The sequence below is a fragment of the Cricetulus griseus genome, assembly GCF_003668045.3.
Source record: "Cricetulus griseus strain 17A/GY chromosome 1 unlocalized genomic scaffold, alternate assembly CriGri-PICRH-1.0 chr1_1, whole genome shotgun sequence".
Taxonomy (NCBI): domain Eukaryota; kingdom Metazoa; phylum Chordata; class Mammalia; order Rodentia; family Cricetidae; genus Cricetulus; species Cricetulus griseus.
Genome location: NW_023276807.1, coordinates 24,878,174 through 25,166,415, shown reverse-complemented (window position 1 = coordinate 25,166,415; position 288,242 = coordinate 24,878,174). Strand labels below are relative to the sequence as shown.

The following is a 288,242-nucleotide window of genomic DNA, read 5'->3' as shown; positions in this document are numbered from 1 at the left end:
TAACACCAAAAAGGGCCAGGAAGCTAAGTAAAAGCCAACCAACCAAACAAACAAACAATAACTAAATTAAAACAAAACCAGTCATTTGCAGTAGAAAGCCCAAAGAATTGAAAATGGAAACCATGTCTTTTAAACTTGTGTACACATATAAATATGAAGGCAGTTGATGTTTGGTGTCTTTGTCAGTCATTCTCCCATAGATTTTTGGTAGAGGAACTCATGGAGCTTGTTGGTTCAGCTAAAATCCAGAGGTCCATCTCCATCTCTCTAGCACAGAGATTACAAGTCTTTACTACTGGGCTTGGCTTTTTACATGGGTGCTGGGGGTTGAACTCAGGTCTTCATATATGTGGACAAACACTTTACCCACTGACCCATCTCTCTAGTCTCCATATCAGTGATTCTAGATTTCTTTCTCATATATGAAATGAGGAAACTGAATTGTAAACTCTCCAGTAAGCTATCTCCAGTAGTCTAAGAGCCGATGATAAATTAGAAATGGTATAAGGACAAATATCATCCAATGAATCGATTGTGCTATTGCTTTTAGTACAGACTTGATTTGCTCTGCCATCATCTACAACCATGAAGACAGACAAATGTGATGAGTATTTCTCCCTGACTTCATAAGGACATAAGGACATGCTTATCAATAAGTAGAAGAGGAACCTTTCATTGGTTATCTTCTACTCCGCCAAACTGCCCAGAGAGAGCAATCAGATCATTCCTAAAAATAGAAGTAATTCAGCTCAGCTGGTAGAGTGGCTGGCATGCACAAGGCCCTGGGTTTAATTGCTAGCACCAACAAAAAGAAAGAAGGAAAAACAAATCAGTGCATATGTACTCTTTCAAAGTCCAGGAGAGCTTTGCCAATGGCTCCCCTGTGCTCCAAATCAAAATGAAGATGAAGGAACTGGCTTCCCTTTTGGCAGCCATAACAGCCGAACACGTGCTTGCCATAAACCTACCTTAGTCACTTAGAGGTCAGATGCCTGTCTTGTGACAAGGAACCAATCAGAAGTTAGCTGATGGCGCTATGCTTTACGACCCTGGGTGTGCTTTACGGACAAGCACACAACAATGACATAAGAGCATAGCAACCACCCTGGGAGGGCCTATGGGCCATACAACCAGTTGACCAATCAACACAGGGCAAGCCCTCCAAGCCTGGAGGCACACCAACCCCTAGATACTCCCCTTACGCTGCCCTATAAAGATCTGTGTGCAGCAGCTTCAAACTGTCTTTGCTAGCCATCTGCCATGGTGGGTGGGTCAAAGACCCGAGCTAACATGGGGTTAACTCGTTAAACTACAATAAAGCCTCATGCAATTTGCATCAAGCTTTCGCCTCCATTCTGTGATTGGGGTGGCCGAGGTCCTGGGCTAAGATTCTGGAAGCCTCAGCTTTCCGAGGGTCTTACAACACAACCTGGTGACATAGTAGATCTGAGGGCTCCGTATCTGTTCACATTCTTGCTTTGCTTACTATCTGTTGGCTTTCTGCCTTAGGCATTGATGGGCCCATGCTGCTTTCCTGGGAGGCTACCTAGAAAGCAGAGTGCAGAATCACAGTGAAAACCAAGACATTGGAAAGTATACAAAGTGCTTCCCCTTTTCTGTATCTCCAGCCCAAAGAAAGTACTTGAGGACAAAACACAAAGCCACAATGAGCCGGGTGGTGGTAGTGCACGCCTTTAATCCCAGCACTCGGGAGGCAGAGACAGGAGGATCTCTGTGAGTTTGAGACTGAAAGACCCGCTCGGAATGCCCCTGAGCCCCCTGCCCCGAAGCTGCTGGGGCCTCCCAAGCCTTCACCCCGGCAGGGCTCGCGCCCCCGGCCCGCCCCGCCTGGCACCTCGCCTCGGGGCTGGGGCCGAGCAACGAGCACCAGGTGGGCCGGCCCGAGAACGAGCACCGGGTGGGCCGGCACGAGGGCGAGCACCAGGTGGGTCGGCACGAGAACAAACACCAAGTGAGCCGGCCTGGAGCCCTGCCCCTGAGCCCCCGCCCGAAGAGAAACACTCCGTCCCAAGGTCTCCGCCCCCAAGGTCAGCCATCAGGAAGCGGAGGGGGGGAATTGAGTCTGCTGTACCAGACACCAGACACCAGACCTTGAGAATATGCTGATCTGGAATGGCTCTGTGTCTCATTTGAACCATCCAATAGAAATGATTCTGTATTTCGCCTCATTTGAAAGACTCTATGTTTCACCTCATTTGAATAACTCTGTACTTTGCCTCATTTGAATAACCCTGTATAGCGCCTCATATACATTGACCAATGGGAATAGCTCTGTACAATGCCTCATTAGAATTATCCAATAGAATCCCTGCTCCTAGCTTGCGCCTTTTTCCCTATATAAGGACCCCTTTCCCTTGGCTCGGGGCGCTTAGCCACACAGAAGCTAAGTCGCCCCGGGTACCCACGTCTCCAATAAAGCCTCTTGCTTTTGCATCCAAGTTCGTGGCCTCGCTGATTCCTGGGTGCGGGTCTCCTTCTACGAAAGTACCTCTTCGGGGCGTCTTTCAAGACCAGCCTGGTCTAAAAGAGCTAGGTCCAGTAGAGTCTCAGAGAAACCCTGTCTCCATAAAAACCAAAACAAAACAAAACAAAACAAAAATCCCAAAACATAATGAACCAATATTTCCTTCAAACAACATAATATCTTGTTCATTAAGCAACATTAGATATTGCAAAACATTTCAAACACCTTCTAATTTGTTTTAGGCACCCAGGAAATCTCTCATCAGTCCTTGACACTCTCACAAAGGCCACATAAACTTGGAGATTAGTCTACCCTTCAAGTACTAGGGAAAATTAAACAATAATCCACACGTGCAGACTTGCCCACCCAAGTAGGTCGGTTCTCTGTGGTGTAGCTTAGTCATACAATTCATGTGCCACAGGACACAAAGGCAGTCAATGTCCGCTACTATTTTTTACTTCTCTATTTATATACTGTGTAACTCTGGCCATTTATTCAACCCTTCTGTACCTTAATTTTCTAACCTTTCATTATGTCATATGGACATAATATCCAGCTAACCGAAGAGTTTGAATAGTCAGTGAGGTAATAAGAGATGTAAAATACTGAGAAAAGCCCCTGAAATGTAGCAAATAGTAAATAATTAGTGGTGGTGGTGATGGCGGTGGTGACTGTGGTGGTGGTGGTGGTGGTGATGGTGCTGTGGTTGAAGAGGTAGTCAAGTGTAGTGGGAGATCTTACTAGGTACCTGTGGTGCTGACCATGCCCATTTGGGTGTGTGGGATTTTGGTCTGGAAGGATGGACAGGCTTGATCTCTCTGGGTTCCACTTGGGTCTCGGAGGGCAGCTGAGACTGGATGCTAAGAGTGCTGACCCTGGGTTATCGGTTTCTCATGTAAGTGATTTCTCCCCAATAAAATTAACCTACATTATCCCAATTCTGTGTGTCATAATTTGTACCACCACAGTCAAGGAATAACAAAAGTCAATCTGGTATATGTCTAAACAATTCAAAAATTCAAGCCCCCTCCCATGCCCACCACAAACTTAAAATAGAATTTATTTAAACACTTCCTTGATTTAGACCTTTTCTACTGGGAGTCTGGTTGGTTGAATAAGTAACACACTCAAAGACAGAATACCATTTGGCTGCATTTGTATGGAAAACCATCAGACATATTTGCTTCATATTTAAGGCATGTTACTAAATGTCCAATGGTCCCTCAAAAGAGTCAGTGTGCCTTCTAAAAGAGACTGGCTGCTCTTATTTGATCTTTTCCAAACCTTCACCATCTATTTCTAGATTCCTGTGGGTTAGTATTGCTAAAAGAACAGGAAAATCTAGGAGCCAGACAATCAATACTAATGATTCAACTTTTTAAATCAAGTTTGGCAGAACATTTAGCCTATCAATATTTTGCAATTCACTGTTGTTTGGTAAGATTAATTTTAGCAATTTCTTCCAGTCCCTAAGAAGTCATCCCCATTTAAAATTTTTTTCATAAAATAGATTGTCTGTCCATATTCTTTTCCCTCTGCTACTCCTCCCAGACATTTCCCCCTCCCTACCCATCTAACTACATGTTTTTTTTCTCTCTATCAAGAGAAAGAGAGGGAAAGAAACCAAACACCAAAAGAAAATAAAGAGCACATTAAAAAAAAAACAAAAAACAAATATGCAGTTCATTTTGTATTGGCCAAGTACTCAAGAGCATGGGGCCTACTTTGGAGTATGGTTGATGTGCCCAATGTCACTCCATTGGAGAAAACTGATGTTCCTTCTCTCGAGAGGTGATAATTGCAGATAGCTTCTTGTCTTGGAGTGGGACTTTGTGATCACTTCCTCTTCTCCATACTGCAATTCTGTCTGGCTTGAACTTGAGCAGATCTAGTGAACTCATATGCGAATCAGTTCCGTTGTGTCTAGGGGAGTTTCCTTGGACTCACCTGCTACCTCTGGCTCTTACTGTCTTTCAGCTTCCTTTTCTGAATAGATCCCTGAGCCTTGAGGGAAGGGCTTTGGTGAAGACTCTCCACTTAGAACTGAGTGACCAAAACTCTCTCACTCTCTACACACTGTCCAATTCTGGGTCTCTGTGTTAATTCCCATCTAGTGCAAGAAGAAGCTTCTCTGGTGAGGCTTGAGGCCAGGTATATCCACCATGTTACCTCATTATAGACCCTAAAAACATCACACCAACTAATCAGAGAGTGGAATCATGAGTGAAAGTAAACACTTCCTCATTTTTAAGTTACCATCTTAGTCACTGTTCTACCGCTGTGAGGCGATACCATGACCCTGGGAACTCTTGCCTAAGAAAGCATTTGTTTGGGGGCTTGCTTACAGCTTCAGAAGGTTAGTCCATCATTATCATGGTGGGAACATGGCAGTAGCCAGGCAGACATGGTGCTAGAGAAGTAGATGAGAGCTTTATATCCTGATCCACGGGCAGCAGGCAGAGGGCTGGGGCCACAGAGGGAGCAAGAGAAAGAGAGAAAGACTGGGCCTAGACTGGGCTTTTGAAACCTCAAATCCCACCCCAAGGGATGTGCTTCCTTATTCCAACAAGGCCACAGCTCCTAACCCTTCTAATATTTTCAAACTGTTCTACTCACTGATGACTGAGCATTGAAATATATGAGCCTATGGGGGCCATTTTTATTCAAACCACCACACTTATCCAAGACATTTTGTCATAATAGCTGAAATCTAACAAGAATAAGTATGTTAGGATCCAAATGTAGCTGAGGGTAGTCAGATGACTGTAACCCTCAGCCTCTTACCAGGCTGAGGCATGAGAATCACAAATTTGAAGCCTGCTTGGACTACACAGTGAGTTCCAGATTACTTTGGGCCATAGAAAGATAGCCTGTCTGACAGACCAGGAAAACAGGGCCAGTGAGATGGCTTATGGCCTAAAGATGTTTGCCACCAAATATAACAGCCCATGTTTGATCCCAGGAAGCTTCATGATAAAAGTAGAGAACCGACTTTCAAAAGTTGTCCTCTGATCTCCACATGCAGTCCACGTGCACTCGTGTGCGCTCGTGGACAGACCACACACACACACATACACACACACACAGTGAACGAAAGAATGAATGTTTTCAAAACCCAGAAAAAACAGCAACAACAACAAAAAAGCCAAATACAGAGGTTGGCTCATTAGGCTAATTAGAACTTACTTAAACCCTGAGTAAATGGGTAAATTTTTAGATACTTATTTTAATTAAGTACTTTATTGAACCTAAGACCCCAAGAGCATTCTATCACTAAGCAAAAGCCCCAACACTCCTTTTACTTTTTATGTTGAGACAGAGTCTAACTAGGTTGCTCATGTTCGCCTCAAACTCTTTATTTGTTTGTTTGTTTGTTTGTTTGTTTGTTTGCTTGTTTTCTGAGACAGAGTCTCTCTGTGTAGCTTTGAAACCTGTCCTGGAACTTGCTCTGTAGTTCAGGCTGGCCTCAAACACACAGAGATCCACCTACCTCTGTCCCCTGAATGCTGTGATTAAAGGCCTGTGCCACCACCACCCTGCTGGAACTCTTGATCCTCATTCTAGCTTCCAGAGTAGATAGAATTATAGGCCTGTGATGTTATTTTAAAATATTTTTTAAATATTTTTTATTTATTATGTATACAATGTTCTGCCTGCATGTATGCCTGCAAGCCAGAAGAGGGCACCAGATCTCATTATAGATGGTTGTGAGCCACCATGTGGTTGCTGGGAATTGAACTAAGGACCTGGTAGAGCAGTTAGTGCTCTTAACCTCTGAGCCATTTCTCCAGCCCCCTATTTTAAAATATTTTAATTGAGTTCAAAACCATGTATTCATGAGTGGTATAAGATCATTTGCATTTAAAATTGGTAGACATGTCTGTCCAGAATACAAAGAGTAAAGAGATAATTATAGTCAGTCAACCTTTCTTATTTTTTTTGCATTATGTATGTTTATATTAGGGCAACTTCAAAAAATATTCCTTAGTGTGTCTAGGGGCTGGGGATGTAGCTCAGGGGTAGAGCATTGCCAGAAGTGGGAGTCTGTGGATTCAGTCTGTGGCACCACAAAATAAATTGTATCTGTACTGCACAAACTGTTCCCTTACCATTATTCCCTAAACAATCTAATGTGAATACTGGTTTGACATTGTGTTGGGTATTACAAGCAATCTAGAGAGGATTTAAAATATATAAGAGAATGTATATGTATTAAATGCAAATAACACACGAGTTTTATATCCAGCTAAACATTTGAAGGCTTGGGCATTGGCAACTGGAGCCAATTCACCCAAGAATACTAAGGTACGATGGTTGTATTTTCGTTGAGTATTACAAGGTGGACAATCTGACAGTTATGGTCAAATCCTTGGCAGATACCACAGTGGCCAGAATGGAGGACTGGAGGGAGAGATCAGTGCATTGGGATGGAGACGATTGAATGTATCAAGTACAAATAAAAGATGCTGACCACTAGAGTAAGGGAACTTGAGAAGGCTTTCAAGTAAAGGAGACATGGTATTGAAGGGACCAGCTCCCCCTTTCGGCAGCCATAACAGCTGAACACGTGCTTGTCTGGCCTTGCCTTGGTCACTAGGAGGTTAGGTGCCTGCCTCGTGGCAAGGAACCAATCAGAAGTTAGCTGGTGGTGCTATGCTTTACAGCTCTGGGTGTGCTTTACCAGACAAGTGCACAGCAATGACTCGCAAAGCATAGCAACCACCCTGGAAGGGCCTATAGGCCATAACAACCAGTTGACCAATCAACACAGAGCAAACCCTCCAAGCCTAGAGACACACCAATCCTGAGCCTGTGTGTACCCCTAGACACTCCCCTTACGCTGCCCTATAAGATCTCTATGCAGATTCTTTGAGCTGTCTTTCCTAGCCATCCACCATGGTGGGTGGATGAAAGACCGGAGCTAACATGGGGTTGGGGTTAGCTCATAAAACAGCTATAATAAAGCCTCATGCAGTTTGCATCAAGCTTTCAACTCTGCCTGGTGTTTGGGGTAACCGTGGTCCTAGGCTGAGATCCTGGAGGCCTGAGCTTCTGGGGGTCTTACAGTATTAGCACTGTGCTTCAGAAAGACTGCTCTGGCCAAAGTATTTATAATGAATTCCTTTAATGAACAAAACCAAAAAGAGGCCAAGAAAGGGTATTCGAAAAGAGGCTGGAAGGGACATTCAAAAGGAAGTCGGAGCCAGGCAATGGTGGCTCACGCCTTTGGTCCCAGCACTTGGGAGGCAGAGGCAGGAGGATCTCTGTGAGTTTGAGACTAGCCTGGTCTACAAGAGCTAGTTCCAGGACAGTCTCCAAATTCAGAGAGAAAACCTGTCTTTTTTGTTTGTTTGTTTGTTTGTTTGTTGTTTGAGACAGGGTTTCTCTGTGTAGCTTTGGAGCCTATCCTGGCACTCGCTCTGGAGACCAGGCTGGCCTTAAACTCACAGAGATCCACCTGCCTCTGCCTCCCAAGGGTTGGGATTAAAGCCGTGTGCCACCAATGCCTGGCTTGAGAAACCCTGTCTTGAAAAACAAAAACAAAAACAAGAAATCGTAAAGAAAGGACTAAATTAGGCGTGGTGGAATACACCTGTAATCGCAGCCCTCTAGGGGGCAGAGGAAGGAGGCTCACAATTTCAATAACAGCCTGCGCTGCATCACAAAACCTCATCATGGTGGTGAAGGTGAGGGGGAGGGGTTCAGAGGAAAAACTGGCAAATGTGAAAACTGTGTGTGAGTGTGTTAATGTGTGAAATCATCCGGCATGTAGGAGGTCCAGCGTCAGACTTAGAAACAAAAGCCATGTATCTTTACACACATAGGAATGTGAGAGAGGAAGAGATAAAAGTTATGTGTATGTGGCTTAAATTGGACATCCTGCCCCAAAGGCTTACAGTGACAAGTAAATGTAAATGATCTTTCTTTAGGCTTTTATTTAGAATAGCAATTGCACCCTCTTCAGAGGAAAAGCTATTTAAGAGACAATCAATTCTCCAAAGCCAACAGGAGTCAAGAGAAACACTAACAATTTGTTTCAAAACTTTATCTGGGACAGTGGGGAAGGAAGGAAGGGAGATTTTGCTGAGTTGTAAAAATAACAAAGCTTTGGTTATTTAGGAGCTCCGGTAGAGAACATTTGACCAAACTAGAGCAGACTCTGAAAGAATGCCTCGAGGCATTGGGAGATACAAGCTGCAAGCAGCATGGTCATATCGATCCTTAGTTCTTGCTCTTTAGCGAAATACAATAAATAGCCTCCCTTCCCCCACCTCACCCCTTGCTTCCCTCCCAGCATCTCACTACATCCTTCCAACTCAACTGTTGAAAAAAAAAATTGTTACATGAAAAGAAACAAGGCCTTTTTATCCCTTCTGCCTTCTCATGGGTCAATTTTAGAAAGGGTAAAAAGGCTACTGACACTCTTAATTTTCTATTTCATGTACCACAAGGATCAAAGCAGAAGTCTCTAGAAAGTGAGAGGTCTAACATGCCCCTTCTTTCCCCCCGTTATTCACTGGATTCTTTGGTGAGCTTCCAAAGCATATCTCTGATCAGAAACCAAACCCAGTGGAAAATTTTCCTGGCCAGTGTCCGCCTAGCTAGCCACCTGTTCTTCACTGTGCTAATTTAGGACAAAGATATGAGAAAAACTGAACACACTGGCTGGGAGCCTTTCGGCTTCTGGGAAGGTGGCTTTTGAAGTAATCATCCTTTATTCACCAGGGCCTTGCTCTGGCTGGTTCTTGTCTACCACATCCTTGTGATATCTGAAAGACCTCAGAAGAGGTACTTTCGTAGAAGGAGACCGGCACCCAGGAATCAGCGAGACCACGAACATGGATGCAAAAGCAAGAGGCTTTATTGAAAACACGGGTACCCGGGCGACTTAGCTTCTGTTAGGCCAAGCGCCCCGAGCCAAGGGAGAGGGGTCCTTATATAGCTAAAAGCACAGTGCAGAAGCGAAAAGCATAGTTACAGGGATTCTATTGGACAATTTAATGAGGTACAGAGTTATTTTAGGTCAGTATATTCTCAAGGTCTGTACCTGGTACAACAGACTCAATTCCCCCCTCCGCGTCCAGATGGCTGACCTTGGGACGGAGGTTCCCCATCGGGCGGGGGCGCGGGGGCGGGGGGGGCGCCCTCTCCCCGCTCGGCCCCAGCCCCGGGGCGCGGCGCCAGGCGGGCGGGCCTGGGTCGCCCCGCCTGGGTGAACCTGCTTGGGAGGGAGCCAGCCACCAGGCGTGTGGGTGCGCGCACGTACGGGAGTGTCACCGAGAGAGAGAACGAGCCAAGGGGCGGGGTCTTTCAATATCCATCAAAAGAATTCAGACAAGCCATACGCGGAGTCCTATAGAAGGCAGAGTTTATTACAGAGTATAGGGCAGACCCTCAGGGGATAAGAGTGGATGACAGCCAAAGAAACCCCGGAAGGATTTTCACTGAGTTTTCTAGTTAGTTTTGTTTTGCTTTGTTTTATTTTTTGTTGTTGTTTTGTTTTGTCTTCTTGACACAAGCTAGAGTCACCTGGAAACATGGAGCCTCAATTGAGAAAACACATCTGTAAGATTAGCCTTGAAGTTCCGGCATGGTGGAGGATGACTTTAATTCCTGCAACTAGGAGGCTGAGGTTGTTGTGCCAGGTTCGAGGAGCCCAGAGCCCTAACCCAAGGAGTCGACTCTCTGATGCAAAAGCAAAAGGTTTCTTTTTATTTCAAGCTGGCCAGCTAGGATCTCACTGCATGGCAGGCAAATGAGATGCCACCCAGCCAAAAAGAGAAGCTTTTAAAGGGGCAGACCATAAGGTTGAAGGCCACAAATTACAGAGTTTCCATGGTTGCTTAAGGTCATACAAAGTACAGATTTAGTCAGTAACTACACATTTTAAGGGATATATATTATATATATATATATATATATATATATATATATATTTGGTTTTTCGAGACAGGGTTTCTCTGTAGCTTTGGAGGCTGTCCTGGAACTAGCTCTTGTAGACCAGGCTGGTCTCGAACTCACAGAGATCCTCCTGCCTCTGCCTCCAGAGTGCTGGGATTAAAGGCGTGTGCCACCACTGCCCAGCAAGGGAGATACATTTGACTAAGATAAGACAGGGCATGGGCTTGCAGGGTTATAGAGTCTGTGAGAGCAGGGGATCAGGCTCCAGTCATGGCACTACTGATTTAAGGAGTTAAATTTTCCCTTATCATTAGACGTTCCCTTTCAGGCCCTAAGTTTCAAGGTCAGCTTGGTCTACAGTCTACATAACAAGCTCCAGGCTACATGGTGAGATTCTGTCTTAAAAACAAAACAAAAAACAAACACAAACACAACAACAACAAAACAGTATTGGCTTGTTGACAAGTCTGTCTGGTATTTTCTTGATCAATGATTAATGTGGGACAGCCCATCCCACCACAGGCAGTACCATCCCTGGGAAAGTGGTTCTTGATTGTATAAAAAAAGCAGATTGAATAAACTATGGAGGAAAAGCCAGTCAGCAAGCAGCATCCTTTATGGACTCTGCTTCAGTTTCTGTCTCCAGATTCCTTCCTTGAGTTCTTGTCCTGGATTCCCCCAGTCATATATTGTGATCTGGGAGTTGTAAGATGAAATAAACCCTTTCCTCCCCAAGTTGCTTTTAGTCGTGGTGTTTATCACAGCAACTAGGACACAGGGTAAGCGTAGACAATGGTCAGAGAGACCATTACGTAGGGCAAACTCTCATGGATGAGATTTGCCAATGGCCAGAGATAAATATGCCATTGTACATTTTCCAGAAGCTAGTTCCCATTTAAGTATCACTTTGAGGCTTTAACCAGGCCAACACAATCCATCTCTGAAATGCAGTTCTCTAAGCCAAGTCTCTTCATGTTTTCTGACACAAATACATCAGGTGCCCATTACTAGAGGCTCTTGAAGGTGTCTTCATCACAGTGGAGTCATCAACTTACGGTTGATCAGGAGGACGGTGCTCACAGCTGGTAGAAACTGTGGAAACTGATGCTGTGGGCATTGCCCTAGTCTTTACCCTTCTTATCTCTCTGGGAATTGTTCCCACAATTCTTTATCCTCCCAAATGAAACAGTGTGTGTGTGTGTGTGTGTGTGTGTGTGTGTGTGTGTGTGTGTGTGTGTGTGTGTGTTTGCTTGCTTCTTTGTTTAAAGGACAAGAGAAAGGAAAGTGAGAACCTTGCTCTACACTCCCTTGCACCCTCCTACTCTCTTTTCTATGTATTTGACTTGCTTTTACCTAACTTGTATAGAGCTTAGGAATTGAACAAACTTTTTGTTTCTTAGGAAACATCTATTCACAAGGAAAAAAAACATAATGAACCCTCCTCACAGAGAGGACTAAGGAGCTGCGGTAGCACAGTTCTACTGGGAAATTTTGTTAATCTGGAATAGCGACAACAGAGGTTTCCAACTCATCTAACACTGTGTTCTCTTAGTGAGACCAGTGTATGCTCTTGAGAGCCTTTGGATAACAGGGGAAGTCGGGCAGAAAGGGAAGGTGGAAGAGTTGGTTCAAGAAACAAAGTGCTTGCCACACAAGAAGACCCAAGTCCAATTCTAGAACCATGCAAAAGAGCTTGACTGTGCCATATATCTGTAATTTTGGCTCTGGGGAGGCAAAAGCAAGAGGATGCTCCTGGCTTGCTGTCCAGCCAATCTAGCCATGACATAAGAGAACCTGCTTCAATAAAATAAGGTAGTGAGGTAGTGAGTGATTGAACTCTGGTCTGTACATACAATAGTACATATGTGCAATGTACCCTCTTACACACACAGAGAGAGAGGGGTGGTGAATAGGAGAAAGAGAAAGGGTTCTAGTAGAAAACTCCCAGCTTGCTGAAGGGAGGCAGCAGCAACATGTTCCTAGAGAAGAAAGTAAACTAATGCCGGGCGTTGTTGGCGCACGCCTTTAGTCCCAGTACTCGGGCGGCAGAGGCATGTGGATCTCTGTGAGTTCAAGGCCAACCTGGTCTACAAAGTGAGTTCCAGGACAGCCTCCAAAGCCACAGAGAAACCCTGTCTTGAAAAACCAAAAAGAAAAAAAAAGAAGAAAGTAAACTAGAACAATCTCTTCTTGCTTAGACATCTTTCTTAGATGTTTCTTTTACTTTATCACAATTAGTTTTTATGTACCTAACTCTCCCAGGGAGCTGTGTCTACTCTGCTTCTCAATCTGAGAGCTCAGCAAAATGCCTGGCAAGGAATAGGCCTTTGGGAATGTTTAGTGAATTAACACTAAATGCCTACTGTGTTTGAATAAGAACAGCCCCCATAGACTCATATGTTGGAATGCTTGGTCCCTAGTTTATGTACTGTTTGGAAAGAATTAGAAGACATGTCTTTGTTGGAGGAGGTGTGTCACTGAGGTTTCAAAAGCCCATGCCAGGCCCAGTCTCCCTCTATCTATCTTTTCTAGTATGTATGTATGTATGTATGTATGTATGTATGTATGTATCTATCTATCTATCTATCTATCTATCTATCTATCTATCTACCTACCTACCTATCTGCCTCCTGTGAATCAGGATATAAAGCTCTCGGCTGCTGTTACAGTGCCATGCTTGTCATGATGATAATAGACTAACCCTCTGAAGCCATAAGCAAGCCCCCAATTAAGTGCTCTCTTTTATAAGAGTTGCCTTGGTCATGATGGGTCTCCATAGCAATAGAACAGTAACAAAGCCTTTCAGATCTTGATGTCTTAGCCTCTCATTCCCACTCCCACAGCTTCTTTCTGACTTGTAAGACCTCCAAGCCTTTGATTGATTAATTCACGGCATCCGTGGGTCCCTCATTTAGGACTTCAAATTTTGAAACCTTTAAGATTTTTCATTCTTTCTACACTGAGACATTCAAACCAGGTTCCAGGCAGCTATCTGTATCCTATCAGGAAGACAGACTATGGAAATGAGAGCTTTCTTGGCTCCCAAGAGTGTCACAGATAGCCGAGCCTTCTTTTTTCCACTTTATGAGCACTGTGACAGGATGCCACAGTGGGGACAACAGAGGGCAGGACTTTGACTCCCCGCTTTATAAGCCCTTCCCTTGATAAGTCTGAAGTTAGCCCTGTGAGCAGCTGCTCACCTCAGCCCTGGCCTCTCAAAGCTGACCTAGGTCTTGATGATAACTTTTCTTTTCAAGAGAGGTCGGCTATGCCTGCGATAGTGGGTGGCACTCTCTTAACAGGCAAGTGGGGGGTGGGGTGGGGCGAGCAGTCTGATTAGATATGCCATTTCTGTCAACTGTGCTGTGTGCTCTTTGCAGCTCCAGGAATTTTCCAATGAAGACGTTGGGCATACACTGGGAGAGCTCCTGGCCTCACCTGAAGTCAGCCAGTGTGCAAAGCCTGCTGACCTTTCAGCAGGGCCATTTGCATAGCCACAAATGCTACTCACTGTCCCTGCAGGGAGGCACCACCCACTGTACCTTACTTACAGGAAGTATGCTGTCTGCTTCGAGACAGGGCAAAGGGTCCCACTCACCACAAAGCTTCCCCGAATTTAGAATTGATTCGAGATTTATTATAATCTCAACAGCACAAAAACTACCATTTCCTGGGACACTGAACCCAGAAACTGTGGACAAGCTAGTGCTCTGGCAGGAACAAAAGTAATTCTGCCTCAAGCAAGGTAGAAGGAAAGAACTCACTTCCAAAAAGCTGTCCTCTGACCAACACACATGAACCATGGCACATAGATTTCCCCCCCACACACAGGTGACCCTTAATTCCTAAAGCAGACAAAGAATATATAGACACACCAAGTAGATAGTTTTTTTTTTTTATGTTATGTGTATGTGTGTGTGTTTGTTTGAATGTATTCCACGTTCCCATGGAGAATATGAAAAGGCTTCCATGGAGCTGGAGTTACATGCAGGCAATTATGAGCATCTGATGTGGGTGCTAAGAACCCCAGTTTTCTGGAACAACAGAAAGAGCTCTTAACCACTGAGCCATCTCTCTAGTGCCTCACATGGTTTTGAAAGTTAGTTGTTTTTAGCTAGAACATTCTAATTTGGTTATGGTCCTTCACCCTGAAATCCTCCCTTAGTACTGCACTTACAGGAAGTTGTGTGAGAAATGGAGAGTAAACTGGAGTGAGGAGGAACCCATGGTTATGATAAGCAGTGTTGCAGCTGGCGTATCTAAAGACGGAAGGACTGTGGAAGTCTGTGCTGCAGAATTTCCATCCACAATTTTCCTCTCCTGTTTGCAGACTCTCAGTCTCTATCAGGAGCACTGAAGCCCAGCCTCAGTTGATGAGAGAGGGTATGCTAAAGAAGAGGGTCCAGGGAAGCCAAGGAAAACTCATTTTTCCACTGATCTTCAAGGCAGAGCGGGGCAAGTTCCCATGGAACAGTCAACCCTCATAAGTGAGAGTAATGCCCCATTGAAGAAGGACTGAGAACACTGTCTTGTGTTGACAGATGTGCCCAGCTTGACATGATGCCCTTTGTCTGGAAACATGGCTGCCTAACTTTCAGCTGTCTAAAGCTTATCTGTATGCCCCCCGAAACAGTCAAGAGCCTCAAGCTTCTCAGGAGACAGAGGTTGGGGTTACCCAGCTGTCATCCATTGACAGAAGAGGCATCCGAGTTTGGCTCCTATTGTTGTGATAAGAATGCTAACCCAAAGCAATCTGAGGAAGAAAGTTTATTTCCCTTCATCATGAAGGGAAGTCAGAGCAGAAACCTGGAGAAAGCAATCCTGCTTACTGGATTGGTCTCCATGGCTTATTCAGCCTGCTTGTCACACTTCCCAGGACCACCTGCCTAGGGATTGGGCTACCCACAGGGGCCTGGGTCCACCCCTATCAATCATTAACTAAAAGAGAACCCCGCAGGCTTGCCTACAGTCCAGTCTGGTGGAGACAGTTTTCAACTTCAGTTCCCCTTACCCAGATGACTCTAGCTTATGTCAAGTTGACAAAAATTAACCAGCATAGGAGGTACGCTTTGACACCCACAAGGACAGGCCCTGTGGCCTTTCATATAGGGGAAAGGTGGTGACTGTGTCACCTCTACAGCAAAGCCGACTGATACTGTGGAATATTCCTTTACACTGTGATTGGTTTCATAAAGAGCTGAATGGCCAATAGCTAGGTAAGAGGTATAGATGGCACTTCTAGAGACAGAGGGCTCTGGGAAGAAGAAAGATTGGTCACCAGCTGGAAGCAGAGAGAGAGGGAGAGACCAGGACATGCAGGAGGAGAGGTAAAAGCCATGAGTCACATGGCAACAGGTGGATGAATAGAAATGGATTAATTTAAAGTTATAAAAGCTAGTGAAACAGGACTAAGCTACAGGCTGAGCTTTCATAATTAATAAATCTTCATGTCATTTTATTGTGAGCTGGCAACCTAAAGATAACTCCATTTACAGACTGGCTTTCAACACATGGAAATTATGCTGGTCCCAAGACAGCAAACAAACTCTTGGCTGAAACAGGCGAAAGTCAAGACCAACTGTTGTTAGAATTACTAGATATCAGTTCTGGCCAGTTTTATCCTACTAGTCTAGGCTTGATACCACAATATGTATTCCTCCAGTAGCCATAGCCTACACCAGAAGCTATATTTGAACCAGAATCTCCAAGACCCCCTGCATGTGAGGTATTGAAAGATAGTAGACACATGCCCAAGAGAGGATTCACAACCCCATAGAAAACACATTGGTAATTCTGATCTCCTTGATAGGTCCAGCCACTGCCCAAGGAGAGTGACATGGGAGAAGCCAGCTATTATATTTAAAAGCTACTTTCTCAGGCACAAGAAGAGAGCTCATATGGGTGGCTTCCCTTAAGATACAGAGCTATCTTTTCAAAGATACACTAAAATGTATCTTAAGACATCCAAAAGATTTATCTCCAGCTACAACAGACAGTCTGCTTGTCCAGTGGTCCTGCCAAGGATGAGATGATATAGAGACAGGCCTGGTCCTTTGGGTTCTTTTTCAAGACAGAAGACATCCATGGCTCTAAGAGCAGAGAGCAGAAGACCTACCTGGGTCCTCCCATGATGGAGAAAGACTTGATTTAGGCTGCTCCATGTGATCTGGGCTTCTCAACCTCCTAATCTCAGCCTCCAGGAGCAATTGACCCCCATTTGCAGGACAGTTTACAGCCATCTGTGGGTTTGGTCCAAAGCACTCCTTATGGATGGTTGAGTTGGGTGAAGTGTTTTGTGTCTACATGTGCCTTTCTGTTAAATTCTTCACTTGGGTGACTGTGGGTACCAGGAAGCTCAGAGTTGTATTAACTGATGAATATCAGGCCTTCTGCTATGAACTGACCATGGATATGACTATAATTAAGTGTGTCACCATATATCTGTGTCTTCTGTCAATTTGCTTTCAGATCTAGCTGTCAGTGAAAACATACCTGATTGGGCTTTCAGTATGAATGACAATTTATGCCCTTTCTTCTCTAGGAGACATCTTCTCCTGAGAGGCCCCTTTTAAAGGACTTTCCATTTCTCCTGGTCTTCTCACTCTCTTCACCAAACCAACACTTGGGCAAGGTGGATATGGTGATGCACTCCCCCAATCCCAGCACCACAGAGACTAAGGGAGGGTTACTGGGAGTTCAAGCCCAGCCTGGGCTACATAGTGAGATCATGTCTCAAAAACAACCCAAAACTCCCATATGCAAAATTGCAGCTTAAAAAATGCTAGTTCAGGGGCTGGAGAGATGGCTCAGTGGTTAAGAGCACTGACTGCTCTTCCAGAGGTACTGAGTTCAATTCCCAACAACCACATGGTGGCTCACAACCATCTTGAATGAGATCTGGTGTCCTCTGCTGGCATGCAGGCAGAAGACTGTATACATAATAAACAAACAAACAAATAAATAAATTTAAAAAATGCTAGTTCATTGGTGGGCTTCACCATCCAATGCTATAATGGCTAGTCTTTGCTGTTCAATTGATTGTATTGAAATGCCTAGAAAAATGATAAATAATCTTTCCACTTGTGTCTAGTAGGGTATGCAGTCCAGTGATCTGAATGAGGAAGACCTACCTGAATGGGGGGGGGTGTCTTCTGAAGGCTGGGGACTCTGAAACAAAAAGAGGAAGAAGGGGAGAGCTCACACATGTACACCTGTGCTCAGCTCTTCCTGAGTGGGGGGTTTTCAGTGCGTCCATCACCCACAGACATCCTCCTTATGCTTCCTGAAACTTTCAGTGTAGACTCAAAACAGTGACTCCTGGGAGCGCCCAGGCCTTCACCATCAGATTAGGCTTGCATTATTTCCCCTGTTGTTCTGAGGCTTTCAGCTTTATGGACTGAACAACCTCCCCAGACTGCATACCGCCACTGTGAGAGTAGCCAGCCTCAGCAAATGAACTAATAAACACCAGTCTACATGTGGCCACATAAGGAGCCACATGAAGAAACAGCTAGTTCTGTTTGTTTTTATTTTTCATCCATTTGTTGTACATACCAACCTTAACTTTCCCCTGTGTCTCCAGTGTTCTTGTGAAACCAGGAGGTTGGGCTCTTCTGTCCCTAAGATAGGTTCTTTTTTTTTTTTTTTTTTTTTCACTCTCCCGTGAGTGAAAGGGCCAAATCTCACTCTCACAGGATGCCAGCAAAATGGCTTTACCTCAGCAACTTAGAGATTGTAGTATAATATAATAGGTATTATGAATTACCAAAAGACAAAGTCAAACGAATTGAGTTTAGATAGCTTTTATAAAGCTGAGCATGGGTGGTACACGACTTTAGTCCCAGCACTCAGGAGGCAGAGGCAAATGGATCTCTGAATTCAAGGCCAGCTTGGTCTACAAAGTGAGTGTAGTGAGTGCTACACAGAGAAACCCTGCCTCAGAAAAAACAAACAAACAAACAAGAAAACCTTTAATAAAAAAAAGATATAGTGTGTTTGGGGACAGTGTTGGTAGTGTGGTGGGGTGCACACTCATTAGTTAATACAGGTACCAGAGGAAGACAGAAGAGGGCTCAGATCCCCCACAGCTAGAGTTAAATGATTAGGTAGTTAGACAGTTGTAAGCCACCAGATATGGGCACTAGGAACTGAGTTTGAGTCCTCTGGGAGCTCTTAACTACTGAGTCACCGGTCTCTCCAGTCCTTATGTTTGAAGGTCTTAAGTGGCCTTCACTGACGGGTCTAGAATGGGGCACCACTTCCTCTGTAAAATAGGGTGAGCTCTCCAGTGAGCCAAGCAGGGGAGCCTGGACACATGCTCAGAAAAGGGCTGAGGAGAGTAGAAACAGGACAAAACTTAGACTGGCCACTCCAAAGTCATTTTTCTTATAAGATAAGTGAGAGGAGAGTCTGCCAAACTGAGCTGCTGGAGGATTTGTCTTTTATCTGTCACTGTTCTCTTTCCTTAGACAGTCAGATGGTTGTTGTATTGCGTGTGTATTGGAGACACCGGTCCAGCTTAAGACTGCATTCTTGTTTTGTTTTGGTTTGTCTGACTTTGCTGTGCTGAGGATAGCTCCTGGGGCCTTGCACATGCTAGGCAGGCAATCCACCGCTGAGCAACACCTCCGTTTCTACTTACAACATGTTGTTTTACCCTGGCCAGCTCAGGGCTGGAGCCCAGTTAAAACCAATGTTCTCCTATTCAGTTTACTTAACAGAATTCAAAAGTCCCTTTCACACATACTAATTGAGTCTTCTGTGTGTCCGTTGTTATTACAGGCTCACGAGACAGTAAGGCAGCCATTACAGACACTAACTTACCTGTGGGTTACGGCATCAGCAGCTTGGAGAGAGAATACATGATACTTCACCATTTTTCTCTGGGCAGCTGCTTGTGCCTGCTATGAGGACAAGCTCCTTACATCATAGGGCTGTCTGGATTCTGGCACCCAGTCCCTTCGTGACTTAGTTGAATCACTGCATGTAGCAAGTAAACATATCCTAAAATGATCAACATAGGAAAAGTTGTTAGTCACTGTCATGGCCTGGGGCTCATTGCACTGTCTGCAAAGTGACTCTACTTCAGTTTGGCCTCTTCCCTTTGAATATGGACGTTACTGCCATGATCTATCAAGAGAACATGTCAGTGTTGGCCTCTGCCTTCTTTGAGGTCTTCTCGATCAGACTTTATCAATACCTTCTCCTAACCAAACTCCTAACTTTGACAAATGAACTCGTTGCTTCTTTAAAGCATTAGGGTCGGAGAGATGACTTGGTGCTTCAGATAATCCCAACACCTGTGTCAATCAACTGACAACCTACCTGGAGCTCCAGCTCCCACAGGGATCTGACACCTCTGGCCTACTTTAGGCACTTGTATTCATGTGTAGGTGCCCATATACGGACACATTCACATACACACATTAAAATTATAACTACGTCTTTGTAACATTTTAAAATTTTATTTTACTTACTGTAAGTGGAAGGGGTGTTCTATGTCCACATGTGTGTGTGCCAAAGCACAAGTGTGGGAGTCAGAAGATGACCAAGAGTAGCCAGATCTCTCCTTCTGGCCATGTGGGAATCCAACCCAGGCTGCCAGGCTTAGCAGCAGGTGCTAAGGATCTGGATGGACAAGTGAGAACTCTGCTTTTCCCATTTGCATTCACTTTCACAGCTTTGCTCACAAAGGCTGGTCCACAGTTCCCCATCATACTGACTGCTGCAACCTGTGCCTTCTCCAAAAGGTTGGATCCACGGTCCCATCTATTGCTCCTCCTGCTGCTGCTGCAGTTTCTAAAGGAAAGAACTGTGAAAGCGGAAAACTTGGTTTGTAGGCACTACATTTCCCAGCACCCACATGACCCTCATCCAACATCCTGGTTCACCCTGAGAACCTGCCTCTGTTCCCTGAGCTCAAACTTCCCATTCACAGTCCAAGCAGATGTGGCCCACCTCCACACCTTTCCTCCCCCCTCCCCACCTCCTTCGAGGCCCCAGTGACATCTGGCATGATTGACTGCCCAGCAGCCACACCTGAATCCTGGAGCTTTCCCCACAGCCGCCCTCAGGAGCCCTCCTCATCTCCACTTCCCCACCCTCACCCTTTCATTCCTCCCTCTAAGCCTCCTTTGGTTACTTTCTACAGTAACTTGTAAATTTATTTTTAGAATTGATTTTTTTATCTTTTTTTTTTAGATTTTATTTATTTATTATGCATACAACATTCTGTTTCCATGTATATCTGCAGGCCAGAAGAGGGCACCAGATCTCATAACGGATGGTTGTGAGCCACCATGTGGTTGCTGGGAATTGAACTCAGGACCTCTGGAAGAGCAGTCAGTGCTCTTAACCTCTGAGAGCCCTTTTAGTATTGATTTTGTTGTTTGTTTGTTTGTTTGTTGAGAACTGCCTGGCCCAGAATTAACTGTGTTACCAGAGGCTGACCTTGAGGTCTTGGTCCTTCTGTCTCCACCTCCCCAATGCTGGGCTTGAGGTAACTTTAAAATGTTAGACCCCCAAAAACTCAAGTATCCAGGGTCCCAGGCCACGTTCACGGTCTCCCCAATCACCAGGCGGATTCGAGAGCTTGCTGCAAACTGCACAAGGCTTTATTGTAATTTAACGAGCTAACCCTATGTTAGCTCGGGTCTTTCACCCACCCGCCATGGCGGATGGCCAGAAAAAGACGGCTCCTAGGGGCTCCCAAAAGATCTTATAGAGCAGAGTAAGGGGAGTGTCTAGGGGTAAGCACAGGCTCACGATTGGTGTGCCTCCAGGCTTGGAGGGCTTGCCCTGTGTTGATTGGTCAACTGGTTGTTATGGCCCATAGGTCCTCCCAGGGTGGTTGCTATGCTCTGCGAGTCATTGCTGTGCGCTTGTCCGTAAAGCACACCCAGGGTCGCACACCCAGGGTCGTAAAGCATAGCGCCACCAGCTAACTTCCGATTGGTTCCTTGTCACGAGACAGGCATCTGACTTTCTAGTGACTAACTTCTGATGGGTTCCTTGTCACGAGACAGGCATCTGACCTCTAAGTGAACAAGGCAGGTTTATGGCAAACACGTGTTCAGCTGTTATGGCTGCCGAAAGGGAAGCTGGTCCCTTCAAAAACAGGGTTTTTAGTTTAGGGAAACATCAATATGAGTCGAAGGAAGTATGACTTGCTTATTTATTTATTTATTTATTTATTTATTTATTTATGACTTGCTTTTTTTTTTCAGGCTCACAGAAATTAACTCTTACCCCACGTTTGGGCATATGTAACCCCAGGGAAGTTCTCTTTTACTTGGGAGGGGCCCAAAGGCCTTCAGGGATGGAGGGTTTCTGTTCAGTTGCTGTGACTATAGAGATCAGCTTTAGACCCCAGATACCGGGGCCACTGACCTTGTCCTTGCTGCTATTAACACTGGAAAACGAATGAGTTTCTTACCTCTCTCCAAACCGAGGCTTAGGCAAAAGTGACATGGTAACAAGGGTAAATTGATCTGAAGGGACAGTACTTGGGGTGATGGGTAAAACCTAACAGGGGACACTTGAGCTGTGTGCTGGTTTTGGAAAGTGACTCTCAGCAGGGACAGCTAAAGTTAAAAAGAGAAAGGTGGGGGTGGGGGGTCGAGGAGGTAAAAAAATAAGAATGAGGAAGTGGGGGAGGGGAAGAAGCTAAGAATGAAAAGTAAATTCTGTATTCCCTCTTTTCTTTGAAGTAAGCTTTTCTTTCCTTCTTTTTATTTGTTTATTTTTGTTTGTTTGTTTTGTTTTGTTTTCTCTGTGCAGGGTTTCTCTGTGTAGCCCTGACTGTCTTGGAACTCTGTAGACCAGGCTGGCCTCGAACTCACAGAGATTCACCTGCCTCTGCCTCCCGAGTGCTGGGATTAAAGGCATGCCCCACCAACGCTCCACCTCTTTTCTCTTTTAAATATGCATTTGTTGTTGGTTTTGACTTGCTGGGACAACTCATTTTGTGCATTGAATTTTTCATACTAACATTACAATGTGCGATTTCTTATACAAATCTGAATTTCTGACTTTTTGAAAGAAATAATTCAATTTTTTTTAATTCTTGGAGAATTTCAAGGACTGTATTTTGATTGTATTTACCTGATACTATAAGTTTTCCTAGATCCACCTTGAAGAGATTGAGGAAACTGTTTATGAATTATTTCCAATGGCTGTTATACAAAATATTGACACAAGGTGGGGCTGCTTAACATCCCTCATGGAGGAATTTTCCACTGAAACAATTTAACAGGTTGAGCATTATTATAAGTAGGCACTGTGAAGGCAAATTTTTCTCTACCCCGTACTTGTAAATGTAGAGTTAAAAAGCAGTCTTTTAAATCAATCACTATACTAGACCATCCTTTAGGTAGTAAAGAAGTCAAGGGAATTCCAGGTTGTAAAGAGCCCATTGGCTGGATCACCTTATTAATAGTTCTTAGACCTGTAACCAGTCTCCGTTTTCCATATTTCTTTTTAATGACAAATATAGGAGAATTCCAGGGAATGGTCAATGATTCTTCAATATGCTGAACATTTGTTTAGTTGCACCTGTATCAGCTGTTATAATGCCTGTAATTTTTCTGATGTCAAAGGCCATTGTTCTACCCAGACAAGTTTGTCAGTGAACCATTTGAAAGTTAGGGCTGTTGATGCCTTTCAAAGGTCAGCAGCTATTGTGCCCTGTTCTTCTACAACCTCAATGGATGGTGACTGTTCTTTATAATACCTTTTAATATTTCTCCCAGAAACATACATTAGTTTATTGTTTTGTTTCTAAGACTGGAGGAATGTTATTCTGTGGTTTCTATTCTTGTAACAAATCATGTTCCCATAAATTCATTGTTATGTTAGCCACATATGGCTTTAATTTTCCTATATGTCCTTCTGGACCTATAGACTTAACCCATTTTGCAATTTTGTTTCACCTGAGATAAATTTCCAATCCCTAGTAGCTGAATATTTACCTTCTAAAGAGGCCAATCTGGACCCGGGCCTTGCTGGCACACACCTTTAATCCCAGCACTTGGGAGGCAGAGGCAGGAGGCTCTCTGTGAGTTCTAGACCTGTCTGGTATACAGAGCAAGTTACAGACAGCCTCCAATACAATACAGAGAAACCCTGTCTTGAAAAATCCAAAAAAAAAAAAGAAAGAAAAAATCCAAAAAAAAAAAAAAGAGAGAGACCAATCTGAATGCCAACATTTTAGTAAAAATTATTATTACAATTGTGCCTGTTTCTGTTAAACCTTCTATCACAATGTCATTTATTTGTATTTTTAGCTTTGGTCTTGATCACTTATAGTTTGCCAAAATACTTGTTTTATGGTTTGTGATGAAAATTTTGTTTTATCTACTGAAGTTGTTCTGTCAACCAGATCACTATGGTTTTTCAAAACAGGCATTGAGTGTTTTAATTGCTCTGTGGAGGAGTTTCCCCAATGCTGACAGGCAATGGTTAAACCAAATTTGACTTGGGGGCCTTCGAGAGATCCCCTAAGGCATATTCTCATGGCAAAGGATTATCTTGCCTGTCCCATGCTAATCTACATTCATTAATCCAATGCTAGTCTTTGCCAGATCATCTGAATATTCCAGAAGGCTGGGACCTTCTGTTCGAATTACCTCAAAATAAAAAAAAAAAAAATGTTTCTAGGAAGCTCTTGCCTACAATCACTTTCAGATGACCTGGATTACCACAATTTAAGCATCTAACAAATATTAATTAAATCTTTGGCTTTTGAAAATGCTAATTCAGAATGCAAAATGGTGATTAGGCCTGTAAAGGCAAGATGAGCACCAATGGATGAATGGATTGGAAATTTAGCTGATATTGGATCTTTCATGATGATACTCAGATAGAAGTGATTTCTAAACTTTTTTTAAAAATCAAATGTTAGATGTTTTAATTGCAGTAAACTAGGTCATCTGAAAAGTGGTTGTAGGCAAGGAGTTCCTAAAAACAATGTTTTAGTTTAAGGAATTCAAGGTTTACTCAGTGTCTTTGTTGGGGCTTCTGTTGTAATAAAATACCATGAGCAAAAACAATTTGGAGGGCTGGAGAGATGGCTCAGTGGTTAAGAGCACTGGCTGCTCTTCCAGATGTCATGAGTTCAATTCCCAGCAACCACATGGTAACTCACAACCATTCATATACTGAGATCTGGTGCTCTCTTCTGGCCTGCAGGCGTACATTCAGGCAGAACACTATGCATAATAAATAAAAATCTTTAAAAGAAAAAAAGCAACTTGGAGAGGGAAATGTCTATTTCACTTACATTTCCAGGTATAGTCCATCACTGACAAGTCAGGGAAGAAACTGAAGCAGAGACCATGGAGGAGGGCTGATTATGGCTTGCTCCTTGAGGCTTCTTCATCCTGCTTTCTTATACAACTCAGGACCACCTGCTCAAGGTGGCAACTCCCACAATGGGATGGATCCTCTTACAGCAATCATTAAATAAGAAAATGCGCTGAGCAGCGGTGGCACTCGCCTTTAGTCCCAGTACTGGGGGTGGGGGGTGGGGCAGAGGCAGGAGGATCTCTGTGAGTTCCAGACCATCCTGGTCTGCTAGTTCTGGGACAGCCTCCAAAGCCACAGAGAAACCCTGTCTCAAAAAAACCAAAAAAAGAAAAAAGAAAAGAAACGCTCACAGGTTTATCTGGTGGGAACATTTTCTCAAGTGAGGGTCCCCTTTCCAAAATGACTCTAGTGTGTGCCAAGTTAAAAGGGGGCCTTGTCTTTTCCTCCATTTCCTTTTTCTGCCTTGCTTGAGTTAGCTCCTTCCTGCCTACCCAAGGGTGATTGTAGATGCCATCTTGTAGAACTGTCATTACCGCCCTCTCCTTGGACTCCTAACTCCTGTCTATTCTTTAGTCACATGCTTAAGTATTGTGTCCTTCCCCAGCATACCATACCTCCTCCCTCCACTCCACCTGACTTGGCATCATTTAGTCTTCATTCATAGCTACCCTGGCTGTGCCATTGCCTATGTTTTTGCCTTTGTAGCATCTTAACATGTAATTATTTTATGCTTACATATTTGTTTGAAGTTTATCTTGCCTCATGGATAGTAGATAAAAGGTACAAACCAGAGGGCTGTTTTTGTACGCTGCTGTATATTCAGAGCCAGTGATTTTTGTCTGGCAGGTCATAATTGTGTATTGAGCGTTTGTTTAATAAATGAGAGAGGAAGGGCACACAGCAATGCAGAAACGCCTAGGTTTAAAAGGTATATTATTACTTTTAATTTGAACAAATATCGACCAGAAGTAATTTAGTTGTTTGCTGGGAGACATCCATCATGGTGCGAAAGACATAGTGGCAGGAGTATGAGGTACCTGGTCACATTGCATCACAGTCAGGAAGCAAAAAGCAGACAGGAAGTGGGACAAGGCCACGGCATGCCAAGGTCTGCCTCTAGTGACTCACTTCCAGACTCACTCATTTCTTGCACAACCTTCTAGAAGAGCATCACATCCTAGTTTCCTTTCTATTTCTCTGATAAAATATTTTGAGCAAAAGTGATTTGTGGAAGAAAGGGTTTACTTGGTTTGTACTTCCAGGTCACAATCACAGAGGGAATTCAGGGCAGGAACCTGGGGACAGGAACCATGGAAGAACACTACCTCTTTGTTTTCTGTCTGGCTCACTCACTCTCAGGCTCATGCTCAACTAGCTTTTTTATACAGCCCAGGATCACCAGCCTAGGGATGCTGCCATCCATATTGGGCTTGGTCCTTCTGTATCAATGGCCAATCAAGAATATATTTCCACAGTCAATCTGATGGAGGTAAGGCCTCAATTAAGGTTTTCCTTTCAGATGAATGTAATCTGTGTCGTTGACAATTAAAGCTAACTGAGAGGTCTAATCTTCCCCACATTTTGTAATCAGATCCAGGTTTCAAGTTTTGTTTTGTTTTGTTTTGTTTTAAAGATTCGTTTATTTATTATGTATATAGTGTTCTCTCTGCCTGTATGCCAGAAGAGGGCACCAGATCTCATTACAGGTGGTTGTGAGCCACAATGTGGTTGCTGGGAATTGAACTCAGGACCTCTGGAAAAACAGCCAGTGCTCTTAACCTCTGAGCCATCTCTCCAGTCCCCAGTTTTCAGTGTTTTAAGAGCAAACAAGTTTTGTTTTGTTTTTTTCCAACAAAGGTTCATAAGTCAACAACACCCCTGACAACAGGGACAAGGGAGAGAACACATACAAGGCTCCACAATATCTTTAGGCAGTGACCAAAAACTGACAGTTTCTGTAATCCCCCTTGAAACATGCCCAAACTTTCCCAGATATCTCCATAGATGGAAAAACTAAAACCTCAGACTATCAAAAATGTACTAATATAACTGCTGCCTGCTTAACCAACCATGTTTGAGATGACCTAACTGTTCCTGGAATTCCCCTAGCTATGCTTAAAAGGAGACTGCGCTCTCCTCTCTGATTCGACATTTTGAACCAAATGGTTGACCCCACATGCTGGATGTTTTTGCAGAATAAATGCTCTTTGTTTTTACATACCAGTCAAGTTTGGGGGCTTCAGCATTTCTCAGACCCTTACATAACTCAGACAAGTTTTCAAACACTTGAGCCTTTGGTGGGCATTTCACATTCAAATTGCCAAAGACAACCAGAAATGTTTTGTGGACAGCAAGAGGTAAATTGAAAGGTAAATGGTGAACCTGACAAAGAATACTAACAGTGTTCAGGGGGACCTTGTGGCCATTCCTGAGTGAGATTCTAAAAGCCCTTAAAAAGCAAGGATCCTATTTTTTATTCTTTTATTTTTGTTTTGGTGTTTGGTTTTGGTTTTATTTTTCAAGACAGGGTTTCTCTGTAGGATTGGAGGCTGTCCTGGAACTCTCTTTGAAGACCAAGCTGACCTCGAACTCACAGAGATCTGCCTGCCTCTGCCTCCCGAGTGCTGGGATTAAAGGAGTGTGTCACCACTACCCGGCCTATTTTGTATTCTTTTGTATCAATCACCAAACTATATTGAATTCTAAGCACTTCCAGACCTGGGTCATAGCAGAAATAGGTAAGAAAATACAACCTAGCACATATATATCAAATGTTTAATAGGAAAAGCATGAGAACACAAATTTCTGTAAAATTTTATGTTTACTTTTAATTGTGTGCATTCATACATGTGCCTCTGTGTGGGAATGTGTGCCAGTGAGTGCAGTTGCCCACAGAGGTTAGAAAAGGGGTCGTATCTTCTGGAACCAGAGTTACAGGCACTTGTGAGCCATTGAATGTGGGTTCTGGGAACCAAATGTGGGCCCCCTGAAAGAACAACATGAGCTCTTAAATGATGAGCCATTTCTCCAACCCCACCCCCTTTTTTGGGACAGGGTTTCTCTGTGGCTTTAGAGGCTGTCCTGGAACTAGCTTTTGTAGACCAGACTGGTCTCGAACTCACAGAGATCCACCTGCCTCTGCCTCCTGAGTGCTGGGACTACAGGCGTGCCCCACCAACACCCGGCCCCAGCCTCTCTTTTTTACTTTTACATTTTGTTTATTCATTCTCCCTGTGTATGAGGTATGTGCACACACTGAGATCAGAGAACAGCTTTCAGGACGCATTTCTGTACCAAGTGTGGTAGAGACCAAACTCAGGTCATCCGACTGGGTGGCAAGCACCTTCACCCATGGAATCATCTTGCCAGTCTCGAATTTGCTTTTGAACAATTTGAACCATGAACTTATTTTGTTTTATAATCAAGTATTTGAGGTCACCAGGGTTTACATTTTCCTTACTAAAGAAGAAACAAAAATTAAGCTCTACTGCTTAACTAGAAAACAGGGCCACTGGGAAGAAATGAATTTTGGGCTACAGTTGCTCAAGCATTGCTGGTGTTTCACATGTGCTTACCTGGCACAGCAGCATCTGCCTCCTAAGCACTAAGCTTTGATAATGGCTCTTTTGTAGCCACATGGTTCAGCCCCATCCCTGCAGCTGGGTGACCCTTTAGAGTGCTAGGCATTGTGTACCCTAAGTTACAAACTGGGGTTCTTTCCTTCCAACTTTGAGTCTCATTTTTTTTTTTTTTTTTAAAAAAAGGATCCAATAATGAAGTGGAAAGGAAAATCAAGGACAATTTATTAAAGTTTGAAAGAAAAACAACAAGACAGGCAGACTGTAAGTCTCAGCAGCTTCCCGGAAGAGGGAGACGGAGAAGAGAGAGGAAGCAGTGCTTTTTGAGTTAGGGTCTAAGAAAGAAAGAAGGTTGTTGGGCAGGGCAGGTTGGCGAGCAGATACATGGTGGAAGGGAGTGAGGGGAGATTGGGAGTCTGGGAAAGCATGAGCAGCTGGGCCAGCATCTGGAAAAGAGAGACATAGAAGGAAAAGTCATGCTTTTCTCAGAAAAGTGGGCAGGCTGCAGTTGGAGGCTCCGTGGTGCTGCCTGATAGAAGCTCTGAATGCTACCCTGATACGGGATTTCTGGGAAGGAAGGGATGCTATTTCATTAAGGTAGTTACTGTTCCTCTCATCTCCTTAGCAGGCCCAGATAGACCAGCTCTTATGGAGTGCCCAATAGTTTGTGCTGTTTGGTCATGTATGAGGCAGATCAGATTGTCCTGTCTCCCAGCTCCCAGGAGTAGGAAAAGATTTCATTCTTTTGAAGAGAAAGTAGCCTTCCCTTAATGGGCCTCAGTGGAACTTTGATATCCAACCCCAATGAATTCTAAGACTGTGGTAGCGTTCCCTCACCAAGAATGGAGCATACAAAATAATTTAGGAGATGGGCTGGAGTTGGGAAAAACCCATTTCCACCGTGAAAATCCAGAAATCTAGTCCCAAAACTGTTCACCAGAAGGGATTAATGTCTGAACTAGAGTTTCAGTCACACCCTCACATATGGTCTCCAGACGAAGTACTTATTTAGGAGAGACAACAGGAAATGTGAGTTCCCCGTGGCATTCCTGGTCTCTGGCTAGGACAGAATCAGGGGCTTTCCTTATTGCAGGCCATGGACGAGAATTAGAATTGTTTGCCCTCAGGGTCCCCACCCTAGCTCTGCCAAACTGTTTCTCTCTTTTGTTGTCTTCATCTCCAAACATTTTCTCTTCTTGTTTTGTTCCCTAAAATTCCCCCTTTGAAATAGAGATCAGTCTGGTAAGTGTGAAGAAGGCTCACTTTGTGTGAAATACAAAGCTGGCACTAGAATGTCCCAGAGGGTTAGGGGTATGGCTCAGTTGGTAGAGTGCTTGCCTAGTGTGCAGGTGTCCCCGATTCAACCCCACAACACAGAAACTGGGTGTGGTGACACAGGCCTATAATCCCAGCTCACAGGAGGCGGGGACAGGAAGATCAGGAGTCATCATCCTTCATGGATTCGTAGTGAGCTCGGCCAGCCTGATATAACAAAAGACTCTGTCTCAAAACACACTCACTTATTCAATAAAATAAAGTGGAGTCAATGGGTGAGATGGCTAATTGGATAAAGTTCCCTCCACCAAACCTCATGACCTGAGTTCCATCCCTTGGACCCAGTGGTGGAAGAAGAGAACCAACTTCGAACATGACGCATCTGCCTGCCTCCTTTCCACAACCCAGTAAATAATTAAAATATAATATAGATCGCATAAAGAGACCTTCAGTTAGAGAGGAATGTGAAGTACAATTTGTTAAGTTACAGATTTGTTAAGAATGGCAATATTGCTCATATTTTTTGATTCATAAAAATCCTTTGTGAGAGCAACCCCCATGCCCACTTTCCACCTAATTCATAAATCAGTGTAAGGTGTTATATTTCTGCTGCAGCTATTGGTGAAGAAATACAAAACTACGGCTGAACAACCCACGTGGAGTTTTATTGATAAGAAGGGAGGGGAGATGGGGGTGGATTGTCAGCCAACCCAAGAAGGGGGGGGGGCTGGAACTTTTAAAGGGAAGACGGCACAGGCGCACTGAGGTTCTATGCATTTGCAGAGTCCTCATGCAGGCTGTAATGCGTGATGGGTGACACATGGGTGATGCCGGTGATGGCCTAGCAGTCGCTGTGTGTGCCCCGCCCATTGTCAGGGGGCGGGGTCAGCCTGGCTGTTCGTCCTAACATAAGGTAGATGAAAAGAAAACACAGACAAGTATGGGAGTGACTACAGCAGCACAGGTTAAATTAGAGGGGAAAAAAATCCGGCAAAGGGAGATCTCTAGTTCAAAAACCCAGAGACCTAGTCGTCTGCTTACAGTAGCAGTTCTCAACCTGTGGGTCGTGACCCCTGTGGGGTCAAATGACCCTTTCACAAGGGTCACATTTCAGATATCCTGCATATCCGAGATTTGCATTCCTGTCCATAACAATACCAAAATTATAGTTATAAAGTAGCAACAATGGGCTGGAGAGATGGCTCAGAGGTTAAGAGCACTGACTGCTCTTCCACAGGTCCTGAGTTCAAGTCCCAGCAACCACATGGTGGCTCACAACCATCCGTTATGAGATCTGGTGCCCTTTTCTGATGTGCAGATATACATGGAAGCAGAATGGTGTACGCATAATAAATAAAATAAAATATTTTAAAAAAAGTAGCAACAAAAATTTCGTGGGGTCCCCACAACACGAGGAATTGATTAAAGAATCGCAGCATTAGGAAGGTTGAGAACCACTGGTTTACAGGCTTGGGTAGTTATGGAGAAAGCGGGCCTGGGATTAAAAGCTTCCCTTTTTGGCCCAAGGGTAATGAGGGAGTGAAAGAAACAGTGATGAAAGAATATCAGGTGAGGGAGAAACATTTTTTTGACTGGCCATTACCAGGGGAAGGCAAGGATCTAGAAAACTAGTTAGTTGCTTTAGTTATGGCAACCAAATTAGTTTAGTTTTGGGAATTGTCATTGTTCAACCAAAATGGGGGAGCTTTACAAAGTAGTGAGACCTTGGCTAAGAAATAGTGACAAGCTGGTAGACTGGTCTCTGGGGCAGATGGCCTTTCCTGCTGTCTCTTGTAGCTTGATAGGGTCAAGCTCTATGACAATGATGATATGCTTAAGTAAAAATTCATATATCATCTTCCTGCCTAGAAGGTCAAGCCCTTGTATGTTTTCAGAAAGAGCACCTCTTTCATTAAGCAAAATTCCAGTATCCACCATGTTCATGTCCTTCCTTCCTTCCTTCCTTCCTTCCTTCCTTCCTTCCTTCCTTCCTTCCCTTCCTTCCTTCCTTCCTTTCTCAGTTTCTCTGTATACTCCTGACTATCCTATAACTTACTCTGTAGACTAGGCTGGCCTGGAACTCAGAGATCAGCATGCCTCTGCCTCCTGAGTGCTGGGACTAAAGACATGTGCCACCACTGCCTGATTGGTACTATACTATTTCTATTAGAAACTTTTGTCTTAAAAAGCAATCATTGTAGCTAGCTTCACAAAGCTCAGTGGTAGAAATTTCTTAGCACATACAAGACCCTGGATTAATCCCCAGCAAGAGAAATAAAAAATAGACAGGACCAAGATTTTACAATCACCTCCAGGAAATTACTTTTTATCTACCTCAATGTCTATGAATTTCTTTGAAAGAAAGCAGAATAATGAAGGAAAAAAGAACAAATGCTCTAACTTCATGTTTAAATGTACACTCATGCAGGTGGTAGCTATTTGCAAGAAAGACATTTCATCACCCATTTAACGTCTTTATACCCACCTCAGGGTGAGCAGAAACAGTGAAACACTTGCTGCACATCTTCCAGACAGGGCTGGTCCATTAGAAGTTCCTACCGGTCAGCTTCTCTAGTGTCACCAACACATGCCAACTCAGGCTAATTTAAGCACAAAGAGGGTTTATCTTTAATGTGTTGGAAAAACCATAAAATTTTCCCAAGGTTTGAGAGCTGGGCTGAGTTTCCACATTGTAGAGCTGACATTTCTGAGGAATATCGAGCTCCGTCATTACAAGTAGAAGTACCTAGAAAAACAAAATATTCTGGCTGACAAAGGCACAATTTAGTGCCCCTGGTATGCCATTGAGGGTTAAAGCATACTTGCCTGTAGAAACAGGAAATGGTGGCTGCTAGGATTAAAGTTTTCTTGATAGATGATGAGCACCCTTTCAAACTTAATTCAAGTGCAAACACATCTCCCATCTCATAAATCTTAACAAAGTTGAAACCACAGGACATTTTAAATAATGCACGTATACTAGGCTTTGTATCACAAACACAGATTAACATTCCCGGTGATGAATAGGCACCGAATTTATTTGTGCATATTCAAGGTTCAAAAAAATTGACCTCCCCCACAAAATTGTCACCATCGCTGAAGCTGCTATGATGAATATTAACAGGATTAAAATGGGTTATTGGCAGTGTTTAAGGCTCCAGGCAAGGAGCCAGCCCCGGCCTTCTGACTGAGAACCTGGCAGCACAAAGAGACACACTCAGTCATCCTTACACGGAGTAAAAACCACCTCCGTCCCCTCTGCTGATGATTGTTGTGGGCTCCAAGATGCTTTCATTCGGCCTGGCTTTGGAGTGTGAGAGCCAGGATGGGAAACACTGAGGCTTTGTGTAAATGGACTCCTGGTGCCTTCGACATACAGGCCAAAGGCAGAGAAATAACTGAATCCCTAAGTTGTGCTTTACAGCGAGGCGAGAAAGCAGCAGGTTAACATGTTCTGAAAAGCGGCCTTACTTCTCATCCCCAGCCTGCATGCTTTATAGGGGTGGGTAGGGGGAGTTAAAGGCGTCCATCATTTTGCCCCTGTGGCCAGATGGTTAGTCACATTTCTGTAACTCGTGATGTCCATTTTGTCATTCTTTGCATTCTGTTACCTTCTGTGGATGTCTAGACTCAGTTGACTTTTTATTTTTTATTTTTTGTTTTTTGAGACAGGGTTTCTCTGTGGCCTTTGGAGGCTGACCTGGAACTGGCTCTTGTAGACCAGACTGGTCTCGAACACAAAGAGATCCACCTGCCTCTGCCTCCCGAGTGCAGGGACTAACGGCGTGCACCACCAAGCCCGGCTTCAGTTGCCTTCTTAAAAAGCTGTTTAAAATTGTTGTCTTATGTGCATGAGTATTTGCCTGTATAAACAGATGTGCTCTTCATGTGTGTAGGTGCCGGCAGATGCCAGCAGAGGGTGTTGGGTTCCCGGAAGTGGAGTTGCAGACAGTTGTGAGTCACCAGGGGGCGCTAGGAACAGAACCTGGGTTCTCTGCAAGAGCAGTATGTTCTCTTGAACTATCAACTATCTTGAACCATTCCACTATATCTGCAGCCACTCAGACACATTTTGAAATGCTGAGTCTAGTTAGTGTCTGCTATCAACCTGTATTCTTCCGAGGGCATCTGTGCTGTAGAAACAAGGCTAACTCATTGAAACTGGTCACTAACAGTTTGTTCGTGCTGAGCTACCATCACTTGGACAGGCACACTGCTTCTCCAATATGGAGTGCAAATGTGTCTTTACAGTACAGAATATTAAAAATGCCCCTGCCCTTCTTCCCTGACCCCCATCATTTTGACTGCTTTTCAGTTAAAACCATGCCCTTTGGGACCAGTTTATCAGAGCATTGGTGAGGAATGGTGACATTACCTGGAAGTGTGGGCTGACGGTTATTTGTTACTTGTAAAAGAGGAAACTCCACACTAATGTTTCCTCACGGCTCAGCTGCACCACTTTTTGTTTTTGTTTTTGTTTTTTGAGACAGGGTTTCTCTGTATTGCTTTGGAGCCTGTCCTGGAACTCGCTTTGTAGACCAGGCTGACTTTGAACTCACAGAGATCCTCCTGCCTCTGCCTCCTGAGTGCTGGGACTAAGGGCATGTGCCACCAACGTACCACTTTTAATGTGACATGAGACCGTATCAATAATAGGATGCTTAACATTTATCAAGCGTGCCCTAGGTGCCTGGGAGTCATAGCTCCTTAGATGCTTTATACTCTTCTGTTTGCACAAGAATTCTGAGTAGAAGTCACTCGTTCTCTCTGTCCTAGTTTGCCTTCTATTGCTGTGATAAAAGACCATGACCAAAAGCAATTTGGGGAAGATTTATTTGACTTACACATCCCAACCACAGTCCACCATGACAGGAAGTCAGTGAAAGAACTCTGTACCTCCAAGTAGAAACTCGAAGTAGAACACTAAGCAGAAACCTAGAGGCAGGAACTGAAGCCGAGGTCATGAAGAAGTGCTGTTTACTGTCCAACTCCCCTTTGGCTAGCTTAGTTACCTGGGCTGGACCCTCCCACGTCAATCACTAATCAAGAAAATACCCCACAGACTTGCCTACAGCCTATCTGATGGAGGTGGTGTCTAAACCGAGTTTCCCTCTTCACAGATGAACCTGGCTTGTGTCGAGTGGAGAAAAAGAAAGAAGGAAGGGAGGAAAGGAGGAAGGGAGTGAGGAAGGAAGGGACGGAGGGAGAGAAGAAGGGAGGGGGGAAGAGAAGTAACCTGCACACTGTCTTTTCAGCAATGAAGAAAATTAAGCTCTAAAAGGCTGTGGGGCTGTCTACAAGGAGGAGTGTGTGTATTAAGGGACTGTGAGACTGCGGTCCAAAGTCACTTAGCGTTTGTCCTCTGCCTTTCCGTTTTCCTTAACTTTTGTCCTTATTTACCTTTGAATCTCTCTCTTTTCCTCTCCACACACACACATACACACTTGCATACATATATATCTACTTATGTCCTTGTCAGTTCCAAGGCCGAATACAATCTCAGACTCTTAGCATGACTCACCACTGAGAGTCAGCCAAAGAATGATGAAATTATTGAACTAGGCACTATCTCAGAGCTATCTCCTGCCCCACCCTCTCTTTACAGACCGGGTGGAGAGTGCTACCCAGGGTGGCATTATCCGCCACCTCATGACTAGCCCCAGTCCTGCCCGCCCTCCACCTCCCTTCCTGGCCACTAGAAAGAGCACGAACTGTAAAGTATACCAACTCCAAGAAATGATCCTGATCCTGATTCCTTGTGCATCTGACCTAAAACGCCATGTGGTGTGCCCTTAGACCTCAGCCTGGGTTTATACTTCTCCCTCTAGGATAACATCAAGCATACCCTTAGTTCCTGTTAGTTGCAACTATGTAGATGCTTCAGGCTATCCTGTGCTAATGTTGTCATTTCCTGTTTTACTTTCTGGAGTGTAGGAATCTGTGTCATTCTAGGTTCCCAAGAAGGCCTATCTTTTTCTTATATCTCTTCTCTGGGTCAACCAGTCTTTGCTGCAGCTGATGCTAGCTGACAAGCTAGACATAACGTGGGAACCCAAGGAAGAAGCCACCAACTGAGCCTTGCTTCATGGTTCCAAATCACAAGAGTGGACATCATCTCCTGCTAGAACTTTTCTAAAATTGCTTTTCTGTTTGTTTGGTTTAGATATTGAGACAGAGTCATACATGCACCAGGCTGGCCTTAAATTGTCTAGCCAAGGATGACCTAATCTTCTTATCCCCACCTCCAGTGTGCTGGGATTTTAGGTATGTGTTGCCGTGCTTAGCTTGAAGCTAGGTTTCTTGAGGCATTGTGCATGTCATATAATTACCTATTAACATTCAATTAGATGATTAGTAAATTGTGCAGCCGTCAGCAGGAAACTGCTCTGAGAAATATCCACATCCCTTCGACAAGAGCTCTCATGCACTTCTCCTCCTGCCCTTCAGCACAGGGGACACTAGCCTGGTGCTGTCTCAGTAGCTTGGCCAGCTAAACATTCCATGTGAAGGGAAACGGATTCTGAGGTGTGACGTGGTGTCTGACGTCTGTCACTGAGCATAATGGCTTTGAGATTCGTCTACGGTGACAACTCATTGTCATTTTGACTTGTTGTCTTCGGATTGATGATTGCTGACATTGAACATTCACTCAGATTCTTGGCTGTTTATATGTCTTTTAAAATATTACATTTATTTATTCATTATTTATTTAGGGTGGGGACTATGTGTACCATAACACAAATGCAGAAGTCAGAGGCCAACTTGCAGGAGTCGGTTCTCTCCCTTCACCACGTGACTTCAAACTCAGGTCTTAAGACTTGGCGGCAAGCACCTTCTACCAGCTATGCCATCTCACCAACCAGTTTTCAGATCTCTAACTTCACCAATTTCCTCAAATACAACCTGAAACTGCTCGAGAGACTCAGGGACCACCCAAAGAGGGTAGAACTCCCCTCAGACCCCCTGACATGCATTCCCTCAGTCTAAAGTAGCTTTCCATTTAAAAAAGGTTTAAAGATTCCTCTGTTGATAGACTTTCAGGTTGTTTCAAAATTTTTATTTTTTATAAGAACTATCTTTAGGGGATGCTGTAGCCACACCTGCTTAGGGGCTGGCTACAGCATCCCCTACAATTCCCCTTTTGTATTGAGAGTACAGTGCATCTCTTAAATAAATTCCTGGGAATAGAACTGGGGATCAAAGGCATATACTTTTTTTGTACTAAAGAATTACAGACTCTGTAACTTAGATAGATAAGATCTATTTTTTTCTTCTACGAGGCAGAAATACTCAGGTGCTTTCTCAATCACTTACTGGTTTTTAAAAACCAAAGTTTTTAAAAATTTAAGCCAATAGGTAAAAAATATCATTTCAGTATGCCTTAAATATTTTTATAATATTTTATATTTAATAATACTCATCATTTCTCTTACTATGAGTAAAGTTGAACATTTCAATATTTAAGTATTTACATTTGAAGTTCTGGTCCACTATAGTAAAATTTCAAATTGTGAATTTTGTGCCAGCCACAAAAGGATAAGTACTTCATGATCGCTGCTCCTGGAGGCACCTGGATTATTAAAACTATAGGTAGAAAGTTGAATAGTGGTTGTTAGGCCTGAAAGGAGAGGAATATGGGGAATTACAGGTTTGTGGATGTGGGGTTTGAAGCATTTCAATTTGTTTGTTTTGTTTTTGTTGTTTTCTTCTTTTAATTAATTAATTAATTAATTAATGATTAGACAGGGTTTCTCTGTGTAGGCCTGGCTGTCCTGAACCAGGCTGGCCTCTCACTCAGAGATCTGCCTGCCTCTGCCTCTCGAGTGCTGGGATCGAAGGTGTGCACCACCACTGCCTGCCTGCCTGGCAACTTTCAATTTTTTAAAAAGGCATTTCAAATTTAAATGTATTCTAGTAGAATACAGGAGAACCCAACAAAAGAAGAACTGTATGTTTAAGGTCAGGTCTTAAGATGGTGATGTGACCTCAATCGCTTCTGCTTCATTTCCCAACTCCAGGTGCCTGCCCCATTTAAGTCCCTGCCTTGACTTCCTTTAGTCATGGTCTGTCACCTGTGAGCCAAATAGACCTTTTACTCCCAAGTTTTCTCCTGGTCAGTGTTGTGTCACAGAAACAGAGAAGCTAACTGGGACAGAAGAGAAGATAGAGGAGGAGAAGGCAGTGGAGGGAGAAGAGGAAGAAAACACACTGAGGACCAGATGTCTGAAAACGTTGGGCTATATTTGCTCTATTGCTCCTCCTTGAAGCAGTAGGACCATGGACGCTACATGAATTCAATCAATGACTTTGAGTTGCTGTATCCCAGTCACTGTCACTGATTAAAGCCCAAGTGTCTACTCCCCCCCCCCACACACACACACAAAAATGGTGATGTGAGCACAGGAAGGGTGTGTTGAAGACTGCCCTCACCCTCAGGATCCACACCTTGACGAGGGTGGACTGAGATGAACTGGCAACAAAGCTTTGGCCAGTACTATGAACTTTGAACCAATAACAGCTCTTTAGAGTTTTTCTTCAGTGGAGGGAGAGAGCACAGGCAGGTGTATCTTAACACCAGCTACTCGCTGGATCTGAACTGCCTTATGGGTATAATTTTGGGTGGCTCATCTCTCTGGCTGACAGCCATCTCTCAGATGGGGTTAAGTCAGGAGTTTATGGCCAACAACACTGCTGGTAGCAGAGAGTCAGAGCCTTTGCCTTGAACAGGATGTGAGTGGCTTACCACTAGACTCCCAACTGTATTTAATGACTGCACCTTCCACCACCTTCATTATATGCAAAAATCCATATATACTTGGGTCTAAGCCCAGAAAGCTCCATCTAATGGTTTATGTATTATTCTGCCATTAACATATAGCATCGTGCTAAAAATTGTAGCCTTAGAAATGGGGTTATGCTTAGAGGTAAAGTTCCTGCCTATGATGTGTAAGGCTGTGAATTTAATTCCCAGTACAACAAAATAAATAATAATAATAGTGACAATTTAAAAAAAACCTTAATTTTTCTTCACATAGTGAGATGGCAGTATAAAATCATCCCTTGGAATACAAATATCTTGTTTTTCCCACACCTCCTTTTGTACGGGACAGGGTGTCATGTATCCCATGTTGGCCTCAAATTCACCATGTACAGATGCCTTAGAGCTTCCGATCATCCTGAATCCACCACTGAGTGCTAGGACTACAGGTGTCCAGCACTATGGCCAGTCAGTTTATGAGACACCATGGCTCGCACTCAAGTTAAACAAGCAGTTTACACCTGAGCTACATCCCTAGCCCATATAGTCTTACAATAGGTTTTAATATATTCTACAGCTAGGCCTTGGTTGTTTGCTTTATAATTTTCCTGGTCATTCTTGCTTAGTTTTCTGCATAAGCTCTGGGTTCACTTTTTAGTGGTATTTGGCAGGAATGATTGAATTAAATGCAAGGCTAATTTGGTTCAGAATCATCATGCTCTCAAAGACTATCTTCAACTTTCCATTTGTTCAAATTAATTTTGTTCAAATTATCTTTTGTGTATTCCAAACTTTTTTTTAGCGAAGCATTATGTATCTTTCGCTAACTTCCTATCTAGGTATTTTATATATTTTGCTATTTTCTTAAGTGGGACATTTGTTTTGCATTTCTGACTCAATATATATATATATATATATATATATATATATTTTTTTTTTTTTTTTTCCTCCTGAGTGCTGAGATCATAGATGAGCACTATTTGAATCAAAAACTTGCTATGTAGCCTGGGTCTAGGCTTACTTCAAATTTGAAATCCTCCTGCCTCAGCCTCCAGAATGCTGGGATTACAGGCAGGAGCTACCATGCCTTGCTGCCTCTACTTTATTTTGGTAAAGATTTATTATTTTATTTTTCATGTGAGTGTTTAGCCTGTATGTATATATGTGCACCAAATGCATCCCTGGTGCTAACAAGAGGCTGTTGGAATTGGAACTAAGGGTGGTTTTAATCTACAGTGTGAGTGATGGGAACTCAACCCTGATTCCTTACAAAAGCAGATATTTTTGACTTCTGAGCACATCTTTTTTCATTTTTAAGCTACTAATTGATTTTTTAATTTTTCCTCAATTCCGTACAATTTTATTTTTTATCATTTTTTATTTAAATTAGAAACAAGATTGTTTTACATGACAATCCCAGTTCCCTTCTCTCTCCAGTCCTCCCCTACCACCCCCCCCAACTAAAACCCTACCTATCACATACCCTTTCTTCTATTCTTTCCCTGACTCAACCTTTCTGCTCCCTCAGGACCTCTGCATCCTTCCTCTTCTTCCCTTCTCATTCTCATAGCCTTACAAGGTATTTTAATACACTAGAAATCTAAAACATATGATTTGCAAGCCATTATTGGTTATGGCCTGGTCTTCTAATTACATTTCAGTTGTAGTTAAGCAGCTCTGCATAGTGGCTCTCTACATCATTAAATTTTGACCATCCCTGTGGGAATGGCACTGATATTCGTCTTTATATTCCCAGAATTTAGCTCACTTTATTCACATTGTTGACAAATTGAAGAAAACGCAACAATTGTGGTAACCCGTCTTTGTGGGCCTTCAGTCAGATCCAGCCAACTTGCCCAGTTCGTTCGTGAGAGGGGGAGTGTGGATTGAGAAAGGGCAGGTAAAGATGCTAAGAAAAAGACAGAGACACAGGAGGGAAATTCAGTGAATACTGAATGCACCAACTTTATTCTTCACCATTCTTAAATACACCAACCGAAAAGGGGAACATGGTATCGTGTACCTGGAACAAACAGACTTTCTTCCTTAATTCTCTAAGCATTTGGTAACCACACCTTAGTCTTAATTTCTCATTATCTGGCCTTGAGGGTCAAGATAAACCACCCCTCAGACCAAATCTGTTGTTATTTAGATAAGACCCCCAAGGCCAAGATCAAACATCCTACTGTAGCCATGTCTTAGACCTTTAGGTCTTATGACTTACTAATGACAGTTTTGAACTCTCTGACCTTGAGGCAAGATGAAGTGGAGCCATCTTTATGGGACCTGACAAACAATCTAACACTATGCAGGTTATAATGACTATCTGCTAATATCATCAGACACTGTGGTGGTTTGAAGGTCTCCATAGGCTCATATATTTAAATGCTTAGTCACCACCAGGGAGTGGAACTCTTTGATAGGAGTAGAAGGATTAGGGGGTGTGGCCTTGTTGGAGGAAGTGTGTCTCAGAGGGTGGCCTGAGGTTTCAAAAACCTATGAGAGGTCCAGCCTCTCTCTCTCCTTCCCCTTTCCCTCCCTCCCCCTCTCTCTCTCTGCCTATGGATCAGAATGCAGCTCTCAGCTACTGTTTCAGAACTTGTGTGCCACCATGCTCCCTGCCATGATAATAATGGGCTAAGCCTTTGAAATTGTAGCCTGACCTCAATTTAACACTTCCTAAGAGTTGCCTTGGTCGTGGTGTCTCTTCATAGAAGTAGAACAGTGACTAAGACAGATGAAAGATGTTGTGGATGTTAACTAATCTATTTCTCTTAATTTGTTTTGGAGACCATGGGATAGAATATGTTTTGGATTCAGAATTTCTGCTCACCACAGTGCAGTCATCAGTTCTTCCAACCAAATAGATGCTTCCCATAGCAATGACTTCCCTCTATCACCCAATACCATGCTCCGGACAACCTAGAAAGCTGAAGATCTTCAGCTCTAGGTGGAGGGCAGAAGTAAGCTGTATAATTTCAGGTACTAACACAGCATTTGTAGGTCATAAGGAGCATTTGAATGCCTCAGGCCAGGATCTGACATTGCTTCCACTTCCAAAATTTTTTTTTTTTTTTTGGAAAGGCAGCAAATAATCCTGACCTATTGTATCAGTTGCTTGCTTTTCTTTCTTTTCTTTTTTCCTTTTTTTTTCCCGCTTTTGGAGACACAGTTTCTCTGTGGAGCTTTGGAACCTGCCCTGGAACTCACTCTGTAGACCAGACTAGCCTTGAACTCACAGAGATCTGCCTACCTCTGCCTCCCATTGCTGGGATTAAAGGTGTGCACCACCATGACCTGACTATCAGCTGCTTTTCTATTGTGATAAAACACTATGACCAAAACTACTCACAGAAGGGAGGGTTTATTTGGGCTTGTGGATCCAGAAGTCCATCACCATTAAACTGGGAAGCATGGCAGCAGGCAAACATGGTAGCTGGAGCAACAAGCTAAGCCCTCACATCTTAAACTCCAACTACAAAGCAGAGAGAATGAACTAGAAAGGGCTCAACGCTTTGAAACACCAATGTCTGCCCCCTATGATATATTCAGTCTTAGTTTGGGTTTTACTGCTGTAAAGAGACACCATGACAAAATTCGAGACAAGGTTTCCCTGTGTAGCTTTGGAGCCAGTCCTGGAACTAGTTCTTACAGACCAGGCTGGTCTCAAACTCACAGAAATCCACCTGCCTCCCGAGTGCTGGGACTAAAGGTGTGTGCCACCAACATCTGGCAACAATGGCAACTCTTATAAAGGAAAACATTTAATTGGGGGTGGCTTACAGTTCAGAGGTTTAGTCCATTATCATCACAGTGGGAAGCATGGTGGCATGCATGGTGGCATGTAGGTGGCATGCATGGTGATGGAGAGAAGCTGAGAGATTCACATCTGGATCCACAGGCAGCAAGAAGAGAATGAGGCACACGAGGCCTGGCATGAACTTCTGTAGACCTCAAAGTCTGCCCCCAGTGACAGGCTTCCTCCAAGAAAGCCACACCTCCTAATAGTGCCACTCCTTAGTGACTAAGCATTGAAACACAAGAGTCTATGGGGGCCATTCATATCATATCACTACAGGCTCTTTCTAGCAAGACCATACTCCAAACTGCGTCATGAACTGGGAACTATGTACTTAAATGCCAGAGCTTATGGAAGACATCTTCATTCAAACTACTACACCTCTTTTGTATTTGTATTTGTATTTTTTTATATTTGTAAAGCTATGATGGACCTGGTCTGTGCTAGATAAGAGCCCTAGTAAGAGTCTGGACTACTTGGAGGTGTCAGTTTTTAGAGATACATGTCTAAATGTATGGTGGCACATACCTAAAATGCTAGCACTCAGGAAGCAGAGGCAGAAGGTTCACTGCAAGTTGGAGGCCTACTTGGAATCTACAGTGAGTCCCATTTCAAATAACCATAAGTAAATAAATAAGTGTACAGATTCAGACCATTCTTAAGACATTAGAGGTGTTCATTGATGAAGTCAGTTCTTGAATTTCAGTGCTCCTTACAGTACACTATCAAGTTACTTCAACTCGAGGTTTCCTCATCAGGTGTATTTCCCGTTCTTTGTCTTTTAAAATATATTCATTTTATTTTTAGTGTGTGTGTGTGATATTCGTATTAATATGCATGTCATGGCATCAAAGGACCAGACACAGGTCAGACTGTTATTTACCATGCACAAGAATGGATCACAAGACATACAACAAAACCCACTTTAAGAGTTTTATTAGTGCCAGGTGGTGGTGGCGCACGCCTTTAATCCCAGCACTCGGGAGGCAGAGGCAGGTGGATCTCTGTGAGTTCAAGGCCAGCCTGGTCTACAAGAGCTAGCTCCAGGACAGGCTCCAAAACAATACAGAGAAACCCTGTCTCAAAAATCAAAAATCAAAACAAAAACAAAAGGAGTTTTATTAGTAAAGAGTGGGCAAAGGGAAGAGGAGGAGTATGCAGGCCTGGCTGGAAGAAAAGCGGTAGAGAGAGTGGGGCGAGCATGTCTGCTTTTAATGATCGCTCAGCACATGTGTATGTGGGCTTATGTAGCCATGCCACACATGCTTATAGGTTATGTAAGGCCCTGGAATGACTAGGCATTTTGCCTGAATGCTGAAGGCCATCCGTGTGGCTGTGGGACCCCGGATGTGTGGCCAAGGGACCCCAGACATGCTGGAAATAGTAACACAGACAACTTTCTAGAGTCGGCTCTTCCCTTCCACCTTCATGTGGCCTCTGGGGATAAACTCAGGGCTCCATCCTTTCATGTTATCCTGTTTGGCTGTTGTTGTTTTCACCTTGACACAAATTAGAGGTATCTGGGGAAAGGAATATCAGTTGAAGAAACATATCCATCTAGATGGTTCGTAGGCAAGTTTGTGGGGGGGCATTTCCTTGATTAACAATTGATGGGGAGGACGTTGTGATTGGTGCCAACCCTGGGCAGGTGATTCTGAATTATATTAAGAAAACAAACTAAGCACACTAGTAGGAGCAAGCATATAAGCAGCAGGGAAGCAGAGGAAGGAAGTGTACAAGTCTGAGAATGCAGAAGGACATTGTGAGATGATGTCTTCTGTCCGTGGCTTAGCTATCACACTCATGAACTCACTCACAATAGCTGTGGTTACCTGCCCATGGCCTGCCCAAGATCAAGCTAGATAAAATTCTGTCATAGATATGGCACATGATCCCCAGGGCTTATCCCTTGAAGATGAAGTCCTGAGTGGATGTGTTGTGGGCATGGGCATGGGAATGTCAAGGATGCTAACGCCTCTAGTTCCCGGGGAATGGAAAGGCCTGCCTTCCCTTGGTCCAAGTACTGATGTTGACAGTGCATGCAGAAAGTATCAACCACACTTTCCTTCTTGGCAACTGTATCCTGGTACTGCTCCCCTACAGAGACCCTTTGCACAGAGAGCCCACAGCCTCCCTCAGTTGTACAAAATAAACCTGCCCCCACCCACCTCCTCATTCATCTGTATACAATAAACATGCTGAGTTTCTGGCTGCTAGTGCTTCACCATCTCAGCCCACAACCCAGTCAGAACCTTTTCTGTACAGTATGTCTATCATTTCTTCATTCTGTTACCCCAGTCAGGTCAATCTCAAAGCCGTGCAGATCTTGACAATCCTTCACTGAAGAGCCAGTTAGTGGCAGGTGATAGTTGCTGGGAGAGGGGAAACCATTCTGTTTTTTATAGGGTGTCTCCACTGGTAGGAAAACCATGCTCCTGTGGATGCTCCATGCACAAATGGGAGCACCAACTGAATTTAGTGGTTTTAGAAAAATCTTAAAACATGAAGTTGAGGGGGAACCTGTTGAGGGATATGGAGGGAAATGGGTGCTAAATATGATTATATTTCATTACAGAGCTGTCTGAAATTCTCCAGAATCAACAAAGAAAATAAAACCAAAACTTCAAAAAGAAATATGAAACAAAATACGACAAACAATAAGGCAGCCTTCTACATTTACTTGACCACCAGAACTTTCTACAGCAATCACGTCTAGTGCTGAGAGAAGACCATGTCAAGGGCACCTTGATCTATTGTTATAAATTGTTAGGATTCAGTTTTCAAAACAGCTTGATAATAAATACCAGAAGCCCCAAAGATGTCCCTAAAGATGTCCATACCATTCTGTTTGCTCAACCTGCAGATTAGCATTATTGTAAGGAGTTAATTCACTGGAGAAGATGACTTTCTTCAATAAATACTAATTCCTACTAACATAGTCCCTCCAACAAAAATAAATGACACTGTCCTATGACAGAGGAATCATTTAGAAAACTCTATGCCACATCAACCAAAAATATTAGGTGATGTTACAATGAAATCAGATGACAATGTGACAAAATATGAAGATAGTACTTTAAGATATAGTTAAATTTCAAAAATTAAAAACTAAATGCACGTGCACAAAGATCACCATCTTTTTTAGGGCCTTGCCTAAGCCTGCCATGTATATACCACTCTACCCAGCTTTAGCTTCCATGTCTGTTAGGCCTGGCGGAGATCCTAAGTGACATGACCCAGGTTGTTAAGTCCCAGGGAGTTTAGCTCTTGCACACTCTTTCCTTTCTGAACTCTGGCTGCTGCAAGGGACGCCATGCAAATTGCCTAAGGTGGAATATATTTCTCCCACTGTAGCAATAGTCCTATTTCCGCCAGGTGATTAGGGTCAATTATTCCTTCAGGCCTTCACCTTCCTTCCACGCCTGCTGATTTCTTGGCGTAGAAAACCTAAAGTGACCTGGCAACAAATGAAACTTGAAATTGAGGGAGATTCTTGCTGTGTACCGGGCAGAACATCTTATTTCTTGGAGCCAAGATTTTTGAACATGCAGGCTGCAGGGTTGTAGGGATGGAAAGTGCAAATGTTTCCCATGGGTTCCAAAGAGGACAGGTAATCAGGGCCACTGCTACTGCAACCTTTGTTCCCAGAACTCTGCATTCTACCTATTAGGGACAGCGAACCATATGATTGCTGTCTCAGGAGCTTGTGGAGAAGCTATGCAATTGCCATTTTTATATGGTGCTGAATGAGATAGGAACAAATGACCCCATGGCCATGTACTCACTCACACACCTGATTCTTTTTAAAGTGTCTTTTTTTTTTTATAATCAGATCTTTTAAGGATCTCTTCAGTGAATCAAATATTCTTTTTATATAAATTTTTTAAAATTTCATTTTACATTCCAATCACAGTTCTTCCTCCCACACTCCTCCACCCCTCCTCGCCTCCTCGATAGCCTACCCCCAGTCCACTTTCCCTCATGGGTAAGTGCCACCATTAGGAGTCAACAAAGTCTGGCATAATAGATTGGAGCAGGGCCTGGCCCCTCTCCCATGCATTAAGGCTGAGCATGGCATCCCACCATAGGGAGTGGGCTCCAAAATGCTAGCTCATGTACCAGGTTTGTATCATGGCTCTGCTGCTAGGAGCCCCTCAGATAGTCCAAGCTTCACAATTGTCTCCTACATACAGAGGACCTAGCCTAGTTCAGTCCCCTGGACTCTCCACAGCTGTCAGTCTAGAGTTCATGAGTTTCCACAAGCTTGGTTCAGCTGTCTGTAGATTTCTCCATCATAATCTTGACCTCCCTTGCTCATATATTCCCGCCTCCCTCTCTTCAACTGGATTCCTGGAGCTCAGGCTGGTTCTTGGTTGTGGATCTGTGCATCTGGTTCCATCAATTACAGGATGAAAGGCTCTATGATGATAGTTGGGGGTACAGGCGTAGACCAGTTTGGGCATCCTGTCCACTATTGCTGGGAGTCTTAGCTGGGGTCCTCCTTGTGGATTCTGGGGAATTACCCTAGCACCAGGTTTCTCCTTAAGCCCATAGTGGCTCTCTCTATGTTCTTAAGCCCTTGAGTAGTGGTACTGAAAACTGGAAACATAATGTGATGGTTAGTATTAATTGTCAACTGGGCAGAATCTAGAATCGCCTGCAAGATGGGTCTCTGCGCATATCTGTAGAAGATCATGTTGATTGTTGTTAATTGAGGTGGCAAGTCCTGCCCACTATGGGTGGCACCATCCCCTGGCTGGGATCCTGAACTGTATGAATGGAGAAAAGGAACTGAGTAGTGGCAGCATGCATTCTTTCTCTGCTTTCTGACTGTAGGTGCAGTGTGGCCAGATGCTTTAAGCTCCCAGTGCTATGACTTTGAACTGAGATGAAATAAATTCTTTCTCCTTTAAGTTGCTTTTGCCAGGGTGTTTTATCACAGCAACAGGGAAAAGAAACTAAGATGGGTAAACAGAAGACAGAGTTGTTTACTGATTTTAATCCAGATGGAGTATCCTTCCAAACAGAGCCGCCTTTATGACTTGAGTCAACACAGTGTTCTCTGAGCTCCTCCATGGAAAATGGGCTCTTAAGCATGTCCCCACTTCTTTGCAGTGTGGTGCTGAGGATTGAGCCCAGGACTTCGTGTACCCTAGGCAAGCACTGAGCCACTGAGCTGCATGCTTAGCCAGTATGTACCTTTGTGTGAGTGCTGGATTCCTTTCTTCTTTGTCTAACACGGAAGTTCTGACAGTCATTTCTTGCAGAGTGTGGGCATCATGTGTACTATGTGTCTTAAGAGTTGTCCTGCCAGTGTGTTCTAGGGTCTATGCCAAGGAATTAAATTCTACACATCAGGAGACTGCTGCTACATCCATCATTGCTGAGCCAATGTTATATCCTTCTTGATCCCAGACTCCTCGAATGTAATCCCTGGAACCTATCTTAGCTGGGCTGAACATATTGACCAGATACCGCAATCCTTTTTGGATAGATTCCTTTTCTTCCCTAAGACTCTGGGAGTTCAGTTTCTTCTGGAGGGAGGCTACTTTTCATGCTGCAGTGCTGAGCCTGATCTTCATTTGCCCTCCAGCCACAGGAGATGAAAGCTGGGTTGAATCTGCCAAGGATCCCTCAGGCTTCTATGTATGGCACTGGCTTAGTTACTGATTAATCACCTTCAGCCTTGGCTTGGCTTGCTCCAGCATATCTTTTGCCCCTAGCGACAGCCATCCTGTTCCATTGTCTTTATAACACTAATGTGTGCATACTGTTCAAATACTGATTCCATTGCTCTAGCCAGTGCATTCATTTCCAAAGATATGACACCCCCAAGAGTGTTAATCACACTGCTGCTGTGTACTGAGCCCTGCTCCACCTACCTCCTGACATGTTTCCACCTTCATTTTTATTCATTCATTTGTCTGTCTGTATTTATTTATTGTGCTGTTGATCAAACCCAAGCACTCCCACTAAACCATGTCATCAACCCAAGACTTAACCTCAGTGACTGCTTTTTGGTACCACTCCTGTCACCAAGTGCCACAAGTTACATTTCCAAAGAAGCACGCTGTGCATTGCAGATCAATGTGACAGATGTTTATAGACAAGGGTGTTGTTTTAGAATTCTACTTAGAGAGGAGTGAGAAACAGGATGGAGCAGAAAGAACAGGACTCCAAAGCTCTCAGACCTTTGCACACTCTGCAAGGGTCCCTTGAATTATCCCCAGACTGGAAAGTGTAGGCAGATAGCTGTCGCTCTTGGCCAGTCAATGGATGTCCCTCTCTGATGAACTGCTTTTCTTCACTGGGGGATAACACAAGAGGCAGAGCTCAGCTGGGAGCTATCAGCCATCAGCTTTTCCAATAACTGAGGGGTGGATGTTTCCCATCTGAAAGGAGGAGCTTAAGCTGGGCAAAATTCCACAGTGTCTACTGTAAACAATTAAAAATTTTATTGCATTTTAATAGTAAAAAAGTCATTAAAATTTTTTCTCTCTCTTTCTCTGTCTCTGTCTCTCTGTCTCTGTCTCTGTCTCTCTCTCTCTCTCTCTCTCTCTCTCTCTCTCTCTCTCTCTCTCTCACACACACACACACACACAAATCCATTTGTCTAGTGACTTGATAATTTGTAGTGAGGAAGTTTCCCAATCTAAAGAATGACCTAGACCTCCTACAAAACAAATAAGAATCTAGGAGTGGCTTAGTGAAACTGCTGATAAGTTGTCTTTAGCCTGCCACACACACTCCCTATCATCTAACTTAGACGACAGGCAAGTGTGTTGGGTGTGGATCCAAGCTGGACCATAGCAGGGCAAGCAGGCGAACCTGTGTAACCTGAATGAATAAATCAGGGCCTGGTGCCTCTGGTGTGAGCCCAGTTATCACGTGACACCCACACCAAGAAACATACATACCTGATTCCCAAGACTTTGAAAACAACATATCTTTACAGAAGTCTGATTTTTTTTCTTTTTAAAAAAGAAGGTTGCTTTTGTTTTGTGTTATGTGTATGAGTATTTTGCCTGCAGTATGTCTGTGTGGCACATGTTTCCCCCTGAGGCTAGAAGAGGACATGAGATCCCCTTGATCTGGAGTTACAGATGGCTTTGAGCTGTCATGTGGATGTAAACTTGGATCCTACAAGAGCAGCCAGTGCTCCTAATTGCTGAGCCATCTCTCCAGCCCCAGGGAAGCTTTACTATACTTTGTAGAATGCCTGTCTGGACAGCAAGTTTCTAGGTTCCATCCATTCCTCTTCTCTCACAAATGTCTCTTTGCTACGACAGGCAAAACCTTAAAAGTGTTCTTTTCCTGCCTGGCTATACATGCAATTTCTTTTGCATGTATATCAAGTCAATCTTCTTCGGTTGTCCTGCTAGGGCATCAAATCCTCATGCATCTTCTGCAAACAGTCTTTCTGGAGCATTTTCTGCCCCGCCCCCCACCCTGAAGGGTGACCCCAGAGCTTTGGGTATTTTACTATTGATCTATATTCCCAGCCCTTTCTTTTCTTTTCATTTCCTTGTATTTTCTTCCCTTCTCCCCCTTTCCTTTTTGTCTCCCTCCTTCCCTTCTCCCCTTCATTCCTTTCTTTCATCTTTTTGAGACAGTCTCTCATTTTGAAACTCAGGCTGGTGCAAAACTCACGATGATCCTCCTGCCTCCTAAGTTTGGTGATTACAGGCATATGCCATTGTACCTGGCTCCAGTTTTTCAATTCTCCTCTCCTCATCGTTATCAAAGGACAAACATGCAGAGTGGACAGGTTTGGTTTTTGGTTTTTCAAGACAGGGTTTCTCTGTATTGCTTTGGAGGCTGTCCTGGAACTCACTCTGTAGACCAGGCTGGCCTCAAACTCACAGAGATCCACCTGCCTCTGCCTCCAGAGTGCTGGCATTAAAGGCATGTTTCACCAACGCCCAGCCTGACCCCCCCTTTTTTTTAAAATTTATTTGCTTGGTTTTTTGAGACAGGGTTTCTCTGTGTAGCTTTGGCTGTACTCTGTAGACCAGGCTGGCCTTGAATTTAGAGATCTGCCTGCCTCTGCCTCCAGAATGCTGGCATTAAAGACGTGCACCACCACCACCCAATTCTTATTTGAAATTTTATGTACATGGGTATTGTTTTGCCAGCACATATATGTGCATCATGGGCATGCCTGGTGCCCATAGATGCCAGAAGAGGGTTTCAAACATTCTAGAACCAGAGTTACAGATGATTGTGAACTGCCATGTGAGTCCTGAGAATTGAAATCAGGTTGTCTAGAAGTGCTCCCAACTGCTGAGCCATCTCTCCAGCCCTGACTCCAATTTTTAACTAGGCTAATATACGTATAGTCTCACAACAGAGAGCAAACTAAAACTGTTGTTAGTAGGAAGTGACTTATCTTTGTAAATTATATAAAACATTTAAAGAAACAACGAGTATCAGGAAGCCAGCATTCTCATCCGTTCATTTACCCACCTATTGGTAAGTTACTTTTAGGAACATTTGTTCAGTACTTACTGTTTTGGACCAATACACAGAGTTAATATTCAACTTCAATGAGAAGAATACATAGACAGTTTGGCAAGTACAACCGATAGGGGATTCAGGGGCTGGGGAAAGAGGAGAGGAAACGGTGGTGGTATAGAGTGCACTTGATTGTGGAGCTGAATGTGAGAATGGCATTAATTAGACACATCCTTAGAGAAGGCAACACGCAAACTGCATCTTAGGGAGTTCTTGGAAAGTTTTCAGAGGATGAGAATGGGAAAGAGATGTCTCCTGAGAGGTGCAGCATTTCAAAGACCCAGACTCGGAGTCTGGGGAGGCCACGATGCTCTAAGAGTTTGTTGTTGATTATCAGGGGTTCGAATGGGCTGCGGATATGGAGACATCATACCAGTGAAGCAAGGATCAGCATGGGAGTCTAGAAGGCTGGTCTGCGGAATTTACCCAGTATCTCAGCGGGATGTAGGGACTCAGAAAACTCTTTCACAAGGCATTCTGTAACCTGTCTTGAACGAAGTCGAGAGGGTAAACCAAACATGTGAATTTACCTATATAAATTTACTTCGTATTTAAAGATAGAATAATAAAATTATAAGTAACATATCTATGCATCTATGCATGCATATATCCTATTGCTATTTTTACCCACATGTATAATCTGTAAAACTATATATGTGTGGATGTGTAGACACACATCACTCTCAGACATTTGCCTTAAATATATCATTTTTAAAGAAGATTATATCAGGGTATTGAAAACAAAATGTATAGTTTATATCCTAGCTCACGTGTGTGTGTGTGTGTGTGTGTGTGTGTGTGTGTGTGTGTGTGTGTGTGTGTGTGTTTATGTGCCACTATGTGTATGCATGTGTGATGTTTACATATGAGTATGTGTGGAGGCCAGAATGTCTTCTTCAATCACTTCCCTGCCTCCTGAGTGCTGGGTTTAAAGGCTAGGCCACCAATGCCTGGCTGGAGACAGAGTCTTTCACTGAGTCTGGAGGTGGAAGCTTCAGGTGGACTGATTGATCAGCAAGCCCCTGGGATGCTCTTGCCTTCTCGCTCTCTAGAACGGGGGTTAGAGACATTTATGGCCACACCCTGCCTTTATGTGGGAGTCAGGGATCTGAAATTGGGTCCTCATGCTTATGCAGCAAGTAGTTTACCCACTGAACAATCTCCCCAGCTTACATATGCTCTCTGCTTTCCAGATGGGCATTTGATTTCATCTCTTACTGGTCTAGATTACAATACTATATTACTTGCTTATAATTTACATTTGTTTCTACTTTTATTTTTCCAATGACTGAATTTTTTGGTTTAAAATGGATAGAGTATAAATACAAATATCCACAGGAAATCTATATCATCAAATTGATACACATGTTCAGAATTTGTCTTTTGGAATGTAGTTCTCCTTCCTTCAATAGTCTATGTCCATGTGCTTTATTTTCTAGTTAGAAATTTTATCAGTGCTTATTTTAATACAGAGTTGATCATGAATGTGAATATTGTCTGTTGTTTATAAACTGAAAAAAGTTCTGGGCAATAGCAGGATATTAAAAAGAATGCAAGTCTTAGTAACAAACAAGATCCAAGCATAAATCTTGATTTTATCCCCAGATAGGTGATGTTGGGGACAGGTACTTGACCCCTGAGAATCTTAGCTCCCTTTATATAAGAGAAATACAGTCATTTTCTCTCTAGATTGTTATGAGAAGTTTCAGGAACATGTGTTCAGTGACTTGCACAGAGGCTAAGTGATGGTTAGATGTAAAAAGGTCTCTTTGAGGAGGGTATGGAGGCGGGTTCTCAGCTAAGCTGCTGGCCAAGACTAGACACAGAAGGCTCACACACAAAGATGGGCTGAATAACTTAAGGTATCAAAACCAACACAGCTGTAAGAGAGAAAGAGCAATTTTTAGAAGTCTTCGGAGTGTGTGCTCAGTAGAGAATACAACCCCCAATTGTATTGTATAGAATAGCAAAGTTTGGATTCTCTCCCTGTATTGGCTCAGGCCCTGTGAGAGACTTTTCTACATGAGATTAGGCATACAAGAGATCTGTTGAAGGAAATGTCTGTGAACAAAAAAGAAAAGGAAGCCACAACAAAGGAGGTTTCAAGATGCAAGTCTGACATTTGTGACAAAGAGAGTCAAGGAAGCAGATCTGCAGAGGAGGCAGCCTAGCTGTCAACACAGACAAGCAACAGAGAACCAATCTTGAGTCAAGGCATGGACTGGAGAAATCCTGTGTTTTACGAGAACAGGCTGAATTAGAGCCCCCCACACCCTGCTAGTCATTGTTAGGAGAGTCCAGGGAAGCACAACCTTGGAACAGACACACTGGTAGATGAAGTGGGGGCAGCAAATGCTGCAGTAGTTAAATTTGCTCACCCTCAAAGATGTGAGTGACACTTTCCTAACTTCCGCACCACTCTATCATAGCACGATGCTGATGGTTTCTGAGGGCTACAAAGCTCCTGTAGGTTAATCAGGGACTCGGGCTGTTTGTGTCTATGGTGCTTTTTTTTTTCTTTCTTTCTTTTTTTTTCTGGGGTCCAACATTCTTCCCATGTAGCTAGCAGACAAGGAAAGAGCATGGGTATTATATGGGGTGTTTTTATGAATTCCACTCAGACTTCACTCATGTAATTATGTTTATATTTTACTTGTCAGGACCTGTCAGTCGTCACATAACCCCATCTAGTTACAGGAAAACTCAAAAATGCACAGAAGCTACATAGAGCAACCATCCTTATGATACAGAGGAAGATAAGGAAAATTCCCAGTGTCAGGTAGGAATTACTGGCTAGGTACTGTGAAGTCCCCCAACACAGAAAACAGAGAAGCAGACCATGACCTAAAGGGCTCCAGCAGTCATGGTGAACAGAGGCCTGAGCATGGCAAACATGGTACCGACAGGTTTTGCCTTTCACCTTTTTCCCCTTTTGCTAATTGTTAGATTACATTCCTAAAGATAGCCCAAGGTCTATTTCCTTATTTGGTCACTGACTCATTTCTGGGACTGATCATCAAGATCCAGCTATTGAAGTATTAAAGTTCAGCAATCAAAAGCCTCCTTTTGGCTACCCTAATTAACCTGTCTGTTGAAAACTAACCACCCCATCCTAACACAGGGTTTCCTCTTTTACCTTTATAAACTGCCATTTGCTGATGGACCATGCCTGTTTCCTCTCTGTCCAGAGACAGTCAGTCCTTTGTCCCTCCAGGGGCAATATCCCTTCCCCCTCTCCCTTATTCCTTTTCCCTCATTCTATATCTTCTGTTTTTGTCTCTTATTCCCTGCCCTTTGTCCCTCTGGAGTAAATGAATCTCCTTTGTGCTGAGAACTTGGTCTTGGTGTGTCTTGGGCCATCTTTCCTTTCATGATGTTTTGGTGAGTGAGACAAAAGAAGCCATCTGGACATTCAAGTTCAGAGCTCAGGCATGGAATCTGGTTGGTTAACAGCCCAGATGTTGTTTGAAACCATGAGTTGTCCTGACATAATGGCACAAAAAGGAAAGGCTAAGAATGCAATGCCAGGAACAACAACAACAAAAAGTAAGGAACCCTACGGCTCAGTGTAGATTTCGTTCTCTTGTTAGGGTATCTGTATACTGAAAAGCTCGGATAGACTTGTATCCAGGTGTCCAAGGGTCAAATTTAGGTTTTGGAAATTAGACACTCATATACAGCTCCCATTTCAGGGTTGAATAAGTGGGGAGAATGAAGACAGTAAGGGCGGGGATGAAACCTCTGAGCTGGCACCCAACACAATTTCAGGTTTTGATCGGCAGTTTGGAAGTAATGTCCTCACCAGAAGTTATTTCTTAATTGTGGCTAAAGCAGCTACAAGTTAGTTCTGAGTCTGGCCTTGTCCTGGAACTCAATCTGTAGTCTATTCCTTTTCTCCCTGACCCCATAAGCCAGTGATTAACCTGCCATTATCTCTATCTGTGTAAACCGTCTCTTAGCATTTGAAACATGACCCGGTACAGTTAGAGACACTAAAGTCTTTGAAAGGAGCTGAGTGGAACCTGGAGAAGCATCAGCAAAGCCAAGAGAGATTGCTGAAACCCAGGAAGAGAAGCTTTCAGTCCATGGTCAGCCAGGAAGCACCGCAGAGAGGCCAAGACAGCCGCGATGGAGAAATAAAAGTGCAGCCGGGAAGTCACAGGCAGCCTTTCTGGGGCGGGGCCAAAGGTGTAGTAGAGGTGGAGGTTTGGGAGTGTCTTCCACTTGAATTGGACTTGGCCAAAGAATCAGAGGCTGACGATGTAATTTAAGAGGTACAATAAGATGACTCTGTTGCTTATTAGTGTACCTGACATGCAATATGACAATCTCATCTAAATGTAGGAATTTGATTGATTAAAAGCAGTTCTCCCTCCAACTATACTATTTGTGAGTTCTGTAAAGTAGTAAAAGGGAGACAGATGTCTAGGACATGGGCATCCTGATACCTTGTCTGCCTTCTGTACAGGAAGAATGGTGCAGGACACACAAGATTTGTATTTGACCCACCCAGACCTTCCTCTTGATGTTGACAGCTGGTGGGCACGTTGCATACAGGAAGCTTTCTTCTCTGGAAAGTAGTTTTGATAGATTTTATCTCACAGAATGGCTGTGGTGTTTCACTGAAGTCCGTGAGGCATTTGGCACAGAGGCCAGCAAGTAAAAAGTACTCAGTGAGTTTTATAAGTGCTTAAAAACACGTTGGGGAGATACTACCTGTTACTGCTTTCTTCACAGAGATTCTGGCCAAATGGGAAAATGCTTGGGAGAGCAAACTGCAAAGCCTATTGTTAAGATGAAAACACGCCATGGGGGAGGTCACGCCTTAAATCAGAAATTCCCTGAACACCTAAGTGATTGGGTCATGCTATGGAGTTGGTATCATGCTATGGACTTGGTATGGCGGTCAACGACCAACAGGAAGAAGGAGAAGATGAAGATAAGCTAAAAATTTGTTTCCTTTTCTCTCTTGCCACAATAGGAGACACTGCCATCAAAGAACAGGTGTTTAAATCTAAACCTGTTGGGGAAGAGGCTGTCTGTGGGTGGTGGAGCTAGGGGCATTTATAGGAGAGTTAAAGAGAACAGAAGGTTTATTGCTTAAAATGAAGTAAGATTCATTCATCAAAATCTTCAGTGTGTCTGCTTTCGATCACAAACTCCCCTCTTCTCCTAGCCTGTGGAGCACTGAATGTTTGAAGGAAACAGACAAATGCTATGCCAATCAATAAAACCAAATAGTGAATTTGGGAACCAACTGCTTATTTCTTTTCCTGCCTAGCTCAATCTTGCCCTTGGCCCCTTGCTGGCACAGAGGTAGAATTAGTCTCCATTCTCTTAGCTCCTCCCTTTTCATTTATCCCCACAAAAACACATGGATGACAGCACCTTTTGAGAGCCAAGGAAGGATCACTGCAAGTGTTCCTTACCCCAAACCACTCCCTTCCTCTTTATCTTTATTCCTCTTACAGAGACATATTTAGTCCCAAGGGAAGTAGGTGCCCCCCCCAGATTATTTAATCCCTTCCATTGGTGTTCTAATCAGCAATTGTCCATATTCCCTGTTTCCTCATTCTAAGATGTGAATATTTAAAGCCTGTCTGAATTGAAGATCAGGCTGCCTTCTTCAGCTGGTGGCTCCCTTAGCAGACCTATGGTTTTGTCACTAGGCTGGTATTGGGGATACTCAGGGTGGGCAGAGAGGGGTGTGTAAGTCGAGCAGTATGACCAGCTCTGCCACTTGATGGAGTCTTGTTGGCTGAGTCAGTCTTCCCCGAGAGACCGTCTTGGTACTGGCCCAGGGGAGGCTTAATAAATCCTCTGACTTCACAAGCTATAATTTTCCTTGACAGGCCTGCTATTACAAACCCTCAACCCAATTGTCACAGCCAAGCCCAGGTGTTTTGATGAAGTAGGATGTATATTCCTACCATAGAAAATGATAGGAGCAATTTGGCTTGCCATACCATTCTGCAGAATAGATAACATGGACACAATGTATTAACATATTCCATCTCCCCACAAAACCCTCTCAAAGCCCTTGAAAACCACCAAATTACGATAATATTGTGGCTGCCTTTTGCATAGGTTGTATCCAGGTGTGTGTGTGTGTAAGTACAGGTATGTATGTTTGTATGTGGATTGGTGTACATGTGTGAACAGTTGTCAGTGCACCCATGGCTGTGGGGGCTCAGAGATGGCACTGGGTCTTCCTCAGTTGCCCTCTACTTGATGTATTGAGACAAAGTCTCTGAACCTGGAGTTCACTACTTTGGCTAATCTGGTTAGCTAGCTTGCTCCAGGATTCTGTCTCTGCTTCCAGCACTGGAATTACAGGCGGTCCAGGCACCTTCAGCTCTTACATGGGTACTGGTGATCTGAATCCTGGTCCCTAACTTGTGCAGTAAGTGCTCTACCCTTCGAGCTATCAAATACTCAGTGACAGGCTCTCTGGAGACTAGAGACCCTCCAAAACAAACAAACAAACAAACAAAAAAAAACAATTCATTCCTGGTCTTTGACTTTGAGGAGCTCATTTTGTGGCTGAAGTGACACATTGAAGCAGGTGATACTTCCTCCTCACCACTGTCAGCTGTCCTGGAAGAGTGGCTTTCTTTTCATTTCCATACCTCTTGTCCCTCAAAGCCATTCTGAAACAACTGTCACAGAAGTCAGTGAAACAGCCAGGCGGTGGTGGCGCACACCTTTGGTCCCAGCACTCGGGAGGCAGAGGCAGGCGGATCTCTGTGAGTTAGAGACCAGCATGGTCTACAAGAGCTAGTTCCAGGACAGCCTCCAAAGCCATAGAGGAGAAACCCTGTCTCGAAAAACCAAAAAGAAAAAAAAAAGGGGGGGTGGTCAGTGAAACAGTCATCACAGAAGTCAGTGGTCACCCCAAGCTCTCAAGTGATAAAACTCCATAGCAACCTCAACTCTTCTCATCCCTTCACTGTGTTTTACACCTCATTCAACTCTTGACATTCATGGAGACAGAAGCTGGTTCCTGTTCCTGTTTCTGTTAAACCACTCACTAGCTATGTGGCCTTGGTGAGTCATTTAACCTCTGACACGCAGTTTACTTCAAGACTGTCAACTAGGGTGAAAAAGTCTACACACCAGGGTTACTATGAGGATTAAATGTGCTATTGCGATAAATTCCTGACATACCACAGGTGCTAAACAAATATTAGTCATCTTACTTTGACTAACACGATGCATCCTTAATTTCTTGCTTGTTTCTTGGACAACTTAAGCTAGGATTTCATTGCTGACTGTTTGCCTTCCATGGCTCTCTAAACTGGTGGATTAAAGAAAATCTGACTTGAGCTGTGCCGTGATGGTGCACGCCTTTAATCCCAGAACTTGGGAGGCAGAAGCAGGTGGATCTCTGAGTTCGAGGCCAGCCTGGTCTACAGAGTGAGTTCCAGGACAGCCAGGAATAAGCAGTCTTGAAAAAAAAAATCAAAAAGGGAAATCTGATTTATTTACTTATTTATTTATTTGCTAATTATTTTTGTGTCCCTCGGGGTCCCCTCACCAAAATCTATGGGAGATGGAGAATTTTCTCTTTGCAGAAGCTACTCTTTGCTACCACTCACTCTATCCTTCCTCGCCAGTCTCAGTTGGTTTCACAGAGCAGAGCTGAGATGTGACCAGTGCCAGGGCAATCACAGACTTCCATTTTTTCTAGAGAAATAGTAATTGGTTATAGAATGGGCACAGGACTCCTCCGTGTCATCAAGACTCCATGCAACCCTTGCTGAGATATCTTGGAGTAAAGGAAGCATTGCCTTTTTGCTTGTATACACTAAGACAAAAGAAAAGAAGTTGCTGTGGCCACCTTGCGACCCTGAGCTCACACAACTCATGAATGGAGCTAAATGGAGGGAACCAGGGGTGGGAAAAGAAAGCACGGCATCTGTTGACATCTTTTGAGTCCCACCATCCAGCCATATGTATTCTGGCATTTACCAGCAAAGATTGTTTAAGTGAAGCAGAAACATACACTCACTTGTCCATGCAACAGATATTTATTGAGTGTCTACTGTGTGCTGAAGGCCACATTAAACATGGGCTATAGTAGTGAGCCAGGCCTATTCTCTGCCCTTGAAAAGCTGATGATTTAGTAAGAAAAAAAAAAAAAGAAATGGCAATATAGTACTATTAAAACTGCAGAAAGGGACTTCAGCACTCTGCAAGCAGAGAGAGGACATTTGAAGTGGTGAGAACATTTGAAAAAGGCCGTGTGTGTGTGTGTGTGTGTGTGTGTGTGTGTGTGTGTGTGTGTGTGTGTGTGTGTGTGTGTGTGTTCTATATGGAAATCAAAGCAACATAGCCAGGGAAAGATGAGAAGAGAGATGTAGAGTGCTTCTTGCAGCAGGATAATGGTGAGTAAAGAATTGGGGAAAACAGGAGTTGGAGCCACTTAGGGAGACTTCTCCTTACTGTGACAGAGTGCTAGGGAGGTTCCTCAAGACTACAGAGGTAAGCAAGAGTTCAATCAGGAGAGGACTTGTCAATGCAAGGGGCTTCAGTGGGAATTTGAGAAGCTTGCAAAAGAGAGGGTCGTGTAGAGGTGGTCACCTGCTGCTATACTCACAAAATGTGGAACCCACTCCTGTACATGGTGTTTCTAGGCAGAAGTGATCCTGACACAGGGAGCTGTGTCTCAGCCTTCTCTTCTAAACTCTAAGGAGGTGACTCCATGTAGATCCCATGGATCTCAGAAGAACTTCCACCTTACTGCCTCACTCTGCCAGAGTTCCCAGATTTGGTAGTGGGATTGCCATCTTTCCAGTCACTGGCCTCAAAGACCTGAGTCATCTTCATTTCTTTCCTTCCCTGCATGATCCTCAGTTATTGCCAAGTCACAGAAATTCTATTTCTAGGGTGTCTCCCATTTTTCTTTGAACTGAAGACCTATTCTGTAGTTCCCCAGGAAGGTTTTGATTTTCCCTCTTCTATCTGAGCTGGCTATATGACCCATACCTGGCTAGATACATCCTCCTCCCAAGGATTTTAAGTTCCTCTTTCTCATGTCTCTCTGTAATCCTTCTCCATAAATGGATGGAAAAGTTATCCAGTAAATGGCCGCAAAAGGTGATGGACTGCAGTTCCCATAATTACTTCATCTCAATAAAATACATCTTGCTGGGTGACATGCTCAAGACAGTCTAGACTACTGGTTCTCAACCTGTGGGGGTTGCATATCAGATATTCTGCATATCAGATATTTACATTACAATTCATAACACTAGCAAAATTACAGTTATAAAGTAGCAACAAAATAATTTTATGAATGGGAGGGTCACTACAACACGAGGGACTGTATTAAAGGTCACAGCATTAGGAAGGTTGAGAACCACTGTTCTACAGGCTTTCTCTGCATGTTTGATGATATAAGTAGCCAAGTCAGGAAGACCATTGAGCAAGGGACTGTGGGTAATCTCTGGAGTTGAAGGCAGCCTCCAGGCAATAATCAGCCACAAGCCAAGGACTCAGTCCTACAACTTTAAGGAAATACATTCTGCTAACAACCTTAGCAGGCCCGAGTCCTCCTGAGCATCCAGATGGACAATAGTATTCACTAACTGGATTACAGCCTTGCAGAGAAGCCAGTTAAAATATGTCTAATGTAGAACGCAATTAATGCGGGTCACAAGGAATCAGAACTAGTTCGGAAACAGATGGTTTATTAGGAAGTACTCACGCTAAGGAGCCAGTCCTGTTCCACCAGGCGGGAGAGGGAAAAAAGAGCCATGTGAAAGCCTTGCAACGTCACTCTGACCCAAGTGTGCCTGGTCAGCGTCACCTGTGCCAGCCCCCAAGTGGGCGTGGTCACCATTTCCCTTACATATCTCCATACTCCTGACCTCCTGAAACTATGATACTAGGAACACTGAGGCAACTTTTTATGCAGCCGTATTGCATTGCCTTGTTTGCACCACAGAGCAGATGTTAACTGCATATGTACTGACCACTTCCCTCTATGGCGTTAGAACACTTGTGTTTCAAATAGAGGCAGACCTTCTGTATCTATGTATTCACTATCTAGAGTTCCAACCAACCACAGATTGAGAAAATACCTCTAACCTCAAATCCTAGAGAGTTTCAAAAGAAGAATTTGAGTTTGCTAATACTGAGCACTAGACATTATTCCACATTCATGAAGTGACATATTGGCATAGCTTCTTGACATTTCACATGTTCTCTTTCTCTCTAGCACTTACTATTTGTCTGGCATACTATTCCTGTGCTGTCTAGGTACACCTAGGATGGCTGGCTATACTGAATACATGCAGATTTCCATTTTGTAGTTATCACACAAACAACATAGTTGTTCTAAAGTTTGCTTCCCACTGGAGCAATAAACACCACGACACAAGCAACTTGATGGAGAGAAAGGGTTGATTTGGCTTCACTTCCACATCATAGTCTATCACTTGAAGCAAGACTTCAAGCAGGAACATAAAGGCAGGAACTGAAGTAGAAGTCTGTGGAGAAATGCTGCTTACTTCTGTTCAGCTAGCTTCCTTATACCACCTGGGCTCATTTGCCCAGTGGTACCACCATCCTCTGTTAAGAAAATGCCCCACAGACATGACTACAAATTAATCTGATGGAAGCAATTCTTCAGATGAGATTCCCTCTTCCTAGGTGTGTCAAGTTGACAGCAAAGTATAGCCATCACTGAACTGAACATGTTTAGATTTCAAATTTGTAGTTACTACACAAACAATGTAACACAACAAGTAATATTTTATGGCCAGCTAGCTCTTATAATTTAAATGAACCCATTTATATTAATATATATTATGCCATTAACTTGTTGCCCCTCCTCAGTACTATGGGTGCCACTTCTTCCATGTCTAGCCAACCTCTTCGATTCCTTCCCAGAGTTCCTATCTCTGCCTAGAAGCTCCTCCTATCCTCTCCTGCTTAGCTATTGGCCTTTCAGTTCTCTATTAAACTGATCAGAAGGCGCCTTGGCAGAGACACATATTCACAATGTTCAAAAAGATTATCCCACAACAAAGGTTGACTGGGCCAAACCAATCTCATTCATACATCAGCTTCAACTCCATCAGCAATATTTATGTTCAAGGCAGTGGGTGTAAAATTAGAAGGGACCGCAATTGTCCCTTTCACTGTGGACAGACTTCTGAAGCCACAGTCAGTAGATCTTTACTTAACTTGAATGGGCTGCAGCTTGGTTCATTGCTTCAACCTCAAATGTGATCTGTAAGCCTATGGCACACTGGGTTTACATGGTCCTTACTAAGAAGATGATCCCAAGGAAAAGTGGATACTGCCAACAAAGGAGGAAACAGCAAATGGTCTGTTCTGAGTGACATCCCATCCTCTAGGCAGCAGGGGTTAGAAACTCTGTCTATTCCTTTCCCATCAGCCAGGCATAAGATTGTCATCACAATTTTAAGTGAAGGAGGGAGAGCTCCTGCGTGAAAAGGAGACAGGCAGATATGTACTCCTTAAGGACATTCATAGAGTTTTGCTAAATTAAAGTATGATGATATAGTCATTATGCACAAGATTTTAATGGATTTTTAAATGCTCTTATCCCAGAACCATTCTGGAAAGTAAACAAGAAATTAATTGCATTTTTTTTCCACGAAGTATACAGCTTGTGAGAGAAAGCAGTCATTTGGCTAAAATTATTTTAATGACAAATGAAGACTATCTAATGAAATGTAGCCATAAGTTTCAGAACAAAGAAGTAAGTCGGTGGTGTATTTTGTACACATAATTTGAAAGTTATAAGATTTAACTGATGTATACACAGGTGCATTGAAAATCATGACTCAGGCCGGATGTTGGTGGTGCACACCTTTAATCCCAGCACTTGGGAGGCAGAGGCAGGAGGATCTCTTTGAGTTTGAGGTCAGCCTGATCTTCAGAGTGAGTGCCAGGATAGGCTCCAAAGCTACACAGAGAAACTCTGTATCAAAAAAAAAACAAAAAAACAAAGCAAACAAAAAAGAAAGAAAGAAAGAAAGAAAGAAAGAAAGAAAGAGAGAGAGAGAGAGAAAGAAAATTATGACTTGGGTGAGGTCAGAATAGAGACTCCTTGCCTTGGTAAGATCGAATTTATCTCGCTTAAACTCTTAGACTGGTCCTTAGGTGAGAGATACTCTGGCAGGGCAGGCATGTGGAGCATCTCCACATTATGGACCTGCTTCCCTGGGTTTGCACAAGCATCAACCTGGGCAGTAGGCATGAATACATGTTCCAGCAGCCTGGTTGGGACTTGACTAATAAAAGAACCATTTTCCAACCTTCGACACAGGACACTCTCGATCAGTCCAGGCAGTCTACACATCCCTGCTTTGTCAAGTTTAGAGTGATAGAAAAGATGAAGAAAGGGGCAGCAGAAACTGCAATGACATGAGCAGACAGAAGCTGGCTTGGAACTTCCTAACAAGGAGTAGTCTCCATGTGAAGATGCTTAGGAAGCTTGAGAGAAGCAGAGCAGAGCTCGCAACCCTCCCAGTGGGTCCTAGCTAGTTGAATGTTTTATTATTTAATAATTCCTGAATTAAACCACCATGCCACAACATGCTTCCTATCTCTGCTTGTTAGCCAGTCAAAGGCTTCTAGCTACTCAGCCAGGATTGAATCAATGTGATCACCTACAATGCTATACTCTCCTTACCAGTCAACATAGTTCATGCAAATAGTAAAAGTGCTAGATCACGTTTCTTCTGTGACTCAAAAATGTGAGCATCTTCCATATTTTCACAGTTCGGGTTTGTGAGTTGGTGGAAATTCTTGAAGGGGATGAAGGAATGGCTACTGCACTGGAAATGAAACCCCAGTCTCCACTCTAACACATTTGTGTCACCAGACAGATTCTTCAACTTCTGAGCCTCACTTGGATCCTGTCAAATAATAATGTCATTTCAAATGTCTCCTAGAATTCTACTTTTAAAAATATTTTTGCCATATTGAAAACATTCTGGTGCTGGCCGGTGGTGGTGCCTGCCTTTAATCTCAGCACTCTGGAGGCAGAGGTAGGTGGATCTTTGAGTTTGAGGATAGTCTGGTCTACAGAGTAAGTTCAAGGGTAGCCAGGGCTACACACAGAGAAACCCTGTCTTGAAAAACCCAAATAAAACAAAAACCATTCTAGATGTTGAGGAAATAGCTCAATTGATAAAATAGTTTACTTTTCATCACAAAGACCCAAATTCAGTCCCTAGAAAAAGAAAACACATAAAGAAAAGATGGATGTTTTAATCTCAGAGGTGGGGAGACAGAGACAGGCAGATTCCTGAGGTTCATGGGCTAGCCAGGCTAGCCTAATGAGCAAGCTTCATAACAACAAAAGACCTTGCCACAAAAAAGGCAAATGGCACCTGAGAAACATTTAAGATTGTCCTGCAGCCTACACACACACACACACACACACACACACACACACACACACACACACACACACACACACACACAAATACTTGAGCAATGCATTCACAGAACATTTTTTTAAATAAAATTCTGGATGGTTTCAGAAATTCACCTGAAATCCCAGAAGTTGGGAGGTAGAGGCAAGGGGATCTCTGTGAGTTTGAGGCCAGCCTGGTCTACAAAGTGAGTTCCATGACATCCAGGGCTACACAGAGAAACCCTGTCTCAAAAAATCTGGAGGAGGAGGAGGAGAGAGAGAGAAGAGAGAGAGCCGGAGACAGGCAGGCAGGCGGGCAGGCAGGCAGGCAGGCAGGCAGACAGACAGAGATTCACTTTACTTGAGTTGGCTAAAGTTAAAAAGAGACAAATAGAAACAGAGAATAAGGATGAGCCAAACCCAAATCTCCACAAAGACAGAAGACAGTCTAGATCTAGCATCCTGTGACAATTTAAATTAGAAAAAATAGTATCGTTATACTGGGGGAAAACTGCTGAGATCCTATGGATGGCCACAAAAGAGTAACACTGAAAACATCTAGTAACTGATAAGGAAGGAAGGATACTTAGAATCAACACCAGCCACTGGTCCCACAGTTGGACCAAAGCATTCTGACTGGATGTCAGCCTAGCATGCGGGGAAAAAAAGCATCAACTTCCAGAAAACACGAAGCAATTGCAAACTGGGCAGAGATTCCAAGAGCAATTGGTTATAGAGCTTCAAAGACAAAAATATTCAAGCATTTTTTTTCTTTTGTTTTTCAAAACAGGGTTTCTCTGAGTAGCCCTGGCTGTCCTGGAACTCACTGTGTAGACCGAACTGACCTCAGACTTGGAGATTACCTGCCTCACAAGTGCTGGGGTTAATGGCATGTGCCACCACCTCTGACTCAAACACATCCTAAAAACAACAAAAAAAAAAATGCTATTCCTGGAAACTGGTTAGCAATTTATAGGGATTATGTACCATTCTGCATTCTGTTTGATTTTTGGTAAGGTTCCATATAATAGTGGGCTTAGTGTTGCAAACAGTAGAAGAAAAACACAGCCTGAGATAACTTCTACTTTTTGCCCCCAGAAGTAGAGCCGGACATAACCATATGTGTAGTGCACACAGCCAGGGCTCTAGAAGCAAGAGAAGAAAGTCTCCTATGGACCAGATTCACCACGAATAGCTTTAGTTGTAGCTGAGGCTGTTTTCAGCATAAGGCTGTTCCATACTCTATGAATTGATGAAGGGACCCATCATTTGGACTTTGAGGGACATAACTGAACTCTAAGAGAGTCTTACCAGCTAAAGATGAGAACATAAGGAAATTTGCCGGAGATTAAACTTCTGGCCAAGTCAACAAATGAATGAACAAACAAATGACATAAAGAATGACCATCACACACTGGTGGTTAGAGAAACTATCAGTTGAGGGGGATGTAAAGGGGGAGGAAGTTGAGTCTTTGCTTACAGTTTTATATCTATCATGCTGGGTTTTAGGTGTCTATGAGCTCTCCAGGAAAGATGTTTTAGATCCAGCTGGAGTCCAGGGGACAGTCTTATTCTGATATTATAAATGTGGAAATCGTCAGTGGACAGAAGGCCATTTATAACACAGGGATGGCTAGAAAACAAAACATATAGACTGAAATAAGGGGGACATTTGTTATCCATTGAGCTAACCTCTTCCCAAGCTCTGTATCTATCAGGCACTGTGCTGTAGGCTAGGGCATAGTGGTGAACAAGATGCACACCGTGTCAGCCTTTATGGAATTGTATAAGAGATGTCAATCAAAAACTTACCCAATAGGATGACAAATACCTAAGGGATATTCAGGTAACTCTGGGAGTACATAGTTATCTTTCTTAGGGGTTTCTATTCCTGCAATGAAACACCAAGACCAAAGAGCAAGTTGGGGAGGAAAGGGTTATTTGGCTTATATTTCAGCATCGCTGTTCATCTTTGAAGGAAGTCAGCACAGGAACTCAAACAGAGCAGGATCCTGGAGGCAGGAGCTGATGTAGAGGCCAGGAGGAATGCTGTTTACTAGCTTGCTTCCTCTGGCTTCTTATAGAACTCAGGACCAGCAATCCAGGGATGGCACCACCCACTATAGGCTGGGCCCTCCCTTAATGATCACTAAATGAGAAAATACCTTACAGCTGGATCTCATTGAGGAACTTCCTCAACTGAGGCACCTTCCTCTCTGATGACTCTAGCTTGTGCCAAGTTGACACACAAAACCAGTCAGTGCAATAGTATAGGAATCTGACTCCCCTCCCCCCGCCCCGCCCGTGTCTATATAGTTACAAGATGATATTTTTATTTTCCTTCTAAATACTCTTGGTTCTAGCATTGGCTGTCCACCAAACCACATCCTCACCACCCTCCAGGCTCTCATCAACTCTCACCTTCATGACCACAGTTGCTTCCTTGACTGGTCTTGTCTCAATTTCTTTTGCCCAGCCTTGTTAGTCTCAGATCTTTCTTCCACATTTCTAAAGCAGAATCTTCAAAAATCAAAACTTTGGGTGAGGGGGATGGCTTGGTTAGCAAAAAGCACTTGCTATGAAGACTGACAACCTGTTTTAATCCCAGGTCCTCTTACCTCCTCATGCACCCTGCGACCTGAATGCCCACACAAATACAAGCATGTGTGCACACATAAATAAATGCTCACACACACATAAGTAAATGCTCCCTAAGTGTCTTAGTTAGGGTTTCTATTGTTGTGAAGAGACACCATAACCACAGCAACTCTTATAAGGGAAAACATTTAATTGGGGCTGGCTTACAGCTTCAGAAGTTTAGTTCATTATTGTTATGGCAAGAAGCATGGTGTCATGAGAGCAGCCATGGTACAGGAGAAGGAGTTGAGAGTTCTATATCTTGATCTGCAGGCAGTGGGAAAAGACTGTGTGCCATACTGGGCATAGCTAGAGCATATATGAGATCCCAATGCCTGCCCCCACAGTGACACACTTCCTCCAACTAGGACATAACTTCTAATAATGCCACTCCCTATGGGCCAAACATTCAAACACATGAGTCTATGGTGGCCATACCTATTCAAACCACCCACACTAAGCCAGAGAAATTTGACAGATTTTCTTTTTAATTTAAAAAAATGACATTTAGGTGTGTGTGTGTGTGTGTGTGTGTGTGTGTGTGTGTGTGTGTGTGTGCGCGCGCGCGCGTGCGCGTGCACATGCTTATGAGTGCATGTGTCCTGACTTCCATGTGTGAAACAGTGTATGTGTGATATGTGTGCAGGTCAGCTGATTTTCTCTCCGTCTTCCGTGTGTGTTCTGAAGATCAAAATCACATGGCCAGACTTGACAGCAAGTATCCTTACCCACTGAGTCTTCTTGCTAGCTCAGACTTTCTTCTGTTTTGATAATTTGTAAACACAAGGGACACCAGGAGAGACATAAAAGGCCTGATGATGCTTTTCAGATATTTACCCTGAAGTTGGTTTATAGGCTTTGTCCCATGTCTCCTAGCAAAAGTAGACAGACAGGCAACCTATTGAAGATTGTGATGAGAGATGCTGGCAGACCTGGAAGTTAAAGGAATGAACTGAAATACAGTAAAGAAAGCAGAGAGAGCTCAGAGGAGAAAACAATGATATAAAATGCTAAGGAAATGGACTCTAAATATTGAGCAGTTATAGGAACTGATGGCGTGCAAGGGATAGAGAAAAAAAAAAAGGTTTTCTTTAACACCTAATCTACTGAGGGTTTTATAGGCACTGGAAGCCAGAGCAAAGGGCTATGTTCACTTGCATGTGTTCCTTGTGTGTGACTAAGTGATTTAACAGTGAACTCTTCTGTTGTGATGGCACACTGTCTTCCTTCCATATTGAGAAGGTGAGCAGGCATGCCTCGACATCCTGGCCTTTATCGTCCTGTCAAATCTCTATCCGTTTCATGCCCTCTGTTTCCTCAGCTACAAAAGCCCTCTCCCCACCTTGCCAGGAGCTTAGCTACCTCCTCCATGACTCTCGCCTTGCCAGCCCTGTAATGCTGAATAGCTAGATGATTAGAGTCATGGCCCATGGTATTCTTAAGATTTAGTGTTTCATTTCTCTTTCTCTCTCTCTCTCTTTTTTAAAGATTTTATTTGTTACGTATACAACATTCTGCTTCCATGTATATCTGCACACCAGAAGAGGGCACCAGATCTTATAATGGATGGTTGTGAACCACCATGTGGTTGCTGGGAATTGAACTCAGGACCTCTGGAAGAGCAGTCAGTGCTCTGAACCTCTGAGCCATCTCTCCAGTCCCCTCAGTGTTCCATTTCATTGGTGCTTGTAACATGGCCTTCTGAAAATTTACGCAAGTATGTCTTCTCCCCTAGATGGGAGGGCTGGGTTGCATTATGCTTATCTCTTTGGCCTTAGGTCCTAGGAAAATGTTCCTAGCACCAAGGTTGTTTTCAAGGCATATCTTCTGGATATATTAAAAAATGTTGCAGACTGAGTACTGACCTTGTGTCTCTCAGTGCCCCAGAATAAATCTTACTTAGTGTCCCCAGGGCAGCCTGATAAAGTGCTTCCCTTCTGAACTCAGTGATTTGCTGTCCTCTGTCAGGAACATGGGGAAAACAGGCATAATCAGATTTGTCTAAAGACAAGGAGAAACATGTAAAGCAACCAGGCCTCATCCTGCTACAGTTTCCTGCATGGAATCTCAATAAAATTGCAGGAGACAGCACAATTCCCTTGCAGCCTTGACTCAATAGCGTGTGTGTGTGTGGGGGGGTGAAAGATGTCAAGTGTGCAACTAAGGAGAAATGTGGGAAGACAGGAGACTGCTCATGTCTGCTAGAGCTGGCTGTGCCCATCGATGACTAAGAGAAAGGACACCCTGACTGTTAGACTGTGTTGCCTCCAAGACCCTCAGGAGTCTGAGTCTGTCCTTGCTGCCCACTCCCTCCATGTGGCTGATAATGACATGGCAGACAGTTTGTGGTTGCCTTTAGCCGATCACCTCTCTTAACATCTAGTTTGAGAGAAAATAAAGGTTCTTATTTGTCGCTGTTATGAGCTCATAAGCACAGGGTGCTCACAAAGCCCTGGCATCACCACCACAATTACCTGTAATTAGCTCATTGCAGTTTTGTACTGTAATAATGTATGACTAATTATAGAGCAACAGAACCATACTTTGGCTCACACCAATGAGCAGCAGTCATTCATTTATGTATTTATTGAGGACAGCTTCAAAAACATTTACAATTATAAAAAGGAAATTGAGTTCTAGAAATGCCATTGTAATATCCATATTTCTTTCCCTCTTCATTTCTGATAAAAAAAAAAAAAACAGTCTCCAGAATCCATTTTTACCCCACCCATTTTCGAGTATATCATACTCCTCCTGCCTGGGCCAAGGTCAATCCACAAAGAGTCCTTCAGATGACCACTCCTAGGACATCCATGCTGGTACCACCTCTCTAGGCTTAAGTGTCCAGAAACTTGGTCTGTCCAGAAACTGGGACTCTCCACCCTCTGGTTTTCCAAGATGCCACAATAAAGTCCAATTTGCTCTTTTTCCTGACACATTCACCTTTGTCAGTACAATTAGGGCCAATGATAACAATCTATTTTTTTTTCTCCTAGCAACCTGTCTTGTCCACCTCAAGGAACAGGTACCTGAGGTTTCCAGGATGGCAGCTAACCAGATGCTTCTCCACCCACACCTTCTGCTGAGCATGAACCCACCAATTCATGACTCTCCCCCTCCTCCACACAGTTCCTTGTCAGCAGGAAGAAGCCAGATATGAACCATCGTCCATATACCCAAAGAGTCTAGAATGTTATGGTGGAAGCTTCACCCCAGCCCTTGGCATCTATATACCCAAAGAATCTGGGATGTTAGGGTGGAAGTTCCACCTCAGCCCCTGGCATCCATATGCCCTAAGAGTCTGGGATGTTATGGTGGAGGTTCCATCCAAGCCCCCCTCCCCATCTCCCTCCAAACCCTGCTGCATCTCAGAAAGCCTGCCAAATGATGACCCTTCCCCCAGAGATGCTGAAGACCACTCCCACAGTGTATTTAAACTGTCCCTCAGAAACCAGGCTCGTGGTTTTTTCTGGTCTTCCTTTCCCATCTCCTCTCTGGGGGCTAGAAGGCCACCCGGGAGCATTGTATCCATTAAACGTGGGCTTTTTCTAATTCAGTTTGATTTGACCTGATTTGGATTGCTGCATCGGTGGAGAGGCTTACCAGGGTGTAGAAACTTTTCACTGTCCTCTTTTATTTCTTCATTGTTCCTTTTTGCAATACACACACACACACACACACACACACACACACACACACACACACACACACACTTAAAGCTTGTCTCACCTTCCCTGTTCTTGCTAAGCCATATGCATTAGTTACTTCTTTCGTTGCTGTGATGGAACACTGAACAAAACTACTTTTGGAAGCATTTGCTTCAGCTTACAGTTGCAGCCCATCATTATGTGGAGTCAAGACAAGAATTCAAGGCAGGAACATGGAGGAAGGAACTGAAGCAGAGACAGACCATGGAGGAAAGCTACTCATTGGCTTGCTCCTCCTGCCTTACTCAATTTGCTTGCTTATGCAACTTATGCAACTCAGGACCACCTGCCCAGAGATAGCACTGCCCACAGTGGTCTGGTCCCTTCCATATCAATAACCAAGCATGAAAATGCTTGGTTTGCCCACTGATCAATCTGAGGAGGGCATTTTCTCAATTGTAGTTCTCTCTTCTCAGATGACTCTAGTTTGTGTCAAGTTGACAAAAACAAAACAACCAATAATATACCATAGAAAGACAGTCTTCACATTTCTCTGTGTTATGTGGTCTATGCAATTTTTAAAGCCTACAGCATTCTACCTGATGGACTGACTCCAGTTAAGGAAGCCCTCAGTTATCCTATTTTGTTGCAGAGACTACATTCTCTGAGAGCTTCCTGTTGTGGAATATTAGTTGAAGACGTGTTACATTTGTTTATGGTGTGGAACATTGTTTTTAATGATGCAAAGATGTGTTGCATTCTTTTATGTTGCATTTGTTTAACTCTGGGAAGCTGTGTTACTTTGCCTGTCTAAAGCACCTGATTGGTCTAATAAGGAGATGCATGACCAAAAGCAAGGCAGACAAAAGGATAGGCAGGGCTGGCGGGCAGAGAGAATAAATAAAAGGAGAAAAACAGAAAGGTCAGGGAGAAGAGAAAAAGAAGAGGAGGATAGACGTTAAGGGCCAGTCACCCAGGTACACAGCAAGCCTCAGAGTAAGAAGTAAAGAAAGGTATATAGAAAGATAAAGCCCAAAGGCAAAAGGTAGATAGAATAATTGAAGTAAAGAAAAAGCTGGCTAGAAACAAGCCAATCTAAATCCATAAGTAAGAATAAGACTCTGAGTGATTATTTAGGAGCCGAGTGGTGGACCTCCCAAAGAGTAAAGAGCAAAGAGTAGAAACAAAACCAAACAAAGAAAGAAACAAACCAAATTCCAGCTTCCTGCTAGTATTTCCCATTGCTATTGCCAAGATTCTAAGACTGGTCAAAATCCCCAGGCTGTCGGGTAGTTTGTGGAACATTGCCAGGTGCATTGAGGAGAAAAATGCAATAAAATTGGGTCTATATATTCATTGTGACTCACTAAATTCCTCCCCAGCTCTCTTCAGGGCTGAAAGATTCTAAGGTAATGGGAAGGCTGATACAGAAACTTATTTGAGAGGGAGAATGAAAATGGAAAGTTTTATTTTGTTTAAACTATCAAAAACATTCCAATTTGTTGTTTTTGTTTTTGTTTTATGGCAGGGTTTGTCTATATAGCTCTGTATGTCCTTAAACTCACTCTGTAGACCAAGCTGGTCTCGAACTAAAAGACCTGCCTGCCTCTGTCCCCTACGTGCTGGGATTAAAGGCTGGTGCCAGCCTCCCTTCCTCCACTGAAGAATATTCCAAATTACTAAAGCTAAATGTGACACTTTTAAATTTTGACCGGTTGGTTGCTGTAGCACATCCTGCTGAGGACCAGATTGACTCCTGATCTCTCTCTCTCTTTCATTATCTCTCCACCCCTCCGCCCACACTAAGTATTATGGGTACTTTTTGTCAATTTGACACACTTTCAGGTCTCCTGGAAAGAGGGAATCACAACTGAAGAACTTCCTCCCTCAGATGGGCCTGCAGCCTTGTCTGTGAGGTATTTTCCTGGTTGGTAATTAATGCAGAAGGACTCAGTCCATCACCCCAGGGCAAGTGGTCCTGGCTTATATAAGGAAGGTAACTGAGCAAGCTAAAGGAAGCAAACCAATAAAAAAGCATTCCTCCACCGTCTCTACTTCAATTCTTGCCTTCAGGTTCCTGCCCCGAACTCCTGCCTTCTTTCCCTCACTGATGAACTACAATCTGTAAGCCAAATAAACCCTTTCTTTCCCAAGTTGGTTGTTGTTTTATCATAACAACAGAAAAAGCGCACATGGGAACAAATGGGAACACATATTTCTCCTTAATCGCTTACTCTGGATTCCACTGTTTCTATCCCCGGGGCATATATTCTTCTCGTAGTCCATTTCTTGATCTTCCTTCTAATGGTCATGAACTCCTGAACCAAGTGGATTCCCAGTGTGCCAAAGCATTGGCACTGTATGGTTTAGTCTTTCAACAAATGTTATTTGAACACATGCTATCTTCTGTCTCATACAGATAGAACAGTAAGGAACATAGTCTATAGAAGCTTAGAGCACGGCAGAGAAGCCAAAGAAGTAAAAGAGAGAAATATTAGATGATATGTAAGAGTAAACAAGAGAGGTCACTTCAATATGTTATGTCTCACTTAACCCAGTGTCACCCTTGATCAAGCCTACAACTTAGCCAATGTCGAAGCCCCTTGGGCATACACATACATAGGACCCAAAAAAGATGGCAATTTCTCTGCTCCTGTTCTGAGGTCTGGACTCAGGTACAGCTTGGATAGCATCTATTCTGAGAGGCCTTCCAGATGGCCACATGGGCAGGCCATTTCTAGCTGCTGGCTTGCTACTGGCTCACCCCTCTGCAGCTACAACAGACTCAGTAAACATGTGCTGAATCAAACTGGTCATTGTTGAATTGATTTTTCTCTTTCTATTTAGATGATTAAAGCTCTGAAGCCTGGCCAGAACTAAGTATGAATAATGCAATTGTTGCTGAACTTGTCCAAAACTGCCATTTTCATAGAGACAGGTTGCCACGAAGGAGTCATGGACAGAACACACTGTCCTTTCAGAAGATTCTGACCCACGGCATTCTGCAGAGGGGCAGAGGGGAGTACATGCCTTTGTTAATCAGCTGCCCTTAAATGATGGATGACTGAGCCATGTGAGATGTGAGCTATAGGGAGTTGGGTACTTTCCCAAAGTTGTCAACACACTAATGGAGGAGGAGTGGTGTATGACAAAGTCCAGGGAGCCACATTTCCTTTTTCTACTCTGAATGAAATCATGTGACTTTTCTCCTCTAGTCCCAAATCTGAGAAATTTCCTTTTGAAATCTTTTAAAATGTTACCTGGATTGAATTGGAGTTGGGTAGAGTGAAAAATAAAATTTTTTCTTCTGCAAACTTTTGGAATCAATCTCATCAAAGGCTTCTTATTGTCCCAGGGCTAGAGCATTGCCCATCTCCGCCCCCCCACCCACCCCACCCCGCCCCACCACCACAATGAGTAAGAACTAGGGGTCGGGGAATGCCTCAATTGGGTACATAAAGCATTTGTTTGTTTTCTTTTTTTTTGGTTTTTTGAGACAGAGTTTCTCTGTGTAGCCTTGGAGGCTGTCCTGGAACTTGCTCTGTAGACCGGGCTGTCCTCGAACTTATAGAGATCTACCTGCCTCTGCCTCCCAAGTGCTTTAAAGGCATGCACCACTCAGCCTAGCTGTTTGTTTTCAGAGACAGGGTTTCTCTGTGTGCCTTGGCTGTCCTGGAACTCATTCTGTAGACCAGGGTGGCCTTGAACTCAAAGAAATCCTCCAGCCTCTGCCTTCCGAGTGCTGGGATTGATGGCGTACACCACCACCTCCGGGCTAATTGTAACATTTCTATGGGTGCTAATTTTAACACTTGTTCCTAAACAAAACCCTAAATTCAGGAAATGCACGATGTAATTGGATCACAGGCTCAGGATTGGTGTGCCTCCAGGCTTGGAGGGCTTGCCCTGTGTTGATTGGTCAACTGGTTGTTATGGCCCATAGGCCCTCCCAGGGTGGTTGCTATGCTCTGCATGTCATTGCTATGCGCTTGTCCATACAGCACACCCAGAGCCGTAAAGCATAGCACCACCAGCTAACTTCTGATTGGTTCCTTGCCACAAGGCAGGCATCTGACCTTAGTGACTAAGACAAGGTCAGACAAGCCCGTGTTTGGCTGTTATGGAGGCCGAATTGGGGAGCTGGTCCCTTCACCACCACTGCCTGGCCAAACCATAGTTTTTGTTTTCATTTCAGTTTCATTCTGTATGTGCAGCAATTGAAACTAGACTTGGGGTTGCTTTCCCCAGTTGTCTAGCTGCAAGGGATCCAAACACAAAAACCAGGATGAAGATACCCTGATGATAGAGTGTCAAGAATGGGTAAGGTCTGATTTCAGGCTTTGTTTTTTTAATGTTAACATTCAAGTTTCCCTGAGTGCCTCCCACAAGGTCCACTGAAATAATACATCTTTTCTTCCAGCAGAAAATATGAAGGATGTTTTCATTCAACCCCTTGCTTTTTATCCACTTCCATCAAGCCCTCATTATGTGTCAGGCACAAAGCTAAGTGCGTGCTGTGTGCCTTTCATTTCATTCTAGAAATAATTACATCAAGTGGGTAAGATGATTGTTTCCATGCTAGACATAAAGGCTCTGACTCACAGAGGGCTTAAGTTACAGATCACAGACTCTGAGAAACCCTAATGGGTCTCAGACTCAGGATAGGCTAACAGCCAAGCTCACACTTTTAACCAGTATGCAAAGCACCTCTCTTTTTTTTTTTTTACCAAGACAATGAAAACTGAATGGCCTTCAGTCCTTCTCTCAGATAAGCAAACAAGGGTAACCAGAGCTTTTAAACAATTCTCTTTGTTGTGTACATTGTCACAAGTGGCTCATGTGAGAATTCTTTTGGTCCAGACTAGTATAAACCAGTATATGTTCCAGAAGTACAAGCACAGTTTTTCTTCTGTCACAATAAGGTCAGCACGGTCCTACCTCACATAAATGTAGGAAAGTTGATAGAGCACGCCCTCGCATGTTCTTTGAGCACACAGTAGAAGTTTTATTGAAAATAGTGCCAGTTTGCTTTGTCTACAACATAAATCAGGTCAAATTATTTTCTCCCACTTTGGGAACAAACAGTTCCTAAACTTGCAAATTGACTCTTTTGTCATGTCCTGGCTATCATGGCTTTTAAGGACAATCTGTAAGAAAAATGGTGTCTGAAAGAATGGAGACTGGCTCAGCAGTCTGCTCCTCTTATTGGGTGAGCACTGTCAGTTCAGCTCTTGCACACTTCCACATCTTCGAAAATTCTCAAATGAAAATGTTAGTGCCTGCTGGGAATGCTACATGCAGAGACATGGGCTGGGCTGTGAATTGCCATGTAGCAAAGAGCATCCTGAATATCCCTGGTGCAGCAGATGATCCCAAGATTTTAATTGTGACGCAAAAATGGAAAGGCCATGGTAGGGCTGTTTTCCCCCACAGTTATAAAAATAAATAAATAAATAAAATCCACAGCTCACCCCCACCCCTAGGGTACAAATCTGTAAAGGCTGGGAAACCTGGGAACACTCCTACAAATGGAGGAGGCCCCCTCCCTACAGCCCCCAATAAAAAAATGACAAGACCATTACTTTCAAACAGTTCTTTAGAATACATATGATTTTACCATTTATTAAAGACAAAAGAAAATTTGTATCCTAATGAGATGGGTGTGTTTGTTTCTTTATACAGTGTGAGTGAAACTGGCTCAATACCTGAGACTCAGTGATACAGAACATCTTCAGTCTTTTTCAGGGATGATCTATGGGGTAATTTTATGATCTTCAATGTGTTCTTCCCATGAACACAGAGCACAAATTGGTAGAAGCAGGTTTAAAGACATTTTAGTAATTGTTGGAAATTCTGTCCTATGCATTAACCGAAGTTCATTTAACAGACCTTAAGTGAAATTTAAGTCAGCCATGCAAGAAACAGTTGCTAAAATTAAGCTCTCTAACACACCTAGAAACCACAGATATGCTAATTTGACACTAGCATGCTGAGGAATGACAGTAGAGAAATCTGAAAGTCTTTGTTTTCGGTTGTGGAGCTATAGTGTTTGGTAAGAGCAGAAAACCTTGTGCATAACAGTAAAAACACTGCAATTCTTAGTAAGACTCTTTGAGTAGAGGGACTTCAGGCAATACTGGTTGGGGCTGCATGTTGTGATGGCATGTAACCGTGCAAGGAGCACATGTTGTATGTAAAGAACTGAGGCCACTGTGAAGTGACTCACACCAGAAGCTAAGGCCATCAGAGATACCCCGGCTTCCTTACACATTTGATTTTGAATTACCTTTTGGCTGTTGCACATTCAGAAAGCTTTCATTGTGGTCAGGATTTTTGCAGCCCTACCTTCGATTCCCTAGCACAAGATTGCAGCCCACAGTTTAAGAGTTTACATTTGAGATAAAGTAGCTCTCCCAAGGGTGGAGGGTGCTGCAAGAACAAGGATGCACATCACAGGCTTTTTTTTTTTTTTTTGATCTTGCTACAGCTCACATCCGTTCAACTGAGCCTGTGGGTAGACCCTCAGATTTGGGGACTTTTCATTTCGATTCTACATTAGATCTGGGCAGAAAGTATGTTTGTGTTGGGGTGTGGGGTTCCCTTCCTATTAGCATTGCTGTACAGCTGAGCTCTCTGGCTAAAATAATGAGTGTTTGCCAATGTGGAAGGCCTTGCCTTTCCAGGATGCAAGAGCAGCCTGACTATCCCTGGGGTGAGGCAGACGTGAAGGCAGCAGACCTGCACAGGGAGGGCCCCCCTGGAGCTTTTGCACACATGCCTTTGCATATGGGTCTTCTGTCCAGTGGGAAAAACAGTGAAACTTACACAGGTCGCTGCACTCTTCCGGGGTCTGAATCTGTTTCAACCTGCCACCTAACAGCCCAGAATCCAAACACCTTCATTTATGGAATGGAAACAATCCCACTGTGTAAACGGTTTGCTTTACTTCTGCATGTTTTGCTGGAGATTCACCAAATAACAGATTTTTAAATGTTGGGAATGGCAAAACACTGTTAGATGCTTCGCTGGAACTGGGTGGGTTTAAAGGAAAAGAGTCCAAGCTCAACAGTCCACAAACCAGTTGAGCTATCTCGGAACAGTAGCAAAGATGGACCTCTTAGAGGAAAGCGGATACAGACCACCTTCCCCGGATCTGACCTTCCCGCCCCCCTTCTTCCTGATAATGCAGGCAGCTTTTCAGCAGCAAAGCCAGTTCGATTTGTTAACTGATGGTCCTGTTTCCTAAATGGATTCTTAAAAAATCATGATAAATACAGAGTGCATTGTGGGTGAAGAACAACTCCGGCCACTGTGGGCAGGACTTACTGGATGGAGGATACATGGGTCTGCTTGGCATAGCCGAGTGACCTGTGTAATGCAATCACAGCAGATGTATGAGTCTTACACGGGGGTTGTGAGAGCGTGTCTTCGGGGCCTTCCTGGGGTGCACCACGTGATTTCTTGAGCTACCATGAACGTTCACCCCAGGGCGGTGGGAGAAAAGAAAGCCAGGCTTGGGATCAGCTCCTGAAATGGCAGATGAAGTTTGTTACTCCCCCTCCCGAGGGACTTAGGAAATGGTTTTGGCAAAGAACACAGAGTGCATACCGCATCCTTGCTGCCTCAAAGTCCCGGGGGAGTTGCAGCTAAAGGGGGCGCGAGGGTCTGAAGGTGGGGGGAAGGAAGCGGCGTCAGTCAACTTCCTCGGCTGCGGTGGCTGTGGCAGCAGCGGGGTGTGCACCGGGCTATGCCAACCCTCCCCTGGGCCGGGAAGGGGCGGAGCTGGGCGTCGCCGCTCCGGTTGTCCCCTCCTCCCCGCCGCTCTCGGGTGCAGAGCTCTCCGCGGTCGCTGTGGCGGCCGCTCGGAGGGAGCTCTCCGGGAGCCCCAGGCGGGAGTGTGGCTGGCGGGGCTGAGCTGCTGGAGCTCGGTGAGTCCTGTCGCGGGGGGCAGGTGGGGGGCGGGCAGGGTGCAGGTCTCCACTGCGATGCTGGGAAGTCTCTGCAGGGCTCGGGAGGCGGGGATGTCAGGATCGCGACGTTCGGGAGCGCCTGACCCGACTCTGCAGGGAGGATGTAGCACCGCATTGACAGGTGCTCCGACCCCAGGGGCGGGGGCTGTGACCCGATGTTGGAGTTTCAATACTGGTTTTTAGAATGCAGGACAGACGGTCGAGACCATGGAGTTGGGGAGCCGCAGAGCCAGACCTTCAGGGAGCTAAGGGATCAGACTGCGGCGGCGGTGAGGAGTTTGGGGGTGGGAGCCTGGGGAGATGGGGTTTGGGGTAGATGTCACGATCATGAATTGAGGGTGTCTGAGCCCGGAGAGTAGGAGAGACGGGATCCTGAGGAGGGGGTGTCCTGTGCGCATTCTTGGGGCGCCCTCCACAGGGCAGAGAGGAACGGAACCCCGGAGGGGAATGCCTCGTAGAGGAAGAACGGGGCGGAAGGGGGTGCCCGAGGGAGGGGAGCCCCGGAAAGAGTGGGGTGATCGAGGCATGAGCTCCTCCTTGAGGAGGACGGAGCTGGGTTCTCCAAGGAGACGCTACAAGGAGTGTAGTTGTGCTGAAAACCGCGGGCTGCTGATTTAGGGGCTATGGTGAACCGAGGCACTGAAGAGCACGAAGAGGCAGAGGTGGCCAGCTGGGTAGTGCTAGGAATATCTAAGCCATGAGAATGCAGTCTTTTAAGTGAAGGTGGCCATCCTTTTGACAGCAGATTGAGACGCCCTGGACAGGACAAGTGGGGACCCAGCACTCAGCGAGTATTGGGAACATAGTGGCAGGATTACCGGTTAGTTGCCAGGACCTGGTGGCAGCCAAGTATCTCAACTTCCTGAGCAGTTGTAGGTACCCAGTGATAAAAGAGACCCTTGGTTCCGGTGGGTGAGCACTTTGTCTTGCTTAAGTGGCACCACATATTTCTGACCTGGCTTAGAAATGGCTTTGCGGGGGTGCTGAGAAGTGACTGGGCCAAAGGAACAGTCACAGAGTGAGATTTCAAATACATAAGGGATATTAACCCTGTGTGCTTTGGGCAGAACTCATATAATGTAGGTGTGTGTAGAGAAATAATCCCCAGGTACTATTTGCTCTTGTGCAGTCACAGCCAGCTTCCGAGAAAAAAAAAAAAATGTAGGGTGAGGAGGGTCGTCAAGCGCAATGCATTCTACAGGCAGACTTTAGTGTTCTAGTGTGGTGTGGTCAGGGTTTGTATTAGTGCCGGTTCCCTTTTCTGTGGTTAAGAGAAAGTTACTCTTGTGGGAGGCACTATGCACAATTGCCCTGTTGAAGTTATTCATGGCCGGCTCCCATGTCTTGCACTGTTCCATCCCTGGCATCTCAGAGGATAGGTGTCTAAGGCACATCTAAAGATATGACCTAGGCATTGCCTGTTTTCTTTTGTTTATCTTGGGTGTACAAGTCATCTCATTTAAAATAATGTTGAGCATCTTGTCTACCTACCCTATATTGCTCATTATTTGTGGTGGGTAGTTTATTTGGGCATAACAACTGATTCATGGCGACTCTGTGATTTCTTTGTCATTGGAAGGTGTGTGGGAAAGAATATCTTTCCTTCTAGGCTGTGAGTATAGGGCACACACTGAGATGCTTGCTCCCTAAGAAAACCAAGGACTGTTTTCTTTCTTGCTTTAACTTTGTTTTTTTTTTTTTTTGGGGGGGGGATTCATGTAGCCCAGGTTGGCCTCAAACATAGCCATAGAAAATTCTTCTATCTCTGTTTCCCAAGAATTCAGATTACAAGTGTGTGGGTTACAAGAAATATTTTTTTTCAGTGTTGGAGATCAAACACGGGGCCTAGCACATGCTAAGCAAGTACTCTACCCCTAAACTGCAGCCCCAATCTCCAAGAGCTATTTTGGCAACTAACATTTAATGGGTCTGAGTTTTTGTTTGTTGTGTTTTGAGGCAGGGTCTTCTGTGTATCCCTGGCTGGTCTGGAATTCACTATAGACCTGCCTGGCCTTGAATTTACAGAAATCCACCTGCCTCTGCCTTCCTAGCACTGGGATTAAGGCATGCACCTCTGAGTTTTTGTTTTGTTGGTGGTGATGGAGTGCTTTTTAATTTTAATTTTATGTTTGTTTCAAGTTTCCTTTTTCCTTTAAGAAAGGAAAATAAATCTTCAATAGCTATGCAAACTAACAGGAAAAGTATGCTTTCGTTTCAAAACATTATATCAAGACTTGCTTTGTTGTGCAAAGTGCATACATAGATCTTGCTGAATGGCCTGACCCTTGTATCAAAAATCTGAAATAGCATTGTTGCAGCAGTGTATCTATTCACTTCAACATAAAGCCAGCTGATACTTGCAATTCTTTATCCAAGCATTATAATAAGTACGCCTGTATTCATACATTCAAATGACTATTTCTCCCCTTCAAAAGTGTTCCCTTGGCAAGCTGGGTACTAAATCTAGTGATGCTGTCATCTCTGAGAATGGTCCCCGAGCTCCTGCTTTGGAGCTGTCTTCAGATGCTGCCGCACATTTGCTGACTGCCCCAGTGCCTGCAAACCTGCAGTGGGCAGAGACAAAGGCAGAATGAGGCCAACTCGGGCTTCTGGAGAACCTAGGTTATGAAATGACATATGGAAATAGTGACGATTCCCTTGAAGGATTAGCAGTTCCAAGGGGGACTTCCAGAAAACATATGGCGTTTCTATCCGTGCTTACTTAGAAGTTGTGTCAGATTTATGACAGCAACCAAACACCTGAAATAATCAACTTAGAAGCAAGAAGGAGTCCCTGGGAAAGGTTCAGAGCTTTCTGTCTACTTGGCCCAGTTGATTTGGGTTTATGGAAGAGCAGAACAGCAGGGTTGGGAGTACATGTAGAGCAAGCTCTCACTTCATGGTAGTCAGTAATCAGAGACAGAGGAGAAGACCAGGCCTTTTGAGGGCTTTCCCCCACTAACCTTTCCCCTACCATCTCCCAATAATACAGTCCAAACCTTGTAGACAGTAGCCACTGAGAGACATTTTAGGTCCAAATCAGCCAGGTACTAGTGGCACATGCCTTTAATCCCATTACCAGGAAAAATAAGTTAGAAATGTTACTTAATTAGAATACTTTATAATATATTAGGTCATGTGAAAATAAACCTAATTTTACCTTGATATTATTTGCTGGGCAGTTTGCAGATTCTTTTTTTTTTTTTTTTTTTTTTTTTTTTTTGAGACAACGTTTCTCTGTATTGTTTTGGAACCTGTCCTGGAACTCGATCAGTAGACCAGGCTGGCCTCAAACTCACAGAGATCCACCTGTCTCTGCCTCCCGAGTGTGGTGATTAAAGGCATGTGCCACCACTGCCCGGCTTGCTGCAGATTCTTACAAGCAGCAAAATAAGAGACTAGCTCTCTCTCTCTCTCTCTCTCTCTCTCTCTCTCTCTCTCTCTGTCTCTGTCTCTGTCTCTTCTCCCTCTCTCTTTCTCTCCTACACACACACACACACACACACACACACACACAGAAAGTCATGATTACATATACTTAAGCCTAGTGCTTGAGTTTTGATTTCTGAAAAGGCATTTAGCATAAGGATTCCAGGGCACACTGTTCAAGAAGCCAGCAGAACCAGAATGTAGCCTTCTTTCTTCTTTGCTTTCCCTAAATCCTTAATTTTCTTTTCAGGTAATGTAGCAAGAAGCTTCACACCACCGTGTCTTGACTCTGGTCTAGATGTGTTGTTGGACATGTTTCTCTTCTCTCCGTTTCTACCATATGGATAATAACTTTGATTTCCAGTGACATGTTTTAAAATGGGAATAATCATAGGTGTGGACCCTGTGGGTTTGGGAGGAAGGCTACATATGGTGTGTGCATAATTAAGTAAGTGCTGAGTGGAGTCTGGCTATTTTATTTTTTCCAACTTTTTTTATTTGAATTAGAAACAGGATTGTTTTACATGACAATCCCAGTTCCCTTCTCCCACCCGTCCTGCCTACGCCCCCCCCCAACTAAAATCTTATCTGTCACATACCTTTTCTGCTCCCCCTGGGTGCTGAGGCCTTCCATAGGGTGTCATCAGAGTCTTTCGTATCCTTTGGGATAGGGCCTAGGCCCACCCCCGTGTATCTTGGCTCAGGGAGTATTCCTCTATATGGAATGGGCTCCCAAAGTCTACACCTATGCTAGGGATAAATACACCTATGCTAGGGATAAGTAAATAAATAGGAGGTCCCATAGATTTCTGAGGTTTCCTCACTGAAACCCATGTTCCTGGGGTCTGGATCAGTCCCATTCTGGTATTCCAGCTATCAGACTGGGGAGAAAGTGTTCCCAGATGTTCAGGTCAGCTGTTTCTGTGGGTTTCACCAGCCTGGTCTGGACCTCTGTGTTCTTCACTGGTCCTTCTCTGCGTCTGGATTCCAGTTTAGTTTGGTGATTAGTTGTGAGTGTCTGCTTCTACTTCCACCAGCTGCTAGATGAAGGCATATAAGTCAGTCATCAATCTCATAATCAGGGGAGGGCATTTAAGGTAGCCTCTCCTCCGTTGCTGAGATAGTTAGCTGGTGTCATCTTTGTAGATCTCCAGACATTTCCTTAGTGCCTGATTTCTCTGTAAACCTAAAATGTTTCCCTCTATTATGATATCTCCATTCTTGTTATCGTGTATTCTTCCCCCGGCTCAACCTTTCTGCTCCCTCATGTCCTTGGCATCCCTCTTCTTCTCCCCTTCTCATTCTCCTAGCTCCCTCCCCCCTCTTCCCGTGCTCCCAATTTGCTCAGCAGATCTTGAACCTCTCCCCTTTTCCAGGGGACCATGTATGTCTCTCTTAGGGACCTCCATGTTTATTAGCTTCTCTGGCAGTGTGGATTGTAGGCTGGAATCCTTACTCTATGTCTAAATTCTGCATATGAGTGAGTACATACCATGTTTGTCTTTTTGCGATTGGGTTACCTCGCTCAGAATGGTTTCTTCTAGATCCATCCATTTTCCTGCAAATTTCAAGATTCCATTGTTTTTTTTCCACTGAGTACTCCACTGTGTAAATGTACCACATTTTCTCTATCCATTCTTCGGTTGAGGGGCATCTAGGCTGCTTCCAGTTTCTGGCTATTACATATAGTGCTGCTATGAACATCGTTGAACATATGGCCTTGTTGTATGAATGTGTTTCTTTGGGGTATATGCCTAAGAGTGGAATTGCTGGATCTTGTGGTAGACTCATTCCCATTTTTTGGAGGAGTCGCCATACTGATTTCCAAAGTGGCTGTACAAGCTGGCACTCCCACCAGCAGTGGAGAAGTATTCCCCTTTCTCCACATCTTCTCCAACATGAACTGTCATTGGTGTTTTTGATTTTGGCCATTCTGACAGGAGTAAGATGGTATCTCAGAGTTGTTTTGATTTGCATTTCCCTGATGGCTAAGGATGTTGAACACTTTCTTATGTGTCTTTCAGCCATTTTAGATTCCTCTATTGAGAATTGTCTATTTAGTTCTGTACCCCACTTTTTAATTGGGTTGTTTGGTGTTTGGGGGACTACGAGCCCGATCTAGTCTGGCTATTTTAATAGTCAAATTATTTACTATTAGGTTTAAATGAAAATTCTTTTGACTTTATGTGAAAATTTATAATTTTATAACAAATGACAGTCTTTTTCAGGTAAACTTTGTAGCAATATATGAATGAGAAAATTTATTTTTATCTTTCTAACATCTTAGGTTTTGTGCGGGGTGTGGAGGGAGGGACAGAGAGAGGGGGATTGTTTGCTTTGTTTTGTTTCAAGACAGGGTCTTCTTGCCGGATAGTGGTGGTGCATGTCTTTAATTCCAGCACTCGGAGGCAGAGGCAGAGGCAGATGGATCTCTGTGAGTTCTAGACCAGCCTGGTCTACAGAGCAAGTTCCAGGACAGGCTCCAAAACAATACAGAGAAACCCTGTCTCAAAACACACACACACACAAAAAAAAAGCTCACTCTGTTTTTTTTTTTTTTTTTTTTGATAAGTAAGAAAGGCTTGCCGTTCAATTCTCAGCTGTTTTGTAACTATTATTAACATTAAGTTTTTCTGTGAATTTTACTATTAGACATAAATCAGGAAGATGACATAGTCATTTTAATCAAACGATCAGGGTTACTACAAAACATCATGCTTCATGAAATAGTGTTTTGTGAGAGCTCCTGGGTTGGAGGCCAGCAAGTGCCAGGAATGCAGAGAGCTATAAGATGTGGACTTTGCCTCTTCAGAACTCACATTAAGTACCATATACTGTCTTGGGAGTACATACTAGCAAAAGTCTTCTCTTAATTACTTGTGGTGCCAAGGATTAATATGACTTTCACAGAGGGTCCTTGTATCAGCTATTTCTCTCATTGCTGAGACAAACAAAAACTAATAAAAGCTGATTTGGGAAGCTTTTATTTGGCTCACAGTTTGAGAGAACAGTTCACTGTGGGAGTTGGTCTGGTGGGGAAATCTAAGAGCTGTGTGGTCAGGATGCAGAGCTCCACTGTCTCCTACTTTCCTTTTTATTCAGTCTGGGACCCTATGCATGGACAGCACTACCCATAGTCAGGGTGGATCTTCTCTCCTTGGTTAGACCCCTGTGGGCAAGCAAGGACAAGGCCAGGTGTGTCTCCTAGGTGATTTCCAAGCTAATCAAGTTAAGAAGGAAGAATGGTCTTTGCAGATTCCCCACCTCCATTTCTTTGAAGTTGTTTAGCTCTTTCAGTATTAGCTCTCACTACAGGCTTAGCTGCCATGAAGGGAGATGATACAAAAGCACCTGGAGAGACCAGGCATAGTGGTGCACACCCATAATCCTAACACTCAGGAGATAGAGATGGGGCATTGTGAAGACAAATCACCCTGTGCTACGCCGGGAGACCCTCTCTTAAAATCTTACTTGTGAGTCTCATAAAGAATGATACATGAAGTGTCGAATGGGGTTGGATTGTTGCAATATCACCCTCCCCTGGAGAACTGTGGGATGCTGGGGGTTTTGTTTTCTTCCAGCAATTTCTCTTCTGAGCAATGGCCTATATGTTCTTACCTCAGGGAAACAATGGTATAACAATGGCACACCTCAACCTAGAAAGGCGCCATTAATGAAGAGGAAGGTTGACCTTGCCCACCTCTGGAGACTTGGCTATGTCTGGGAATACCTTTGATTGTTCTAACCATAGGAAGGGTTGCTGCTGGCCTCTGATGACGGGCATCCTATAAAGCACAGGACACTCCTTCCCAACACAAAACTGTCTAAATGTCAGCCTAAAAGGTCAAGACCGCCAAGAAAGCCTGGGAGAGAGCCCCAGATCTGGTGTCAGAATAAGCCTGCAGTAGCATCATGGCATCACCAGGTGTTCTGCACCACCATGGGTGCATTACTTGATGAATTACTGAATATCTCCAAAAGATAATCAGATAATGTGGATGCATTGAGATACTACAGAAATAAGTAAGATAGTCTGTTACGATAAATCATTCTGCCAAAAGCCGCTGAGCCCTACCACCACGTGTATACTTTATGCCAGTAGCCCACCTGAGTTAGGGCCCAAATGAATATACAGAAACTTGTATTAGGTTTAAAGCTGCTTGGCCAATGACTAGGATTCTCATCTGTTAGCTCAGTCTCAATTATCACACATCTATATATTTTATAAGACTTATCTTATCGGACGCCTTATTGGCATCCCTCCTTGCCGCTGGAGGAGGCGAACAGGAAAAAAGGACTCTTCCTGTTTCTCCTTCGCTTAAATATGAGTCTCCTTGCTAGGTCACTTCCTGCCTGGATCAGCACTTCTCTACTACATTTCCCAGAATCCTGTTTGACTCCTAGTTCCGTCTCACTTGCTGTCTCATTGGCCAAACAGTATTTGATTTAACAATCAATAAGATAAACATACACAGTAGTACATTCCCCATCAATAGTCTTTATGAATCACACAGGCCACAGCAAAAACCAGTAAACCCTCACTTTTAATATGACTTATTAATAGATCTGAATAAAAAAATCCTTGAACCGTACTTCCAAGAGTCATGAAGTTGGGTCTTTAACCAAGAATCCATATTTTTTGATTCATCCATGTACCCAAAAGTGGGGCAGGCATGGATGAGCGGTTGCTTCTGCAGTCTAGCCCAGGCTTGGCCAGACAGATGGGTGAGTGCAGTAGTCTGCAGGTCATGAAGGACGGTCCCCAGATTTCTCCGTGTGAAGCAAAGATGTCATAGGAACAAAGGGCTTTCCTTTTCCAGCTTGTTTCACCTGGCAGAAGAGAAAAGCCAGGGTGAGAAACACTTTGCTGTGTGTGCTTTCCTCCCCGGTAATGAAGGCTCTTCTTGGTCTCTCCTTCGCCTTCAGGGTTTGTTCACATAGCTTCTGCTATGTGAACAGGCAAGAAGGTCTACCAGTGTTCATTTGCTTTTCCCTAGTCCCTTCCACCTTGCAAGGAATGCTTGTAGAAGTCCCTTTCATTTTAACAGATTACTGTTGGCCATTTATTTTTGGCCTTACATGGCCTGACTGGCCCTATAGGATGGGAAAGCCTGGGCTCTGCTTTGATTTCCATTGGTCGCTGTTTTCTTCTTTTCAATGTGGAGTCACTGGAGTGAGTAACTAACTAGCAGATCTTCCCTGTAGTGGGAGAAGGGCACATTCCAGGGGAGGCTCAGTGCTCTGTGGAAAATGATGTAAAGAAGAGTGGCTTTTTTAGCTGAAAGCTAGAAACCACTGGTCCTGTGGCTCTGTGCCTGCTGCACAATAGACCCGCCTGGGGTGCCCCAGCCCCACCGCAAACCGCCCTTTGAGAAGCTCAGGATGGGGCCTAGGTATCAGATTTTTTTAAATGCTTCTCAGATGATTCTGAAAGTCAGGGGTCACTGCCTTGTTCGATTAATGACCTGCATAATCAAAAGAGGGCAGGGTGTGGGAGGCTGAGTTGTGGCGGCTCATGCCTATAATCTCAACACTTGCAAAATTGAATCCAAAAGATTGCCCAGTCTGGGATATCCAATAAGACCTTGCCTAAAAAACAAAAACAAAAACAAAAAAAACCCAAAAAACAAAAACAAAAAAGAAGAAAAAGAAAAAAGAGGAAAACAAAATAGAAAATACAAGGCCAGGGAGATAGATCTACTGCCAAGGTACCTGCTGTGAAATAAGGAAGACTTGTGTCGATCCTCAGAACCCATATAAAAAGATGTGTTATGATAAAGTGCAAAGGGGAACCATGCATGGGGACCCTTGGCAGTTTCCATGGTAGGCGAGGGTGACTGAGGCAGAGGGACAAACATGCCAGACAGACAGAGTTTATTAGTGAGAAATTTTATTAGAAAGGGGAGGGAGGGAGAAAGAAAGAGAAAAGAGGTAAAGAGACACAGAGACAGAGAAAGGACAGAGGAGAAGAGGGAGACGGGAGGGGGGGGGTCCTGTCTACCCCAGGGGAACTTCAGGAAAGAGACTGGGAAAGAGAGCGGAAAGAGAAGAGAGCAGAAGTGGCCAGGGTACTGTCTGAGTGCATTCTGCCAGGTGACAGGAGCAGGCCAGCATAATACCTGAATCCTTACAAGATGAGGGCAGTGGAATCAGTTAGAGGAGGTGTGTGTGTGTGTGGGGGGATCACGGAACCATGTGGATCCCTGGAACTCATTGGCTAGCCAGTTTAGCCAATCAGTGAGCTCTAAATTCTGATGGAGAGATCCTGTCACAAGAAATAAAAAACAAAAAAGATACCTATGTGAACTCTGGACTCCACATGTACATTGGCATGCATATACACACAAGCCCATGTGACCACACACACACACACACACACACACACACACACACCACACACACACGGGGGGGGGGGCAAATAAAACTTTTGTTTCACTGGGCTTTCATTTTGGTGACAAGTGGAGGCAAGCTTGCAGTCAGGGAAACATTGCTTCACAGCTTAACAGAACTCAGCTAACTCTGATACCTTCGCCTTGCTTAACATTTCTGTGTATGCCTCAGTCAAACAGTTTTTAGGGTACTTTTACAAACCTTGTCAAACACAGCTTTGCCTCACCCTGTGTGGCATGGACAACAATATCACCACTGTGATTTTTAAAATTTTTACTATACTTATTTATTTTGGGGGGTGCATGCATGCCATGGCAGCATTTATTTGGGGGGGTGCATGCATGCCATGGCACATGTATGGCGGTCAGATAATGACTTGTGGGAGTTGGTTTTCCTTCCACCATGTCTGACTAGAGGATTGAACTCTGGTTACCCTGTGTGGTGGGGAGGGTTTGTGGTGGAAAGTACTTTTGCCCTGTGAAGCATCTCACTGACTCCTAGCATTTTTTTCAACTTAGGTTTGGAGATCATAATAAATTTGTCGAAGTAACAGTGAGAAAATGGGGGGGAAAGGCACAGACCCTAGCACAGGACTGCCTGCCACATCTTCGTACTTATTTTTTTTTCTCCCCTGAGCCAGGGTTTCTCTGTGTAGCTCTGGCTGTCCTGGAATTTAGGCTGGCCTTGAACTCATAAGTCCTCCTGCCTCTGCCTCCTGGATTCTGTAATAAAAGACATGCGCCACCATGCCCAGTCTTTGTATCTCTCTGAACAAAACAGATCCTATGATAAGGAAGGAAGGAGACTTCTGGGAGAGTGTCAGTTGGTTTTCCCATAATTAGATAATTGTCTCCGGCTGAACACTTAGCAGTGTCAGGCAGTCAGTTTACATTACTTCATTTAGGAATTATTATTATTGGTTCCATTTCACAGATGAGGAGATTGAGATCAGAGAGGCTGTTTCTTGTCCAAAAGGCATGGGCGTCACTCAAATAAAAGACTGATCAGCACTCTCTGTTGCCTCAGTTCTGATGTGTTAGCATTTCTCTAACCCTTAGACTCCTGCCATAGCAGGAGGGAAATGCCCCGGGACCAGAGGCCTACAACTTTCCACTGACTTGAAGAAGAGCCCTCTACTACTTCAATTATCATCATTATTATTATTGGTTTTTCCAGACAAGTTCTCTCTGTGTAGCCCTGGCTGTCCTAGAACTCACCCTGTAGACCAGGCTGGACTCATGTGTAAGTGTGTAAGTGCATGGGGAAGTCAGTGCTCACCTTCACCTCTTTGAGGTAGCATCCTTCTCATTACTGCCTCTGTGTCCTGTACTCCAGGCTAGCTGGCCCATGAGTTTCCAAGCACTTCTGTTCCTGCTTACCATCTCCCTTTAGGACTGCTCAAGTTACAGATGCATGCCACACATCTGGCTTGTTCTATCGATTCCAGGGATTAAACTGTACTCATCGGACTTGCACGTTTAGCAGCTGAACTGCTTGCTAGCCCTGCAGTGAGATTTTTGGTGGACTTAGCAGTGATCTAGGACCCAAAGGAAATCACATTCATTTACTCATTCATCCATCAAATTTAAAGGGCCTCCAAGTGCCAGAGTCTAACAATAGACATTGTGGATGGAATGATGGGGAGAAAGCCATGTCTGCATCTCTGGAGGCTACAGTTTAGATATAACATAGAGACCACACTGTCCTCAGAGTCAGGGAGAGAAAATTCTTGGTGCCTCCTGTCAGACAGAGTCTCCCACCTCTCCCCTTCTTGCTGGTCCCCTTCTTCCTCCCCATCCCAAATAGTTTCTTCCTTGGCTTTCATATGTCATAGTTTGTGCACAGAACTAAGACTAAGGAAATAGCAAGGTACTAGATATTTACATACTCAGAAGATTAGAACAGATGGATTAAACTTCATGTTATTGCATGTTGCGTTAAACATGACTCTTCCCCAAGGGTGAGGAAACTGCTCTCTGTAACAAATTAAGCGAGTTGGCCCATCAGACTGAGATAAGCCTTTTGGGGTATAGGAAGCTATTTCTTTTCTGCATGCCTAGGGGAGCTACATAAACTTCCTGGACATCTACTAGCTTAAGAGTCTCCATTAGCTACTACTTTCAGTGGTGACAAAAATACCTGACAGAGCAGCCTAAGGAATCAGGAGGGCCAGTGAGACGGTTCAGCAGGTCTCAAGTGCTTGCTTCATGAACATGGGGGCCTGAGTTCAGATCCCCAGAACCCATGTAAAAGCCAGACATAGCTGTATGTCTCTGCAACTCCAGTTCCGGGGTGGGGTAGACACTCATGGATTGCTGGGATCTTGCTGTGCAGCCAGTCTAGCTAACGCTGAGCTCCAGGTTCTGTGAAAGGGCCTGTCTCAAAGAGGAAGATGGGGAGAGATAGAGGGAGGTACTCCATGTTGACTCCTGGTTTCTGCAAGCTCATGCACAGGCCTATGCACCCACACACATGTGCACACACACACACACACACACACACACACACACACACACACACACACAGACACACACACACACACACACACACACACACACACACACACACACACACACAGACACAACACACACAGACACACACACACACACACACACACACACACAGACACACACACACACACACACACAGACACACACACACACACACACACACACACAGACACACACACACACACACACACACACACACACACACACACACACACACACACACACACACACACACACACACACACACACACACACACACACACACACACACACACACACACACACACACACACACACACACACACACACACACACACACACACACACACACACACACACACACACACACACACACACACTTCCCTCCAGCTCCCCCACAATTAGGGAAATGGAAAGGAAGAGTTTATTTAGGTTCATTGTTTGAGGATATGGTCCATTACGACCTGGAAGCCTGGCTCCAGGAAAATGTGAGGCAACTGGTCACATTACATATGCAGTCAGAAGGCAGAGAGAGATAAGAGGGTGCAAACACTGTCATGGGCATTTGCAGAGGTGTGTATCTCTCACGGGGGATTCTGAAGCCCAGGCAAGTTGAAAATGAAGATTTAACCATCACAGACTAGCCCTGTTTTCCTGTGTGAAAAGGATTCAATACCATATCAGAGCAACAGTCATTGAATGAATAAATTAATAATTAGGGTAGGTTTTAATATAATCTAGATTTTAAGAGGAGCTAACCTAATGACTAAGGCAGACATCCCAACCTAGGCTGACTTTAATTGACCCTGCCTCCCAGGCCTTTATGAAGGTGAAGGAGACCAGTGTGATGGTTACTGGTTTAAGAGGCCTCTGTGTGGATCTTGAGACACCGCTAGCAGCAGAGGTGGTGACATTTACCCTTCTCAGCTAATGTTGTCAAAGATTAAAAGGGGAAAGAGTAAGGTAATGGATTCTGTATCTGCAAATAAGAGAGCATTTGCCCCTTGTCACCATGTCTTGAGAGTGTGTGTTTGCCCTATTTGTGGCACCTGCTCTTTTTGGTCCAAGAGAATATCCACTAGTGTGGTAGTCTGAAAACTTGAGGAAGGCTGTGCTTACTCAAACTTTCCTTGCAGATGGAAGGAAAATATAATGCTCCAACAAAGACAGTAGCTTTGTGGGGGAATGAAACCTTTTATTGGGAGAAGCCTTCTTCTTGTTTTTGTTCTTGGACTTGTTCAAGAAGAAAATTGATGGAATTCTAAGCAAAGGATGACATGAAATCAGCAATGGAAGGCAAGGATACCCAAATTACAAAATTTATATTCTGCAAAATGAATTCAGTGCAACAACCTTAACTTTCCTAGTCCTGCACTTAAGCAAGAGCATGGCATTAACAGTATTCTCTGGAGTTTCCGGGAAAGGGGAATCTTTTCTACATGGGCTAATACTGAAATGGCTACAGTGCCCAAAATGCCAAGCAGGCAGGTGACATTTCAGGGAGGTTTGATTTGTCAGTTCTGCCCAAGAGGGTTAGGTTAATTCAGGAAATCCTACTAGTGTTTTCCAGGTTTTAACACCCGTCACGTCCCCAATTCACAGGGCTCCTGGCCTCCTCCTCTCTTCTCTCCCCCTTTCTTCATAACTTCCCTCCTTCCCCCAAAACGTTCAAACTCCCGAGTAGCTAGAATCATAGGCCTGTGCTACCAGGCACAGCCTCGCTGATGATTTCTGCTTCATCAAGGCTGTTAATGGTTTTAGATCTTTGAAGCTGGAAAGTCACTCTGACATAGAGGTGACGGAAGAAAAGGTAAATTGATATTGTTGGGGTATAAATGGAATCAGGCAGCAGAGATGACTTCAGGCAAGGAATTTTAGTTCAACTGCAAGGATTTGGACCACTTAATAAGTCCTCAACAGTAATCTAGATAGTAAGGGATAAAAAGATCTAAGAAACATAATACATCTATCTATCTATCTATCTATCTATCTATCTATCTATCTATCTATCTATCTCTATCTACCTACCTATCTCTCTCTCTATCTCTCTATCTTCATCTCTCTCCCTGTCTCTGTCTCTCTACCTCTGTCTCTGTCTCTCTATCTTCATCTCTCTCTCTCTCTCTCTCTCTCTCTCTCTCTCTCTCTCTCTCACACACACACACACACACACACAGCGGGCACTTCATAATAATAACAGTAATTCCTAGACTTGAATCGGACCATGGTTTTCCTCTTTACTTTTTACTTATAATTTTTCTTTTGTTTAAGACATACACTGTCACAATACATTTACAGATGTAGGGACCATATATGAGAGGACAAGTAGGCAACAATGGCAAGAATATAGCCATCCACACATCAAGTCGGTGTAGCAGATGACAGCTGCATAAAAACCTTGCCATGTGAAATAGAAAACACTGAAGTGTCTAATTACGTAATGCGTCTTATGTCTGGAGAACCACTGGTTTTAAGGACTACCTGAATTCCAAGTGAGATATGAATACACCACATAGATATGAATACACCACTGCTATGTTCCAGGTTCTATGTGATATACTTGAGTTGTATTTCCTCATGGCAACATGAGGAGAGAGTTGTCATTCCAGTTTACAAATGAGCAAAGTTGGTCTGGATCAGGGCTGGTACCATAAATTCCTTCATAATGATGGGACATGGAGTTTGAAATGCTGATTTAACTTTAAGTTAAGGGCTCTTGAATATCCAACCTAGAATTACTTTAGGGTATCAGTAAAGGACAGGGTATAATTAATAGTTAACAAACTTAGCTGATTTAGCAAACTTCCAAACAGAAAGCTTGGTCCGTCATGAATGACTTCAAGTGACAGTCAACTTTGCAGGGCACCCACCCATGTTCCTTTGTGCTGGTGTCCAGAGGCAGGCTCAACTCCTGGTGACTCTGTAAGTGGGAATAATTGTCCCGCGCATGCTCTGTATTTCTCGCCAGCAAGAAATCATACACGGGACACTCGGATCCTTCTGCAGACAAGCTTTAATGCATCTTGAGAGGAGAGCATAAGCTTCCCAGAGCAGAGACATTGAACTAAGAAAACCATCCCTTATAAAGGCTGACCAGCCGCCTGGGACGTGTTACCCTATGAATGGCTTCAGCTCCTCAGGCAAAAATGAGCCACGGGATAGGCAGAGATCAAAGGAATGGAGATTACCCAGCGCCTGTGAAGTAATCTTCAGGCACCATTATAATGCAGGAAACGGCCCCTTACATATCCCCCTTTTTTTATTAATTAATGAAAAGGCTTTATATTATTACAAGCAAATAGGTCACCCATATGTTGAGGGATAGAGGCAGAGGTTGTACCTTCCCAAAATCAAACATTAAGACTGTGTACGGGAGTCACCATCAGGCTGTTAGCTTGACCCGAAGTACTCTCGACCTGTCCTCTGCCGTTTTTCTGGGAAAGGGAAGTCTCGGGGCAGGTAACCCTTATGCAGGTCAACGTACCTCCCAGAGAAGCCTGCATAATAGGCAACTCTGTGCGATGCCTTTGCTCAGCATCCCTCTTTGGGCTGCCCAGACCAGACACTCTACCCTGTACAATGAGCCTAGGCTCCGGGTGTGCAAGAGCTGTCTGGCCGGCGGCCTATTGCTAAAGCATAGTTAGCCAAAATATAAGCGCTTGGGCGGTCTCTTGGTTTGAGCCCTGGAGCTTACATGCCAGTCAAAAGTAACAGCAATCCGCAAGCGGCTGCATCAAACAATTTCACCCCCACCCCTTTTCTCACAGACCAGCCAAAAATAACAGCAATCCGCAAACGGCTGCATCAAACAATCACCCCCACCCCTTAAGCAGTGACAATCTCTCCGCCAAGGGCAGGAGTTAATCTGGATAACAATAGCGGCTCTCAATTCCCGGGGGGAGGGTGGAATTTCGACTTTTGAAGGTCTGAAGGGGCTCTTCGGGTGAGTCTTTCTGGGATCCACAGGGGATTTTCTTCATCCTGTGAGAAAACACAATATCGCTCCCCTGGATCTTATGAGAATAGGATCCGGGCCTCTCCAAAGATCAGTTAAGATATCTTTCCATTTTACCATTTCCTTTTGGCCTTTTAGGTTTTGAGGTGAGACGCTTGGCCCGAGCGTCAATGTTTATGAGGCTTTAAAGCCCCAGGCATTCCAGGCCTTTAAGAAGTGTTGAATAGCAGGCATGGCCTTTTCCCCTATCAAAGACTGGGAAAGCCATCTGTAATTTTCTCCGCTCCTCTGATGGTAAAAAGGAGTCAGTACCAAATAGTGGAGGTGCTGATGGAAGCACACCCGCTGAATTAACAGGCGATGGCCTCATTGGGCAGAGGCTAGGTTTTGAGTCTTTATTTCTCTTAAATTTACCGGGGTGTGACCGGTTATCCCCTATTTTTTCTCCCTCCTTTTTTGTTTCTTTTTTACCCAGCTGAGCTGTTTTCTCTAAAACTTTATCTCTTGAGCTTTCAGAGTCATCAGAGCTATCAAGATTTAAAGCTTTAAATTTATTTATAGAATCATCTAACAAATTATTCACTCCCTTGTCATTAGACATCCCAGGAGGTCCTTTTTTCTTATTTGTTGTTGTTTCTCTTAATAAATTATTCACTCCCTTGTCACTAGACATCCCGGGAGGTCCTTTTTCCTTATACACTCCCTTGTCAGTAGACATCCCGGGAGGTCCTTTTTTCTTATATTTTATTGTTGGGCGCGCCTCATCTCTCATCACATTTGGTTTCTGATATGTAATTCTGGACTTCTTTAAGATTGCTACAACAGTGAGAAAAGTCAAAATAGCTCCTAGTAAAAGCATAGAAGCCTCTATATTAACCTCCCACAATAGCAACATTCCCAAGCCAAAGTCCAGAAAAATCATACCTCTCCGAATTTACCACCCTGCAGTTCTGAATCCGCCTCGTTAGAGGGGTCTCCGCGGTGCTGGAGATGTTCACATGTTCCCGGGTTTCGGCACCATATGTCCCGCGCATGCTCTGTATTTCTCGCCAGCAAGAAATCATACACGGGACACTCGGATCCTTCTGCAGACAAGCTTTAATGCATCTTGAGAGGAGAGCATAAGCTTCCCAGAGCAGAGACATTGAACTAAGAAAACCATCCCTTATAAAGGCTGACCAGCCGCCTGGGACGTGTTACCCTATGAATGGCTTCAGCTCCTCAGGCAAAAATGAGCCACGGGATAGGCAGAGATCAAAGGAATGGAGATTACCCAGCGCCTGTGAAGTAATCTTCAGGCACCATTATAATGCAGGAAACGGCCCCTTACAAATAATGCCTTTGAGACCCTCCCTGATCTCTAACAGATTATATTTATTGAGCACATGTATGCTGTATTTGAAGAGTGTTAATGCGTTATACTCTCTTTCTTAAATTTCTTTTTTTTTTTAATTTTTGTTTTTCGAGACAGAGATTCTCTGTATTGTTTTGAAGTGTGTCCTGGAACTCACTCTGTAGTGGCCTCGAACTCACAGAGATCTGTCTGCCTCTGCCTCCCAAGTGCTGGGATTAAAGGCCTGTGACACCACACCTGGCCTGCCAAGGTTTTTGTTTGTTTGCTTTTTGATGTACCTTACCTCCAGATTATTTTGAAGTACACCTCGAATATCATTTGTCAATCTTCTAAAATGTGATTTAAAGGATAAAGACTTATCATTATAATTCAGCTTCACAATAGCCCTACTCATGGAATGCCATGATAATCTGTGTCTCACAGTGAGACCATAAGCTTACAGACTTGCTCAGGTCACCCAGCCTGTAAGTTAATGATAGAGTCACCCCATACATGCTGCCTAGCTCCAGAGCCTGTCCTGCTTACCAACTGCCAGACCCCACTGAAGTAGCTAATCCTCACTCTAAAGGAGAACAGACTTCTGGGGCTGTGAGTGAATTCCATAAAGACAGCCGCCATATTGGTTTCCACAAATTCAGTTACCCAGCCTTTGCTGCAAACTGGGGACAGAATGGTTGTGAGAGGCTCCTGTGCTATTTCTAGTAAAAGAAAGGGCCAGCTTGAAATATTAATGGATCCTATTTAGTAAGGAGCATTGAGGAAGCAGTCAAATTCTTCTTGTGGTAGTTTGACGTGTTGGAGAAATCCACACTGAGAAGGGATGTAACAGCAAACGTGGCTGCCACTGACTGCTGCCACCCGGGGAACAAAAAGGTTTCTTTTCAACTGAATTTCCCTTTGCTTTCCTCTCTTGGCAGGAGTCAGTCTGCCCACTGTGTCTTTTCAGTTTATCTGGAGCACAGCTTATTGTGTTTGTCTCCAGTGTCACATGCTTGCCTTCACTCCCTGACCCATTCTTGGGTCTCTTGCCTGCTGGGTACTGACTGTTTTCACTGCCAGAAATGTCTCCCAACCTGGGAGCCAGTTGGCTGACAAAACAAAGAAGATCTAGGGAGGCGAATTCCATCCTCCCAGAGACCTGACCTAGCAGGCCTCTCCTAAGCCTTCAAGCCCGATGTAGAGAAGCCTGGGATAAACCAACAAAAATTTCTTCCCTTACACTGCCTCTGCTTGCTCCATCACAGGGCAGGAAGCGAGCAAATCCTATTTATCAATTGGTCAAGACACTTTGCTGCCTCAGATCTGGGAAGCTGGAATCTCCTTCTCCCCATTAAGCAAGCAGCACGTTGACTTCCTGTTTCCTCTTCTCATTGAGATCACTGACATTTGCCAAGTCTTGAGTCTGGGTTTCTTCTCTTGCTCTCTTACCTGCTCAGTCCCGTCATGGACGCTGTGTAACTGCTAGAGGGTTGCCCTGGCTTTTTACTCCTGTCACTGTGTAGCACCATAGGGAGTGCTTTGTCATGGTGCTCTGGAGGCTGAGAACAAATTCCACCCGTGTCCCTTGTGAAACATGACCGCTAATTCCTCAGTCAAGGTCCTTTCCAGGAAGCATGTACGTTCCTTTTTATTTCTTTCCTCTGTGCATGTGTATCGTGTGTGGGTGTGCACATGCATGTGAGGATGAGTGTGCCCTGTGTGCATGTGCAGAAGTCAGAGGTTGAAATCAGGTGTCTTCCTCTATCCATTACCACTTTAGATTTTGAGGCAGAGTCTCTCATTAAACCCAGAACCTCACTGATTGGCTAGACTAGATGGCCAGTTACCCACACCCCTTCCCTCCCCTTCACAGGATCTTCTTGTTTCTCCCTCCCAGCACTGGAGTTATCAGTACACGCCACTTTTCAGTGGGTCTGGGATCCAAACTCAAGTCCTCGTGCTGGCTCGGCAAGAACTGTGCCCACTATGATGTCTTCCCCGGCTCTGAAATGTATTTCCTTTAAACATTTCTTGTGGCAAATGATTTTAACTAGTTTTTCATTATTGATGTCATTTCTACAATAAAAAAAAAATAAAGTCTCCTGGGCAAAACAGTGGAGAACAAGTCACTTAGCTCTCACCAGTAGAGTAGGCTCAGGCATGATGACATCATGGCTCCATGCCATGGCTCCCCTGAGGCTGGTCTCCCAAAAGAGCCGGTGACAGACATTTCAGTCACAATACCTTTCCTTCGCAGGCCCAGTCCAGGCCTAGGACACATCTCAAGATGTGACTCAGGAAGCCCTTACCAAGCAATAGCAGATGACAAGAACAGTGAAACTTCCGTGCCACTTGCTAAACCAGACTGCAGTTGTGTGGTTCCTTCCCTAACGTTTGGGAAGTGGTTCTGAGAGTCACAGCGAAGGTTGGGGGAAATCATACCACTGAAGGATGCCAAAACACTTCTAGAAGATAGATGACAAGAGAGACTTCCATTTTTGTTTGTTTGTTTGTTTGTTGAGACAAGGCTTCTTTCTCTATGTAGTCCTGGCTGTCCTGGAGCTCACTATGTAGACCAGGCTGATCTTGAACTCACAGGGAGTGCTGGGATTAAAGGTGTGAGCCATCAGACCCAGTTAAGGGAGTATTTTTGTTTTTTTGTTTTTTGTTTTACCCTCCACTTGGTTTTTCAAGACAGGGTTTCTCTGTGTAGTCCTGGCTGTCCTGGAACTCTTGTAGACCAGACTAGCTTTGAGGATTCAGAGACCCAGCTGCCTCTGCCTCCTGAGTGCTGGGATCAAAGGCCTGCACCACCACTTCTGGATAGCGAGGATATTTTAGATGCTAACCTTTCCTGGAAGGTTTGGGGATGGAGTTCTCCCTTTCTGCATACAGTAGGTCCTTCAGGGAAGTTGTAGATTGACCAAGTATAGTTACTCTTCCTGATTCGATGTTTGGTTTGTTGTTTGTTTGTTTTTGACTGGGGCTCTTATTACTTAACCCAGACTGACCTTAACCTGTGGCCATCCTGCTTCAGCCTCTTGAAGGCTGGAATTGCAGTCATGTGCCACCTTACCCACCTTAATAATATAGCCCCTCGTTCAGGAGGACAACTGAATACCCACTGCAGTGCTCAAGGGAGGTAACAGGAACCCAAACCCACAGCCTATCCATACGGAGTCCCTAATCCCTAAGAGCCATTTAGATTCACTGGGGGCTCACGAGATGAAAAAGCAAGAAATCTAGTGCTCAGGCACGGCTAACTGCTTCAAAGCTGGCATAGTTCTCTTGGCTTTTGAAGACATTGCAAAGTGTTAAGAAAATGGGACTTGGCTGTGCCATGGTGGCAAACACCTTCAGTCCCAGCACTTTGATGCAGGCAGAGGCTACATAGAGAAACCCTGTCTCAAGAAACCAAGAGGGAGGGAGGGAGGGGAGAAAAGAAAGAATTCTACATTTCCTTGACTGTTTGCTGTGCACCTGGCAGTAGTTCCTGTCACCTGCTGGGCGATAGGAATGGTTTATAGGTTAGTCTGCTCACTCAGAAGCATCTGTGGGTGATAAGCTGGGTAGACAGGACCTTGCAGGCCTTGCCTCACAAGGCCTGGCTGTCCCTAGGAAGACTGACAGAGGGTGCCAGGCTGTCTCTGGATGCTGGAGTTCTGCTTTTGTCACTGTGGTTTGCTTTTGTTGTTTTAATCAACAGAACCTTTTTTTTTCAAAGCAAGTCAAACCCAGCCACTTTGAGGATGCTCTGATGTGGCTGCAAGGACCAACAGAGATCCTTTGTCATCTGAAAAGTCTCCATTGTGAACTGGGGATGGAGAAGGGAGGAGGCAAAAACCCATGTAGGTCAGACAGCACCCCTTTGACCAAGAATTTTAAAGGTATTTAAAACAAAAACAAAACAAAAAACCCAGGATTTAAAGGATGTTCCCTGCTCCGTTAAGGGTAATTTCTGTGTAGTAATGCTTAGCTAAAAGTCTTATAAAGCAAGCTTGCTGTTTGTCTTTATTTTCTCGTGTCCTTTGGGCTGTCATCTAAAGGAAGAAGGAAAAAGGCCAACCACCATTTGGGAGTGTTGAAGTAACTGGACTCTGCATGAGGCTGAAATGGTGAGCTGGGGACTGAATACAACTCTTCAGAATATAGGACAATCCTTTGTCAAAGGCAGCGCTGGGGCGATAGAAATGAAGCCCCAAGTGTTGACCTTGAATTTCCTGGTAACATTGAGTACTTGTCTGTTCCTAGCCCTGCTTTGCACTTGCTAAACAGCTTGGGTTGGTGCTGTTTCCTTTGTTTGCTAAAGGGAACTCGGGGCCTTTATAGTGTGCCCTTTTGGATTTAAATTGAATCTTTGTTTAGTTTTCTTTTGCTTTTTTGCTTTGCTCAAGTCAGGATCACACTCTGGGGCTCAGGCTGGCCTCAAGCTTGCTGTCCCCCTGCCTCAGCCTGATGGGGGCTAGGGTGACAATCACAAGCCAGGAAATTTGGCTAAAGGGTATTGCTTTTGAATGTTCATCTGATGGCAAACCAATGCAATATGGGTGATTGCATTCAGAATAAGTTTGAAACTGACAACTGCTAACTTGCTAACCCTGAAGTGGTCTTGATATCTGCAGATATCAGAACCCCCCAACTCATGTGCCTTTTTTCTTCTGCTCACTTTAGAGATGGCACTGCTGGGGCCAGCAGGGCTATTGTGTATTTCTAAGTGTATGCTTCATTTAATGTGACAGGAGCAGGGCTTGGGCTGTCTGTCTCCCGGCCTACTTTGCTTCCAAGATCAATACATTCTCCAAAGAATAAAAACTTGGTGTTTAAAATAGATGTGCCTGGATATTAAAGAATGTATCTGCTATAATATATCTGGTTTAGTAGAGCCTTTAGCTCAACTTTTGCTGACAATTCTACTTGAAGAAAAGAAATCAAAATGCAGGGAAATCAAGTGCTAATGGACTTTTGTTGAAGCTCAACATCCCAGCAAAGTCTTAGATTCCATCTGCCCTTGGCTATGGTTACCTTCCTTAGCCAAAGTCTGGACAGAGATGGGAGATGTAGAGAGGTCTGAATTGTTAGAATCGTGTCCTCATATCAACTGAAGGAAGTAGACTTAGGCATTTTGTACTAATTTCCAGTAAATAAGGTTGAAACAGAAGGCATGTCCAAAATAGCACGGAAGCTTACAAATACATAATATACCTCATATCCGTTCAGATGGCTGCTATTTAAGAAAAAACAGAAAATAGGGTTGAAGAGATAGCTCAGTGGTCAAGAGGACCCAGGTTCAATTCCTAGAACCACATGGCCACTCACAATCATTTGGAACTCCAATATCCAGGAATCTCATACCTGTTCTGGCCTCCACAGGCATTGCATGCATGCAGTACATGAGCAAGGGCAGGGGGTGGGTAGGGGCGTGCACTGATACACATAAACTATTTTGTTTTTGTTTTTTTGAAACAGGGTTTCTCTGTGGTTTTGGAGGCTGTCCTGGAACTCACTCTGTAGACCAGGCTGTCCTCAAACTCACAGAGATCCTTTGCCTCCCAAGGGCTGGGATTAAAGGCATGTGCCACCAACTCCCGGCTCATAAAATAATTTTTTTAGGAAAGAAAAACAGAAAATAAACATATTGAGGCTGTGCAGAAATTGGGACATTCTGGTGGGATAAAAAAAAAATCAGCTGCTGTTGAGGATGGTATTGGTGGCTTCTTAAAATATTAAAAATGAAATTACTGTGATCCAGAAATCCTGCTTCGGGGTATGTATGTTTTAAAAGATTGAAAGCAGGGCACTGAGAAGATATATGTAGACCACATTCATAACAGACATCAATCCCAATAGCCAAAAAGTAGGACTGTCTGTGGAGCAAACAGACGAAGTGTCATACATGCACACATTGAAATGATGACCCTCAAAGAAGAAAAACAAAGCACACTACAAACATGGGCAACACTAGGGAACATTGTGCCAAGTGAAATGCCAGTTACAAAAAGATTATGATTTTATGAATATGAAGTTTCAGGAATAATCCATAAAGGAAAAGATAATTGCCGGCGGCAGGGGGTGGTCAGAGAGAAGGGAGAACAGAGAATTGTTCAATGGCTGTTGGGGGTTTGTTTTGCAGGCGAGAAAGAGTTGTGTAGATTTGTTTATGCAATATGAATGTGTTTAACTGCACGCCAAGAAGGGCCAAGATGGGACATTGAAATCATTGGTGCACATCTGTGACCCTGCGGCCTAATAGCCTGTGCAGGAGGATGACAGGTTTGAGGCCAGTCTGGATTAAATAATGAGACAGTATGGAAGAGGAGGGAAGAGGAGGGAAGGAGGGAGGGAAGGAGAGAGGGAGGGAGAGAGGGAGGGGGGAGGGAGGGAGGGAGAAGGGGTTAAGGTGATAAATTTTGTGTACTTGAACACAGAGAGAAAGCAAGTAAAACATTAAGCTACAAGGGATAAATCCGAACTGATGTAACAAAGGAGTAGAGCCGGGTGCCAGGTGGAGTGTCAAACAGCTTTAAATCAAGAGGGTGGCTGTGTAACTCCTTGAGAATGGGAGTTTTGAGCAAGGCTGGAAGGAATTGTTTATCTCCTGGCAGCTGTAGTAATCTATGTCTAAATCTTCCAGGGCCCAATGGGTGCAGTGACAAAGCCCAGACAATGATCAAACAGTGTCCCAGGTAGGCAGCTGACAGCAAAGCTGGGGATGGATGCATTTCAACTTGATTAGAAAGACAATCTAGGTGCTCGGGTGGCACCTGCACTGGCTTTAATGAGATGTCACCTGAGACCACAGGTCAGGTTACTGTAATGGTAAGTGCTTATTCTTATATGTGTGACCCTTTCTTAAGTCAAACTATAGCCTAGAAGCAAAAGCCAGAGGTGTGATTTTCATTTTTCCTATTGTCTTATATCTTAGCTTTGCAGGTTGTTACTTAGCCTGAAGAGTCTTAGCTTCCTGCAAGCTGAGAAAACATTCATTTCCAGTATGAATTTTAAGCCCCTCATAAGCCCGGGGCTTTGCAGAGCTTTAAGTGACCTTCTTGTCACCTCCTAAGTAAGGAAGGAGCTCAGATATGCTTATTGCAGCTACTCATTACCGAATAGATCATGTGGCATGGAGTGGTGAGCCACCTAGAAAAGACTGTGACCTGGTCGTGTCTTACCATGAACTTAGGAGGCCAGAATAAGCAGGTATCAACTTAACCATCAATCAAGCCAATATTTGGTACTTAACGACAAAATTTGGAAGGAATTGGTACTGTTTGGAGTCGTGAACTGATCCCCACATGTCATTTTTTTAATGTCACTTTTCTAGATGTAATAAGAAAATAATGGGGCTGGAGAGATGGCTCAGTGGGTAAGAGCACTGACTGCTCTTCCAGAGGACCCGGGTTCAATTCCCAGCACCCACATGGCAGCTCACAACTGTCCATAACTCCTGTTTCAGGGGATCTAATACCCTCTTAAAGACATTCATTCATGCAGGCAAAACACCAATGTACATAAAATAAAATAAATAATTTTAAAAAAGAAAAAGTTTAAAAAGAAAATATTGACTCTCTTGCTCTGCAATCAGGAAGGTGCCCAACCACACACACACACACACACACACACTACTGAACATGAGGGTGCGATTAGCACATATGGGTGGCCAATGACTTTGCCCACCCCCCAATCCTGTCCTTAAGTCAAGGGTCTGAAATTACACTGTAGGGATGAGATGGGGTAGGAATAGGATCTTTTGCTGTGTTCTTTCTTTCTTTCTTTCTTTCTTTCTTTCTTTCTTTCTTTCTTTCTTCCTTTCTTTCTTTCTTTCTTTTTTTTCTTCCTTCCTTTCTCTTTCTTTCTTTCTTTTTTAAGATTTTATTTATTTATTATGTATACAACATTCTGCTTCCATGTATATCTGCACACCAGAAGAGGGCACCAGATCTCATAACGGATGGTTGTGAGCCACCATGTGGTTGCTGGGAATTGAACTCAGGACCTCTGGAAGAGCAGTCAGTGCTCTTAACCTCTGAGCCATCTCTCCAGCCCATTTTTGTTTTTCGATACAGGGTTTCTTTGTGGCTTTGGAGACTTTGCTCTGTCCTGTCTACACTATAGCAATCATTGTGGCTTGCCTGAAAAAAAAAAAAATACCACCAACCTTGAAAATGGCCTTCAACTCCAATTTTTGGTAACCAATCTGCCTAATGTTTGATTTTCTTTAGTTTATGAACAAAATTCTTCCCTCTTTTCTTTCCTCTCTCCTACCCTTCTTTCCTTCCACCCCTTCCTTTCTCCGTCCTTCTTTTCTCCTGCCTTCTTCTCACCCTTCCTTCCTGTTCCTCTTTCATGTTCTTCCTTCCCTCCCTTCGCTTTCTTATGCAGAGATGGAGCCTGAGACCTTGTACGTACTAAGCACATGCTCTACACTGACCTACACCGCATCCTCAGATAAAATTCTTGGTATGTGCTTTCCATCTTAGATGCTGTCTTAATTAGGGTTTCTATTGCTGTGAAGAGACACCATGATCATGGCAACACTTATAAAGAAAACATTTAATTGGGGGTGGCTTGCAGTTTCAGAGGTTCAGTCCACTATCAACATGGTGGTACATGACATGGTGCTGGAGAGGGAGATAAGAATTCTACATCTTAAAACGCAGGCAACAGGAAGTGAACTGTCTACCACACTGAACGTAGCTTGAGTAAAGGAGACCTCAAAGCCCATCCCACAGTGACACACTTCCTCCAACAAGGACCCACCTACTCCAACAAAGCCACACCTCCTAATAGTGCTACTCCCTTTGGGGGCCGTTTTCTTTCAATCCACCCCAAAGCTTTCACAGTAAAGAAAAGAAAAAGGGTATTTTTCTTCATCTCTGTGTACACCTACTTGTGTACAGTCATCTACCCCTGGTTATTGAGCCCAGAGATCCTCAATTTCTCTCAGCTGGTTTCTCTCAGCATACAGTGTTGGTAATAGATCCAAGCTTCTTATCCCCAGGCTGAAGTGATAACACACAGAAATGCATCAGCTTCTTACACTAATGTATCATTAAGTGGGGGAAGCAGGACTTGTAGCAAAAGCAGAAAGATCCAGGTAAATCTGCATTCATTGATTTGTACTCTGTGCTCTTACTAGAAAAAAAAAGGGATTTAATCCCATGCAGCACAGTTGTTACCTCTAAGAAATTATGGCCAGATAGAGATGTCGAATTAATACCCAGGTAAGTGCAGGACGAGATTGTGTTTGAATACTCCATCTGACTAACAGAAAGATGGTTTGCTTGCTGAGGATGGGTGGAGGAAGGCGTTGCTTTGACTCCATGCTTTGGAGAACATGGTGAACTAGCATCTGAGCATGCCTTCAGAGGTGATGAAACTCACAGATAGGGAGAAAGTCATCCCAGGTAAAGAGATCAGTTAGGGCAAAGACCCACAAAGGATGCCCCCATTGAGCATCTGCTCAAAAAGACATGGCCACTGAGGGGTTGTTTGTCAAAATAAACAACTAGAAACAATCTATTTATTCACAAGAGAGTTGTCAAAAGGAACTATGGCATATTTAGCCAATGAGAAATGGTCATATGGGGAAATAAACCAAATAGAGATTATGAAATGATTAATGTGGGAAAAAATAAAATAACATATAGAATGAAAAGAGGCTATAGAATGCTGAAAATAGCATAGAGGTTAAAAATGTACAAAAGGATGTATTATTTGTAGATATGTAATTTCATGATTTTTTTAGAATAGCTCATGTTGATGCCTATTCATAATTTCATAATGTCTTCAAATGAAAAGAGTAGTGGGATGAACAACTGATTCAGTACATACAACTGTTGCTGGGGAGAGAAAGGGTTCAGCAGAATCTATCTTACAGTAAGCCAGGGAGATTGATCAATAGAAAGTTGCACACACTTAAACTCATGCATTTATTTCAAGTCTGAAGCAAAGACAACATACTAAGATTTGGCAAACTACTGTTTATTGTCTATATTTCTATACACTTGAACTACTTAATAATTTTAAAGTGAAGAATATGGACATAAGTGGCATTTAACTAGGATACAGTACTTGGGATATAGAGGCAGGAGAATCAAAAGTTCAAAAATGAGAAAGTTACAGTCCATAAGGGACAGGAAATGATAACCCATGTCCTGTGGAAGCCAGCATGCTGCAGCAGGGAGACAGCCAAGAGTTCAAAGTTCAAGGATGACTTGGGCTACTTTGTGAGCTGCAAGCTATCCTGGGACATGATGGAGTCCTTGTGTCAAACACATAGACAACACACACACACACACACACACACACACACACACACACACACACACACACACACACGAGAAAGACAGAGACAGATGCAGACAGAGATGATAGATAGAGATAGATAGATAGATAGATAGATAGATAGATAGATAGACAGACATACAGATATATATATATATATAGAGAGAGAGAGAGATCCTTGGGTCCAGTGTTCTATTCTGCTTGCTCTCCTCTGTCCTGCATGACTTCAAGAGAGGATGATTCCTACAGATGTGGACTAGGGCCAGGTCCTAGAATGCTCTGACTGCCAGGCTCAGGAATGAGAGCTTTAGTTGGCGAATGGGAGTTACCAGAGGCTTTGGAGTGCATTGTTTTTTGAGCTGAATTTTGACTAATTAAATAAGATAGAACTGGGGCCAATAACAGTTAGGAAACAGTCACCATTGATGTCACTGGGGCAAGAACACACGTCCATAGAAGTGAAACAAAGCAACAGCTTTTCTCTATAGCCATTCTACCCAGAACATGCTTTATCTTGTCAGAAAGGACAGGTTTTGTATATGCTGAAAACAAAAATCTTTTTGTTTGTTTGTTTGTTTAGTTTTTTTTTTTTTGAGACAGGGTTTCTCTGTGGCTTTGGAGGCTGTCCTGGAACTAGCTCTTGTAGACCAAGCTGGTCTCGAAACTCACAGAGATCTGCCTGCCTATGTCTTCCAAGTGCTGGGATTAAAGGCGTGCGCCACCACTGCCTGGCTTAGTCCCATCATCTGCCTGCCTCTCCTGAGTAACTGGGATCATAGGCCTCTACCACCAAACCTGGTAAGAGATGTCAGTCTAGACTTCAAGGGTCTATAAGTAAGAAGTTAGCCATGCCAATAACAAAATTAGGTATGACAGGGGATGTTTGTGGTAATGGTGTGGACAGCTAGATAGACCCAGAAAAGTTATGGTTAAAAAGTTTGAAGCCATAATGGTCTCACAATATGTTAGGACTTCCCACAGCACACCTGATGGGAAGAAAAAACAATTACGTGTAACTAGGGGAGGGTGGAGCAGGCAGGCAGACTAAGCCAATGGTAATAGAGGAGGGATATAGGCAGGGCTGTGCTGGCTAGGGATGAAGTGAGTCACATCTGTGTCGGGATGCCACAGGCTCAAATCATACAGTTGAACTAAGAGAAGGAGGACTGGAGGTTATTAGGAACCCAAGGTATACGAGACACAGGTAGGAGTCAGGACCCCTGTAATCATTAGGAAAAGGGATTATAAACCTGGTATCTAGGAGATAGTAACTCTGAGTGATAAATAATCACCACCTATGTAGACCGTGCAGGGCAACCAGTGGGCAGTTAGTATAAAAGAGAGGAAATATGTCCCCCTGTGGCCCCTCTTACTTATCTGAACTGAACCTGCTGACTTTTCAACTGAAGCCCCTCTGTCAAATGGCTTTTAACAATTTCAACTAACTACTGGTTATAGATTATTACTAACAGTTACAGATTACTACTAATGGCTGTGGATTACAACTAATGGTTATGGATTACTACTAATGGTTATGGAAGAGGCCACCATGGATTACGACTAGTGGTTATGGGTGATGGAATAGTGATTTCAGAGGTATCTTTGAGAAGGTCCTTATAGAATAACCTGGGAAATGAAGGTCTAGGCAATGCTTCTGGGTGACTCCTAGGATTCTTCACCTAGAATCAGTTCAGAGGCCACCTCTTGTCATCTAGATGTTCCTGTTCATTTATGGTTGATGGATTTTCTTTACTGCAACACAGTCAGTCATTGGACTCTTGGGATGGGAGAGTAGAAAGCATGGGTCTGTCTGTGCGTTATTGTCCCTTTGCTTTAAGGCTTGAGAGCTCTGTCCCAATTGGTCTCCCAGTCAAGTGCCACAAACAAGGGTGAAGGGGTATTTTTTTGTGACAGGTGCTTGCCTACCAAGCTCAAAGCCTTAGGCTCAATCTCCAGTACCATAATTAATTCAGTTAATTAATTTAAACAATGTTTGAACAACTTCTTTATGTGTCTCAGTGAAGCTCACAATGCCAAGTAAAGGAAAGCACACATGTTACAGTGTAGTGCTAAGGTGGTGTTATAGACTGGATGTGTCCCCCCAGCTCCATGTGTTCAAATCCTCATCCCAAAGTGAGGGTGTCAGAGATGAATGACATCCATGACCTCACAAAAATCCACTCTGGAAGCTCCATGGCCCTTGTGCCTTGTGAGAAGGGCTCAGCTAGAAGAAGGCTGTCTGCAAGTCAGAAATGAATCCTCAGTGGCCACTAAGCTTGTTAGGGCCTTGTTCTTGGCCTTCAAACCTCCACCACTGGGAGAAATGAATGTTTTCTGTTTAAAACCCACTTGGTTTGTGATATTATGTTACAGCAACATGAAATGCCTAGGGTAGGGGCAGATGGAGTCATTTCTGCCTGGGGCCACTCTGAATGTCACAGGGAGGTTCTGAGCTTGATGGTAAGCAGGAAGCAGCTTCAGCCAGGCACAGTGGGGGTACAGCAACATTGGCAGTGTCTGGCTTGCTCAGGGAACCAGGACAGGCTGTTCTGGCTTTCTCTATGTACCAAGAATAAGAAATTAGGTCCCTGACTCTTCTCCAGTGTTATTGGCCTTTTTTTTTTTTTTTTTTCCCCTGCCTAGCTCTTCATTCCCTGAATCTTTATTAGGGATCCCTGGGACATGTAATTACCAGTAATAGGAGATGAAAGACTTGAAGCAAGCTAGTGGTTTGAAGTTCAGTCAGCAATTTAAATATTATTATGGATATGGACCATGTAGATGAACCGCACACATTCCAGTGTCCCATGCAAACATTGTTTCCTTTTGCAAATGCACCACAATGCCATTACCTAAAATGCTACCACTTTTGTATGGATGTAAGCAGGAGTCTGTCACAGAGCACGTGTGAAAGTCAAAGGACCACTTGTGACAGTTGGTTCTGTCCTTTCACCATGTGGGTCCCAGGAATTGATCTTAGGTCATTCGGCTTGGAAGCAAGTGTCTTTACCTGCTAAGACATCTTGCCGGCCATCATTACTTTTAGATATCCCCTCCCCCATTTTCTATGCAGCCCTGGCTAGTCTTGAATTCACTGTATATGCATCTATAGGCCAGGCTGGCCTTGAACTCATAGGAGTCCTCCTGCCTCAATTTCTCAATTATAGGTGTGTGCCACCTAGGCATTGACCATCCCTTTAGAAACAGAGGAAGGATGCCTTATTGTATTTTGTCTTTGAGTAGTGTTATCTATTGATGAGTCTTGGGGTCTTTTTACTCTGCTAGTTTACAAACAGGAGAAAGGGGGAACAAGTCTGTGTTACAGTCTCTAAAGAGCTTGGGTTGTAGGGACAAAGCTCTCTATGCTACAGTGGTGAAATAACACGTGCTTCCACGTGCCTACCTGTGGAACAGGTAGGCAAGCATTTCAGGCCGGAACACAATTAAAATGGCCTGTAGAAGGCTTCCTGGTGACTCAAAATTGAACTAAAACTTTCTAGTTATTGAAAAAGAAACTGATAATCAAGCGATTTGCTTGAATTTATAGTAAATAAGAAGGTCTGATCTGGGGACCTTCTGAAGCGTGTACTCTATCAGCTGCAGAAGGGTTGATGCAAACCACAGGGGGCTAGGGAAGACAGGTGTCTGTATGGCATTCTGACATCACAGTAAGAAAGCAAGGACATTCCCGTGATGGACTGGTCAGTGGATATGAGCAGCCCCCTGCAGTTCAACTGGGCTGGCCCAGGTCCCAGCGGGGTTACAGATCCTTGGAACCTGTCTGCCTGCCAGAAGCTAGAACACACTGAGAGGGTGCATGACTGAAGCCAAACCACACCCAGATAAGCCAATAGCTATGCTGGTGAGGGCTGTCTATGGAGACTCCTTGTCCCTAGCCTTTAATTAGCAGGTGTTTCACACAGCAGGGCTTACTCTGACCCAAACAAGAAGTCTAGAAAGAGCAGATGAGTCTCCTTCCCCAGCCAACGGATTATATGATTGGTCGGAGACTATTCAGTGTATTCTGCATTGTTCCCAGCTCCGCTGACTTCTCCCTACTGCTGCTTGCTGCACTGGGTAGATGCATTCTGTGTGTACGGTGATGCATTTTGAGGTCAGCACCTGCTTGAGTGTCATAAGCTGAGACGTGGTGGCAAAGCATGGAGGGACAAAGCACACAGGGTCAGGAGCTCTAGCTAGAGCACTCCCGTGGAGAGCAGGGCACCCTGAGGAATCAGACCATGCTCCTTTCCCACGGGAGGTGGCAAACTAGGAATCTCCTTTTCGTTTTCCTCCCTGGTATAATACATACAGAGTCACATAGGAGGCTCAGAGACCCCAGAGCCTAGAAGACGGCAAACATGCCTATCAGACGATGTAGCTTCTTCTGTGCGTGCAGGGGAGGTGCTTTTTATGTTTTTTTTCTTTGTTTTTGTTTAACATGGAAAAAAATTGAAAAAACAAGGGCCAACTCTGCTGGGTAGCTCGGTCAATGCTAGCTGTGCCAATTCTAACATTCCAGATGTAAGTTATAGAGCTCATCTACCAAAAAAAAAATTAATAAAGTTATAAAAATAAAATAAAGTTTAGGGGAGGATGGAAGGGAGAGGGAAGTGAGATTGACATGTAAAACAAGATTGTTTTTAACATTTTTTTAAAAAAAAAAAAGAAAAAAGAAAGAAAAGTAGATTTCCTGAAATCCCACCACGTAGTGATATCAGGGTCTCATTAGTTCTATGTACAGCTATGTTTTCTGTGTCACATTTCTGTGTTTGCAAAAATAGGACACACTTTTAATTTGTCTTTTCCTTGTAATAATGCCTTTAATTCACCTACTCAGCAAGTCTTTTCTGAGCTTGTATGATGTGCTTGCCAGTCAGTGTTCAAAGTGCAGGGGCACTCCAAGGCAAATGGGGGCATATTTCCAGAAACAAGATGTAATAAATACTGTATAGATTTATAATTTATTCAGTCTAGCCTCCCATTTGGGGATGTCAAGATACTATCTGTTGGGTTTTCTCAAACATAAGGGAAACATTCATTGACTGTTGGTGAATCCAAGCTAAAATTACCTCTGCTAATAATAGTATTTGGTTGGCAACGCTAAGCCTTAAAATATGACATTATAAACAACGATATGATTCTTGGCAGAAGTTATAAAGATCTGGGAAGGCCCAGCAGTCTCTTGCTTGATGGGTGACTGGAGGTTCTGGAAGCATCTGCGTCTGTACCCTGCTCTCTCTCAGTTTTCAAAGGCCTCTGGGGTAAGGCTCTGGTCCTAATTGAGCCCATGCTGTTCCTTTAGCTTCTGTTTCTTCTCTGCCCCTGTGGTTATGCAGTAATGTGCAAGGGGGACCCAGGGATTCTGGAAGCATTTCTTTTGACCTCTATTGAGAGTGTTTGCTCTTCAGTTATTTGCCCAACAACCAGCAGGGCCACCTGCATGCCATCTGTGTGCCCTGTACATAATGACATGGGGTGATGTCACAGAATCTGTCTCTTGATGATTTCAGTATGAGCAAAATGTAGCCCAGGTGAATTCTAAAGTCACATGATAGCTGAGCTTGTGCAGACTATACCCTTGTTTCATGGACAGGGATGCCGAGACATGGTGAGGATGAATGGCTTGCTGCAAGTTTCATGGTTGGTAGGAGAACCAAACTAGCAGCTGGGATGTCTCATTTCTCCTTCAGGTTCATCCCATGGAATTGGCAAGTCCAAGTTTGTGGTAGGATTTTGTGGGATCTTTGGAATGCGTCAAGGAACACCATACTTTGGAGGGTGTCTTGATGGTTACCAGTTAAAATGTCTTTCATACCAAGCCATGTCAGCTTCCCAAATATGGAGCATCTATTTAATTTGCTTCTTTGTTGATTTGGGAGAGGCTTTTTGGAATGCATGGAATATGAGTAGCAGATTTCAGTGGCTGTTCTTTGCTTTAGTTTTTATTAACATGTATTAATTATACATAATGATAGGTTTCATTATGGCATTCTCATGCATGTGTTTTTGTGTCGGTGTATTTCTACCAGGGTCTTTAGGATGGAATGTCTCAGTGTGTGAGTTTTGTAAATCTAGCCACAATAGGTCTGGAGAGATAGCTCGGTTCTCAAGAGTACCTTGCTGCTTTTGCAGAGGACTGCAGAGGACCTGGGGTTCAGTTTCCTATACTCACATGATGGCTCACAATTCCTTGTAAACTCCTGTTTCAGGAGAATCTGACGCCCTCTTCTGGCTCCTCAGGCACTACAATCATTGCTGAGAAATCTCTGGGGACTGTGATCTCAGTCTGTGAAAACTGATGTTTGCAGGTTGGGAGAAATCATTCTCCTAGGATCACTTGAGTGAGGGAATAACACACAGTAGGAGGACTGAGTTACAGTAGGTTGGATTTGATGGAGGAAGTGCTTCTGTGAATGTGTTTGTCTTATTGGATGATAAATAAAGCACTGTTTGGCCAATAAGGCAGCAAGTTAGGCAGGACTAGGAGTCAAGGAGGATTCTGGGAAATGTAGTAAAGAAGTATTGATCCAGGAAGTGACATAGCAGGGAGACTCATATATAAGTAAGGGCAAGAAGAAAGTCATCCCTTTTCTCTTCCTCCTGGTCTCTGCTCTGGAGTCTCCATGTGATCTGCCAGCAAGAGAGGATGCCAGCAGAAGGTGTGCTCTATAAGATAAGTCTTCTAAAATATATAGATTTATGATAATTAAGACTGAGCTAGCAGATGAGAAATCCTAGTCATTGGCCAAGCAGCATTTGTACCTAATATAAGTCTCTCTGTGTTACTTGGGACCTTTACATGGTGGCAGGCAGAACTCCGGCGGCCTAGCAGAAAGTGCCCATGTGTCGATGGCTGCAGCCGAAAGACTTATTGTACATGGATTTTCCTCAGGGACACACATTTTAACTGTTTTTAGTGGATGACAACAATCACCAGAAACTCATGGTTTTGTCCTTACTAAAAATGAAATGTATTCTAGGTGTTTTTCATCAATCTAAACTACATAAACAAAACAAAGCCTTATGTTTAGGGGCTAGAAAGATGATGTAGTGGCGAACAGCACTGGCTGTTCTTCCAAAGGACCCAGGTTCAATTCCCAGCATATACATGGCAGTTTACAACTAACTCTGGTTCCAGGAGATCCAATACCTTCCTGTCTCTAAGGGCACTCACACAAATGTGCATAGGTATACCTGCATACAGAAGACCCATATGTATAAAATATAACAACATATTACATTTATCCTTTAAAAACTTTGTTTATGGCTGTGATTTCTTTTTGTTTATTTGTTTATTTGAGACAGGGTCTCATAATGTAGTCTTGGTTGGCTAGAAACTCAGAGTCTAAATCAGGCTGTCTTCAAGCTCACAAAGATCTCTTGCCTCCGCCTTTAAGAGTCCCGATATTAAAGGTATGTGCCACCATACCCAGCCTGTGATACCCTTTTATAAATATCTAAAGGCACAGTTTTGACTAAAATATCACATTACTGCTGTGAATACTGGACTCACCCTGCTTTTATCTCTCTGTTTTGCCTTCATTTTACAGTTTCTAAATAACTTAAAAGAGTTTCTTAGCATAAAACTTTCAGAATGGAGCCTTCTAAGACAGAGGTGTGATATAACATTTTGTAACTTTTATTTTTACTATTAAGTGAATTCATGGTACACATGGCATATTTGACAGAACTTTTTATTGCAATCCCATTCTAATCTTACGCTGATTAATTCTGGGCTGCAGGTGTAACTCAGTGGCAGGGTGCATTTTACAAAGGCCATGGATTCACTGTCCAGTACTGCGCGCGCACACACAAACACATACACACACACACACACACACACACACACACACACACACACACACAGAGAGAGAGAGAGAGAGAGAGAGAGAGAGAGAGAGAGAGAGAGAGAGTTTTTTAAAGGAATTGGGAGGAGGGTTCTGAGGGGTATCAGAGTAAAACAACAATGAAAGTATGTATCTTTTTTAACATTAAAAATTATAATAAAATAAGTTTCAAGGTACAAAATACTGGCCCCCAGTGGATTGGTTCCATTTCCCATTTCTGAATCAGAGGACTGGGAGGATGTTAAAGACCCTTATGTAAAATAGTGCAGTATTTGCATATGACCCCTGCATTTCTACCGTATACTGCAAGTCATCTCTAAGTTACTAATAATAGCTAATACAATGTAAATGATATGTAAATATCATGGCGCACTGTTTAAAAACAACAAGAAAAACTGTTATATCCTCAGTAAAGACATGATTAAGATAGTTTTAATCCATAATTACTGGCCTCTGTGGATGCAGAACCCACAGACACAGAAGGACAACTATGATGGTGAGGGTGATATGAGTGTGAATATGTTATGAGCAAAAAGCTCTCAGCCCCAGGAGTCCCAGCTAATAAAGCTCAGTCATTCATCCCAGCGTGTTGTGTGAAGCTTTATTGCTTTTACTCTCTGGTCTTTTTGCTCTTTTGGGAGACCCACCATCCAGTTCTCAACTCCCAAGTATATCACACATGGAGGCTTATTCTTTGTTATGAGTGCCCGGCCTGGCATGTTTCTAGACAGCTTTTCTTATCTTAAATTATCCCATCTATCTTTTCCCTCGGGCTTTTATCTTTTTTACTTCTGTATATCTTACTTTCCTTCTTACTCCATGGCTGGGTGGTGGGTGGCTGGGTGGCTGGGTGGCTGGGTGGCTGGGTGGCTGGCCCCTGACACCCTCTTCTGCTGTTCTCTTTTCCTCCCCATCTTCTCCATTCTATTTATTTTCTCTGCCTGCCAGCCCTGCCTATCCTAGTTCTGCCTGGCTATTGGCTGTTCAGCTCTTTATTAGGACCACCAGGTGTTTTAGACAAGCACAGTAACACAGCTTCACAGAGTTAAACAAATGCAACATAAACAAAAGTCACACACCTTAAAATAATATTCTACCCCATCAGTGTGCCTATTAAAGAGATGGTTGGTGGTAAAGGGCAGATAAAGAAGATTCAACCAGTGTTTTAACGGAAACAATGTTCAGTGACTTCAAGTCCATCTTCCAAATGCCTACAGTAGCTTTACACTAAGAATCAGTCAGGGAATAAAAGCCATGAAGCACTAAACCATCTAGGTAAACTGGTCTGGTTGACCACTGACTGGTTCTACAGGACGCTTTGAAGAAATCTTTGTATCTAGAAGACACAATCTACTTCCATAAGATTATCCTCTGCTTAGGGTGACATGTCTGCAAAATTTTACTGTTCCTGGAGTCCATGGTGGCTGCAGGTCTAGGACAATCACTGGGCACCCAAAGGAGTCTTTTGGGGGCCTAGAACAGGACACTGGAAGCTGGCAGTAAATGCCTAAAGGAGAAAGATGCAAGCTGAAGGCTGGGTATCTCATATTTAATTACTGTCTTAGTTGGGGTTTCTATTGCTTCGATGAAACACCATGACCAAAAAGCAAGTTGGAGAGGAAACTGTTTATTAAGTTCATACTTCCACATCACTGTTCCTCAGGACAGGAACTTAAGCAAGGCAGGAACCTGGAAGCAGGAGCTGATGCAATGGACATGCAAGGGCGCTGCTTACTGGCTTGTTTCACACGGCTTGCTCAGCCTGCTTTCTTATAAAATCCAGGACTACCTGCCCAGTGATGACACCACCCATCCTAGGCTGAACCCTCCCCCATTGATCACTAATTGAGAAAACGCCTTACAGCTAGGTTTTATGGAGGCATTTCCTCAACTGAGGCTCCTTCCTCTCTGATGACTCTAGCTTGTGTCAACTTGACATAAAAGCAGCCAGTACAGTTACCTTGTAGGCCAAGAGAAGAGCTAAATCATCAAGGCTTTTTTCAGCAAAAGCAGTTCCTAAGTGCCTCCCATAACAAGTGGCTCTTTGTTTGTTTGTTTGTTGTTTTGTTTTTTTGAGACAGGGTTTCTCTGTGTAGCTTTGGAGGTTGTCCTGGAACTCATTCTGTAGAACCAGGCTGACCTTGAACTCATAGACATCCGCCTGCCTCTGACTCCTGAGTGCTGGGATTAAAGGCGTGTGTACTACCAATACCCAGCCAAGTGGTGGTTCTTTATTCCAGATACTACCAGAATATTAATACCTTATCTTTTGAAAGCAGTATCCACTTCTGCCCACTTTACTGTTATTTATTATTTTCCTGAGATGTGCCCAAAGAGGAAGTCACCTCCTCTTACCTACCATGTTAGTAGGCAGTCACATTGAATAGTTCAGTGTCTTGGGCAGGGGCACATAATTAACTGAGTACAACAAACACCGGCAGCCAGACTTCCTGACTACCAACTCAGTAGTTCTTCTTCCCCCTTTACAATCTATTCAGTAAATAATTAATAAGCGTCTTTCATATACTAGTTTATATATGGAAACCTCTGTGGTAAACAATCCCTGCTTTGAACTAACTCAGACACCCGAGTGATTAACATGCTCATAGAGACTCAGGCGGGAGACTGTCCCAAAGTAAAGATGACAGATCTAACATGAAGGCAGCAATGGCAGGCGTTCACCTTGCAATTTGTTTCTTTATAGGCCCAAATGAGGGGTCAATGATTTTTAGCACAACTGCCTTAAGTGCCAAATATGATTGTGGTTTTGTTGGTTACTCTCAAAGGGAGAATTTTATATCAGGTAAAGAGGTAGTTACTAAGGAAAGAACAGAGAGATAGCACTCTGTCTTTCTGGCAGGTTTGAAATTTCATGCCCCTGAACTCCCAAAGGAAATGCAAGCCTTTCTCATCCTTAGAAAGAGGACTCAATCCAATCCCGGGGATCCCTGAATTAATGGGCCAGATAAGGAATCATGTTGTGGGTTGGAGGTAGTGATGGCTGTATTCCTGGACTACCAGGATCCAGTGTCAGGTTATACAACACTCTCGGAGTTATGAAGGAGATTCAAAGACTGGCATGGCTGCATTTTAAACATCTAGTTTGCAAAGAGAATGGCGATTCTGCTGTGTGTGCTTGTGTGTGTGTGTGATTTCCTTTGAAGTTAAAATTAATATGCCATCATACTCCTTTCTGCTTCTTAGTTCTATAAACTTCTTCCTAGTTTGTTTTCTGTGAGAGCTAAGTAGAAATACTCAGTCTTAGTAGAAATTCAACATACAGTCAAGAAGGGCATGAGAAGTAGGAAGACTGGAGGAACTGTAATGGCTCAGCAGCCATAGCTGTTTGAAGACCAGCAAGAGGACAGCATCAACCTGGGCAGTGGTGGCGCATGCCTTTAATCCCAGCACTTGGGAGGCAGAGGCAGGCGGATCTCTGTGAATTTAAGACCAGCCTGGTCTACAAGAGCAAGTTTCAGGACAGGCTCCAAAGCTACACAGAGAAAGCCTGGAGAGAGAGAGAGAGAGAGAGAGAGAGAGAGAGAGAGAGAGAGAGAGAGAGAGAGAGAGAAGACAGCATCACACTCCATCTTTTCTCTCAGAACAGAAAGACAATCTTAGTCCCCAGAACTGAATTATGTTTCATTCCATCCATTAGCCAAACCCTAGATAGAGTTTTAGTCTTTAAAAATTCTGTTGTCACTGGGTCATGGGAACCCACTGAATAGATACCCTGTCCCAAAGGAAAGGAAGATAAGGATGGATTTGTGCAGTAGTGTATCATTTAATTCTGGGTACAGAACTGTATGGGATTGATATGCGTATCTCAACATGATATCTCAACGTCCTTATATTGAAGATATCCATATGAAGCCTATTGGGAAGTGTCTTTGCACAATTTCACACCTTCTCCCAATCATAAACTGGAATGGTAGTCATTTCATTTCTATAGTAGGTAATTACCAATACGGAGTCAGGTAGAAATATAAGGGTATTTAATAGGGAAAAGCCTTACTTACAGAGCGAACCAGCCAGCCGGTGGTAATCTGTACAGCAAGAAGCAAAGAGAGAGACCGAAAGCAAAAACGCAGTCCCCCTACTCACTCTGACCACGCCCTCACAAGCCCTCAGGTACTCTTGTAGCCAGCCCCTAAGAAGGCGTGGCTACAGCTTCCCCTACACATTTCTGTTTTTAAAATAGTTATTTTAATGTATTCTTATGTGTGTGCAGAGGCATGTGTGCAGGGGGGCCACAGAGGCCAGAAGAATGTACCAGATCCCCTAGAACTGGTGTTGGAGAAAGTCATGAGTCCCCTGAGGAGGGCATTGGGAGCTAACTCAGGTTCTCTGAAAGAGCAGCAAGCTCTTGAATGCTAGCCATCTCTCCAGCCCCCTCGTCTCATTTTTTTACCTGTCTTACAAGAGATACCACAGGAGCTTGTGAATGAATAGCAGAGTTCCACAAAGCAAAGCATCTCCAGAAAAGATGTTGCTGACAGCAACGGAGCATATTAAAAAGTCATCCCACCCCCTAGGCTTGTTCCTGTAGGTGCCCTTTAAGCCTAATGCAGAAGTCCAGGCACTGATCTCCGCTGGCCTAGCAGTGGAGGCACCAACCAGCCCCGTCTTTTTCTTCTTCTCTATCTGGTTGATTCTGTCATCCTTATTGCTTCTTTCTTGGTGCCTTCAAGTCCTATGTTGAGTCTTATTTCCGAGCCTATTCCTGGTAAGATTCTACTGTTTTGGCACTGGCTGAGTGAATGTGTCAGTACGGGGTGATGGGTGCTGTGATAGAGGAACAAGGCACTCACAAACCATTCTTGTGTCTCAAGTAAGTTATGACAGTAATTATGGCAAATGAGTTTTTGGATTTAGAACCAGACATTTTGTTAAAGTACCTCACAGGCTCTGTGTCTTGGAGATCCTACGTCAATGTGAGACAGCTTCTCATTCACTATTTCACAGACAGAGCACAGGCTAGAGGCACATGACTGGAGAACTGCAGTGCTCAAGACTGGAGTTCCAGGTCTCTCTGGTGCCACTGTCATACATGGTCTTCACTCAGAACCTGGGTCTTCTAATTTTGTGACTAAACAAAAGCTTTTTGAGTTGCAGGACATGGTGGCATCCCATACTTGGAAGGCTAAAGTAAGAGTTTCATGTGTTCAAAGGCTAGCCTGTGTTACAGAGCACAACCCATCTCATGAATGAAAGTAGAGGCTGAAGAGATAGCTTGATGCTCTTGCAGAAGATTCAGGTTCAGTCCCTGGTTCCCATAGGGTGGTTCACACCCGCCTGCAACTCCAGTTCCAGGAGAGCCACATGCTCTTCTGAACTCTGCTGGCACCAGGCACACATGTGGTATGCATACACGTGCTTGCGGGCTACACATAAGGAAAATCCACAGAAAGCATTCACACATATAAAATGTAATAAAATTATAAAGTAAATAATTTGTTCTCCCGTCTGAAGTCTTATGTGTTGTTTCATGTGTTTGTTTTTCAGGAATTCCTCAAGTCCTGACTGAAGCATTTGAAGTAGCTTATCTCCCAATCCACTCCTCTTGCTTGCAGAGACCCCGTGGGTCATCGCGCGCCTCAGCTGAAGCATGGACTGCACTTTTCTGTCATAATCCCACTATGTATCTTTCTACCCAGTAACACTACAGACCTTAATCTCTACAAAGGCAAGTAGACTACCTTTTTTGATCATCACATCCCTACTACATAGAGCCTAGCCCAGAACTACCTAGCATTTTCTGGTCATTATCCCAAACCAGACAACTGTTTTATATGTGAAGAGACTGAGTCAGAGACCTGTGAAGTTCTAGCTGACCATTCGGGAAGCAGCAAAACCAGGGTTTGGCTCTAGGTTTTCCCAAACTTCCTTCACCTTTTCCCTTTCCTTTTATTTATTTATTTCTTTATTTTGTTTTTGTTTTTGCTTTGTTTTTTCAATACAGGGTTTCTTTATATAGCCCTATCCTGGAGCTTGCTCTGTAGACCAGGCTGGTCTCGAACTCACAGAGATCCGTCTGCCTCTGCCAAGGGCTGGGATTAAGGGCCTGAGGCACTACCTCCTGGCTTCTTTCACACTTTTATTCTTTTCATTCCTGACATTTTTAACCTGATTAAATACTTTTCTTTCAGCATTAAGAAATGTGAAGTTAGGCTGGAGAGATGGCTCAGAGGTTAAGAGCACTGGCTGCTCTTCCAGAGGTCATGAGTTCAATTCCCAGCACCCACATGGCCGCTCATAACTATCTGGAACTCCAGTTCCAGGGGATCTGACACCCTCATACAGACATACATGCAGGGAAAACACCAATACACATACAAATAAAAAGGAATCATTAAAAAGAAAGAAAAAGAAAAAAAGAAATGTGAAATTACCTGGGCAGCAGTTGGTGTCAGCCAGGCAGTGATGGCACACACCTTTAATCCCAGCACCTGGGAAGCAGAGGCAGGCATATCTCTGTGAGTTCGAGGCCAGCCTGTTCTGCAGAGTCAGTTCCAGGACAACTATGGTCACACAGAGAAACCCTGTCTCAAACAAACAAAGAAACAAACAAAAAACCAAAGGGAAAAATTTTTTAAAAAGTGAAGTTCAGAGACTATATTTCCTGAACAGCACTTGTTGTATCCCCTTTGGTTGAAGACCTTTCGATAAAACAAGAATTTTAATTTTCTTCAGAAAAAAAGCTTAGAATATAAAAGACACAGAAAACACCTGTGTATTAAAACACAATTTACTCAGTGAGTGCACATGAAAATTCATCGATTGTATAAAGTAAATCTTGTGGGCATCTGGCTTATCAACACCTAGAAATCCTAAGTGTAAAGCAAGCATTTCAGAGGCCTGAAATTCATCACACACAGATGTAGTTGTCCTGGGGAGCCTCTTGCTTTCTTGATAGCTATCTGAAGAAAAATAGAGCCATCTTTGCAAGTAGGCTTTAGTTATAGTTAAGCCGTGTTTTTAATTCCTCTGTTGAATGAAGGCTTGACATAGGCATTAACGGTAAAATAAATAAATAAATATTACAGTGTTGATCAGCAAGAGAGAGTGTGGGACTAAGAAAATGGTCATTTGAGGGGCTGTTAGGGTGGTTTAGCGGGTAAAGGCACCTCATTACAAACCTGACAACATGGACTTGATCCCGGGACCCCACGTGATGGAAGAAGGAACTCCGAAAGTTATCCTCTAACCTCTATACATGTGCCATGGCATGCAAGTGTGTGTGTGTGTGCGCGCACACACACACACACACACACACACACACACACACACACACACACACACACACACACAGATAAAAAAACCAAATAAAGTGTTTTTGTTTTGTTTGTAAATAAGAAAGAAAATGATGAGCAAGAAAACAAGTAAAGGCTAAGCTGTGTTTCCACCGTCAGCCAGCAGAGGGCTCCATGTGCCCGCGCTTCTGGAACTGATCCACTTGTGGCAGCACTGTAGTAATGAGCCTAGAGCCAAAATGCCCGTTTTCAAGGGATGGTAGCTTCACACTGCTAAGATATCCCGCAGTGTGCACTGCTCTTTCCAGATCTCATTTACAAATAATCTGCCTTTAATTTGAGTTTCAGCCAATTGGTTACGTTGGATTTTAAAGTTTCCAGTAAGATTAGTGGCTAGTTCAAGATTAGCTGGCTAAATAAATGACTCCTTATGTACTTGTTTATTTATGTATCTATCTATCTATTTATCAATAAGCACTGTTGTACAGCACAGGTTGGCTTTGAACTCACTGAGGAGTGCAGACTGGCCTCCAACTGACAGCCTCCTGCCTCAGTCTTCAGAGTACTGGGATTACAGGCATGTGCTACCGTGCCCAGCTAAAATGTATCCTTTTATTTCAACCTATTTAATAATCTAAGGACATCTGATGATTACATTTTAGTAATATCTAGGAAATATAGTGACCTTTAAGCGTTCCTTCTAGGCATCGTTAAATCTTGCCACTAAGTCGTGCTAGGCTAACATGGCCATTACACAAGAGATGCCTCAGAATGTTGTCACCGGAAGGGATGATGCTGCAGTTCTACAGTACAGATAAAGAAAGCGAGGTGCGAAGGATCCATCTGGACCTCCTAGCTTCCCACATTGTCTGAGCAACTCATGCTCCCATATGAATAGCTCCTTGGCCACCTTGGCTGCGTTTGCTTCAGTTTTCCTCTCTTTCCTTCCAGGTTTTCTGTTCTCCTGAGTCCTGTGGAGCCCGGCCCACCGCTGCCATGACGACTGCCATCCTGGAACGCCTGAGCACCCTGTCTGTGAGCGGGCAGCAGCTGCGCCGTCTGCCCAAGATTCTGGAAGAAGGGCTTCCCAAGATGCCGTGCACTGTCCCAGAAACCGACGTGCCCCAGCTCTTCAGGGAGCCTTACATCCACGCAGGCTACCGCCCCACGGGGCACGAGTGGCGCTACTACTTCTTCAGCCTCTTTCAGAAGCACAACGAGGTGGTCAACGTCTGGACCCACTTGCTGGCAGCCCTAGCCGTCCTGTTGCGATTCTGGGCCTTTGCGGAGGCTGGGGCATTGCAGTGGGCCTCTCCCCACACCCTACCCCTGCTCCTCTTCATCCTATCCTCCATTACTTACCTCACCTGCAGCCTTTTGGCGCACCTTCTGCAATCCAAATCAGAGCTGTCGCACTACACCTTTTACTTTGTGGACTACGTCGGGGTCAGCGTCTACCAGTATGGCAGCGCGCTGGCTCACTTTTTCTACAGCTCAGACCAGGCCTGGTACGAGCGGTTCTGGCTTTTCTTCCTGCCAGCAGCCGCTTTCTGTGGTTGGCTATCCTGTGCTGGCTGTTGCTATGCCAAGTATCGCTACCGAAGGCCTTATCCAGTTATGCGGAAGATCTGTCAAGTGGTACCGGCAGGGCTAGCCTTCATCCTAGACATCAGCCCCGTGGCCCACCGGGTGGCTCTCTGCCATCTGGCTGGTTGCCAAGAGCAGGCAGCCTGGTACCACACCCTCCAGATCCTCTTCTTCCTTGTCAGCGCCTACTTTTTCTCCTGCCCGGTACCCGAGAAGTACTTCCCTGGTTCCTGTGACATTGTGGGCCATGGACATCAAATCTTCCATGCCTTCCTTTCCATCTGCACGCTCTCCCAGCTGGAGGCCATTCTTCTAGACTACCAGGGACGGCATGAGATCTTTCTGCAGCGCCACGGCCCCCTGTCCGTCTACACTGCCTGCCTCTCCTTTTTCTTTTTAGCTGCCTGCAGCGCGGCCACCGCCTCCCTCCTGAGACACAAAGTCAAGGCCAGACTGATTAAGAAAGATTCCTGAGGTCTGCCAATGAGGAAAGGTGTAGAGATACGCTACTGTGATTTGGAGGAATCTTGACCCAATAATAGAAATAGACCTTTTATTTTTAAGGCTTGATTTTTAAATTAATATGTATTATAGGCTGGGGGTGAAACTCGATTGGTAGAGAGTGCTACATAGCATGCAGGAAGCCCAGGGTTCGATCCCCAGCACCACACAAACCAGTAGCAGCACTCAAAGGAGGTAGAGGCAGGAGGATCAGAAGTTCTAGGGCATCCTGGGATACATAGTGAGTTCAGGGCTAGCCTTTGATACAAAATACCTTGTTTAAAAAAATTATTACATAATTTTAAGGGCATGGTATGTCTATAAAATTTCATATGCAAGGCATTTGGGAGTTTTAAAAAGGAATATCCATTTTCTGTCTGGGTTGTAGCCTTGCATGAGAAAGGATCCCAGCTAAGATTCATAAGATCCCAAACTAAAGAAAACCATTCTCACCCATGAACACTTAGAAGAATTCTGGGTGTGGCTTCCAAAGCTGAGTCCTCAGCTGGATGGATAAGCAAATTGGACTGCCAAGTGAATGACGGGTGTTCTGCACCCTAATAGAACAGCCACCCTATGCTGCTGGTCTTGGTAACTGAGGAAACTGGCCCATGGACTCTGATCTTACTAGGATTTCAGAGCGTCTAGGGTGGAAATGTCAGAATTTTCAAGAAGATCCATTGAAACCCTTAGACAGAATGGAGTATTCAATTTATCTGATATCTGGTCTCATCCACTGAGACACTGGCCCCTTTCTCAGGATAACCAACTAGCTGGCTGATTTGCCTGAAGTACTATTCCCATCCCTAGTCTGCATGGTAATATAAAGAATTCCAAAGCTATTACACTTCCAGGAAATGCTTGGAGCCATATGAACATTCAGGAAGCTGATTTTTCAGGTCATACAGAAACATCAGAAAATGCAACAGTGCCAAGAGCTACCAGGAGACCCAGCCAGCAAACATGGATACACTGTCTGTCTTTTGCCCATGGGGACCTTCTAGTTTGTCTGTGTGCAGTGCAGTATTAACTGTGAGCTATTTAGGGTTGTCTTGCAGGCAGATTATCTGAAGGTTTGAACAGACTCTTCTAAAATCTTGGCTCTAAAGTTGCTCGAAGGATCTGATTATTTCAAGAGGAACCTAAGACCCAAGGTTCAAATTTCTGTTAGATGCTGGCCCATGAAGGACCAACACAGCTACCCCAATCTGGGGTCCACAAACAGGTAGTTCTGCCTCAAGTTGGAGAAGAAACCTTAAACAGGTCCTAGGACAGATAAATATGTGCTCACTGTGGTTGGCCCCTGAAGGTCCTTTGAGTAAGAATGAGGCACCTGATGGCCAAATGCACTGTTTGTAATATTGCTCTGTGCAGCCCCTGTGAGATGGGCGGTGCTTGCAGCTGATAGGTTCTGGCCACACAGCTCTCTCTGAGGATTGATTTCTGCATTAATCCAGTGAAGGAGGCTGTGGTCCAGGAAGAGCTGAGATGCCCTCTCCTCACAGGCTGTGTTTCCTCTCAGTATAAGGTCTCTCCGTACTAAAAAGGGAAGTGACCTGTCTCAACTCCAGCGTGATGAATCTCCTCCACTATTAAGTTACTTGCTAGTCTTTAAACTTTTGTTGTTGTTGTTGTTTTAATCTTTCTGTAAGAGATTTGTGAGTTTTGTGCCTTATTATGGGAATGTCTAAACATTTTATTTAATATATGCCTCTGTGGAATTTTATGTTTTGGGTTATTGAGACAAGAAGAAAAAAAAAAGAGGAACCGCAGAAAGCTAGAGTGACTTGTTTAATTACTATTAATCTATATTTGGGGGGCAGGGTCAACTGAAACTTCCCTACCACCTTTAAAGCAAGAAAGGATGTGTCTGTTGCATTGTTTTACTACGTGGGTTCCTTCATGGTCAAGAATCTGAACTTCTATGCTAGCCAAGTGTCTACACAAGCTTCCGGTTGTCTAGGGCAAGTTCATGGCAAGGAATGTTAGCAAAATTGAACTGGTTTGAACTGAACAAAAGATAATGGCCAGTGGTCAGGGTGGGGAGGTCATGGAAATGATACAAGAAAAGTGTCTGTTTAAAATGGGAACAGGAAAGTGTTAGAATTTCTTGCTGTTGTGGATTCAAAGAAGGTATTCTTTTAAAAGCTGGTGTGAAAAGTGAGAAAGGGATGTTCTTGACTGTAACTGTAATGGTTGTTTGTGAACAGAGGTTTAATCCCTTCTTCTTCTTCTTCTTCTTCTTCTTCTTCTTCTTCTTCTTCTTCTTCTTCTTCTTCTTCTTCTCCTCCTCCTCCTCCTCCTCCTCCTCCTCCTCCTCCTCCTGAGACAGACTTTCTCTGTAGCTTTGGAGGCTGTCCTGGAACTCACTCAGCAGACCAGGCTGGCCTCAAATTCATGGAGCTCCACCTGTCTCTAACTCCCTAGTGCTGGGATTAAAGGCATGCATCACCACTGCCCAGCTCTTCTCTTTCTGTTTTGAGATAAGATCTCCCTCTGTCATTCTGGCTGACCTAGAAATCATTATGCAGACCAGAATAAACCTGTCTCTGCCTAGCGTCAGGATTAAAGGTGTGAGGCAGCACTGTAAGCCTTGTGAACAGAGATCTAGTGCTCTTCCGTGCACCTGCAGGCCAGTGCCGAGTTGAACTCTGTCACTGGTGGGTCCATGACACCATATATGTAAAGAGTGAGATAGTGGCATTCAATTTTTTGGTTTAATTATACAAATATCACTGACATGACTTGGAAATTGATAAGAGAAACGTGATTTCTGTGGAGTTGGGACTTGAGCCCAAGACCTCCAACATGCTAACCAAGAGTTCCTTGGTATAACAGTATTTGGGAGGCATTGAGGTGGGGGACTGTGATCTTCCCTGAAATTATCAGTATCCTAGTTAGAATAATGTAAATAGGGGTGGTTTTTTTTTTTTTAACTCTTCCGACTCCTTTTTGAACAGCCATTAAAATGAATCTTTCAGTATGGAAAAGACCTGGTGAGTTTAAAAGTAACCACTAAGACTTGTAGAAAGGAGTATGAATGCCTATTGATTTACAGTGAGATTGCCACCCCCCAAAGTCAGCATAATGTGAAAGAAAGGTAGTATGAGATGGTTATCTTGTTCTCTGATATCTGGTTATCTGATGGATATCTGGTTCTCTTGTCACCACTTCTCTTTTAATTAAAACTTTCAACCCGTTAACACGTAAATGCCTCTGATCAATTAAACTGCCAGTCCTTTACATTTTCTCAAGAGTTAAATTCATATATATATATATATACATATATATATATATATATATATGTATATATATATATATCCCTACTTAGTTCAAGAAGAGGGGCCAACAGGATGCATTTGGGGGTGCCTGTTTCTCCCTGATTCTCCCATCTCAGCCAAGGAGCTGGGAATACAGCCTGCGCCCACACCTCACCAATTCTAATGAACTAGTTTTAAAGTTCTTAAAGAAGTCAGGGCTGCAATTTCAGTTTTTAAGTTTCTCAATAACAATGCAAGTCATCGACTGAAAGCTTGAAATAGAGTTCAGAGCCATGATATGAAGGCCCTTCATTCTTGTTTCTGTTGCTCTCTCGTTTCTTTCGTTTATTGCTCTGCAATTCCACCAGGATCCTCCAGGTGGCAATGTTGTCTTAATGCTCTCTCAGCTCTTGATACCAAGGCTTTGCAGCTAGTAGTACTACTGTGTTTTGCTTGATTGCTTGGTAAAGAAAATGTGGGATTTTTTTTTTCTGTCTCTATAAATCCACTTACATGAATAATCATTAAAAAGTTTTTGTACATGGATCTTTGTCGTGTTGACAATATTAAAAAAGCTACCTTCCTTGACCTCTTTGACAAGGGTTGCCTGGGTTGTATTTCACTTGGCACTGCCATGCGGAGGAGGTGGGGGAAGAAGAAAAAAAAACTTTAAGAAATAAGTCTACTGCTAACTTCTCTACTTGTGGGTTGAACAAACTACCCTTTGAAGAGCCATGGGGTTGATTTCTTTGAGGATTTCAATATGATTTACATAAACATTCCTGGCTGCAGTCACAATTACATTAAAGATTTTGACTTCCTGAATTTGTGGCCTACATTTTTTGAAACAAAAAACATTATGAATTACACAAAGCAGTATAGAATTTCCAGGAACGTAATGCCTGATTCTTTGCAGAAGGAGATGTGGGTTTTCCACCAAAGGACATGTTTCTGTTTTGGTAACCTTAAAAAGAATAGAATAATCTTGCTAGCTTACCTAAGGTAAGGGTATTATTATTATTATTATTATTATTATTATTATTATTATTATATCATGAGTCTCTTAGGAAGATGTGTTCATGGTACTTTAGACTCCAGGAGGCCTGACCAAATCAGGTTTTAACACACACCATACTTTCCCCTGTATATCCATTTGAGCTTCTGGGTAACTATGAGGCAAGTAAGGACAAAGGGTTTCCATTGCTATACAGCAGGGGTTCTCAACCTTCTTAATGCTGGGATTCTTTAATACAGTTCCTCATGTCGTGGTGATTCCCCAACCATAAAATTATTTTCATTGCTTCTTCACAACTATAATTTTGCTACTGTTAAGAATCATAATGTGAACACCTGTGTTTCCCAAGGTTCTTAGGTGACCCGTGTGAAAGGGTCGTTTGACCCCAGGGAGATCTTGACCCACGGGTTGAGAACCACAGCTCAAAGGGTGTGAGAAAGGTGGTGATTTTTCTGAGCCACACAACTCATTGTAAATGTTCAAATATCTTTCCCTTCAGAAAACTTCAGGCCCAGCTAATCTGAAACGCCACCCCCAAATGTCTGCCCAGTCTTCTGCAGTGTGTCTGAAACAGTTTTGTACAGCATGTGACTTTTCATAATCTCACTGGAACTTCTGGTCCTGAACACCTCCTAAGTGGCCGTGGCTGTCCTATTTCCGTTTCAGCTAACGTGACCCCCACGCCACCTTCTTGGATGGCAAAGAGAGCATTGCATGCACTACGGAGGCCTCTCAGGAGCCTGTGGGCCCATTGTCCATTGTCTGCCTGGATTGCAAAGTCAAATCCACTGAGGCTTTTGAGAATAGCTTCAGAACCTTACATGAGAAAGTCGTCTTGTCTAATCCCAGGTCCTTCTCACATTTCCCCGGATCACCCATTGCCCAAGCAATAGACTCCCCCTCCCCCCCCCCTGCAAGAAATAAGAATATAAGGATGTAACTCTAAAATGGGTCCTCTGCCTTTCGAGGAGCTGTGTAGATTTCATAGATGTAGAAAGGTCTTTTTTAAAGCATTATCAGATTATTGAAGAAAATGTAGAAAAGTGGAAAGAAACGATAAACCCATGGAACCATTAATAAGACGTTTTTGGGGGGAAAGCAAAGCTTTTATCAAAATATTTCAATCGTAAAATGTAAGCTAGTGATGCCATATAAAACTTCCTGGGGGGACAAAAAGGAAGTGAAAATCGTAAGCAACCTAGTACTTTCATTTTGTCGAGTATAAAACCAACAGTCTTCGGTTCAGTTTACAGCAATACCAAGGGCTCCGTTACACTCCCTTCTGACATTACACTATGTAGGTAATCTGATGATGCCAGCTTAGAGAACAAAGCCAGTGACAGACTCACTGAAAGAATTGTGTGAAATGCCTCCTCAGATTGAAACACCCAGCAAGGGCTGTGCTAGACAGACCTCTACTGGAGCCCAGCCAGCCCAGCCTGTGAACTGAGTCTGAATTCACTGATAGTCATTCCCTAAACATCCAGCACTGCCAGAAAACAGGCGTGGCCCTAAGCACCTGGGACACAGTAGCAAAGAAAACAGCTAATCCTCTTACTTATAGAAACAGAAAACCACGTAAATGAAGCATTTGGTGCATTAGAAGGTGTTGGTCCTGAAGAAAAAGAGAACAAAGAAGAGGAGGGGTGGGCTGAAGGGCTGGGTGGGTGTACAGGGTTTTGTTTTGTTGCTGCTGTTTTGTTTTAATTTTGTCTGTATGGGTGTTTTGCTTGTGCACCAAATTTGTACAGGGCCCATGGAAGCCAAAGAGGCCATTGGGTCTTCTGTAACAACCCCAAGTCCCCTGCAAGAGCTGCCAGACCACAGGCGGAAAACCATCACTCACATCACAGCAGGAGAACCATCACCCCAGCCCCAGTTTGGCTTTGATACAGTTTCATGTAGCTAAAGGTGACCTTGGTACATCTGCCAGCAACTCCAGAGGGCTGTGATCATAGACTTGCGTTTCCATGCAAGTTTTTATGCAATGATGATGACCAAGCCCAGGACTTCCTACTTGTTAGGCAACTGTTTTACCAATTGAGTTACATCCCCAGGCCCCTCCTTGCTGACTAGGGTTAGGGAAGAGCACTGAAAGGGAGGCGAAACCAGCTGTGTTTTGTCCAAAGCATGCCAGATTAGAAGGGAGCCTGGTAAGGAGAGATAGGAGATGAGGAAGGAGTATGTAAAAACTCATGAGGAGTTCACTGTAACTTCAGGAAATGGGGGTGTATTCGAGGTCACTATTATTTTTTTTTTTTTTTAGTTACCAATTACTCATTATGTTTCTATTTCCTTCAATTTACACAAAACCAGGTTATTGTTAAGTTCTTTGATTCCTGGGCCTGGCCCAACCTGTTCTCCCTTCCTGTGGGCACACTCTTGGGAGTAGCAGATTGTTCCCAGAATATTTTTAAACTGCCTAAGACACTGGGTTCCACTTCCTAGAAAGACTTTGAATGTTTCTTCATTCTGTTGACACTAGGTTTGTGCTCTGGGTAATTTTCTGGTCAGAAATGGAATGACACACCCTAGGGAGAGTCTATAAACAACAGTTAACAGCTTATACACTACATTATTTGACTTATCCTGAGGTGAGCTTTCACTGCCCCCATCGTAACAAGCTTATCGGTAGTTACCATTTTTGTTGTTGTTGTTGTTTGGATTTTCCAAGACAAGGTTTCTCTGTGTTGCCCTGGCTGTCCTGAAACTCACTCTGTAGAACAGGCTGGTCTCAAACTCATAGAGATCTTCCTGCCTCTGCCTCCAGAGTACTAGGATTAAAGGCATGTGCCACCACCACCCCACATTAGTTGCTGTCTTTATGGCCTCTGTTTTACAAATAAGGAATGCAGGTGTAAGCCAAATAAGTTAACTCAGGACTACCAACCAGGTTAGTAACAGAATCTCCCACAAATTTAGGCCTTTTGATCTGAAAATCCCAGTCTTCCCCATCAGAATCAAGGGAATGCAGAAAATTCTTTCCCACAAGTCATTGTGTGGACTAGAAAAGTTTTTAAATTGAGAGGAGCATGTGATGAAGATCTGCCCACATCCCTTGGTAAGGAAAACAAACCTAAATGTACAGTGCAGTTCTCTCTGCACTCGTATACAGCTTGGCCACACTTTTCCTCTAAGTGATCCTGCTGGGGTGATGGTTCCCAGAGATGAAATTCCATATGTCCTCCGTGCTGGGACTTATCTGTAATCACCAGAAAGACTTTCTAGACCATAAGCCTGCTTGAAGAACCACCAACTGGCCCCGAATTATCTCTCCATAGGATGTGGTAAATGGATCCCACTTCTCATCACAGTAAATCTGAGCTCTAGTCCAGGCTGAGCCAATTTCATTTTCCTGAAGACAGCTAGGGAAATATGTCAAACATTCCATGGACTTTCTCATAGACTCTGACTCCGCTATGGGAAAAATACCATAATTCGGCTCCTGGGGCTGCTGGCATTCAACGAATGATGTTGGTAGTCACTGCCGTTAGTTACTTCCATCGAGTCACAACGAGCAGAATGCTGTTGCTACCACATAAAGGCCAGTGCCCTTTCTCTGGGGTCCCAGCCATCTCTTTCTAGAGCAGGGCCCCTTTGCTCTTGGGAAGGATTTCTGTCCACCAGTATGGAGTGAGGTGTGTTTCGTCTTCTCGGGGACGTGGGGTAGAGAGTGAGTTTTGCTGTGTCTTGGGGAGTAATTTCTTTTTTGATTCCTTCCATATTTCTTCTCCTGCACTCAGTACTCATAATCACAAACTCTCACAGGCATCAGGGAGCAGAGAAAGTCTTCTGTCAGTACCCCAAGCACAAGCAGGCTGGCTTACCCATCCTTTGTCACCGTGGTCCCCAAGTGCTCTCTGCCTACAGGAGAAACCTCATGGTCCCCTTATTCTTCTCATCTTAATTCCCACCTGTGTTATGTTGTGTCCCACAAAAGTATGCCAAAGGGATACTTCACTGTACAAGCCCAAAGACATGGGTTCAATCCCCAGAACTGATGTTTTTAAAAATGGATATGATGTTGCATACTTGTAATCCCAGTGCTAGAGAGGTGGACGCAGGAGTATTCTTGGGCTCACTGGCCAGTCAGCCTCATTAGCAGTTTCCAAACCACAGAGAGAGCCTGCTTCAAAATGAGCAGACATCTGCAACATCCCTGAGGCCTCCATATGCATGAGCATCCATGTTCACGAGTGTGTGTGTGTGTGTGTGTGAGAGAGAGAGAGAGAGAAAGAGGAGAGAGAGAGAGAGAGAGAGAGAGAGAGAGAGAGAGAGAGAGAGAGAGAGGAGATTCATGGGGAGCAGTGAATAAATGTCTGATCACCCCAGATAGAGAGCTATTGACAAGTCAAAGTATGAATAGCACCAAAGTTCAGTTCCCAGCATCCACATTGTGGCTCAATCCACCTGCAACTCCAATTCCAAGGGATCCCATGCCCTCTTCTGGCCTCCTCAGGCACTGCACACATGTGACACCCAGACACACATGCATACACACGTGTCACTGCACTTACAAAGTGCCAATAGCTACTGCAAGAGCTGACATGTGCTAACCTTCCCTTTCTCTCTCCCCTCTTCTTGTTTTTCTCCCTTCTCCCCTGCTCCTCCCCTTTTTCTAGCTCTTGCATTATGGAGAAACTTCAAACACAGACAAAATCAGACAGCATTGTACAAAGAATCCTTATGTAATCAAGTCAACAGTTTTCCACCTGTAGATGATCTGATTTCATTTGTATCCCCACACCACCCTTGCCCCTTTACATAGTGTTTTGAAGCAAACTGTGCACTTTCCCCCATAACACTTCCTTGCTTATTTTTAAAAGATGGAGATTTCTTCTTGTTTGTATCTATTCATTTGTGTAGTTTTGTACTTCCACAGAGACAGGGGCTTGTTTTGTTTGACCTAGAATTTTCTGTGCAGCCTAGGCTGTCCTTGAGCTTGAAATAATCTACTTGCCTCGGTGCAGGGATTACAGGGATCTAACATCTGGCCAATGCAAAATTTTTTTCAAAGTAAAATCATAATATTTCTATCATGTCTAAAATATTAGCCGGGAGATGGTGGCACGTGCCTTTAATCCCAGCACTTGGGAGGCAGAGGCAGGTGGATCTCTGTGACTTCGAGACCAGCCTGGTCTACAAGAGCTAGTTCCAGGACAGCCTTCAAAGCCACAGAGAAACCTTGTCTTGAAAAACCAAAATAAATAAATAAATAAATAAATAAATAAATAAATAAAATATTAAACAATTCCTCCATATCATTAAATAACCACTATTTGATTCCAAGTGACTTTTCTGACTAACTAACTAACTAACTAACTAACATGAGGTTTGTTTGTTTGTATCAAGGTCCCAACAGAGCCCACACTGCCATCAGCTGGCCATTGCATATGCTTCTTTTTATCTATAAGGTCTCTTCTACTTCACTTCCCTCTGCCACACCCCTTGGAATTCACTGACAAAGCAGGGACTCGTGTTCTGGAAAAGTCACTACTCTGACCAGGTACTTGTCCCAGGGTTCCACCAGCCAGGACTCCTAATTCCAAAGATTCCAGGGAAGAACATGCCATGGCACCCCTCACCCTCATGAATACACATGTAATCAATAAGTAAATAAATGTAATTAATGTCCTACAAAAGCCCTGTGATGGCCAATGTTAACTGTCACCTGGACAGAAGCCAGAATCACCTGGGTGGTGGCCACTTGGTCATGCCATGGGGTATTATTCTGATTGTATTTGAGGTGGGGAAACCTGTTCACTGTGGTTGACACCTTTCCCTGACTGGGATCAGGATGGGGTAAGCAGAGAAAGGGGGCTGAGTGGTGGTATGATTCATCCCTCTTGGCTTCCTGATTGTGGGTGTGAGGTGACCAACTGCTTGAAACTCTTGCTCCTTTAACTGCCCCGCCATGAAAGATGCTTTCTTGAGCTGTGAGATTAACAAACAAACAAATAAACAAACAAACATAAAACAGTACCTTTTCCCTTAAGTTACTTTTGCTAGAGTGCCTTTTTCTTTTGTTTGTTTGTTTGTTTGTTTGTTTTTTAATCACAGAAACAGGAAGAAAAACCAAGACAGTGGTGTAAGTGGAGAACAACTAGTGAACATTACTTTCTTTTCATTTTAGAGAGGGGAAAACAGAAGACTCAAGGAGGTACTTGGCTTCAGTTTACACAAATACAATCCTCACAACTCAGTCAGGGTCAGAATATGGCTACAAGAATCCGAGCTGCTGTTTTCTGGTTCCGTATTGCATGTGTGACAAGGGGAATAGAAGTGTTTCAGATATTCTGATGCCATCAATGCCATTCTCTGTGTGCTTTTGGCAAGGCAGTGAACAGGGGTCCTGTGGTCCTAGGGAATGAACCCAGAGGCTTGCATTTGCTAGACAACACTCTACCACTGAGCTACATTCCAGCCCTTGTTTTCATGGAATGCGAGCTCACCAAGCTGCTCAGGCTGGCCTTGAACTCACTATACAGCCTAGGCTGACCTTGAATTTATAATCTTCCTGCCTCAGCTTCATGATTGCTTTAATCTCAGTGCCTGCCTTCCCTGTTATTTTAAAGCCCCAACATTTTTATGATATTACTATCACATTTTACAACCCTCTGTGTGTGTGTACAGCTGAAGGTTATATTACTCCAGAGGCATTTAACAAGTAAGAGGTCAGTTCACGGTTGTCTCCAGTGCTAAATGAGAAATGTCTTTCATTTTCATAGTTGTGAGGAGATTAAGGGGAAAAGTATTCAGTTAGGAAACAGTCACTAGCCAATGGTTCCTTGATCTCTTAAACCTCTGTCATTAGACTTATAGTTTAATGTTTACTTAGCCATAGTGCCAATGTTCACAGACCAGTGATTATTCTCAAGAAATAGGGACATTGTAAAACTAGTACTAATAACTGTAGTAATAAAATTAGTCCTCAGCTAATAGGGCTCCATCAAATATAAGCAAAATTAGAGCAACCAATCAGGAGCCCTATTAGGTGATGACTAAATGTATAATGTTGTCATTATAGTCCATGGATTTGTTATAATCTTTTCATACTAATATCTATAATAATCAGTGTCTTCAGTGACTAATTTGTACCTCAAGTGACTGGCACTCCTTGTACATCATTCCTTCAGATTAATAATATACATTTCTGGCTTCTCTCTGTCGTTGAAGTCAGAGCAGGTAAAGGCTAAACTGTACATCCACCGTTAGTGGGAAACTTAGCAAAGCATCTATTGAACCATTTCTCTCTTCACATGCCTGGTGTGTCACCAATTCTAGGTGCAACTAATTTTATTACTACAGTTATTAGTATAAACCCCCCTGCCATGACAGTATCAAACTCCTTACTCAAATGATTAGTTCTTATTACATCTGGACCTCTTATTATCAGCCCCAGCTCCAGACATTATAATACTTTTTAACCGAACAAAAGTTTAATACAACTTGTTTTTTGGCCCTGCAGGAGGGAGTGACCCTATTTTATGTCAGCCCTTGTTTTGATTCTTTGTGCATGCAGAAGTGTATGTTCTAGTCCTAGCTGAATTAGGCAGTACTTCTCAAGTTGTTCCTTACCACTCAGGTAAAAATAATATTTTGTGTACACGGATGTCTTTGTGTTCTATTCCTGTGAAGAAATACCAATACAAGGTAGCTTTTGGAGAAAAAAGGCAGACAAACATGTTGCTGGAGAAGTAGCTGAGAGTTCTACATTTGAATCCATGGGCAGCAGGAAGAAGAGAGACACTGGGACTGCGTTGGGCTTTTTAAACCTCAAAGCCCACCCCTAGTGACACGCTTTCATTCAGGAGTCAGCTGCCCCATGACCTAGTCACCTTAAATACAAAACCTTCCACCACCTCCGCCGCCACCACCACCATATCCATTAAATCTCAACGGAAGCACCAGAGTGTACAGGGCATATTCAAACCATTGAAGCAACTCTGCCTGGCTTTTCCTCTCTTAGAATGGATGTTAATTTTTAAAGAACACAGACCACAGAAGTTTTTACCCATGCACTTCACCAGCACAAAAGTAGATAAAAGACACTCTGTTAACCATTTGATGAGTAGGATTTTCTCAGAGAGTAAAGCACATGGACAGAAGTCACTCCTCAAACAGAAACTCCTCATGAGCAGTAGGTTCAGGTGTGACTTACCCTTCCAGCTCCACATGCTCCTTCCCTGCCCAAACCAGGGAAGATAGATCCAAAGCAGCCAGGAAAATCAGTCTAAGTAGGTTTACATATGCTGAGATTTCCTGACATGGATGGAGAGATTGTGGGTATCTTAGATAGGATTTCTATTGCTGTGAGGAGACACCATGACCATGTAACCTTTATAAAGGAAAACATTTGATTGTGGAGGCTTACAATTCAGAGGTTCAGTACATTATCATCGTGGTGGGATATGGCAGTGTGCAGGCATATATGGTGCTGGCTACTTCTTGATCAGAAGGCAACAGGAAGTGAACTGAGACATTGGGTGGTATCTTGAGCATGTGAGACCTCAAAGTCCACACTTATAGTGACACATTTCCTCCAATAAGACCATATCTACTCCATCAAAGCCACAACTCCTAATAATGCCACTCCCTGTGTCTTAGTTAGGGTTTTTATTGCTGTGAAGAGACACCATGACCACAGCAGCTCTTATAAATGAAACCATTTAATTTGGGTGGCTTGCTTACAGTTTCAGAGGTTCAGTTCATTATCATCATGGCAAAGAGCATGGCGTTGTGCAGGTAGAAATGGTGCTGGAGAAGTAGCTGAGAGTCCTACATCTTGCAGGCAACAAGAAGTCGACTGAGACACTGGGTGGTATTCTGAGCATAGGAAACCTCAAAGTCTGTCCCCACAGTGACACACTTCTGCCAACAAGGTCTTGCCCACTCCAACAAAGCCACATTTCCTAATAGTGCCACCTCCCTATGAGATTATGGGAGCCTATTACATTCAAACTACCACAGTGTGTCTGTAAGAGTTTAAGCTTATCACAATAAGTCAGTTACCAGTGATGCTGGCTACCCAGCAGTAGTGAGGTACAGAGGAGTTTATTGTCATGACTAATTTCCCCAGTCACCATTCTAGTCAGTGTTTCAGGTACAGTGAAATGGCAGGTGCTTTTAAACTTTTCAGTAACTGCAGCAGTGCTAATCAGTTCATGGGGGGAGGTTAATTAAATACTGGGGGTGTTCTAGTGAAGCTAATGTACACAAGAAAAAAATGAGAAAGGATTTTTTAAGGGACAAGATCTAGGTATGATGGCACACACAACCCAGACTGTCCAAAGAGGAGGAGGAAAGGAGGAGGCTGGATATGGTGGTGGATGCCATTAACTCCAGCATTAGGAGGCAGAGTCAGAAACATCTCTGTGAGTCTAGTCTTCATAGGGAATTCTAGGTGGCCAGCAAGGAATATATAATGAAACCCTGCCTCAAAAAGAACAACAGCAACAACAAAAAAGGAAGACGCAGAGGAGAAGGATGAAGACAAGAGGCGACAGACAGGCAAGAACAAGAAACAGTAGTAAGGAGGAATGAAGAGGTACTAAAAATGATTTTTGGGGGGGTAGGTGTAATGTCACCAGTGACGGCTTTAGATGCCACTTACTACATTCTTATCCTGGCCCCTGGAGCTTCATGACAGTTAGTGAAACCCACAGGAAGATTTGCTGTGGTGAGCAGCCATAAAGGCAAAGCTGTTGTGATGGCTATTCTTGGTTGTCACCTTGACTACATCTGTAATTAACTAAAACCCAAGTGGCTGGGTACCCCTGTGAAGGATCTTTCTTAATAAGTCATTTGACGTGGGAAGACTCACTTCTAATCTGGATCTTTGAGGTAGGAAGATCCACCTTCAATCTGGGCTACACCTTCTGCTGGAGCCCTCTATAAAGGACATGGAAGAAGGCAGCTTGCTCTTTGCCTGCTGTTCTCACTCTCGATAGCAAGTCAATTCGTTCACTGGCATTAGCTCCGACTTAAAGGAATTCTGCCATGTACCGAAGACCAGCTGAGACATCCAGCCTCAAGAACTGAACAACTACTGAATTCTTGGACCTTCTGTTGGTAGACAGCCATTGTTAGACTAGCTGGGCCACAGCCTGTAAGTCATTCTAGTAAATCGAGTGTGTGTGGTGTGTGTGTGTGATTCATCCTATCAGTCCTGTTCTTCTAGAGAAGCCTAATACAGCTGCCGTCTGAACTGGTGGCAGCAAGTGACCCATGACGCAGCGTTATGTCTTCTCCCTCGGGCTTACTACTCTATTCTGTCTCTAAATTCATAGGTCAGAAACACATGTTTTGAAGATCAGACTCCTGGGAAATCTTGAAACATAATCCAAGCCCTTGGGCATCTTGGCTTCGTTTTTATTTTTAAGCTCTCAGTGCTGATGGGTTCTTGGTTTCTTTCTTTTCCTGATGATATTTCAGGAATGGGGGTCACTTTTTTTAAAAGAAAAAAAATATATTAAGTTGTCCAGAAAGCGCCATACTCGGCAGTATTTCACTGGTCTTGTTTCTTTCTCGTGACTCGGCCTCTCTTTTTGAAGGTGTTCTCTTCTTCTGTGGTTGTAATTACTGCGTCTGTAGATACAAAGCAGGGACTGAGATGGGCAGATCCTATTCTGCAATCAACAGTTACACAGTACAGCTCTGAGCCTTCAGGAGCCAATGGTGAAATAGCAGAAAGGGGACCAGGAAGCTGGGGAGGGATTGGGGAAGTGCATGGCGGTGGGGGGTGGGGATGTTGTGTTCTAAATCATGCCTGAGCAACAGAAACGCAGTCAGTAATAATCTAACCCACCACCCCGGTCCCAAGAAGTATGAGTTTGAAGCAATTAGCACTTTCACCGGAGAGCAATCATTCACACTGTGTGAACTGGGACAGCAGCTCTTTTCCCAGAGATGGGAAAGAGTTCCTGAGCTCTTGGGAGGACTAACGCAGAGAGAGAAGGCACTTCTCCTCTGTAACTCATCTAAAAGGACGTACTCCAATCCCCAGACCTCACTGCACGAGCCAAAGCCTGAGGACACCAACCTCCTTCAGCCTTTCATAGAAACTGCTTCTGGGTTGCATCCTCTGGGAGCCATCTAGGGGGCTGAGGAGGAAGGGAAGGGGAAGGGAAGGAAGGGGCGGAGCCGCCTCTGACACACCCATTAGCCACATCCAGTGGCCCGGAGCCTCAGGGGTTCTATGCGCACGCGCAGACCTGTCCTCGGTTCCCCCCTCCTCCCGGCTTCCTCCTCCCTCCGTTGGTGTTTGGCGTTACCATGGAGTCTGGAGAGGCCCGCGGATGTTGTTTGTTGCCAGGGTAACCCGAAAGGCAGAAGGCAACGGTGGTGGCGGCTGCACAGCTGCGATGGTGACCAACCCGGTGCCCGGCCTGCCCTTTCTCCCGGGCTCGTCCTTTACGGACACCACGGTGAGGACCAGTCGGAAGGGTTCTCTACTCGGCGCCTCTGCTCTCCTCCATCCCACAGGTTCTACCGCCCTGTCCACACACCACCTGGGTCCTCACTGCTGTCGGGTTCTTACTTTCCTGCCCCACCTACCTGCCTTCTGGCCCCATTACTCCAGGTCATCTCCACGCCTCTCCCCAGATGCATTCTTACTCTACTCAACCCTCTCTGCCTTCATCCCCCCGTACCTCATTGCGTGTGTACAACCCCCCCCCACACACACACACCCAGCAACTTCGTTTAAGACCCCTTCCGAATCCTCAAGATCGCTGCCTTTCAGCCCCCTTTCCCGTGTATATGTATACACGCATCCTTTCCAAGCACTCCTTTCCTGACCGGTCTCCCCGTCCCGCCCTACCCGGAGTCTCTGGGCTTCTGAGTTGAGGGTCACTTTTCTCTCCAGCGTCATTGTACTTTAGAATTGAATCCCTCCCCCAGCTCATCTTGGTTTTCTTGAAGTTTCTTTTTAAAGCGTGCCTACCTTTTCCCCTCTCTGCTTTGTATTTCTCCCATCTCACTTACCTCAACCACATGGACCACTTGGTGTTTTCTCCTTCCATAGTCTGTGTTTTACATTCTTAACGTGTGTGTGTGTGTGTGTGTGTGTGTGTGTGTGTGTGTGTGTGATTCCTTTTCAGGCTGTGCACGTTGGTGGGGAGGTTTGTTTGTTGTATCTTGTGTGCAGACTGGCCTTGAACTTGAAAACCACCTACCTCAGCCTCCTGAAATGCTCAGGCATGCCAACACAAAGGACCCCTCTTCAGATTGTATTTTACCTGCCCTCCCCCGATGTTTTTATTTACTGTCTGGATGAAATTAAATTAAAACAAGTCCAGTGTGGTGGTGCACATCCTTGATCACAGCTTTCAGGGCGCTAAGGCATAAGGATGGCCAATTTAAGCCTAGCCTGGACCACATAGCCAGTGCCTGTCTCCAAACAGCAACAAATCCAAACCAGACAGAACAAGAACAGCATGGAAAGAAAGCATAAACGAGGCTGGGAAGGTGGCTTAGTGGACAAAGCGCTTGCTGCTCACATGAGAGGAGTGGAATTCAGATCTCTAGAACCCATGCAAGATGGGTTTTACCTGACTAGACTGGCCTTTATCTGATGCAGCCTCCCCATGTCAGCTTCCATCTTTCACATGTAAGGTCACATACATGCACCCAGGCATGTGCACACCACACACACACACACACACACACACAGAGAGAGAGAGAGAGAGAGAGAGAGAGAGAGAGAGAGAGAGAGAGAGAAATCAACCACACCACCACCAACAAAATAAAAATGCCTCGGATCAAAGCCCATTTCAGCAGTAGTTTGGTTCTTGGTTTCCTCTTGACATAGTTTAACTATTTATATTCTCATTTATTTTGAGACAGGGTCTCATGTAACCCAGGTTGGCTTCAAATTTACTATATAGCTTGGGGTGATCGAACTTATCCTCTGGGCTCCCGAGTGTTAGGATTACAGTCAGGTCACCAAAGCCAGAGCTTTGTGAGTTACAGGCAAACAGGATACCAACTGAGCTGTACCCACTGTACATCTCTTAAATGCTCCCAGCATTTGTTTTAATTCTAACAGAGTTACAAAAATATTCTGGAGAATCAACATTGAGATTCGGTAGAGTGGTGTATGTAGATGAGCCAATAGTAATTCATATTTGTATAGTTTAATAATTCAGACTCATCAATTTCACACTTCTTAAGGGAAATTATTTAGTCTACTTGTTTTCTAGGGGACATCGATTTCCATTTCAGTGGAAAGTGTGGGGAGAATTTGGATTCTGACTCTCTTCTACTCTTGCATTAAGATATAACATGGTCACGTTTTTAAAGATGCAAGCTCCCTACGTGTGTTTCTCTGTTGTTGTTTGTTTGAGACACAGTCTCTCTCCTTTGTAGCCAGGCTGGCCTGAAGTTCACTATATAACCTAAGCTGCCCTCAAACCCTGGATAATCTCCAGCCACAGTTTCTCAAGTGCTGGAATTAAAAGTGTGAGTCACTGTGCCTGGCCAGCACCACAGATTTGCCATTTCAATGAGCCTTTTAAATTTCATATAATTTAAAACTATTTGACGTTTTCCTATGCTGTACAGAATCAGCTGAAACATTCGGTGTCTGTGAGTGGGGTTACCCACAAGATAGAGTTGAATTAATTTGGGAGATTATAGAGCTGTGGCTAGAATTGCCAGACTTTAAATATTTATATGAAAAGATGAACTGCCTTGGACCAGTAGGTCCATATGAAATATACCGAGTGACTGTCAATTAATTATCCTTACTTGAAACTTGAAAACCTTCTTAACTGCATCTTCATCAATGAAGGAATATTGGAACTCCAAAGAAAAATGTGTCCAGAAGGTGAACCCTAATAAGTAAGAAGCGGGGAGGCCTAAGAATGCCTTGCCTGGGGTGTCCCATGATACAGTTGACTGGTGAGAGAGACATCCACTAACCACAAAGAAAATAAACTGAAGTTATTGATGTTTTATTTCATAATTTTGGGGAGAGGGGTTGCTGTTGAGCATGTGTAGAGATCATAAGATGATGTCTGGGAATTTTCTCCTTCTACCATATGGGTTCCAAGGATCTAATTTAGGTGGCCAGTCGTGGTGATTAGTAACCCTTTCCTGCCAAGATTCCCCCGAGCCCTCCTCCCTACTTCTGAAGGTGCTGGGAATTGAACCTAGGTCTTTGAACATGCTAAGTACACCATCACCAAGCTATACTCTCAGCCTCTAATAATATTGCCTCTGTCTTGAGGGCTTCCAAAGAGGAACTTGGAGCTATGCACATTGCCCAGTACATCTTATTCTATGTCTGTGTGTTAGGCATCTGGTACAGCCTCTGTCACCTGACTTGGACTAGAATACATGACCCTTAAAGAAAGGTCTGTGCTCCATAACTCTTTTAGCAGAAATCCATACTGCTGTTGCTTTGATGGTAAGATAGACCTTGAAAGATGGTAGGCTGGACTCCAAAGAATTGGGAGATAGGCAAGTAAATCTTTTTACTCTTAATAAACATAAAATTTGATTATATTATATATGCATATATGCATAATAAATAAATATACTACATATATACAATTAGAAAATAACCCTTCAAAGAACATAAAACCCACTAAATTAATATAACTTCAATTTCATTCTTCCCCTGTATTTAATGTTTTACATTTCCAATGATAACAAATGTATATTCACGGCAGAGAATGAACATAATCCAGAAGTACAGAATACAGAATGTTCACCAAATCCAGTTTGAATGCTTATAATTGTAGTGTATTTATATAATTTTACATGGTGCCCTTTTTGTTTTAATAAATTGTAAATACTTCACCAGACTTCTGCGTAGTATTTAAAACTATTTTAATTCTTGCATAGTAATCCAATGAGTGAAATTTCCATCATTTCCTTTCTTTTTTATATTTGTCCTTTAGGTTGTTTACAACATGTAAGCATCATATTTACACTCATATATTTGTCACTATTATGATTAGCTTCAAGTCTATCTTTCTTTCCCATAATTTTGGGGCTGTATCTTTAAGAAAAGGGCAGGATTACTGGATGTTTACATATATGCTGGCATTGTGCTTTCCAAAGACTTGTATAAATGTGTCAGTGTCAATAAGAAGGGCTGTTGCTGAAGGGAAAATTACAATTCAGAAAACCAGATCTTCTGAGGCTATTGTTCATGACCACCAAGAGAAGAAGAAGAAATACAAGATCCATGAAAATAAATTGTAGATGAAGTGGTGTGGTAGAGATAGGTAAGCCCGACATCACAGAGCAGAGCTGTTTTATTTTCACCTTAGGTGGCTTCTACTTCCCTCCTTGCTCCTGACCAAGTCTTTTGGTTTAAAATACCCCTTTTTGGGGGGAGGGCAGAATGGGGGACAGAGAAGTTGGGAGGAGAGGAAGGAGAGAAAACTGCGGCCCAGATATAAAATTAATTAATTAATTATTAAAAGTATCCTTTTAATGCAGTGAAAAGTTTTGGCGTACACTTTGTGATGCTGAAAAGCAAACATTTGGAGCTTGAAAGGTGGCTCAGCATTTAAGAGCAAGAACTGTTCTTGCAGAGGACCTGGACTCAATTCTCAGCACCTACATCAGGTGGCTCATATCCATTTTGGCCCAAGGAATCATCTGCCCTCAAATGCACTCATCTACACTCATACACACAATTTTAAAATATATTTTCAAAGCAAAAGTTTAAGCTGTGTTAGGGAGTTGTTTTACTTAAAGATTTCTATGAGGTTATTAATGGCGTACATCTTTCCTTCAGAAAACAGCATTCCACAGAAGCCAGACGCTTGACTACAGGAATGGCTATGCAGTTGTCCGACGGCCAACCATGGGAATAGGCGGAGACCGGCTCCACTACAACCAGCTGTCGCAGGCTGAGCTGGATGATCTGGCCAATAAAGCACCCATCTTAACTTACGGTCCCCCCAGGCAGCCCCCACCTGCAGAGTTTGTTCCTGCTCATGTGGCTTTTGATAAAAAGGTATCATCTGGGATTTTAGGGTACCCCTTGATCAGATGTCTAAGACTTGAGCACTTGCAGAAATGTTATCAGTAAATCATAGAATTTCTTGAGTACTCACTCTGAGAGAAAATTGCTCAGATGCCTCAAACCTTAGTCACAGACAGCGGAACTGGGCCTTGAAAGAGACTTTCTCTAGGCAGGAAGCAGATTACAGAAAATAATTCTCTGTAGACTTTCCCAGGATATTTTCCAAATACAGTTAAAAGTTGCCTGGATTCCAAATCCCACATTCAGGCTGCACAATGTTCATCTGCTCTTTCCCACCTATTCTGCAAGAGCGAATCCTAAATTCCCATGAAGTGCAAAATAGCTTGAAAACATCTCCATCTGTTTGTCTTTTTTTTTTTTTAACAAGATTTCATTCATTTAATCATCCACTCTTTTAATCACTGGTGCTATTTCGATTTCAAGCACTCCAGTGCCTGTTTTTCTCTAGCAAAATTCATATTATCCCAAAACAACAGCAAAATCTACCTATGACTCCTTTAGGAAGAGAATTTTATCCCATCCTTGAGCCCCAAACTGCTTTCTCAGAGATAGCAGTGATGCCCTGTTTGCTGAGTTTGGATAGGCATCCGTGGCCCTTTTCCTAGGCCCCGTTTCAGCTCTCTCTGATACTCCTCCCTTCCCTCTCAGGCTCTGCTCTTTGCTTGTCCATAGGACTCCCCATCCTCCTGGTTTCCCACTCCTGTCTATCAGGTTGCTCTTTCTCTGGTCTCCCTGCCTCCTTGGTGTAAGCATTTGCAAGTTTCTGTGCTCGTTCTTGAATTTCCCTTCTTAGGAGATCTCACCTACTTTTGTGGCCTCAACTGTCTCCTCAGTGCAGACAACTGTCAGTTTTTATTTTCAGCTCTGACCTCACTGAACTCCAGACCTTCGCCTCAGGCCGCTCCTGAGAGTGGGAAACCCTCACTTAGGTGAGCTGTTCTTCACACTTAGCCCGTGCATTTTGACTCCCATCTTTAGCCAGCCCCCAGGACCACTAAACCTGCTGTCTCAGTTTGGATTCTGAGCATCCCTGCTTGAGGTTTTCTCCCTGAATTCAATGAGATGCCAAGCCGAGTATTTCTCTTTCGTTTCCTCTATCGTTTTCAAAGTTCAAACAAGCAATATGATCTCTACAAACTCAGGAGGTTTGAACACACCACCAGGAGCCGAGGCCACTGTAAGATTCAGTGAAAAGATACGTTTTTAAACAGATTATCTAAACATTATTTTTCCCTGCTTCTACATGTCCTCAAGTTCTCATCCTACTTAGTACAGCTGTTATCCTAATAACCTGTTAAGAGCTTGTTGTGTTAACATTATTCTCAGTTGCTTCCTTATAGGGGCCTACAACTCCTTATTCTTTTTTTATCATTTTTTAAATTTTAAAACAATCTTTTCTCATTTTTAAAGTTTTTTTTATAATTTATTCTTTTAAATTTCATTATACATTCCAACCACAGTTCTCCCTGTCACTCTGGTTCCCCACCCCCAACCCACCCCCAGTCCATTCCTTCTCACAGGTAAGGGCTCCCATGAGGAGGCAACAAAGTCTGACATAATCGGTTGGGGCAGGGCCAGGCCCCTCTCCCATGCATTAAGGCTGAGCATAGCATCCCGCCATAAGGAATGGGCTCCAACAAGCTAGCTCATGTACCAGGTTTGTATCGTTGTCCTGTTGCCAGGGGCCCCTCTGCTAGTCTAAACCTCACAACTGTCTTCCACATAGGGAGGAACTAGTTCAGTCCCCCGGAGTCTCCACAGCTGTCAGTCTAGACTTGATGAGTTTCCATGAGCTTGGTTCAGCTGTCTCTGTAGATTTCTCCATCCTGATCTTGACCTCCCTTGCCCATATATTCCCTCCTCCCTCTCTTTGTCTTTTCTCGTTTTACGTACCAATCCCAGTTCCTATTCCCTCCCTTCCTCCTCCTCCCTCCACCTTCGCTCCCCACCCCACCTCCCTCCAGTTCTCAGAGAGGGTAAGGCTTCCCATGGGGAGTCAACAAGGTCTGGCACATCACTTTGAGGCAGGACCAGGGCCCTCCTCCCTATATCTAGGCTGAGTAAGGTATCCCACCACAGGGGATGGACTCCGAAAAGCCAGTAGGGATAAATCCTGGTCCCACTGTCAGTGGCCTTATAGACTGCCCAAGCCACTCAACTGTCACCCACATTCAGAGAGCCTAGTTTGGTCCTATTCAGGTTCCCCTACTGTCAGTCCAGATTCAGTGAGCTCCCACTAGCTCAGGTCAGCTGTTTCTGTGGGTATCTCAAAAAATGGTCTTGACCCCTTTGCTCATAATATCCATCCTCCCTGTCTCTGAGAGCTCATCGCAGTGCTTAGCTGTGGATCTCTGCATCTGCTTCCATCAGTTGCTGGATGAAGATTCTGTGATGGTAATTAAGGTGGTCATTAATGTGATTACAGGGAAGGCCTTCTCTGTTCAGGCACCCTCTCCACTAATGCTTAGGGTGATGGCTGGGGTCGTCCTTGTGTATTCCTGGGAATTTCCCTAGTGCCAAGGTTCCCAATAGCCCATAATGGCTCCCTCAATCAAGATAGCTCTTTCCTTGCTCTCCCTCTCTGTCCTTACCCCATCTCCACTATTCACTACCCTCATGTTCTCGTCCCCCTACCCTTTGGCCCTCCCTTCTCCCCCACCCAAATGCTCCCGATTTTCTCAGGAGATCTTGTCTATTTCCCCTTCCCAGGGGGAATCCATGTATGTCTCTCTTAGGGTTGTCCTTGCTACCTGGCTTCTCTGGGGTTGTAGACTAAAGGCTGGTTTTCCTTTGCTTTATGTCTAATATCCACTTCTGAGTGAGTACATACCATGCTTGTTTCTGTGTCTGGGTTACCTCACTCAGGATGGTTTTTTCTAGTTCTATACATTTGTCTGCAAATTTCAAAATGTCATTGCTTTTTTTTCCTGCTGAGCAGAACTCCATTGTGTAAATGTACCACGTTTTCTTTATCCATTCTTGGGTTGAGGGGCATCTAGGTTGTTTCCAGGTTCTGGCTATTATGAATAATGGTGCTATGGACACAGTGTCCTTGTGATATGATTGAACATCCTTAGGGTATATGCCCAAGAGTGGTATCGGTGGGTCTTGAGGTAGACTGATTCCAAATTTTCTGAGAAACCTCCATACTGATTTCCAAAGTGGCTGTACAAGTTTACACTCCCACCAGCAATTGAGGAGTGTTCCCCTTTCTCCACATCCCCTACAGCATAAGCTGTCATTGGTGTTTTTGATCTTAGCCATTCTGACTGGTATAAAATGGTATCTCAGAGTCATTTTGATTTGCATTTCCCTGATGACTAAGGATGTTGAGCAATTCCTTAAGTGTCTTTCAGCCATATGAGATTCTTCTGATGAGAATTCTCTGTTTAGATCTGTACCCCCATTTTAATTGGATTATTTGATATTAATCCACACATCTATGAACAGCATGACAAAGAAAGAAAAATTATACAATGGAAAAAGATAGCATCTTCAACAAATGGGGCTGGCATAACTGGATGGTTGCATGTAGAAGAATGCAAATAGATCCATTATCAATCCCCATGTACAAAACTCAAGTCCAAATGGATCAAAGACCTCAACATAAATCCAGCCACACTGAACCTGATATGGGCACAGGAGACCACTTCCTAATTATAACACCAGTAGCACAGACACTGAGAGCAACAATTAATAAATGGGACCTCCTAAAACTGAGAAGCTTATGTAAGGCAAAGGACACACAGTCAATAAGACAAAATAGTAGCCTACAGAATGGTAAAAAAAAAATCTTCACCAATCCCACATTGGAAAGAGGACTGATCTCCAAAATATATAAAGAACTTAAGAAACTAGACATCGAAATACCAAACTCTTTATTCTTAATAAGAGAAGAGGCAAATGACTAGTAAACTTAAGTCAGTAGGCTGAAGAGAGAGTTCAGTGGTTAGGAGCATTGGCTGTTCTTCAGAGAATATAGGTTCAATCCAGCATTCACATGGTGGCTCACAACCAAACTGCCTGTAACTCTACTTCCAGTGACCCCAGTGCCCTCTTCTGGCCTCCAAAGGTACCTGAACACATGTTCAAGCGTACACACACACACACACACACACACACACACACACAAATAAGTAAAGCTTAAAATAAGAATCTCAATATAATAAAATTACTATAAAGCAAGAACTAAGGTGTGTACATTACTTAGCCTTTCTAAATTTTTATGAAACTTTTCTTATAGTAACAGTTCATTTGTAGATAGGAAATTAGGTTTAATCTATATTGGTAGGGGCTAAAAAGAATATTCTTAAGAATTTGAGGATCTAGAGAGAGGGCTCAGCTGTTAAGAACATGTGTGGCTCTTGCAGAGGACCTGGGTTGGTCCCATATGGGGCTCACAATCATCTTATGATCCCAGTGCCAGGTGACTCAACAGGCACACAAGCAAAACATTCATACACATAAGGTAAAGTAAATACATCTAAAAACAAAGTTAAATGGATTTGCTATCTCTTGTATTTTTTTTAAAAAGTAATCCAGTCCAGTATCTTACATTACTCCCTACAGTAGCAGCTTCTGCTGCTATCACTTGTTAAAACACGCAAACCTCACCTTACTGTACATGTTGTCAGGTCATCTTCTCCTTATATTTGCCTTTCCATGGGCTCAAGGCTGTGTTGCTAGAACTGTATTTTTCCTCAGTACCTCATCTGCCCTGTACCCCCATACCCCACCATTGATCCCATCAGGCTCCTCCTGCCATTCCATTGTGGTCACTCACTATTGCATACTTGTCCCTCAGGCGGGCTGCCACTTGGCCTCCATACTAGGCATACTGGTCCCAGGTTCCCTTTCCCTGCCTTTTGTCACCATTGCCTAGAATCTTTCCCTTTGCACCTCAAACTTAACACTTCTCACTCAGTCTTAAGCACTGTTTGACTGCTTTTTCCTTCTGGATTTTTCTTCTGAATCACTGTAGCCCCATCATCTAATTAATGATGAAGTGTGTGCAGACAACATGGGCCCAGTAGAGTTTTGGTACCAGCTCTGGCTCATGTATGGCCTCAAAACTGTCACTTTGCCAGTCTGGAATCTAAGTTCCTTTGTAAAAGTGACATTGAACTAGCTGATGAATTCTGGCTGTAATGCTTTGTACATTTATAAATCTGTGGTTCAAACACACCCTATTTCCTATATGTTACTGTGGTGGTGTTCTCCTTTTGATTTATTTTTTGCATTTGATTAAAAACATTACTTTAAAATTGTTCTTTTCCCCCTTCTCCTTTAATTGTATCATTGAAATGTGTCCCTTTTCATCTTTCCCTTTGGAATTTTAATGAAATCCTCCCTTTACATTCATAGTTTTCCTGTGGAGGTAGCCAGTTATTTTTGTGTTTTACCTTGATTTTCTACTTTATTTTTTAAGATTTATTTATTTATTATGTATACAGTGTTCTGTCTGCCTGAATGTATCCCTGCAGGCCAGAAGAGGGCATCAGACCTCATTACAGATGGTTGTGAGCAACCATATGGTTGCTGGGAATTGAACTCAGGACCTCTGGAAGAGCAGGCAGTGCTCTTAACCCCTGAGCCATCTCTCCAGTCCTGATTTTCTACTTTTTAAAAGTCTGTACTTTTGGGGAGTAGAAAGAATATGTGATAGGTAGGGTTTTAGTTGGGGGGGTGGTAGGGGAGGAGGGGAGGGAGAGGGAACTGGGATTGACATGTAAAACAATCTTGTTTCTAATTCAAATTTTAAAAAATGCCTGTACTTTTATGTTCTCACTGATTAAAATTCATGTGTCTTAATTTTAGAATCTTTCCCCCATTTCCCCCTTATTTAAGGGAGGTTTGGGTAGACTCTTGACCACCTAGAACATAATTCTAATGCCTTGTCTCTCTGAAAAGAAACACTAAAAAAGTACCAGAAATGGAAAGTGACACCACAGCAAGTCAATATATACTTTTATCATATGGTTTAATATTTTTTTGAATGTGCACACTAGTAAGCCATTCTGACCTCGCATTGAGTGGCTACTCCTCAGAGGACTAAGTTTTGCTCTATATAGAATGCTCATGCTTCCGAGCACATGAGGGCATCTTTTTAGATGCTGCCCAATGAGTTTATGGTGGGTCGTTGTTCAACTTTTCCTGTATTGTAGCTGTGTTTCTGAGATAGTGTTGAAAACCCTCCTCGTGTGTTACAGGTGCTGAAATTTAGTGCCTACTTCCAAGAAGATGTTCCTATATCAACCGAGGAGCACTATCGAATCCGCCACGTGAACATCTACTACTATCTAGAGGATGACAGCATGTCTATCATAGAGCCGGTGGTAGAGAACTCTGGCATCCCACAAGGCAAGCTAGTCAAACGCCAGCGGCTAGCCAAGAATGACGTGGGAGACCATTACCACTGGAAAGACCTCAATCTGGCAATCAACATCACAATTTATGGCAAAACTTTCCGAATTGTTGACTGTGACCGATTCACACAGGTAGAGTGTATTCTTTGTGGGCTGGGACTCCACACAGCATTCTAGATGGTGGGATATATTTCATCACTTCTTTCGTTAGTTGATGGGGAAAGACACTGGCGAGTGTGGGGAGGGGTGGGGGTTACTAAACAGGTGAGTATTTGTGTAAGTGTGCATTCTTTACTACAGAGTATAAACATTAGGAAACCAATGCCAACTTTGTTTTGGAATTTTTTTAAAAAGTAATTATATACTCATTTTAGAAAGTTTGGGAACATATTCCACCCTAACCTGGCCCTGGTATACTTTTCCCTATAAGCAAAAGTGAAACACATGTTTTGTGAAACCATGCTTGGGTACCAGATGCTTGTCTTAAAACAACACCAGAATTTTGCTCCCAGGCAACTAACTTGATTGATAAAAATTTGTATTTAAGATGCCTAGTTATCTTACCATGATGCTTTCCAACTAATATAACACACACACACACACACACACACACACACACACACACACACACACACATATATATATATAATAAAGAATACCTCGGGTAGTTATCAGCTATTGTCTGCACTGTAGAGTTGGAGATAGTATCTCTAAGACAGGTAAAATCTGTCAACAAGTCATTTGTTTCATCACACTTATTTTCAGACCATTAGTTTACAACATTTAAAACCTTCTGAAGGATGTTAACATTAATTGTGAAACTTTAGGAATTTTTAGAAAGTCAAGGAATTGAATTAAATTCCCCAGAGAAGATGCCTCTCGATCCTTACACTGAACTCCGCAAAGAACCTGTTCGTAAATACATCACCCCATCAGACTTTGACCAACTGAAGCAGTTTCTCACCTTTGACAAACAAGTAAGTGACGTAATGGAGTAGGTTTACTCCTGTTTGAGTGTGAATATGTGTTTGTTGGAAAGATGTTTTAAAATTTTTGTTACATTTTATTAATTAGTGGATGCATAAATGTATGTTGTACATGCCACAGCCTACTGGAGAAGGCCAGACAGCAATTTCTGGGCACTGGTTTTCTCCTTCTGTTATGTGCGTCCTGGGAATCGAGCTCAGGTTGCCAGGCTTGGCAGCAAGTTCCTTTTCATGATGGGCCATCTAGCAGGCCCTCAGCTTTGTGATTAGAGAAATACAGGAAACTGTGGCTTTGTCTTAGGAGTCCCTCCAGATGTTCACATGGTAAAGCAAGTTCTGAGCCACATACATTTGCTTCTCTCTTTCCATTTCCAATTCCTCATTTCTTCTCCCCCACCTGAGTTGGGGTCACTATTACTGTGATAAAGCACCACTGCCAAAAGCAAGTTGGTAAGGAAAGGGATTTATTTGGCTCACACTTCCACATCAGTGCTCATCATTGAAGGAAGACAGGACAGGAACTAAACAGGTCAGGAACCTGGAGGCAGGAGCTGACACAGAGGTCAGGGAGGAGTGCTCCTTGTGGCCTGCTCAGCCTTCTTTTTTATAGAACCCAGGACCAAGGGAAACACTATGCACAATATGCTGGCTCGTCCAGAATCAATCACTAATTAAGAAAATGCCCTTCAGCCTTGCCTATATCCTGATCTTTTGGAGACATTTTCTCAATTGAGGTTCCCTCCTTTCTGATGACTCTAGCTTGTGTCAAGTTGACATCAAAACCAGCTGGCACACTGTCCCCAAATGAGTTCATCTCACAGAATCCTCCGGGCAGGCTTAGGTGAATTTTGGGGTGGAGGTTTAATGCTGTTGCATATTTTTTTTTCTGATACTGGATAGCTATGAAAATAAAGTAGTTAATTAAAATGGTCATGGTCATTGATTTCCCAGGAACCCCGTCTCAAATGCATCCCCGCTGAATACTGCAATAGTGTTAGACAACAGAATATTCTGAGCATTCTCTGATTTGCCCAGCTTTGCAGCCCCACCCCCTGTGAGCTACAGTGGAGTAGTAGATCAGAATCTTCATGGGCCAATAAAGTGGGAAAATGAAATAACAGAGGTTACTCTGAAAATTTTCTCTTAATTTTCTGAAAACTTAACTTCCTTTTCTTCAGAAAGTTCCACCCAGTGTCAGCATAGACTAAGGACTGAGATTTTGTTTAGTTTATTTTTGGCTTGTTTTATTGAGATGGGGTCTCACTATACAGCTCTGTCTGCCTCAGAGCTTGCCATGCTTCAAAATAACAGAAATTCTGTGAATTCTGCCTCCAGTTTCTAAGATTAAGGGTTTACACCACACCAGACTTGTAGACTTGTGTGTGTGTGTGTGTGTGTGTGTGTGTGTGTGTGTGTGTGTGTGTGTGTGTGTTTTGAGACAAGGTCTCACTAAATAGCCCAGGCTGGCTTCAAACTAGCTATGTATCCCAGGCTGGACTTGAATTCATGTTCCTCCTGCCTCTGCATCCCATGTACTGAGATTACAGGCCTGCACCTCCACACCTGGCTTTCTGCTCTTTAAATTGGAAGATTGTGCCAACCCTATTACTAGTGGATGTGTTTTGATGGTACCAAAGGAAAGATAGATTCATTAATGAGAATTTTTTCCACTTTAGTTCTGTTACACACAATTCACCGTGTATCTTTGTTACTGTGCACAAATTACTTTTAGTGGCAATACTCCCCCTGAATAAAAATTCTTTTTATTCAGCTCCTCTTTCTCAGACTAATATTTGGGGCCAAAGTAAGCTCTCCTGTCTCGGCACAAACGTAGAAGTCTTGTGCTATCCTTTTTGGCTGTTAGTGTATAGTGCATGATTTTGGATATGTTCCTGTCCTCCGTGTTATTTTGATTTAATGTGTGAGAATGTTTCAGCAACTGTTCATCACTGTCTGATAGACATATGTCATAGCGAAGTTAAGGCTCCGGTTTAGAATCTTAAGTCATTATTTTGGACCCCTCAAAGGTTCTTAGGTTCTATGCCATCTGGGATGACACGGATAGCTTGTTTGGGGAATGCCGACACTACATCATTCACTACTACCTCATGGATGACACAGTGGAGATTCGAGAGGTCCATGAACGGAACAACGGAAGAGATCCGTTCCCACTCCTCATGAACCGACAGCGCATGCCCAAGGTTTTGGTGGAGAATGCAAGTAAGTGCACGCTCTGTTACTTGGGAGGTTTCGGGGTACTAGGGAGTTAGTAGTCATTGTAGTCACTCTTTTGTACATGGTTCTGTCTGGGTTTTCTTAGGTCTTTAACAATTTTTTTTTCTGCAACTTTCCTCTATAATTTGCCTCTTAGACCAGGCATGCCTCCTGGACACTCTAGTAAAGGTAACTTAACATATAAAAGCAAAACAAACATGCAACAGGTGGTTCATTTAAAGAAGGGTACAGCAAGGCTTCTTCTTCTTCTTCTTCTTCTTCTTCTTCTTTTTGTTTTTTTGTTTTGTTTTGTTTTTTGAGACAGGGTTTCTCTGCAGCTTTGGAGGCTGTCCTGGAACTAGCTCTTGTAGACCAGGCTGGTCTCGAACTCACAGAGATCCGCCAGCCTCTGCCTCCTGAGTGCTGTAGCAAGGCTTCTTAACTGACCCCATTTAGTGTTAGCTTTGCTTGTTTGTCTTGGTGGTACTGGGGAGTAAACCTGGGGTCTTGTGCATGCCAGCAAAGCATTTTTGGCACTCCATTACATTCCCTGCCCTCTGTGTTTTTTGTTTGTTTGGTATTTGGTTTTGGGGATTTTTTTGTTTGTTTGTTTGTTTGATTTTTGATTTTTGAGACAGGGCCTCACTAAACTTCCCTAGCTGGTCTTCTGAACTTCACCTTACTCTACAGTCCAGCCTGGCCTGGGTCTTTCACTCCTGCCTCGGCCTCTCAAGTAACTGGGACTGCAGGCCTATATATACCTCAATGCTCATGGAACACTAATCCTACAATGTACCTCATTGTATGTGTTCTAGCTTTTGAATCTTAGCTCAACTACTGAGATGGTTCAGCAGTTAAGAGAACTAGTTGCTCTTTCAGAGGACTTGGGTTCAATTCCCAGCACCCAGAATGGCAATTCACAATCATCTGTAATGCCAGTTACAAAATATTGATGGGAATGAAAATACAGCCATTATGAAAAATAGATAGCCAGAATTTCCCTCAGTCCTCTGTGTGTGTGTGTTAAAGAAAGTGAAATCAGTATGTAGAAGAAGTATCTTTAATGTATATTTAATGTAATATAAATACAATTCATGGTGTCTAAGAAATTGAAACAACCTAAGTGCCCATCAACTAATGCACGCACAAAGAACATGTGGTATGTACATGCACAATGAGATACTAGTCATTCATAAAAAGAACAAAACCCTGACATGTGCCATCATGGATAGAAGATGGGAGATCATTTTGTTGAGTGACATAAACCATGCACAGAAAGATAAGTACCACATGCTCTCACCTGTGCATAGAGTATAAAGTTGACCTTGCTGGGGCTCAGTGGCACACACTTGTATTTAGAGTACTTGGGAGGCTGAGGCATGGGACTCACCAATTCAAGGGTAACCTTGGCTTCATAGTGAGGCCCTTGCCTTAAAACAAAAAGAAAATAACATTGATCTGATCCAAGTTGGGTGTCAAATGGTGATTATCAGAAGGTGGAAAGAATATTGAAGAGGGAGGGGCTGGATAGGGGGCTCAGTCTGAAATGAATCTGCTGTACAAGCATTAGAACCCAAGTTTGGATCCTGAGCATAAAGCCTGGTGGGTGCAACAGCTTACCCCATTGTATCCCCAGGGCTGGGGCATGGTAGCAGAAAAGAGGCCGATTCCTAGAACTCATTGGCCGGACCGTCTAATCAATCAAGGAAGACATCTGATATTGACCCCTAGCCTCCAAATGGGTAGTGCACACACATGAATGTGTACCTATAAGCATGCATGCAAATATCCACACCTACATACCACACACGCACCACACACACACACACCACATACACACCACATACACCACACACACACACACACACACACACACACACACACACACACACACACACATACACACAGAACAGAGAAGTTGCAGAGAGATGAGAGATGAGAAGAACTTGTTTAGTGCTACGGCACAGCAGCATGACGTAGACAAGTCCATACTGTATATTTCAAAACGCTATGACAGCCTACCTGGCCATGCTTGTGCTAGCCCACAGGGGGCTAAGGCAGGATAATTGCTACAAGTTCAGGGGAAGCCTGTGCTACATAACAAGGCCCTGTCTCAAACAGGACAAAACAAGGAGAAAAATCGACAAACAAAACATTTTGACTATTTTTACCATAGAGTAATAAAACATCAACACATTTTACCCTGATTTAATCATTGTACAATATATACATGTATCAAAACATCACATGGTACCCTATTAATACATACATTTTTATGTTTTATGGATCCATTGGAAAACTGAAAGAGCTGCTAAATGAGCATTTAATTATCACACTTCAGAAACCCCATCTTTTTTTCTAATTTTCCATCTCAGTAATTACCATCAGGAGAGTCCTGCCCTGCTTCTGCCTCCATGCATTCCAGCTTTGTGTCAATGGTTATGTAGTGTGGTACTCCACTTTGTGTTGTTCACAAAGGCCTTGCTGCATTAAATCCATCTGAAATAAATGGACCCTTAGTTCTCGCAACACACGGATAAAACTAGACTTATTTCCAAAATTCGAGATTCATTCAGTATTTGAAGGTGATTCCTATGTGAGTGGATTATTGTAATTATTAATTGTTTTTGCCCCTACCTCATGTGTATGACCATGTCATGCTCTCCTGATAGCCATGGTGACTGTGGGTGTGAGAGTGTATGTGTGGAGAAGAACCCATTATCTATGTTTTTATTTACTGTCTATCTAAACAAACATATTTTCTCCTCAAAGGTAGGAGTCGTTTTTGCACAATTAATTGTGTAGTTACAGTAGTTAGCAGTGCATTCTGTACACCAGTAACCCTAATTGTGTGATGCCTGGAAAACTGAGTGGTGAGTTTGAACCAAGTAACTTAGATCCCTTTCAGAGCCAACTCTCTTTTATGTCTTATATAACCAAGTATTAATTCTTTGCATCTTGGAGGCTTTTGATGATCGTGCAGCTGAATGTAAAAGAGAGATTTTATGAAAAATATCTGGCATATTATTTGTGTATTTTGTGAAGGATTGAATATACAACCTTCTATTCCTTTGACATATCAGCAGGTAATCAACCCTTAACCAAAGCTAGCTGTCGAGAATACCCAGTTCTTGTGTTAAGCTGTCTTCCCATGTACTTTTCATCATCCCTCTAACCCCGTCTCCAATTAGAGAACTTCCCTCAGTGTGTGCTAGAAATCTCTGATCAAGAGGTGCTGGAGTGGTACACTGCCAAGGACTTCATTGTGGGGAAGCCACTCACTATTCTTGGGAGGACCTTCTTCATTTATGACTGTGATTCGTTCACCCGGCAGTTCTACAGCGACAAGTTTGGAATGCCTAATTTGCCACGCATTGATGTGAGCAAGCAAGAGCCACCTCCTGTAAAACAGGTAATGGAACAGAAGTCCCAAGTGTGGTAAGAAAACGATGTAGAAACTGAGGGAAAGAACCCAATAAAAATGGATGACTCCTATGTGATAGATAGAGGCTAACAAAAGGGGGAATACAAAGAGCCCATCACCATATGAAAACACCCACATTCTAGTTATAATAAAAAAAATAGAGTGACAATAATGAGGTTTTATAGTCTGCTCACTTTTAAAGATGTTTCAATACTCAGTGTTTGTTTGTCTCTTTGAAAATGCAGATTTCATACACCGTTGATAGAAAAGCCAGGCAGAATCACCTTTTTGAAGTGCTATTTATGGTCATTTTAATTCTTTAGAATGTTGTTTATCTTTGGGCTACCAAATATGCTTGAAGGACTATAAAAGAAATCCATGTTTTATGCAGGTTGAAGAACGAGGTTGACAAAATACATCTACCCACACTAATAGAAAATAGTAAGACTCATAAAAGATAAAGTAAAGCCTATGCATATTAACGTAGAAAATGCCCACAGAATATTTTAGGTGAATAAGTATCTACATTTCTGTGCATAACCTCTGTTTATAAAGGCTGAGAAACAGCTGTTCGAAACAGCTGCCATATCGTTTGTGGACACTGTCTCTCTCTGTGGGCATGGGAATGCAGAGCAAGGGGATGACCACAGAACTTCCTTCTCTTAGTCCTTATGTGGCTCTAACTTTTATTTTCATAGGAAAGACGTACCACTTTTGAAATTTGTTTTAATTTTTCCCATTTTAAATGATGTTCAAATGCATACAGCATACTATGTTAACTACATTAAAGTATCTAGTTCAATGGTATTAAACCAAAGTATATTTGTAGATCCAAGTGGTTTCCCTACTTCAAGTCAATTACTGTCCCATATCATGAAGGATTTTTTTGTCTTGTTTTTTAACTGTAGCTGTCAAATCTGGGATATTGCACATGGTAGACAAGTTCCCTATTACATAGCAATATCTCTAGCTCTCTTAAATGACAAAGCAGAGAAATTAATAATATTATAACCTCAAATCATAAGAATACTTATGTGTAATTAGTTTGTAATGTCTCTCAGTTAACCTCTGTGTGTTCACTGTTATGGAACCATTCAAGGATTGTCTAGTGTCCTGTCACTTTGCTTAACTTGGAAGAAGTACCTGAAACACTGCTTGCCAGGCAGGTGCAGTAGTAACTGACTCTCCCAGGTTTTGTTCACAGAGAAATATCTCAGTTTGTCCCTGCTTCCTTTTTTTCTCATTCAAAAGCATTTTATTGAACTTATTGGAGGCTATAATGCTAAGGATGGTGGGGGAAATAATGGCCATAGAAGACTGATCGCAGCTGCATAATGAGAATATTGTATGCTCAAACCAGTTCTTTCTTCAAAGTTAATGTTCAAAAATGCTTCTCTCATCTGAATCAATGAAAATATATTATTTTCAAATAATTCCAAAACCTTTGAACAGACATGTTCTGTGTCTCTAATGAGTCACTTGAGTCCTGGCTTTCATTTCTCAGAGGCCAGCCGTAATCTCTCATCATTCATTCCCAGGCTTCCAGGTCATAGACACAGGGTTCATGGCAATGTCGACATCTCCTACTCACGAAGTAGACCTGTTGTGGCTCTCCTACATGCCTTGGTGTTTCCAAGAGCTCAGAACAATGTTGGGCAAATCTGTCTGGCAGTACATCACCATTGCCATCATAGACTTCATCAGGGGCAGGGAACATCTCCAGAGTCAGATGTCTCAGTTTGGCAGTGTGCTGCAGCAGCTTCTTAAGGCTTGATGGAGATTGGAAGTTCTTAACAAAATTCTCCTCAACCAGCCTGGAACAATGGCTCAGGGCAGGGAGGAGGACACCTACTTGGAAGTCCATGAGCATACAGTCCATCAATTTTAACGTTTGCAGAGTAGCTGTCAGTCTCTCTAGCAGTCTTCCTAAAAGTGGATGCCTTATAAAGCTAACACCACTCAGGTCCAGATGTCTGAGCTGATGGACGCTTGAACACTGGGACAGATACCTCATGTCTGCTTCTGACAGCATGCAGCGAGTGATTGCAAGGGTCTCTAAGGGACTCTCCAAAGACCTGAGCACTTGGTCCAGTCTTTCTTTCAGGAAGAAGACATTATTCAAATAGAGATTCTGGAGCTTTTTGAGTTGGGAGAACTGGGAAATGATCTCTGTAAAACACCATTCTTTAAATCTCTTGGTTCCTAATCCATTTCAAAGGCGTGAAGACTTCATTGATGAGGAGTTTCTGAGGTTTTTCATCTGGCCCAGGCCAGGGGCAAACATTGCAAGTGTTCTCAGGTCCCAGTGTGCATTCACTTCCAACTCCAGTATAGAGCTTGGCTCAAAGCCCTCCAGCAGCTTTAGCGGCTTATAGACAGGGATGGCCCTAGACTCCAGCTTTTCACAGACCACCTGCAGCTCATCTTTTCTCTGCTTCGCCCACTAGTGGAAATACTTTAGGTTTTTACAGAGATGACTGGACTTGAGGGAAAGGTTCATCATCACAGTCACAACCTGGTTTCCCTGTTGTAGGAGATGACCCACCACTGGTTGGGTCTCACTAACGAGATCTGTAGAGTAGACACCAACTTCTATTCTAGCCCACACCTTCCAAAAGTTATGTTGAGCATCCCGAAGATCAAGCACTTCTAGTTTGCAACTCCTAGGTCTATCCTTTTGCTTAATCAGCAAATCAAGACCACCCATCACAGCCTTCAAGGTCTCCAGGTCAGGGGTCTTCATCAGGGCTCACACAGGAAGGGCCAGGCTGCCACCATCACTGTCAGGATACTTGTTTGTTTGCCATCGAAAGCGACTTTGAATAGTGGTAGGAAGAGTTCCATGGGCAGGTTCTTCAGAGCAGAGATAACCAGGGCTTCATCTTTTAATAGACTTCTTATTGCCAGCTGCTGGAGTGTGGGGTGGGGAACTCATCCTGACCTTCATATACTCCGGTGCGCAGGCTCAGGCTAAAAGGGCTGATGCACACATGACCTCTTCACCAAACCTCAAACTGCTGTCTCTCTTTCTTGCCTAGAGAATGAATGCCTGTCTTCAGTGCGGCTGTGGAAGAATGTCTGATGCTCTGTCCCTCCTTTCCGAAGGACAGCTTTGCTAATTACAAAGTTCGCTGTTGTTGTGCTTTATTTCCTTTTACAATTTGGATGTATACTGCTTTATGGTCTCCAAAGTTACTAGGGAGATATCTGCTAATAATCCTATGGTGTGTGACCAGTCAAATCTCCCCTGCTTTCAAGATTCTGTTTCTCATTGGAACATTTGGTTATTGTGTGTATGACAATGTGAGTTCTTGGACTCATCTACAGGCTCTTTGTGTATTTTTATTGACGTCTTTCATCTGGTTGAAGAAATGTAAAGTATTATTTCTTCAGACACACTCTTTCCGAATTTCTCTTTCTCCTCTTTCTATGAGACATAATGCTTATGTTGGTTCCTAAGAGCACCCCATGGATGCTCTAAACTCTAGTTGGTTTTTCTCCAGTCTTTTCTCTTTATAGTCCTCAGAGTTAGTAGTTTGCATTAGCCTAACTTCAGGAATTTCCTTCCTTCCTTCCTTCCTTCCTTCCTTCCTTCCTTCCTTCCTTCCTTCCTTCCTTCCATCTTCCCCCCTTTGTTCCCTTCCTCTCCCCTCTCAGGGTGCTATCCTTGAACTAGCTATGTAGCCAAGGCTATCCTAGAACTCCTGATTCTCCTATCCTTAGCTCTAAGTGATGGAATTACAGACAGGCACAGCCACACCTTCTGGGATCATTCATTCTGTTTACTCAAATCTGTCTTTGAATCCTAAAAGTGAAATTTCATTTTAATTTTCAGCTCTATAATTTAATTTCTTTAATTTACATTTATAATTTATTTTGTGAATGAGCTCACAGCATGCAAATGGAGGTAAGGGGACACTTTGATGGGAATCGTTTCTCTCTTAGTAGTCTGTGGGTTGTGGAGATTGAACTCAGGTTGTCAGTGAGCACTTTTACTTACTGGGCCATCTCACTGATGCTTTTTTAAATTTAATTTTGGTTTTATTTTAGGTTTTCTATGTCTTGATTGATATTTCACTTCTTTATACTTAATTTTCTTGAAGTTTTCCCCATCTCCCTTTAATTTTTTGAACATTAAACAATTGTATCTGTGTGTGTGTGTGTGTGTGTGTGTGTGTGTGTGTGTGTGTGTGTGTGTGTGATGGTATGTATGTGGTGGTCAGGGGAGAACTTTAGGGAGCTGTTTCTCTCCTTCCACTGTGAATTTCAGGGTTCAAGTCCAGGTTGTGAGGCTTCTGTGGCAAGTGTTCCCCCCTACCTCCCTCACCACCACCACCATCACCACAACCAGTGTGGGCTGACCCTGTTAGAGCATTTCTTAAAATAGTTGTCTTAAAGCCTTTGTCAAGCATACCCTCTCTGGGATGATCTCTGTCATCTAGTTTTTTTTTTTTTTTTTCATCCTGTGACTTGTTGAGAATGGGGTGTTTATTTTTGAGACAAGGTCTAATATTGTAACCCAGGTGGGCTATGAATTTGCAGCCTTCGGAAGTTGCTTTTGAGTAAGAATTACTGAGCTGACTTTGAAGGAGACACTCACAGTCACCTCTTGTGTAATGTTGATACCGATAGCCTCACTTCTTTTATTCCTTTGTCTCCAGGAGTTACCTCCATACAATGGCTATGGACTCATTGAAGACTCTGCTCAGAATTGTTTTGCTCTCATCCCCAAAGCTCCCAAAAAAGATATCATTAAAATGTTGGTGAATGACAACAAGGTGCTCCGCTATCTGGCTGCACTGGTGAGGCAAATTTTACACATTAAGACTTTTTCTTCTGTCTTGGTACATTGGACAGTTGTTCATTTTGTCTATAGGGTATAGAGTTATGGTGTCAGAGTCCAGCAAACACTGTATATGGTAACCAGCCTTCAGAAATGTTAGGTAGTACTGAGTATATTGCTTCTGAACCAAGACCCAGCTCAATTCCTGACTCCCCATGAGCCACTCCTAGATCCATAATCTAGCCTTCTATTCTCAAAATTTGTGTTCATTTTGTCTCTACTAAGTAATTATAAATTTCTATAACATATTCTAATCATTTGTGTATTGACAGACCCTTCTAGAGTTTATTTTCTGAAGAATAGAAACTATATCTTACCAAATTTTAGTACTAGTTATGATATCTACATGGATATATTTTATATTAATTTATAAAAGGTAGGATAATTCTAGATTAAGAGAGGTTGACTTTTGAAATTTTTACATTATTTTATGTGTATGAGTGTTTTGCCTATATGTATGTTTGTGTACTATAGAGGGCAAAGAGCCTAGTGTACACAGTTAAGCCTTGGAGAAGGCAGGAAAGGGAGGAGATGTTTAACCTGTTCTGGAATTCTGGGAATGGGTGGTTTACAACCTGGTGATCCCTTGCTGTCTGATGAGCCAGGCTCCACACATATCCCCCAGAATTTATGTTTACTTATCCCAGACCCTTTTCCCCTAAAATGCTGGGCATTACTTGTAGGCCATCAAACTCATCCTTGTGAGAGAAGTCATTTGTACTTTACAACAGCCTAAGTGACTTCTGTGTTATCTTAGGGCCAGACATTATGTTCACCTCAGTCATTCTCCCTACACCTTTATCTTGAGCATTGTTGCTAAGTCCACAGAACCCATCTTATAGACAAAGCCATCGGTACTTTGTAAAGAACTTCAATGTAAACATATCTTAAGATTTTCTGTACTCACTGGATTAAGTTAATTGTTATCAGAAAACCTTTTCCAAAATCGTGCTTTGCTTAAACATGGCTAAAATAAATGAACTCGAAGTTTTGGCCCAGAGGTAGTACCTAAGTCAGTCTGAACAGAGATTCAATCTTAACTGTTCATGGACCATTTCTCTGCTGTTCAGAAGGCCTACGGGGACCCCCAACAATACACCACCCATGTGCTTGGTGCCCAAGAGGCCAGAAGAGAGTGTCAGGTCCTGTGAGTTACAGATGGTTGTGAAGGTTGTAAGCTACCATGTGGGTACTGGGAATTCAACCCAGCTCCTCTGGAAGAACAGCCAGTGCTGTGAACTATTGAGCCATCTCTCCAGCTCTCTAGACACTGCCTTTGATATGTAGCAAGTGATTTAAAAGCATGAAGTTTAAAAACAGATGTAAGTTCAAAATTTTAAACTTTTTAAAACTCAGGCTTTGAAAAAAATCTGTTTATTATATTTATGTTTAAGGAGATTAAGTACAAGATTGAGGATTTCAACAAAGAATGAAAAACAATCACCCCCCTCCACCCGCAAAAAAAAAAAAAAAAACTATTTTAAGTTTTGAACTGTATTTCAAGGATGAAACTGAAAAATATGTTCCAAAAAAGACTTGTTAAAATCAATCCATTACCTTTTAAAACAAACTTTTTAAGAACTGGAGAGTAAAAAGGGAATTTTTGTAATCTTATAAAATCCGTCTACGAACTCTACTGTAAACAGCATACAGAGTGATGGAATGTTGGAAAAAAATCTCAGCATACTCTCTGCAACCAGGAACAAGGGAGGCAACTCACCTCATGCTCAGCCTCATTCAGGAGTTTCTAGCTAGAGCAGCATGAGGGAGAAGGAAACAAAAATAACCCCCGGGTAGCTAATACTGTAGCCATGCGTGGACTCTATGGGCCTTAGGAGTAGAGAAGGCACCCACTGTGCACCACTGAGCCCTGTAGTGGCAGAAGGCCTGTCCCATACCTCCCAGATTTGAATACTTGGGTCCCAGTTTTGGGCACTGTAAGGGGAGGCTGTGGAGAAGTGGCTTTGCTGGAGGTGGTTGTCACAGCGTGGATAGGGATGGAACTTTGATTTTCAAAAACAGTGCACATTCCCAGTTAGTTCTCTCTGCCTCCTGCTAGTGATTAGAGATTTGATCCCTCAAATCCAGCTGCTCCAGCATCATGGAATCTAATGCCCATGAGCCCCAAACAAACTCTGCTGCAGTTGCCTTGTTCGTGATTTTGTTTTTTTGTTTTTTGGTGTTTTCACTGCAATGGAAAGCGATGCAGTTACTCTATGGGAGGGACACAGCTTTGAATGCACACATAGTTCACTGGAACATCAGAGTTCTTGGACTCTGCAGCAGTGAACCTCACAGCAGATAGGTTACCCTGGATGTTGTACTCCCTGGGGCTCAAGGCTACAAAGCCGGTTTATTCTCATTTGATGAGATCTTATGGCCTGCACTTCGTTTGCCAACATCCAGCCCTCCTGCTCTCCACAGCTGCTCACTGGATCTGTCTCTATCCCTATCACCCCCGCACCACCACTGGTGAAGGGACCAGCTCCCCATTTCAGCAGCCATAACAGCTGAACACGTACTTGCATGACCTTGTCTTGGTCACTAGGAGGTCAGATGCCTGCCTCGTGGCAAGGAACCAATCAGAAGTTAGCTAGTGGCGCTATGCTTTACGGCTCTGGGTGTGCTTTACCGGACAAGTGCACAGCAATGACGCGCAGAGCATAGCAACCACCCTGGGAGGGCCTATGGGCCATAACAACCAGTTGACCAGTCAACACAGGGCAAACCCTCCAAGCCTGGAGGCACACCAATCGTGAGCCTGTGCGTACCCCTAGACACTCCCCTTACGCTGCCCTATAAGATCTCTATGCAGACGCTTCGAGTTGTCCTTCCTAGCATCTGCCATGGTGGGTGGATGAAAGACCCTAGCTAACATGGGGTTGGGGTTAGCTCGTTAAACAACTAACTACAATAAAGCCTTGTGCTGTTTTTATCAAGCTTTCTCCTCTGCATGGTGATTGGGGTGGCCTCGGTCCTGGGCTGAGATCCTGGGGGCCTGAGTCTCCAAGGGTCTTTCACTGGGTCTGCTGCAAGCTCAGACTCCACACTTGTGAATGTTGTCTGTTCTCAGGCCCCCAGATAAATCAGTTTGAAAACAACAGGTTCTCAAAATTGTGCCTAGCCACTTCCTCTGAGCTGGGGACTCTTCTGTAGTTGAGCTCTGTCAAGTCTGGTTTCCCTTTTGGGTGAGACTCCCCTGCCCCTCCCCCTAATGGGGAGCCATGTGACTGGGGAGGCTGTGCTCAGCCTGGTATCTTTCAGGTACTTGCTTTTGTGATTCTCTTCTGCATCTCCTTGCGAATTGCTGGAGCTCTTCTTCCTCTCTTTCTGTCTTTGGACTCTCAAGTCAACATTTTAAAGCCTAGAAGTTCTTAAATAGAAACCCAGAGTTTTCTTCTGGGCCTGCACTCCCACAAGGCAGCAATCAAGCAGATATGAGTTAGGGTGGCCTGCCTTCCCAAAATGGAGCCTGTCTGTCTCAACCCAGACCCTCAATATATGTCATGTTTATATCAATTCAGCTTGGTTTCATTTGGGGTTCCTGGAAAGATCATGAACCCTGATATTCTCTTTTCTCCATCTTCCTAGGAATCCCCTATCCCAGAAGATAAAGACCGTCGATTTATCTTTTCTTATTTTCTTGCCACTGATATGATCAGTATCTTTGAACCTCCTGTTCGAAACTCTGGTATCATCGGAGGCAAATTCCTGGGCAGGACTAAAGTTGTTAAATCATTCTCTCCAGTTGACAACCCTATCTACTATGGACCAAGTGACTTCTTCATCGGTGCCGTGATTGACGGTAAGCCTAAACGTGGCTCAGAGTTTCCTGGTGACTTAGAAAATGGACTCTTCACAGCTGTGACTTCATGTATTCTTAAGCCTAAGAAGCAACTGGGCTGTGTTCTAACTGAGAAGATGCTAATATGGCTGTATTTGCGCTTCCAATTCTTAATCTCCTTACGTGTCAGTTAAACTATAAATCAATGGCATTTGTGGATACTGTGTTATTGTATCTATTGACTCCATTTGTTAGATGTTAACATGAGGAACCTGAGGAAACCACTGAATATTAATGCACATAGTTGTTCAAAATGCACTAATCTGGCCAGGCAGTGGTAGCACACACCGTTAGTCCCCGCACTTGGGAGGCAGAGGCAGGTGGACCCCTGTGAGTTCAAGGCCAACCTGGTCTATATAGCGAGCTCTAGGAGAGCCAGGACTTTGTGGAGAGATCTTGTCTGAAAAACAAGCAAACAGAACAACAACAACAAAACAAATCAATTCACTAGTTGGCCACAAATGATTATCTGTGGATTTATTGCTGGAAGGTTATTTTGCTCCTGACTGCATGAGAGAAGCAAAGCTGAACTAAGTGTACCGTTATTCTCTCTGCAGTGTTCGGCCATCGATTCATCATCCTTGATACAGATGAGTACGTTTTAAAATACATGGAGAGCAACGCTTCCCAGTATTCACCAGAAGCCCTCGCCTCAATCCAGAGCCGCATCCAAAAGCAGGATGTTCCTGCACCAGAACCAGAAACGTACGTTTGACTGACTGCCCAGGGTCAGGATTTGGCACATGCAAGCTATTCAGAAAGCATGTCTACTCTGTGTGTGTTGTGTGAGTATGTGGTATACATGAACTTGAGTGCATAGGTACATAGGTACACATGCTTGTTCACTCACCTGTAGAGGAGATCTTTAAGTAATCCTGTTCTGTCATGCTACGCCTTATTTTTCTGAGGTACAGACTTTTACACAGTCTGGATCTTGGCCAGCAACCCAATGATCCCCTTGTCTCTGTACCCCACAGCACTGGGGTTGAGGGTGCAGCTGCCCCCAGGATTTTTTGTTTTGTTTTTACACAGGTGCTGGGACCTGAGTTCCTCATACCTGAATGCTCGAATAACAAGCATTCTGACCCACCAATCCATCCCTGCAAACCTCTAGAAAGTAATTTTTTTTGTTGTTTTTTGTTTGTTTATTTGCTTTTCGAGACAGGGTTTCTCTGTATTGCTTTGGAGCCTATCCTGGAACTCGCTCTGTAGACCAGGCTGGCCTCAAACTCACAGAGATCCACCTGCCTCTGCTTCCTTTGTGCTGGGATTAAAGGCGTGCGCCACCAACGCCTGGCTAGAAAGTAGTTCTTGTCAAAATAAATGAGTAATGATGTTTTAGAATTTCAACTTTCCTTTACCAGGTTGGAGTTGTCAGGCAGATGTAGACTGTTTCTTGGACTTCACATAATAACTACTATCTTAGCACTTTTCCAGTTTTTTTTCCCTGTAGCAAATAATTATTGAATGAATGCCTGCCACATCTGCTTCAGTGATATCCCTAGGCCACTGGTCTCATCAGTCTTATCAAAATAGATAAGAAACTGCTGTCTTTCTGGACTGACCTAAGCAGGAATTGATAGGGTGTAATTCAAGTAAATCATACAGTACAATCAATGATAAATACTGTATAAAAATAAAGGCAATATAGGTGGCAAGCAATTGTGGAAGTTGGCAGTGGTTTGCACTTGCTTGGTAGAGGGGAGACATCTCAGAGGGCAACACTGTGCAAACCCTTGAAGGGAAGGGAGTTCATTCTCTGGGTAGATGTGTAGATGTGGGACTATTGGGTACAGAGACCTGCCAGGTAGCATGCTCCTCTTAGCGTGCTCAAGTAACTGGCAAGATACAGACCAGTGAAGAGAGGCTGGAATGCGTGAGTGAGATGAGGATGGGTAAGTGCTAAAATTAGAAAATTAATAAGAAAACTGAAAATTAACAAGGGGCTAGATTGCATAAGATTCACCGGGTATTTGGGAAGATACCAACTTCCTCTGAATGAAGCAGAGATCCATTTGGGAGTTTCTGAGTAGAAGAGTAATATATACTTTTAAAGACCTAGCCCACTGCTGCACTGATACTCCAGTCAGAGTCACATGTGGTGGTGCAAACTGAATTCTAGCACTTGGGACGTACAGGAAGAAGGATGAAGAGTTTCAAGGCCAGCCTGAGCTACATATGGAGTTTGAGGGCCAGCCTGAGCTATGTGAGATTGAGAGGGAGTGGGAAGGAAGAGAGAGTGTGTGCATGAGAGGAACAATACTGTAGGAGATGGCAGGGCACGAAGGTCAGAGAAGTGAAGAAGCGATCTCATTGGCTGAGCCAATGTATTGGAAGGTAAGCTACATGGGGGATGTGAGTTAAAAGAGTCAGAGAAGATTCTGAGATTGGAGCCTGAGCACCAGGAAGGACTTACCCTCAACTGAGATGGGAACTGTGGGTGAAGAAGGAGTTTGATAGGGGAATGTGGTAGAGATTTGGGTTTGGAATGTGTTTTATATTTTGGAGATAAAATAGAAGCAGGTGCATGCTAGCATTCTGCAGGGAGCCGAGGACTTCCATGAGGATTTCCAGTATCATTAGACAGGGAGGAAAGCTCAAAAGAGGAGAACGTAAGAGAGGATGGGAAGCACTCTGGATGAGATGTCTGCCCGGTGTTTATGAGGAGGATTGTACAAAGGAGGACAGAGAAATGGGACCGTAGCTGGTAGAGGAGGTGGAGTCAGCTGAAAGTTTTGTTTTGTGTTTGGCTTAAGATGGAAAACATACAAGCAAAAAATACAAAAATACGAAAGCTGCCTGCGTTTGATCCCATCTATCGGGAGACCAAGGCAGAGCTATTGTAAGTTTGAGTCCATCACAGGCAAGGCCCTGTCTCAAACAACAGCAACAACCACAAAAACTATTGGGGTATGTAAAATTCTGTGTGGAAGGGAACTGACCGATGTGTGAGAAATGGGCAGAATTGCTGAAGTGTGAGAGACAGGATGGAAGGGATTTAGTGAATAAGCAGAGAGAACTTGGTGCTGAGGAGAAGCACAGTTTATCCAGGGCAATTACCCTCAAAAATATTAGTTTCAGGACACTCATAATTAAAAAAAATACTGTAGACATAGAGTGGTTACTTTTCTGTTACTGTGGTAAAATACTATGACTAAGACAACTTATAGAAAGAAGAGTTTATTTGGCTTATGGTTCCAGGGTGCTATGAGTCCATTGTGGGGGCATAGCAGGAAGTGGCAGGCATGGTGACAGGAGCAGGAGACAGATCTTCAAATGTAAGCAACAAGCAAAGAGAATGAACAGGAAGTGGGGCAGGACCAGAAATATTTAATCTCCACCCCCAGTGATGTGCCTCCTCCAGCAAGGCTCCACCTTACAGAGGCTTCCACAATGTCCCCAGACAGTGCCACCAACTGGGAACCAAGTGATAAGATACACTATGGGGACTGTTTTAGTCAGGGTTCTTTAGAGGAACAGAGAGGAACGGAATTTATAGGATGAATATATAGGGAGAATGAATATAGAGATGTGAATATAACTTATATGAGAGAGAGAGAGAGAGAGAGAGAGAGAGAGAGGAGACAGAAGACAGAGAAAGAGAGGGTTAATTTATTAGAGTGGTTTACAGGCTGTTGTTCAGCTATCCAACAAAGGCTGTCTACCAACAGATCCAAGAATCCAGTAGCTGATTACTACACAAGGCTGACTGTCTCAGCTAATCTTCAGTATACACCAAAATCCCAAAGAACTAGGGATATTCTGTAATGCCAGTGAAGGCATGGACTTGCCATTGAGACCAAGGTCAAACAGGCAAAGAGAAAATCTTCCTTCTTCCATATCCTTTATATAGGAAGCAAGGCAGAAGGTGTGGCCCAGATTAAAGGTGAATCTTCCCACCTCAAAAAATGTTAATTAAAAAAACCCCCCACAGGTGTACCCACCTGCTTGGGTTCTAGTTAATTCCAGAAGTAGTAAAGTTGACAACCAAGAGAAGCCATCACAGGGACATTTTTCATTCAAACCACAACAGGACCATTAAGAGCTTTTAATCTTTTCATATTTAGCTTTAGCATATTAGATAGTATATCTGAAAATGTAAATTATTTTTTTAAAGAATATAATAACAAAGGTAACTTTTTTTTATTTTTTTTTTTTAGATAGGGTTGCATGTGTTCCCAACTAGCCTTGAAATTGATATGTAGCTGAGGCTGACCTACAACTATGATTCTCTCGCCTCTGCCTCCCACAATCTGGGATCACAGGCATATGTGTACCACCATTCCTGGTTTTGTATGATGCTGGGGACCAAATTCAGGGCCTTACACGTGCTAGTCAAGACACTATGAACTGAACCACAAAAAGAAAACACTCTGAGGAAAATAACCATGTTTTCTGTTTTCCAAACAAAAATAACCGTGGGGAAGAATTAGAATTTACGTTTTTTGAGAATACCTTTTAATATGTGGTTTTCTTAAAAGGAGACAGCTGAATTCTTATGTTTTTAAATTCGGTTCAGAAAGAAAACATCATTTATTGCGTAACATTTGGGAAAATTCTTGTGTGCTTGTGGGAAAAGAGGAGTGAAAAGATAAAACAATGGCAGTGTTGTTTTTTTTTTCACCTTGTAGAACCTTACAGGGGTCTTGGGAGACCCCAGCAGTCCTGACATTCTTCTTGGAAACATTGGTCTTGGTGACATGAAGTCAGAAGCTAAGGGGACAGGCACAGATAAATATGTGGTTGGCAAGTCTTTCTAATTGTTTATGTCAGCGTGGAATACAGTAGGAACTGGAATTTGTGACATGTCTTATTTTATTGAATACATAGGATACACATGGAGCATAAGGGAAATGAGCACCAAATTAAAATAGAGTTTTCTGTTGCTACTGCAACAGAAAAACTATGGCCAATTATAATCTATAGTCACCATCAATTGAAAAATGTATGTTAATTCCAGAGATGTTCAATGTGGCGAAGAATTTGTCTTTGTATCGGTGGAGCGGGTGACATGGTCAGGCACTGTCTGCTGTGTAGCATGGGGAGCTCTCTTCTGGGTCCTCTGTTCAGGGGTACCAGAACCCGGTGCTGATGAAAAGAATTTCTAGGCGAGTCTGTATGAAGCAAAGCTGAGATTTGTTTATGAACAGAGATATTTATTTTGAGTGAAAGTTTTATTAGAAAGGGGAGGGGGAAGGAAAGCGAAAAGAGGTAAAGAGACACAGAGACACAGAGAGGACAGAAGAGAAGAGGGAGACACGAGGAGAAAGAGAAGCAGGAAAGAGCAGAAAGAGCAAGAGATAGTTTTTATATAGATTTAAGCAAAGGCATAGAGGAGGGACAGAAAGATGAAGGGAGGAGGAGAGAGTGCTGGGAAGAGGAAGAGGGGAGGGAGGAGAGAAGAGAGAGGGGAGAAGGAGGGAGAGAAGGGGGATAGAGAAGAGGTTTGGGAACAAACGGACTGTTAGGCATCTCCTGGGGAGGATCCAGGGTTCTGAGGGGAGAGTCATTGGTGGCTAATGAAAACATTACTCAACGATTAACTAGAAATATTTCGGTATAATTATTTTCTCTAAAGAGCTCTCCTTGCCAGGCTTGAGGGCACAGGCCCATGGTCCAGCTGCTGAGAGGGTCAAGGCACGCCTAGTGGACTTCGTGAAACCTGGTCTCTAAAACAAAGCAAAATGAGATAGAGGACATAGCTCAGAGGTAGAGCCCTCGCCTAGCCTGTGTGAGGTCTGGTGTTTCATTTCCAGCATTGCAAAAATAAATAGATCAATAAACAGACCTCTTCCTAATTAACAGAGGCTATCAGGTGGCTTATATGGGATGCACTACAAATATTTAAAGAAAAGAAAGCAGTTCTGACTAAATCACAGGCGCAGGAAGGGCAAAGGGATTCTTACTGTATCACAGGTCACACGGAGCCAAGGCACATGTCTTGATTTTAAACCTGTTCATTCTCTTGTTTGCAAGATTTCTCTCAAAAATGGGATTTCAAGTCCTTTGCAGGGGACTTGATGCCATTCAGTGAGAAGTTTAATCCAGGTGTCTGAGGGTGAGGGTTTGGGCCCTCTCCCTTCTCCCTTTAACGTCCCCATCTTTCCAGTCTGGAACGTGAGAACTAAAGAAGTTTCTAGGAAAATGGAAGGCCACATGGTGAGCACTAAGAACCCACTTGGTATTCAAGGCCATTATTGTTCAATTCCACTACATCTCAAAAGGGTCCCCTTCTATTCTCCTGTGTCTGTGCAAATACCAGCAGACCCCGGGAGCTATTTGCTTAAGCATGTTACTAGCAAATTCTTATTTTATATTAGGCAACGAGGGAAAGTACGCAAGGGGCTCTGAGACCTCCATACCAATAAAAGCCAGGGGTAAGCAGGTTTTAGAGGAAGGGGTCCACTGCTATCCATGTTTCCATCCTCACTTCTTCCAGTTGCTCTGCGAGGGGAAATGCTTGAGGATGACTTAAATCTCAGGGTCACACTCCTGTGTCTTCAAGCCCTTCCAGTTCTGGCCCTTTACCTATCCCAATCTATAACCAACTCTACATCCTTCATTCAACTAATAATCTTAAGACGTTCCCAAGCATCATTGTCAGGCCTGTGTATTTTCTTTTGTTCCAGACAGGCTTTCTCTGTGTGGCCCTGGCTGTCCTGGAACTCACTCTGTAGACCAGGCTGGCCTTGAACTCACAGAGACCCACTTGCCTTTGTCCCCTAGAGTGCTGGAATTAAAAGCGTGCACCACCACTGCCCAGCTTGGGTCTGTGTATTTATATGACAGGTGACAATCCCAAGTGGATGGATTTTGGAGTAGCTAGCCATTGTTTTCCCTGGGCTGGAAAATTAGCATAGCATTCAGGAAAGTAAGTGAATACTTATCTCAGCTTGAAGTTCTTAGGGCATCTGGGATCCTCTTTACAATTAAAAAAAAAAATTTACAGGTATGGATGTTTTGCCTGCCTATATGTCTGTGTACCATGTGTGTGCCTGGTACCCACAAAGCCTAGAGTAAGGCATGGGGTATCCTAGAAATGGAGTCATAAATGGTTGTAAGCCATTATCTGGGGGCTGAGAACTGAACCAGGAGGCACTGAAAGAACAGTCAGTGTCTTAACCACTGAGCTTTCTCTCCAGGCCTTTCTTTGTAATTCTGTGAACTCAGATTTGAGGATAAAAAGACATGTGCATGGCTCATAAGCCCACTCTGAACACGAAACCTGTCTGTCTGGTCCGCATGAACACACATCTGTATGGAGACCACCTCCTCCTCCTCTTAGCATACTCATTGGTGCCCTTCAGCTTCAGGTGAACCCCTTTCCTACTCAGTGAGCCCCGCAGTCCTTCCTTCTCCCCTTGGAGATGTTTCCAGGTAGTCTCTTTTATTCTCCCATTGTCTTCAAGCCCCTATTCTTGGAAGATCACTTTGCAATTCCAGTGTGAAATCAAGGACTGGAGAGATAGATGGCTCAGCAATTAAGAGCACAGGCTGTTCTTTCAGAGAACCCAAGTTCAGTTCAGTTCAGTTCCCAGCATACACAGGATGGCTCGCAATTATCCTTAACTCCAGTTCCAGGGGAGCCGACACTGTATTCTTTCCTCCATGAGTCCCGGGTATGCATGTGGTATACACCCATTCACACAGGCAAAATACTCATATGCATTAAACAGGTAAGCCTTAAAAAAAAAAAAAAAAAAAAAAGCCAAATGTGAGATCAAGCAACACAGTGGGCACTTCCGAAGTTCTCTAGTCTTTACTTTAGAATGTCTACATGATCATCCCTTTTCACCTCCTCCAAATGCAAGCCTTCTGTTGTGCATCTGTGACCATTTTCTCCCTAGCAGCTTAAGAATCCAGACACTCTTCATGAATAGTTTTCTTGAAAGTCACTGATGGTTTTCAAACACAATAGTCTCACTCATTAATTCAGCTGATATTTGAGCTTAGCCCCTGCATTAGACCTTACACTAATATTAGCTTAAGCAAATATGGGAGACAATTGGGGGCTGTGATCTATAGCAGAGGCTGGCAAGCTTTGTGCTTGCAGAAGCTCGGATGCTGAGGGATTCAGTCATAGCATCTCTTGGAAATACCCAACCCCACCCTTCCAGCATGAAAGCAGCCACAGACAAAGGTAGTTGGACAGCAGTGGGTGTGTCCCAGTCTTCAGCTAGATTTGGCCTGTTCCACAGTTTCCTGATCCCGCCCCTCCCAGTTAGCTTGTTTGGTGTACACGAAGTATTAATTGCTCCTTTGGAAACCTCTGCTTTGATCTGGGGAGTCAGGTCTGTCTGGTGTTCCCCTCTGAGAGCCTATCAGGTACATCTTCCGATTTACATCGTCCAGGTTGCTGCTTCTCAAGATCCTGGGTTTGTCCTCCTGCTTGCCTCCTCTAATCTCCCTAGACATCAGTGTGTCACTCTCTGTCCTAGCCATTCTCCTGAATTGATACCTGCATACCTTCGTTCTTTTTTTTTTTTTTTTTTTTTTTTTTTTGGTCTGTTTGCGGTCTTTTGAAACGCTCTTTACAACTGAAAAGCCATTTGTCACTTCCTCTCCCAGCACACCTGCTCCTCTTCTCTACTTCCCCTTATTCTCTTCCAAGGCTGAGATAAAGGGCAGTGATGATTCGGGAAGCACCAGCACAGTGCCTGACAGAGGAGGCTAGAAACACAGGTTAGCTCCGCCCTTTCTATTCTTGACCGGATTATATTTTAAACCATACCCAATAAGCTGTCCTGTTCTTTAGTTTGACCCTACAGTACCTCTCTCATTTCAATATCAGCCCCTATTCTTGATTTAAAGCAAGCTGTCAATGAGAGTTACATTTGCATGTACTTGGTACCCACAACAGTAACAGCAGAAACAAACAATCTCCCATTGGTTTAGCCGTGTGTGTGTGTGTGTGTGTGTGTGTGTGTGTGTGTGTGTGTGTGTGTGAGAGAGAGAGAGAGAGAGAGAGAGAGAGAGAGAAGAGAGAGAGAGAGAGAGAGAGAGAGAGAGAGAGGTACTACAATAGCTGGAGGCAGACAGTTGTTCTCAGCTGGAGAGGGGAGTTCACAGCCAGCCTGCACTGTATGAGATCCTAAGTCAAAAAAGAAAAGAAAGAAAACAAAAGAAAACCAACCAAACAAACAAACAAAAAAGTTAAAAAGTATTTTCCAGAATCTACCAGAAACCTCTTTTTTTTTTTTTTTTCATTTCATTGCCTGGGCTGTATCACTCCAAACCAATACTAGAAAAATCAAATATTGAGAAGAGTTCTCGCAGTAAACACATCTCACCTGAAACAAACAAACAAAACCCAACATTCATGACTTTTTGAAGCAGTTTAAATTCGTGTACGAAAAAATATAAACAGGTGAGCGCAGTTGTAAAAGGGGGCACTTTTAAAAAACTACAAAATAAAACTGGTTTTAGGAAAATAAACATCTCAAGTGATATGCTGATATTCAGAAAACCTTAAGAAATTCATTTTAAAATAGAAATGAGGCAAAACATTTTAAAGTGTTATATAAATCCATCTATGAACAAGAGTGACAAACACAGTTCAGAGAAGCAGCCCAGCCTCAGGGAATACCACACCCACACAGGTAGCCATATTGGGCTTTGGCAAAAGTTAGGCAGCACTACCCATTGCCACCCACCCACATTTCTTCCACACTGCATGGGTGTTTTCTCTGCTGTCTGAAGGGAAATGGGTATCTGGATTCTTCAGGGAAGAGACAGGTACTGTCTTCCCCTCAAATGATCTGATAATTGTAACTTCAGTCTTATATGTTGAGATGTGTGACAGGCAGGAGACCTTATCTCCTGTCAGCATGTGGAGGTTTGGGTGCTTCCTGTCACTTAAATGGCCCCCTGCCTGTTCAACTCCATTTAGTATATATGAATCAGATTGAAGGGACCAGCTCCCCTTTCAGCAGCCATAACAGCCGAACACATGCTTGTCATAAACTTGCCTCGGTCACTTAGAGGTCAGATGCCTGCCTTGTGACAAGGAAACAATCAGAAGTTAGTCACTAGAAAGTCAGATGCCTGTCTTGTGACAAGGAACCAATCAGAAGTTAGCTGGTGGCGCTATGCTTTATGACCCTGGGTGTGCTTTACGGACAAGTGCACAGCAATGGCGCACAAAGCATAGCAACCACCCTGGGAGGGCCTATGGGCCATAACAACCAGTTGACCAATCAACACAGGGCAAGCCCTCCAAGCCTGGAGGCACACCAATCGTGAGCCTGTGCATACTCCTAGACACTCCCCTTATGCTGTCCTATAAGATCTCTTGGGAGGACCTAGGAGTCGTCTTTTGCTAGCCATCCGCCATGGGGTTAGCTCGTTAAATTACAATAAAGCCTCATGCAGTTTGCATCAAGCTCTCGAATCTGCCTGGTGATTGGGATGACTGAGAACGTGGCCTGGGGCCCCGGATACTTGAGTTTTCCAGGGGTCTAACAAGATAACCATACTCATAAATGATTCAAGGAACCATTTCTATACCAGGGAATTTGGTGAAATCTTTATTGTTTTTGTCTTGTTATAAAAGTAGTATCTGCTTAAAATTTAAGGGAGTAAACCCAGTACATGCTTGTAATACCAGCACTTGGAAGCCTTGCCAGGAGGGCTGAAGTTAAGAGCTAGCGTGGGCTACATATTGTGACTATGTCTCAAGAACAACAAAGAAAACAAAACAGAGTGAAGTGAGTACAACTATTTTGAAACAAACAAACAAACAAACAAACTCATAAACCAGAGAGGACTACTTCTCATATTTTATTGTTTAATATACATATAAAATATAATACTCCTTGGGTGCTGTTGACTGGCTTTTGCAGTTTATCATGAACATTTCAGATATCTTAGAATGTTTTATGAAGCATCAATAATTTAATACATTAAGTAATTACATTTTCCATCCATGTACTTAATACCCTCTGTTTTCACGGGAGACTATGATTCTCTCTCTCTCTCTCTCTCTCTCTCTCTCTCTCTCTCTCTCTCTCTTTGTGTGTGTGTGTGTGTGTGTGTGTGTGTGTGTGTGTGTGTGTGTGTGTGTGTGTGTGTCCCTCTCTTTTTTTTTCAAGACAGGTGTTCTTTGTGTAGCCCTGGCTGTCCTGGAACTCATTCTGTAGATCAGGCTGGCCTCAAACTCAGAGATTGACCTGTCTCTGCCTCCTGAGTGCTGAGATTAAAGGTGTGTGCCACCACCGCCCAGCTAGACTATGACTTTCATTTAAAAAAAAAAAAAGATTTAGTTTATTTTTTTTGTGTATGTGTCAGTGAGAAGGTTTGCACACACGAGTGCAGGTCCCAGAGGCTAGAAGAGGGTGTTGTTTCCCGTGGAGCTAGAGTTAGTCTGACCTGCTGGACTGAATTCAGGTCATCTCAAAGACAGGATGCATTTTTAACTGCTGGGTCATTTCTCCAGCCTCATGTTTTTTTTTTTTAATATTTATTCGTTAGTATGTTTTGCCTGTATGCATAGATGTGTATCACATGGGTGTCTGGTGCCCCACAGAGACCAGAAAAAGGCCCTGGATCCCCCAGAACTGTAGTTATATGTGGCTGTGAGCCATGACATGGGTGCTGGAAACAGAACCCAAGGCCTCTACAAGAGCAAGTGCTTTTAGCTGATGAGTCCAGCCCCACACTCGGTGTCTTTTCTTTTTAAAAAGCAGTTTACTTACCCCCCTCAATTCAAATATCTATCTTTATACTTCTGTAAGTTTTATATAAAAGCTAGCAGTCTATACACACTTAGGTGCCTCAAATCTCTCACTAACAACCAGTGTCAATGACGCAGTCAGTTGCTTGCATTGCTTGATTAAAGTGTAAATTATTTAGCTCATTTTCTATTTCTGGACATTTTAGCTGATCAGAACAGTCTAGTGAATTGTCTTTCCATGCAGTCCATGGTTACTTCTCAAGATGTATTGTTTGAAATTCACTGCTAGAAGCTGCTCTTGGTGGTGCACACCTTTAATCCCAGAATTTAGGCAGCAGAGGCAGGCAATCTCAATGAATTAGAGGCCATCCTTGTCTAAATAGTTTAGGGCAGTTGAAACTTCATAGACTACATCTCAAAAAAAAAAAAAAAGAAAAAGAAAGAAAAAAGAATCATTGCTAGATTTTCGTCTCTTATTTAAAAAAAAAAAATCCTGAAGAATCACACTACTTTTCAGCTGCCCCAGACCCCACAATGGCAGCTGCAGATTAAAATGGAACTAGGGTCAGGGAGATGGCTCAGCAGTAAAGAGTGCTGGTATGCAGTCCTGGGGACTAGAGTTCTGCTCCAAGCATCCATGCAACAAACTGGGCATCCCTAAACCATCTAACTCCGACTCTGAGGGACCAGATGCCTTCTTCTGGATGTGTGCACAGAGACAAATGAAAGGTTAAAAACTGAAATGAATCAGGCAGGAGCTACACTGCACTGTTTTCAGCAGTGAAATTTCTGATTATATACAAGAAGAGCAGAGATGGCATGGTGGAGTCAGGGGTTTGCAGTCTTGGAGGGAGGGACTCAGGGAGAGGGAATTAGGATCCAAATGGGAAATGGGACGAGACACAAGTTCTGATCTTGCCTCTAATGTGATATTGGGACTATGTCACACACAGCATCTTCAAGTCCATTATCTTATCACTGAAAAACCTAAATGCTTACAGGGGATTCTCTGAGTGTATTTTGTTCTGAAAGGATTTAGGAATATGGGGGAGTCTTTGTTGGCAGTAATATTCCTTAGTTTTATAACTAGCTTTGTACTCAGAGGAAGTACAAATTGAGCTTCTACTCACTATGTCCTGTTGTAAAGGAATAGACATCCCTCTTCCCAGTGCTCTGCTACCAGTCTCTCCATGGTTTCAATAATGCAAAGCCTAAACTCCTGCCCATCGCCTAGAGCATCTCAACTCCTAGAGATGACCTTTTACAAAACTCACTGTCTGCATAACTCAGACACTTGGGTTTGGATGAGGTAATGTTGGTCTGCAATAGTAGAGGCCAACCTGATTCCCACAAATAGCAAATTGGGAATGGCGGTATGTGAGAACCAGTTCTTTGTGGTAAAATGATTTAACTGATGGCAAGAAGGGACACAGTTCAAACACTGTCTTAGATCAGCCCTTCTGATGTGGAGGTCAGTCACCAGCAGCTGCCAGTCAGTGTGTGTCAAAACCGGTTTTCTTTTTGTTATTATTATTATTATACACTTTCCAGATTTCACCAAATATGAGCTTTGGCCACTGAGAAGACTGGTCAAGAATGAATATACATATATATCTCCAATCATTTCTGTGTTTTCTTTATAGTAAGCAAGCTATGGAGGAACCCAAGGCACAGGGCCTGGAAGAACCCAAGACACAGGGCCTGGAAGAACCCAAGGCACAGGGCCTGGAAGAACCCAAGGCACAGGGCCTGGAAGAACCCAAGGCACTGGACCTGGAGACTCCGATAGAAATAGTCCAGATGCCCATGAAAGACCATTCCTGCAAAGACATCCGTGAAGCATTTCAAGTACATGACAAGGAGAATTCAGGATTTGTGGACAAAGAGACATTCTTTAAAGTCTGTGACAATCTTAATGTCCCAGTCGATAACTCTTTGACTAAGGAGGTCAGTATGAACTGTGGCTTGGGTTGACTGCCGAGACTAAGCACTTGTTATTCCTTCCCAAGGAGTTACAAGAATCAGATCTCCTGTTCTGTCCTGAGGACAGGATTTCCCACACCATAGCATCAACTTCCTGTTCATATTGTTGCTGCAGGTGTCCCTTAAGATGGGGCTGGGAACAGACAGCAGAGAAGTTGCTAGACTAGCATGTGAGGGGTGGAGGGTAATATAGGTGATCCTGAGGTACCAGCTGCCAAGAAGGGACCCGAAGATGAGTTCATGTATAGGATGTTTGCCGGCTTTGAGATCCTTCAAAGCCAGCCCATCAGCAGAACTAGCATGGAAGCTGATAAGGCAGCAGTGTCTGTAGGCTAACATGGCTCGCTCCCTGCAGATGGGAAGAAGGCATGGAAGTGTTCCTCCTAGAATTTTCATTATTGTTAAATAAGGGTGTTGTTTCTTTTACTGATTACAAATCCCGATAGCCAAGACCCCCTTGGAATTCAAAACAAAATGTCCTTCACCCTGGCCAGGACTCTAGCTTAATATCAAGGCATGCTCATTTGATTAAGAACATGGAATTTTCAAGCAAGAGGGAATGTTTGGAAATTAAAGGTTCATTTAGGAAATGGTTTTGTTTAAGGAGCTAGGTTAGGATAGAGGGTTTTGTTTGGTCTTTTTAAAGACAGAATGTTGACAAGGAGTATGAAAGTTCAGAAAGGAGGGTACTTGTTCATGTGGGCTAAGTACCCACCATTTAGAAGTCTTTGATTGACAGGATGGTTATGGCCAATTCACTTTTTGTTTTCTAGCCATTCAGACTGGGTGACATGGGAGCGGACATGAGGGAGGAACCGCAGCCATTGAGAAGTGGGGTGGGTAGGGGCTGGGTGAGGCAGAGCTGCATGCTGTACAGACAACCGCAGCCCATCACTGTTACCCATCACTGTTGAGTCCAGGGGACATTCAAAGCAGTGCTAAAACTAGATTGTTCTATTTGGCTGCAACAGCAGGAGTCTGATATTTAGGAGAGTGTAGTTATATCTGAATATAGCAATAAAAGTATTTTGAAGCTGGGTCTGCTAGTATATGCTTACATTCTCATCACTTGGGATACAGAAGAAGGAAGATGATGAGTTCAAGGCCAGTGGAAGCTACAAAGTGAGATACTGCCTCAAGATAAGGGAAAGCACTGTGATAATGACAACTCCCTTATAAATAATGGATATTACTGCTGTGGTTTCACTATGTATAATACGGGTTTAATGTCTGACCTACCTGACCTACCTTCCAGGATCCAAGTATTACTGTAGAGTCAACTTAGGATATAAAGGCTGAATTTTGTTTGGGTTGGCAAAAACTGGGGCTCCTTATGTGTAAGTGCGCTCTGCAGTTAAGCTGAAGGAAGAGCAATAGAGCAGCAGCCCTGGCTGTCAATCAAAGCCTCACCTCTCCTCTTTGTTCCCTTGCAGTTAATCAGGATGTGTACCCACGGAGAAAGCAAGATTGACTACTATAACTTTGTTAGATCTTTCTCAAATTGACCTGGATGAGAAGATGCGATATAAATTTTTGATATTGAACTGACACTGAGAAATCGACTTTGTATTTACCGCACACACAAGTATTTGCATCACTCCCGAAGCTGTATTTCTTTCTTTTTTTTTTTGTGGCTCTTCTATTTCACTATTACTAAAGTCTAAAGCAAATTGATTTTCAAAGAATGGAAGACTGGTGCCTTATTTGGATTGGCAGAGGTACCATGATAGTTTTACCTTATGGGGCCCAGGGGTTCTAGAATTTGTCAAACAGTATCCTGAATATGTCTGTAATGGTGCTTGGGATGAGGTTAACAGTTGCATTGGTAGACAAGAAAAACAGAACAGACCTTAAAGTAAGGAGATCCCCACAGCAGTAATTTGAAAGCCCGAATAGAAAAGAAACTGACCTTGCCCTGACTAAGAGACCACCCCCCCCACCCCACCCCCACTCACACCCCCCCCTTTAACCTGCCATTCAGCCTTCTCTGGCCCTCAGATGCAAACTTGCCATGTCCTTAATATGCAGCCAACAGACTGGATCTGGACCCTCAGCTGCTTTTAGCATGCAGACCCAGCCCACACAAGAACACACACCCACGACACACCACAGCACACACACTTAGTTTTTTCTGACTCTTTGGAAAAGCTTATTACAGATGTAGAAGGATGAAGAACAGAAGGAATGATAGACTTCTCTGGAAACATTTGGGATGTTGAAAATAAAGTTCACAGCAGCACAGATGCTGTTAGCCAAGGTCCTCTCTACCCACCCACCCACTTCCCTCAATGTTGTAGCGAGATACACTATATGCTTTCTAGGGCATAATTCTAAACATATTAGTAGGATAAAAGCTGGGAGCCTGAGCTCTGGCACAGCACTAAAGTTCTTTTCTAGTTGGTACAAAACCCAATATCGTCACAAATAAAGTTTTAAAAGATGGAATAGTGTACATCGTATGGTGCCTATTTTCATGAAATCTGTGTATTTACTGGGGTATAATGTAAAGAATTCCTTTTAGAGAGCTTCATCTAGAAGACAAGCAGCACTTTCTGGCTCTCCACTGAGCTTTGATTGACAGCCAGGGCTGCTCTTCTATTGAAGATAGCCATGCTAAATTTTTGTTAGCCACCCAAAACATGCAATAATGAGGATGAAGTTATGCAAGACCAGAATGCCCAGGACCTCTCAAAACTGCCAAGGGTGCCTTTTGCAAGGTGTTAAGACACATCTAACTAGCTTGTTCAAGGGGTTCCTTTCCGTTCTAGGCTATCTCAGGAAGAAACCATGTTTTGTTTCTTCCCATCATTTCTGGCTGTTGGAAGTTTTATTTTTAAGTACTTTAGAAAATCTACTTCAGTCTAAATTAGCCAAGCTTTATCCTGCCTGCTTCATCCAGTCCTGTCCCAGAAGTGAGTGCTAGACAAGTACAGTCCTTTCTCTGGCTGCTGTATCCCATTTCTCACCTTTGGAATATGGAAGGTGGGTTAAAAAGTAGGATCAGAAAGCTGGAGAAGCAACATATTATTTCATTGGTTAGTAATATTCATAGCCAGGGCTGGCTAAGTGGCATGTGCCAAAGCCTGACTTATTCTCACTCACAGGGCACTTTTCTTGAGGCAGCTCTTAGGTCATTTTCCAGAGAAATCCTGTGCATGGTCCCAGTCCCCAACTGCTCAACTGTAAAGGCATGTTCCATAGGCTCCATTCCTTCCCCAGAAGGGTCTCTTGAGAGGGGCCATCTCAGGTTGATATTTCCCTCTAGGGTAGGCTCTGTATTTAGGGAGGTCAATTCCTTCCCTATAGACTTACTTTAAGAATCAGACATCCCAAATATGCTTTCTGGATTCCAGAGGACTGAGCCAGGGAGATGGCTCTGTGGGTAAAAGTTCTAGGTGTGAAATTCTGATGGCCTGAGTTCAAATTTGTAATCCCAGCACTGTTTCAGTGAAATGAGAGGCAGAGAAAGGAGCGTCTCCAGGAAGCTCATAGGCCAGTTATCCTGGAGTGCCCAGTGCAACGGCAATTGAGAGACTCCACCTCAAAGAAGAAGGACCGACTTGATCACAATTGTCCTATGCTGTCCGTAGCATGCCCCGCCCCACTCAAATGTGTACACATACATTAGTTTTTAAAAGTTTAAGCTTAGGCAAGTTGAGTGACAGTACCCACAGCATTCTGAAAGGCCCCTCAGAAATCCATAGTTTGTAGTCAGCTATCCCACAGAAGCTATGGCCTGCTCCTTGGCAATCTTTCACAGATGTATACTGCTGGTAACACGTGGAAACGCTTCCTAATCTTTCCCCATTGGCTTTGGGCTTTTGCAGAAATAGAGATGTTCTCTTTTCAATCTTCTTCCGCTCCTGTGAAGGTGAAGCACTCACGCCCCTTTGTCTCAGTCAGGGATCTAGTGCTATGAAGAGACATCACGACCACAGCAACTCTTACAAAGGAAAGCATTCAATTGGGGGCTGGCTTATGGTCTCAGAGGTTTAGTCCATTGTCATCACAGTGGGGAAAATGGCAGCACACAGGCAGACCTGGTGTAGGAGAAGGAGCTGGGAGTTCTATCTCTGGACCCACAGGCAATGGGAAAAGAGAAGAGTGAGCCTCTGGGCTTGACTTGGCCTTCCGAAATCTCAAAGCCCACGCCCAGTGACACACTTCCTCAAAGCCACACCCACTCCAACAAGGCCTCACTTCCTTATCTCTCGAGTAATACCACTCTCTAAGGACCAACCATTCAAATATATGAGCTTATCGGGAGTCATTCCTATTCAAACAACCATACCCTCCAAATCTCAGTTCTGAATACTCTTTTCTTATTTTTTTTCCAGTAGATATAATACAGATAGCTCACTCTATTGCTCACTGTGGTGTCAAAGAGACAGTGGTCTTATGTCAGGCAGGCACACTCATATTCCATAAGATTGCTTCCCATTCTTCATTTTGCATCTTTCAAATTGACCCAAGATTGAGACGATCAGATAACAAATATCCTGACAAGGTATGAGAGGTATTTAATAGAAGACCAGGGCTGAAGGGAATGTCTGTGGAAGCATCGTACTCACTGTTCACTATAAAATCAGAGCAGATGACTTCTGTCTGGGACCCTGAAACAGAGTGCAGCCATGAGATGTCACTAAGTACTGTATGACACTGTCACAACTGGCATGCATCTTGAGGCCTGGGCTCAGGTGATAGATGACAGACAGCTAAGTGATATAGTAAGAGATGACCATCCTTTCAAATAAACCACAGCACTACCACTTACCACCAGCAGGGGCAGCACATTGGTAGCCACAATCACCAGATTTAGCTGAAGGACAGTTCATTTCTTCAGAACAGAGAAAAGCTACCTTGTGCGTGAAGCCTGGCTTGGTGGTGAGCCACAGGCCTTGAGCCACTGTTCAGTCCAGGGTACATGCCCCAAATACACCACAAGAGGGCCTTGAACATACTGTTGTAATTAAGGGAATTCACTTTGTGTCTACAAAGTTTCAATATATTCAGGACAACAGGTGAAGATTTCTCTAAATATTGTTTCCAAGGGCTCCTGGGTATGTGATTTTTTTAAAATATCCTGTTGGAACACAAGCATATTTATTAAGATCAATTTAGCCAGGTATGGTGGTGCAAGCCTGCAATCCCAGCACTTGGGCAGGAGAACTGCTTACATCCAAGGCCAATCTAGTTGGCAATGCAGTTGAGGCAAGCCAGGACTATATTGCAAGAACCTGTTTCAAAAACAAAAACAAAAACAAAGCAACCAATTTAAAAGTGGGCATGGTGGTACATAACTGTGATCCAAGCTCTTGGGTGGCAGAGGCTGAATTGCCATGAGTTTGAGGCCAGCCTGGACTAGAAAACCAGCAACAGAACAGTCAGAGCTATGTAGAAACACTCTGTCTCGAAAACAAATCATATAAAGTTTTATTTGTATCATGAACTTAACTCTGTTGCCAGTCAGCATATCTGGAGAAGGAAACCCTACAGGACACAGATGAGAAATGGGCTAAGCTAACTCAGCTCACTGCTGGATATCCCCCAGCATGCCATGGGGAGCAGGACGGAAGCCATCTGTACCAAAGCTTGCTGCCATCAGTACCACTCAATTTCAACTCAAGTAAGTCTCTGGGTGATGTTTACCCCCTGTGGGTTCCCTTGGCTAACCACCACCTGCAATTGCACTCATCTCCTGAGCACTCCACTGGGATGGTTCTGGAACACGCGGCCAACAGCTGCATGCAATAGCAGGCTATTTCTGTGACCACCCTGTTGCCACTATTTTTTTACTAAATTGGGACTGCATTCCCAGAGACCCTACTGCGTTCACTACATCCCCTCCAAGCTGAATGGCTTCCCAGGAGAATGGTCAAAGCATGGAGGCCTTCCTTGGGTGGATGGGGCATCCAACTCACAAAACCTGTTAGGAAATCCCCCTTTCTAATTCACTGCTATAGAGGAAATAAAAATGATGTATATTAGCCCAATTACTACACAGCGAAAAATTTTAAGACACAAGGGGGCTGGAGAGATGGCTCAGAGGTTAAGAGCACTGACTGCTTTTCCAGAGGTCCTGAGTTCAATTCCCAGCACCCACATGGTGGCTCACAACCATCCATTATGAGATCTGGTACCCTCTTCTGGTGTGCAGATATATATGGAAGCAGAATGTTGTATACATAATAAATAAATAATTTAGACACAAAAGCTAAAGTTGACACGGATTCATTTTTTTTTCAAAGTGAGAACAAATGGAAGAATCAAGGCTAAAACATATTACCACATAAAAACATGTCAGTGAGTTCTACCAGAGACCGTTACGACCAATAACTCTATGCCCTTTATTCAGGTATTTCAGAAAATATTTGATCATTTGTTTCAAAATGTACATTAAAAAAATCCATACAAAACTGTAGCTTGTTTCCAAAACCAGACAGAAACAGTGGAAAAGGACTTTGAAAAAAATTTCAGCAAAGTAAAAAGACACCCTTCCCTCCCAACCCTTTTACATGAAAGCATAAATACGCAGGTACACATTTTCCTTGAGTTAACTTGTTGAATTTGGTCCGTAACATGAACAGACTAATGTGGAAAAACAGTCAGTGTGTCCACATTTGCATTACGAGTTGCACAGGGACCAGCTCCTCAGCTCATCCTTCGGGTGTTTATCAAACAGAGTAACTGAAAAGGGAGGTTTCGTCACATGCCAATCTGTACCCAAAAGAACAACAGCACTCACTGTCACAGTCAGGTCCTGTGGGGGACAGATCATCACTGTGGCTGATTCTTAGAAAAATATCTATCCTCCCCACAAGAACAAGAAACTCTGGAACGCCTTTGGCGGTGACAGCCAAGCCGGCAACACCGGAGCAGACCTTATTCCTAGACATTGATAATATCGCAGTCTGAGGATTGTTTTTCCTTTAATTTTCAACACATTAAAAACATTTCTTTTAAAAAAACAATATGAGTTTCTAAGACGATACTACACAGTCTGTAAGATTGCCATAGAAACCCACCCAGGATCATAAGAATGACAGCAACAAAGGGAAGGGACTGACACTCGTGTAAGGGATGACGACGACCCTGCCCATGGGTCCCCTCTCTCCCACCATGCAGGATACAGTAAGGGACAAAGGCCTGTGGGAAAGACCACTGGCTGGGAGGGTTATTGCACAACCCGGAGGAGCAGGAGCAGGAGCAGAGGAGTGGGAACAGGCAGGCAGGCAGGCAACGGTCAGGGAGGGGGTTGGTGCTAGGAACACAAGGTAACCCTGACAAGAATCCAGGAGCTTTGGAGCTACCAGACCACAGATAACCATGCAGGTTACCAGTGAGCTAAGACTGGGAACCAGGAGTACAAGTGACTATGTTCCTCACACAAACTTTGGGCAACAAGGAAGTGAAACAGGTGGGAGAAGGATGCTGTTTCTAGTCTGAGGCAGGTGTAAGGAGACGGGAAGAGCAGGGCCAGAAGTACAGGAGGCGACCTTCTTCCCAACCCCCAAGCTTCCCTTATTACATAGGAGGCATGGCTGCCCGCAGCTGGGCCACCACACAAGCTTCCATAGTCACCAGCCAAGCCCAAAGACAACAGACAAGGGGAAACTAGAGACAAAGCTGAGAACACACGAGATCTATGTGTGAGGGAGAAAGGGTCAGAACAAGTGAGGCGAAACTGTCAACCCATGTCCCTTTTACCTGGAGCTGTGCTGAGGTATGGTGTCATTGGCTGCATATGCCGGTCAGCCCTAGAGCCCTGGCAGTTGGGGGCTGGCCATACAGTACCGGTGAAGGCCACAAGGCAATATAAGGCACTTTTTACACAAAAGAAGAAGGACCCACTGAGGACAAGAACAGAGAGTTTGCGGGTGTCTGCTCGATATGACTTTCCTTCTCATTTGAGGAGCTTCGAAAGAGTGTGTGATGGAAATACCACTGGCACAAGAAGCAGGGTGAAGGGTGAGAAGGTGCCCACAGCACCCTCCTAATGCTAACTATGGGCTGGAGAGGGACCTTATAGATGTCTCCTAAAGTCTGACACTGATAGTGTCCCTCTTTTAAGGAAAACAGCTGCAAGCTCAGGAGGCTGTGGGAGGAAGAGGACCACCTCATTGCCCTGACTCACAGGCCTTACTCAAGTCCATCCCAGAGCAGTGCAGAGCAGAGGCCAGAAGTGAGAATGCTGTCTGCTGGAGATACAGAGGCTGTTAAGCAGAGAAAGTTAGCCATGTCTAGACCCTCTACTTTCTGCCACTACAGACTTCTGCAAACCCAACTGAGAAGGCTGAAGCCCAATAAAAACAAATACATATGAAGGCCTTCCCTAACTGAAGGAGTCAGTGGATTTCTTTAAGGATGCATGGAATCTAAGTGAGCAAGAATGTACTCTTTCTGCTCCTACTTTTTTTTTTTTTTAACTACTTAGGAAAAATGCCAATGGGTACTAAGAAGGAGGTATCCACCTTCATGGGCTCTTACAGTCCCGGGTATTTCACAAAAGCATGGTGTCCATTGCCAGGGCACAGACATCTAAATTTAAATGATTTAAGGTTACCCTTAGACAGGTAAGATGGTGTTGTCCACAACCATTTAGGCACACACAGTTAAGACTGACTAGAATGGCAGAAAGTCTTCCTGGCTTTAGTCCGCTCCTCTTTCTCCCAGGAGAAACACACTGAGTGTATTCATAGTGTAGGCACCCAAGCCTGGATAACTTGTAAAAATAACTGTCCCATCACCAAACCTCTGAGAAGGACAACTGGCAACAGGGAAGTCTCAATCCACCACTCCTGCCACTCATGCCTGCCGGCGACCCAGGGATGCTGAGAGACAGGCAATGGCTGCTGAGGTAGAGATGAGCATCTTCTGGTATTGGTGAATGCTGCTGAGCATCTTAACCTTGGAGGAGCACGGCAGGTCCTTCACTAGGGTTGTGACACTTTGGGGACAAGAGAGACTTCATAAAAATGAAGAATGAGGCCACAGTGCCCAACTTAGAACAAGCTAGCTGCATGTCCACAGGATGATGTGGAACTTAGTTACTGTAATTCTGGCAACGCAACTTGTGCCAGCTTACCAAAGTCTTGGCTTTCCTACAACACCAATGCCAGAGAGGCTGGGTGGATGAGAATGTAGCCTAGAGTTCTCATAAGCCACCAAACATTCCTGTAGTTGAGGCTGGCGAGGTATGGTCCCTGGTCTCAGGCCTTTTCTCTAAAAATGAACACTGCCTAACTCCTACCACTGACCAAACCCTTATATTCTAGAATAGCCTACATCAATCCCAGTCATTGGATTCCTGGTAACACATCCAAAAATGAGCAACATGGGAAGCTTGCAAGACATTGAACGAATGAGGCCACATCATGTCAGGCTTCCAAGCATCCCAGGAAAAAAACAACGAAACCCCACACACAGGGACAGGGCTGCTGGATCCAAGACATCAGCTGCTCTTTGTACCTCTCTTTCTCCAAGACCTCCACATATCATATGCTTGTGACAAGTACCAGCAGCTCAGCCTAGGGACAAAGCTCTTGCTGAGAGCTGGCAAGGGTCTCCCAGTGATGTAGCTTGGGGATGGTCCAAGAGGACACCTAGACTAATGGGGTGAGGTGAATCTGGGGACCACTGGCTGAACCTCCACACAGCTTCAGGCAGTGTCACAAGTATGAGCTCAATTAAACTCAACCACCAAGATAGATGGGCTACACTGGCTAAAAAAGGGCCAGATCAACTCTGTGGGGGCTGCTGAGAGAAGATGCCGGGAAGGAGAGGGAGAGAATGGAGAAACGTACTTTCAAAACTCTGTTTTGCTTCCTAGGTGTACCCAGAAGAAGCTAAGGGGATTTCATCCCTATCCTGTATGTTATCCTGGACACAGAGGGGAAAACAATGCCAGATTGATGTTTGGAACCAAACTCCTCAATGACTTGTTAAATTAGACTTTACATACATTGTTAATGACTTGGAGAGGGGCAGCTGCCTTGATGAAGACCCATATCCCTGTTTATGGGTAAAAATTCAAGCTCTGGTCTCTACCATGATGTCAGAAGAAGACCAGCATATCAGGTTACATTAACATTCCTCTGTCACCAAGAACCTCTCCCCTATACCAGAGTTCAGGGCCCTTTAAAGCCCACTTCCCTCTGGAAGTCCCCACAAGGTACCATCAGGACCTGGTGACCTTATCTTCGGGTGGAACAGAGAGGAAAGAACACTGAAGGGAATGGGGCCACAGACTCCTATGAACCGGGCTACTCACACAGCCAGAAGAGAGACCCTGAGGCATCCCAATATCAGGTTCTAGGTATGCTCAACAGTATCAGCAAATGACACAGAACACTCAGGTGAGGCCAGAGGAAGGGTGGCTAGGTGACCCTCCCAGGACACCAGGGGACCACATGGGGCTGGAGTCCTTGAGGCTTCATGTTTCTGCAACTCAAGAGATGAAGTCAAGGTTGCACGCCTGACCCCAGATGGGGCAGGTTGCTTCTGGACTTGGGAACAGCATGTCTCAGGCAGGTTTGTAACTGCTGTTTGGTTTGGTTTTGGATGCTGGTAGATGAGTTAAGGGAGTATAGCAGCTGGTACTGCTGAAGGAAGGTCCAGATCAACTCTTCTATCACTCTCACCATGCCACTTTTGCAGAAGAGTCAGCTGTTGAATGTGCTTTGCTCTTTCGATAGAAGTGGGAAGGCACGCCCTTCTTAGCGCATCTCCCCAAGAGTGAAGGCAGGCTGGTTTCCAAGCCAAATGCAGCATGGGAAGCTGTTTGGAGTCCTGGGACTCAGTTAATTAACACTGTCTTTCTGGATTAAAGTCACTATGTCCCAAAGCAAACCACTTCAGGATGGACATGTAGAACCAGAATCCTACATCTTGTCAGTCAGTCAGCACCAAGAATATAGTGATCCAAGAGGGATGGGTGGCCTTTCCTCCTCGTGCCCATCCACACAAAGGCCACCGAGGAGCTGCCACCAGCTCCAAAGGAAGCTCCTTGGCAAGAGGCTTCCAGATTGACAGGTCCTGGGAGTAATAGACAGGACTACAATCTTAACTCCCTCTCATTGTAAAAAAAAAAAAAAAAAAAAAAAAAAATCAGAGAAATTGCACATTAAAGTCAGGAAGTGAGGAGAAAAAGAAGCAGTCATGAAGGAAGAGAAAGAAGGAAGCAGTCGTGAGCGAGAAAGATGGCTAGGAGAATCTAGGCCTCTGAGAAGACCCAAAACAGGACAGAGGTGAGGCCATGAGGTGGCTTGAGGGAGCAAGAGAGGAAGATTTTTGGTTTTATTGAAAATGGTTTATGGAAGAAGAGAAAGCCAAGAAGGTAGAAAGCAACTCCCCCTTTGATGCCAAGGTTTCTGCTGATGGAGATGGAGCGTGGCTAGGAGGATGGAGAGGCTGAGCTGGGGACCAGGACTTTTTGCCTCCCTGCTGGGCCCTCACCCAGTGGATCCCGTTCTCAGCACTTTGGCCTTAGGGAGACTTGAGTTTCTTAGTCCGTGGGGAGGTTCCATTCTCTGCTTTCACCACTCCATTTTCATGGTAACCTGGGTATATAGAGAGATACACACGAGGTGACTGCTAAGCCTGAGGAAGGAAATGGGAGGCATGGAGGGTGGGGGTGTCTGATGGGTTGGGGATTCAGTCTTGTTGCATGCAGACCATCCAGTGAGGAACCCAACTGCAGCCAATGGAAGCCATCAGGCAGTGCAAGGTGGACCGCTGGTTGCCTGTCCAATAGGTATCAGCAGCAGGAATGGTGACAAGGAGGAAAGATGAGGACCAAGATGCTTCAGCAACAAAGCCTGGCACTCCTTTTTGTAGAACGATGCAATCTTTTATCGAGAAAAAATATCTCCACAAACTCAGTGAGGTGCAGCCACACAGAAACCCCTCCTCCTAACTCCTGATCCCCAGGCCTCCTCATACCTGGCTGCATATAAACACACAAGCTCTTGCCAGGCAGGCAGCTGCATAGAAAAATGCAGGTGAGTCAGAAAACAGGCATGCAGACAGGGCCCCAGGCTGGGCAGCCGATTAGGGCTGGGATGTCTGAGGACCGGTGTGTAGAGGGGGATCACTATGGGATGCTTAGGAGCCAGAGCAGATAGGGGTGTCTCATCCCTGCTGCTCATCCTTCATCCCTCACTGTGTCACTGTGAGTCATCCCTGAAGAGAGATGGGAAGCTAACAGCCTGGGAGGCAGGGGTGGGCCGAGATATATAGTACAAGGGCAGGTGAGGACATAAGCCACCACGTAGCACAGGGCATGGGTGACAGCAGCAGCAGCAGCAGCAGCAGCAGCAGCAGAACTTGGCTGGATGCCAGAAGCCACCCAGAAAACATACTTCCTTCCAGAAGTCCCCACCCACTGCTACCCTGAAGCATAGTGGCCAGGGCTCAAGACCCTGTTATGGTCAGCCTGCTCACACTGGGTCTCTGGCTCATGCCCAACTACATGCTGGTCATTGAGCCCCAGGCCCAGAGAGACGCACCTAGAAGGAGGAGCCACAGGACTGGTCTGTGGAGTACCTAAGAGCCAGGTCCCAACTCTTCTTCACCATCCCAGACAGACCCCACCCACTGGCTCTCTGCCACAGCCCTGGCACTCACCAGGTTCCCTTTTGATGGGCCTGGCTGGAAGCCTAGGGGCAGCTGGGACTCTGCGCTTGGCACTCTGTTCCTTCCAATATTCCCGCCAGTGCCGCAGCTGGGAGTGGATGAAGCGCCACATGAGCCAGGCCTGGGCAACACACACCAGCAGCAGCATGCCGAGCCTGCAGACAGGAGAAATGGATCTGAGGGTGAGGTTCAGCTCTGCAGCCTGCAAAAGGGGGTGTGGGGGAAGATCCTTATAGCTCCCGTGGCCCGCCCTCCCCACAGCCACTAGCACCAGGAAGGCTGTGTGCTTCAGCCAGCCTCTGCTCCAGCACACTTTAGTCACATGAGGTGACGGCCCTAAGGGGATGGGAGGGAGACGGTGCCACCTGCACACTCACCCCCACAATCACACTCATGCTATACCTACAGATCCATGGTTATCTCTCTCCCATACGCATGGCCCACAGTAGGAACAACATAAGCTACACAAATATTGGTAACATAACTAAGTTATGAGCGTACCGAAATAATTCTCTTGTAGCATGTCATATACAGGTAGAACAACCCTAGACAGACTACATGCACACTAATGCCTAGAGCTTCCTGGGTCACATAGCTTCCCGGCTGCCTTCCTTGATGCTAGGAAAGGCCATAGAGCAAGACACAGTGGAGAAAGTTCCGGTGTCTCATGAGGGTGCCACGATCAACCTATCCTGAATGAGCACTGTCCTCTGCACCATGGTGTGCTGAGCAAGTGTCGGGGATCTGCAGTGCATTCAGACTGGGGTTCTCGCTGCAGTCTGAGCCCAGAGAAGCCGAGAAGTGAAGAATGGTGGAAGCAGGAGCCTGATCTCAGCAGACATGCTCCTCAATGTCACTGTGTGGAAGCCTCAAGGGTCTGCTCTTCCCTGACCATCTGGGAAGATGTGGCATGTTCAAGAGGTGCCTGGCTGTGCTCAGAGAGTCCTGATTTGCCACCCCTGGCTTCTGCCAACTCACCTGCAAGGCAAGGTGTTAAAGTTCCCTTTCTCAGGGTCAAACACCTGGTTTTCCACCCGAGCCAATCCAAAGCCAATGGCTAACACAGCGAGAGTGAGGATGAAGAGGCGTGTGACCCCAAATGCAGCAGCCCAGGCATTAAACCTGCTCACAGGGGCAGAAAAGGAGTGTCAGCTTTGAGAGCCCTTCAAGGAACCTTCACCCCCTTCTCCAGAAGCAACCCAGAGTGGGACAGAGAACAGGACCCAGCAAGGTGAGAATTCTAGGAGTTCTAGATCATGAAGAAGCATAGGATGCTTCCCACACACAGGCAGCTGACACCCAAAGTAGGAGCCTCCAACCGCTCAGACCCCAGGAGATGCCCAGGTCCCACCCCAGAGGTCTCTGGTCAGGCCAGCACCCAACAACCCCACTTACAGCCTCTCATTGTTCTCATCTGCGAAGTAGAAGAGCCGAGCCATGTGGAAAAGGAACTCTGTTGAGTACTGCAGCAGCAGCAAGATCAGGCCCAGGCGGCTCAGGCTAGGGGAAGAGACGAGCCTTAACCTTCCTTGCAAGATGCCTGAGAGCAGACGCCACTGGCCTGTGGTAGCTCTGGCTGTTGCTCTTTGGGGATGGGGTGGGGTGGGGACAACTATGCCTTATCCTTTGTGACATCCAAGCTGCTAAACCTTTAGGTAGTTTCTTGGACTGACTCCCAGCTATGACCTGTTTCATCTAGGTCAGCTGTTCTCACTTGTCCCCACAAGAACCTGACTCGGCCAAAATCACGAATAAAAGGGAGCCGAGCTTTGTGGGTACATATATGAAGATTTCCTGCTGTCTGACTTCCCACTATCACTGTTGGGGAGTAAACCAGTCACCATAACCCTTCTGCACGTGAGCTGTGAGCATCCAACATCAGAGCACAGCTGGAACAGCTGCCACGACCCTTGACCTCTAGAGACAGGAAGCCAGAGCTTGAGATATGGTGGACTGCAACACACACACACACACACACACACACACACATACACACACACACACACACACCATCTGCACCATAGTGAAGCTCTCAAAGGCTAGCCTACACAAAGTCTGGGTTCTGCTCTGTACATGGAAAGCCCAGTTACCAACCGCATAGCTCATTTATCAATGTACTGTCCATAAAAAAGATCCCCACTGCTCTCTATTTCATTACAAGACAAACAAAGCAAACTCCAGGGCTATACGCTCCAGCAGCGTTCAGACACCATGTGTCAGGAGCCCAGTTTGTGGCTGCAAAGCCACAAAGTTCAAAGTTCAAAGGACAGCTTACTAGAAGTCTTCCTTGGCTCTGCCTCAGACAGAGGTGGCTAGCGCTCTGGGTTCTCGTGGCTAATGGTCCACGCCACCTCAGAGCTCATCACACCTGTCTTTCTTGTAACTGTCTTTCCAACAGGTGGGGAATGAACCACTGGAGACAAGAGGCTATTCCACCACATTCTGTATGCAAATTCTCAGCATGGTACTCCTCAAACAGTTGGTATCTATTAAATGCCTGCTAACTGAGAGATCACGTGGACAGACACAGGAGCATAAAAGGTCCAGGAAACTGGGCTGGCTTGGCTCTCACTTACTTTAAGAGGTATGCCCCAGCGATGTGGAGCAGGTACAGGCAAATGTACTGCAGCTGGCGAGGGATTTCTTCCTGGAAAAGAGAGGGGCAGGCAGCGAGCGTGTTCATTCTCTGAACACACAGAGGACTGAGAGGACGTGTAAGGGGAACAAGCAAGGCCAGGTCTCCCTACCCCCACAGTCCCATGTCACACCAGAGCCCCCTCCACTGGGCTACGGACAAGAAGGGTGAGACAGCAGCTTCAGGCCTGGTGCCAGAAGGCCGGGCTGGATTGGGAAAGAAGACACGGGATCTGGAAGAGGGCTTTCGGCACTACCCCGAGGAAAACTACAGAAAGGACTAGGGACCGCAAGATCTTCTCTGTCCAGTATCTAGATTAGATTAGATTTTGCCAATGGCCACCCATCTGGTGGAGAAGTCAAGAGACTGACTGCTGTCTTGGGGGCCTGTGTGGAACTTCACAAGAGCTAACTCCATCATTAGCCAACAGGCCATACCTCCAGAGAAAGGGAAAGGAGAAGTTGCGGGGAGAGGACTGTAGCGAAAAGGGGCCTTCAAAGAGGGCAGGAGAAGGGCGTACTCACCTTCCGTACCTTCTGGAAGTAAAGCTCAGGTAGTGAGTGCAGCCAGTAGGCCAGCTGACACAAGTAGAAAAACTTCACCTGGAAGCTGGAGACAAAGGAATTAAGCAACACAAGTGGGACCAAGAACACAAGGAAAGGCCTAAGCCAAGGCTGTGGGTGACCAGCAGAGCCAGGAACAAAGGAGAGAGGGAGGAATAGGCAGAGAGAGAGAAAGAGGGAGGGAGAGAGGGAGGGAGGGAGGGAGGGAGAGAGGAGGAGGAGGAGGGAGGAGGGAGGGAGGGAGGGAGGGAGGGAGGGAGGGAGGGAGGGAGACAGAGACCACCATACCCACAGCACCACATATAACACCACTTAATGGGCCATGGTAAGTCCATGGGAGATAGCAATAGTGGCCAAACACATTTTTCAACCTAGAGAAGGAAAAGCTGAGAAGGAAACTGATCACAACTGTGTGTGGACATGGCAGCCACCGAATACAACAACAGAGAGGCTCTAGGTTTTTCAAGCTCCACACCCCTTGCTATGGCTGCTCTGAGAGGCCTTAGGGACACAGGGTGAACTTCAGAGGGAGACAGGCCTAGGTCTTGGCAGCATCACAAACAGGAACAGGAGTGGAAGATGTGCTATGAACTTACAGGGTCTCCAGTAAGATCCAAAGCCAGATGGAGAAGCCAGATGGAGAGTTCTGTTTGCATGAGCTGCATGCAGGCTAGCTACCTCTATGGATGGAGCTAAAACAGATAAGGCCTCCAGTGGAGATTCTCAAAGACAGACCTACTGTTTGCAACCCTATGCTCTACAGGTTCACGTCATGACCTGGTCCTCAATGGCCTTAGAGAGTCACACAAATACTCACGAGAGGTACACATGCGGGTAGTCTTCCCAGAGGCTCCTCAGGTTCGTTAAGTATCCTTCCTACGGTGGGCAAGAAGAGAAAGCATTTAGAGATGTGGCCATGTGACCTGTTGGGGCCTGTGACTGGTCCACGGATCAGGGATGCACCTGGCCTCCATCAGCTACCAAGCGGAACAAACAGCTTTTGGAAACAAAGGAGCCCAGTGTGCAGGACCCGCTGGCACTTGTCCAATTGTGAAGGGACATGCTACGCTCTGAGGTCTGGTGACTTGTGTCTGAAGATGGGCCTGACGTAGCTACATCTACTGAAACAGCTTGCTAGTTTCCCAGTTTCCCCAGGCTCATATGTAAAGTGAAATACTAACTTTATAGAGTTACTGTTGGAAATAAATGTGAGTTTATGTGTCAGTGTGTCTAGTGTGGTGTCTGCCATATATACATACACTCGAGAACTGCTTCCATATTAAAGGGTTAAATACACTAGAATTACAATACCCACTGGAGACGGAAGCATTTTACATCATTTTGATGGTTAACATTGACAAGTTCTAGAATCATCTACAGACAAACCTCTGCTCGTGTTGATGAGGAAGTTTCTACATTAGGCTAAGGAGGGAAGATTCATACTGTAGGTGTCACCGCCATATGGGCTGAGGTCCCAGGCAGGATAAAAAGGAGAAAGAGAGCTGAGTACCAGCCAGTATTTATTATCTTGATCTGCTTCCTAACTGGGGACACTGTGACCCTGATGTCCCGGATGATGGACACAAGCTATAAGACCACAAACCCTTCCCTCCCAAAGTTGCTTCTGGCTGGCTATGGTGTTTCATCACAGCAATAGGAATACTAACTAAGACATTCCCCTCAGCCAAAGACCTGCAGCGTTCCTAAAGACAGGCAAGATGAATCTTTAATATTAGAGTACAAGACACAGGAGAAGACAATCCACGCACAGCAGAAGTCCAATAAAAATGAGTTAGTAAATGATGAATGTTTTCAACAACTCTTTTCTGAAGGAAAAAAAGTAAACAGATAGGAAAGTTCTCCTGAGATGAGGTTTGCCCAGTAGCCCAGGAGCAACCTGAGCTGGAGAATGAGAAAGTCTACAAAGCTGAGGGCATCCCTCAAAGCTACTGTTTGCTAGAACTGCAAGCTGTATTTCCAAGGAGAGCTGATCCACCTGCCCTCAAGTCACAAACACACTACTCGCCTACACCAGGGATTCTGAGTACTGTCCACAGTCCTGAAGCTACAACCCTGGGCCTCCAGGAGCACATCGAGCAAGGTGAACTAAGTGACAGGGCCAATTAGATACCTGTGTCAGATAGACAGGCAACCTAGATTGGAAGGAAGAGGTCTCACCCCAACTCTTATTGGCTCAACTATAATCTCTATTCAACCTTACCTCCCTCCTGCCTCGGTCACACACAATGAGGCACAGGGGTACGGTCACATACAATGAGGCACAGGGGTATGGTCACATACAATGAGGCACAGGGGTACGGTCACATACAATGAGGCACAGGGGTATGGGGCTCTGGGCACTGGAGTGGTGGTGTGTGGTGGCCGTAAGCTTTAACACACCCACACGCTCCTCCTTGTCTCACCCCCCTTATACCACTCACACATGACTTTGTCAGACCTCTGCCCTCAGGCACAGTGACACCCAATGAGCCACACCGCCTCATTTAAGGAAACCCTGAAGGGTGAGATGGTCCCTTCCTAGAGAAAGCAGCTATGTATTTAACAAGAAGAGTGGTACTTCCTGGACTCACTAGCAGTATATGTGTGTCCGGGGGCGAGGGGGGGAGCATTCTGTCAAAAAGATAGGCCAGGATCCGTGGCACCCCAGAGACTCAAGGCCTGGATGGGCTTGTGTGTTTAAACAGGAACTTCTTGATTGGCCTCTTCACTTAGGAGACAGAGAGGTCAGAACTTTGAAGCCAACAAGCCAAAAAAAACTCTTCAGAAAAATGCTGCCTGCTTGCAAATGTCCAGTCCACTGGGACTGGAGGAGGTGGAGCTGCGAGTCAAAGGAAAAGTGACTCACACTCTGTGAGGAGCCCTTTCCAGCCCTGTCTAGGCAGCTGTCTGAGGGAGGATAAAGGAGGGCTGGGGCTGGCTGCCTCCGAGTTCAGGCATGCCAAGGCATCTGAGTTCCGGGGTCACCGTAACCCCTTCTAGCCCAAACCAGGGCCTCAACAGGTGGCTCGGGGGACATATGAAACACTTTGTTCTCTTCCGATTCTTGACATCTACCCATTTGAGGCCTCAGCATGCTGGGGCAATCACTCCTATTTCCCTAACCGCCTTCCTTTCTGGAGTCCAAATAAGAACCACAAAACTAGCAGAATTTAGACATAGCACAGCCAGCTGCTACCTAGGCCCAGACATCCTCAGTGCCATTTGTCTTAGCATGTGCCAGGGACTGCACTAAGGGTGCGGTGGTGAGCATGGTGCCTGCTAGCAGGCAGCTTGAGTCGGACATGAAGAATACATGCATGGAGGACTAAAATACCAATAACATCATGGTGTGGAAAATGCAAACCGGAAGGGTATTCTGCGGAAGTGACACTTAGGATAGGTAGCAGGAAGGGGCTGGGCATCTGATGTCCATGGACAGAGCACTCCAGCCAAGGAAATGGCCACAGAACCAGAGGAGCAGTGATGAGCACTGTCCGTGCTGATGTTACCAGCAAGGTTCCAGGACCCAGGTCACACAAGCCAGGAAGAGAAAACAATTTCACTGCAGCTGTGAGGGGAACTTATTTTATGTGGGAGAACACATGATTTAGCTCATGCTTTAAAGAGATCCATCTGGCGGAACGGATAATGGGCTGAGCGGAGGGCCCAGAATGGAAGTGCACTTCCCAGGAAAGGAAGACACCAGCAGTGCAGCCAAAAAGTGGAGGGGGCCCGGGTTATGTATCCTTTACTTTAATGACAGCTGGAGCCAGATGAGCTTCCCTGTGAGGCTATCCTCCGAAATGAAAGAATAGAGCATCTCTGACCCCTGCTAGGGATGCCAGGGATACACGACCTCCGTCTGACCTATGTGGGGCCCATGGGACTTGGGGGCAGTGGTACATGTAGAAAGTAGAGCTGAGAATTTCAGAACTGTGAAGGTGGAGCAGCCAGGGTCCGCCGACTTTGGAAAGTGAAGGAAAGGGAAGATCATGACAACTTTCCACTGCAATAGAAAACTGTGATTTGAAAACCAGGTGTTTCTGCTCCCTTTACAAAACCACTTCTCATGGCTGGAGAGACGGTGCAGCAGTTAGGAACACTGACTGCTCTACCAGAGGATCTGGGTTCAATTTCCAGAACCTATGTGCGAGCTGTAACTTCGCTTCCAGAGGATCCAACACCCTCACCTAGACGCATGAAGGCAAAACCCCGACGAATACAAAACGACTTCTCAAATTCTCCATCACCCTCCCTCCCATGTAGATGGTTGGGTTAGAGGAGGTGAGGTGCAGGGAGTAAAACCTGCCTGGTGTCCTAGTCTCCGTGTCTTGCTGAGCATGTTGAGTGGGGAATGGGCTTTCGAAGAGATGAAAGACCTGGGAATTTTCCCTGAGAAGACTCTGGGTCTGGTCATGGCCAGGGTGGGATGTCACAGTGAGGGGGCAAGGGCACAAGGGCCTCAGAGATGAGGCGCTGCTCCCCATGAAACAGTCCAGTGTCTCTGGTGTGCTGAGGCCCTTTTGCCTCAAGCAACTAAGGCCTCCAAAAGGTGGGAATGTACTCAATGTCAGGAAGCTGGGAGAGACCTGAGATCCTAAAGTTCACAGACTTACACAAGGGCAACAGACCCTTACACAAGGGCTGCAACATAGCTCTGTCCCCTGGGAGTAGGAATGTGGGAGCCCCCTCTGAGAGGACGGAAGTCTTTGCTCTCTAATTTAAAATTCCTAGCATGCTGCTCAGAAAGTGTTCTGAGATGAACTGATAACAGGAATGAAAGCTGCACACAAAAGGGACATGTTGCCTCCTGCTTTAAGTCTATGCAGTCGGTCCACGGTCAGCTCTGGAGTCAAGGTTCCTTGTGATGGGAGGGCCATCTCTGTCAGTGAGAGCACAGGGGAGGCAGCAGAGCAGGGAAGGATCTCTGAGGTCAGAGAGCTGATGTAATTTCCAAATCCCAGGCCTGGATTTCTGCTGGGACCTGGTTATGGACAAAAGTTGCTCCCAAAGAGAATGGCTGCTAATTGGACAGTGCCACAGACAGGGTCCCTTACAGTGAATCCCGAACAACAATCCAGAGTCCTTGTCTGAAGGGATTTTTGTTTCTGTATCCAATGATTTGATGTACAGAGGGTAATGCTAGCCTGTGCTAATTGGTTAGATGTGAAGTATACTCCCAGTACTCCTGTATTCATGGCTTGGTCCCTGGTGCAATGCTCAGGGCTGGGGCTTTGGAGAAGTGATGAGATTATGTGGCACCAATTTTGATGCTGCTGGGTGGTGGTAGAAGCTAGGAGGTGGGGCTTAGCTGGAGGAAGTAGGTCACTGGGAAATGCCCTGAAGGGGGCACATTGACCCTGGTTTCTTCCTCTGTCTCTGCTTCCAGTCCACTGTGAGGCAAGCCACTTTGTTTCATGAGTTCCATATGATGGATCTCTTCCTCAGACGCAGAGCAGTGGACCCAGTCACCACAGATGGAAGCACTGCAACTGTGAGCCAGCATAGGTCTTCCCTCCTTCCAATGGTATGTATCAGGTATTCTGTCATAGCGACGCAAATAGAGCCAGACCTCCAAGTCCAAGCCATGCTTCCATGCTTGCCATTTTGGAAGTTTGTGGTTGGGGACACACTGGAAAAACTGAGCTGGGGTCCCTTAAGTCAACGTCAGGGGTATTGAGTGAATATGAATTTATCTTGTGGATGGGGGATGCAGCTTACAGGGAAGAGCATTTACCTAGCATGTACAAGGCCAGTACCGGGGGGGAAAGTGATCCTATAGGATGGTGATTGAAGACAGGGCTGATAAAACAACACAGAGCTATGTGGATATCTGGTATCATAGTGAGGGTAAAAACTGTAACAAGAGCTTACTTTTGTCAAAGAGGAGGACTCCATTCGGTGGGCATCTATACTACTAATCTAGCCACTCCCTATAATACCAGGAGAATGCAAAAGGAGTTTCAATTCCAAAGCACTTGTCTCTAGCTCTTTTTATTTCCTTTAAGCCCTTACTGTCATTTCATCGGCACTGAAGGGCATGCTTAGTGGCTTGGCTTTCACTCTTCAGCAGTCGGGAGGGCTACTCACCGTTACCACCACATACAGACACCATACCACCGAGCTGAGATGAAAGACGACCAGCTGTCCAGATTCATTGAACTTGCTGTGTTTGACCTTGGAGAGATGAAGCCGTTTGCTGATTTTCTAAAGAAGAGAGAAAATTCTACATGTGAATACACCAGCATGCAGATCCCCAGCAGATTACAGGCTCCCTTTCCCCTTTACAAAAAAGAGTTAAGAGTTTGAACTCCTTACAACCCAAGCTATTTAGCATAAGCCTACTGCCTGCCTATAGTGCTGAGTTTCAGGTCAGCACTTTGAGAAAGCAGTAGGTGCTAAAGCTGCTAACTTCTGCCGAAAGAAAACATCTTCCAGTCATGCTGGGTTTGAAGGACCCCAAGGATACACTCATGCTGTCTTCCAGACAGCTTTCTCCCTTGTGAACTGCTGCCCTACATGTGAACTAAAGAAATCTGAGAGAGAGGACAGAAACAGTGATGAGGGGGTCCAGCCTCTGGGGCCAACCAGAGGATCTAAGTTAGTGGAAGGAACGAATCAGAGCTGTGGTTTTCTTCAAGGTAAGGCTCACCATGCTAATGGACCGCCCAGCCCCTGACCTCAGAGTCCAAATCATCACTTACGTCTAAGATGTACTCTTGTACCACAGCATGCAAGATGATGGTGATGAAGACGTAGAACAAGATGGTGACCAGGTCCTTTGGGCCGTAGTGGTAGTGGACTGTCTCGCTGTCTGTAGGACAAAAGGAATCTTGTCAACATCCCCCAGGTGAGGAGATGCTCTGAGACCCCAAAGGGGAAAGAGCTGGAAAACACAGCATACTCTCAGTACTTCCCACCCGCTGCACCCGGGTTCAGAGGAAAGCTGCTGCTCCAGCAGCCTCCCTTATCTCTGGACTTGGTCCTTGGGAAGCACCCATGCGGAGGGCCATGGAGAACCAAGCCCAGAGCATGATGTCTGTGTGGCCCTAGGGTACTGGCAGAAGGGCACAACAGTCCATCACTGCCCGGCCATGCGTCTTTAGGTAAATGACTAACCTCTCTGGGCTCAATTTCCTCCTCTATGTCATAGACCTGTCCTTTACTTCCTAAGTCACTGTGACTGTCTAAGTTCTCTTTCGGTGCTCAGGTTTCTATGTCTCAAGTAAGGATAAGCTCCTGTACTATGGGGTATCATAAAAAAACAGATGGATTCATGCTAAGTACTGTGTGATGATTCTACAACCTGCCTGAATTTAGAATCGCCATGGAAACGTACTTCTGGATCTATGCCTGAAGGTGTTCCCAGAAATGGTTAGCTGATGAGGGAAGACCTTCTTCATGTAGATGGCACCACCCCCACACAACTGAATAAAAGAGGAGAGCGGGCAAGCCCCTCTGTTTCTTAACTGTGATACGATGTCAGCAGCTGCTGGAACTCCTGCACCATGCCCTCCCCACCAGCACAGGCTGTACCCTCAAACTGTGAGCTCAAATAGACCCTCTCTGCTCTTATCAAGTATTTTGTCACCACCTTGTCAATACAGTGAGTGTGGCACAGTGTGTGTGTGTGTGTGTGTGTGTGTGTGTGTGTGTGTGTGTGCGTGCGCGCGCGCGCGCGCGCACATGTGTAGTGTGAAGGGGTGTGTGTTTGGTACATATTTGCTACTACTTCTGCTGCTGGGCTACTGTGAGGATTAAACAAGACAACAAGGACTTGTAGCACAGTCCCTAAAATCACAGCAGGCTTCCAGCAAATGGTGGATTATTATATAAAAATAATTAAATTAGGCAAAAGAATTGTTTTTACAGATAGGGTCTTATTATGTAGACCTCTAACTTGTGGCAATCCTCCCGCCTCAGCCTCCCGACCCCAGTGCTGCCATGCCAGCTGAGAAAGGACAGCTTATAGCCTTGCTCCACTGAGGCTGGGCTGGCACATGCCTGCCTGCCTGGCGCTCCAGCTCTATGACTGCCCTCCCCTGCAGACGTGCTGGCTGCCCTTCCAGCTGTGCGGCTGAGCCTGAGTCACACATGCATGAGTCATCTCTGCTGGGATGCATTTACCAGAAGGCAGGCCAGGGTCAGTTTGTTTCACGGTGGCCGGAGAAATTTTGAACTGGGTCACTGCGGGAGTTCCTGCTAACTTCAGCCACCCTAGACAGGGAGAACGTGACAGAGGGCAGAGTCTAGGACAGAGACAAGATCTAGAAATCTCACTTTCCTTTTCCTTCTCCCTCCGCCTCTCTACAAATACCTACTTCATGAAAGGCATTGGGCTAGGGTTAAGCCTCTGCCCTTGGGGGTCAAATCCAACTGGGGGTTGAAAAATGGAACAGTTACACTATAAACAGGCCCACTGCCAAGACGCAGGCAGAGGCTACAGCAGGCAAGGGTGCACTGTGGCTACAGGGCAGGTTCTGGGTCTTATTGGCTAGGAAGACCAGGAAGTTATGGAAATCTGGGTCCAGGCACATTGTATGGGCATTCCAGGCCCAGGGCTCAGGAACGGTGCTCACAATAAGGGTGAGTGACAGGGCTACCATGGACAGCCTATGAGCCACTCAAGTGGTGTGCTTTTTATGCTGAAGAAAGTGGAGAAACACCCAAGAACTTGAATTAAAAAGCCAAGTGGTGAAATTTGTATTACAGAAAATGTCCTGAGCAGCAGTGAACAACATCAGGCCTACAATAAGGACAGTGTCAGGAAGCCACCCCAGGATCCAATCTGCAGGAGGAGAGACAGGAAGGGCAGAGAAAGGCAGCCAAGGATGGAAAAAGGATGAGACAAGTGTTAATCCACCCAACAGGGAAGAAGCCACAGAGGAGAAGGGGAGGGGGGGAAGGAAGGTAGAAAGGGAAGGAGAAAGGGAGAGAGAGAGAGAGGGAGAGAGAGAGATTCCCCTATCTCTTCTACCACTGTAGGACTAGGTTCTGTTTCCCTTTTTGCCTCCTTCATAAAGGAGGGACAAGGGAGACAAAACTAGGGCATGTTTTGGAACTACATTAGAACTAGGCACATACAAAGTTTCACCATCAAAGTCACCATTAGGGAAACCAGGGCCCACATCCAACCAAAAGAGCATGGCCTAAAATTAGTGAAATAAGACCAGGGTGGTGGTATATGCATGCTTGCAGTCCTAGGAAATGGTGTCCGGCATCACCGAGCATCAGGGAAATGCACATCAGAACGACCTCCCCACTAGGAAAGCTACAATTAAAGAAAATAAAACGTCTTGCTGGGGATGTGAAGAAATTGGAACCATGTGCTTCGTTGGTGGGAATGTAACTCAGTGCAGCCACTTCAGAAAACTGTATGGAAGTTCTTCAGAAAACTTAAAATAATAATTAGCATGGGGTCCCAGCATTACTGTTGAGCATAAATTCAAACGAATTGAGAACAGGATTTCAGGGCTGGAGATGTCTTACTTGGCAAAGTATTTTGGCATATGGACTTGAGTGCCATCCTCAGAACCTACATGAAAAGCCAGGCATGGTGACATGAGCTTGTAATCCCAGCGCCAGGGAGGTACAAAGGGCCAGATTCCTAGGTCAGCTAATCTAACCCACTTGGCAAGTTCCACACCAACAGCAGACTGTGTCTCAAGCTCCTGAGCAATGATATCCAAAGCTGACCTCTGACCCCAAGCACACTAATAGACACACCCACCTACAAATACATACCCATCCACACACAAAGAAGACAACACTAGAAATACTGTACAAAATCACTTTCAGTGGATAAAAAGTAAATACGAAACATGAAGGAAATCTAGTTCAGACACACTACTCCCCACTCTGAGATTTCTTAATGCATATATGCAAATATTCCCCAATGCAAAGACATCAGTAATATTTACATGTACACGAGCAAAGTGGTATTCAGGATGGCAAAAAAAAAAAAAAGTAGAGAGAAGTCAAGGGTCCATCAATGGATGAATAGACTGACAAAATGTGGTGTGTACACACCCCGAAATATTTCTCATCCTTCAAAGAAAGGAAATACAGAAACATGCTTTAACACTGACATTACATCAGGTAAAATAAGCCAGTCACAAGATGATAAGAAATATTTGATCCCAAGGGTACAGGCTCCCTAGGACTGTCAGATTCGTACAGACAAAAAGGAGAATGCCAGTTGCTCAGGACAGAAAGAGAAAAAAGGGAGAAGTTGTTCAATGGCTATCATTTCAGATTACTTGAGATATTTGTGTAGATTGGTTGAACAATCTATGACCTACTTAGCCTCTAACCCTAACCTTAACATTACTAACTGGTTTACTTAAAAGTAATTAAGATGAGAGGTTTTGTTGTGTTTTGCCACATTAAAACACTACAGAATGGCAGTGGCTTAAGTGGACCCAGGCTGAGGTCAGAAGCAGGGGCTGCATAGTAGGAGCCCACAGAGGGCTTTTTAGAACACAGTGAGCTCTGTGGACTTCCTTAAGGCAGCAGGATGCCCCAGTTGACTTACAAAGATCCACTTCTGGCCATGCACTCACAAGGGTATCAGGGAGGTAGCAGTCTGTCAGTAGCAATGGGTGTCCAGATGGTGGGACACGGACAGAGGCTCTGCTCTAGGATGGGAGTGGAACAATGGGGACAGACAAAGAATGATGAACTGACTGCACGAACAGGTCTCAGGTCCTCTTGAGATTTTACCTGTGTTCGGCAGCCCTCGTTCACTACCTCTGCTTTCTTCAAGGAGCATCGTGCTGTGTAAGAGACCCTTGGGGTCATCTCAGGAGGTGGGCAAGGAGGTGGTTGCAGGGATGTGGACATTTCTTAGCTCTCCAACTTTCTAGAGGCCCAGGCCAGCCTCCAAATGCTACCTTAAGGTCAACCCCACCACATGCCATTCTTGGCTTCATCACTGTCAACAAGCTGTTCCTTTGAGTCACCCTCTTACAATCTTAAGGAACAACATCACACCCAGGTTCTCCGGAGGTACATTGAGTCACATATCACCTCTGTACTTCCTTCCTTATCTACTTCCTGTTCGATTAGAGGAAGGAAAAAAAAAAAAAGTGGTCTGATTCCTATTTTCTATGGCGCTATGGGAACTGGAACTTTGCTCAAACAAACTCATAACCTGACTTTTTAAAAGTATTTTAAAAAGAGTTGTTCACTAACATATCTGAAACAGCTTCCGGGGCTGGAGATGGCACTGAGGTTAAGAGGGCTTGCTGCTCTTTTGAAGGACACAGTTTTGGTTCCAAGAATTGTTTAAAAGAAATCACACAGCTCTTATTATCCAAGTTAGACTGGTCCTTGTGGACCACTGCTCTCATGCAGGTCAGTGTTGCCAGCAGCGACTTACTGTACATTTCTAGCAGGGTAATGTCTTTAGGCTATTAAATCAGTGAAGTGAATGGGCAAGAGTCACAGAGAAATGTCTCCAGGGCCCAGCAAACAAAGTCGTCCTGGTGTGTTAAGTGAATACTCCCTGCATGGAAACCTCCTGCATTTCAACCAAGGAATACGCTCGGACCTAATGTTCTTTCCACATCACCATCTTGGCCTGTCTGTCACGGGTCTACTTTGAGAACATCATTGTAAAGAGAAACATACAGTTAAATGTGGCTAAATGAATGGTGAATGATGGTCATTGTCTGTTTTAGGGGTCCAAGAGGGAGGAGTGGAGAACTGAGCATGTGTTAGGGTGGGGACGACAGGGGAGGCTGCTTCTTTCCCATTGTGGTCACAGGCGAGGCACACCCAGTGTAGACCAATTCCTGGTCTTTTAAAGCAAAGAAATCATCATATTTTACAATCCTGGAGGCTAATTCAAAAAGTTTAGACACTGCATGGGTCAACAGTAAATAAGCCAAAGAAAACGTATCTACAGGAAAACTTCAACCACAAGTTACCAGTTTGTAATCTGCGGCCTGGCTGGCCCCTACCCCTTCCCAATGCCGACATCGTATGGGTTTCTGTGCTGAGAGTTCCCACATTACTTCAGATCTCTTCCGTTATATATAAATCCAGAATATGGACATGAGAAAAATTACAGTGAACAAAATCAAGGGCAATTGGGGTTGGGGATGTGGCACAGAGGTTGAGTATAGATTCTTGAGCCCCAGTGTTGCTGAAAGAGAAAGAAAGGGAGAGGCATGTGGTGGGAGAGAAGGAGAGAGAGAAACAGAGACAGGGAGAGATAGAGACAGACAGACAGACAGACAGACAGACAGACAGACAGACAAACATACACACACACACAGCATTAAAAGAAAAGGAAAGAAAGACATTAAATAACCACCAAATGTTTTCAGTTCTCAGACACACCGTCATCTTGCCAGAATGTAAAAAAGCTTCAGGAACTCAGATGAAAGATCAAAAATCAGCAGAAAAATGGACAAAGTGTATGAACAGACAGTTCACAGAAAAAGGAAACAGCCAGTTCTTATGCATTGAAAATGATGTCTAGTTTTACTCAGAAGAGAAATCTAAATGAAAACCATACTGAGATACCACTTCATACCTGATCAGATGGGCAAAAATTTCAAGCCCAACAATACAGACCTGCTGAGGCTGTGGGGAAATCTCTGTCTTGCACAATAGACAGAGTATGGTGGGAGTATGGAATAGTACCATCTTCATGCAGGGTCATTTGGCCATTTCTGTTGAGGTTACAAAGGTACTGACTCTTTGATACAACAATTCCACTTCTGGGGACCTACCCTTTAGTTAGTACTTGCCCCATGGTAGGCATGGCATATGCCCCCTGGTTATAAACCAGGGAGCTGCTTTCAAGAGTATGACACTGCAATGTTCTCATCTATAGGAAACAAAACATAGAGTGAGTGTCCTTAATACAGAAATACGAAAATCTAAAAAAATTTAAATATGGACATGAAGCCAGGTTTGGAAAATTCCATGCCTATGCTCAGTGAGACTAGAAATACTGTACAGAATCACTTTCAGAGAATGAAAGGTAAATATGAAACATAAACATGTCTAGTTCAGACATGGGTCCCTTCCTGAAATTCCTTAATACATGCATGCAAATATTCCTCAGTCCAAAGACACTGAAAATCTGAAACACTCTGGCTCCAAGTATTTAGAGCAAGAGAGGCTCAACCTGCAATGCATCAAGGTTGCTAAAGAAAGAGCGGCAAAGGCTATACTTTGAGGCGTCCTTGCAAAGAGATAAGGTGGTACCCTTTTCACCTCATTGCTTTATCTCTGGCCATATGTGACAGAGTTGAAAGCTCACATCTAGAACTGCCATTTGCCATCATGTATCTGAGTCTCTCTGACTCAAGTTACCCACGTGGACAGTGAGAATAAAGCAAACTGCCTGCTGGGTCTGGTGGTGCATGCCTGCCATCTCAGCCCTGGGAGATAGAGGCAGGAGGAACAAAGGAATTCGGGGCCCACGTGGGACATGAGACCTCGTCTCCACCCTGTCCAGCAATAAATAAAATAGGTGAGATGGATCAGGAGGTAAAGGTGAGAACTGACTCCTGCAAGTAGTACTCTGGGCTCTACACATGCAACATGGCACCCTCCCCGGCAACAAATAAATGAATGAAATGTTAGGGCCGATGGGGTGGTAGCGCAGTGGTTAGAGCACATGCTGCTCCTGCAGGACGCCCACCTTTGGCTGCCATACCCACACCAGCTGGTTCACAACCACCTAAACTCCAGCTCCAGGGGCTTTGACACCCTCTTCTGGACTTCCTGGGCACTCACATGTACATACCCCCACCCCACCTCTCACAGAGCCACAAAATTAATGTTAAAAAAAACCCTGAAAATAAAATAAAACTATCCTTTACCACAAAGTTCTACGAATAAAATAGACGAGTAACTTATAAAACTGGAAAGTGTTGTGCAAACAGATGGAACTATTATCACTACTTCCTGCAGAAAAAAAGATGAGCAGAACAGTCCTATGTACTCGTTTAGAATAAATACCACAAATAGCAATTATAAGCCCTTTATTAGCAAGGTACTATACCAATCATGTTTGGTAAATGACATCATTTATGCCTTGCTTTAATCCCGAGTATTATCCCTGTTTACTGACATGGCAGCTGTGGCTCAGGGTCAGCAGGAACTCTACTCAAATGATCTGTCGCTAGAGTGGGCCTTGGCCATAGAAGCCTGGGGCCAAACTCATCCTCTCTCTCCTCACTAGGTCTCTCTGCTTCCCAACTGCCCTTCAAATGCCAGAGGTACAGTGCGTTCCTTAAGTCTTGAAGGCTTAATCTACTCCCTGAGATGGCAGGAGAGACGAGGCTCTAGAATATATGCAGGGATACGCACACAGCCTTCAGGAGCAGGGTTCTGACCTCCACTAATGCCTCAGCATCTCTGGCCCCCCAACATAGAAGACAAAAGATGACGTCATTGATATCTTTGATGTCATTGATATCTTAATTATAGGCACCAATATGATTCACAGAGTGAACGTGTACACATACCCATGTATATGTGTATACACATATACACACAGTTGTTGGTTAAACTGTGCCCCCCACCTCCAAAAATTATGTTGGAGCCCCCAGAACCTCACAATAATAGTTTATTTGGAATAGGATCTATACAGGGGTAAGAAGTTAAAATGAGTTCATTAGGGTGGGGACTCATTTCAATATGATTTGTGTCCTTAAACACCTGAGAAACAAGGACACAGAGACAGACAAAGAGGAGGAAGACAACATAAACAGGCATAGAGGTGGCAGCCATCCACGAGCCAACGAGAAGGGCTCTCTTTCCCTGACAGGGGCAGATGGAACCGCCACTGATGGTGGCATGGATTCAGATTTCTAGCCCCCAGAATTGGGCCTTGTGGTATTTTGTAACCATGACCTTAAGAAACACATTCTCTTTCTATACAAGGGTCCAGAAGGAAAGACCTGGCCTCTTAGTCTGTGTTTTGGAATTGATTGTCTTCCACCTGAGAGCAACGTAGGAAGACAAAGACTGTTTTCTATAGCATAAAAAGAAGCAGCGAAGGTGAGAGAAGACTATGGAGCATTCAGGAGTAGAAGGTCACGGCTTCTGGATTGTCTCTTTGAAGAGCCAGCCCCTTTCTGTAAGGCTGCAAGGAAATCTATCAAGGCTTCTTATGTGTCAGACACATACTTCTGATCCTTCTGATTCACAGCCTCTGGCTTCTAATGACACACCCTGGACACGACACACCATCTAGTAGGCTGTCATGCTGCAGAAGTACAGCTGTAAGTACAGCTGGTGGACGCACAGACTTGAGGAAAAAGTCGCCAAGAGTCAGGAAGAAAAAAAAAACAAAACCACTTCTCGAGAACCACATGAAACAGCAGCAACAACAAAAAGAAGGGTTTTTCTTTACATTTTAAATTGAAAAAGTTAATTCAGGGCTCTCACTTATACGACAGTAACAATCTCAACAAACTAGCTAATGGAAGGACAGAAAAATTATTGTTGTAAAAAACGACTGACTAGAAGAAAATACCCCCAGCTAGACAGCATAAGAAAACACAAGAAAGTTCCAATCCAGAGACATGGAGAAATGAAGATCACCATAACAAAATTATGTCAAACTGAGCAGTGCGGGTCGGGGCCAGAGGGGTATGGAAAGGAAGGAAATAGTCAAATACCAGTGTCCCATCCATCTCAAGTGTCAAGCCGGTTGACAACCCAGCGGTACAGAGACTCTGCTAACCCTGCACAAGTGCCACACTGAATGGCATAGACCAGTTCTTCTCAACCTTTAGGTGTCAAATGACCCTTTCGCTAAGGTGACATGTCAGATATTTGCATTATGATTCATAACAGTAGCAAAATTACAGTTATGAAGTAGCAATGAAATACTTCTATGGCTGGGGGTCACCACAATGTGCCTGGACCCAGAAACTGTCACAGCATGAGGAAGGTTGAGAGCCACTGGCACTGGCATGGACTCTCTAGGCTGTAAATAGGAACTGGATGGAGTCAAGCCCCTGCTGCAGGGTGATGCATCCGCATCTGCGTGGACACGTTCAGTTTCTGAAGCGTCGTGAAGCTTAGGCTTTGCTCCATCTTCTAAACAGTTGTTTTGCTTGCTAAATTTTAGTTATTGAGATGAAAATCAAGTCCAGACTTGACCATAATTCCTGGGAGGAGGCTTCCCATAACTGACACAATGAGGGACTTGCTTTAGTTTTCTCTTCATCCAGAGGGACCCTGAGCCAAAAGTGGTCTTGATAGCCATTTAGTATGAGGTGAGAACAAAGCCAGCTCCCCGTCTCACAAGTTGGCATCTCCATATAACAAACCCAGTCTTTCCACAGCTTCCTGGCCCTAGTGCTGTATGACATACAGACAGCCCAACCTCTCTCTGTCCTTCCTGGTCATCCTTGAGAACATCAATCAACTCCCTGGGCCCATTTCCACCCATTGTAAAATGATCAGGCCACTCCCAGTCTCTCACAGCTGTAAGGGTCACAGGTCTGGGTTGGAGAGTGTTCACTGTAAGCAGCTTCCATCTCCAGAGCCACTGCTGCCCACCTGTCCTTCCCTTTTTTGTTCTCTCTGAGCTCATCTTACCAGAGGGGCTCGGTTTGATATGTGATGCCAATCTTTCAAGTGTACGACACAGGCAGGAGACAGTACTAATGCTGGCTGGCCAGGAGAGAAAACAAGAGTCATTCAGATGCTCCCACAAAAGACTTGGGCTGAGGCTGTTTTCAGGGGCGGTATGTCTCATCCCAGAAAGGGCTAGAAAACAATGGTCAAGCTACGGTAAGAGGTTCCCAGGCTTTCTACCTCTTCCTGCTGCTGCAAAACACAACATGGTAGGTACTAATGGTCAAACCAACAAAAATGGACAGAATGAGAGGATCGATCTATCACCTTAGCCGTTGTAAAATAAACCCCCTTCTGGAAGACATCCTTCCCATACCAACCTTGAAGTTCTTTGTGTAGAGCAACAGGCAGGCCCAGGACCCTCAAAGCTACCAGGACTCTCTTATCCTATCTTAGTTAGGGTTTCTAGTGCTGTGACTAAAAACCATAACCAAAAGCAACTTGGGGAGCAAAGGGTTTATTTTGCTTACATTTCCACATCACTGTTCATTGTCAAAGAAAGTCAGGGCAGAAACTCAAAGCAGGAACCTGGAGGCAAGAACTGATGCAGAGGCCATGGGGCAGGGCTGGGCAGTGTGTGTGTGTGTGTGTGTGTGTGTGTGTGTGTGCTTTCTGGCTTGCTCCTCATGACTTGCTCAGCCTGCTTTGTTACAGTACTCAGGACCATCAAGCCCAGGGGTGGCAGCAGTACAATGACCTGGGCCATCCCACATTAATCATTAATTAAGAAAGTGCCCCCAAAAGCTTGCCCACAGCCCTATCTTATAGAAGCAATTTCTCAATTGAGGTTCCCTCCTCTTAGATGACTCTAGCCTGTGTCAAGTTGACATAAAAACTAGCCTGCATATACACTATACCACAAATATGTTCACAACTTCTGGGGAGCTGTAGTCCTGCATTAAAACACAAATCTACTTAGTTATACTCCCCACCTCTGCCACTCCACCCCCACCAAATAGTTACAGCATGGTGGTTCCAATGAGAATGGCCCCCACAGGCTCATATGTATGTAAATGCTTAGTCTCCAGTTGGTAGAATTGTTTGGAAAGGATTAGGAGGCATGGCCTTGTTGGAGGAGGTGTGTCACTGGGAGTGGGCTTTGAGGTTCCAAAAGCCCAAGCCATTCCCAGTCAGCTCTTTCTCAGCCATGTGCTTGTGGATCAGAGTAAGCCCTCAGCTACCGCTTTAGCACCATGCCTGCCTGCTGCCATATTCTCACCATGAACTCCAATCCTCTAAAACTGTAAGCAAGTCCGCCCCCCCCCCCAGGGGACCAGCTTCCCTTTTGGCAGCCATAACGGCTGAACACGTGCTTCTATGACCTTGTCCTAGACACTAGAAAGTCAGATGCCTGCCTCGAGACAAGGAACCAATCAGAAGTTAGCTGGTGGCGCTATGCTTTATGACCCTGGGTGTGCTTTACGGACAAGCGCACAGCAATGACATAGAGAACATAGCAACCACCCTGGGAGGGCCTATGGGCCATAACAACCAGTTGACCAATCAACACAGGGCAAGCCCTCCAAGCCTGGAGGCACACCAATCGTGAGCCTGTGCGTACCCCTAGACACTCCCCTTATGCTGTCCTATAAGATCTCTTGGGAGGCCCTAGGAGCCGTCTTTTCTAGCCATCCACCATGGCGGGTGGGTGAAAGACCCGAGCTAACATGGGGTTAGCTCGTTAAATTACAATAAAGCCTCGTGCAGTTTGCAGCAAGCTCTCGAATCTGCCTGGTGATTGGGGTGACCGCAGTGGTGGCCTGGGATCCCGATACCTGAATTTTCCTGGGGTCTAACACCCCCCCCAAAAAAAACTTCTTGGTCATGGGGTCATGGTGTCTCTTCACAGCAATAGGGAAGTAACTAAGATAGGAAAAACCAAAACTGAAACAGACAAGGAAGATACAAATGAGTGACCAGACGTAGAGGCTGTCCTTATCTTACCTTTGAGAGCACAGGAGCATTTGAAAGACTACCTACAGCTCTTCACCTGCAACATTTACTCTTGACTTATTCAACTTTAGTGGGCACAGACTCCTCCCCAGTTTTCACAGGGGATCTAGCTACAGATGGATGCTACTATAGAAGAAGGCCCAGAAGTCTGCATTTCTAATGAGTCCCCAGGTCATGCTAACGATCTTGACTCACAGAAAATGTATGTTTCAAATACTTAAGGGGACCTCAAGTTGAGTAAATGACCATCAGTACCATTTTGCAAAGGATGGGTGTGCCCAGATGTTAAAAAACAAAACAAACTCTATTATTTCCTGGCCCCTTATAATCTATATATTTCTGACCACGATGCCATATACTTTGTGAAATTCTAAAGAGAAAGTCAAACTCAGTGTCTAGTGAAGTTAAGACCAGAAAACAAAACAAAACTCCAGGCCATGAGTTAGATTTGAATTTCATATAAATATTGATTGATTATTGCTGGGTGTGGTGACATATGTCTGTAATCTCAACACCTGGAAGGTTGAGACCAGAGGATTCCTGTGAGTTTGAGCCAGCCTTGACTACAGGGTGATCAGATACGAGGTCAGCCAAGTCCACCTAACAAGACCCCATTTCCACAAAACAAAACCACTTTAATTTCCTGTAATCATATTTTCTATATCTGTGTTTCATGCATTACTTGAGCAATATTTTTAAAATGTGTTTATGTGAAATCCAAATAGTCCTAGCTTTTGTGTTTGCAAACTCTGGCAACCCCGACAGGATGCCAAACAGAAGTAGCAAGAGCAGGGATTTGGTTTTGGGGGGAGGAGGGGACTTCCTGTTTTATCACTGTTGTCAACCTTAAGGTCAACCTTCAGGATGTCACCATGACAGGCACTGCAGCCTCTCCCAGTCACAGTTGTGGTCACTTCTTCAGGAGCCTCATTTGCTCATCACAATGCAACAAAACCACCAATTTGCAGCTAGTCTACCTAGCAACTGGAATGTGGACTGGGCTAATTTGTGTCTCTCCTAGAATTCATATTTATATATACTAGCTCCCGGCACGCTAGACCTCATTTGAAAACAGGCTCTTTACCCGTGTCTTCACATCATCAAGATGATGCCACGGTGGACTAGGGGAATTTGACAGAGACTGATAAGCATAGGAGGGAATGGCAGGTGAAAGAGATGCGGAAAGAAGCTGGGAGCAGATCTTCCTCGTGCCTTCAGAGTCCCACGGATCTCACCTGTAAAGACTCCAAACTGAGAGAAAACAAGTGATTGGTGGTTAGGCTGCTAGATTTACTCAGGATGAGAAGAGTAGGATTCTTGAAGCTGGAGACAAGAGAGTAGAAAAGAACAAAAACAAAAACAACAAAAACAAAAACAACAACAACAACAAAAACAAAAACAAAAACAAAAACAAAAGAAAACCAGAGCAGCAGGGAAGACCGGTCAACAAAGAGCCTCTTCAACATCTAGGATGTGCTGAGTTCCTTAAAATCCCAGCCAGGAAGAGCCAGGGAGTCTGGTAGCTCACATCCATTCCCCCCAGCACCTGCGAGGCTGAGGAGTTGGTTCAATGGCGTGGGGAAGAGCAAGGCTCCAGGATTGCCATGAGCACAACGACACTGAAGGAACCAGCTTCCCTTTTGGCAGCCATAACAGCCGAACACGTGCTTGCCATAGACCTGCCTTGGTCACTTAGAGGTCAGATGCCTGTCTCGTGACAAGGAACCCATCAGAAGTTAGTCACTAGAAAGTCGGATGCCTGTCTCGTGACAAGGAACCAATCGGAAGTTAGCTGGTGGCTCTATGCTTTACGACCCTGGGTGTGCTTTACGGACAAGCGCACAGCAATGACGTAGAGAGCATAGCAACCACCCTGGGAGGGCCTATGGGCCATAACAACCAGTTGACCAATCAACACAGGGCAAGCCCTCCAAGCCTGGAGGCACACCAATCGTGAGCCTGTGCATAAGCCTGTGCGTACCCCTAGACATTCCCCTTACGCTGCCCTATAAGATCTTTTGGGAGACCCTAGGAGTCGTCTTTTCTAGCCATCCGCCATGGCGGGTGGGTGAAAGACCCGAGCTAACATGGGGTTAGCTCGTTAAATTACAATAAAGCCTCGTGCAGTTTGCAGCAAGCTCTCGAATCTGCCTGGTGAGTGGGGTGACCGCGAACCTGGCCTGGGACCCCGGATACTTGAGTTTTCGGGGGTCTAACACACCACTTTACCAAAATCCAATTATAAACACTGACTCGTGAGATATATGTTATAAAGAAGAGATTTCAGAAGGCAGAGTTTACTCTGGTTCTACCCTCCCCTCATCCACCCCCCCCCAAAAAAAAGGAAAAGAAAAAAATGATAGATTTCTAAGCACTTCTAACCCTAAGGAGATTTGTGAGGAGGGATTTAGAAATCATAAAACCTTAACAAACCTATTATTGTAAAATGTTTTTTGTGCCACGAGAAGTTTGTTTTCCTGCAAACCAGGCAAATAGGTATTATCATACTGGCTTGGTCACCACGGGTGCTCAAAAAAATGGGAAGCAGGCTATTCTGATTTCACTATCTCCCTCGAATTTTGCTTGTCACATTTCAAAAAGCCCCAAATAGTAAGATTTCTATGACTGACAGACAAATGAACCATTCCTTCCCTTTCTAGAATCACTGAAACCCTCCGTCTGGCAGGCACTCTAATGGACCTTCCCCAGGGCACACAGACTAGAAGGGCTTTCCAGGAGCAGAGTTTAATATTTACATCTTGGAAGATGCCAACTCCTGGCTGCTCTGGGCTCCCCAACTACACTACACCCTAGGCATTTGTTTCTCACTTGAGAGTTTCTACACACATGTGGATCCCTCAGGTAGGACTGTCCTGTCTTATGTTCACAACTGCTTGTTATCCAACCCCTCTATAAAGTCAGCGTTTTGGATGGATACATCACCAGGCTTTTATTTTTTTCTTCACCTCATAGCTCTGTGTATTTCCCACACCACCCTATTGTAATTAAAATTATCTGCTTATTTGTTATCTATATCTCCCTTAGACTGTTTTACAACCAGGACCAGCACACAAGAGATGCAGAAATATTTGTCTAGAGTGAGCAATTAACTAATTAAACTAATGAATGCATGAGTGTGGCACACTCCCCAGATTCAATAGCAAGTTTTTTATGCCCAACGTCTCTAACTTGGGCATAGCCTGAAACAGTCTACCCTTGTCATCCTGACTGTGAAATGGATGTTTAAGGCATTGCTTAATGTCTAGTTTCTCTAAGGAGTTAAAAGGATGCCTTAGGCACATGCATGTTCAATTTTATTACTTTTGTGTTGTCACAGCAATACCTGACAGGAACAACTTTAAAAGCCAGTTGTGTTGGCGCCTACCTGCAACCCCCAACACCAGAAAGGCAGAGAAAGGAGGATGACCACAAGTTCAAGGCTTACTGAGTCCATTCAGTTCCAGCTCAGTCAGGGCTACATAGCCTAACCTTGTCTCAAATTAATGGTCAGAGTGGGAGAAAGTCTTTGCCAACTATGCATTATTAGACAGGAGATTGATATGTAGAATAAATAAAGAACCACAAAAATTAAACATTCAACTCCACCCCAACCTTCCAATCAGAAATGGGCTCATGAACTAAACAGACAGTTCTCAAAGGTAGAATCACAAAAGGAAAAAAAGGTGAAAAAATGTTCAACATCCTGAGCCACCAAAGAAATGCAAATTAAAACTGATTTGAGACCCCACCACTTCAAACCAGTCAGAATCAGAATGGCTAGCATTAAGAAAACAAACAATAGGGCTGGAGAGATGGCTCAGAGGTTAAGAGCACTGACTGCTCTTCCAAAGGTCCTGAGTTCAATTCCCAGCAACCACATGGTGGCTGACAACTATCTAATATGAGATCTGGTGCCCTCTTCTGGTGTGCAGATATACATGGAAGCAGAATGTTGTATATATAACAAATAAATAAAATCTTTAAAAATAAAAAAGAAAACAAATGAGTACAAATGCTGGCAAGGATGTAGTCGGATGTGTTGGTGGGAACGTAAACCCATGCAGCCACTGTGGAAGCACACATTCAAAGGACTCCATGCCAGCATCCCACACAGACAATGGCACATGCATGTTAAATTGCTGCCCTATTCTCCATAGCTAAGAAATGCAATCAGCACAGATGTCCATCAACAGACATGTGGGTAAAGTAATGGTGGCATTTTATTTAGCCATAAAAACAAATGAAATCAGGATATTTACAATAAAATGGACAGAGCTGAAGACTATGTTAAATAAAATAAGACAGGCCAGGTGCACACCTTTAATTCCAGCACTTGGGAAGCACAGGCAGACGGATCTCTCTAAGTTCCTGGCCAGCCTGGTCTATGAATTAGGTTATGGGACAGCCAGGACTGCTACACACAGAGAAACCCTGTCTTGAAAAAAAACAAAAACCAAAAAAAATTTAAAAAATTAAATACAACAAGACAATTTTGAGGTATCTATATTTAAACGCGCGCTCGTGTGTGTGTGTGTGTGTGTGTGTGTGTGTGTGGTGAAAATAGAAAGAAGAGGTAATGTTAACACCTGTTCCAGGAAAGCAAAGGGTGTCTGTGTAGAGAAAGGAGGAGATGGAGAAAAGGAAGGCATGGCATGGGTGAAGACCATGGAGAGAGGGCTAAGTGAGAACAAAGAGTAATGACACAAATGTATGATAATGCTAATGAAACCCATTATAAGCTAGTTTTAAAAATAATAGTTAGGGCTAGAGAGATGGCTCAGGGATTAAAAGTATGGGTGGCTCCTCCAGGAGACCCAGGTTGGATTCCCAGCACCCACATGGCAGCTCACAACTGTCTGTAATTCCTGTTTCAGGGACTCCAGTGGTGTCTTGCTTCTAAGAACAATGCACACACATGGTACACACACATACATGCAGGCAAAACACCCATCCACATAAAATAATACTTTTGTTTTTATTAGGAGAGAAAGAGAAAAGCGGAGGAAGTAGTTCCAGTGTGGCTGGCAGTTATGTGACATCGTCGTGGAGCAACATTTCTTTCATTTTACATTTTGTCATTCTGAGAAGTGATGTTATCTTACAGTTCAATAGGGTAAATGGAATGCCTAAAATTGTGAATGACTTTCAGGAGAGAAGGAAGAGGAAAAATGAAATGCTCCCAACCAAGCTAGCTTCATTAAGAGCTCTCTTCCAGTGGAAGAAAGGAACAGGGTGGAAGAGAGGGGAGTGGAGGGGGTGAAAGAAGGAAGGGTGAATTAGTTGCTTACTTTTAAGGTTTTCTAAATTTCAGACTGCAACAGTATTATCACATGGGGAAGATCCATGACATTCTAATAGCAAAACAGCAAGGTATGAATTTGTATTTAAAAATTGAAGGGACCAGCTCCCCATTTCGGCAGCCATAACATCCGAAACACGTACTTGCCATGACCTTGCCTTGGTCACTAGATCAGATGCATGCCTCCTGGCAAGGAACCAATCAGAAGTTAGCTGGTGGCACTATGCTTTACGGCTCTGGGTGTGCTTTACGGACAAGTGCACAGCAATGACGTGCAGAGTATAGCAACCACCCTGGGATGGCCTCTGGGCCATAACCACCAGTTGACCAATCAACACAGGACAAGCCTGGAGGCACACCAATCCTGAGCCTGTGCGTACCCCCAGACACTCCCCTTACGCTGCCCTATAAAATCTCTATGCAGATGCTTCGAGCTGTCTTTCCTAGCCATCCACCATGGCAGATGGATGAAAGACCCGAGCTAACATGGAGATTCTGGGGGCCTGAGCTCCCGGGGGTCTTTCAAAATATTTTAACTAAAGTTCTTGCTGAGTGATGGGGTCATATGTGATCATTATCTTCTTGTCTATACTGTATACATTTCTCTAAGAGTTATGTAATGCTTGTGTAAATGCATGGGGAGCAGAGTGAATGTTCATTTAAATTTTAAACCTGTACCCAAAGGTTAAGTAATATATGGTTCTACAACGGGGTGTGGTGATTCACTTGGAAAGCTGAGCCAGAGGACTGCCTTCAGTTCAAGGCCAGCCTAGCTTGATACTATGTGAGACACTGTCACAAAAATCTAAACACACACATACACACACACACACACACACACACATACACACACACACACACACACACACACACACACACACACTATGCATATAATGTACCTATGGCAACAAATTCACAGAGAAAAGAAAACAGTGGTTGCTATAGGGAGTTATTGTTTAATGATTAAAAGTTCAGTTTTGCAAGATGAGAAGCATTCTTGATATGGAAAGTAGCACAATGTGGATGTACTTAGTACACTCATACTATGCATTTAAAAATGGATGCTGTAATAAATTTGGGCTAGATACAGTGGAACATGCCCAGCTACTAGGGAAACATTTTACCACATTTTAAAAACTACTTATTTCAATTTTGTTCACTTGTAAGTACAACTGGTTCTAAGAGTATCTCACAACTGACGGGTGACAGGAGTGAAAGAACCCCACCGTTGATCTTGGGCCACATGGCACTGAGCAACAGAACTCATTGTGCCCACCAGTACTAAAGCGTGCACTAGAATGCACGTGTGTCTAGCCACAGAATTTCCTGGTTCCCCAGGCTGAGAGATGCTCTCAAGTTTCCCTTCCCACAGAAAAGACCATTCTTCCTCTCTTACCACAATATTCTCAGTTTGACTCTCCAAAAAAAGGGAACCCAGAAGCAAGGATTCTCTCAGTGTCTGACTACACTGGCTGCAGGGATAAGCTCAGGCAAAACTCGTGGCTACACCTTCATGGGCCAAAGAGTCATGCACTTCCTGCCACCAAATCCTTGAGGGGTACCTGGTGGAGCCAGGTAAAGGGCTCTTATATAAAAGTCAAGAACTAGACTTGGCAAGCAAAACTCCCTTCTTCCTTCACTAATGGGGGGGCTCTTAGTATTTTACAACTGAGAGGGAGTAAACCTGATTCCTAGGCTGAGACCCCACAACCCTAAGGCTGCAGAAACATGGCCCCAAAGCTGAACCTGGCCAGCAGATGTATTGACCTGCTTCTGTGGACTTTCTTGCATTTTGACTTTCTGTGGCATTCACAAAATCAGCTGCCAACATTTAAAAAGAGAGGTGTTTATATACAGGAAGACATATTTTCTGATTCTCTTGGGATAAAAATTATCAAGAGACATGATGTCAGCTATTATGATGACTTCACTTGATTGTGTACTTGAATGGATTGAGAATGCCTGGAGATTAGGAGAGCGTGGCTCTGGTGTGTCGGTCTGATGTCAGAACATGAGGACTCAGACCTATTCACGTGATGAACCCTTGATATGGCCGTCATGCGATGGTATCAATGGGAAATGACAGGATGAACAGAAGCTTTCCTGGAAGAGGTAGATTTCCCTGTCTGCACCCTTGCAGGTATCTTGCCCTGGCCCCTTTCCTGTATCCACCCCTTTTCTGCTCCCTTTATGCAACAGGCTGAATAGCTCTTCCCTGCCACATGCTTCTGCCACACAGAACCATGCCGTCACAATAGGAACCCCCTGAAACTGTGAGCTCAAATAAACCTTTTGTTCTTCAGGTTGTTTCTGTTAGGTATTTGGTCCCAGTGATGATGAAAGCAACTGTTCAGGCACTCTGAGTTTACAGCAACCTTTGGGCTGGTGACTGGTTGGGAGAGAGGAGCAGCTATCATTTTAGAGTGGGCCCATTCTCCCTGCTCTGCTTCCATGTGGCCCTGCTACTCCTTGGGTTGGAGCCCATAACTGAACTGGAGGCTGCTGGTGAAGATCATGTGGTACTTGGAAGCAGGACAGCTAGGCTTTCTGCTGTTCTTGCAAATACTGGATGCAGGTCAGCTTGTGATTTGACAGTTACAGTTAGTGGCCTTCATGGGATGGCCTTGTGTGAACTCTTAATCTCACCCAGTCACAGACAGAGCTCCCTTTCCCGCCATGTTTCCAGACTCCATTGAAGCACAATGTCTAACCCACTTTCCTAGTAGAAAACTTTAAAAAGGAGGCCGTGGTCTTGATCAGCGGTCATAGGCCGTAACTTCTGTCCCCAACACTGCCTACTTCAGAGGAAGGAGCCAGAACCACACTTAGCACACCATGGTATAGTGCTTTTCTTCTGGTCCTACGGTGGAAAACAGAGGCCAGGAAGCACCCAGCCACCTAAACATACCGGAGCCAGAGGGAGAGTATCTAAAAGGTCACAGGTATAGCGCAAAAGAGAAATGTTTTAAGTCTTCAGGGTTAAGAGAACCGGGAGAGACAAAGGCAGCACTTTTCTTACCTGCTGTAGGCACACTAATGTTATACTGAGGTAAAATAAATAGAAAGGCAGTCTTGGCTGTGACCTGGAAAACAAAGGAGAAAAGTTCCTGTTTACTTTCTTGGCCACATCAAAAGGAACAGGAAGAGGCTGTTCCCTGCCCTGGAGACCATATCTTTACATCAGTACTCACCCCCACTCCAGGATGCAGAGTTTTCGTTCACCTACCCCACAGTTAGCAACAGTTTTGAGCCACCCCTCCTCAGTACTTGCACTAAAAAGCAAAGCAATCCTGGGTCCCGAATGATGGCTACAATTGTGTTCACTGCAGGCAGAATGAAGCAAGCTGTATTGACGACAGACAGCACAAATCGTTCAGCCGTTCACTCGTTTATGTATTGATTAGTTCTGGCACCCAGTTCTGTGGAAGGTCACAGCTTTTAAAGGCTCCGAAGCAGACTTCCCGGGCGTTTCACTGGCCTGCACACTGGACAGCAGCCCTGACATTTTAAACTCAAGCTTCAGAAACAGTGGACTCCAGCTGTTAATTTCACATTCACCCTTCTGCTGAACGGGGAACGGCCCTCTCAAACCCCACAATACTGGTTTGTTTTTTTGTGAAAGCTATCTTTAGATGACTGTGGTCCCAATCTGGTTATTAATAGTCAAATCAGTACTGGGACTGTTTACAGCAGGGGTGAGATGACCAAATGTGGAGGTTTGAAGCTGAGATGCAGAAATTGACTGTCTATGTCCAAATGCTGACTCTGCTAGCTATGTAACCACGAGGCAGTCATTCCACACCCTGAACCAAATCCCTTGTCTATAAAGTCATGGGTATGTGTAGTTCCCCATCTGTATACTACAGACCCCGGTGGCAACGATCTCTACTGGCATTGCTTCAAATTCCACAGATGTACACTCAGGACCAAGAAGCACTCTGCAACACATACACAAGGTCAGGGGAAAAGAAGTCACTTCCCCAGAGGCTCCGAAGATACTTCCTCAGCCAGGGGTTATGGGTTCTCCTTCAACTTGGAGTGCAGAAAAATGTATGTAGGGAGTGGGGTGGGGAGGTGGGGGATACACCAGGCCATGGCCACGTCAGTGTGGCAACAAGTGAAGGATGCTTCCTGGACATGCCAGGGACAGGTGACTGCCCATAGCCTATCCTACGGGGTCAACCCTCTCCTTTGAGGAGAAAAGGACTCGTTGTTACTCTGTATAGGTATCACTTATTTCTTATAGGTAGCTATGTACAAAGTCTCCATACATCTGTGTTCATGCCTTATGTGTGCTCTATCAAGTCTGTAGGGAAAGAACAAATAAGATTAGGCATGAGAAGGTGCTCTTCCCCACTCCCCCACCCCTGAAAGTGATTCCTTTGGTCCTTAAGACCGTGTTTTACATTCCTGACCTCCCTCCAACTGGCTGCTTTTTCCTTACAATAATGAGCTTGGCCCAAACCAAGACTCTACTTATAGATTCCTCTTGCTCTGCTACTCCCCACTGATAGGGAAGGTCCTTCTGTGTATATGGTTGTCTTATTGGTTGATAAATAAAGTACTGTGGCCAATAGGGAAATAAGTTAGGTGGGACAAGGAGGGAAGGAGGATTGTGGGAAATGGAGGAAAGGGGAGAGTCACCATGTGATCCCAGGAAAAGAGGACACATAAGGCCAGTGTCCTTGGTAAGATAAGTCCCTATAAAAATATATAGATTAGTAGTTATGGTTGGCAATTAAGACTGAACTAGCATCTGGGCAGTGGTGGCGCACGCCTTTAATCCCAGCTCTTGGGAGGCAGAGGCAGGCAGATCTCTGTGAGTTTGAGACCAGCCTGGTCTACAAGAGCTAGTTCCAGGACAGCCTCCAAAGCCCCAGAGAAACCCTGTCTTGAAAAACCAAAAAAAAAAAAAAAAAAAAAAAAAAAAGACTGAGCTAGCAAATGAGAAATCCTAGTCATTGGCCAGCAGCACTGTAACTAATATAAGACTCTGTGGGTAATTTGGGGGCCCTAAAGCGTCCGCAGAACCCAGGCAGCTGACGGAAAGGGTTATCGTTACACCCAACAACTTGTCAGTATGCGTCTCTCTCTCATCCATCATGCTGCCCCTCAACTGTGAGCACTCTGCAAGGCCTTCAGCTACTCCCAGAGAAGGCCACTCTGCCATGGGCAGCAGTGCCCATTCCACACTCTATTGTGCTATCTTTTCCACAGAGGGCCATCACCTTCTAGAAGGCAGGGATCCCGTCATCTCAGTTTCCATTGCATGCCCTCCCTAACAGCTACTGCAGACAATGTGAGTGCTCAGGGACCGCTCACTGAGTAAGATGAAGGATGAGAAGTGGTTTCCTTCATTTAACCACAGGTCCCCAGTCTCTAGTGGGAACTGCCCTCTGTCACCAATGACCTTTTCCTTGGAACCCATCTAAGTCTGCATCCACCCTCTCCTGGCTTGTATCTCCTGAGTGGGGCTGGTGAGTGTGCTGGTCAGTGCTCCATGTCTTCTGCTGTGGTTTCTGTTGTCCCGTCCCTACAGCAGCTGTGGGTCTTCAGTGATGTGAGCCCCCAGAGGGCCTCTTCAAGTTGGCCAGCCTCCACTTCTCAGAAGTATTGTAAATTCTATGTGTGAAGCACTGCTGTTCAACCGTGCCTGCGACAGAGTTCCTGAAAGAACTTGAAATTTTTCTATAGCCAGGCCATACCCCCAGGCAACTAAACTAGACCCTCACAGTTGGCTAGGCTCATCAGCATTTTGTCCAGCTCCCAGAGCAGTCTAACCCACAGCCAAGTCTGGGAGCCGTTACACTTAAGACAAGCAAACAAGACAAGACAAGACAAATAAAGCCCAGGAAGTAGGCATCTGGTATGTGAGTGACATACATTTTTGCTTTAGCCCTCCACATGCAGTCAATTTTGAGTCATGGCAGTTCTATGGAACCGTTGCAAACACGGAACACTGAAATACTGTGCCCAAGAGAAATACAGAATTGGGTTATTACAAACCGGTCACATCTCACCAAGAGATCAACACACAGCCTTGCTTTGTACATGCTTCTAAAGGACACCTTAGTTAATATATATTTGATACATACTGTTGGCTCATTAACACTGAACCCATGGTCAACAGCACTGTAGCTCATGCCCAAATGAGGCAACTGAAGGCACAGTTCTCCCTAAGGCACACTACCTCCTTCCTAAGAATAGCAACACAGGGCAGCACTTCAGGAAAATACTTAGGGGCCATCATGAAGACTGAAATCCCACAAACATCACAAGATGCAAAACTATGGCCCTAAATAGACTGCAAAAAGGATGATTTGTTTACAGTACTTGAGCTGAAACAGGAAGGCAAGCATAGCCTTGTTTCACCTCAGCTAGCATCAAGGTTTCGCACCTGTGTATAGCTGGAGAGAGCCAAGTATGATTTTAGAGGTTGCAGGTAAATTTTAGAAAAGTAAGGAGACTCGCAAAGATGAAATCTACAGTCAGTGATGGATGGACATATCAGGACACACCTGAGTTTCAGTTCTATCGGGGCCAAGATTCATTTGCTTGAGGTGTGTGTGGGGGCGTGCCCACGGATGTGTACAGGCACACACGTGTCGGTCAGAGGACAACTGTTCAGGAGTTGGGTCTTATCTTCCACCTTGTTTACAACTCACAGTCTCTCTTGTTATTCCTGTTGCTACTGCTTATGTGTGCTTCCAGCTGACTCTCCTTCTATGGCCCCATAAAAGTAAGTGCTAGGCTTATAGTGGTTAGCCACCAAGTCCAGCTTTTATAGTATGGGTTGCAGGGCTCAAACTCAGGTCATCAGGCACGTACAGCAAGGGTTTTATACCTGCTGGTGTCTCACTGGTCATCAAGATCTTTTGAAACAGACCCTGGTAGAGGTTGGCATCACCAAATTTAAGTTCTAGAAGAATGAAGAACTGACTTGCCTTGATGACTTTAAACACACAACGTCCAGAGGGCTGAACTGGCTGGGTAATGCATGCTTATCCCATGATGCCCAGCACATGGACACAGCCGTCCTGCAGGAGAGCTGTCTGATCTGCAGCCTGTCACCTGCTCAGTTATATTTCTGTACAAGTGTTTTCTCTCACTGTGTCCATCCCAGTGCTACCCATGCAGTCGGTGTCTCATAAATACCCACTTGACGAACTCATGCTTGTAAGCAACTGTAGTGTTCAGTCACCACGGATGAATGTCTAACACGTGTTTTCCGACTATACGTCCAAGAGAACAGAATTAAGGCAAAAATACTAGACTTCCAGGATTGTTTTCATACCTGCCTTCTAGGTCGTAGCAGTAGAAACGAATTCTAAGCCATGCTCATTCCCATGTTAGTGCATCCCAGATGCCAGTTTTCTTGTTTCACATGAAAAGAAGTTAAACTCTGGACACAGAGAGACAAAGTGGCCTTCTACCGCCCAATGAGCACTCGAGCAAAACAGGCAACCATCAACTTGGGATTTTATAAGTTTGTTCCAAAAACAACTTTAGCAGGCACATAACACAGCACGTAACAGAATCCTAACAAAAACTAGAATACTAAAGCCAAACCCAAAGAAATCACATGTCAGAAGCTTAAAAAGGAAGACTAAAGAATGAGGGCTGATCCACAGGAACGCATCCCAAGAAGTCCTACACATCATCTCAACTTGGCCGGAAATTTGGAGTCTAAACTCCTTCCTGGTTGTCTGAAAGAGGAAAATAAGATCAGCGACTAAGTCCGCCACATCCATTAAAGGAAGGGGGCAGGGGAGAGGGGAAACAGTGGGGAGGCAGAGGATAAGGGAGCAGTGGCAGTGTTAGCCGCAAAGGGTAAACCTATTTGTCCCCCATAAAAGCCACTCTGTGTGTTTCCAAAAGCCCTTTGACACCCCAAATCTCCATTCCATCACTCTCTCCTGACCTGAGGTCAGGGACTTGCAATGTGGGGTTCATGTAGCACAGAGGCTGAGAAACAGGGGCCTATTAAAAATGTCACTCCAATGATCTCTCATCCCTCTAAGGCTGTTTATAGGAAACAATACTGAGTTTAATAGCATATTAAATGCCAAGCTCAGTGGGTGAAAGGTTAAAAGTGACCATGCGCTAATAAACTAATGCAAAGAGAAAGCACTAAATTACATAGGAGGGGCTCTCCCACATACACACAAAGAGAGAGCTTCATTAGAGTTTTAACTAGAACATGGTGTGAAACACAAAGCCGGAGACATTGAGTGTACTCACACACCCATAACAAAACCAAAACCATTCCACATGCCATGTTCTATTAGAGGCACATGGACCTGAGCTCTTGGTTATACAGATACTAAGAATGCCAGGGAAATCGCTGCTTCCATGAAGCACTCAGGATATAGCATCTAGTCCCAGGTCTGCTGTGGACCAGCGAGGCCCCTTGGGTAAAGCATGTCACTTCTGTGGACTCCTTTCCCCAGGACCTGCAATAGCGACACCGAAAACCATCTTAGTGCCAGGCATGGTTCTAATGAGCAAGTGTCATTCCTCCAATGGCCATATAAGGACTGACACTGTTATAGACAGACGTGGAATCATCTGGTCCATGGAGGCGGCTGAAGTGAAAATCTGCAGAGAACTGTGTTCAGTTCACAGAGCTGTCTGTCACTCTTGAGCCCATTTGTCCTTCAATGCCCAAATCACAGCCTTACTTCAAACCTTCAAGTTTGAAGCACAGTGCTGCTTTTCTACCTTTGAAAACGGAAGTCTGGGTGATCTCCCTGCCTCTCCAGCAAGAAGTGTAAAGTCCTTGGCCAGCCCCAGGCACTGGCACACCAGGGCTTCCAAATGCACAGAACCTTTCACCGAAAGCTGATGGCTGTCACCAAAGAAAGAAGCTAAGAAGAAAAAAGGGACCACATTGTGAGATCCTTCACTTCAGCTAATTCTGACTTCCTCTCAACAGACACATCTGCATAATGGACCTTACAAGGTGCTGTGTGGGCACGCGTACACTATGCAAGCCTGGGGCACGAGGAACTCACCATTGCAAAAGTGCTGCGAACTACTGGTGTCCTGCCCTGGAAGTAGAAACACAGAGTGGCACAGGAACCCACACCTGAAAGCACAGATACTCATTCATTGAAAATACGGAACTAAGGCTAGAGAGTCATCCTGCTGAGGCTGTGGAACTTACTTGTTCCTTCCCAAGCTTGGCCCTGATCGCAGGAAGTCAAATGATTCCAGCAAGCTGTCCTGAAATTTTCACATCTTTCTGCTCGGATGGTGAATAGGAAAACTTCAGTCAAACAGGAAAACACTGGAAAATTACACTCAACTGGTGAGGAGGAGATTTAAGGGGGAGGGAAGGGGGGTCCTTAGCCCTCTTTTCTGGAATGCCAGAAGCTTCTGTTTCCTGCAGAGCACCTGGTGGGTCCTACCATCACCTGCGTGCTCAGTGGTCATGGCAGGACATGATGTCTGTGGCCTGTAACTCCCTGCAGCTCAGCAGAAGACAGACTGCTGGGACAAACATGCTTTTCACTCTGGCTTTCTGCAAACCTCCCTTCTGGATGACCGGAAAGGGGTGAGAGGCTGAGACACAGGGGACACAGTTCTGACAGTACCTTTCTGTGTGGCTTGGAGCAACATCTGGGGATTCTGGTTCCTTGGCTGAAAGGCCGCCTTGATCCCAGCATGGGGCAAAGCCAAGCAGACAGACCCCACAGGTTCTCTAGAGCCTGTGCTTGCAACGTTGAACAGAAAGCAGTTACGAGGCATGGAGCCGTAGACTAAGGCTTGGTGGGGTGGACTATATTCATCAGGTCAAAGGCTAACCTATATGAGGATAAAAAGGAATTTATACTGGAGCACAAGGAGAGGTGTTTGGTTGGTGGTTTTAGGAGCTTGCTATGTAGCCCTGGCTGGCCTCAGGGCCTTGAACACGCCATACTCCCACCTTGGCCTCTGGAATGCTGGCATTACAGGAGGAGTATGCCATCATACCTGCCTTATGCAGAGCTTTTAATTTTTTTCTCTTTGATGTAAGTGTTTTGCCTACACATATGTATGTGTATACCATGTATATGCTGTTGCGTGCAGAGGCCAGAAGAAGACCACAGACCCTCTGGAACTGGAATTACATATGGTTGTGATCCACCACCATGTGGGTGCTGGGATCCAAACCTGGGTCCTCTGTAATCATAAGAAAAGTCTTAACCATTGAGTCATCTCTCCAGCTTTTTTAATATTTTTAAAGAAGGGCTAAAAAAAAAACAAAAAAAGAAAAAGAAATCTAGACAGCTCAAACTTGACCTTTACACCCACTATTTCAAGTGATATAAAGTGTGAGGTAGCTAAGGGATTGCCTTCTCCATTTCCTTTATATCTACAATATATAACCTCCAGAGGATTGTGGTTTTGTTCAATCTCAAAGCATCTGCAGGAAACAAGTGCAATCTTCCCTAGAGGTGCCTACATTTTACATGCATGTTACATGCTTAGATGCTCAGATATGCATGTAACAACAATCAATGAAAAAAGATATCATGAATTTGAAGGAGAATGAGGGGTATATGGGAGGGTTCAGAAGGAGGAAAGGAGAAAGGATGCAGTTATATTAAAATCTTGAAAATAAAAGAAAAAAACCGAACAAAAGATAGAGATCTGGAGTCTGGAAAGTTGCCTTGGGGGGTAAAGAGAATTTGTTGCCCTTTCAGAGGACCAGGGGTCAGTTCCCAGTACCCACTTCATAACATATACAAATGTGCGCGTGCGCGCACACACACACACACACAGACACACACAATTCACTTCACAGGGTCCATGGACCCAGAACAGCAGAAGGGAGGCAAGGCCCAGGTGTATTTGCCTTTGCTTTGCTCATTTCTAGGAAGACACAGACGAGTGATCTACCACAATTGTTTTCAGGACCAGTTTGTCATCTGGGAACCCTCCCACTCAGCATGTTGACCCCTGTGTTTTGGCATATGGATTGGAGCTTGCTAGGGAAAGAAGCCTTGAGTTCACATAGCCAAAGCTAAGAGAAGCTGTTGGGGGAGGGGGGCCAAGGTCATGATCACAGGAAACCTTAGGGCTCCCCTTTATCAGTGGTTCTTAACCTGTGGATCACTGCCCCTTGAGGGTCAAATGACCTAAGACCATCAAAAAACACAGATTTTTACATTATGATTCATACAAACTTCATAACTACAGTTATGAAAGCAGCATCAAAAGTAATTTTATGGTTGGGGGGGGGTCACCACAACATGAGGAACTGTATTAAAGGGCTGCATGCAGCATTAGGAAGGTTGAGAACCTCTGCCCTAGATGTTTGTGTAAGCATCTACAGAAGAAGATGTTCACTTCTATCACGGAGAGCTAAGAGCTGGTGAGAGAATAAGCAATGGGTGCAAGTTGTTAGAAGACACAGTAGTCAGCCCAGGAGCCTGCCTGGTTGAGCCTTGTTCTGAATCAGCTTCATCTCCCACGGAGCATCCTGCACCAACAGAAGAAACATCAGAACTTCTGGGAGTGCGCAGGAATCCTTTTTTGCTAGAGTCTGCAGAGACCCTCCCAGAACTGTCTTCATGAGGGCACCTAATAGGCAAAGCTTAAGGGTGACTACACACACACACACAACACACACACACACACACACACACACACACACACACACACACACACACTTAAACCAAAGCCATGAAGGTTAATAAGAAACATTTAGCCCTCAAACTGTGCAAATCCCAGACAGGCATCATCCCTTTAAGGTGCAGCGTCTTAGTCTATGTTCTATTGCTTTGACCAAGGCAACTCTTATTTAAAAAAAAAAAAAAAAAAAAAAAAAAAAAAAAAGCATGTAACTGAGGGCTTGCTTTCAGTTTCAGAGCTTTTGAAAACCTCAAATTCTACTCCCAGTGAGGACACACTTCCTCCATCAAGGTCAATCCTCCTAATCCTTTCAAACAGTTCCACTCCCTGGAAACTAAGCATTCAAGTATATGAACCTACAGGGGTCATTCTTATTCAAACCACCACATACAGAAAGGAAAAGGCAACAGGGAAGGTAAGATCTCCCCAAGACAAATAGAAGCACAACTCTAGGACCTGAGGCATGGCCTCAGGAAGACATGCCCCACACTCTCCCTGAAGCCCCAGTCAAGGTATCAAGTCTAAGCAAATGTCATTGTTAAGTTAAACGCCAGATTTCACCTGGGCATTGACGTTCACATCATAATCCAGTACTTGATGGCAGAGGTAAGAAGACTGTTAAGAGTTCAAGCCAGCCTGGTCACAGGGTGAGTTTCAAGCAGACATAAACCATAAAGTGAGACCCTGTTTCAACCCCTTCCTCTGAATTAGAATGTTTTAAAGTGCCATACTTTGTTATATACATTATTATAGAATTTCAGTATTCTAATTTGAATGAGATGTTTTAAGTGACACTGCAGAAGGCCTGGCACTATTGCTAGGAACTTGCCTAACATGTGCAAAGGTCCTGGGTTCCAGCCTCAGTGTCACCAAACAAGAATGACAAAATCAATGCCTACACAGACTTGGTGCTTATTTTCAGGCAGCTGGGCCCGTTCCCATCACAACCCTCTGTGTCCCAGCATAGGACTTCAAGTAGCAAGCAGGAAAACCAAACAGCCAAGGGGGAGGATGGAGCTCACCTGAACTTGACAAGGGCCATCAGACTTTCTCACTCAGCGTTCAGTGTGCAAACTGCCTCTTGATGATGAATCCAGCCTAAAGCAAGGTCCAGGAAGCCAGGTACCTTCTCCAGCCCCCATCAAAGCCTTATAATAACTCTATTCCAGAGATATAAGAAGACACAGGAATGTGGAAGCTACCATGTATAGGAAGGGATGGCACAGGTAACAGACACAGGACAGCAGTGGGTGACTTGATATGTGATCAAGGATATGTGAAATTAAGGTAAGAGCGTGGTTGAGAGTGCTGCTTGGGTCTGGTAGAGAAAAGACACAGAAATGTATTATAAATAAAGTACACTCATTGTGGTGACAGTCACTCAGTGTGCTGTGGTTGGAGGAGACACATATGGCTTAGTTGGAAAGGCCAGAATGGTCCTGGAAGCCAAGAGAAGACAAAGTTCTAAGGAGTCCACTGGGCACGAGCAGGTACTTGGGAAAGCTTGGGTCCATGCTGGACTGAAATGAGAGCTACCTGGAGGCAGGTTCCCCCAGAAGCTAAGTTACTAGTTAGTACCTTGCAGGGTCAAACGCTGGTGTTCAGGAGCAGTCAAGAGCTGGTACACCGGCTGTGGTCTGCCAAGGAAAGCAATGGATGAAGACTCCTGAGTGCTGGTGGGGGGAGGGAAAGGCCACGAAGAACAAAGGCACAGAGATACAGAAAAACTAGACTGCAGGGAAAACCTTGGAGTCTGAATTTCAGCAGGAAAGAGATGCTGAGGGAAGCTCCTCTCCCAAAAAGAAACATTCTGTCTCCTCAGACCCCTAGGCCCTAGGTGTCTTCCGAAGTCCAGCCACTTGCCTGTGTGCACACACTAGACACAGGCAATGCTCAGTCAACGTTGTTGGGTAACAAAAAGAGCTGGTGAAGACAGGAGGATGGGGGAGGGGCAAAACCCAAACTGCAGCATCCCTTCCTGTTACCTGACAAAGGCTTAAGGACTTCTATGTGTTTTGTTGTTGTGTGTTTTGATTTAATGTTTAATTTTGAGCTCACACTCCACTGTCACTCTCAACAGCCTTGACTGAACTTTCTCACGCGGATGGGTTTGTTCTGTGGGTTCCCAGGAGGACTGTTGCTAGGGTACCTGAAAGTCTCCAGGCCACAACTCCAGCCTCCTATCAGCCTCTCTCTTGACTGACGGATGGGCTTGCAGTCAGAGCCGGCACATACACAGATAAGCTGGGACTGTGAGCCACTACAAAGCAGGGCCAACTCTTCCCCCTCCATCTTACAATGGCCAGGTAAGTTTTCTAATCAGATATATCCAGGAGAGCATCAGAGTGCGTGTGTGTACAAACATGTATGTATACATGCGCAAAGGTACTTCCAACCCTTACAGACTCATCTATACATGGTATTAGACATGCTTCTAGCCTCCGGATAAATAAAATATTTTAACGATAATAATAATAATAATAAACGATCCCAGCACTCAGATGCTGAGGCAGGAGGATCACAGCCAGTCTGAGCCAGCCAGTGCTGCATAATCAGTTCTAGGCCAGCCTCAGGTATAGTGAGTGTGAGACTGTGTCAATACACATGCAGTATCCAGATCAAATCAGTCTTTCACTCAGTATTTGTTGAGCACAGGCTCTGTGTAAGACACAGTGAGTGCTAAAGAGGTTCAAATAATGACAGGATCACTCCCTTTCCTTAAAGGCACAGAAGCCAAAATCAGGAGCTGTGTTACCAACCTAGTCTAACTCCCTTGTAGATGGAGATGGTCAGGCAAACTGGTGTTCTGAGCATTTGATGCAACCCAGTACCTGAGCACTGTTCCCAGAACCTAATGACCGATCAAGACTGTGTTGCAGAGAGGGTCTGCTTTAAAGTTGATGAAGATGGGGTGAGCCAGGACTGGATCCCGGAAGGGAATTCCGTCCCTTGCTCAAAAGCAGACTGTATCCATTCGTCATTGCATTCATAATATCCTTGTCATGAAGGAAGGACATAAAATATCTGGCAGTACTGTGGACTTGAAGGGGACTTACATATTTTCTCCAAAGACTCTGGGAGGGATGGTCTGAGTCAGGACAGTGTAGCCTTGGGTAAGGAGAGGGGAAAGGTTGCTTAGGACAGCATCATTATGGCTGAGAGAGGCCTGAGGTGGGGTGGTTCAGCTGAAGGTAGTCATGTTGCCCTGTAGTGCTCAGATGCCCTTGAACACACCGGTTTAGAGTGGAAAAGGTGTTACAATAAATCTTTCCACCAAAAGCCTCCCGAGCCCTACCACCACGTGGGCGACCTCCACCAGCCACCTGAGTTCTGCCCGCCATGTGGATGGACAAAATAGTACAGAGACTTATATTAGGTAAAAATGCTGCTTGGCCAATGACTAGGATTTCTCATCTGTTAGCTCAGTCTTATGTATCATAAATCTATATATTTTATAAGACTTATCAGACGCCTTCCATTGGCGTACTCCCTTGTCGGTGGATCACATCGAGAATCTGGAGGAAGAGCGGAGGGGAAAAAGAGGGTACTTCCTGGTTGTCCTTCCTTAAAAGGAGTCTCCCTGCTATGTCACTTCCTGCTTGGATCACCACTTCTTACTACATTTCCCAGAATCCTCCTCGACTCCTAGTCCCATCTAACTTGCTGCCTCATTGGCCAAACAGTACTTTATTTATGATGCAGTAAGACAAACACATACACAGAAGCACTTCCCCCATCATAAAGGAAAGGATTTCAGCCTCACATTTCTTTAGTCACTCATTCATTGAGTCTTTCATTTGGGTACTATGCTGAATGAAGCCACTATGGTGGTGAGGTGGTAGGAGATAGCTCAATAGGTACAGCTTGCTGCTCAGGTGTGAGGGCCTGAGTTTGAGCCTCAGAGCCCACAAAGAAATGCCCAGCATAGTTTGGGCATTCATTGCACACATTTGTGATGACAAAACTAAGGAAGTAGAGCCAGGTAGATCCTGGGGACTCACTGGCTGGCCACCCTTGTGGGACAGTCAACCTAGCCTACTCAATGAGTCCCATGCAAGGAGAGACTGTCTCAAAAAAACAAAACAAAACAAAACAAAACAAAAAAAACAAACAAAGTGGATGATAGCTGAAGAAGAATGATATCCCAAGTGGTCATCTGCACCCCGCCCACCATACACACACACACAGAGAGAGAGAGAGAGAGAGAGAGAGAGAGAGAGAGAGAATGAATGAAAATGAATAAAAAAGGAATAGGGAAGAAAAAAGGTAAAAAGCAAGTTAGCTGGCTTCCAGGTCCCAGAGTGGAACCAGTTTGTCTCCTTGTTCACAAGCAGGACACCGTCTGTCCCAACACCTTGCACATTCCAAAGCCTTGCTGCTGTCCACGATAACTCAAAGGGAGGGATGACTGCTTCCCTCAAGGTGAAGGAGGCCACCTGGTAACAAAGCTTCAAACTCTCCCGTATATTCTACCAATAGAACTGATTGTCTAATGGGTCAGCCAGCCATGCTTCCCTGTCAAGGGAATCTGTCAAGGACCTGTCAAGAAAGCAGTTTTTTTGCTCTTTCTTTCTTTCTTTTTTTTTTTTTTTTTTTTTGCTTTTTCGAGACAGGGTTTCTCTGTGTAGCTTTAGAGCCTATCCGGGCACTCTCTCTGGAGACCAGGCTGGCCTCGAACTCACAGAGATCCACCTGCCTCTGCCTCCCGAGTACTGGGATTAAAGGCGTGTGCCACCAACATCCGGCCAAGAAAGCAGTTTCTTTGCCCATGTGTGGTGACATGTGCCTTTAACCCCAGCATTTGGGAAGCAGACAGAGACAGACTGCTGTTAGTGGGAGGCCAGCCTGGTCTACGTAGCAAGTACTACAGCAGACAGGGTTACACAGTGAGATCCTAGCTCACCAAATAAATCATTTTTTTGAAAGCTACTGGTAACTGTCTCGGGGATCAGAGCCCCATGCAGGCTACAGTGAAAGCTCTTGTTGGTCTCAAGGTTATGTGTGCACAGCACAGAGACAAGAGACGGAAAAGAGTTTAAGTGGCACTTGAGTGTTATCTGAACTTGCTGCAGAAGATGGGAGTGGAGGTATTTAGTGTGCTGCCACTTTAAAAAGCAAGAGTGATTCTGTCCCACCAGAAATCAAGGTAGTGAGGAGCTTAACACAGATGTGGGATACCATTTGGCTTGTTACAATCAGGAAAATACCTCCCTTAAGAGCCTGCCGCCAGAGTACCATGTTCCACGGGCCTCGTCTTGGTCGCCTCCCTTGCAGATGAGGGGAGGATTCAGAGAAGAGGCAAAGTAGAATATAAGTGCTCTCCAACCTGAACACAGAGCTGGGCTTTGACGGGATACATCAACAGGCCTCAGGGGGGATGGGCACGATACTAAAGGCCATAAGCAGGGAATCTCTGTTCTCTTGCTGTGAAGAGACTCCATGACCAAGGCAACTCTTACAAAAGAAAGCATTTGATGGGGGCTGGCTTATAGTTCTTGGAGGTTTAGTTCATTATCATCAAGTCAGGCACATGGCAGCACACAGGCAGACATGGTGTTGGAGAATTAGCTGAGAGTTCTGTATCCTGCTCCATAAGCGGAATGAGTGAGACCTGCATGGCATGGGTTTTGAAGGCTCAAAGCCCATCATCGATGACATCTTTCTTCTAGTAAAGCCACACCTCCTAATCCTTCTTAAATAGTGTCACTTGCTGGTGCCTAGGCATTCCACTCAATGAGCCTATGAGGGCTGCTCTTATTCAAACCATCACAGTATCAATTTCTTGGTTCCTTCCCTAACAGGCAGCTTCTTTCTGGTAGTGCTATAGTCTTCTTCCTGAGCCACAGTTACCTCTAGCTTCCTTCCACCATAGTTCTGCAGCCCTCTATCTGCCGCCCCTCTCTGCTTAGATAGGATGCCCCCACTCGTGAGCATTTTGCAACTCCAGTCAGTGCTTAATGAATAGTGCTTTCAACACCATTCCTCAGTTTCCTGATAGGGGCCTAGGGACGCAGTCATGCTTCTCAAGTAAAACACAACTATGGGGCGAGATGACCCTAGCACAGGACAGTTCTCTTCCCGACACACACGCCTGTCCAATGGGAGGCAAGCTGAATGCTGATAACACAGTGTCCCAGGACAGAACACCTTGGATATGGCCTCTCACACACTGCTCACGGTGAACCACCACCAGGGCTGGCAGCCCTCTGGGTGTCTCAGGGGCTTTGCTGGGGACAAAAGGAGGTGTAGGATGCAGAGTGCTGAGTTCAGGCTGCAGTAGAAAATCCCAGTGCCAGCTTAACACTCAGCCACATAGCTTTTATTACTATTTTAGAAAGACCACACCCATGGCGAATGGGAACAGGCTATATGCGGCTGAATAATGTCTTGTAAATACTATCTGACGTGCCACAGCGGGAGGCAAGACCTTCACTTGCTTAGAGGACTATATAAAGGGTTGCCTGGGGTGGGGTGAGGGGCTACTGGGAGTCCCAGCCCTTCACCTCCACCCACAAAGGGATCCTCTAATTCTTTATGATAGAACAGCATTGAGTGAGGGGGGAGGGGGGTGCTGAAAGAAAAAGGAAAACTGTAAACAAGAGCGCACTTATCTGAGGGATGAGCTTCACTTTTTTTGGGGGGGTGTGCATGGAGGGAGTGAAACAGAGTCTCCCACTGTAGCTCAGGCTGACCTGCACCTCACTGTGTAACTCAGGCTGGCCTCCACTCTCAGTAGCTCTTCAGCCTTGGCCTTGCTGGGAGTCCAGGCGTGAGCCACCACCCCCGCTGGGGTTGTCTTTCTACCTTTTCCTCCAGCTGAGTAGCTTGGGGGCAAGTCGTCTGCCAAGCTTCCCGCCCGTGTAAACACTCTGGCACCAGCTGGGGTTTGGAATCCGCTGTCTCTGCCAGCTGGCGACCTGAAGATGGGTCAGATTAAAGGAATGCATAATGAAGGAGGGGGAGACAGAGGCTGTATTTACTCGGGTAGGGTCTGTGGGGGTTGACAGGGACTGGCCAAAGGGGCTGGAGAAGTGGAAACTATGAAGAGAAGAGGAAGGGGTTCCAATGTGCCCGAGCACCCCGCCCTACCCAGCGTCCAAGGCTGTTGCCCTCATCTAGTTTTCGCTGTTTGAAAGGGACTTCTTTGTCCTTGTCTCCGTCTCCTGCAGCATCTCCCAGATGAAATACACACAGCCCTTTGAAGAGTTCGCAGCTGGCTGCATGGGAAGGCTCAGCATGATCACACAACACGGACACTTGATCCCCCGCGATCCCAATTTGGGACCTGTAACACAGAAACCCAAGCCACGTGCTGACAAGCAGCACCCTGGGCCACCAGCAGCTCCAACTGAGGCTGGGTGAGAGGGGAGAGCACCAAGAGCCAGCAGTCTGAGGCAGCCACACTGGCTTCCAGCCTTGGAGAATTCGGCTGCCCTGGCAAGGCCCAGAGGGCTAACATCTAGAGAGGATAGCTCAGTGGGCAAGATCAGCCAGCCACACACACCCCCTACTGCCCTGAGGATGCTAAGGGGGACAAGGACAGTATGAAACCATACATCCTGGCAGGCACTGTGTGAACACACCTGCTGGGAAGGCCACCTGCAGCCAGCTCCACCTCAAAAGGCTATATATATATATATATATATATATGTATATATATATATATATATATATATATATAATGCATACAACCTCCATCAGCAAGAAGAGGAAGCAGGCAGCAAGGACACCTGTAGCCTCTGGCCACTCCCCTCTCTACACCAGAAGCCCCCATCTCTTAAGGACACTCTGGGGTCCCTTTGCTTCTGTGGATTCTTCCAGGGTCTCTGGGGGTTCAAGCCCCTGCTCTTCTTGCTCCATTGGCCACCTCTATTCCAATGATATCCTAATCAAGCTTCCCTACCCAGCTCTCTCTTTCCTAAGCAGTGTTCCCAGAAACTCCCATAAGGCATGAGAGTGCTGACACCCAGGAAGCAATATCATACACGCTCCTACCCAGGCTGGAATCTGGTCCTCCACCTTTCTCCCGAGTCCTGATGGCTTTCCCCTTTACTCTTCCCTCCTTCCTTCCTTCCTTCCTTCCTTCCTTCCTTCCTTCCTTCCTTCCTTCCTTGTTTCCCTCCCTCTCTCCCTCCCTCCCTCCTTCCTTCCTTCCTTCCTTTTTTTCTCTCTCTAAGACTATTTTCATTTTCAGCTATGGGTATGTTTTTGTGTATACGTGTGTGTGGATCCACACGAGTGCCTGTGAACATGGAGGCCAGAGGCTTTGGATCCCTCTGTAGGTACAATTATAGACAGCTGTGAGCCACCCAACATGGGTGCTGAGAACCGGACTCTAACTCTTTGCAAGAGCAGTTTATGCTCTTAACTAAGCCATTTCTGTAGCCCATCTTCCACTGTTTCACTACATTCATTTTCCCCTGCCTGGGCTGTAACGGAGTCAAACATACACATGGCAGCAGCGTGCAAAAGACATTAGATTATCTCCTCAGGGCTCACTGTACCTTCTTTCTGTGTCTATGCCTGATTATAACAACCCCCCACAGACTCAGTGCTACTGTCCTAGGTATATAAAGGAAATCCTGATACTGTCATTCCATGAAATGCTTCCCAGAGTCAATAAATATGCTTCATATAGACACAAGATAGGCTGATCAGAACTATGTTGGAGGCTCTGACAAGTCCTGCAATAAAAAAAAAAAAAAAAAGTGTTTAGCCCAGCCTATCCGGCTGTAGGAACAGTTTTTGTCGGGTTAAACCGATTGGACTATTTTTCAATAATTCTCTGGACGTCTTTTCTTGCCTGGAACACCAGCCCTCTGTTCTCCCTTGCATGTGTCCATCTGCCTTGGCTTTCCTGCAAGGGCTAGCCTTAGCCTCACTTCTAGAAGCCGTCTTCCCATATTGACTTCAGCCTCCATGGCCACCTCACATCTTATGTACTCTGGGCCTGGAGAGATGGCAGAGCTCAACAGCTGCAAGCCAAGATTTTACATCCAAACCCCAACTCTGCCCTCACCAACTCTAAATAGAGAAATGCTCAGCTTGCTTGGTGCAGACAGAGAGAGTACACTCACAAAGATAGCTGAGATGATTAGCAGAACGGTCAAAGCCAGAGCCGGGCATAGCAACATGGGCATTCAACAAGTGAAAATTAAAGTGTCCTCCACCCCCCTTTTTCTTTTTCAATGGAGTCTTGCTCTGTATCCCAAGCTAACCTAGAACTCACTACATGATCCAGACTGTCCTTAAACTCACAGCAATCCTCCTGCCTTGATCTCTTGTGTGACAGGATCATTTCTCTTCTTAATTTTTTTTTTTTTTTTGTCGCCTATGATTTGGTCTTCCTTCTCCTGTCCTTGCGCCATACACTGGGTTTCACAAGTGAGCAGCTAGGCAAACCCCACCCAGAGCTCCCCTTCCTCCCTGCTAGAGGGACTACAGGAAAGAGTTTTGACCCACTCTGTCAAACCTCCATTAGGCAGCAATGAACAAACTAATTATTCAATCACTGTTGGGCTTGTTATATATTATATTTATACACATATAAAATATACATAACATTTATATATTATATATTTATTATGTGTAATGTTAATATATTGATATATGACACTATATGATATAATGTTATACATAATATATAACATTATAAACTATGAGCATGTTAATAGTATATAATACATAGTATATAATATATGCTACTAAAATATAGTATTAATATATCAATATATATACTATTAACATATAATGTGATATATTACCAATATATTAATTATATTGTCTTATAATGTTATACACACACACACACACACACACTTATTTATTGTATGTGTGTGTGTGAGTATAAATGTCAGAGGACTCGTAAGGACAGTTCTTTTCTTCTACCATGTAGGTTCCTGGGGTCAAATTCATGTCTCCAGTCTTGGTGGCAAGTGCTTTTACCCATTGAGCAGGAGCCATCTTGCTGACCTACAATTCCTGTTCTTAAAGCTTAAAATTTATCAGAAGCCATTTCCTTGGCCCACCTTATACACTTACTATCTGGAACTCAGACGTTTCCCTCCTGGCTGTGGGTGTACCTCAGTTGGCAGGGTGCTTATCTAGCACTTGATCCCCCCAGCTAGCACCACAGGAAACCAGGTGTGGTGGTGCAAGCTTGTAACCAGTTCAGCCCTGTGCAGATCGAGGCAGAAGGATCAGGCGTTCAAGGCCAAACCCTGTTTCAACAATAACAATGTCGGTTTCCACTCCTAGCCCTCTTGAGTTTTTTCTTGACACTTTTGTACAGGCCCTACGAAGCAGTTCTGAATACTCATTTTTCACCTGTGAGTCACTCTTCGGAACTTGTAGAAATTAAAGCCTTCATCCCAGTAGGCGGGAACGGTGTCTCTGAGACTCTTCCCAGCTGCTCTGCGGCCCCTCATCTCTCCCCACCTCCCTGTGTGCCAGCTCACCCCACCCTCGTCCCATACACCTCTCCCTTTCTCCAAGAAAACAGCTCTGCCAAGAATCCAAACTTTGTTCCTTCCCTTTCCCATCAAGAAGCAGCCTAACTGAACCTTTGTCTGATTGTTGTGGCTGGAATGGGAAATGTCTTCCATGGGCTCATGCATTGAACACCACCCATCCCTGCGGTGGCAGCACGGCTTTTAAACTGTATGTAAAAACTTAAGGAAATCTGTTTATAGAAGTCACAATTAAAAAGCAAAAAGTCTTCCAATAATAACCTTGTAAAAGGCAAAATCTCTTGTATTAAAAAAAAAAGTTGTGGTGGTCAGGTTGTGTTTCAGTATAAGATGCTCCAAGCAACTGATCCCCATTCAATTTAACCTCAGGGTTGTTTCCCAGGGGGAAAGACAGCAGGACAAAGCCACATGATTCCCCAAGGAAGGGAAACAGTGAGGAATAAACTCTGAGGCAGAAAGCAATTGTGAGAGGAATCCTGAGGTACGGGCTGGGGTCCAGTTCATCACAGAGAAGCCCCCATCAGACCTCTCAGGCTGCACAGTTCCATTTTGGTGGCCGGAGCAGCAATGTTGGGGGTGAAAAGTGTGTCTGAGAGGAGGGGACACACACCAGGAAGAACAGGCTGGATGTAATCTATATGAAAACATAAACCAGGCCTGGTAGCACAGCCCTAAAATCTCAGCATCCGTAAAACTGAAGCAGGAAGAATGCTGTGAGGTTGAGGCCAGCCTGGGCTACACAGTACCATGCTAACCAGGGCTACGGAGCAAGACCTTGTCTTCAAAAGAGGAAAACAAGAAATGCAGAAAAATGGCAGCTGGATTACAGAGGCGCTACTCATGGAATAAGTTGCTATGCATAATGAAAAACTCGATGGACCAAGCCTTCATTGTGTATCAGCTCTGTTGAAGACACTACACTTGCATCCTTGCTCCTGTGGAGATCTCAGTGAGGCAGTACAAGCACTTTTAGCCCCTTTTACGGAGAAGAAAATGGGCCCAATTAAGTGATGTAACCAAGGGGCCTCCTTAAGTGATGGAGCCAGCAGAAAAGCAAGGGCTGTGGATTCAGTCGGCAGTGACACTGTGCACATATGACCCTCATGTTTATAAGCCTGACACAATGTGGCAACGCAAACTAGAGGTTCAAAGCACATGAGCACAGAGAAATCAACAGGGACTCAAGTCTGTCTCGCCTAGGGAATGGGCTTGCAAGAACAGCCTCCGTGGTTACAGCCTCCTTCTGCCCGGGAGCACTCTGCATCATACACCATGTTACTACTGTCTATCACTGATGAGAGGTCACTGGGGAGAAGCACAAAGCCACATGCCACCTGGAGCCAGCCCTCTCTAATCTACTTTAGTCTTACACGTGGCCCTTGTCTAAGACTTGGGCCACATCACCTTGGACATTTTTCCAAGACAAATTGACAAGAGGCACTTTATAATAATTACAGCAGTCATTCCTGGAGGGAGCTGGGCCTCCAAATAGAAAGACAGTATATTTAGCTTGAGCATCATGGCTGAAGGTCCAGGAAACTATATTTGGGCAAACCGTTGATTTGGGGGTTGGTAAAGTTCTGGTTTTGGCATAGGTGTCCTTCTGCCCTGTCCTGCCCCCACCATAGGCCACATGGGCATAACTATAGAACAAAGTTCCCAACAATCACACAGGCCCAATCTGCAGACTTGGTGATAGCCCTCAACACTCCCCAGGGCTCCATAGAGCACAAACTACAATTCCTCCTCCAGAGAGTGAGAGGGTGAGGGACAATGTGTGTCACCAGACAGGCAGCCTGAGGAGAGGCAACCCAGAGTTCTGGGTGATGATCCCCAGGGGTCCCGTACTCTAAGGCACGGCTCACCTCTCTGGCCATGCACAACTCTAACCCCGCTCCTGATGCATCCTCCCTAGACTGAGTGGAAGTGTGTCTTTTATTTGGGGGGCTTTGGTTTTCTTTTTCTTATTACTGTTTGGGACTGGCCTGCAACTTGCTATGTAGCCTAGGCTCCCCTCAAACTAAGGTAATACTCTGACCTCAGTTTCCCAGCTGTTGGGGTTCCAAGTGTTCACTATCACACCTGGCAGGAAGTCTGACTTCACCATTGCCCAGGAGGTGCTCAAAAATGCCTAAGAACTAATGAGAACAGTCCTGGAAACTGACTGTACCCTGTGATTGCACTCAGAACTCCATACCTAAACCTCAAAATGGCTAAGATGGCTGACTTTTCGTTATATATATATTTTCCCTACAATCTCGTTAAGAACATATCAATGGAGGAGGCAAAAGAAGAGGAAGAAGTGGTTGCTTGAAAGAAATTTGGTGTAGTAGGCTGAAGAGTTTAGGATCTATGGGGAAAAAAATCAATTAAGTTACCGATCAACAATGAATCATGATCTATGGAAACTAAATGCCACAAGCAGGTTCTCTCCCACATGACCTACAGCAGGAAGAGCCAATAAAATGTACAGAAGGCTAGACATACAGCCCAAACGCACCAAGTTACCCTCTCTAACTTACCCAAATTCTGGGTTTCAACTTCCACCCAGACCAGTGACAACTGACACCCTTGCTTATTGAGATCTGTACACATGAGCAAGTGCTGTTCACTCAGCTTGCTCAGTAATCCAGCACCTGCTACAAAGAGGCCACCTACAAAGTGAAACCTGTCAGAAGCCACCACACACCACTTGAAGAGAGATGGTCACTCAGGTCTGAGAAGACTTGGATACTGCTTTAATAAAATATGGATGACTGTCATATTAGCCCTAAGAGGTAGCCGTCAGAAATTCATTCAGAGCTCAATATTGAAACCATACACTAAGTTTGAAGTTAGCCTGGGCTACATGAGAGTCTGTCTCAAAACAAAAACCCAAAAGCCCCAAACCATAAATTTATATGACACGTGAATCTCTAAGAGGAGTCTCACATGCCTCTCTCACTAGAACCTACCAGGCCCCATGGCCAGTCCTGGAAACTCCCAAGGAATCATGCACGTAACAGAAATAACAGGTTTCTGGGGAAACTCCTCAGCTCTGTTCACTCCCCAATTTACAGAGTTGTCAATGGGGGGCAAGTGCACAACATTCTACACGCTTCAGTATCCGGTTCAAAACAGAGCACAGGGCAGAGCTGAGAATTCAGACATGTGGCTTTGAATTCTGGCTCTAGCATTTACAAGCAACGCCAGGTCCCCGTCAACTTCGCTTTCAAGCCCTTTGTTCACCCCTGCATATAACAGGAGTAATAATATCTACAGCCTGGAATGGCCGCAAAGACCAAATGGGAGAATATAGGCAAAGGACTTATTACAGTGCTCGGCATGGTGGAAGCAAACACAAGGCATGTGTGTTACCTCCAGTTCTACAACTGTCAATTGCCACACTCATGCCCCCCATCCTCTGAGGGCCAATCCCAACCCCAATCTCTTCCAGGAAGACTTCCTGCAGGCTATAATCTAGAAGCTCTCTCTCCTCTCTCTCCTCTGGGAAGAAGTTGGAGAGACACTGTGTTTGCTGTGATCGGAGGGTCCCCAGACATAGCTGACAATGGAGCCCACATCTGACACTAATGCCTGGTGCTTCAGATAGGATTTTATTTGAAGTATTTTGTTTCCCCAAAAGAGAACTGGGGGATGTGAAATCAATTTAAGATCTAAACACACCTACTTGGGGGGGGGGTGGCTAGAGAGAGAAAGATATGAATGAAAGCTAAAAAGTCTTCCTTAGTCTTCCTCCTAGAAATGAAATCAATGTTGACAGTTTGTTTCGACATTTCCTGGCTTTGCCTCTGCATACATAAATGTAAGTTTTGTATTAAAATGGCCTGATACTATACATGCTAATCTAGAGCCAATATGTTCCATAGGCCATGCCAATACATAAAACATGGCTTCATCCTATTTTAAACAGTTGGAGTGTTCCTTTGCATGGCCATAACCATAATTTACTAAGTGGCTCAACACAGATGGATATTTAGATGGCTTGAAATGAATTATGGTATGGGACACGATAAATGTTTGTCATTTCCATAGTCAGCAAAACACAGCACGCCTGGGAAGAGTAAATGGTGTCATATGAGCTCAGATGGGAAGAGTAAATGGTATCATATGAGCTCAGACATCTGCCTGTGAATTACAGATGAGTGTCCTACAGTCCATCAAATGTAACTTCAGTAACTGCTGTGTGAAGGTAGAACACAAGGCAATATACACAATACTGACTTGGAGATAAAAACCCTTGAATTAAAGGACAGTTCAACATACTAGCAACCCTGGCTCTTTGCCTACACGGAAATTATTTACTGACCCAGCAATTCCATTCATAGGAACATACTCAGGAGACCTGCACACATGCTATCTACACAAATGCTTACGTAGGAGTGTGTTCAGAAAGGCATTATTCATAATTTTCAAAGAGCAGAAACAACTCAAATGTTGATCACCGGAAATATGGGTTAGCCAAACATGGCTTCTCCATACAATGGGACGAGTCAGGCACAAAACGAATGAGGTACTGATACATGGTACAGTGTGCATAAATCTCAAAAACATTATGCTAAATAAAAGCCAGACATGGAAGGGCATATGCTGTATGATTGCATTTATATAAAATGTTCAGAATAGGCAAGTCCAGAGAAAGATTAGTGGTTTCTGGGGTGGTGACAGGGGCGGGAGGCAGCAATGAGAAATGAATGCTAAAATTTCTTTGGGGAATGAGGCAAATGTTCTGGGCTGTGATAATGTGAGTCAAGAAAAACTGGTGAATGCTCTAAGAAGCACAGAGATCTGTTTACGTCAAAACGGTGAATTAATGGTGGGTGGGTATCATAATTTAAAATTCAGGCAAAAGTTTCCAAAAGGTATTTATCAACGGTAATCCTACTTCACCGCTTACTTGGTGACTATGACATAAGAGCAAGCAGGATGTTCAGCCAACTTCTAGACTGAGACACTTCTCTCCAAGAACTTCCAGTCAAATGGGGCGAAGAGGTGTCACTCAGAGGTGGTGTCATCAGAAGGGAAGCACACTGAACCTTGGAGCTGAGGGGGGAGTTACTTACTACACAGCCCAGGGGAAAAGAAGGCTTTTCCAGAAAAGGACATGGCACCTGAGGGAGGAGAAACAGCTGCAGAGGGAAAAGACTTTGTTCTGAGGAAAGACTTTGTGTGTAGGGGCAGAGCAAGAGAGTCAGTCAACAGGAAGATCTTCAAGAAACTCAGTAGAAGGGGTAGGGGAAGGGAGGGGAGAGGTGGGGAGGGGGACCATTCTCTTGTAGGAGTGTGACCACTGGTGAGTTTCCAATGCTCCGGTGGATGGCTCCACACTGTGCACTAACTGAACTTAGTGGGTTATTTTTAAAAAGAGATATTGGGAGAGAGATATGCTGAGTGGGGGTCAGGATGGATTTGGAGAAGGGAAATGGGGTAGTTATGATCATATTTCACTATATAGACGTGTGAAATTCTCAAGAAAAAAGAAAAATACATTTTTAAAAATTTTTCAAAGAAATTCAGCAGGAACAGCCTTCTTATCCAACGGCACGAAGCAGTACACTTTTTCAAAATTCAACATTTTGTTGTTACATATTCAAGGCTATGCTAGATGGTAAGAACATGAATTTAACAGCAAACAAGTTCAATGTGGAAATTGGCAGAGCTTTCAGTATCTAACATATACTATAGTATATTTTGTGTAAATGACCAGTGGATTTGAACATAGTATTGAAAAGGCAGGGGAAAAAATGCCATTATCTTCCCAAACTTCAAATACAGTTATACTTCGACCCAACTGCCCCATCTCTGGGAAACACCCTGAGAGATGTTTCCACATAGGAGCAAAGTGAGGCATGTTCCCACACATCCTCTGTAGCACGGTTTATGGGAGCAAAAGGCTAGAAACAAGCCCATGTGTCCATCAAAAGGTAACTCAATGGATGCATGCAGTTGAGTTTGCACAGTGGAAGACTATCTACCCTTACACATGAATGAGAAGCGTCTCTGCCCTGATAGGATGTCCTCCCAGACTTAAAAGGAAGTACTAGGTGCAAATCAATTTAGATAATTATGTCTTGCTGTACACCATAAAGAAGACAATATATTTACTTACAGATATTTGCACAGATACTGATACACCAAACTGATACCACATTTTTCATTATTGTTACTATTATTATTATTTGTGTGTGCGCATGTGTGGTATATGTGTGAACCCATGTGCCACAGCATCCATACTGAAGTCAGAGAACAGTTTTGTGGGGTCAGTTCTCGCCATCCACCTTTCTGTGGGTTCCAAGGATCGAACTCAGGTCACCAGACTTGCCCAGCAATCTTGCTGGCCCTCTATGATGTTTTTAGGGCTGCTTACACTGTCATAAACAACTCAACCAGAAAACACCAAAAACAGCAGAAGTGGTTCTTGACAGCGAAGGACAGATGGATGAAAACAGGTGTTGGCGGGCACAGTTCTGTTTTTGAGTCATCAGCGTACTACCAAATGGTATCTACTGCAACACCTCCCCCCCTGTGCATTTGAAAGCTAAGACTGTAAGCTCTCTGCTTGTAGAGGTAATATAACCAGCATCGCCCAGTGTTCTCAAGCACCTCTGGTTGCCTGAGAACATGGAGAGACAAACTCGAAATGGCCTTAGGTAACAGAAAGAACACGGGAGACACTTTATGTGTACTTTACTGAGAGTACACAGGACCACCTCAGTAAATTCCCACCACCTTCCTATTATTGCAGTGCTGGGGACATGATGACCAGCTGTAAGATGAAATAAATCCTTTCCTACCTGAGTTGCTTTTGGTCATGGTCTTTTATCACAGCAATAGAAACCCTGACTGAGACAAAGGGCATCAAATCAGCGTTGCAGAATGAGGGACAAGAAACAGCTCACTCCAGTCTCATCTCCCTGAGGCTGGAGACACTGGACAAGTTGCACCTGGCTATGGAACAGCTGAATGCTAAAGGCAAGATACGTGATGCATCACAATCTGGCAAGCCCTAATTGCCATACCTGGAGTAATGTGCACTCAAGCAACTCAGGGAAACGTGGCCACAGGCAACATCACACTCTCTTCTTTTTCAAGCTAGGTATGTCAACCACTATGTCAGCTGCCTTCCTGTTCAGATTTCAGAGCCTTGCACAGAGTAGGTGGATTTGATGAATGGGGAGAGGAAAGGAGGGAGAGAAGGAAGGAGGGAAAGGAGAAAGAGGCCAAAGAGGTGAACAGTGCCTAATTAGGTACATTTCCCAGGCAGCATAATAAGAAACCAAAACTGTTTCTTTCACATTTGGGGATGAGGGGTGTGTGTGTGTGTGTGTCTGTGTGTGTGTGTGTGTGTGTGTGTGTGTGTGTGTGTGTGTGTGTGTGTGTGTGTGTGTGACATTGAACTAGCTAGCAGACACGCTCTACTTTTTATTTCAATGGGATAAAACTAGTGCTTCCCAGGGACTCTAGAAATGAACTGTCCTGGACAGCCTAACTTCCAATAGGACCATTCATTTCTAGGCCCCAAACTCTAATATTAGTTATTGTGGATGTATAAAAACCTATGCCGGTAAACAGGTTGGGAAATAGGCTCTTTCTTTCTTCAGAACTTGGAATATATTTGCAAATGTATAATGGGATACCTTAGGGATGAGACCCAACTGCAAACACGAAATTCATTTGTATTTAGAAAGGGCATTAGCTTGGTGGTAGAGAATTTGCTAGCATCCACAACACCCTGTGTCCAACACCTACCGTAGAATCGAGCAACAAACGTATTCAGGTTAAGTACAGGTAAGATGTGAACTAGACTAGAAGGGCAGGCTGAGTACAGAGTTCCTCGCAAGGGTTTAGGTCACCATCAGCACTGACCTGCATCCTGTTTCTTGGGTTCTGACACTTTCTGACTTTGTAACATAAGCAGTATGTACGAGGCCTGCTCCATGTGCCGTATTTATATTAATGCTTCCAGCATCTCTATGACATATGACTTCTCATTCTGGGTTAAGGATGAGGAAACTGAGGCATACAAAAGTTAAATAACTTACCAACATGGCAGGGCTAGAGCAGAAAGCAAACTCTGGCAGTCTAGCTGTAGGTCTATGACCTTGACCTCTGTACACTATAGCCTCTAATAGTTTCCTAACAGAGCCAGGTTGCAAAGACCTCTTCCTCATGTTACTATGCAAAACAAAAAGCAAAGTCAGAAAGCAATGTGGCAAGCAGCACCATCCAAGAACAAAATAGTCTCTATCTAAAACTGAGTTTCTTTTTGCCTTTTCAAGTTAATTTATATACAGTTAAGTATGATGATAGCTAATTAAAAGGCTACAGTTTTGATAGGCACAAGTATGAATAACTTGGGGGTTAATAAAAATTCGATACTTAATTTTGTTATTACATTTATCTATTTATTCCCTGTATATAAGTCAGATGACAACTTATAGGACTCATTTTTCTCAACTAATATGTGTTCCAGAGACTGAACACGTCATCAGGCTCAGTAGCAAGGGTCATTTACCCATGGAGCTGTCTCACTGGTTCCCGAAAGTGTAGTATTTCAAACATTAGATGTAATGGCTAATTCTTACTTGAGAGCCAACATTAGAAGATCACTAAGTACTGATGCAGTGAGCACAGTGGTTCCCATCTGTAATCTAGCACTCAGAAGTGGGTTTCAGGCTAGCGTGGACCGGAATGAGACCCTATCTCAAAAAAAAAACAAAAAACAAAAAACAAAAACAAACAAACAAACAAACAAAAAACCTCTAGTCCTTGTCTTGTGGTATCCATTCCCAATCCTGTGTGGAAGAAAGCATGTCACTCTTGGTCAGAGTAGAAAAGGGGAAATGGAGTGAGAAGGTCACCATAGAACACTAGATTGGGGGGATCACAATGTGGGCAGGTGGCAGAGAAAAAGGCAGAGAGAGTGGCACACACACACACACACACACACACACACACACATCGATCTATCATTAAATGTGAAAAGTAGCTTTTTAAGTCTAAGGTCCCAGAGCACACTCAGAGAGCTGGGGTGACAAAACCTGACCTGGCAGAGCAAAGTGCATAGGACAGTCAGCCCAGGCAGGGACCATGCTATAGACTCTGTAATCCTCCCAGGTCAACCCCAGAGAAGACATTAGGGGTCAGACTGTGATTCCTTTTTAATATGGACTTTCTCTGTCCCTACCTGAATTATATGTCCCTACACTGGAATTAGATGTCAAACCCAAACTTCAGTGGGAAACTGATTCCAGCCCAAATCAAAAATGAAATCAACAGAGAAGTATTCGAAGCTCTCAATCTAACGGAGGCACTCCTGTGCTCACCCTAAATGTCACAATCTGTGTGGGCAGAGGAAGGCAGGTTCCTCCTTCAATCCCCTTCCTCTTCCTTCGTGGCAGTTCAGGCTCGGCGCTCATCCTCTGCCCATGTTGTACAGGCCCATAGTAGGAAGACACGGCTGAGCTACAGGAGAGCCAATGCAACCCCCAACCATTCACCTCGCCCCCACAAAGTCAGTGCAGCCCAGGGAAGTGAAGCGTCATGCAGGGGCCACACAACAATTTACAGGAAGAATGCATGTCCCATAGCTCACCGCTTCTACTACACACCTACCTACCAGATGCCCACCTCCACAAGACACTAGCCACAGATCCATTCCCGGGGAAAACTCGAACTTTTTGCCCACACTAAAAGACAAAACTGCTCATAAAAAAAAAAAAAGGAAATAAATAAATCAGCCATCAAACATTCTTTGTCAGTTCACCATCTCCCTTCCGCATAGCAGTCACAGAATCCATACAGACAAGTTGTCCCTTGCCCACTGAGGTGAAAAGTTGATCCAGGACCAAGTGCAAGTTGAAAACACACTCTAATGTCTACAAGTATCGGGTCTGAAAATCCCAGCCCTGCTCCAAGTTCTGAGGAATTCGTCTCGGCCGGAAGTTGAGCATTGTGGAGCAGACCTCGGGGTTTCCTGAGGAACTCTAAGAATTGATGGAGGCGAGGCTCATTTTCCCAAGGACTAGATATCCAAGAGCTCCCAGACTACTCTAAGGTTATCCGTGGCCCCTTTAAACACGAGCCATGCTCTCACTGACTCAACACCCACTTCATGAAGATTCCAGCACCACCTTAGGTACTAACCAGAAGCCAGTATGTGCTGATTAACTAAAGCCATCCTCCCTTCATGGAGCAGAGGTCAGCAGGGTTGGGGAGACAGCACTATAAATTCCATCTGGATCTACCCACTGTCTTGGAGGACACATCTTTCTCCCTCCCTAGTAACCATAGACATCTTCCCACTGGTGGTGAACCACTCAGTAGAATTCCCTGTAAAAAAAAAAAAAAAAAAAAAAAGTTCTTAAAAAAAATTCTCTGAGAAGAAAAAGAAAAAATACTATCTTTATAATGAAGATGTGGAATGGCCTAGTTAAGCAATACTCTGTTGCTATAAAATCCAGTTCTACTAGGAAGTTCAGTTCTTTCCCACTGATACGGTGGCTTATGCCTGTAATTCCAGTAATTGGGAGGTTGTGATAGGAGGACAGTCTTGAGTTTAAGGCCAGCCATGCTACTAGTGAAAGTCTACCTCAAAACAAACAAACAACAACAAAAACCAGCAGGGAACCAAGCATGAGGCAGAGACAGGAATGTCTCCATGAGTTGGAGGGCAGCTTGCTTTACATAGCAAGTTCCAGGTCAACCAAGACTACAGAGTGAAAACAACAACAAAATCCAAGAGTAGGGGGTAGTGGTACAATACTTGCCTAGCATGTGCAAATCCTGGTTTTCATTTCCAGTCCTGGAAACAAAAATCTTAAAGACACCATGTGACAGGTTAGAGTAATAGATCAGTCAGTAATCCGCATAACACACAAGTATGAGGACCTAAATTTGGGTCTTCAGCACCCACATCAAAGCTGGCCAAGGAAGCAAGTGTCTGTAACTGTAACACATGGATCCTAGAGCTCTCTGGCCAGCGAGGTTAGCCAAACCGTTAAGCTGTGGGTTCAGTGAGAGACCCTAACTCAAAAACCAACAACAACAAAAAAGATAGACAGTAATAGAGGAAGACACTCAGGTTGACTTCTGGCCTTCACACTCATGCACACTCATGTGCTCACACAGACACACCCACCCACTCAGCCTGTTACTTACAGAACTTTTGATGTCAGCCACCAAAAATCCCTAGGCTGAAAAAACTATCCCCAGTGTGATGGCATTAGAGAGGACTTTGGGGGGTAATTAGTCATAATTACAAAGCCCTCATAAATGGGCTTAGTGCCCTTAATAAAGAGACCCCAGAGATGAAGCACCCCTTTCTGTCCTTCTTCCTTCCTTCCCTTCTCTCTGCTGTGTAAAGCTGTAGATATGCCACTACAAGCCAGGAAACAGCCCCTCCCCCAAACAAGGTCTGCCAGAGCCTTGGTCTAGGATTTACTCAGACTTTAAAACATTGATAAAGAATTGCTGCTTTGCAAAGCCCCCAAACCTGTGGGATTTTTTGATAGCAGCCCCTATGACCTGCCTCAAAGTAGTAACAGATGTAAGGGTGCCAGATGTGCCCAGCAAGTTCTCACTCTTCTCAGAATCCTGACACCCCACCACCAGGGTGCTAGTTCTTAATAAACGCTCTTCCACCAAGCACAGCGGCTTGACGTTCAGCCCAAAAGTCTAAGGCCGCACGTGTCATACACATCAAGTAAAAGTCCTGACTCCTTTTCACAGCTTCCTCCCCTGCCCCCTCACCCCCATGGTTCACAAGTTTGAGTGGAGGGCTTCGCACATGCTAGGCAAGCATCCCACCAACGAGCTACATCACAGCCCATGCTCTATTTTTTAAGGCAGTATCTCACGATGCTGCCCAGGCTAGCTTTGAACTCTTAACATTCTGGACTCAGCCTCCTGAGTAGCTGGGCTCACTGGCCTGTATCACTGTGGCCAGCTGTGTGCATCAGCTTTAGGGTACCACACTGTTATCTTTTTGAGGATGAGACCCTGACCTTCTTTATCTCTGCATTCCCTGAGCACGCACAAGCACACCACAAATACTCTGCCATTTAATAAGCAGCTGCCAAATGAATGGGTCCAGCACTCTTCAGCATCATGCACCCCACTCAAGACTTCACACATAGACTGGCCTTCAAAGAGTCTAGAGTTCAGGGTAGAGACACAGAAGATGCACCAGAGATGGGTTGGGTGTGTCTCCAGGTTTGTGAAACATTTACTTTAATTGTCTGGGGCAAATATCTCAACCTCTTTGGGGGTTGGGGCTTGTTTTTCTCGTCTGTAAACAGCAGATAATTTCTTAAGTCGCCCTCTAAGGTCATGAACTCATAAAATAGAAACTCATAAAATAGATGTGCCCTTGAGCTATGACCACAATATTAACTCGATGATAAGGTCAGTGAGCAAACTACAACCAGAAACCCCTTATCTCACACAGATGTTGGATAATGGCAGGCAGGGACTTCGGTGGCGGGTAATGCTCTTGTCTATTCATCTGTGTCCACTTATGACAGACACGCACATTTGGGTCACTGTTCTATAGTTTCCTTGAGGGAGATGTGAATTTCAGTGATCATTCTAGGCAGAAAGGCTTCCAAGTGGAACGGCCCATATATGTTACTTCCAGGTAGTAAACACATCCATTCAGACAAAGGAAAGGAAAGTCGCCTGTGGCTACATTCCACAGATGGCCCATTCGTGGGGGCATCAGAGCTGAAATCTACAGGTGAGGTAGGCATTGCTGAATTCTTATTGTGGCTCTGACTCTAACTTACAGTAGATGGTCATTGGCCAAATCTCTTCTTTAGAAGCCAGGCTCTGGATGGGTATGACAACCCCCATAAACCATCCCGATTACAGGGTGAGGCCAGTAAAACATTTCACAGATGCAAAATGCTGCCAGTTCCTCCAGACAAATGAAAGAAGACATCAAGAGGCAACGTGGCAGCCCTCCTCACAATGCTGAGCTCCAACAAATTCACTGGAGGGCCCAGAGGCCTTGACACCCCTAACTCACAATCTGGCCCCATTTCCTCTGTTCAAAAGCAAGGAAAGCCATGTGAACTTACACCATGCAGAACCCCTTGCAAAGCTCTTGAAACCACACAGTTAGCTCATAACATAACCAGCTGTGCCTAAGCTAGGTCTGGTTCTCCTCCGCAGCGGGACATTTGAGACAGCAGAGGTAAATCAGGGCAAAGTAACTGAGTACTTGGAGGATAAAGGCCTGCCCATGAAATAAGGAGAGCTGTTCAGGAGTCGTATTTGTAGTTTTGCTGTTTTTTTTTCCCCCACCCCTCCTCGCTTTAACCATTAGGACCAATGGATACCAGATACACAGCACTGGATAAGAAGGTTAAGAGATAGGATCAGTAGAGTTTCCCACCAAAGCTAGCACAGTGACCGATTAGAAAGCATTTCTGTCAGTGGGAATTCTAATCCACTCTTATCAGACCTCTTCATCACTTATCAGGGTGGGAATGAGCAGTACATCAGCTATGCCACAGAATGATTTCTGGGGCCCCTGCCCACGACACAGCAGATCAAAAAGAAAAAAAAAAAGAAAAAGGGAGTCCATGCCTGCCAGACTGAAGCTTTCACCATAGCAACACATGTTATTCCACAAACAGTCGGGACTAAGTCGCTCTGCTGTGACCAGCCTAGAGAGTGCCTCTGAGAAATAAGTCACTGAGGGTTCAGACAACAGAGAGTGCAAAAAAGAATCGACACCTACTTAGTTTCCAGGGCAGTTTCCTTGTACTCTTTATTGCCCCAGTGCTGACACTGACAGCACCAAGACCCTCTGGTGCCCACACCTCATGTTGTAAGAAGGCAAATGTCCAAGAGAAAACCTGATGTGTATGGCACAGCCACAGCACAAGGATCCTTTGGAGAAGAGGGAATTAGAGGTGTCAGGGACAGTCATTTGGATGCTAGATGGCTAGTGCAACAGAATTTAGGAGAAAGGTATCCATCTCAAAATACATCATCCCTAAAATGACATCCAGCCAGCCAGGGCTCTCAATGAGAGGGGTAAGCAGACACTCAGACCCAATAATGAAGTCGGAGCCAACCCTGATCAGTGTGACTGCTGAGGGACCAGGGAAGCAGCAGTGAAGCACCCCTGTGCTGGCGGGTCTCTTAACATGTTGGTCTTCATCTTGTACTTGTAGTCAAAATTTCACCAGTTCACCAATACCATCCTCCACTTTTGCCAAGGGAAAAATAATGAATATGCCCTTTCATCCCATAGGCTAGGGTTAACCTGGAATCCTGATCAAGAGAAACTCAAACACCAAGCTTCTGTTCCATTGCTCAGATCACTGTGTCACATGTATAAATTCAACCAAGCAAGGGTCTGCCCATGAAGATGAGGGACTCCTTCTGGTGGCCTCTAGCATCCCCAGCAGAGAGTGTCTCAAGCTCCCTGAGTAGAGGCAAAAAGTCAGGAATTATAAAAACTGACAAAGTGACATTTTTTCACTAGAAGCTAGTAAAAAAAAAAACCAACTGACATCCACAGGTGTTCCTATGTGCCACTTACACTCTTCTGTGAACACAACAGAAAAATCTTTTGCCAATTCATAACTTATCTTTTCACCTAGCATTAAGAGACAGGACTACAATACAGAGAAACCCTGTCTCCAAAAACCAAGAGAGAGAGAGAGAGAGAGAGAGAGAGAGAGAGAGAGAGAGAGAGAGAAAGAGAGAGAGAGAGGACTAGCTGTCTGGTTGCAGGCTATGACACCCACAGGTGTGTCCATGAGTTTGAACTGGTGCCACAGACCCCACTCCCCAGTCCAAACACGTATGACACCTGCCATGGGCTTCCATTGTAAGTGCTGCAAATATTTCTTCCTGACAAGTCTGTCGTGGAGTCAGGAACAGGGAAGAAAGTAGTTCCTGGAAAAAAAAAAAAAAAAAAAAAAGGAGCTACCTGCTACACCTGCCTCAGAAATAAGTTTAAAAGCCCAAACCATCTACCATTCCCAAAGTCCTCTGGGTCCCAAACCCTTACATCCTCAGCATGGCCTATACAAAAACCAAACATGAAAACTACAAGTGACGCTCAGAACTTCTGAAACATGGCCCTGCAGCTGCAAACACCGAAGAAGAAACCAGTTTCTGTCTTGAGATGACGTTGTAAAGGTGGTGCAGAAATTGCTTCCTCTCCTCCAGGCGCCCCCTATTTCTCATTCTCCACTCGCTAATGAAAGAGTTTTCCTCTTCCCCTGCCGGTTTCGCTTGGAAACGTGGCACAAGGCACTGGTCGAGAAGGGAAGGGGAGGGGGGGCTACTTTCACGTCTGACTTATACACACATCCCAACTGGCCACCCACACCCCTAGGAACCACACTCAGCCTAAGAAAGCCCTCACTGCGGGAAGAAAAGTGCCCCTAGTACCACCTCTCCCCAAGCAGAGCTAAGAAAGAGAAAGCTGGAAAGGAAGGAGGGGGGGGAATAAAGTTCCACATTCCTGACATTTTTTAGCCAAGTGCAGTGGCTGCACAGAACAGCTCTACTCCACACAGACATAAGATGGGACAAAACCTGGGCTAGGAAAGAAGCCGTCCCTGCCTTGGAAATAAGATAACCCAAAGCTAAACTTAAAGTGCGTCTGGCCATGGCTTGGGGGAACAGGCCAGACAGCCTTTCATGTGCTCCCAAAAGGAAGTGATCCCAAGGGAAGGAATTTGGCGTCAACATCTCCCTAAAGACAGAACCAAAGCCCTGGGGATCCTCAGAGGGAAATCTAAACCCATGAGTGCCTCAGAGGTGACTAGCAAGGGAAGGTGGACGTGGATCTGGAGTCTGTGGGTTGCCAGGGTGTGGGGAGGGAGGGAAGGAAACTGCAGAGACTAGGCAGGGGACTTTAGGGAGGGGGGTGACAACAAAAGTCACATTCTATTCGATGAATTAAAATACAATTTTCCTGGTTCAGCTTCCCAAATGAAGGAACCCTAGCCTGGCCCAAGATACAAACACACGGGCCTGATGATTTTTCTCCCAGCTTGCCCTCCAGCTCCTTCTGCCCTCACTTCTAGAGAAACCTCCCTACTATATGTCTACCTATAAACACACACATACCACCACCACCACCCTTGGAAAGATCCCAGAAATATTCAGTTCATCCTATGCTAGGTTTTGAGGTGTCTCCCCACCCCCTACTTTCCAGGATGTTTCTGTTCTCATTCAGTAATGATAGCAGAGTTCTAAGATAACTGATCACATGCATGCAAGCCCACACGTGTGCGTGCACAGCACGAGCACACACACACACATACATACAGACACAATTTCTTTACAGTCAGTAGGTGGGAACGGACAGTTGTCGACCTACTACATACACACTCAGCTCTACATACAGACTCCACTATCTCTGATAGTGGAGATTCTGGGGAAAGCCCCTTTCCTCCTAAGCCAGTTCAGACTGGTGAATCCTCAAAGCATTTTCAGGAAGAAACATCTGTCCTGTGAGTCCCAAAGGGCTAAATAAAGTACTACAGAAAAAGACGGGGCCTGCTGGCATCGCCACCAAGGCTGTTCTACAAACCTAAGCCCATTCCTGAAGGAAAATGGCCTTCCCCCCCCCCACCACCACCTTGTTTTTTTCTCTTCCATCAGGTACTAGGAATGACAAATCCTGCACTTGGCAGATTCCACAGACCTACCGCAAAGGGCTTCCTGAAAGGTTAGAGATAGTGAACAAAGGAGGCCGGGGTACAAATACTAGGCATCTCTTTTTGCACAACACTAACGCAGGTAAACCCAAAACTCTTAACAAATGCTAGAGATAGCAGAGAACCACAGGCTAAGCAAGAGACGGTGGCCAGCTGCGGAGCACATGGCTATAAGGTTTATGATTGACATATGTGTCATTCCAGCCCCATCCTCCAAGAACCGGAGCATGGCACTGAGAAGTCTCTTAGAATGGAGGGCAACAAACAGACATAAAGCAAATGCTAAGCGGAGCAGGTCCTCTGCCTTCTCATTAAGCCATTACATTAAATAATAACTAGGATCCAAGAGCAAGAAACCGATTCTCTCATTAGTAGGGAGAAATAGCTTTTGTTACTTTAAGCTTTACAATGACTGTAAGGAAGACCATTTTAATGGTTTCTTCAATGATGAGGAAACTGAGGCTGCTGCGGTCAAACTTCTATGAAACATTCTCCAGAAGCTCAAGGGAAACATGAGGGGATAGCAGGGGAGGGGAGGGGGGAGGGGAGGGGAGGGGAGGGGAGGGAGGGAGGGAGGGGAGGGAGGGGAGGGAGGGGAGGGGAGGGGAGTGTGAACTGACAGCATTACCGATAGAGCATGGACCCCAGTCACAGCTTCTCTCCTGCAAACTCTACAGCTTGGCCAAGGGCATGCATCCAGCCCAGACCTGGCCACCAAAAGAACATCCCCAGCTAGAGGGCAGGCTCCTCAGCCAAAGAGAACCTGTGTCAGTAACAGAAGGGAGACCCAGGCAGCTGCAGAAGAGAGTCAGGCAACTTTTAAACCAACTTTTAAACGGTACAGCTTCTTAATGTCCCCCAGAAAGCAGATCAGCAAGGGAGGACAGGGGCTTCAGGATGAGGAAATTATAGTGAAAGTGAGGGAATGTCACATATGATGTCACATATGGTGCTCTTGAGACAAGATACACACACACACACACACACACACACACACACACACACACACACACACACACACATATATATCAGCAAACTCATACTCTCACTCCGGTCCTTCCCACTTTTCAGTACCGTTGCTTTTCTATAGTAGGGACCATCAGCCCTTTGGATTCTGACCCTTGGTTTACACAGACAGCTCTGAGGCCTACACCAGCACACTGCTGAATCTAGGATCCCATTCTCTGTTCCGACCCCACAGGCCCTAGAGTTACAAGAGACTCACCTTTCACCTCTCCTAGATCCTGCAAAGGGGATAAGGTTCTGGGTCTAATTCACACATCGATCTACAGGGACAGACCAAAGTGCTAAAGGATATCTTAAAACTAACCCTTTAGTTCATATTTAAAGAGAGGCTGGTGGTAGAAGACCCCCACTGGGATGAAGCCAGGGCCGCATGTGAACACCTGGAGCAAGCTCCAGAGGTTAGGATGAAGAACGCCCAGAAAGCCACAGGAGAGGTGGAGAATGGCTAGCGTCCCTCCCAGTGGAAGAACCTAGATCTGGCGGCCCCTACTTGGGAGGAGGGGGGATTGTGCAATTACTGCGGGTCTGGGAGTCTCCCAGCTTGGCACCGGGACGCCAGAAAGGAAACCCCAATGCTGGGGCCAAGAAGGCAGAGCTGCGATTGGTTCGAGGCCAGGCACGGATTTCAGAGATGAAGAGAGAGAGTTGCAGGGTATGGTGGGTGCCCAAGGGGGCGACAAAGCATGGCATGGCCCGCCCAGCTAGGAGCTAGGGGTGCTGTCCGGACTGTCCTAGGTCCAGGCCAGGGTGGATATAGTGCACAAAGCCAGAGGTGCAGATAACGTGCCGGACAGCCAGGCGCGCTCCAGCCCAGATGAGGTCACGGAATTCGTGTCTTCACCGCGGTGCACGGGAGATGAGACCGCCTGTCCCTGCAGCACCCCTCCCGGCTCTACTCACCTCGAACATGAGCCCGATGAGGACGCAGAGCACCAAGCAGAAGCCGATGTCTGCATGGTTGTGAATGACGAACTCCTGGCTGAAGAGCGGGTAACTTTTCGTCCTCCTACGGAAAGCCATGGCAGCGGGCGTGCACTGCCTGCGGGGACCCGCACCCTCGCTCAGCAGCCGCAGCGAAAACTTCTCCGGCCCGGCCCAGTCCGCCCGCCAGCCCCGCTGCCCAGCGCGGAACAACTTCGGGCCCCGCCCCCTTCCTCCGACCGCCCCGCCCCCGGCCTGCTGTCCGGAACCGCCCCTGGCCACAGCCCGCTCCCCGGCGCGGCCGCACAGGCGCGGGCCACTGGCCACGCCCCCTTTCCCCGGCCGCCCCGCCCCCCGGCCGCAAAGGCGCGCGCCCCAACCACGCCCCCGTCCTCCGACCGTCCCGCCCCTATGCCCCAGGCGAGCATCACCGACCACGCCCCCTGTGCGAGCCTGGAGCAGTTAACCCTAGCGCAGTACTCCCGGAGTTGCGGTTTCGGCCAGGATACGCTGGGGCGACCCTCGCTGAGACGCGGGAATGGAAGGAAGCCCTGCACTCCGGCTTCGGGAGGAGGCGGCGCCCGCCAGCCGGACAGGAAGTGAGCCTGGATCCCACTCCTCGCGCCCAGCTTCTTCCTCCGCAGGAAGGGCCCGGGGAGGGAAGCCTTGCGCCGGCCTGCTCGCTGGCCTCAGCCCCGCACCGGACCTTAAATGAATGCTTGGCTATTCCACTGTTTGAGGACTTGCCCAGGGCTAGGCTCAAGCGCTCGGAACCTGCCCGCAGCTCGCCAAAGGCCCGACCCTTGTAGAGCCTGCTCTGCAATGGAGTGCAGGTAGCCCAGGTTTGACCCCCTAGTTTAAAAGGCCAGGTGTTACCCTGAATTAGCTTTCCAAGCCTCGTCCAAAATCTACTACAGTCAATTGATCAGAAGTGAAAAAATAAACAATAAACAGAAATGAAGAAATAAGACAATAGCTTTCTCATGCAAAGTTTCCATTTAATTAATAAGCTTTAAAAATACTTCCGGAAGGACAAAAAAATCTTTTAAAATAAATTATACTGGCAAATATTGGATTTAATCCTGCCAGTAATGAAGGAAGAAGTAATCACTTCTAAATGTACAGAAATGCAAAATGAACAAAAGAATTGTTTAATTTCTTTTTTAAAATTAGTTCCACAGTTATTTCGCTTCTGAGTAAATATGAGTTTGTAAAACTGGCAGAGGCTGAGCATAATTAGAACTGAAAGGAGTTCCTAGAGGAATTTAGCTTCTATATTCTATACTATGCACTATTTAGTATGCAGCCCTTGGTCTTCGAATTCCCAGGGAAACAAAAAAAGTATCTTAATGCCTATATTGGACTAACCTTTGCTTCATGTCAAGACGTGTGTGTGTGTGTGTGTGTGTGTGTGTGTGTGTTAGCTTTGTGATGTATGGGGACTGTGCATGCAGGAGCTCACACATTGTTGCATTTCCATAAAGGCATTCATTCCACGTGGAGGTCAGATGCCCCTCTAGGCCTCACCTTCTATCTCGTTTGGCTCAAGGTCTCTGTTTTTGTTGATTTTCCCACTGCACAGGCCAGGCTAGCTGCTCCTCTAGCTTCTGAACACTTTTCTGTCTCCACCTCCCATCCCACAGTAGAAACGCTCCTTCTGTGTGGCCAGCTTTTACACCTGTCCTGAGGTTCGAACTTAGGTCCTCATGCTTGTATGGCATGTGCTTTGATTTCACTCATTGAGCCTTCTCCCCAACCAAGACTCTTCCGAAATTTGCCCCCCCCCCCAGCCTTTCAAAGAACAAAAAGATTAAGAACTCTGGAACAGCTTGACTTTCTGTGTAGGAATGTTCTAATGGTCAACTTGCAGCCGTGCCAATTAGTCTGAGCCCTGGGAGACTGCATTCTTAAAAAAATGAAAACTGGAATCCTAGTATTTGACATGACGCCGCCTGTCTCCCACAATTCACAATGATTTGTTGGAATTTCCTTTGAATGTGTAATGGTGTCAATCTAACATTAATACTTTAGGCCCAAACCCCCAGGAAACAGACATTAGAGCCTCCCCATTCATAAATAAGACACTAAGCCATAAAAGAGATGGCTCAGATGATGCTCTTGCTGCTGATAGCCAGTGCTACTTCCCTTTGCAATATAATTGAACAATCAGACATAAGCCGGGCGTTGGTGGCGCATGCCTTTAATCCCAGCAATCAGGAGGCAGAGGCAGGCAGGATCTCTGTGAGTTCGAGACCAGCCTGGTCTACAAGAGCTAGTTCCAGGACAGCCTCCAAAGCCACAGAGAAACCCTGTCTCGAAAAACCAAAAAAAAAAAAAAGATTCTAACATGTATGTTTGATTGTGCATCACACTGACACCAGCAGAGAAAGTATGGAAAGCCTCCTTCAGCCATGAGGGACATCTCTAAGCCTTCATTGCCCAAGCCATCTTAATACAAACAATGGGTTAAACATTGTCCTGTACTTTCAATGCACACTCTTTTTTTTCCCCAAGAAATTATTTTTTTATCAGTTCAAATTAGAAACAAGTCTGTTTCACATGTCAATCCCTTCTCCCTCTCCCTCCCCTCCCCCGAACCCCCACCAGCCTCCCACTTTATCCCCCCCTCTGCTCCCCAGGAAGGGTAAGGCCCTCTATGGGGGTTCCCCAAAGTCTGTCATATCATCCTGGTCAGGGCCTAGGCCCTCCCCCGTGTATCAAGGCTGAGAGAGCATCCCTCCATGTGGGATGGGCTCCCAAAGTCCCTTCTTACGCCAGGGATAAATACTGAGTATTAAGAGTGTGCACTCTATGGGGCCCTTGGTAGTGTGGATCAATGCACACTCTCAATACTAATAATTGATAGATGGCATCCCACATTTTGCAGGAACTTTGCAAGCCCATTCCCAACCCTTCTTATTCACTCAAAGTCCTGTAAATTCTTACGATATAATTTCTCTCACCAATCCTCGTCTCCATCATTCTACACTTGACCCTTTCTCTACCTTTGTTATTATCCTGTTTATTAGCCATTTCATCTGGAATATCCGTGGCATCTACCACGTGGCAGACACAGCTAGTTACTGAGAACAAAGACATATGACGACAACCCAGGTGTGGTGGTTTTATATGTCTTCAAATCCAACTAATTCCTCTTTCCTTCAATGGAGCTCAGACTTCCCTTGAATGTAGACTAGACTTAGTGGGGTTGCTTCTAACAGAAAATGGTATAAGAGACTTTTTTTTCTTTTTACCTCTAATACTAGATTCTAAAAGGCCTTTCAAATTTCTCCTTCACCTTGCATCAGCCTCTCTTGGAGAAACCAGATGCCGTATTTTGTAAATCTCAAACATGTATAGCAAGAGTTCACATGGCAACATCTGAAACCCCTTGCCAGCAACCAGCACTGACATCACGCATGTGAATGAGCTACTTTGGAAGCAGATTGTTCAACTCCATGAGTCCTGTAGCTACACCTCTTGACCACCCTGTAAATCACCCTGAGTTAGAACCAGCCGGTGTAAGCCACACCTAAATTCCTGACCCACTGCAATGATAAGATAGTAAGACCATGATATCTAAAGTTACTAAATCTTGCCATTCGGTTTGTAGCAACAGGTAACTAATACACTTTGCTGGAGCTTACAGTACTTCTTAGGAAATAAAGACATCGTTACAATTGAATAGGATGGCAGTGGTCATCTAATAATTTGAAATATACACACTATGAGTATGAAGACTCATTTTGATCATAGTCTAGGAAAAAAAGGACATTTGGGTGGGACCTTTATCTGACACACATTTTACTGATAGAATTCAGGCCATGGGGGAGGGGGGTATGGTGCACACCTGTTATCTCAGTACTCTGGAGGCTGAAGAGGAGGACTAAGGGTTCAAGACCAGCCTGAACTATATAGATAGACTTGCTTTCAAAACCAAATGTGTGTGTGTGTGTGAGAGAGAGAGAGAGACAGAGACAGAGACAGAGACAGAGAGACAGACAAAGAGAGGAGGGTGGGGTGCAGAAATGGAAATAAATTTGGAGAGAGATGGAGTTGGATGCTCATCTCGATAAGGATTGTGACTTTATTCTGAAACAATGGGAAACCTTAAAACATCCTTGTATCCCAGCCCTGAAGAGGCTAAGGCAGGAGGATTGCTATGAGTTTTAGGCCAGCCTGTGCTACTCAGTTCATGGTAGTCTGGACAGGGACTGATTGAGACCCTGACTCAAAACAAATACATTGTTTTAAAAAGAAGGAAAATTCTGATATAGAACAGGGACCTCAGAGTGGGCAGACTTGGAGTTACGGCCTAAGGTAGGGGAAATTGAATAATAACCCCTTACACTTACACTGCACTTTGCAAGTGCCCTGTGAGGAAGGAAGACAGTGATTGGCAACCTCTTCCTGTGGCTGCTCTGAGACATATGGATGACCCAGAGCCACAGAATTAGCGGGTGGCTTAAACTGAACTCAGACGCTTGAGTGCATCTCTCAGGATCTAACTCCAGGTGCTGGTCCACACCGCTGCTTGTGAAGCCTAGCAGGTAAGCTCCAGGGATTCCACTGCATGACCCCAATGATGGCTGCCTACAATTTGACTGCAGCCAAGGCTATCTAATCACCCCCTCTAGAGCTCAGGGAATATAACAGAGAAGAGGGGGCAGAAAGAACGTAAGGAGATGTCTTCTGGCTATGACATAGTGGTTGCACTCATGAATTCACCACAGTTGCTCTTATCTGCACAAGACCTGAACAAGATTGGACACATTAACATTTACCTACAGATGGGGGAGGGAGCCATGATACCTCACTACTCCCACTGGCAACTAATGGTAGTTGGAAGACAGGGTGTCTTTTCTTCACTGCTGTAGCCACAGTAAGTTGCCCTACCTTCAGGAAATAACCTCCCTGCCATGCTTGGCAAACAGCTCTTATTAAACCTTATAAAACTAAAAGAGGACTAAAAAACAGCAGGGAGACTTGTGGAGAAGAAGGTTCCAGCAGGAGAGGAAGAGGGATAAGGGAAGGGACTAAAGGGTAAAAGTGACTAAAATTAATTATAAAATGCATGAAACTGTCAAACAATGAAACAGTTGAAGGTTATCTAAATCAGGCCAATTTCACTTGATGGTGGTCAATCCCTGCATCTTTGTTTGCCTCAGTGCCTGTGTTCCTCATCCCTTTGCCTAGAAGGAAAGCATCCTTCAAGACAGTTGTACTGCTTCCTTTACTAAGATTCCACACTCCGGTCTGGAGGTATCCGCAGCACCTTATGCTTACCTCCCAGGTGGCACCTAGTGCTCCTGCGTTAGGTGTGCAGGCCTCTGAATTTCACCCCACACTGGATGGTGTGACATCCGGTATTATGGTGTGGATATGAAGTATTCCCTTAAAAAGCTCTTATCGTGACACCTTGGGCCCTGACTGATGCTGTCATATAGAGGTGATGGGACACTAGAAGGGTGGCTGTACCAGTGTGTTAATCCACTGAAGAGTTCAAATGATATTAAGAGTCAGGCACTGTCACCAAGGGCATATCTTCTTCCTGGAGAATTCTTGCTTCCTGCTCCCAGTGGCCATGAGGTGAGTGGCTTGGCTTTACCACAACTATCCACCAAGCTTTTGAACCTCATCAGAGTCACAGAAACAATAGAGCCTGCTACCTACCTGCTGACCCCCTCCCCCCAGACAGGACCCTAAGCAAGCCCCTCCTCCTTTGAGTTCGTTCTTGTAGTTGAGAAAAAGATGGCGGGGCAAGAATGGAACCCTAGATGGCTGTCATATTGATATAGAGCCAAGCACAAGAGCCCCTCATCTGTGCTGTAAAGTGTTGAATTCATGATTGAATGAGAGATGCTTCTGCTGTGGTCTCTGGAAAAGCTTCTAGCCATCTACATGGAGCACATCATACTTTTTTTTCTTTATATAATCCTGACTATCCTGGAACTCACTGTGTAAACCGGACTGGCATGAAACTCACAGAGATCCAGTTGCTGGGATTAAAGGTGTGTTACACACCTGGCCTCATGGCCTGCTTTTTATTGATGAAGGTTTTCCATCAGTTGTCAGTAACTTTAGATTTCCCCTATAAAAGGAAAATGTATTTCCTCATATAAAGGTAACTCATTCCCAGGAATAAATAAAACACCTAAGATTAGAGTCTCACTTTTTTTTTTTTTTTTTTTTGGGAACACGATGTTTGCCTCTATTTCAGGTTTGTCCATCCTTGTTACAAAGTGGCTGCAACAGCTCCAGGCATTCTTCAACCAAGGATAACTGATACAATACGGCTCAAAATTCAGACAAAAAGGGAAGGAGTAATTTGAGGAAGGGAACTTACCCAGAAACTCCAGGCTTCTCATCATAACCCCTTGGCCAGAATTACCTTCCAAATTCACTCCAAAAGCAAGCATTGGCAGACTTGATTAGATGAACATCTCCAAGCACACACCCTCAGAGAGGCTGAGGTGTCCAGATGTGAAGGAACATCTCAGTCTGCAGGTCCCCAAAGTAAGACAACTTAGGGGGATTCATGGTATAACAAGGACTGGAGGGTGGTGGGAGTGGTCATCTCCCAGGACAGGTAATAAGGGTCTGTAAGTAGGTTTGTAAAGGATTTTTAAACAGTAGTAAGCCTGTAAATGCAATGTAATTCTTAAACTAACTCAAAATAGAAGAGAGATCATATTGGAAACCCTGGAGAAATCCACATAAAGTCTGTAGTTTGGTTAACCATGTTGTACCAGTGTTAGTATTTGTTTTAATTAATAATCAATGTGTAAACCTAAAGAAAGACATATGAGAATTCTCCATATACTATTTTTTCCAACTTTCCTGTAAACCTAAAATTGTTCAAACTGTGATTTTATTTTACATTACAGTGGTCTGCTTTTGATATTACGTGAACTGCCCATTAAAAGCCACGTAAGTGATAACCTAGCTCCTCCCATCCCTCAAATAATTTTATCTAAATTCTAAGCAATTGTTATAGGTACTGTTGTGGGCATTTGTTTCATTTTAAGTTTGATTTTCAAGACAGAGTTCCACCATGTGGCCAAGGCTGGCCAGGAACTCATGATCCTTGCTTCCTGGGATTATATGTATTCACCACCACACCTGGCTTCCATCAGTATTTAACCTCTAATTTAGCAATATTATTACTTATCCTTTAATATGTACTGTATTCTGTACCCAGTTTAACCCTATAACTCGGATCACTCAGACAGCCACTGCTATGAATAGCCTCAAATGCCCACACTCATTCATTCCTAATTGGAATCATCTACATCCTAGCTCTATGGTGCTCATGTTCTCCAGTTTCAGTTACAAGATGAAAACACAGAGGTTTCACTTTTTCTATCCATCCTCCAGGACTCAAACTTCCATCTGTAGTCAAATTTCTATTTCTAAGTGTTGCTTCATGGCATGATCATTTCTGTAATTCTTTTATTTGTCACATCATAGAAAGATGCTGGGTGTTTATCACGGTCTGCTCCAGGTATCAGATAGACTAAGTATGAGATTGAGTAAATGAAGAACCTGACACATTAGAAGCAACCTTAAAGGTTATGTATCCTCTCTGTAACTTTAGAGACAGAAAAAGGAGGACCAGAAATTTGCCTTAGAAAGCAGCCTATTCTCTGTCACATGCTACAGATAAAATGGAAAACAGAATAAATGAATAAATGAGTGAATGAATGATTTGAGAAACACAAGAAATGCTCCCACTGATACTAAGCACAACCCCACATCTAACTTTAGGTTGTGTGCTAAAATGAAACATCATTATAAATTAACTAAGCCTGGCATAGTAGCTCAGGGCTATAATCTCAACACTTCAGAGGCTGGAGCTGTAATATTGTTTCATGTTTGAAGCCAGTCTAAACTACATAATAAATTTCAGGCCAAGTTGGGCTACAGAGTGAGACCCTGCCTCAAATTAATTAATTAATTAATTAATTAATCCATTAATTGGGCATCTGGGAGATTCCAATGATGATGTAAAACATTCCTGGATATTTAAAACATTAGACCTGGGCTGGAGAGAGCTCAACTGTTAAAGGCTAGGCTTACTAACCTCCTACCCCCACCCCACCCCACCAAAGCCACTAGATCTTTTCTTTCCTTTTTTTTCTTTAAGATTTATTTATTTATTATGTATATAGTGTTCTGCCTGCATGACAGAAGAGGGCACCAGATCTCATTACAGATGGCTGTGAGCCACCATGTGTGGTTGCTGAGAATTGAACTCAGGACCTCTGGAAGAGCAGCCTGTGCTCTTAAACTCTGAGCCATCTCTAGAGTCTACCACTAGACCTCTTCTATCTGTTGTCTTCTTTGGTGGGAAATAGCTAATCACACTACCGCTGCCTGTCTTGACTCTTTGTTGAGCATGGGGCAGGGCCAGAGATTTCTCTAAGATGATAGATTCTTGCTGAGAGATGGGCGAGAGTCTTTTGCACAGGAATCATTGTCAGGAAGAACTCAAAGAACCCCTTTTATTATGAATTTGGGCAGCCAGTCCCTGGTCTCAACAACTTCACAGCAGCCCCACTCCTGATTCTATGACTTTGTCCAGTGAATTTCTACAAACTGAGCAGGCACTGGGACACAGCAAGAAAGGAAGAGAAGAGATTAGAGATTATCAGCTCATGTTTACAACCCTAGCCTTCAGGAGGCTGAGGCAGGGGGAGGTGAGGGGTCAGCCTGGGCTACATAGTGAAATACTTTCTCAAAGTCACAAAAGAAAGAAAAAAAAATACCCAGCACTCGGGAGGCAGAGGCAAGAGGATCTCTGTGAGTTCAAGGCCAGCCTAGTCTACAGAGCGAGTGCCAGAATAGGCTCCAAGGCTACACAGAGAAACTCTGTCTGGTAAAACCAAAAAAAAAAAAGGGGGGGGGAGAAAGAAAGAAAGGAAGGAAGGAAGGAAGGAAGGAAGGAAGGAGAAAAGAGAACAAATTAGATGAGAGACAGGGAGAAAAAGGGAGAGAGAAAAGAGATATGGAAAAGTAAATAGTACAAAGGGAAACACAGGGAAGGAGGCTGGAAGTATAGAGAGAAAGTGGGAAAGAGTGAAGCTAACGGAGCAGGGAGTGAGAGGGATTGAAAGGCAGATAGTATCTTGTTGCAGACTATTTATCTAGCTATGCAGAGATGTGTTGCATTTGTTTAACTAAATAGAGATGTGTTACATTTGTTTATGTTGCAGAATACTTGTGTAACTATGTAAAGATGCATTGCATTTGTTCAATTACGTAAATATGTGTTGCTGTTTTACTTTGCTTGCCTAAGGCACTTGATTGGTCTAATAAAAAGCCGAACAGCCAATATCAAGGAAGGAGGTATAGGAGCGACTTTTGGGCAAGGAGAGTAGAGGAGGAGGAGGAGGAGGAGGAGGAGGAGGAGGAGGAGGAGGAGGAGGAGGAGGAGGAGGAGGAGGAGGAGGAAGAGGAGGTGAAGAAATTTAGGCTAGGAAGAAGAAAGAAAAGATTCAGGGAGACACCAAGGGACAGCCAGACAGACACAGAGGAAGCAAGAAAATAAGATATACTGACTGAAAGAAAGGTAAAAAGCCCCAAGGTAAAACATGTTTAAATAGCAAATTAAGTTAAAAGAGCTAGTGGGACAAGCCTAAGCTAAGGCCGAGCATTCATAATTAATAACAAGTCTCTGTGTCTTTATTTGGGAGCTGGTTGGTGGCCCAAAGAAAGTTCCAACTACAGTATCTGCAGAACAATAATAATAATTACCTCTGGTAATGTTATCATTATCTTTCCTGAACAGATGTATGAGGACTTCCCGCTACTGATTATCCTAAATGAAAATGGAAGGCACCCATCATCCCCATCAGAAATCTGGCAGATGCTGGCAGGAAGTACACGTGGTTTCTGAGATTGACTTTTCCCTCTTGAAAAGCCTTGTGTGAACATAGAACTCAGGGCCTTGCATATAGAAGAAAGCATTCTACCACATCCTCAACACTTGAGATAGGTTTTCTTCTTCAATAGCACATATTGATTTTTCACTGAGGTTGGGGAAAAAGCAATGGGGTTTGTATGTGTTTTGCTTTTGTTCTGTTTTTAATTTTGAAATCCAAGATGGGTCTTGCTTTTAGATCACACTGCACTAATGAGGAGCTCTGTACCTGTAGATTCGGCCTGGCCAGCAATTATCTACACACCATACCCGGTGCTAAGGGCTCTCTCCTCTGAACAGCCCCTCACTGCTCTCACCTGCCTCGCTCCAGCATTTCTCCATCTGCCCTGCCTTCAGCATCCCTTCCTCTCAATGTCCGCTGAATGTCTGGTTCAAGGAGAGTGCATTTGCTCCCAGCTTAACAAGGCTCAAGCAGCCTGCAGCCCAGAGCTGGGAGTGGGCACCTTTTGCCTCTGAACTACAGCCATGCAGTGTGCAAGTCCCCGTAGCAAACACCACCTTTCCCTGGGAAGGCAGCCAAGGCCTGGAGCCCTGGGTAGGAAATCCCCTGTGAGAGGCCCTTCCTGAGCGCCACAGAAAATGGTCCTTTTCATACACTCTGAGTCTCCTTCCTTTAGAGCTGTAAATGTCCACATCACATCCCCCTTCCACCCTTCTCCACCCCATTCACATGCCAAGTGCCCCCACCCAAGCGCCTCAGGGCTCACAGATCCCCTTTTCCTTCCCTCCACACTTATATGGCATCTTCATTCTGAGAAGGCTGCCCCCCTTGCCCAGCCTTGCTGTTGTTATCTCTCCAGGCAGGCGGGCTCTGGTGCCTCTAACCTGAAGCCTCCCTGTGCTGTAACCTACCAACTCTAGAGGCTACTCGGGTCGAACAGAAACGATTTGTTGATTTTTGTGAGATTAGAAAGGAGAACAAATTCCATAGATGTCTCTACCCCGAAATCTCAAAGTTCAACTCTCAGACATGTAAGCAGGAGCCCCAGGGGACTGTGGGAAAGAATCACAGCAGTGACGGACGGACACTGTCTGTGAAGCTGTCACTGACAGACAGTGATTACCTAAACCCTGCCCATGAGGTTCTGCATTCGGCAACTAGGTAACTATTAGTAGCGCTATTTTGGAAGCCCAGGGGTATTAACTAAGGCGATAGGTTAGTGAGACAGGCTGAGCGTTCCCCAGGGGATGAAGGTCTGCACTACTGTTCATGGTTTCTGGCCTGAAGTGACAGGAAACCTGAATTCCAGGCCCGTTCTGTCACCCTTCAAGCCAATAACTCGAGTCCAGCCCTTCTTTCCCCAAGCCTCCATTTCCTCATCAGTAAAGCAACAGGATTTGAAATGCTCTTTTAGAGTCCTCTCCATAGCTATGATGCTTTGTCCTAGTGGGAAAAGTGCTCAGAACAATGTTTGATGTTTCTGGACTCAGGACCCATCACTAGCAAAGGGATAAAAGAAGCAAATGGCTCTTTGGTTGGTCCTAAAGTTTCCCATTTGTGCAATATATCTGTCCAGATCAAGTCCTTAAGGAGGGCCTGGTTGACCCTCTGCATCCCATCAGAGTCTCAAGGCAGGGACAAAGAGAGCTTGTCTAGCAGGAACAGACAAAGCACATGGGGCCCTGCACATCAGGATGAACAAACGTGAAATCCTCAATAAAAGCAAGCCACCCTCGCAGATAGCAGCAGCCACTGAAGCTGATGAAGATCAGGCTATGTCCCACTGGTTCCTCGAGTCACCCTCTAAAAACCCAAGAATGGTTTCTTAGTCATCACAAAACCAAATGCTCGCAAGAACCCAGCTTCATATATTTACCCAGGGATGCCAAGATGAAGGGATTGTCTGCTGAGCATTCAATGTTCAGGGTGAAGTGTCAGACGGTCAAAAATACACACAGCCTCCGTCTGCCAAACAAGAATAAAGAGAAGGAAACTGGTGAAAAGGGTGTGATGTTAAGGAGGTAGAATCGGACAGTTCTTAAGAACAAAGGAAGTGTGAGCTCTGAAGAGCAACAGTAATGATATTGTCAATACTGTTACAAAATTGAAAGCGGGCTGAAGAGATGGCTCTGCTGTCAAGAGCACACACTTCTCTTATGGGGAACTGGAATTTGGTTCCCAGCAATGGCCAGGGAGCTCATAACTATCTGTAACCCCAACTCCAGGAGATCTGTGTGATTTCCTGCATACATGTGCACATATCCCCACTTCACACATACACGTCATTACAAATATACGTAAGCCTTTTCCAAAATTCAGCAGGAAGTTAACTCTCCCTCCCCCCCCCCCCCCGCCCCTTGGCCTCGTAAAGAGCAACTGGGCTTGCTTTGAAATTTGTATTGTTTCTATCATTATCAAAGTTATAGATACTTATTGAGTGGTAAAAGGTGGGGGGCCGGGCCTGAGGCTCAGTGTGGAGAACATTTATAGCAAGTGTGAATACCTGGACGTGATGTCTTGCACTGGAGGAGGAGGAAAAGGGGTAGGGATGGAAAAAGGGGAAGGGAGGAGAGGGGAGCAGAAGGGAAAGCAAGGGAAGGGGAGAGGAGGGGAAGGGAAGGAAGGAGGGGGAGGGGAAGGGAGCGTCTTTTCTTGGTGTTTTCCTTTGGAGTAGAGGTGAACAGTCTGGCCAGCATTAGTCAAAGGTGACCTCAGGTCAGACACGATGGTGAATGCCTGTAACTGCAGTGCTTAGCAGGCAGAGGCAGAAGACCTTGAATTCAAGGCCAGCCTGATCTACATAGCCAGACCTTTCCTCAAAACAACAAAAAACAAAGGTAACCCAGCAATCGCTTCAGTCCACCTGTGTTGAGCATAGATCTCTCAACCTTGACATGAGATAGGAGTCATAAATGCTGTTTCAGTTCCTAGAGACCACATGGCCAGCATCTTATTTCCCAGTGAGAGAGCCTTCAGCAACTGGAAGGGGCCTGGCTTTAAGCAACTCATGTCCCCATTCTACCTTGGCCTCTGGCTTCCTGGGAAAGTGCTAGCGAACAGCTGGTGTCTAGAAATCTCGGCAGAATGGCAAGAATTAACCCTCACCATTGGCAGAAAATGTGTATCATATTTGACAGAGCATAATATGCACATTTTCTCTCCTCTTAACATATTACTCTCACTGATGTTAAAATCAATGGTCTGCTATTGTTCATTTTGCAGCATTCCTTTAAAAATTGTTCTATTTCTATTTATTATCACCGTGTGTGTATTCGTGTACATTTTGTTTGTGTGTGGGGTGTGTGTGCACATCCCACAGTATAGAGGTCAGGAGGCAACTTTGTGGAGTTTTTTCCTCTCCTTCCACCTTTGTCTCGGTTCTGGGGATTGAACTCAGGTCTGTCAAGATCACATGGCAAGGGCTTTTACTCAGGAAGCCATATTGACAGCTCACATTTTTAAAAATTTCTTAATGTTATACTATTCTCTGTTACAACTGAAGGCATCTCATATTTAATGAAGTATCCAAGTGCTAGCGGCTCAGCCAGAGGCCAGGAACTAGCAAGAACAATCTTAGAGACTTTTCCTCCCAGGATAGGATAGGTCCCTGGCTGGGTTAGGGAGTACTCTTTGGGTCCCTGCACTAAGACTTCCCTTAGTCAGAATCATGGAGAATGTTCAAAGTTTTTAATGATAATCAGAACAGAAGACACACAAAGGCACCTGGTATGTGAATCCTGGATCTCACCTGCTGCTCCTCAGCCTGTTTCTCACTCTCATTAATGTTGGTTTCCCACCTTTCACTTAACGTGCCTTCAAGCATTAACTGATGGGTAGTTAACAGGATTGAGCCTACGACTCCAATCCCAGGCAAATGCCTAGTTGGTCTAAACTATGTGTGGTTCTACCACTATTGGCTTTAGGAGTGGCCATGTGTATTCCTTTTCCTTTGCTACAAGCATAGCTTAAAACAGATGTTATTTTGTTACAGTTTTGCATTTCTCTTGCTAAGCCTGAGTCTCACTTGTCTAAAATCATGGACATACTCCTTTCTGGGGGGTTCAAGAGAGGCTTGGTTTTCTTGTTCTCTGGTTGTAGGCAATGGTGATTTCTTGAAGCTATAGGACTACGGCCCCTGTTTCTTTTCTGGCTGTGAACTCAAGCCCCTTCTGGGTTCCTAGCAGCCTCTCTCCAATTATCATTCTTAGCCCCCATGTCTCAGAATCAGTAGCAAATTGTTATAATGCTGCCATTGCCCTCTGCCAGCTGGGCCAGTAGGATAGCCTGGCTATCTCATGGTTCATACTTTAATTCAAAATCCAGAAGGGAAACCATCACAGTTCACAGGAGGCCAGAGTGTGAACATTGTTGTGTGGACTGTTCTGGCCAATGATATGTAAAGGGAAGTCTGCTGGGGAATGGAGGAAAATATTGTTCCCTGATTGCAAAGATGTTCAGATTTGCCCCAGGCGTATCTACTTTGCTTCAGAGGGTGTGAGTTGTGGCAGATATCAACCACAAGAATGAAAGCTGACATACTGACAGCAGTGACCACATCAGAATGAAGAGTTTGGCTACCTGGTGATGGTGCTGAGTGATGGACCAATCCTACTACCACTTGCACACTCTTGTGAAAAACTTAAATAGCCTTTGTTAAATGTTTTAGTCTTTGTAGCTGAATTTCTCCTGGCTGAGAAGTAAATCCCTTAGGTATTGGTCTATTCCATTAATGCCTTGATTTTCCACATGGTCTTCTGTTGCCAACCCAACCTAACATGCTAGGTCTACTATAGCACCAATACCCACATTATTTCAAACTTCTGGGTTTCCCCCACCCCTTTTGGGGGGAGTTTCGAGACAGGGTTTCTCTATGTAGCTTTGGAGCCTATCCTGGCACTCGCTCTGGAGACCAGGCTGGCCTCAAACTCACAGAGATCCGCCTGCCTCTGCCTCCCAAGTGCTGGGATTAAAGGCGTGCACCACCAACGCCCGGCTTTCTGGCCCCATTTTTAATAACGAAGCAAGGCCCCTATATCTTCAGTTATAGCTGGGACCTAACCTTGGATGAGCAGATCTCCCATCACCCATCACACTGCCTGTCCATTCTACCCCTTGATTGACTGAATTATGCTTGAGATTTCTGTCTCTCAAACACAAGTAATTGGATTGTTGGGTTCCTTTGCAGCACCTCAGTTTCCTCAGTGATGTCTCCTCCAGTCCCAGCCTTGCCCTTCTTGTCAATCTTGCACTACCAGAGTTGCCTCATGCCTACTCTACCCACTCAGTGTTCCTGATATATCTTAATATCTGCATTCACTGGACTCCTAGCCGTTCTCTGACTAGTCCTTAGTGCTCTTATGTCATTCCTGGTCCCTTAATCAGAAATGTCTCTAGCTGACCAGATGTGATGATTCACAGCTGTAATCCTAGCACTCAGGAAGCTAAGGAAGGATAACTGTGGCAAGTCTGAGGCCAGGCTAGGCTGCAGAGTCTCTAAAGAAGAAAAGAAAGCCCTTTCTGCAGCCTCAGGTCTTTACACTGAGTCTTCATTGAAGGCTTTTTCACAATTCCACTTTTAGGTTGAGTCAGGATCTCATACAGCTTAGGCTAGTCTTGATCTTACTATGTAACAGAGATTAGCCTTGAATTTTTGATTCCCCTGCCTCCACCTCTGGATTACTGAGAATGTCTTATGATGAAGCAAGTGTCTGTGAAATCCATAAGTAAAGCTGATAATACAAGAAGTAAAAAGAATTAACCCAAACATGGAAAAACAGAATTTATTGAAATACACTGGAAGGAGGCAGCGAATAAGTTCCCAGAGAAGGAACATGGGCTGAGAGTTGATGGAAGGGTTTCATTTCTTTCTTTTTAGCAGTTGAGAAGTGTCTTGGTCATATCTTGTGGGCTGTTGATGCAGTAGTGTCCACATCTGAAAAGACAGGTGGGCATCTCATTCTCTTACTAAGAAGGAAATTCTACAACTTGACCTGTTTTTCTTGAAACTGGCAACATTGGTTATTAGGAGTTAGGTTCCAGATGTCTGCATAAGTAACGTGGACTCCATGTAGTCATGGCCTGGCTGTTGAACGTGGGAATTTATCTTTTGCTTTTGGGATTTGTGTACAATGGGAAGATGCCATCACTCCTCGTTTTCAAATGATTAAAACCAAGTTCTTACTATTTCTGGTGACAGGGCTAATAAATGGCAGTGTGAGGCAGTATGAGCCAGCTACGGCGAGTCTCCCTGACTTCTCTATCTTCTTACCCTCTTTAGCATTTTTCAGGAAACTGTGCCCAACCCAAGACTCGAAAGACTTATTTTCCTTCATGAGTTATAAGTACCTCCGGGGAAGGATATTTGTTACCTCATCTTGGCAGCAATATGCTTGTCCAAGTGGGGATACAGTAGTCTTGGTTCACATATCCAAGTCCTTTAGAGTAAGTAGTCCCCTCCTGGCTGATTACAAGCTAAAATGAGGACCCTGAGCCAGAAGTTGGGAAGACACGTGAATATACAGCAGTATAACGTATTTCCACCATACAGATGCCATGCAGTGAGTCGCCTGCAGCGAGATAAGCGGATGTGATGAGTCGGGTATTTATTACAGCTGGTTATTTTATTTTACTTATTTGTGTCTGCGAGTGTCAATGTGAATGTATGTACATGTGTGTGAGGGTGCCCGTGCCTGTGGGCCCAGGACTTAAGAAGAGAGTAGGATCCCTGGGATCCAGAGTTAATCCATTTTCAGTTGATCTTGCCTGGCTTGTGATGTAGGTGCTGGGATCCAAACTCTGGTCTTTATGATTGTGTAGCAAGTGCTCTTAACAGCTGAGTTATCTTCCCAGGCTTACTACAGCTGTTTAAAAATTATTAACAATGTAAAATCTTATTTATCTATGAGTGTGTGTGTGTGTGTGTGTGTGTGTGTGTGTGTGTGTGTGATTGTGTGCATGCCACAGCACAGCTGAGATGATCAAAAGACAACTATTGGATGTCGATTCTATCTTTCTACCACCTAGGTCTAGGAGATCAAACTCGGGCCATTGGCACTAGTGACAAGTGCCTTTACCCACAAAGCCATTTCACCAGCCATAGCTGTTTTAAATCTCATTTACCCCATTATAATTTTTATGTGATTAAATCTTTTAATAATAATTATGTTTAACGATCTGTTTGAAAAAATTCCTGAAAATGTGGCAAGATTGGCAGTCTGGTTTGGGCCAGCCTCAGTGCACCTCTGGTAGAGTCTAACATAATGCTTTGCTCTGTAATAAGCATGGGATGGTGAGGTGGCTGGTAATTTAAAGAATGTGGCTGCCGGGCGTTGGTGGCACACGCCTTTAATCCCAGCACTCGGGAGGCAGAGGTAGGCGGATCTCTGTGAGTTCAAGGCCAGCCTGGTCTCCAGAGCGAGTGCCAGGATAGGCTCCAAAGCTACACAGAGAAACCCTGTCTCAAGAAACCAAAAAAAATAAAATAAAAATTAAAAAATGTGGGTATCTCCTCAAGGGCTTTCCCCTAGCTGGCAATCTAGACTTGTGCTGTTTCTGCAGTCCTAGGACCGCTAGGTTCTAGCCTCCTTTACAAAAGCCCAAACAAATAAAAGGCACTTGAGGGTGGAGAACGAACAAAAGAGCTAATGCTCCAGTTTTGGGCTGTGAATACTGACCTCTGCCTAGGGTCAGGGTGTGGCTCTCTGAGTGCTTCCACTTCGGAACTGAGCTCAGCTGCAATTGGGCTTGAGCAAGCGTCTCCTCTCCTCCCGGCTCCTAGCCACACCCACAAGATCACTGAAACACCAGAATATTATTCTATTGCAATCTAGAAAGGACAGCCTCCCAGGAACTGGGATCCTAGAAAGAAGTTAGCAGTAAATTGCAGAGACCGAAAAGCACAAAGCCCTGCACTTTAGCTATATTAACCTTTTGCTACGGATTCTGTGCTGAACTCAGTGGAAACTGGAGTGGGCCGGCACAGCTTAGGGAGCAAGAAGGACAGCTGGTGAATCAGCTGTGTTGCATTATAGTCTATTCTACCGTTGGCTCAGAGATGGTACCAAATATGGACTGAGGCTCAGGACCAGCAGTTGTGCTGATTTGCCCCAGGGATCCTCTAAAAGTGCATTTTGGGAGTAGGTCATTGTTCCCAGCCAAAGGGAGACCCCAGAAAAATTGGTGAGTATGAAGAAATTGAGATGATTTATAGTCTGGCCAAGATAAGGAGAAGGGCACAGCCTAAGTGCAGCCAAGCTGCGCTTGCAGTTGAAGGGCTGAGCCTGAGAAAGCCGTGGGAGTGATTCTTTGTAGTGGCTTCAAAGGGGAACCGCAGACCCCTTCCGTGGATTCCCTCCAGCCACTGACAGCCTGAGGAAGACTCAGATCAGTGCTAGAAGGGCTGACTGGACTAATTCCACAGTGCTGAATAGAAGAGGTAGCCTATCTGGCTACAAATGAAGGTGGCTCTGATGCTACTGAAGACACAGGAGCCCTACTGCCAACTGGGGATGGTCCAGGCTCTGGATTATTTTGAGGGCGAGGCAGGTTCAAAAACATGGAACACAGCTACTTATCTACCTGTCCCTTCCTATCTGTTCAGGCAGGACCAGCCTAGTGTGACACAGTTACAACTGTAGAAATCTAAGGAGTTGGGGGTAGCAGGGTGATGGAGTAGCGATTCTGGAAAATTGCTCTTAACAGATCCACTGCATTCTAAATGAAACAACTCTCTTCCTCTCGCTGTAACTTAGTTACTTTATCTCTCTCCCCGCCACCCACTGTCCTGCCCCCCCTCCCCCCTCCCCGCTCCCAGCTCTTCTCTTTCTCCATGCACTTCTTAAATTGTGTCCCACAGTCTGGAAGTATAGGGCACTCTACTCCACTGTGAGAATAAATGGCTTGCTATGTGAAACACAGGCAAATCTCACAAACACAATGTGGAGCAAAGAATCCAGACACAAAAGAGTACTGTGAAATCCCATTTATGCCAAGCTCAAAACCAGGCAAAACCAATCTGCGATGTTAGAAGTCAGGATAGTGGCTCCTTTGTTGGCCAATGGTTGGGGATTCCAGGGGTGCTGCTAATGTCCTCAGTCTTTGTCTGGGCATTGCTTCCATTGCTGTGGACATGCTGAGCATCCACTGATGAACTGTGCCATTGCTGCGTGGGCTACGTTTTAGTCAACTGTGCACACGAAGGCAGGAAAGAGAGAAGGCAAGCAGATAGGCATCCAGAATGCAATCTTGTGAAACTGGTGTTTCCAGGACAAGTGAATGCCCGAGTGCCAACCAAAAATACGGTCCCAAGTCTGGTGAGGCACAGTGACACTTGAAGATCCCCAAAGCTAGTCAGCCAGTCTAGCCTTAATTGGTGAGCTCCAGGTTAATGAGAGATCCTGTCTCCAGGAATAAACTAGAGAACAATAGTGAACCCATATGCACGTGTGTCTATCCACATGAACATGTACAAACACCACACACTATATATACACACATATATGTATACATATACATGCACACACACACACACAGTCACACACTTTCTCTCTCTGTCTGTCTCTCTCTCTGTCTGTCTCTGTCTCTCTCTCTCTCTCTCTCTCTCTCTCTCACACACACACACACACACACACACACACACACACACACACACATATATATATATATATATATAATATATATATATATATATATAATTTCCTGCTACGCTGGGCAAATCATGACAAACTGGATGACTTTGGACTGCAAAAATGTTTGTCTCACAGTTGTGGACACTAGTAGTCTAAGATCAAGGTATGTCTACAAGACTCTCCCTGGTTCTGTGAGGCTAAGAAACATCTTTCCCATGACTGTCTCTTCATTTCTGTAACCTGAGGTGTTCCAGAGCATGACTGTGCTTGAGTCACCACAGAGACGTCTCTTAGGACATGTCTATGTCCAAATCTGTCCTTTTAAACAGTGGGATCTGTGAGAGCCCACTCTAGTGACTCCATTTTAACATTGTTAAACACTTCCAAACAAGATCATATTCTGTGGTACTGGGGGTTAAGAATCCATCACATTTCTCTTTTAGCCATAGAACTCAGAAATGCTAGCTGCTGGGACACAGTCTCAGGGCCATCTAGAGCAGTCCCCCGACTCCATGCCTTGTTTGGTTAAGGATCCCAGCTGAAGAACAAACACCAAGAGGCTGAGTTTGTAGTCACAATCTGTCATGTGTACACAGTGTTCCCTGCTCCCCAGGCACTGTTGGTATCCTCGAATTATTTGAGGCTTTGTGGTAATAGGAGTAAGAAGGCAGGCTCTGGGCCAGACTGCCTGGCTTGGCCTAAGTCTGTTACTGGCTGCTTGACCCTCAAATTCTGTGTCTCAGTTTCCTCATATGTAAAACCAGGATATAGGAAGGAGTGAATGAACTAATACAAGAAGAACTTACGACAGTGCCTGGAAGAGGAGGTCGGATTCTCTGGAACTGGCGTTATAGATGCTCGATAGTCACCATGTGTGTGCAAAGAACCAATCCAGGCTTCTCCGGGAGACCAACCTGTGCTTTTAATTGCTGACCCATCTCTTCTGCCCCATCTATTGATTTACAAAAATTTACTTGGTCATTGTGTGTGTGTGTGTGTGTGTGTGTGTGTGTGTGTGTGTGTGTGTGTGTGCACATGTGGGCAAATGCACATACAGCTGTCCATGGAGGCCAGCAGAGGGTATGACATCACCTGAGCTGGAACTGCAGACATGTTGCTAAGAGTTCCTTGACATACTTTGGTGGAAGAATAGTAAATGCTCAAGACCACTGAACTATCTCTGGAGTCCCTGTTAGCCCATTTTAGAGTGGGAAATGCTGACTCCACAAAGTGGTTCTCTGACCTCTACACACATGCTATCGCATGTGTGCCCACATACTCGCACCCTATAAACACACACAATTAATTAAAACAATACAGAAAGCAAGGTGGGTTGCTCTGCTAGTAACAGGCAGCCAGAACCTGAAGGAAATCTGTGCAACTCCAGAGCCTGAGGTTTCAACCATTTACATTCAGTGAACTCTACACACACACACACACACACACACACACACACACACACACACACACAAGACTATCCTGATCTCTGCTACTTATAAACAGCTGGGAGCTGCCAGGACAAACGGGGTGACATTTATGAGCTCCTCAAGGTCAGGAATCCTTGCTATCATCCCTCATCTCTCCCTCTGCGTCAGGTACTAGACCCCCACAGGTGACCCATATGCTCCCATGGAAGGATCTGCAAGTCAATTTCCAGAGAGCTTAAGAAGCCAGGCTCAGGGGAGGCAGATGCCAGGTGAGCACTTGGTAGCCAAGGCCAGCACTGGAGCCAGCAGGATTGTTCAATAGTGATGAAGAGAGAGAAGTAGTAGATGCCAGAACACAGAGGGACCTCAGTGTCTGGTCACACAGGCTTGTGTTGGCTGTCGATTTTCAGGAAGAAATCAAACTCAAGGTGAGAAGGCTGGCACTTGCCACAGGAGCAGGCAGCAGGGTGCTGCCTGCTTTAAGATCACAGCTCAGGTCTGAGGGGCACAGCCCTTTGGCAGGCATTGTCTGGGCCATTCTGACTCTGACAAGCTCTCAGGATCACACACGGTTGTGGCTGGCAGCCCAGACAGATACGACTGTTTTGGTTTCTGTTGTTTCTATTTTTCCTCTATCACTAGGCATGCACTCAAGGTCCTGGATCTCAGCTCATCTGATTGGAGGTGGTGGCCAACCCAAGTGCCTGCTGGCGCCCCCTGGTGGGAGCACAAAGGATACAAACACCATCTGGGGCAGGAAGGAAAAGATATGGTCAGGAAGGGAACAGGGAAGCTATGTGGATCTTCCCAGTGACTTTGAAGAGCTGTGCTGCGACTCTCCCTGCTGTCCCTATAGGTGAATGATTTACTGTGACTTAAGGGGCAGCAAACACAACAGCTCTGATCTCAAATGGACTTTGATGAGGGAGGCAAAGAGTCGTCTCTTCACCTTGGCTTCCCTTTGGAGGCCCCACAACGCTCATGAGATCTAGAAGGTCATTTGTTCAGGGATTTCCCAGAACTCAGGGCTGTGACTTGAGCAGGAGGCATTTACTCCCACAGAGTTGGGATTTTTATTGCTAGGTCAACATCAAGGAGGTGTCAAAGTTATGCTAATCTTGACCACCTTGGGGAGGATGGGGGGGAGGAGGGAGGGGGGCAGGAAGGGGCTCCAGGTGCCTGGCTTCTCACACTTAGCTGCATGCTAAGCATCTGGGGTCATTCAAAACATAGATTTGTAATGAGTAAGTCTTGGTGGGACCTGAGGCCTTTCCTACTCCATTTTGCTGCAAGAGGACCACACTGGAACTTAAATCCTCCTGTCCTCCTAGCACCCCTCTCCTTGGAGCTTCCTGATCCACACATAACAGAACAGAAGCTGAGAGACTGTATTTTCTGGAGATGGTCTCAGATGATGATCTCAGGCAACTGGGAAGGGTGTCCCATGAGGAATGTTTACTTCTGGGGCAGTGGGATGACTCAGCCGGGAAAGGGGCTTGCTGTAAGTCAAGCCTTATCATCTAAATTATCATGGAAAGAGGCAACTGGCTCCTGAAAGTTCTTCTACTTGCAAACCATGGTAACACACACACACACACACACACACACACACACACACACACACACAGGTAAATACATTTTAAAACAACAACAAACCCAAAGAATGTTTACTGCTATCATCCCCCACGGGCAATTTTATCAAATAAGCACAGATGATAATATTTCAACTACTTTATTTTGCTTCAAAATACATTCTTAAAAATGATTTTGACAGACAGAGATTCAAGAGAATGGTTGAAAGCAGGACTGAAAGCCACCTTACTATACCTGTGAGTTTTTTTAATTACTTAAAATTTCTGCAAATTAATCTACATTACTTTTTCTTTTTCTTAAAGTGTACCCTTGAAACATCCTGTGCTATTGAAGTTCACAGGCCTCTATTTTCCCGGGTGCTTGCTGATCCAGATGGAATCTATAATATCTAAGGGTTGAAACTGTCAACTTGGCACCCTCTGCTGGTAACTGAACCGTCAGGGGTTGGGGAGGACCAGGCCCCTGGGGCTGAGAAGAGGAAGATGACAAGGCGATGGCAAGGCACTATTGATGATGAGTCTCTGTTTGGCACTGAAGGGAGAACAGAGAAGGCCAGTAACGGGTACCTAATCTCTGCCTCTTTGGGTCACAACGACCTCTTGCTGACCCAAGGTCTGATTTATTTTAGCTGATTTTAGCTTCTTTGAATGGAAGGGTAACCAGTTTGCACGAGTCATTAAGTTACCTGACACCTTGATGCATGTTTACAGATCAGTGAGTCGATGATCCAACTCAGTGGTCCATGGTCTTGTGCATTTTATAGATGGGAGAGGGAGGATGGATAATGGTGATCTTGGAAATGGGAAGTACTTAACTCACTTTCCCATTCTGTGGGCTTTCCTATAAATGAGGCATCGCTAATCTTTGGAAGCGCTTGGGTAGCACAGCTTTTGGTAAATATGCTCCTCTTTTATCAAAGTTTATAATTTTTTTGTTTGGTTTGTTGTTTTGACTTTTCAAAACAGGGTTTCTTTGTGTAGCCTTGGCTGTCCCAGAACTCTCTCTGTAGACCAGGCTGGCCTTGAACTCACAGAGATCCTGAGTGCTGGGAATAAAGATGTGTGCCACCGCTGCCTGGCTAGATTTTATATTTTGTATATCAGTAAGTACTCAATATTTTTTTCTGAGATGGGGTCTCATTATATAGCCCAGTCTGGCCTCCAACTTTCAGTCCTCTTTCTTCAGCATCTCAGTTACTGAATCAACAGATGTATGTCATCATCCTGGCTTCAATGTTCAGAGAAGTTTTTTGACATGCTTTTTGACTATTGGTTTTTGTTTTTTTCTCTAATGATAGTCTGAGCATGTAGCACAGAGCAATGTTGGGACATTGCCATTCCACAGGTAGCAGGAAGGTTTTCAAGAAGTTTGACTAGTCATTCGTAGTTCCTTGCTAACTATTATAAAGAATACTGAAGCAGTAAGACTTGGGTTGATTAAAACAGCAGAAGTGTACAAGGGATGGAAAACACACAACTCTGAAGGTACCAAAATTGTTTTATTGAAGCATCTAAGATGGCTCTACAGATTCAAGCACTTGATTTGTAATGTTGGAAGAAACTAAACTCAAGAAGAGCGCCTTCCATGGATCTCTTCAGTAACTGTGGGGGAATGGAGCCTGACCTTGAGTCCTTTCAGTCCCACCTTATTCCGAATCTTTCACACTATGGGATACAATGGTAAATATAAGAGCTGTTTGATCCTGTGTCTCCTGCCCTCATTCTGCTAGGTTCTCTACTCCCTCTAGCCTGCCCCTTTTGGTGTCCAGCATCCCCATGGTTTACCATAAAAAAGGAGGCATAAATAATTGTTAACAGCTTAGTGTGTTAGGCTCTGCCCCAGGCTGAAGTGTGACAGACATTTGTCTCCTAAGGCTCTACTTCAGAGTTGGGGTGCTCTGACTCTGACTACATCACAGGCACTCCCTTAGCTCAGTCAGGGTCCAGTCTTGAAGCCCTGTACCTCTCCTTCTCTCATCATAATCATGTAAAGTCACCAACCTTTGTCTTTATTAAAAGATTATGAAGCGAAGTTGGAGTTTGTTAAGAATAGGTTTTTGTTTGGTTGATTGATTGATTGATTGACTGATTGAGACACCAAGCTGCCGTGCTACTTGCTATGTAGCTCATGCTGGTCTTAGACACACCACAATGCTCAGTCCCAGTCTTTGTGAATAGAGAGATTACAGGCATGTTCTACTTTACCTGCCTAAGAATAGCTTGTTAGGTTCTTTGAGAAGAGAACCCATGCAGCTCAGGGTAGCCTTGAACCTAGCAGGTAGTTGTGGATGACCTTTTACTTTTGCCCGCCTGTCTCCATTTCCTGAGTGCGGGGATCATATTCATGTGTCACTATGCCCAACAAAAGATGGTTTTAATGTAAATTTGTAAAAGATTTATTTTGTTATTCATTTGTGTGTATATGTGTGTGTGTGTGTGTGTGTGTGTGTGTGTGTGTGTGTGTGTATGTGTGTGTGTGTGTGTGTGTGTGTATAGTTGTTCAGGGTAGCCAGAGGAGGGCTTTGGAACCCCTGGCATTGGAGTCACTCAACTGGATGGTGGGAACTGAACTCCCAGTAAGTGCTCTTAACCGCTGAAAAACATCTCCAGCAGTTGGTTTTAATTTTTTTTATCAGTGTATCTTCATTTTACATAGAAATAGGTTTCATAAAGGCATTTTCATATCATGCAAGTATATCAGTTACTCTGGCCATATATCTGTAAATGATTTTTAAATATCTATATAAATGAGAGAACATGTTATTCTTTCTGTCTGTGCTTCATTTTTTTTTCCTGTGACAAAGCTTCATCATGTATCCTAGGCTGGCCCCAAACTTGCTCTGTAGCCCAGTTGAGCCCCCTGTCTCCACCTTCTGAATGCTGGCTTTGTAGGCAAGCATTATCACATCTGGCCAGTATTTGTCTTTTTAAATCCAACTTACTTTACTTTAAATGATGATCTCTAGTTTATTCATTTTCCTACAACTAACACATTTTTTATTCTTCTTTGTGGCCAATTGTTATTCCACCACGAACATATACCGTTTCTTTATTCATCTGTTGGCAGACAGCTAGGCTGATTCCATGACTTTGTTGTTGTGAATAATAAACATGGATGTGCAAATCTCCCTCTTGTGTGTTGACATAGATTCTTCAGGTATATACTCAAGAATGGCATAGCTGGGTCATATGATGGTTCTATATTGACTTTCTGGAGGAACTTTCATACTGATTTCATAGTAGTTGGACCAGAAGCATATAGATTTTTCCCAGATTTATTTTATTTGTATGAGTATTTTATCTGCATTCTGTAAGTACCCCATGTACATCCCTGGGGCAGTAGAGGCCAGAAGAGAACAACAGATCGCTTGAAGTTACTGGTGGTTGCAGCCACCATGTGCATACTAGGAACTGAACCCAGGTTCTCTGCAAAAACAACATGTGCTCTAAACCACTGAGCCATGTCTTTAGCTCCTGGACAGGTAACAATAATAATTGCCCTTGAGAGCACTCAATGTACAGTCATGCTGACCCAGTTTGAAATGCAAGTATCCCCAGAAAAGTAAGATGTAGTTGCAGGTGTCAACTTTTAACCCACTGCTATGAAGGGTGGAGACAAGAAGATCACTGGCTGCCAGTCTAACTCCAGGTTCAGTGAGAGGCTTTGTCTCAAGGGAGTACAGAGGAGAATGATAGGGCAGGACACCGGATGCCCTCCCGGGACACCCCTTGTGCATGCATGGTTGTGTATAGATTCATGCAATACACATACCACCACATACTAGTTCTCTTTCCCCTGCATCCTTGACAGCATACGTTATTTCCTTCTTGTGTGTGTGTGTGTGTGTGTGTGTGTGTGTGTGTGTGTGTGTGTGTATGTGTGTGAGCATGCATGCACACGAGTGTGTCCGATACATGTGTGTGTGTTGCTGCACTTGCCCATGTGAACATGTGCAGAGTCCAGAGGTTGACATCCAGATGTCTTTCTTCAATTGCTCTCTGTCTTATTCCCTTGAGAAAGTCTCTCATTCAACCTAGAGCTTACTGCTTTGGCTAGAATGGCTGCCCAGTCACCTCCAGGATCCTCCTGTCTCTGTCCCCTCACACTAGGGTTATGGCTATGACCTGCTACACCTGTCTTTTGCTTCTAGGGAATCCAAATTCAGGCCCTCTGGTTTGTGTAGGCAGCACTTTACTCACTGAGCCATTGCCTTAGGCCTACTTTGTTTTTCTAATGCCGGCCATTTTGACTGGAGTGACAAGGATCTCCATGTATTTATTCAAATATTCTTGATGACCAAGGGTGTTGAACATGTTTATTGGCCATTTGTACTTCATCTTTTAAGAATGGTCTGGTGGGAGGAGGGGTGGGAGGGAGAACTGTGGTTGCAGTGTCAAATGAAATAAAAAAAAAAACTTAAAAAAAAGGATGATCTGTTGGCCTATTGACTTCATTAAGTCATTTATTGACTACAGTGGTTTCCTTTTCTCTGTCTTTGGAGAGGTTCTTCCTTCTTTCCTTTTTCTTTTTAGTTCTTCGTGTATTCCAGATGCCAATCCTGACCAGATGTTTTGTTTTGTTTTTTTATTCTATGGGCTTTCCCTCACTCTCACGATTCTTTCCTCTGTTGTAAGAAAGCTTTCTAATATGGTGTAATCTCATTTGTCAGTCCTTGCTTTTATTTCCTGATTTGCTGCAGCCTTTATCAGAAGGACCTTGCCTGGCCTGTATCCCTAAGTGTTCTCTTACCCATTTTGGATTGATTTTTGTGCAGCATGAGAGACAGAGGTCTAGTTTCATTCTTCTGCATGTGGACAACCAGTGGTGCTGGTTGAAGTGGCTGTCTTTTTTTTACAAGTATGTTTTTGGCATCTTTGTCAAAGATCAGGTACCTATAGCTGCATAGGTTTACTTTTGGGTCCTTTAATCTATTCCACTGATAGACATGTCTGTTTTTTTTCCCAGCAATGTACTATCTTTGTTACTAAAACTCTGCAGCATAACTTGAGAGAATGAATTGTTCTTTTCTTGCCAAGGATTGCTTTGGCTACCTGGTGTCATTTGTGATTTCATATGAATTTTAAGAGTTCTTTTCTATTTCTACAGTGAAAGGCATTGTAATTGTGTGTGTGTGTGTGTGTGTGTGTGTGTGTGTGTGTGTGTGTGTGTATGTGTTAAACAGTATGTGTGTGTGTGCCTGTGAACACACAGAAATCAGAAGAAGGCATCGGGTATCTAGCTTGAGAATTTTCTGCCTTATTCCCTGGAGACACAGTCTCACTGGAATTAGGCTGATAGCTAACTGATAACTCTGGCCTACATTCTCCACAGTGCTGGGGTAACAGGCACATGCAGCTGATAGCTATCAAACACCAGTGATCCTCCTGCCTCTATCATCCACAGTGCTGGGGTTAAGGCACATGCAGTCATGCCCAGCTTTTCACAGTTTCTGGTCATTTGAAATCAGGTCCTCATTCTTGTGAAATAAGCATTCCTACCTACCAATTTCTTTTGAGATTTATTTTTATTAGTTAAAGTTTGTGTGTAATGATAAATCTTTCCACCAGCTGCCTGGCTTCTGCCAAGGCCTTAGGACCCCCCCCCCCAAATAACACACAGAGACTTATATTAGGTACAATGCTGCTGGCCAATGACTAGGATTTCTTATCTGCTAGCTCAGTCTTAATTATCAACCATAACTACTAATGTATATATTTTATAAGAACTTATTGGAAGCCAGCAGCAGACATCTTTTCTTGCCTGGATCACATGGCGTCTCCAGAGAAGAAAAGAGAAGGAAGAGAGCGATTTCCTGCTTGTCCCTGTTTATATTCTGAGTCTGCCTGCTATGTCACTTCCTGCCTGGATCACAGGACTTCTCTTTACTACATTTCCCAGAATCCTCCTCGACTCCTAGTCCCACCTAACTTGCTTCCCTGTTGGCCAACAGTGCTTTATTCAACAGCCAATAAGATAAACATACACAGAAGGACCTCCCCCATCAGTTGTGTACATGTGTGTTAGTGTCTCTGGGTGGGTATTTGAACATGAATGCAGGGGCTGATGGGAGTTAGAGGCAGTTATGAGCCACCTGACATAGGTGCTAGGAATTGAACTGAGTACTCTCTAAGAGTTATACAGTCTTAACTGTTGAGCCATCTCTGTGACTCCTTAATATAACATTATATGAATACTTTAAGAATCTTTTACATGCATATAATACGATCATAAGCACCCTCTATTCTTTTGCAAGCATCACCCAGACCTAACCCAACTTCATGTCTTCTTTCTAAAACATATGTATTTTTGATTATTTGAGAATGCCACACAGGTATTTTG

General features: G+C 44.5%; 3 protein-coding genes, 3 long non-coding RNA genes and 1 pseudogene across 10 annotated transcripts; 3 read left to right on the top strand and 4 right to left on the bottom strand.

The window, feature by feature from the left end:
• Window positions 1-75,890: 75,890 nt before the first annotated feature.
• LOC113832018 lies at window positions 75,891-78,034 on the bottom strand. The gene is made up of 2 exons (XR_003480602.2): window positions 77,907-78,034; window positions 75,891-77,825 (listed from the first exon to the last, which is right to left on the bottom strand). It is a non-coding gene; the product is annotated as an uncharacterized LOC113832018 (long non-coding RNA).
• A 69-nt stretch (window positions 78,035-78,103) lies between these two features.
• Paqr8 (progestin and adipoQ receptor family member 8) lies at window positions 78,104-125,100 on the top strand. 5 transcript variants are annotated; one of them, XM_027392785.2, is made up of 5 exons: window positions 78,113-78,226; window positions 99,911-99,979; window positions 102,496-102,547; window positions 119,504-119,684; window positions 122,203-125,100. In XM_027392785.2, the coding sequence occupies exon 5, from the start codon at window positions 122,248-122,250 to the stop codon at window positions 123,310-123,312; it is 1,065 nt and encodes a 354-aa protein (XP_027248586.1). In that variant the 5' UTR covers window positions 78,113-78,226; window positions 99,911-99,979; window positions 102,496-102,547; window positions 119,504-119,684; window positions 122,203-122,247; the 3' UTR covers window positions 123,313-125,100. The 5 variants fall into 5 exon arrangements, with proteins under 5 accessions (XP_027248583.1, XP_027248585.1, XP_027248586.1 ...); XM_027392784.2 differs by lacking the exons at window positions 99,911-99,979; window positions 102,496-102,547 and adding an exon at window positions 78,452-78,537 and having other exon boundaries at window positions 78,110-78,226; XM_027392786.2 differs by lacking the exon at window positions 102,496-102,547.
• Window positions 125,101-138,894: 13,794 nt separating this feature from the next.
• On the top strand, window positions 138,895-180,865 carry Efhc1 (EF-hand domain containing 1). The gene is made up of 11 exons (XM_027392788.2): window positions 138,895-139,040; window positions 143,369-143,590; window positions 149,830-150,117; window positions 150,813-150,962; window positions 152,999-153,191; window positions 156,377-156,597; window positions 161,271-161,411; window positions 165,044-165,257; window positions 165,854-166,001; window positions 178,611-178,914; window positions 180,384-180,865. The coding sequence occupies exons 1-11, from the start codon at window positions 138,912-138,914 to the stop codon at window positions 180,453-180,455; spliced, it is 2,082 nt and encodes a 693-aa protein (XP_027248589.1). The 5' UTR covers window positions 138,895-138,911; the 3' UTR covers window positions 180,456-180,865.
• LOC118239630 lies at window positions 158,138-160,382 on the bottom strand (annotated as a pseudogene).
• Window positions 180,866-185,165: 4,300 nt separating the features above from the next.
• On the bottom strand, window positions 185,166-259,585 carry Tram2 (translocation associated membrane protein 2). Its single transcript, XM_027392790.2, has 11 exons — window positions 259,353-259,585; window positions 221,667-221,730; window positions 201,486-201,595; window positions 200,872-200,988; window positions 195,599-195,657; window positions 194,743-194,827; window positions 194,160-194,230; window positions 192,979-193,083; window positions 192,562-192,705; window positions 191,575-191,738; window positions 185,166-190,508 (listed from the first exon to the last, which is right to left on the bottom strand). The coding sequence occupies exons 1-11, from the start codon at window positions 259,470-259,472 to the stop codon at window positions 190,435-190,437; spliced, it is 1,113 nt and encodes a 370-aa protein (XP_027248591.1). The 5' UTR covers window positions 259,473-259,585; the 3' UTR covers window positions 185,166-190,434.
• Window positions 259,586-263,351: 3,766 nt separating this feature from the next.
• On the top strand, window positions 263,352-269,436 carry LOC103162649. Its single transcript, XR_003480605.2, has 4 exons — window positions 263,352-263,923; window positions 265,594-265,889; window positions 266,261-266,303; window positions 269,164-269,436. It is a non-coding gene; the product is annotated as an uncharacterized LOC103162649 (long non-coding RNA).
• A 5,587-nt stretch (window positions 269,437-275,023) lies between these two features.
• Window positions 275,024-277,021, bottom strand: LOC118239732. The gene is made up of 2 exons (XR_004772586.1): window positions 276,931-277,021; window positions 275,024-275,189 (listed from the first exon to the last, which is right to left on the bottom strand). It is a non-coding gene; the product is annotated as an uncharacterized LOC118239732 (long non-coding RNA).
• Window positions 277,022-288,242: the final 11,221 nt, after the last annotated feature.

Excerpts from the sequence above, each read along its gene's own strand:
- Paqr8 (XM_027392782.2), top strand. The coding sequence starts at position 122,248 with ATGACGACTGCCATCCTGGAACGCCTGAGCACCCTGTCTGTGAGCGGG.
- Efhc1 (XM_027392788.2), top strand. The coding sequence starts at position 138,912 with ATGTTGTTTGTTGCCAGGGTAACCCGAAAGGCAGAAGGCAACGGTGGT. Across the intron at positions 143,591-149,829 it reads ATGTGGCTTTTGATAAAAAG|GTGCTGAAATTTAGTGCCTA; the intron begins GTATCATCTGGG and ends CGTGTGTTACAG. Across the intron at positions 161,412-165,043 it reads TCCGCTATCTGGCTGCACTG|GAATCCCCTATCCCAGAAGA; the intron begins GTGAGGCAAATT and ends CCATCTTCCTAG.
- Tram2 (XM_027392790.2), bottom strand. The coding sequence starts at position 259,472 with ATGGCTTTCCGTAGGAGGACGAAAAGTTACCCGCTCTTCAGCCAGGAG. Across the intron at positions 195,658-200,871 it reads GTCTGTATGTGGTGGTAACG|GAAGGATACTTAACGAACCT; the intron begins GTGAGTAGCCCT and ends TGCCCACCGTAG. Across the intron at positions 190,509-191,574 it reads GCCCATCAAAAGGGAACCTG|GTTACCATGAAAATGGAGTG; the intron begins GTGAGTGCCAGG and ends CTATATACCCAG.